At 41.1% G+C, this 288,358-nt stretch overlaps 3 protein-coding genes across 16 annotated transcripts in view; 1 reads left to right on the top strand and 2 right to left on the bottom strand.

Moving 5' to 3' along the window:
• Positions 1-33,951, top strand: part of CCDC66 (coiled-coil domain containing 66) — a 49,627-nt gene extending 15,676 nt beyond the window's left edge. For 2 of the 7 annotated variants that reach the window (XM_068982793.1, XM_068982792.1), the window contains exons 8-18: positions 20,399-20,530; positions 21,053-21,174; positions 21,478-21,562; positions 22,386-22,547; positions 23,805-23,949; positions 24,408-24,548; positions 29,891-30,384; positions 31,266-31,306; positions 31,927-32,168; positions 32,374-32,492; positions 33,750-33,951. In XM_068982793.1, coding sequence (XP_068838894.1) covers positions 20,399-20,530; positions 21,053-21,174; positions 21,478-21,562; positions 22,386-22,547; positions 23,805-23,949; positions 24,408-24,548; positions 29,891-30,384; positions 31,266-31,306; positions 31,927-32,168; positions 32,374-32,492; positions 33,750-33,836 — 1,770 coding nt within the window. In that variant the 3' untranslated portion in view covers positions 33,837-33,951. Of the gene's footprint in view, positions 1-20,398; positions 20,531-20,923; positions 21,175-21,477; positions 21,573-22,385; positions 22,548-23,804; positions 23,950-24,386; positions 24,549-29,890; positions 30,385-31,265; positions 31,307-31,926; positions 32,169-32,373; positions 32,493-33,749 lie in introns of all 7 variants that reach the window. The other 5 variants (XM_068982790.1, XM_068982788.1, XM_068982791.1 and 2 more) reach the window with 4 other exon arrangements.
• Positions 32,686-84,416, bottom strand: TASOR (transcription activation suppressor). Of its 6 annotated transcripts, none has more exons than XM_068982781.1 (24): positions 84,092-84,416; positions 75,989-76,134; positions 73,835-73,927; positions 72,976-73,048; positions 72,378-72,469; positions 71,759-71,920; positions 70,310-70,434; positions 69,021-69,052; positions 68,172-68,277; positions 67,262-67,365; positions 67,078-67,181; positions 57,250-57,322; positions 57,089-57,160; positions 54,956-55,654; positions 51,013-51,419; positions 50,435-50,576; positions 48,943-49,002; positions 42,988-43,919; positions 39,978-40,100; positions 38,805-38,964; positions 38,251-38,359; positions 36,893-37,071; positions 36,549-36,713; positions 32,686-35,749 (listed from the first exon to the last, which is right to left on the bottom strand). In XM_068982781.1, exons 1-24 carry the CDS (start codon positions 84,414-84,416, stop codon positions 35,217-35,219), a joined length of 5,016 nt encoding a protein of 1,671 aa, XP_068838882.1. In that variant the 3' UTR covers positions 32,686-35,216. The 6 variants fall into 6 exon arrangements, with proteins under 6 accessions (XP_068838882.1, XP_068838883.1, XP_068838884.1 ...); XM_068982782.1 differs by having other exon boundaries at positions 42,988-43,796; XM_068982784.1 differs by having other exon boundaries at positions 35,622-36,026.
• A 23,117-nt stretch (positions 84,417-107,533) lies between these two features.
• Positions 107,534-281,749, bottom strand: ARHGEF3 (Rho guanine nucleotide exchange factor 3). 3 transcript variants are annotated; one of them, XM_068981850.1, is made up of 11 exons: positions 281,669-281,749; positions 250,315-250,377; positions 149,477-149,584; positions 131,970-132,140; positions 128,670-128,732; positions 126,307-126,403; positions 126,070-126,146; positions 120,966-121,223; positions 115,337-115,507; positions 111,923-112,109; positions 107,534-109,706 (listed from the first exon to the last, which is right to left on the bottom strand). In XM_068981850.1, exons 1-11 carry the CDS (start codon positions 281,717-281,719, stop codon positions 109,354-109,356), a joined length of 1,599 nt encoding a protein of 532 aa, XP_068837951.1. In that variant the 5' UTR covers positions 281,720-281,749; the 3' UTR covers positions 107,534-109,353. The 3 variants fall into 3 exon arrangements, with proteins under 3 accessions (XP_068837951.1, XP_068837952.1, XP_068837953.1); XM_068981851.1 differs by lacking the exons at positions 250,315-250,377; positions 281,669-281,749 and adding an exon at positions 175,909-176,004; XM_068981852.1 differs by lacking the exons at positions 250,315-250,377; positions 281,669-281,749 and adding an exon at positions 150,454-150,576.
• Between the last annotated feature and the right edge of the window lie 6,609 nt (positions 281,750-288,358).

The raw sequence follows: 288,358 nt of genomic DNA, 5'->3' as shown, positions 1-288,358 counted from the left end.
TAGATTTCTTACAGAATACATCTGTTTAGGTTGTTTGCATGGCAGCTTTTTTCTGCTTCATGTGGGACTGACTTCCCTACATCAAATAATTTTATAGGCTACTCAAATTATTAACATGAATTACATTTTTCTGTGTTCCCCGAAGCACTTTGACTGGCTGTTAAAAGGCAATCCACTGGTCTTGCTGGCAGTAATTTCGGAAAATTCTGTAGTTTTGGATGACAATTATATGTTTTTAAACTTTAGAACTTGATGCATGCAGATACTACTAAAAACTACAAATAAATCTATTCATGAAGTTGTTGAGAATTAGTTGCAAGCTTGTTTACTTTTCAACATTAGGATCGAAAAGAACTTTAATGCTAAAAATATTAAGTACTTCTATTACTGAAATGTTGGTTGAAGTGTCAGTGTGTTGCTTATTTTGCATGGCTTTTTAGGTCATTTATTATCCAGGAGTAACCCCTACTATATTAATGCAAATAAAGAATTAACCATTTGAGGTGATTTTGCTTTTTTTTTTTTTTTTTTAATGATAACGTTTGTCTTTTCTTTTGTAATCCAGAAAACCAGTAAAGTTATTTATACTGTGGAGTCAGAAGTAGGGGTTGGGAGTGGGAGAAAGACTAGAAAGGAAAACATAAACTAAATCTAGGACTGAACAACCAAAGATTAGGGTATGATTATGTTTGTATATTTTTACTATTTAAATATAGTTTTTAATGTATTTTAGTATAAATGTGGTTAAGATAATGGAGAGGTACTAATGAGGGGACATGAACTAACTGGGTAACAAAAAAAAAATCCCCCTTTAAATACTTGAAAGATATTGGTTTCATAAATCGCAGCCATAGCCACAAGCATTTCTTTTATTTGAATGAATATTAAGTTAACATCTTCATGTAACTGAGGAGAAATTCAGTTGCAGGCAGAATCATCAAGGCCAGTTTTGTTAAAACAGGAGGTAATGCATGTAAAGTGGGTAGGACAGTGACTAAAGTAACAAGTGTTGAATGAAAGTGTGCTGTAGTTACAATTTTCAAAGCACAGGACCATTCTGAGCCCTGAGGCTGTTAGAAGTCAGTCCTCCCACCATCTTCCTTTCTCCTCCTCTTGATTCTCAAATCTTATTTCTCCTTCCCCAGTTGAGTGGTCCTGCATTCTCTTTCCTGTATTGTTCAACTTAAACATTCTTTTACGCTCTGCGACTTAAAATTTCTTATTGTTTCTAAGAAATATTTCACTTATAGCCTCAGCCTTTTTGACGGTACCTCACTTTCTGGTGACAGTACCTCACCGGAAACCTTGGCTTTCTCTAATGACTATATCCTTCCCTGGGAAGCCTGTTATTAAGAAGAGTATATTCTTTCATACTCTGTAACATGGGATAGAAAGTGTGGTTATCATTCTGCTAGCTTCCTATTGCTCCCACCAGACCGTAGTTCTGCAGTTGGACAACAAAATATTCTTCTAATTTTTACCCTTTTTTTGGTGGCAAAATATACATAACATAAAATTAATCATTTTGGGACTTCCCTAGCAGTCCAGCAGTTAATAAGACTCAGCATTTTCACTGCTGTGGGCCTTGGTTCTGTCTCTGGTTGGGGAACTAAGATCCTACAAGACATGTGATATGGCCAAAAAAATACAATATTAATCATTTTTAAGTATATACTATGCCAAAGCCTTTGACTGTGTGGATCACAATAAACTGTGGAAAATCCTGAAAGAGATGGGAATACCAGACCACCTGACCTGCCTCTTGAGAAATCTGTATGCAGGTCAGGAAGCGACAGTTAGAACTGGACATGGAACAACAGACTGGTTCCAAATAGGAAAAGGAGTATGTCAAGGCTATATATTGTCACCCTGGTTATTTAACTTATATGCAGAATACATCATGAGAAACGCTTGGGTGGAGGAAGCACAAACTGATATCAAGATTGCCGGGAGAAATATCAGTAACCTCTGATATACAGATAACACCACCCTTAAGGCAGAAAGTGAGGAAGAACTAAAGAGCCTCTTGATGAAAGTGAAAGAGGAGAGTGAAAAAGTTGGCTTAAAGCTCAACATTCAGAAAACTAAGATTATGGCATCCGGTCCCATCACTTCATGGGAAATAGATGGGGAAACAGTGGACACAGTGGCTGACTTTATTTTGGGGGGCTCCAAAATCACTGCAGATGGTGATTGCAGCCATGAAATTAAAAGACGTTTATTCCTTGGAAGGAAAGTTATGACCAACCTAGACAGCAGAGACATTCCCTTGTCAGCAGAGGGCTGTCTAGTCAAGGCTATGGTTTTTCCAGTGGTCATGTATGGATGTGAGAGTTGGACTATAAGGAAGGCTGAGTGCTGAAGAATTGATGCTTTTGAATGGTGGTGTTGGAGAAGACTCTTGAGGGTCCCTTGGACTGCAAGATCAGTCGTGGGTGTTCATTGGAAGAACTGATGTTGAAGCTGAAACTCCAACACTTTGACCACTTGATCAGAAGAGCTGACTCATTTGAAAAGACCCTGATGCTGGGAAAGATTTAGGGTAGGAGGAGAAGGGGGCGATAGAGGATGAGATGGTTGGATGGCATCACTGACTCAATGGACATGGGTTTGGGTGAATTCTGGGAGTTGGTGATGGACAGGGAGGCCTGGTGTGCTGCGTTTCATGGGGTCGCAAAGAGTTGGACACAACTGAGGGACTGAACTGAACTGAAGTATACACTCAAGTGGCATTAAGTGCATTCACGTTGTCTTGCAACCATTGCCACGATCCATCTCCAGAATGTTTTCATCATTCCAAACTGAAACAGTACCCATTAAACAGTAACTCCCCATTTCTCTCTCCCCTTAGCCCCTGGCAGCTACCATTCTACTTCCTGTTTCTATGAATTTGACTATTCTCAGTATAATTAAGTGGAGTCACATGGTATTTGTCCTTTTGTGTCTGACATATTCCACTTAATGTTTTCAGGGTTCATCCACGTTATAACGTATCAGAATTTAATTCCTTTTTTCAGGTTGAAATACCATTACATGTATAATGCTGCATTTTGTTTATCCATTTATCCAAATGTTGATGCACATTTGAATTGTTATCACCTTTTGGCTATTGGACATAATGCTGTTATGAGCCTTAATGTACAAATAATCTTTCCACATCTGTATTTTCAATTCTTTTGGATCTGTATCTGTAATTAGAGTTGCTGGATTATATGGTAATTTTGTTTTATCTTTTAAGTTTTCAAAAATTTTTTCTTTCTTTCTTTCTTTTTTTTTTTTTGCCTGCTCTCTGTCTTTGTTGCTGTGCGAGCTTTCTCTAGTTGTGGTGTGGTATGCAGGTTGCTCATTGTGGTGGCTTCTCGTTGCAGAGCATGGACTCTAGGGTGCATGTGCGGTTCAAGAGTTGCAACCTGGGGGCTCAGTAGTTGTGGTGTGTGGGCTTATTTGCTCTGCAGCATGTGGGTTTTTCCTGGATCAGGGACTGAACCCATGTGCCCTGTATTGGCAGATGAATTCTCAACCACTGCACGATCAGGAAGGTCCCTTTGTGTTATCTTTTTATGTTAAATTTTTACCAATTTTAATTTGAAACTTTTATTTTTAATTGTTACACTGTTTGCACATTGCTTCACTATTGTCCATTCCTGTCAACAGTGCACAAGGGTTCTGATTTCTCTACATCTTCACTAGCACTTGTTTTTTCTATTCTTTTCAGTAATAGCCATCCTAATGAATCTAATTGCAGTTCTGATTTACATTTCACTAATGACTGACGATGTTGAACATTTTTTCATGTGCCTGTTGGCCATATGTGTATCTTCTTTGGAGAGATGTCTATAAGTCTTTTGTCCATTTTTTAATTAGACTTTCTTTTCTGTTGTTTTGTTGTAGAACTTTACATATTCTGGCTATTAACTCCTTATCAGATACATAGTTTACAGATATTTTCTTCTATTTCACGAGTTGCCTTCTCATTTACTTCATAGTGTCCTTTGATATATAAAAGTTTTAAATTTTGATGAAGACCATTTTATCTATTTTTTTGTTCTTGCCTGAGCTATTGGTGTCATATCCAAGAAATCATTGCCAAATCTAACATTGTGGAGTTTTTTCCCTGTAAGTTTTCTTCTACAGTAGTTTTATAGTTTTAGTCTTTGATCTATTTTGAGTTAATTTTTCCATATGGTGTAAGGTAAGCATCCAGCTTCATTCTTTTGCATGTGAATATCCAGTTTTCCCAGCACCAGGTTGTTCTTTCCCCAGTGAATCATCTTGGCACCCTTGTCAAAATTCATTAAACTGTATATGAAAGGGTTTTTTTCTGGGCTCTCCATTCTATTCAACTGTTCTGTATGTCTGTCTGTATGCCACCATGTCAGTATTTTGATAACCGTATCTTTGTAGTAAATTTTAAAATCAGAATGTATTAAGTCCTCCAATTTTGTTTCTTTTTTTTTTTTCCCCAATATTGTTTTTGCCTAGTCTGGGTTCCTTTTCATATGTGTTTCAGGATGAATTTTTCCATTTCTGCAAAAAACATCAAAATTTTCATAGGGAAATTTTCTTTCATTTCAAGTTTTGATTCTTTAGCTTACTTTAGGTAATCCTGACAATATGAAGCCTTCCTATCCATGCAGGTAGAATTTCTTTCTATTTCTTTGTGTCTTTAATTTCCATCAGTAGTGTTTTGTAGTTTTCCATGTACATGTATTTGGCCTACTTATTTAAAAGTATTTTACTCTTAGTAGTTGGTGCTGTTGTACATGGAATTGTTTTCTTAATTTTGTTTTCCTGGGTTATTCATTTTTAGTGTGTAGAGATGCAACTGATATTTTCTCTTGGTTTTATATCTTGCAACTTTGCCAAATTTGTTTTAGTCTAATAGTTGTGTGTGTGTGTGTGTGTGTGTGTGTGTGTGTGTAGACTTTTGAAGGTTGTGGTTATTGTGCATCATGTGAGTTTGATTTGGATCCTTTTTGGTATTATGCTTTCTTAATGTGTATACACAAACAGTGGTCCACATTAATGCCCAGGGTATTCATATATGCATTATCGTCACTGAATCATGTATCTCTATCTGTCCCTTTTTTGACTTTTCAACTCTCTGACTTATGTTACAGAATATTTCTGACACACAAAAGGATATGTTGACCTTAAAAAACAAAAGAGCCAATTATTTTGCTAACAAGATGAGTTTATTTGGGAATAGTAGAGAATTATAATTTGGGATAAGCCAATGATGACAGACCACAGGCAAGTTTGGAGAACACAGGAGATGGACTTCTTTTATAGAGGAAAGGAGAAAATTGGGGAGGGTTGTGGTGGCTGTAGGTGATGGAAAGCTTGTTGCTGGTCAGAAGAAAATTTTGTTTGGGTCTGTAAGCTATGGTGAGTCATACATGAGTGACAGATCCCCCTTCAGAGCTTCCTGATTCCATTTTAAATGAGGTTTCCTTTATTCATTTTCACAGACACAAAGGATAATCCATAACACATCTCTATCAATGTCCTGTACCAAAAAGAAGTCATTATAGCATAGTCAGAGTTCAGGGAGAATTTCTATAGATTTACACCAGTTACAGGATGGGGCTTTTTTGAAGTTTTTATATCTTTTTATTGAAATATAGTTGCTTTACAGTGTTGTTAATTTCTGCTGTACAACAACATGAATCAGCCATGTTGTTGTTGTTCAGTCACCAAGTCATATTCGCCCTCTGCAACCCCATGAACTGCAGCATGCTAGCCTTCTTTGTCCTTCTCCCTGAGATTGCTCAAACTCATGGCCATTGAGTCAGTGATGCCTTCCAACCATCTTACCCTCTGTTGCCCTCTTTTCCTCTTGCTGTCAGTCTTTCCCAGCATCAGGGTCTTTTCTAATGAATCAGCCCTTTGTATCAGGTGGCCAGAGTATTGGAGCTTCAGTCCTTCCAATGAATATTCAGGGTTGATATACTTTAGGATTGACTGTTTTGATCTCCTTGCTGTCCAAGGGACTCTCAAGAGTCTTCTCCAGCAGTGCAGTTCTGAAGCATCAGTTTTTCGGTGTTCAGCCTTCCTTATGGTTCAACTCTCACATCCATACATGATACTGGAAAAAAAGATAGCTTTGACTAGATGGACCTTTGTTGGTAAAGTGATGTCTCTGCTTTTTAATATGCTGTCTAGGTTTGTCATAGCTTTTTTCGCAAGGAGCCAAGCATCTTTTAATTTCATGGCTGCAGTCACTGTCCACAGTGATTTTGGAGCCTGAGGAAATAAAATCTGTCACTGTTTCCATTTTTTCCACATCTAGTTGCCATGAAGTGATGGGACCAGATGCCATGATCTTCATTTTTTCAATGTTGAGTTTTAAGCCAGCTTTTTCACTCTCCTCTTTTACCTTCATCAAGAGGCTCTTTAGTTCCTCTTCACTTTCTGCCATTAGGGTGGTATCATCTGCATATCTGAGGTTATTGATATTTCTCCCGGCAATCTTGATTCCACCTTGTGATTCATACAGCCTGGCATTTCTCATCATGTACTCTGCATATAAGTTAAATAAGCAGGTGGCAGTGTACAGCCTCGATGTACTCCTTTACCAATTTTGAAGCAGTCCGTTATTCCATGTCCAGTGATAACTGTTGCTTCTTGTCCTGCATACAGGTTTCTCAGGAGGCAGGTAAGATGATCAGGTGTGCCCATCTCTTTAAGAATTTTCCACAGTTTGTTGTGATCCACACAGTCAAAGGTTTTAGCATAATCATGAAGCAGAAGTAGATTTTTTTTTTAATTCCCTTGCTTTTTCTGTGATCCAGCAGATCATTGAAATTGGCAGTTTGATCCCTGGTTCCTCTGCCTTTTCTGAATCCAGCTTGTGCATCTGGAAGTTCTCAATTCACATACTGCTAAAGCCTAGCTTGAAAGATTTTGAGCATAATCTTGCTAGCATGTGAAATGAGTGCAATTGTATGGTTATTTGAACATTCTTTGGCATTGCTTTTCTTTGGGATTGGAATGAAAACTGACCTTTTCTAGTCCTGTGGCCACTGCTGAGTTTTTCAGATTTGCTAGCATATTGAGTGCAGCATTTTCACAGCCTCATCTTTTAGGACTTGAAATAGCTCTGCTGGAATTCCATCACCTCCACTAGCTTTGTTCGTAGTGATGCTTCCTAAGGCCCACTTGACTTCACACTCCAGGACATCAGGCTCTAGTTGAGTGACCACACGATTGTGGTTATCTGGGTCACTAAGAACTTTTTTGTATAGTTCTTCTGTGTATTCTTGCCACCTCTTCTTAATCTCTTCTACTGCTTCTTGCTGTTTCTGTCCTTTATTATGCCCATCTTTGCATGAAATGTTCCCTTAGTATCTCTAATTTTCTTAAAGAGATCTCTAGTTTTTCCCATTCTATTGTTTTCCTCTCTTTCTTTGCATTGTTTATTTAGGAAGACTATCTCTCCTTGCTGTTTTCTGGAACCCTGCATTCAAATGTGTATATCTTTCCTTTTCTCCCTTGCCTTTTGCTTCTTTTCTTTTCTTAGTTATTTGTAAGGCCTCCTCAGACAACCACTTTGCCACTTGTGTTTCTTTTTCTTGGGAATGGTTTTGGTCACCACCTCTTGTACAGTGTTATGAACCTCTGTCCATATTTCTTCGGGCATTCTGTCTACCAGATCTAATCCCTTGAATCTATTTGTCACTTCTACTGTGTAATAAGGGATTTGATTTAGGACATACCTAAATGGCCTAGTGGTTTTCCCTATTTTCTTCAATTTGAGCCTGAATTTTGCAATAAGGAGCTAATGGAATGAGCCACAGTCAACTCCAGGTCTTGTTGTTGCTGACTGTATACAGCTTCTCCATCTTCAGCTGCAAAGAATATAATCAGTCTGATATTGGTATTGCCCATATGGTGATATTCATGTTAGAGTTATCTCTTGTGTTGTTGAAAGACAGTGTTTGCCATGACCAGCACGTTCTCTTTACAAAACTCTGTTAGACTTTGCTGTACTTTATTTTGTACTCCAAGGCCAACTTTGCTATTATTCCAGGTATCTCTTGACTTTATACTTTGGCATCCAGTCCCCTATGATGAAAAGAACTTTTGTTATTGTTGTTCTTCTAGAAGGCATTGTAGGTTTTCATAGAATCGTTCAGCTTCTTCAGCATTAGTGTTTGGGGCACAGACTTTGATTACTATGATGTTGAATGGTTTGCCTTGGAAACGAGCCCAGATCATTTGGTCATTTTTGAGACTGTATCCAAGTTTGCATTTCAAACTCTTGTTAACTGTGAGGGCTACTCCATTTCTTCTAAGGGATTCTTGCCCATAGTAGTAGATGTAGTGGCCATCGGAATTAAATTTGCCCATTCCTGTCCATTTAATTTCACTGATTCCTAAAATGGCCATGTTCAGTCTTGCCATGTCCTGCTTGACCACATCCAATTTACCTTGATTCACGCACCTGACATTCCAGGTTCCTATGCAGTATTGTTCTTTGCAGCATCAGACTTTACTTTCACCACCAGATATGTCCACAACTGGGCATCATTTCCACTTTGGCTCAGCCTCTTCATTCTTTCTTGAGCTGAAAGAACATAGTCTGAACATTCTTTCTTGAGCTATTTCTCTGCTCTTCCCCAATAGCATATTGGATACCTACTGACCTGGGAGGCTCATCTTTCAGTGTCATATCTTTTTTGCTTTTTCATACTGTTCATGGGATTCTCAAGGCAAGAATACTGAAGTGGTTTGCCATTCTCTTCTCCAGTGGATTATGTTTTGTCAGGCCATGACTAGCAGGGCCATGCCCTTCAGCTGTTTCACATAGCTGGAGGACATGCTCAGTGGCATGGTTGTTCCTCTGCTGGTCCTCTTGAATGTGTGAACCTTTACCTGTCACTGGATGTTGGTCAACATGTTGCCTGGGGGCCTGGGCAAAGGCCTTCCTGGAGTTGTTGGCTGGAACCAGTCAACCCTGAAATCCAAAGATGCTTGCTCCTTGAAAGAAAAGTTATGACCAACGTTAATGTAAGAAACGCCGCGGGAAGAAGGAACCACCCCTATGGACCGTTGAACAGGGCCTTTTATTGGGCGGTCGCTCTCAGGCAGAACTCCCGGGAGCGGGTAAGCAGGGGAGCGAGGGAGGTCTGCGAAGCAAAGGGAGTCTGCGGGGTAAAGGGAGTCTGTGGGGTAAAGGGAGTCTGTGGAGTCTGCGAGGTGTGAGGGGTGGGGAAGGGGTTTTATAGCCTGGGCGGGGGCTCCCATATAAGGAAGAAAACGCAGGCTCAGCGGTGATTGGTGTTCAAGGGCTCCGTGTCGGTTCCTGATTGGACAGCTAGGGCTTCGTGTCGGCTCCTGATTGGTCGGCTTGGTTGCCGGCCTGTCTCCAGGGTGTGTCTGCAGCGCCCTCTGCCGGGGCATGTCCCGACATGCCCGGGCATGCCTCAGCACGCCTGACCTTTCCCTGACCTTTCGTCCTGACCTCGTGCTGACCTTTCGTCCTGACCTCACGCTGACCTTTCATCCTGGCCTTGCCCTGACCTTTCAGTTAACAGCATATTGAAAAGCAGACATTACTTTCCTGACAAACGTCTGTCTAGTCAAAGCTATGGTTTTTCCAGTAGTCATGTATGGATGTGAGAGTTGGACCATAAAGAAAGCTGAGCGCCAAAGAATTGATGCTTTTGAACTGTGGTGTTGGAGAAGACTCATGAGAGTCCCTTGGACAGCAAGGAGATCCAACCAGTCCATCCTAAAGGAAATCAGTTCTGAATATTCATTGGAAGCACTGATGCTGAAGCTGAAGCTCCAATACTTGGACTACCTGATGTGAAGAACTGACTCATTTGAAAAAACCTTGATGCTTGCAAGATTGAAGGCAGGAGGAGAAGGGGACAACCAAGGATGAGATGGTTGGATGACATCACGGACTCAATGGACATGAGTTTGAGCAAGCTCCGGGAGTTGATGATGGACAGGGAGGCCTGGCATGCTGCAGTCCATGGGGTCGCAAAGAGTCAGACATGACTGAGTGAACTGTACTGAACCCATTTTTTGATTGGATTGTTTTTTATATTGAGCTCCATGAGCTGTTTGTATATTTTGGAGGTTGATTATTCCTTTGTATGTTTCATTTGCAAATATTTTCTCTTATTCTGAGGATTGTCTTTTCATCTTGTTCATGGTTTTCTTTTCTTTGTTTCTATTTCATTTATTTCTGCTCTGATCTTTATGATTTCTTTTCTTCTACTGACTTTGGGTTTTCCTTGTTCTTCTTTCTCTAGTTGCTTTAGGCATAAGATTAGATTATTTATTTGAGATTTTTCTTGTTTCTTGGGATGAGATTGAATTGCTATAAACTTTTCTCTTAGAACTGCTTTTGCTGGGTCCCATAGGTTTTGGGTCATCGTCAGTGTCATTTCATTGTCATTTGTTTCTGTGTATTTTTTAAATTTCCTCTTTAATTTCTGTAGTGATCACTTGGTTATTTATAGCGTCAGACTGTTTAGCCTGCATGTGTGTTACAGGTTTTGTTCCCCTGCAATTGATTTATAATCTCATAGCATTGTGGTTGGAAAAGATGCTTGATAAAATTTCAGTTTTCTTAGGTTTTCCGAGGCTTGATTTGTGACTCAAGATATAATCTATCCTGAAGAATGTTCCATGTGCTTTTGAGAAGAAGGCATATTCTTCTGCTTTCAGTTGTAATGTCCTATAAATAGCAATTAAATCTATCTGGTCTATTGTGTCACTTAAAGCTTGTGTTTCCTTGGTTTCTGCCTGAATTATGTGTCCACTGGTGTAAGTGGGGTGTTAAAATCTCCCACTCTTATTGTGTTACTGTCAGTTTTTCCTTCTAGGGTTGTTAGCATTTGCCTTATGTATTGAGGTGCTCCTATGTTAGATGCATAAATATTTATGAATATAAATTCATATATAAAAGGTATAAAAATTATATCTTCTTCTTCAATTGATTCCTTGATCATTATGTAGTATCCTTATCTCTTGTGGCAGTTTTTATTTTAGGCTATTTTGTCTGATAAGAATATTGCTGCTCCAACTTTCTTTTGCATGCAGTGTCTTTTTCCAGCCTCTTACTTTCAGTCTGTGTGTCTGAAGTGGGTCTCCTGTAGGTAGCCTACACACAGGTTTTGTTTAGTATCCATTCAGCCAGTCTGTGTCATTTGGTTGGGGCATTTGATCCATATACAGTTGAAGAAATTACTGATGTATACTTTCCCGTTGCCATTTTCTTACTTGTTTGGGGTTTGGTTTTGTGGGGTTTTTTATTCTCTTGTGTTTTCTGCCTCGAGAAGTTCTTTTAGCATTTGTTTAAAGGCAGCTTGGTAGTGTTGAATTCTGAGCGTTTGCTTGTCTGTAAGGCTTTTCATTTCTCCATTAAATTTGAATGAGATCCATGCTGGGAAGAGTAATCTTGGTTGTAGGTGTTTTCATCACTTTAAATACATCCTGCCACTCCTTTTCTGGCCTGCAGAGTTTCTGCTGAACAATTAGCTGATAGCCTTATGGGGATTCCCTTGTATGTTATTTTTTGCTTTTCCCTTGCTGCTTTTCGTGTTTTTTTTTTTTGTATTTAATTTTTGTTAGTTTGATTAATATATGTCTTGATGTGTTTCTTCTAGGATTTATCTTGTTTGGGACTCTTAAAAGCATGTCACAATGCAGTAGAATAAAAATGGGATGCATAGAACCTTTATATTCCATCTGTTGTCTGGTTACTTTAGAGTCATGGAAAGAGTGTGAATTATGAAGCCCTTTCCACAATAGAAATGGGTTTTGTCTAAGTTATGCTGCTGCTGCTGCTAAGTTGCTTCAGTTGTGTCCGACTGTGTGTGACCCCATAGATGGCAGCCCACCAGGCTCCCCCGTCCCCCGGATTCTCCAGGCAAGAACACTGGAGTGGGTTGCCATTCCCTTCTCCAATGCATTAAAGTGAAAAGTCAAAGTGAAGTCGCTCAGTCGTGTCCAACTCTTAGTGACCTCATGGACTGCAGCCTACCAGGCTCCTCTGTCCATGGGATTTTCCAGGCAAGAGTACTGGAGTGGGGTGCCATTGCCTTCTCTGAGGAGAGGTAAATATCTAAGTTATAACCTTGTCCAAATACACTGACAGCCTAATTTCAGAAGAAATAAATACCATAGCCTGACTAGAATGAACCAGTCCTAGCTAAAGCTTCCCTTTGCCTCTCTCTACAGGGCAGTCTTGGAATCAGCGGATCCCCATTTCAGTCCTCCAAAATTGAACTTTATGGAAAAAAAGTTTGAAGACTGAGTGGGGAGAATTCCCCTCATGGTCCAGTGGTTAGGACTCCTTGCTTCTTCTGCATGAGTTCAGTACCAGTCAAGGAACTAAGTTCCCACATGCTGCACAGCTGAAAAAAAAGACAACTGATTGGGTCTCTTTGCCTTATCAGAAAGATTTAATAATTAAACGAGAAAGTTGAATTGTTTGATGGCCTGTTAGGATCCAAGTGTACTACATACTTCATATGCCTGTGAGTTCCTTTTTAGAGTAAGAGGCAGAACTTGGTATTGACAACAACTAAACAGGTAGAAGAGAGCACTAGAGTCATTGTGTGTGCCAGTTACCCATAACACTAGGCCTGAGTGTTGGTGGGAGTCTAAAGTGGTATAGCGATTATGAAAAAACAGTATGGAGCTTCCTCTAAAAATTAAAAACAGACCTACCATACAGTCCAGCAGTTCTATTTCTGGGTTTTTTTTCCTCTGGAAAAATCCCACTAAATCAGAAAGATATATGCACCCCATGTTCCTTTCAGCATTGATTACTGTAGGGAAGATATAGAAGCACCCTAAGTGTCTGTCAATAGATGAATGGATAAAGATTTGGTATATGCATTCGGCCATAAAAACAAATGAAATCCTGTCTGTGAAAACATGAGTGGACCTAGAAGATAGTAATACTAAGTGAAGTCAGTCAGAGAAAGACAAATATGATTTCAATTACATGTGGAATCTAGAAAACAAATGAATCAAACATAATGAAGCAAATAGTCTCATAGATACAGAGAATAAACCAGTGGTATTGCCAGAGAGGAGGGATATAGAGGGTGGCGGGATAAGTGAAATAGGTAAGAAAAATTAAGAGATAAAAACTTACAGTTAGAAAATAATGAGTCATGGGGATAAAATATACAGCATAGGTAATATAGTCAATAATATTGTAATAACTTTGCATGGTGACAGGTGGTAACAAGACTTATTGTGATCATTTTGTAATGCATAGATATACTGAATCACTATATTGTGCACCTAGAACTAGCATAGTGTTTCACGTTGGTTTTACTTAAATTTAAAAATTAAAAAAAGGGGAAGAAAATAAGGGTACCAGTCAGTGAAACATGTAATGAGTAAAAATGGCATTGCAGGTAGAGAGAGAATCATTAGTAAATTAATAATTAGGAAAAGTTAGATGAAGTGAGTAAATGGCTGGAAAAACTGTAACTTACAGCTGACTTAAAAAGAAGTAGAAAGCTTGCATACTCCTGGTTAAAGTAATGGTAGATCTGGGTTTATTAAAAAAAAGAAAAGCAACTTACCATAAGGGAAATAAATGACTACATGGTTTTACTGACAATTTCTGTGTAACTTTAAAGAAATAAGTCCCAAATTTAATCAGATTTCTAGGCAGTATTCTGTAAGCCCAGTATAAATTTGTTGTTAAAAGCCAGAAAAATAACAAAAAAAGGAAAATTATGTTTATTTCACATGGATATACACACAGAAATCATAAAATATATTAGCAAGTAAAATTTGACAATGTATGAAAAGGTAATAAATCATGACTAAGATAGATTCATGATAGGTAGTAAAGGAGATTTTTTTAAAAATCCACAAGTAAAAAAAAAAAATCCACAAGTATAGTGTACCATTGTACATAATAAAATGAAACAGTAGGTAGATGAAAAGCATTTGATAAAACTCGAAACCAGTTCATTAAGGAAAATATTTCAGGTAGTTAGAAGAAATTTCCAATTGAGAATTTAAAAAACTATAGCAGACATCATGCTGAATGAGATATTTTAGTAGTATTCTTTTAAAATTAAAAATGAAGTAAGATGCCAGTTATCATTACTATTTGTTATTGATGGTCCTAACCAGTATAGCAAGAAAAGAAATTAAAGTCTTAAGAACCCGAAAGGAAAAAATAAAATTGTAGTAATTTGTCATTTATGTGGAAAACTCAAAGAATCTATGGGCAAAATATTTTCAAAATGTAAGAATTAATTATTTGCTTGGCCATAAAGTTTCAACAAGTTTCATAGATTCAGATTACACAGAATGTGTTTTCTGATCACATTGGAATTAAGCTAGGTATCAGTAATAAGTGATAATAAGAAAATTTCCAAATGTTTGATATTTAAGCAATATTCTTCTAAGTGAAAGAAAGAAAAACTAACAGAAAATGTTTTGAGCTAAATGATAATGAAAATGTCATTTATGAAAACATATGACCTTCCTGTACTTATAGGGAAATTTATTTATATGCTTAAATGCATTTCTTGGAAAAGACTGAAAGCAAAACATCAATGATCTAAGTATTCATTTGAAGAAGTTAGAGAAAGAATTGTAACAGTTAAACCCAAAGAAAGTAGAAGGAAGGAAGGAAACTATAGGCCTGTTTCAGAGGATTCTAAAGTAACTTTGAAGTTCAAAGTGCTCCACCCGCCCCCCGCCCCCCCAAATGATTGTATGTAGCTCTTAGTTGTGCTGCTCTTCCTCTTGGAAGATCTGGTTCTTTCTAGCTCAGTGCCCTGAAACTACCCACCATCCAGAATGCCTTTTATGCCTACTGAGGAGACAAGATGAGTAGGTGAACAGAAGTGTCTAAAGTACGAGGCTCCTGGTGTCTGGACTTAGAATCATGCACTGACAACAAACAGGACTCTTCTGGCAGAGTCACCGCTGATTATTCTTTCCCAGACGTGCTTTAAGGAGGGAATTAAATGAAACAGCACTGGGTATGTTTAGGTGACCATTTGGAAACTACTTTCAGTTCTGATATACCTGCCATTCATACAGCATTTATTATAGTAAGACTAACATTTTCTAACATAGAATGACTTGAAGGTAGCTAAAAATTTACTTTAGGAACTGTTTGTGAGGAAGTGTGTATTGAGTCGGAGAAGGCAATGGCACCCCACTCCAGTACTCTTGCCTGGAAAATCCATGGATGGAGGAGCCTGGAAGGCTGCAATCCATGGGGTCGCTGAGGGTCGGACATGACTGAGCGACTTCACTTTGACTTTTCACTTTCATGCATTGGAGAAGGGAATGGCAACCCACTCCAGTGTTCTTGCCTGGAGAATCCGGGGGACGGGGGAGCCTGGTGGGCTGCCGTCTATGGGGTTGCACAGAGTCGGACACGACTGAAGTGACTTAGCAGTAGCAGTAGTATATTGAGTACCTATGAAAATGAGTTTTCATTCAAGGCTCTCAGTTAAGAATAGGCTCAAAATAGGTGTTTTAAAAAGGAGTTTTTATGTAGGGGAAGGAAGGGAAATCTCAGGTCATTAATGTGAAGGAGAGAAATTGAAAAAGTGGATAAGCCTAGAAAGAGAAGTTTCTATCCTTATATATGTAAGAATTAACAGAAGGGAGGTGCTAGATAATCATAACACATTTGTTACACAGTGTGTCTTGTATTTTACATTTATCTGCCTTACTCAATTTCAACTAAAATGAGCTCAGTAATTGTGAGACTTGAGGACCTCCCTTGTGGTCTAGTGGTTAAGAATCTGCCTGCCAGTGCAGGAGACAGGGGTTTGATCCCTGCTCTGGGTAGATTTCACTTGCTGCATAGCAGCTAAGCCTGCAGGCCATAATTACTGAAGCCTGTGTGCCCAGAGCCCATGCTCCGCAACAAGAGAAGCCACTGCAATGAGAAGCCTGTGTACCACAATGAAGAGTAGGCCACACTTGCCATAACTAGAGAAAGCCTGCGTGCAGCAGCAAAGACTCAGTGCAGCCACAACTATATAAATAAAATTTTAAAAAAAGATTTCATTTACCTACCACCTCTCCCATTCCCTAGGTTTTTATACTTTCATTCTTCTACCTGAATGCACACTGGGGAAAAGTTGCAAACAAGAAAGTAATAGAGTTTTCTACTCAGTTGAAGAAGTGAAATGACTTAATTAGTTGGGAAGCAAGTGAATGGTAATGGCTTTGTAAGACATCCTTGAGTAAGACATCGAAGACTGAATTAGAAGAACTGATTATTAAATCTTCTACAGGCTTGTAAATACAAGACATATATATGAAACACTTAGGATTTTAAGAGTTTTCAAAGGTATTTTGACTTGTGTCTTACTTTTGAATAATTTGAGACGTCACCAAAATTTGAAACCAAATCTAGTTACATCAGACTTAAGAAACAGATTATAGGATTCTGTGATGATTCATGCCATTTGTTGTGAATTTTTTTGTTTTGTTTTTGTTTTCTTGGCCACTTTGCTCTGCTTGTGGGATCTTAGTTCCCTGACCAGGGATTGAACCTGCTCCCTTGGCAATGAAAGCATGGAGTCCTAACCACTGGATGACCCTGTGAATTTTTTAAAGAGTTCAAAGGGTCCTTCCCCCCACCCCCAGTTTGATCTCTAAAATAAATTTCTAAAAATAGAATTGTTAAATCCCTTAACCTGAAGATAAAGCTCCTTCTGAGTAGTTTTTTTTAGACTTTAATGGATAGTTTTTTTCTGTTTAAAAATGTGTGGGAGCATCTGAGATACTATAATTTTTCCTTTTTGTTTAAATATTTCCTTTGATCAAGGCGCTTGGTTGTGAACTTTGAGCTTTGCCATTATTTCTGATGAAAATATGGACAGAAAGTAATATTGTAAGGTATATCTCCATTATCTTATTCTGTCAAACTGTTTTTAAAATTATGTCCTGTAGTTATGTCATGTAACAGAATGTTTCGTTGCATAACTTGCCTTTCAAGACAGTTTGAGTAGAATATATCCTTTTCTTTTTTGTTAAAGCATAGTAAACTCTCCTAGGTTAAAACAACAATAAACTTTTATGCTGCTGTTTTTTGTTTTTGTTTTTTCATAAAATTCAGGGACTTATTCTGGACACAACGTATTTTTCTTATTGAAGTATCACAGATCTTGATAGAGCTGTCACAGCAGAAATGGGGGGAAAATATACTGAGAGACATTATGATTCAAAAGAGAAAGCAGCTGGCTCTGTTATATCCTCCTGACTATTGGTCCAAAAGTAGTGTTTTTGTATTCTGAAGCCAGGTGTAAACAGTAGTCATCTATTCAGACCATTAGTAATTTCCTTTCAAAGTAAATGAGACTATATTAGGCTAGAAATTTTAAAATCTGTAGTTGTTTTGGAGAATTTTCTATTTTCATTAGAAATTTAGAATTTTCATTAGAAAATTTCCTTTCTTTACTGTTAGTTATATCCTTCTGCTAGTATGTGTTAAAAATATCATTCTGAAATATTGACTTGTATTGCTTTTTAGTTGCTAAGTTGTGTCCAACTCAGCAACACCACAGACTGTAGCATACCAGATTCCTCTGTCCTCTACTATTTCTTCGAGTTTGCTCAAATTCATGTCCATTGAATCGGTGATAATAACTAACCATCTTAACCTCTGTTTCCCCCTTTTCCATTTGCCTTCACTCTTTCCCAGCATCAGGATCTTTTGCAGTGCATCGGCTCTTGGCATCAGGTGGCCAGATTATTGGAACTTCTGCTTTAGCAATGGTTCTCCCAGTGAATATTGATATCTTTTAAGATCAACTGGTTTGATCTCCTTGCAGACTCTCAGGGGTCTTCTTCAGCACCACAATACCATAGCATCAGTTCTCTGGCGCTCAGCCTTCTTTATGGTCCAGTTCTCACATCCGTACATGACTACTGGAAAAGCCACAGCTTTGACTATATGGACCTTTGTCAACAAAGTGATGTCTCTGTGTTAATACACTGTCTAGGTTTTGTCATAGCTTTTCTTCCAAGGAGCAAGCTTCTTTTTAATTTCATGGCTGTGGTCAATGTCTGCAGTGATTTTGGAGTCCAAGAAAATAAAATCTGCCACTGTTCCCACTTTTTCCCATTTGCCATGAAGTGATAGAACTGGCTGCCATAATGTGAGTTTTTTTGATGATGAGTTTCAAGCCAGTTTTTTCACTCACCTCTTTGACCCTCATCAAGAGGCTCTTTAGTTTCTCTTCACTTTCTGCCATTAGGAAAGTATCATCTGCATATCTAAAGTTGTTGATATTTCTCCCAGCAGTCTTTATTCCAGCTATTGATTCATCCATCCTGGCATTTTGCGTGATGTATTCTGCATAGAAGTTAAATAAGCAGGGTGACAATACAGCCTTGACATACTCCTTTTCCATGTTGAACCAGCCTGTTGTCCATGTCTGGTTCTAACTCTTGTGTCTTGACCTGCATACAGGTTTCGCAGGTAAAGTGGTCTGGTACTCCCATCTCTGAGAATTTTCCATAGTTTGCTGTGATCCACACAAAAGCTTTAGTGTAATCGATGAAGCAGAAGTAGATATTTTTCTGGAATTCTCTTGCTTTCTCCGTGATCCAACAAATGTTGGCAATTTGATCTCTGGTTCCTCTGCTCTTCAAAACCCAGCTTGTACTTCTGGAATTTCTCTAGCTTGAAAGATTTTGAGCATAACCTTGGTAGCATGTGAAATGAGCATAGTTGTACAGTAGTTTGAACATTCTTTGGCATTGCCTTTCTTTGGAATTGGAATGAAAGCTGACCTTTTCCAGCCCTTTGACCACTACTGAGTTTTCCAAATTTGCCGACATACCAAGTAGAACACTATAACAGCATCATTTTCTAGGATTTATAGTAGCTCAGCTAGAATTCCATCACTTCCCTTAGCTTTGTTCGTAGTAATGCTTCCTAAGGATCACTTGACTTTTGTTGCAGAATGTCCTGTTCTAGGTGAGTGACCATACCATCGTGGTTATCTGGGTCATTAAGACCTTTCTTGTATAGTTGCCACCTCTTCTTAATCTCTTCTTTTAGGTCCATACCGTTTTTGTCCTTTATCATGCCCATCCTTGCATGAAATGTACCCTTGATAGCGCCAACTTCCTAGAAGTTATCTCTAGTCTTTCCCATTCTATTATTTTCCTCCTTTTCTTTACATTATTCATTTTAAAAGACTATCACTCCTTCCTATTCTCTGGGACTCTGCATTCAGTTGGGTATAATTTTCTCTTTCTCCTTGGCCTTTCACTTCTCTTTTTTCCTCAGCTATTTGTAAATCCTCCTCAAACAGCCACTTTGCCTTCTTGTGTTTCTTTTCCTTTGCGATGGTTTTGATCATTTCCTTCTGTACAGTGTTATGAACCTCCATCCACAGTTCTTCAGGCATTCTGTCTAACAGATCTAATCCCTTGAATCTGTTCCTCACTTCCACTGTGTAATCATAAGGGATTTGATTTAGGTCATACCTGAATAGTATAGTGATTTTCCCTACTTTCTTCAATTTGAGCCTGAATTATGCAAAGGAGCTAATGGAATGAGCCAGTCAGCTCCAGGTCTTGTTTTTGCTGTCTATATAAAGCTTCTCTCTTCAGCTGCAAAGAACATAATCATTCTGATTTTAATGTTGACCACTTGGTGATGTCCACATGTTGAGTCGTCTCTTCTGTTGTTGAAAAAGGATGTTTGCTATGACCAGTGTGTTCCTTGACAAAACTCTATTAGCCTTTACTGTGCTCTATTTTGTATTCCAAGGCCAAACTTGCCTTTATTCCAGGTATCTCTTCCTGCTTTTGCATTCCAGTCCCCTATGATGAAAAGGACATCTGTTTTTGGTTATTTCTAGAAGATGTTAGACATCTTCATAGATTTGGTCAACTTTAGCTTCTTCAGCATCAGTGGTTGAGGCATAGACTTGGATTACTATGATGTTGAATGATTTGCCTTGGAAACGAACTGAGATTATTCTGTTGTTTTTGAGATTGCGCCCAAGTACTGTCCCCCTGGTGGCTCAGATGGTAAAGCATCTGCCTGCAATGCAGGATACCTGAGTTCAATCCCTGGATTGGGAAGATCCCCTGGAGAAGGAAACGGCAACCCACTCCAGTACTCTTGCCTGGGAAATTCCATGGATGGAGGATCCTGGTAGGCTACAGTCTGTGGGGTCACAAAGAGGTGGACACAACTGAGCAACTTCATTTCACTGCATTTCAGACTCTTGTTGACTATGAGGGCTCCTTGTATACTTGAGTTTTTTTGTTTAAAATTATTGCATCTCTTAGAAATAAATATATTATCAAATTAAATATATATAAATTCTTTGGAAAGATTTGTAAAAGATAAAGTGATTAGGAAAAGAAATGTAAACTTTTAATGGTACTGATGACTGTTGTTTAGGAAGCAGTACTGCTGGCACACCCTTTCAGTGCTGTGAAACAAGAACAGCAGAGAAAATGGATTGAAGAGTTGAACAAACAAATAGAAGATGACCGGCAAAAAAAAGCAGAGGAGAAAATTATATCCTCAATGGTAATTTATAAAGTTTCATGGGTATACAGGGAAAAAAATTAAACATCTTTAATCATAAACTTAAAAGTACCCTAAAACTTCATGACAAGACTAGAATATTTAAATTTTTCCACATTTGCTCTTGTGAACCTTTTTTGAATGAATTTAGTAAGTGCGATTTTGCATAGTTTCTTGTAACTTGTTAGACATTTCCTAATTCTTTGAGTTTTTCATATTCTCTAAGCTTAGCTATCTCAACGTATGTGGAATCAATACAGAATGCAGTTTTGTTAATTTTCATGACACTTGTTTTGCTGTGTGGTGACTTTTAGAAATTGTGTTATTTGTCATTTGGGATTTTAAATGTAAGAAGAGTTATTAAAGTTCTTAGCAGGTCTTGTTTGTCGTGATTAGGGTGAGGAACATGACAGATGGGCGATGCATTTTGATTCCTTAAAGAACTATCCTGGTTCTCAGTCTCGACTATCCTCTCAGTCAATGCAAAAACAACCAGAGTACTTCTGTGTCTCTCCGGACACTCAGGAGCTGGCTGATATCAGCAGTCTGTATACACCTACAGTTGGAAGCCAGATTGAACCTTCAGAGGAGGAACATACAGTGAAACCTTTTAGAGATACAGCTGTGGCAAACATTCAGAAAACGAAGTAAGTTCATTCTTCAGTATTTATTGATGTTTAAGAAAGTCTGTGTGCTGTTTTTTAGGGCTGTTGTCTGTTCATATCTTAACTGTCTTCAGTTCCCTATGTTTATTTATAGTAGAAATGACTTGGCAGAGCTCCTTGCCTTCCCACTTGCACCTCTTTCAGGTGTCCTGTATTAATCTCCTTCTTGCCTATCAAAAAAAAAAAAAAAAAAGTAGAAATGATGTATTTCGAACAAAAATGAGTTAGTACTTTGTTAAACTCACATTTGTGGGTTTTAAGTAGCTAATATATCTGTCTTGCCAGCTTTCTCCGTTCTATGACTGCTCTTTTGGACCCAGCTCAGATTGAGGAACGAGACAGGAGGCGACAAAAGCAGTTAGAACATCAGGTATTGCATTGTAACGTGTTGTTCTTTGCCTTAATAGTTAGTAGCCATGGCCTAGATACCTAAGTGAATGGAAATTAAAATTTTGCTGTAAATTTAGAGCACAAGCCTTGTACAATCCTGTGATTACATCTAATCCCTACCCCAACTGGCGTTACATTAGAATCATGCTCATGCTGAGAGCTAGGTTGTATCACATGGTACAGCCACCTGCCTTCCAAGAGAGAAGGTCTCTAATGTATAGGTTGTGTATCTGAAATGATACTGAATCTGTTTAAGTTAATAGTATTAAGTTGTTTTTGTGTTTTTTTTTCCCCTCCAGTTTTTCTGAATTCTGTTCAGGGTCTTTGAATTAGGTCTTTGAAGGGAAATATATATAAAGGATTGAGGTAAAATTATGATTAAGAAATCTAGCAGATAATATAAGAAAGGAAACTAAGATTAAAATTCTACCCTAATTTTAGTCTAATACTAAAGGGACTTGAATGTCTAATAATTCTTTAAAATGTCTACTGTGTGAAGAATTAGGCTTAGTTCATGCAGTTAACAGTCAATTAAGTGAACAGACATTTATAGAGCATCTGCTATTTTTACTAGGCACTATGTTAAACACTCAGAGTTCTTCTAAGAGCCCTCCTGGGATTAAAAAGAAAAGGCATGTAGAACTTGACAGGTGGGAGATGGGAAAAACCTGACATTCTAATTTAATTTGACATTCTAACTTAACTTACCCTCTGTATATTGATGAACATTTTGAAACACCAGAAAAATGCTGTGTGAATTTTTTAGATTTATGACAGTGATTTATGTTACTGTTTATGAGTAGAAAGCTATCACTGCTCAAGTAGAAGAGAAGCGCAAGAAAAAGCAGCTCGAAGAAGAGCAGAGAAAGAAGGAGGAGCAAGAGGAGGAGCGCCGCTTAGCCCGGGAACGAGAACAGATGCAGAGACAGTATGAAGAAGACACGCTTAAGCAGAAACAAAAGGAAGTAGGTTATCTGTATCCTAACTGTGACATTTTAAAGTAAAAGTGGGTTGTTTTTTTTTAAAGTGGGTTTGTTTTTAAAGGAAAAATAACCAGAATATTTGCATGTATTTTGAAATAGTGAAGCTGTATGCAGAAACATTAAAGCTTTGTGTAAAGGTTTTGTAAGTAGGAAGAAAGCTGGAGCTTTTATTTTTTCAAAAGATTTTGTCACAGATGCTATTTTTTTCTCTCTGAGGAGAGGGGAGGTCAAGATGAGTTATTACAACAAAAAACAAAAATTTTCCATATGCTTAATTTTGAAGTGTTTCCTAAGCAATGGTTATTAATAAATTTCTAGATATGTTAAGAGAAATGATTGGGCTTTCTGTCTGTATTCATTTGTGAACAGGAGCATTTACTTGCAGAATGACTGGCTGGGATCAATCATAGATTCTGTTACTATGTTAGAGGATTCCTCTGTGCTAATTAAAGATCTGTTAAAAAGAGTAGGAGAACTTCTGTAGCCAGTGGACAGACTGCATAGGTATGGTGATATCAAGTGCTGTGTTTGAGTGGACCTGACAAAGAGCAGGTTATACAGTGACGTTCGATCGCGAAAGGTTCGTAAGATTTAGAGAGTAGACAGTAGAGCACTTGCCCTGGAGCTTGGAGGTGGCATGGGGGCATGGGAGCATGCCTTTTCTTGCCAGTTCCCGCTTGCAACCTTTGCTTCAGAATTAGCTGATGAATGTACAAATGGTTTAGGTTCTGATTTGCATACATAGAATATGCTGAGCCAACTACATCTGTGAAATAACTACGTACATGAAAAAAGAATGTTATTTGCTTGAATTATAAAAAATGACCATAAATCTTGAGTATTAGTTCTTAATAATCTAGTGGGTTGGCAAAAAAAGTTTGTGATTTTTTGTAACATGAACAAACTCAAACTTTCTGGCCTCTCTAGTTTTCTTTCACCTTAATAAAATCATGGAGTTGACCACTGGCTTTAGAAGCTTTGGAAACTTTATTAGTATAATCTTGAGTGGGTGAAAGAGTTTTTGTGTTGGTGGTCTAATACAGCTGTAGAAAAAGATACTAAAACATGAGCTCCAGAAAGGAAGGAACTTTGTTCTGTTGGCTGCTCTACTCAGTTTCTTGAATAGTGCCGGCATACAGTAGGAACTTAGAAAATTATTAATTATTACTGAGAGAATAGTCATGTCTGTATATGTTTGATAATTATATTTAATAACTTTGTGCGCTTCAACATTGATAGGAAATGATGACTCTGCAGACGAATAAGCTGTTCCAGACGATGCAGAGAGCGCAGGAGCTGGCCCAGAGACTGAAACAAGAGCAGAGAATCCGAGAATTGGCTCAGAAGGGACATGACCCTTCTAGATTGATTCAAAATCTAGGCAGTAAGCACAACTAGAATTTTATTTATAATTATAGCATTTTTTTAAGATTGAGAATAATTGCCTGTTTTTAATACCTTTAAACGCTTATTAACTAAATACTTTTTAAGGAATTTCAGACTTTGAACTAATGTAATTTTATAATGCTTACTTGGCAAACTGCGTTAATAGTAGAACTAAATAATGCTGAACTTTCCAGTATCTTTTCACATATATTTTCTTAATATTTCCCTCACAATAGGTAAAATGTATACTTTTGTACCCATTTGTACAGAGTTGTCCATGAAGTAATCTCCCTAAGTTCAGTAAGGGATAAAAATGCTGATAACTTTTTATAGGAAACTTCAGGCTAACCCTTCTAAATTTTTATTGCAGTGTTTACACTACTTGATTAAACTAAAAGTCATATTTATTTATTTGCTGCTGTATCATTTTATCAGATAACTTATTTCTCTTGCCAGTTGATAGAATACAAGTGGAATATAATGCCTCTACTAACAACACTGCAAACTCAAGACATGGCTTGGATAAAGTGAGCAGTAAAATGAATACATGTATCAACTCTACAGCCTCTCCCAGGAAGGACACTGGTGTGCAGACAGGTATTGGTTGATAAATTGTGATTTGGCTTAAAGTTTACTTAAAATCACAGTTAAAATTAAATTAAAGTTTAAAATTTAAAGGAATTTAAGGTTTTCAAGTTAAGAGTTAGAAAATGAAGGTTTTATCTCTTGGTTTTTAATTTCGCTATAGCAGCTTTATTAAGATATAATTTACATAGCATTAAATTAACCCCCTTAAAGGATACAATTCAGTGTTTTTTAAAGGATACAATTCAGTTTTTATATTCAGAGTTGTACAGCCATCACCATAGTTATTTTTTAGAACATTTTTACCACTCCAAAAAGAAACTCTGTACCCATCAACAGTCATTCTCCATTTCCTTCTTCCTCTCTACTCCTGGGCAACCACCAGACTACTTTCTGTCTCTAGGTTTGTCTATTCTGGACATTCCGTATGATTGAAATCTTTTCTGTCTGGATTCTTTCAGTTAGCATGTTTTAAGGGTCATCTGTATTGTAACATATGACAGTAAGCGCTTCATTCTTTTGATCACTGAACAGTTTTCCATTTTATGCATAGACCACCATATTTTGTTTCTATTCCTCCATCAGTTGAGGACATTTACTTCCACTTTTTGGCTATTAGAAATAATGCTGCTGTGAGCATTACTGTATAAATTTTTATGTAGACATAACTTTTCAGTCTCTTGGGGGAGAAGAGTAGCATTGCAAAGTCATAGAGTAACTGTATGTTTCAAGTTTTGAAGAACTACTAAACTGTCTTCCAAAGCAGCCATACCATTTTACATTCCCACCAGTGATGTCTGAAGTTTCCAGTTTCTTTATATCCTCACTCATACTAATTCTCATGGTTATAAAGTGCTCTCTCATCATGACTGCTGACGTTAAGTATCTTTTCATGTGCTTCTTTTAAGTTTTTACATAAGTAATTAAGTAATACCCATGTTGGGTGTCATTATCATAGGCTTACTATGAATCCTTTCAGCCCTCCACCTGTATGTCCAGGAAATTTCTTTTTTAAAGTAATTAAAAAAAAATAACTTCCAGTAACTTCTTATCTTGTTTTAAAATGTAAAATTGAGATATAACTGATATAACATTAGTTTCAGGTATATACCATAATGTTTATACTGTCAGTAGCACAGATTGGGGCTCCAAACAAGTATAAAGCTCTTTCCTGGGACATAGCAGCAGGCTGAAGTGAGGCAGAGGTACCCGTGAGATGGGTCGCTGTGAGAAGTGCAGCAGGACTCTGGGTGTGTGCAGACCTGAGGCCTGCCCCTAGACCTTTTTCAGGGAAGATGAGAGTGTGAGTTTCAGTTTTGTTTGTCCAGTGCCCTGTGGTTGGTAACCTGCCAGTAATTGTCTCTTCAGTTGTTGTAGTCTTATGAGGCCTGGAACACAAGCCCCATTGGTTACAGTCCTGTGGGGCCTGCAAGCAGAAGCCCTTGGCCACTAGAACCAGGTGTTGTAGAGGTGTCCCCTGGTGGCACCTGCAGAACTTGGGACACCATACAAGCGTAGTGTATAAACTTTTCGGGAAACACTGCCTTGCTGGCGTAAGGCAGAGGAAAAATGCCAAGATTATATCTAATGACCTCCATTCTCTGAGAGCTTATCCATACACCCCTTGATGTGTGCCAAACTCAAGCCTTTCCTTCAGGCTAAACCTTTTGGAAAAGCAAGTAGGGATCTTTTTTAGAAAGACTGGTGGTTTGTTTTAGCCTGCTATTTGTTCAGTGTCCTTGGGGTTGATACTCTGTCAGGAGCTATTTCTCTGATTGTTACAGTTTCATGGGACCCTGGCCTCCAGAGCCAGTCTGTCAGGGGGCAGCCACTGGGCAGCAGCTGCAGAAACCAGGGCACCAGGTGCTCGCAGAAGTTCCCTGCCAGGAGATACTGGCTCTCTGGCCTGGGGTCAAGGGAGAGGGTGAAGATGGCGTGCACCAGCTAGAACAAGGCGGAGGGAGAGTGCGAAGATGCCTCCTGCCACTCCCCTTGAAGCTTGGGAGTGTAATAGGGCAGGGGCAGCAAGGTGGAAATAACAGGCCTGGTGGTGGTGGTGGTGTTGTTGTTTAAATAAAAGGTGATGCCCACCAGCCTCTTTCCACACCCCCACTGTGGGAGTATTCCAGCAAGCCCGTAGATGTGTTAACTTACATGCCTACCCCTTGGGCCAACGCTTCAACTAATTTTTTTTTCAACCTAATATTAAATGAGCTTCCTTCATAGCAGTGTGATTGGCTGCCTCTGCACTGGGCCTGGGAGTAGGTGACCCTTGAAGAGCTCTTTTTCCCTTCTGCTGTAGCTTTGAGTCTAGTTTTGGTTTTCATGTTAGGTGTTTTGGGGCATTATCTGTGCTGTGCAGATCTTAAAAGCGGGGATGCTCAATGGGTTCAAACCCTTCGATCCTTGGAGGAAAGCTCTTGAGTTCCCTCCCAATTGTGGGTTGTAGCACAGGGACAGGGTTCATAGCTTGATTGTGGCTCAGCCTCTCTCACCTGCTTTGATGCTGGGGCTTTCTCACTTGCCCAGTATGTAGGGGTCACCCAGCCAGTTTTTTAGGGTTTTTGTTTTAGGAGGAAATTGTTCCATATGTATATGTAGGTTCAGTGTGTCCATCGGAAGTGAGTTCAGTATCTTCATAGGTCACCACCTTGAACTAGAGCCCTTCACTTTTTAAACTAATTACCAGTAGGCCCTGCTATCAGTTATTTGTGGTCTTGGTAACTTAGACAAAAAACAATTTGGCTTGCCATTAAGTAGGGGATAATATTCCTCTGGAAATAGGAGTTGGCTGGTACTATCTTACAGAAATCCGTTCTCCACATAACACTATTTTCTGCCAGTTAATCTTAGATCTTTCTTCAGTATAACAAGATTACCCACATCCTATGACAGGAAAGTAGAAGGGAATTTGAAAAAAGAAGAGAGGATTAAAGCAACCTGCTTAGTTATCTGAAATCATTCTGCTCATGAGCCCTTGGTATTTTTTTTATTGTTAGCTCTTAGTGTGAAATCTGGTTTGGTCCCTTCTCTATGTCCAGAGTAATAACAAAGTTCTATAAATCCTACACATTAACTAAAGTCAAACTAAGTTTTTAAGACCATGAAATTATGTATATTACCACTGGGTGACTCTGAGGGAATATAATCCATCAGGGTCCTCAAATATCAGTAAAGATGACTTATTTAGAAAGGGATTATTTTCAAAGGAGTGGATGTGCAGGAACACAGCAGTGATGCTCTGACTGGTGCTGGCAGCAGCCGGAGTGCTGGTGGAAATCTAGAAGCCAAGCGTTGGTAGAGAACTTTGAGGGGAACCGTGACCTTTGGGAAAGGTAGTCAGCCTGAGGTTAGCTCATAGGGACTGAGACAGTGGAATAAATAACCTGAATTGTCTTTTCCCTTCCTGAAATCTGCTTATGAACACTCAATAAAAACAGAAGCCCAAGGATCCAGAATACCACTGATAAGGTTCTTACCAATCAGCCTGAGAGCAGGGGAGAGAATATAAATGGGTCTAAAGTGGCAAACGATATCCAGTATGAGAATGATGTGGGCTGGGCAGCCTTACTAGTAGGAATTAGTCCTGGGGCACCTCTAGCCTGGAATAACACATTTAGATTAATAAGTGGACTTTTTTTTTTTTAAATGGGCAATCCAGACCTCTTTTGCTTAGCTACTTGTGAATTTAAAATTTCAATCATATGTGGAAAAATAGCCCTTCTAAGTTTGAGGCTACCAGCTGTTGTGACAGTAGAGCATATATATATAACCATGAACATCATGTAAGTTGTAAGGAAATTTCACGTCTTTTTTTTCAATGGTGAACTTTTCTTGTTTTCAAAATGGAAAAAAGTGAAAGGTTATATGCAATTCAGGGATAGTCTGCTGGCATAGCATGATGGTACATGAAACATTAAAAAAATACATGAAATGCACTATCAGTAGCAGTCAACATTTCCCTAAAAATTATGATCTTGCATTTCTAAGTGAAAACCAGACAGTCCTGTTTAGAAGTTTGGTTTAAAAAGTGATCTCTATTATGTGATGCTAAGAATGAGTCATCTGAGATTTTGATATGTGCTACAGGTTGAATGACCCTTGAAGGCCTTATGCTGAATGAAATAAGCTGGAGTTGAGGGGAGGGGGCAGTTGTGCAGGGAGGCACATATATTGTGACTTATTTCAGTTACCATAATGTCTTCAAGGTTCATCCAAGCTGTAGCATATGTCAGAATTTCCTCCCTTTTTTAAGTGTGAGTGATACACCATTTGTGTGTCTGTAAACACATAGCCCATTACATTCCATTTTTCATTCATTCATCTGTCAGGGGACACCTGTATGTTAATAGTTTCACTGATATAAGGAATCTAGGGTTAGATGAACAAATTCACGTATGGATAGTAGAGTGAGGTTGCTGGGGTTTGGGAAGGAGGTGGAATGGGGAGTTACTGCAAAGTGGGTGCAGGGTTTCTGCGGGAGGTGTTGATTGGTTCTGGAATTGTGTGGCCTCATGGATGTGCTTGGTACCCTGAATTGTGCACTAAAAAAGGGTTTAATGAAAGATTTAGGGAAATTAGAACACTTGTGCCTTACTGGTGGGAATGTATAATGGTTCAGCTGCTATGGCAAACTGTGACACTGCCTCAGAAAAGTTAAAATACAATTAACTGGTCCAGCAGGTCCACTTATGGGTGTATACCCAAAACAGCTACAAAAAGTGAGGTCTTGAATAGCCAAACAAAGAGGCAACACAGGTGTCCCCTGACAGATGAATGAATGAAAAATGGAATGTAATGGGCTATGTGTTTACAGACACACAAATGGTGTATCACTCACACTTAAAAAAGGGAGGAAATTCTGACATATGCTACAGCTTGGATGAACCTTGAGGACATTATGGTAACTGAAATAAGTCACAAAAAGACAAATACCTTAGCTTCTACTTGTGTTTATAGTGGTCAGAATCATACAAGGTAGGATGGTGGTTGCCACCAGGTGGCAGGAAGCGGGAAGGAGTTGTTTAGTGGGTAGAGGATTTTCTTTATTGGAATATAATTGCTTTACAATGTTGCATTAGTCTCTGCTGTACAAGGTGAACGGGCCATATGTATGTAGGTATCTCCTCCCTCTTGAGCCTCCTTCCCACCTCCCCCATCCCACCCCTCTAGGTCAATACGGAACACTGAGCTGAACTCCCCACTTTACAACAACTTTAGAATTTATTTTCAGAACAAAGTTTTTGAGGGCAATTTTAATACCTTTGAAAAAACGGTTAAGATGAGTAAGTTTTGCATTATGTATATTTTACCACAATTTTAAGAAAAATTAATCACTTGAAACTTTTTTTTAGATGACTTAAGTATAGGAGTATTTCCCAATACAGAATCACGCTGTGCATCAGTATCAGAGAGGGAAATTATAAACTGTTCATCCCCTGAGATTGCTGCAGAATTTAATGAACAGTGTAACACTAAGAGTAACAATCAAGAACTAGTAAGTCCGATTAAAAGAGCCAACTTAGAGAAAGAAAACAGCTGGTATAATGACCAGTGTAATCAGACCCCAAGAACGGAGAAGCAAACAAAACATATGAAGAAATGTCCTAAAAGACCTGACTGGAACATAAATAAGCCACTCAGAAGGTATATTCCAGCGTCAGAAAAGTACCCTAAACAACTTCAAAAGCTGAGAGAAGAAAAAAAGGTAAGAAGGCAGATGGAACTGCTTCATTTGATTGAAAGAAGTAATCCTGGACAAATCTCTCAAAATAGAGGCACTTCACCAGAAGTTCTTGATTCATCTCAAGAAACTGAGCCAAGTTTCAGGCCGCAGCTAGTCAGAAAGGTAAAGCTGTTCTAAAAATTATTTCTTTAAATGCATCGAAGTTTTTAGAATGAGACTACAGTTCCTCACATGCATGTTTTGACAAGGAGAAATTTGCTTTAGTTTATTTTACACCAGGGGTCAGCAAACTATGGCCCAAGGGCAAAATACTGAATGTGCAGAAGCAGGCTGCAAATGTAGTGCTGCCGCCTGCTACTGCACATGCAGTATTTTAGGGACACATCCATGCTCATTCTTGTGTCTGTGACTAACTTCATGCTGCACGTTTTATCAGAGTAATTGCAACAGACACCACATGGCTTACAAAGCTGAGTTTACTATCTGTCCTTTACGGAGAAAATGTATACTTAAACCCTGTATAGATTAGTAGTATTCTTTATTCAAATACCCATTCAAAACTCTTGTTTATAGTCTGTACATATAGAGCTTCCCAGGTGGCTCAGTGGTAAAGAATCCACCTGCCAATGCAGGAGACCTGGGTTCAATCCCTGGGGTGGGAAGATCCCCTGGAGAAGGAAGTAGCAACCCACTCCAGTATTTTTGCCTGGGAAATCCCATGGACAGAGGAGCCTGGCAGGCTATGTCCAGGAGGTTGCAAAAGAACCGGACACAACTTAAAGACTAAAACCACCAGTGACAATGAATATTTGAACCAACACTCTTTGAGAGAGATATAATCCAAATATCCAAATAATGGGCAAGGTCAGGAATGACTGGTTTGGTTTCTCTGACTGGAGAAATACCTAGCCTGTTACCTAGGATCTGTTGCTCAAATCATTGTTTGAGAAACATTATAACAAGTAAACCACTACAATTATTTGTGGGGATATATGGAAATACTGTTATTTACTCCTTTCTACATTTGTGTATCCATCATATAGGAAGAAGAACCTCTGAGAACTAATTGTTTTAGCAAGGAAAGGTATGTTATGGTTTTCATTGCTACTTAGTGCTTTCTATGTGATATAAAGGTCAGCCTAAGCAGAAATGTGACATTTTCTATTAGCTCCAGATTTAACAGTGTTGATTTTCCAGATGTCAACAGTGGAATAGACATTCTCCTTGGATTGAGAGGAGAGGGAAATGACTGGTTAGCAATGAGAAAATAACCAATGGCAAATTTAGAATTGTTTGCTTTTGATTATGAACCATCTGGTTTAGAGTTGTCTCTGAATGTGGCTCTAACAGCAAGTTTACTTCAGGTGGCATAAGTTGTATTATGAACATTAGGCTCAAATCAGGTAGCATTGATTGATCCTCAGAAGCTAGTAAATTTTTTTCTCCCTGTTCTAGAGAGTGTCTGTATATGTATATCCTCAGCAAATAGTAATAATGCACATATTAATCGCATTTTATTGGCCTATTTTAGGAAAAATCATAAAACTCAAGCCTTTTATACATAGTGTTACCTAAGATGTTGTAAGTACTTTAGAATAAACTGAAATGTGACTGAAGAATAGAAAATGCTTAATCTAAAATAAAAGACACAATAGTTGATTGATTAATGCTTAAGTCCTTTATTGTGCTTTTGGGAAAATACAGGTCTCAGTCGCCACCAATTCCGGCAGTGAAAAGCAGAACGCAACAAACTCAGACACTAAAAAATAGTAATTATGAAAGAGAGAATCTGATCTCAGGACAGAGTCAAACAGAATTATCACCTGGGATATCTGATCCATTTCATTTTATTCCGTATGTCCGAACCAACGAGGTCTATTACCTGGATCCAGATGCACCACTGTCTAGGCCTGTAACCCAGGATCCTCACTACCAAAATGCACATGGTAGGTAAATGCATCCCCACCCCAAATTCAAAACCCAAATTAGTATTCGAGTCAACTATAAAATTTTGTACTGAATATGTATTACTTAAATTGGTGCTTTCCTAGGATATAAATTAATGAATCCCTAGAAAATTATAGCATAGGGCTATTTCATAGTATCAGAAATGTATTTGATTTTTGTCATTTACATCCTGTCTCACCTCAGACCAAGAACAAGAGCTGTTTGCCTCTGACCATCTCAGGGACCCACTTCTTAATCCTAACTTGGTGAAAAACAGGGATCAACAACAAGCAATCCTTAAGGGACTATCAGATCTGAGACAGGTACGAGCCTTTCAAAAGTGTAGGTGTGACCATATTCTGGTGGAGGACTCTGATAGAATGGCTAAGCAGTTACTTAAGCTTAACTGATGGATTACATGACTTAGGTCATCTCTCTTCTTCTATTTGATTCACATTGCCATCTCTAAGAGTATTTCTTTCCAGCATGAAATCATGAGACGTGAGTATTAAAACAATTTTATTGAATGAAAATGCATACATTTGAAATGGCAAAGCATGATCAGTAAGGCCCAAAAACCAAAGGCAGAAAATAAGTACAGTTGTGGTTTAATTCAGTAATGCAGTTCACAGTTTTTAAAAATGAATGTATTGGCTGTGTTTAGAACAGAGCATTGACATAAGACCCAAAGAGCACTATATATTCAGTGTGAAATTACATGTATTGTCTTACCAGACTTTTTCTCCCAGACCAACTGTGACTCATTACCTTTCTCAGCTAAAAAATCCAATATTTAAGTCTATATAACTTTTCTCTATCAGGTAGCCTTGAAGAAACACCTGTTGCTGTGCTTTAAAAAATGACATACAAAACTGCGTTTGCAGTTAGTTCTGATTCACAGTATACTTTCCCCAAATAAACTGTAGTTTTAGGAGTACCTTTTCCATGTCCAGTCATTTACAAATGCCTCATCTATTTTAAGTTGTTGATTCAAGTGTTTGTTAACATTTTTTTTTTCTATAAAGCTAGAAAATCACCCCCACTAATACAGGATTATCAAGAATCCTTTAGCTTTTTTTTTTACACGTTAGCATTGGTTACACCTGGATTGAGTTTTGTAACTCAAGCTCGGTAATTCACACAGAGTTTACTTACATTACCTTTTAAAATGACAAGCATACTCTAGAGGAGACAAATAGTTGTGAGTTAAGAGAAAGAATGTAATATACATACACCTTCACCTATATAGTGACCATGTCTTAGTTCAGCAGGGCCTTCTGCTAGCCACTAAGGTTAATGCAGTCAGCATACACACTGGATGTTAAGGGAGACTCAGGATCTTTTTAAGACGTTTGAGGAAAAGGTAAGGGATGGCGCCTCTTTAAGGAAGGCCATCTCTATTGGTTTTATGCTAAAAATATGAAGACAGTGTTACAAATCTATAATAGTTCTATCTATATATATAGTAAGTACAGTATCCGAGTGAGAAAGTCTGGTATAAAAATTGAAAACGTGTTTTCAAAGTAAATATAGAATAGGGTTCATTTGCACACCTTACTAACAAATCAATGTGATTTCAGGGCCTTCTCCAGAAGCAAAGGGAGTTGGAAACTAATCTCATGCCTTTAGCTGCAAATCAAGAAGAGAATTTTAGTTCTTCGTTTTAAATGTAGAAAATTAAATCCTTCATTTGTGTTCCAAATTATAAAATGTGGTTGTTGCTTAACTGTTTTTACACGTAGCCTAAATTTATTTTTTAAAGCTTATTTAAAACTTGTACATAATGTAGAAAAATGCTGTGTATGTATATTATGTATTTAAAACAATAAAACAGTTTCATAAAAGCTCAGTTAAGAAAAAGTTACCTGCTCTGTCACAATGTGGGTATTTATCTACTTACCTTAACACAGCCTGGAGTTTACAGATAATGTTCTTCCACAGTCTACATGTAGGCTTACTGATTGAAACACCACTTATCTACTATATTCTATAAAAAGAGTTTGAAGAGTAGGACCTAAAGTTCTTTTAGTGGCCAAAGGAAGGTCTGATGTCACAACATTACTAAAATAGCCCAGATTCAGCTTAGGCTTATGAGGAAGTTTTTTTAAGTCCTTTGATGACTTTTATTGTAGAAACTATAGTTTTTAAAAACATCTACAAGTTTGTATTAGTAATGAAGAAGCATTTTTTTTTTAACCAATACATGTGGATTCAAAACTCTTATCTCCACCATGTACTTTGGTACAGCACTTAAGTGCTTACTTACCACCTGAAAAATATACATACATTTTTTTCTAACAATTTAAAAACCTGTAGGAAAGTTGGTTTCAAACTGTTAATAAACTGCCTGTAATAACAGAAACCTATCTTTTGAAATATGAAACTGAATTTGTTTTAAGTCTAAGGACCACACAAGCACTGAAAAAAATAAAAGCTTGACCAAAATTTTAGTAACAGGCACAATTACATGGTTAAGTCTAAAGATAAAAAATAATGCTGCCTGGTATTAAGTCCTAAGTACACAGTTTTATAACCTAAATGAAATTGCTTTGTTCAATAAATCCTGAGGTATTGAGCCAAAATCCTGTAAATATTTATTAACATCACTGGCTTATACCTGTGTAAAAACACTATACAAAAGCTTAAATAAATACAATAGTTGATACATCATTTCAGCAAAAGTATTTGGGATAATCTGACATTAGAGGAAAAGTAAAGCCACTACTGTGCACTATCCTTTTGCAAATATCCTAGTTTTATATATAAAACAAGCTTCAATTTGAAGCCAAAGTACAGATGACATATAAAGTGTAAAACTTAGAAGTGCCAACATGAGATAATTCAAGTACAATATATGTTAAAAATATATATATTTATTTCAATTTCCAGAGGCTTCAACTGTTACAGGCCATCATGATTTAAATAAGAGGGGCAAAAAAAACCATGAGAAAGGAAACCTTTTGTTTAGAGAAAGAAATATAAATTGTTAATTCACTTTTAAGAAACAGAAAAAGTCCATAACAACCTGTTTTTAAAAATTACTATAATTATTTCTCTTTTGAAAACGGCCTGCAAGAATCACTTTTCCACCAACTTAACGGAGATGGAGCGTTCTCTCTATCCAAGCTTTGAGTATAAGCAGCTAAAAAGTCATTTTCACTTTCTTGAGTCTGACTTGATGAAAGGGCATATGGTGTGCCCAAAAATGTCTGATGAGTGAGAACATTAAAATGACTAAACTGATGGGACATATTTAATTGACTGTGATAAACCTGAAAGTTGCTATATGAATCTTGTTCAACTGAATTACTGTTCTCTCCTTCAGAGCATACTCTATCAATAGAAGCTCTCTCTGCAGAATCAATTTGATAAGTCTCATCTTCTAATAAACTTTTTTGCAAGTCAAGAGACGATTGCAACTCAATTTGAATATTCTTTTTTTGATCTGTTCCACGTGATCCTTTGGTCTCTTTCTCCAATATTTCTGAATGAAAATTGCTGCATACTTCTATTTGTGAGATTTCATCCCCTGAATCCAGAGACATATCCTCTTCATCCTTTTCATCGTTTTCTATAAGAGCTACATTTAAAAAACAAAAAGTCCTCCTCTATTGAAATACACAATTTGTTTAAGTTTTAAAATTATACACTACTCACACAATATAATGCGTCAGGGTCTGCAAGTCCACAATCCCTTAAAGCTTGGTCTTCTGCCACAAGTTCACTTAGTCACAACACTCACACTAGGTGTGAATGTCCAGATAATCCGATGCTAAAAGCTTCTGCGAAATGTGTTCACGTTTAATGTTGGGAAATCCCAACTCCCAGCTCCAAAGGGGTTAATGTCAAAACAGCATCTAAAGTTATACGGTAATTCAGTATTTGACAAGACAAATATAAAATAAAAATTCTGACATCTAGCTTCACTGGATTACTACTAAATTGGTTAGCTCTATCAAATGTTCGATCATCTCTGCTTTTCCTCGAAAACAAAACGTTCATCTTTCATTTTACATAAAACCTGGAACCAAAGCAGAGGCCATCTCACAAAAGACTAAAGCTATAGATATTTCTACTACTTTATCATTAACTGCTTTAAATCACAACAGAAGCCAGTAATACTTACATTACCTCCAAAGAAAATGCTTACTGTATATTAGTATGCAGTCTACCATTAACAGCTTACAACGGACTACAGTATAATAAATGAGATTTTGTATATTTTAAGTAAAAGAATGATAAATGCCTTGAAACACTTCCCCTGAAGCTGTTTACACCGAGGTCAGCAGTTTCAAAATAAGTTTTCATTATATGAAATCAAAGCAAAACCATTCTTTTTCTGTCTACCTTAAAGAAAATGAAAACTACTGAAAAGTTACCTGACTGGGACTCAAGATTCTCATTAGCACCAAGCAATGGAAGGTTTTCCTCTGTATTTGAGTTGTGATAGCCCACAAGGGTTTTAAAGTTTTGCATGAAGTCTTCAGCAGTTGCAACCACTATTCCATTATCAGTGTAACTGGAAATCATCTTGATACTCTTTTCTAATATGGGGGGAAAAATGTTGAATATAAAACACTTGAAAATATAAAATTATAACGCCTGCCCGCAGCCCTCAAAAACCCTTTCCTCCACGTTTTCATAAACACCCCACACAGTGCCACAAAATCCTTTCATCCACATTCCTGAATTCATAGTAGAAAACTTAGAGCATGTGCTTTACCTGTTAAAAAGATTATGTGCCGGTGCTGTATGTTCTGAGCCTGAAGTCTGATAAGGCAATCCAATTCTGGAGCATTTCGAGTTTGTGAATCACAACTGTGATATGACAAAATTTCAACCAGATGTTTCTTCTGATAGACATTCAGTAGCGTCAACAGACTTAGAGCTTTAGCATTCAATCTGTGAAATTAAGTAGTTCAGTATCTGGATCTGCATCTCTAAAATTTAGTATGGATGTTTTCACTTGAAATTGACAGCGTAATTTCTCAACAGAGGCAACTGATCACAACCACACTGCTTGGCTCACTGCCTGACGTATGGGTGCTTCTGAGTTGAGGAAGAATAGAAACTGTGCAATCCCATGGTTAAGGGCTTTCTCTGGGTCCAAAGCCTGGGGACCAGTTACTCAGTTCAGACAAAAATCTCAACTTATTAAATAAATTTCACTTCTCTTCAGCTTCACTAATTTAGAAATGCAATGAAAGGCATAAAAGGACAAAGATATAAATCTTTCCTTCAAAAAGAACATGGCTCTAAGCTATCTCTACCTCCAGACATAAGGCAACCTGTGGGAGAAATTATTGGCTGTTGTCAGGAAGATGAGGGTACTAACTTGAACAGGTTATACCTTTGGCCCTCAGTGTTGGTATCTGTTATAAAAGACTTGCCCAATGCCTACACTTCACATGATTTGACCTTTTTAAAAAATCAAATTCAATGAAAATTAATTTAAAATTATTTAGGCCTGAATTTCCCTGATTGTGTGCCATGGAATTTCAACAGGTACAAGAAGAAAAAAAGTTTTGTGGCTTACGTTTTGGAAATGCTGACAGAATGTAACATAGTATCCTTAACTACAGTTTCTCAGACCCTTAACTGTAAATAAGGACATTATATGGACTCTAGCAGTCATCTGATTACAACAGTTATTTGCAGAGCCTCTCAAGGGACTAGTTACTATTCCAAGAATCATACTTTGAGAAGTGACTTCTGGACATGTTAGACATCACTTATTTACACAAATTAGTGAACTAATCATAGAACCCCTTACATCAAAATTAATCCTTGTCTCATGTGTAGTGTTATTAGAGTAACTGGGATAGGACCTGATCTAGCATATATACAGTTCCATTAAAAAAAAAAAAAGAATGCTGACTATCTCATTTTACAATTCTAAGCCCAAATGGCAAAGGTCATATAAACTTTGGCAAACCTCTACATAAACAAGAATACCATTTTGGCTGGCAAAAGATACCTATGACAACCAAGCAGCATCTATCATCTATAAACATATAGAGAACAAAATTCTGTGAACAAAATGTTAAAATCAACAACCAATAGTTATTTTTCAAACCTTACCTGCCCAGTTCCTTTAGTTTTTTCTGAAATTTACAGTGGACTTTCCATTGCCATTTTCCTTCTGGAGTGCTAAGTTCTTCGAGGAATGTCAAAAAATTTTTAAGGTTCTCTGTTAGAGATAATGAAGTTTATTTTAAATTCAATAAATAAGTCACTCCACAACTGAATTATGGAAGACATGTTTGCTGATATTACGTAGGAACACCTACTTTCCTATGTAGTATTTTCTTTTTCCCCCCTCAAAGGGAGACAGATCTAAGCGATCTCTCTGAGATCCAGTAAAATAAAATCTACACACAAAAAACAAGTTTAACAAAAACCAAAAGTAATCTAGGTGAAGTAGGTGCAGAGAGCCCTGCTTTATGCCAGATTTAGAGAAGTTATTCATAGAGTAGAAGAATGGCAAAAAAATCTGTAGTAATAAACATTCCAAAAAATGATGGAAATTACCTGTGACTGGCAGAACGGACAATACATGAAAAAGTACAAGTGAGTCACTTATGAGAAAAACCTAGAGAAGACACAAGTTACAAGCTTAAAAGAATAAGTCTTACCAATTGTGATTACTTCTGGATTTAGAATGGATTCATCAGAAACAATAAAACCTCCAGATACAAATAATTCATTGTATGTATGATTTTTAACATCATCCAGACTATCAACACCAGCAAAACTAACACAAGGGAGCTTCTTTAACATCACCAAACAAGGTACCTATTTAAATACGAAAATAAAAATAGAAATAAGGAAAGACTAAAGTGTGAAATGTACCAGAAACATACTGTGGCTCACCTGTACTAGTTAGTGTGTTGCCTCTGAAAAGTCAAATGCAAAAATATTTACATTTTTTCCAAATATACAAACTAACATGTACTGGGCATCTATGTTGACAGAACACTCTAAGGAAGAGGCACTTACAACAGACCTGGAAATTCATCATTCAGAATAATGAATGCTAACTTCTCCTGCTCTGTGAGTACTGAGAATTCAGATGAGGGAAGAGCCTGGAACAGTCACGAAAGACTTCAGAGAGCAGTGGTGCTTGACATAGGCTCCTAAAGCTAGATGCTGCTGCTGCTGCTGCTGCTAAGTCGCTTCAGTCGTGTCTGACTCTGTGCGACCCCATAGACAGCAGCCCACCAGGCTCCCCCATCCCTGGGACTCTCCAGGCAGGAACACTGGAGTGGGTTGCCATTTCCTTCTCCAATGCATGAAAGTGAAAAGTGAAAATAAAGTCGCTCAGTCATGTCTGACCCTCAGCGACCCCATGGACTGCAGCCTTCCAGGCTCCTCCGTCCATGGGATTTTCCAGGCAAGAGTACTGGAGTGGGGTGCCATTGCCTTCTCCGAAGGCTAGATGGGGCACCCCCAAACCCAAGGGACAGGGGGACTGGTTTGGCAAAGAGGGGGTAGAAACAGGTTTTCCAAGGACATATGAATGAAGGTGGTAACAACAGTCAGCAGACCCAGTGGCATTCAAGCAGTCAATGTTCTTACTCTTGACTAAGCAATAGAGAAGATATGTGATAGGCTACAATTTAAAATTTTGCAGAGGTACAAACAGGAATCCCACAAGTCAATTCACAGAGCACAGTGCAGGTCCTAGATGTCCTAAGCTTGAAGATTTATCTCCTTTACAACTTAACAATATTTATAAAACAAACAGCTTCAGTCTCAAAGATAGTAGACATTTCTTACAAAGTAAGGAATTCAGTGTAATAGTCTACCTTGTGAATGAAACCTGCAATGTCTTCATTTTGAATAATAATCAATAGTTTATCTAATTTTGATCTTCTTTCCAAAAACTGTTCTGGGTGACACTCTGTATTGCCTAATTTGATAAGATACTCCTGTTGAAAAGAAAAAACAAACTAAATCAACATTTGAAAGTTTTCTTGCAAACATCCATTTTACACCAGAAATGCAAGATAAACTGGTTATATTTAACTACTACTGGACTATAATTAATGATAACCTTTACACGAGGGCCCTCAGAGATCAAGGCCACTCTTAGAGAAGACTCTGAAGCTCAGAGCTTTCATGGTCACAATCACAGCATTACAAATCCTATGCAGTCAAAGCCAAGTAAATGCCAGCTGGGGTAACAGAACGGAAAGAATGGATTAGCCCAGGTTTTTAACTTCATACTTTTTCTGGGCAACCACTCCCTCACTTCCATTTTTCTCTTCCTTTTAAAGCAAGCCTTTGATTATCTGCAGCAGTTACCAGTATATTCTTTCAAAGTTACAAAGCACTTTTCCAACTGCTGAAGCTCATTTAATTCACAACCACCCCAAGATCATTCATACAGAGCTTCAATATGTACAGTGGTACTTACACATTAATTAGCTCTGCCTGTCAAGTCTACACCTTCAAACAAAACAGACTCTCCCAATAATGCCTCCTGCCATGCTGGTGACACAGTGCTACCTTTCAAAGGACACAAGATAACCAGTCTTGGCAGCATTCTCTGCTTGCTGGGGGAATCCTGAACCCTGAAGCAAAAGGCAGGATTCTGAAGGTCACATTCCTCATTTCAGACGCAGGAGCAGATTCATTTTCTCATGTGTGGCAAGGCTGGTTAGATAACCATAAATGTAAACCAACCTTGCCCCCAGCAGTGTTTAAGAGCTGTCTATAAGGGTCATACCCAAAGAAGTTGTTTCTGTGTAGCCCTGAAGCATCTTCTATGTTGTTTCATTTTACTCTAGCCTCTAAAGCCTCTGGAGAGAGCCCCGAGCAGCTTACCATCAAGTTATGAAAAAGGAAATTAGCGTCTAATAGAGCTGCTTGTAATTTTTGGTCTCTTTACACTAAGAAGCTTTAGATGCAAGTTTGTTTTATATAAGAGTATAACTCATAAAGCAACAAATCATTTTGATTCCAGAAATATTCAGGAAGTTTAAAATTTTATTTATGAAGTCCTATACTCTAACATTTTGCAAAATTTCTAATGGGTATTAATTAAAAGAGTTAAAATCTGATCTAATTTCCTTTTATTTTAAAAATACACATCCTTTTTCTCCTCTACATAAATAACAGAAATATGATTTACTCTAAGCCATAATAGATTAAAACCACCATTCATAAGTAAACACATTTACTCTAAGTGTTTTACAATCTTTAAAATACACTGGGAGATGGAGTTACGCTGAGCACACTGGGAACTGTGCCCAACCCACTCTCATTGAGCTCCATGCCAATGTGCAGTGATGCCCACAGAGATGTGGAAACATGTTGCTGGGGGTGAAAAAGTGTTGAGAAGCTCAATGCTTGAACATACAGGGCAAAAACACAACCAAGAAATTCCTGAAAAATCTGGTTTCATCCTCCCAAGGAACTACATGGAATGACTAAAGGCAACATACTGAGGACTTGGCTGCCTCCACTTCCATGCTCTTCACCTTCCCCTGAGCACATCAGGTCAAGTATGCCAACATCAGAGATCCTCAAACTGACAAAGGCTCGGGGCATGTCAAAGCATGGAGTTTCTGAGGCACGCTGGGCTGTAGGTCACTTACAGTCCCTTCTCCTTCCTCTAACTAAAAAAGCAGAAGCTCATCATGGTAAGTAAATTGCATAAAAGAGCAGGCATATTTTTAAAACTAAGGCATTCCCTTACTAAGGAAAACTAGGGCTTGCTTCCCTTGTGGCTCAGCTGGTAAAGAATCTGCCTGCAATGTGGGAGACCTGAGTTTGATCCCTGGGTTGGGAAGATCCCCTGAAGAAGGGAAAGACTACCCATTCCAGTGTTCTGGCCTGGACAATTCCATGGACTATACAGTCCATGCAGTTGCAAAGAATTGGACACGACTGAGCAACTTTCACAAAAACAATGACACAAACAAGGCATTCCCTTAAGGAATTAAAGTGAAGTCACTCAGCCATGTTCAACTCTTGCAACCCCATGGACTATAGCCCACCACATGCTCCTCCGTCCGTGGGATTCTCCAGGCAAGAATACTGGAGTGGGTTGCCATTTCCTTCTCCAGGAGATCTTCCCAACCAAGGGATCGAACCCGGGTCTCCCGCCTTGCAGGCAGACACTTTACCATCTGAGCCACCAGTGAATACTAACTGGCTAACTACTATTACTAATTACTAGTTAACCACTAATATAATTGTCCCATGTGTTATGAATTGTATGTCTCTATGTGTATTTTTTTTTTTTTAAATCAACTGCCTGAAATGCTAGTCCACTCCATAGCTTGAGTACAAAAACAATTTCCTGCAATAAAGAATCTTTCATGATTGGCTAAGTTTTTCAGAAACATGTTTTTTGATCAATAAGGGCTATAGGGAACCCTGGCATGACCAGGACATCAATAAACACAAAAAGATACCAACATTAGGTCATCCCAGACGGTTCTGTTTTCTATATGACTGATAAAACCCCATGAGGTAAACAGTGACAACTTCATTTCTCTGCATCTCTCCCTCTGCTTTGTTAAAACACCCAAGAAACATTTAAAATCTTTGAATCAATAATGTAAAGGTATGACAATTGTATGCAGTTGGTCTTTAAAGTGATACTATGCAAAATAAGATTCAAAATTCTAAGATGTTTAGATCATAGGTTCTGAATTTAGTTGAACTTACTAGTCTTTCACTCCACTCTGCATTAAATTATAAAAAATAATATGGTCAGCATTTAAAAAACAAAAAATCCATTTTATAGAGGTCAGACTCAACAACACAAGTATAGATAGCATTATGATTACCTTCGCATTTAGTTACCTTTATTTCTTTACAGAGAACACTCTCTTCTTCTTCATGAATATAAAATTTCACAGTATTTTTCTGGACATCTTTCATGATTTTAACCAAACTGTTAAAAACTTCAGGTTCTAACTGGCTTATAAAATTTGAAAGAGCTGGCTGGGCAGAAATGGTTACATCATTGGGCGATTTTGCTGTTTCCTTTTCTACTGGTTCCCGGGCAATACCACCAGGTACAGTATGATCAGAAGTCACCACTGGCTCTGTGGCTTGATGTGGCTGGTTCACCGCTACTTCAGCTGAACCCAAAGCTGAGGAATGCTGCTCCTGAGAGCTGGCATCTTTCAAAGGGTCACTACCAAGGAGTTCAAGACGGTGTTTACTGCTGAAGTCGCTTGAGGAAACTGGAGTGACATGCCTTCCCAGAGGACTCAGTGCTATCTTAGGACAAGACTCATTAAGACTGACTGGTGGCAAATTCCCACTCTTGGCTGATGCTTTGATAATAATAGTATTTAGTTTCTCATGCAAGCCATCTACAAACTCCTGCACACCAGCTTTGGAAGTTTTAGAATATATGAACTCGGAAAGCCGTTTCATCTTCTCTTGCGTTGAAAATACAGGTGTGGAAATTCTACTGACATATGAAACATTCTTTTGCTTCAGAATCTCTTCTATCTTCCTAGAAAAGAGATTATACTCTCCTAGCACTGTCCTCTCTGTGGTCTCGCTCGCTGCGGGTGGCTCTGGGGCTGGCACACACTGCTCCTCCACTGTCAGCACCTGACCTGTCAACACGTCCTCCTCAGTGGTGCCCTTCAGTGTGTCTGTAAATGGAGAGGATGGAAACTGGTAATCAGAGCCTCTCTGTCTACTTATTACCCGGGGGTCATTAGGAAAGGCCTCCTGTGGTGGCAGACACACCAGCTGTTCTTCTGGTGATTTCATACCTATACAGGAAGAGTTTATTATTACAAAAGCAATCCAATATTAATGACATCTGAAAATACAAACTCATAAATAAGGGGAAGAAAAAAAGGCCAGGTCAACTATATATTTAGAACAAACTATGTACTGGAAGGTAGAGTAAAAACCTCAAATAATGGTATGACCCTATCACCTATGCGCCCTTATTTTATGGCTGCTTTTTATATTTCAGTAGCTCAAATGACAAGTCTGAATGTTACTTTCTTTGATTACTTTTGAAGTACTCAAACAAATGCCAATTTAACATCACTATACATTAAGTCACTTGCTTGCTTCTGCTTCCCTACCTTTCTGTACACCTGACTCTAACAGACATATTTTAATCAGAATAGTTAGTTGCAACAGCTTGTTCAACCCCTATAATCTTTGTGAAGTAATGCCCACTACTGTGGTAACACCTTCTTAATATGAAAACTTTTGAGTGTAAGGCAACTGAAAGAACATCAAACTGAAATGCTGTGGGAATAAGTTGCATTCAGGATCTAGGATAATTAATTTTATCTGTTTTCATATTGGAATGTGAAGTCAAGTGGGCCTTAGAAAGCATCACTACGAACAAAGCTAGTGGAGGTGATGGAATTCCAGTTGAGCTGTTTCAAATCCTGAAAGATGATGCTGTGAAAGTGCTGCACTCAATATGCCAGCAAATTTGGAAAACTCAGCAGTGGCCACAGGACTGGAAAAGGTCAGTTTTCATTCCAATTCCAAAGAAAGGCAATGCCAAAGAATGCTCAAACTACCACACAGTTGCACTCATCTCACATGCTAGTAAAGTAATGCTCAAAATTCTCCAAGCCAAGCTTCAGCAATACGTGAACCGTGAACTCCCTGATGTTCAAGCTGGTTTTAGAAAAGGCAGAGGAACCAGAGATCAAATTGCCAACATCTGCTGGATCATGGAAAAAGCAAGCGAGTTCCAGAAAAACATCTATTTCTGCTTTACTGACTATGCCAAAGCCTTAGACTGTGTGGATCACAATAAACTGTGGAAAATTCTGAAAGAGATGGGAATACCAGACCACCTGACCTGCCTCTTGAGAAATCTGTATGCAGGTCAGGAAGCAACAGTTAGAACTAGACCTGGAACAACAGACTGGTTCCAAATAGGAAAAGGAGTACGCCAAGGCTGTATATTGTCACCCTGCTTATTTAACTTATATGCAGAGTACATCATGAGAAACGTTGGACTAGAAGAAACACAAGCTGGAATCAAGACTGCCGGGAGAAATATCAATAACCTCAGATATGCAGATGACACCACCCTTATGGTAGAAAGTGAAGAGGAGCTAAAAAGCCTCTTGATGAAAGTGAAAGAGGAGAGCGAAAAAATTGGCTTAAAGCTCAACATTCAGAAAACGAAGATCATGGCATCTGGTCCCATCACTTCATGGGAAACAGATGGGGAAACAGTAGAAACAGTGTCAGACTTTATTTTTTAGCCTCCAAAATCACTGCAGATGGTGACTGCAGCCATGAAATTAAAAGACGCTTACTCCTTGGAAGAAAAGTTATGACCAACCTAGATAGTATATTCAAAAGCAAAGACACTACTTTGCCGACTAAGGCTGTCTAGTCAAGGGTATGGTTTTCCTGTGGTCATGTATGGATGTGACAGTTGGACTGTGAAGAAGGCTGAGCGCCGAAGAACGGATGCTTTTGAACTGCAGTGTTGGAGAAGACTGTTGAGAGTCCCTTGGACTGCAAGGAGATCCAACCAGTCCATTCTGAAGGAGATCAACCCTGGGATTTCTTTGCAAGGAATGATGCTAAAAAGCTGAAACTCCAGTACTTTGGCCACCTCATGCAAAGAGTTGACTCACTGGAAAAGACTCTGATGCTGGGAGGGATTGGGGGCAGGAGGAGAAGGGGACGACCCAGGATGAGATGGCTAGACAGCATCACGGACTCGATGGACGTGAGTCTGAGTGAACTCCGGGAGTTGGTGATGGACAGGGAGACCTGGCGTGCTGTGATTCATGGGGTCGCAAAGAGTCGGACACGACTGAGCGACTGAACTGAACTGAACTGATGGGGCTGTTTACCTATGGGGTTGCATAGTGGATTTGCTACAATGTTAGCAACTAATCAGGGAAAGAAAGGCTCAATAATACAGGAAGAGAACATATTTCATAGCTGCATTAACAGTAATGCTTTTTGATAGCACTTTAGTATTTTTATTTCGCTTGGAAATAATTCCAAGAGAAATCATAATAGCTATTACCCCATTTGAGATGAAGAGATCATTAAGCAAGCTAATGCTAATGGAATTATAACTTCTGATTCTTGACAAGTAGCTCAATTCATAAGAACATAAATCCTAAATTATTCTCCTCACAAATCCTAAATTCAACCACAGTATGTTTTTGAAACTGCATTGCAAAACAGGCACCCTAAATCTCTCTGTAAAAAACAAGGGGAAAATATGTTTAACAGCAATTTATAGTAATACTTTATTTCAGTAAAGACAAAGTTCTGTTATTTTTGTCTTCAAGTTCCTATAATTTTATCTTCCAAAATATTCCTAATTTTTCTTAAATCTTAGCCAACATTCCCTAACAAATTGCTACTACAGTATATAAAATGTTACCTCTAGATCAGAAAGTCCACACAGAGTTTTAGTTTTCAAAACTGTAGTACTTTTAAGATATAGTGGAATTCCTATTAAAGTTTATACCCAGGTATAGCAGTGTAACTTTTCTATATAAAACTCAGTTTTGATTTCCCCCACAGTCACACTTTTGTCAATGTTTAAACAGCTCATCAGCATTTAGTTTATGACATTTCTCTTCCAACCCCAGTGGTTACTATGAACCACTGCATCCGTTAAGTACTGCAAAGGCACCGGTCAGCAGGATATGAAGACCATTCAGGAGGTCTGTAGGTAAAAGGGAAGGAGAGTAAAACATCCAGTGTACCAGTTCAGAATTACAACTGTATGAAACTGATAAACCAGAAAAAAATTCAAGTTCCATAAACTAATTTAGGAATTCTGAACACATTTCTTAAATCTGCAGTATGGCGTTTAGTGGACATACGAATGTCAGGATGGATACATAAGAAAATGTAACGAGGAACCCCGTGATGATCCAGTGGTTAGGACTCTTAACTGACAGATCAGATCCCTCCCTAGTCAGGGAAGTCAAGATCCCACAAGCTGCGCAGTGCAGCAACCAATAAATAAGTCTGTAACTAACCCTGACTCACTGGATGAAACGATATGTGTGGCCTAGGGTTGGAAGGCATTTTTTGAAGTATTTTTGTACTTCTTTGACATGTACCATGACAAGTATCTGATTTATTGAAATAAAAAATTTTAATTGCATCCCATAAAACAGATCAGTTAGGGAGGACATTTAAAAACTCTGAAGGGAAAAAAAAAAAAAAGGGCTTCTGAATGGTTTATTATTAAAAATACTTGAAATACATTCTCCCAGAGTTTTCTGCTATAGTTAAGACCAAGAAGCTTATTCCTGAAGGGCTATGGATAAAGGAAATGTTTTTAAATTGAAATATAACTTAAATTCATTTGGGGAATTTTCCATATTAAAAAACTAAACCAAATTCCCTTTTGAAAATGCAAATGATCACCATCTATTTTGTACAGATTCCCTATTTTTATTAAGATCGAAAATTTCTTTATTTTAAAAATTCTTCATAAGTGATTTAAAAGAAATACATGTCAATATCATAACAGTATGTTTTCTACTATCACTCAAGCGTTGTGGCACTTTGGCTTTTAAGTGCAAGGAGAGTAGTGAGTTCACTAAAGGTAACATCATTTGGATTTTTATACTTTTAACAGCAAAATATGAAGATGGTATGCCAAATAAAGACTGCAGATGCGGATGGATCATTCTGAGACATAAACAAGATACCTGACTTCTCCCAATAAAAAAGAATTACTGATAGAAGCAAAACATAGATGAGTCCCAGACATAAAGTTGTGTAAAAGGGCCAATACCAAAAGAGTGTAGGTTCCATCTACCTTAAATTCAAGAGTAGGTCAAACTAATCTATGCTGAAAGAAGGAACACTGATGATTATTGTTTGGGGCAGGGAGAATAATAACTGGGAGGATGCATAAGGAAGCCTTCTGGGGCACTGAAAATGTTCTACATATTGATTTGGGAGGCGGTCACCTAAGTGTTCACATATGTAAAAATTCATCACGCTGTAAAGATATACGCATTTTCCTGTATGTCATGTATCTATTCTTCCTACTTTCTGCCCCCACACCCCCAATCGTCTTTTCCTAGGAGGAGACAAAGATCTTGAAGAAAACTATTAACTCAGTCTTTTTTCTTTTTTCACCCCCAAAGACAAGAATAACCATAAAGATCTACTAAACTTAAAGTCACTTAGCTCTTCTTCCAAATAGAAAAAACAACACAAGGTTTCTGAAAGACTAAGATAAAATGAAACAGAAACAACAAAAAATCCAGACCAGATTCCAAGCAAGAAGAGTCTGCCTGTGGCCAGCTGCCAAGATACTGAACTGAGTTCAGACAAAAGAGACTGTCTTCCAGGCACCTACTATACAACAAGCTCATCAGCAACATCTGTACATGCTTCTCTTACTATTTGTAGAAATTAGTTTACAAATAGAAGAATTCAGTCAAAGAAATATAAGACTAGGAATAATGTACCTAAAAGATACATGGCCTCACCTCCTCATATTTTTTTTAATTTAAGAGAAACTTGAAGACTGCTTCTCTAGAAGTGGATTAAGAAAAATATTCCGGTCTTTCCAAATCCTTATATCAGACAGAACCTACTGTAGGTGAAAAAAATTTAATCTGTGAATATTCAGTGACTCCCTTGAATATATTCTTATATAAATGAATGAATATTTTAAATACAATAAATAGTGTCCAAATTTTCTGTAATTAACAGACCTAAACTGATGCCCTCCTGACAGATGACCATAACTGCCGGAGCAATTCTGAAGAAGGGCACATCGAAGAAAAGCAAAGAGCGCCTTCTCACCTGCTGTTTGTTTCTCACCATGTTTTCCCAGCTGGTCTTCTGGGCTTCTGGCATTCCCTCCTGAGGGAAAGAAAGCATCCATTAGAATTGTACACTCTCTTCAGATACTGGTGACAACCTTTCAAAGCACCTTTCCAATAACCCCAAATGCTAACAAATCCAAGTATTCTTTTGTGCACCTAAAATAATCCTGAAGGGTCATTAAGAAATGGGAAGTTGCTTTCTTTTCCCTTCAGGTGATGATGGAGTATCGACACCTGATGTTGTGCCTTCAAATGACTCTGAAACCAACTATGAAGGTGTCTAAGTGATGAAAGTTAAGATAAGCACCTTGTACAGACTACTTCCTTATTCAGTTTGTCCAACCCAAACCAACTTCTCCAGCTGCTGCTCTACTATCACTTCTGGGCCTTGTGCCCTCTCTAAGAAGGAACCAAGCAGATAAAGGTGCTGAAGCCCACAGAAACTCATCAGGTTTTTAGAAATTCTTCAGAGTCCTTGGAGGTCTCAGAAGCTTTTAGGTCATAAGCCAGTCTGCTTTCAAGCAAAAATTGGTTTTTGTTTTCTTTTTAAAGGTTAAATAAAGATCAAGGAATGGAATACATGTGCCCTGGACATTATTTCCCCAAATGCTTAGCTAACAAAGATGAATAAGAACTTGGATACTAACAGTATCTGTGTGTGTGTCTATGTATTTGCTCAGAGAAGTTAGAACACTGCAAAATGATCTTTCAACATCTGTTAAACTAGTGATAAAGAACCCGCCTGCCAATGCAGGAGATGTAAGAGACCCGGGTTCAATCCCTGGGTCAGGAAGATCCCCTATAGGAGGGGGTGGCAACCTATTTCCGTATTCTTGCCTGGAGAATCTCACAGGATAGAGGACCCTGCTGGGCTACAATCCATAGGGTCTCAAAGAGTAGGACATAAACGAAGCGATTTAGCATGCTCACAAACTATTTTTGCCCCACTATAAGCTTTATAAGGTTGTATAAGCTTTCTAGGGATATTAACATTTAATCATTTCAGGCCATTCTCTACAATGACTCAATTTCTTGAAAATAACCCAATATTAAGAACTCTTTATTTCTAAAAGATGAACCTTAACATGAACATTTCTTAGATGATAGTTTTTGAAGTTTAATAATTTGCAAAGACAGTATTTAATTGGCTGCCCAAAGGATCTCACTCATCTCTGTAGCTACCTCACCTTATTAGAAACCCAATTCCTGCCAACAATTTTCATTTGCAAGTTGCATGTTCAACTCCACAGAGAAAGTATATTTTAAATCTTTCTCTTTTCAATAGGCTCTTTTGCAGATACTGACCAAGAACACAGCAAAATTCAATGATGAATATTACACTGCTCAAAATAAGACACTGAAGATATCAGAGCCAAATAAGCCCCAAGAATTTCCAAGATTAAACCCTTCAGGAAACTACTCCCTAAGTAAAACCAAGCAAACCTATGTCCCAGTGCACTTGTTCTTACCTGTAATTGGAATAAGTTTCCAATGTATTTCAGTCTCTTCAACATTATTTGACTTAGATTGTCTATGGAATCCATGTTCAATGGAAATAGTAGGACACAAACTGCAATCTTCAAAATTATTCATGCTAATTAAATTTGGATCCTAAAAATTAAGAGTACAGATTCAATACCTTTTCAACTAATTTTAAAGTCAAGAATGAACACCTTTTTTCACAGCAAATGCTCAAACCTCAATCTAAACATTACGAATGAGTAAAATCAACATGATAAAGGTATTACTCTAATCTCAAACACAAGTGAGTGACTAGCACTTTCAAGCAGCTCCTGACAAAACAGGTTGTCCTGCTGTGACTTTTTATCACAATGGTGAATCTTAGACTATATGGGCAGCAGCAAGAAAAATACTTGCATTCATCTCTTTGTAATAAGAAATAACTTACAAATACTATCCAGCACAGACACTATTATTGAAATGTGTATCATTTCTTTGTAAAAAGAAAAACAAGCACACCCACATCCTCCCTTTCACACAAATATTCACAAAAGCAAACAAAGGTAATCCAATGATAGAGGCTTACTTCTTTCAAATGGAATTTATGGTCAGTGCCTACTTCACTGGTAGAAACACCAACAGGATACTTTAAAGATGATGGATCAACGTCTAGCAACGGGCTCTGAGTATCCTTAAAACGTGCATTTTCGATTTTTGCACCAGGAGGCTGCTCATATTCTTTCTTATCCAGGGTGGAGCTCAACTCATACTCATGCTTTTGCCTCATCTCTTCATAGGCATCATCAGAGCTCAATCCTAAGGCCTTGTTGACTGTGTCTGTCAGGGATGCATCAGAATGACGTGCATTTGCTAGTGTTTCTGACAGCCAATTAAACAGCCTATGGATGTCAGCAACGCCAGAGTTAGAGGTATCCTGCTGCTGCCGTCTCAAGTCAGATTCATGCCCAAGTGAGCCAACAGGCTGTGGGGACTCTGAAGGGAAGAAGAAAGAGCCATCTCTTACAGTTTGGAAGCCAAGCATAAAATTAAATATATATATATATATATATATATACAGATACATACACCTAAAATTTAATTATAATTTGACATTTATAGGCAAGAGCTCAATCAAATCACCTGCTGTGAGTTTACAAGTATATCCACCCCTTACTTTCCAAACATGACTGATTCTACAATTTTGCACACAGGTCAAAATTCCCATTAAATGAAGTTTATCTTCATATCTTGAAAATTCTGTTAAGAAATGAGCTCAGATATCATGTTGGTAATGTGGATAATACATATAAATAACTATACTGTAGGTACCTTTTTAAATTCTACCATCAAAATCCTAAAAATCAACAAGATACTTGACAACAGAAAAATACCTATCCTTACTGTTTTGCAAAGTGTTCAAGAAGAGTATGCAGAGTACACCTAAATCTTCTAAAGAAATAACAAAAACCCATGACTTTGATCTCTCCCGCAACATTTTGTACTAACCTTTTAACCTAAACTTTATCTTAAATGACTAATTACTTAATTCATAACAAAGCTGAGGTATTAAGAGATGCAAAATCATCCCAAAGAAATCTACACCAATCTTGCAGTAAGAACAAAAAGTATTAGGAGAGAAAATATATCAGACATGGCTTCAAGCAAGTATAAATGTGGGTTATATGCACCACCAATATATTTAAAAACTTGTAGAGAGAGTAGACACTCAGAAAGTCATGTGCTTTAATATTTAAGGAGGGTAAAGGTAGGGTAGATGTTGCAATTTAGGTAGTGCATAATATACCACAGCCCCCAAATTTAGAAACAGGGTACATACTGTACCTAATTATACGAAATTACAGAGAAGGTAAAATAATCTAGAGAGACAGAAAGCAGACCAGCAATGGAGTGCAAAGAGACAAATTCAAAGAAAGACAAGGCAACGTTTGAAGGTAATGAGAATATCCTATATATTGGAATGGGAGTAACAACAGCTATAAAAAACTGATGAAAGTGTGCACTTAAAATGAGTACACTGTATGTAAATCATACTTTAAAAAGTTGTTATTAGAGGGGATAGGGGAAACAGAAGGCCTTCTCTTAATAAAGTGAGTGGGGGACTTCCCTGGTGGCACAGTGGATAAGAATCCGCCTGCCAAAGCAGCAGACACGTGCTCAATCCCTGGTCTGGGAAGATACCACACGCCATGGAGAAACTAAGCCCCTATGCCCCAACTGCAGAGCTTGCGTGCTGCAACTACTGAAGCCCATGCGCCGAGGCCTGAGCTCCACAACAAGAGAAACCACCACAATGAGAAGACCCACACTGCAACTAGAGTAGCCCCTGCTTTCCGCAACTAGAGAAAGCCTGCACACGGCAATGAAAGACCCAGCGCATCCAAAAATAAACAAAAATAAATGAATAAATAAAGTTTAAAAAACAAACAAAGCAAGCTCACCACCAAATCAAGACTAGCATACTTTAAAAGTCAGAATCCAACTTTTAAATCTTTACTTTCAGAATCAGAAATAAAGTGTGCAAATAACTATAAATGAACCGAGTGAGGAACACCTAGCCATGCCCGTTTGCCGTCACTAGTTCTGCTTTAACCATTCCGTCCGTCTCCCCAGCCCCTCTCTTCCCTGTTTCTCAGTTGGTCCACTATAACTAGCATGGCTTTCCACCATTTTAACTTTCGATAAAGCCTGATTTCTGCCCACAAGTATTTTTTCACATCTACAAATTAGCCACTTATCTGCTAAAATGGTGCCAAATTTTAACTATCTTGCCCATTATGTGTTCAGTGCTAGGAAATAGGAATGATGCCTAACAGCAGTCAAAAGTTACTTCAAACATGGATCAGTGAACTATGTAACTTTAGATAAAATTATTTAACTTCTAAGATGGTTTTCTTTACCTGTAAAATAAGGACAATAATGTCTACCAATCAAGAACTAAATGAGTCTATACACATAAAGCAGCTAGCAAACAGTAAGCACTTAACTCTCAAGACAGAAGTCAACAGTATATGATAGTATGGATCAGTAAACACCATCAGGCTCACAACAGAGCAGAAATCCAGAAGGGAAAAGAGATGAAAAGTATCAAGGACCAGAACAGCCAGAAAGCTAAGGAGGGATTGCAACTTCACAGACACAAGGCTTGAAAGAAATGAAAGATGCTTTGTGGGAAAAGAAGTACCAGGCTGACCATTATTATGTATTCTAAGAGTGCCTGTTGGGGAGAGTGGGAAACAGGGCTACTCAGGCTGGACATGGCCAGGCTATAGCAAAGCCTTGAAAGCTAAGATGGTTCGCAAATTAGTAAAACAATATTGAGAAGAACATGATACTGAAATTAGCATTAGAAGCAAGGAAGGCCATCTAGTACAGGGTCAAGGATGAAACACTGGAAAGAGAAACAGATCAAGTGAAGAAAAAACCCTGAAAGTTACTGAAAAGAACAGCACTGTCAAACAGACCTTCCTGCAGCGATGAAATGTCCCCTCCCTGTGCTGTTCAGAGCAGCAGAGTGGCTGGTGGAATGCAGCTGGTATGTAACACAGGAAATGAAGTTCTATTTCATTTTAATCAATTTAAATTTAAATCACTTAATTTTAAACTGAATAGTGCAGGAAGAGAGGAAATAAAGGAGAACAGAGGAGTGAAAAGTAACTGAGGTTACAGAGACTGATTAGAGAACAATTTAACAAGGGCACTAACCTAGTCAGCTCTGAGACATGCTGAATTAGAAAACACAGGAGTAAAGCTGCTTAGTAAGAAACAGGAGGACAGTCAGATCTACCGTAATTAACAAAAATAGCAGCAGTGCAAAATGTACTGAATGCAAAGGGACACTTTTCATGCTTATAGACGAGCAGTGTTAAAAATCTAGATGAAAAGACCCTTTAAATTACTAGCAATATTGAAACACTTAAGAGAATTTGTCTCTGTCACCTAAAAACAAGAAAAATAGAAAAAATAAAAACCCAAACAAATTACTGGACTCCTAGGGTAGGAAAAAGGGTGTGCATCTAAGAAATTTTAAAGCTCAGAAGGCTCTTTTCATTAATGAACATTCTAAAAGAACTCAATATTCAATTTTGTACTTTTCCAATTATAAAAGTAAAGAAATATTAAAGGGAAGCAGCTCCAATTAGGAAAGTGATAGCTGAACATACTTTATTTTCTTATTTTAGCATCAAGTGACACAATTCAGAAATCTGATATACAAGGACAAGAGCTGGCAAATATTTTCTGTAAAGGATCAGAGAGTAAATATTTTAGGCTTTGTGGACCATACAATCTGTCTCAATTGTGCCATTATGGTGTAAAAGCAGCTAAATACACATAAACAAAAGGTAAGGCTGTATTCCTATAAAATCTCCTTTAGGAAAACAGGGGACTGGCTGGATTGGCTCTCAAGCTATAATTTGCAAATCCTTGTTATGAGGAGAACAGACAGAACTGCTTAACTATGTTTTCGGTTGTTACTTTTACACTATATGAAAGCAATTCTGATATTTTACCTTCATACAGATGGCAATTTTCAGTTAAATTACTGGTTTTGGCAAGCTTTCTCGTATTTTCAGGTAGATCCTCAAGCTTCCTCTTCACAGTTTTGCTTCTCATATCTTCTGTGTCTGAGTCCCCACCCACGTTTTTTTTCTTACACTGAATTAAATTAATCAATTCTTTGACTCTGTCCTTATCATAATCCAAAGAGTGAGATGACTTCTGCTTTCCAGATAAAATAGTTTCACCCCTTGAGTTATTTCGTTTTCCAAATTTCATTTTTGTACCATTCATTTCTTCTTCTTGGCCTTCGTAATCTGAAAGTGGACTAAACTGTTGAAGTTTTCTATTTTCTTCAAATAGCTCTTTTAATTTATAAATAGATAACTGATACATTTCAGGTCGAAAAATATAGGTATGCAAACAATTATCAATATGGGATTTATTTTTTGGAGCTGAATATAAGAATTTTTTATCATCTAATCGTGAATCATATGGAAACATGATAAACTCTCGTTTACCTGAACCAAAACCTCTCTTAAAAAATTCACTTACATACTTCTCAACAACAGAATGAAAATTTATAGTATTTATATTTTTGAATTCCTTTCGACACTGAATCAAAGCAAATTGTAAAAATTGAGTTATTTTTAACACATCTGACATGCTCTCATGTTTCTCCTGAGGTGCTGCACTGGTTGAACCCTTTTGTGCTGTAAACAAACAAAAAAAGCAAACCATGTTAGTAATCAAGAAACTAGACAAGCACAGATCTACATATTGTCAAAGCAGTGTGACGACACCCATACATTACCAGTATGTACCCTAATGGAAAGTGAAAGTGAAAGTCATTCAGTCATGTCTGACTCTTTGCAACCTCATGGACTATACAGTCCATGGAATTCTCTAGGCCAGAATACTGGACTAGCCTTTCCCTTTTCCCTTTCTCTGGCCAGCCTTTCCCTTCTCCAGGGGAGCTCCCCAACCCAGAGAATCAAACCCAGGTCTCCCGCATTGCAGGTGGGTTCTTGAGCAGCCTAACCACAAGGGAAGCAAAGAACACTGGAGTAGGTAGCCTATCCCTTCTCCAGGGGATCTTCCTGACCCAGGAATCGAATCAGGGTCTCCTGCATGGCAGGTGGATTCTTTACCAACTGAGCTATCAGGAAGTCCATATGTATCCTAGTACATATATGTTATGTAAGAATACATAAATAGCATGCCTCTAAGCCCAGGAGCATAAAATGGGCCAATAAGAAACTAAAACATGAAAATTATGGAATATTATGTTTAAAGGGAAGAACACCGGCCCACTGAAGATCGTTGTCATGTCCTTAGGCATCAACTAGTGGCAAGTAAAATACAAGAAGAAACAGAGAAAAGGGGCAAAATCTGAGGCTCCTAGAAAGACAGTCCTGCAAATGACTATGATGTCACTCCTTCCTGTTTTAACATAACAGACTTGACTTAACTTAACTTAACTTAACTTATGAACTCTATCCCCATAAGCAGATAGGCAGGCACTAAACTGCTACAATTGAGAATCTCTCTTTTTTCATTTGCCATGCCCCAGGTCTTGAAGGATCTTGGGTCCCCTATTAGGGACTGAATCCAGGTTCTCAGGAGAGAAAGCAGAGTCCTGACAAGTGAACTGCCAGGAAATTCCCATGAATTTCACTTTTAATCTAACAGTGAGAAGTTTACCTTAATACAGCATTAAAGTTCATTCTTAGAAATGGTGACTAGAAAAATTTCTCTTAAAATAGTGTGAAGATTCTTACTAATTTTGAACGATCCAATATGTAACCTAGTGCATGATGCACTTAACGTTACTAAAATTTGAATGCAAAAATGAACTAAGCTTAAAAAAAAATCTTAAAATAGAAACCCTGAAAACCTAAGCTATATTACTGTAACAATTTCAATCAATGTTTAGTGAAAACACTGATAAAAACCAAAATAATTTTTCATAGAAACAAAAAAAAAGCCATATAATTTGTGTTTTATATGGTTAATACCTTGTAATATCTCCATTATTTCGCAAAACATGGTGTAAGAAAGTCAAAATGCTTACTGAGTTACCTGAAAATTTGCACTAAAATGCAGTTATCTATATGTAACTAGATTTAGATAGCCAATGAACTTACAAGGAACTATTCCTCTAGGTTCTTGAAATAGAAACAAAGCATGTAAAACTCGAGGCTTAGCAGTTTGATGTTCTAAAAAAAAAAAGAGAAATCCATTAGCAATATGTGTTAACTTCGAAAAAGTTAAAGGAAAACCATAAAAAATTAAAGAGACCACCTACCATATGGAGGAACCATTTGATAAGGAGAGAGAAGAAAAAGGTATCCTCGGTCTCCCAAAGGTTTAACAAGAACCTGCATTTTTAGAAGAAGAAAGAAGTTGAATCTGCTTTATTATTCACCGGAAGGCAGAAACATAGCAAGCAGTTCCTACTAATTGTAAGGAAAGCAAAAAGTTTTTATCTTTTTAAGGAAAGTACTGCTACTGAATTAGATAAAAACCCTACCAATTCTCTGCGAACTAGATTTCAACTAATTAAGAATTCCTTAAGTTTTCACAGTTTTAATGAGAAAATATTACTGAAAGAATTCTAAGTAACTGTTAAATCAACTTGCTGATTTTCCCTCGAAACTAAAAGAACCAAACAAAAACTAAAACTTCAAATATTTTCCTCAGCAACTCAGAAGCCATGTTAAAAATTGCCAAGGTGGTGTGCTACATGTTGGAGATATGAAACAAGCAGGACCAAACGCTGCCTTTCAAGAGCTCAGGCTAATTTCAAATGCAAAGTGTAGCTATAATCTATTTCTTCACGTATTTAATGAACGTCTTTCACATGTAAAGTAATCCTGCCTTACCAGAGATAACGTGAGAGACAAGCAGCACAAGATCCTTGATCAAAAGAAGTTTATAACTGGGTGGTGAAAGTAACACAGAAATATCAATAATTAGATAGACAGGAAAGGTCTCCAAAAGTTTTACAAAGCAACAGAAAGGGAAAACATATTTAGAGTGGATGGGAAGTGGAGTTCAAAGGATGGGTACATTGCCAAGGGCCTACGACTGTGGGAAAGACATTTCAATAGAGGCAACAACACGAGCAAAGGCAGAGTTACAACATGATGGACAGTTTGCAGGCATCAGAGTACTTACGACTGGCCAAGGGTGAGCAGAGACTAGAAGAAACATTAAGACAAATCTAGAAAGAAAGATCAAGGGCTAGATTGTAAGAAGACAAAAATGCCAAGTTAGCCAGAAATGCCCTGGAGAGTATACCCTTTTGAGCTGAAGTGTTTCCCTAAAAAATAAAGAAAACTTGATAGCACTGGAGGAAAGAAAACAACATAATGCGAAGAACCCAGTTCACAGACTGCTGCAATAGTTCACGGTATTTTTTGGATTAAAGAAAGGGTGTACTCAGTGAAGAACTGAGTATGGCAGCAGAACTCTAAGGGACTCTGGATTCTGGAAGAAAACTTGTGCTACGTAAATTTCCATGACACAAGCCCAGTAAATAAAGTCTGTGTAAGAACCAGTAATTTAAAGGGCTAAAGTGACTATGCTACCATTTACATTTAATAAAAGCACTGCTTGAAAACCCAAAAATACAGTGGACAACGCCTGTGCAAAATTTGTAAATCCCTATGTAACTCTTGGTTTGTCAGAACAGAAAACTGGGAGATGTGAATAACAGCTTCATGTTTTGTAGTTGCTGAGAAAAAACACAATCAGATTTATTTAACTTCTCACCCACTGCATATGCCAAGGGTTTTTGGTTTTTTTTTTAACCCCCACTGGCTTAGTAGCCTAAAGACTCTAGTTCCCTAAAGGGAGTCAATGTCCCCAGAGACCCATGAAGCACAGGGACTCTACACTCAGAAACAACTCAGGCAGACAGAAGCCCCAGCAAAAACATCTGTAGCATCAACCCAAAGAAACACTTTTCAGTCCTGCAAAAAAGGAAGCACCTGTGAATTCTGTACCGATGCCTCTATTTATTACACCTTACTGCTTCCTCCCTCAGAAAACATTATTAACCCAGTCTGTGGATTTATATTACCAGATTCTACTACTGACATTTTGGCTTTCCAAACAATGTTACAGGAATGAAAACAAAGAGTATTAAAAATATAAAGCTCAGAATCTTAAATTGTCAAGCTTCTGAAAAAATAACATACCCTAAGTGAGATTCAGCAAAGACAACAGAATCAAATACACAAGGGCTGCAGATTGGAATCATCAGATAAAATATATAAAATAACATGTATGAAATGTTTAAAGAAATACTGTAGAACTGAAACTGGCATACACATGTTCACAGCAGCAATATTCTTAATAGCTAAAGAGTGGAGACAATTGATGAATGGACAAACAGAATGTGGCATTTTCCATAGAGTGAAATAAAGGAGATGAAGTAGTGATACATACCACAATAAGGATGAGTCCTGAAAGTATTATGCTAAGTGAAAGAAGGCACTAAAGGCCACATACTACTTGATCACATTTATATAAAATGTCCACAATACAAAAAAACATAAAGACAGAAGTAGACTACTAGTTGCCAGAGACTGGTTGTGGGGGAGATGGTGGGTGAGGGAAGAATATGGAGTAAATGCTTAGTGAATAGGAAGTTTCTTTTGGGGGTTATGAAAATATTCTGGAAAAATATAGTGGCAATGGTTGCATAACACTGCAAATTCATTAAAAATCACTTAACTGTATATTTTTAAATGGCTAAAATGGTGAGTCAGTTAAGAAACATAACCAAGGGAACATCAGAATATAATCTCTACCTCCTAGACAAGCCTCTGGCACATAAATCTTTCTGAAAGAATTAACAAGAATCTGTTTAAAAAAGAAAAAATAAAAAGGTAGATCTCAAAAAGAACCTAAGATAGCTTTTAGAAATTAAAAATAAATTCTGTGAAATTAGAAACTCAATAAATTGATTAAACAGCAAGTAAGACACAGCTAAAGATAGAATTTGCAATCTAGAATATACCTATGATGAAATTACTAAAAAATGCAGTACAAATAAGGCAAAAAACACAAGACAGACTGACAGGGAGAACAGAATGATGTTTCAGAGTCCTAAGAAGTCAATCAAAAGAAATAGAAGGAGAAGTATAATCCGAGAGATAATGACTAAAACATTCTTAGTTATTAGAAATAAAGATATTAATCTATAAACATGAAAAAATATACACCAAGCTGGATAAATAAGAAATCTACACCTAGATATATTTAATGTAACTGTAAAATATCAAAGACAAAGAAAGAATTTTAAAAGCAACCAGAAAAAAACAATGACCTACAAAGAAACCATCATTAGACTACAACTAGATCTCTCAACAAAAATAGAAGCCAGAAGACACTGTAGCATATACAGTCAAAGTGGTAAGAGAAAATAGCTGTCAACCAGAATTTTGTCCCTAGGATTTAACAATTAAACAATACACATTTTTCTCAAATCCAGAGGGGGCATGTACAAAAACTGAACACAGAGTTTTATAAAGTCAAATCTCAAAAAAATTTCAAATAATTACCTATCTTGATTTCAATGCAATTCAAAGAAAAAAAATGTATTCACATACACTTGAAATTTTAAAAATATACCTCTACATCATGTGACAAACGAAGTCATAATGGAAACTTTAAAAAACACTTAGAACTGAATAACAAAAATACTACACATTAAAACATGTGGAAAGTAACTAAAAAAGTACCTGGAACTCAAAGTTCATTGATCATTTTTTCTTACGTAAGAATCAAAAATAACTAAATACCAACACCCTGCCCAAGTAGACTAAAACTAACAGTTGAAATTAATAAACCAGGAAAACAAAGGTACAATGGAGGATCAAAACCAAAATTTGGTTCTTCAGATGAATAAAGGCAACAAACCTTTGGTGAAAAGTACTAGTAAGAGACAGCATAATAAAATGCTATTTGTAAAAATGCTCACAGTAGCTATTAAAAAGACTATAAAAATAATCCTCACTCAGTACATTTTCTAAAAATAGAAATCGGACATTTCCTAAAAATAAAGAAAACCATAAATACCCAAGTTGACTCAAGAAGAAATAGAAAACCTGAATTTTCTATTAAAAAAATTGAATCACAAACCCATAAACATTTTATACACAGTTTTACAGTTAAGTGCCACCCAACATCCAAAGAACAGACTCTTCTCATTATATATACATCCATTTTTTGCAAAATGAGGAAACACTACCTACAATTCTAGGAAGCTACATAACCTTGCTACAAAAACTAAATCAGAAGAATACAAGAAAGAAAAATTGTAGGCAGATCTCACCCATCATCACAGGTACAAGACTCCTAAACAAAACATTCACACAATAAGCCAAGTATTTTTAAAGAGGAGGGGATGGTTTTCTAAACCAGAAGCACAGGAACAGTTTAACACTGAAAATAGATAAATGCATCTTATTAAGTTTAAACAATAAATACTATGTGTGACAATAAATTTTATGTGTCAACTTCACTGGGCCACAAGGTGTCCAGATATTTGGTCAATCTTCATTCTGGGTGTTTCGGAAGATGTTTTGGGATGAGTTAACTGTACAGATAGGTACACAGATAGAATAAAGCAGGCTGCCCTCTCCAGTGTGGGTGAGTCTCATCAGTTGCAGGTCTGATTAGAACAAAAATGCTTACACTTCCTGGAATAAGAGGAAATTCTTTCCTGCCTGCCTTTGAGGTGGCACACTGGTTTTTCTCCTACATTTGAAATATCAGTTCTTCCTGGCCTCAAGCTTGCCAGTCCCTAGATTGAAACTGTCAGATCTCCTGGTTCTGAAACACTTGGATTCAGACTGTAAACTATGACATCAGCTCTCCTGGGTCTCTAGCTTACCAATTACAAACCTTGAGACTTTTCAGACTCCATAACTGTGAAAGCCAATGCTTTATAATAAATCTCTATCTGTATACAGCTGACACCTGAACAATGTGGGAGTTAGGGGAACCAACCCCCACGCACTTGAAAAATATGTATATGACTTTATAGCTGGCCCTCTAAGTCCACAGTTCTGCATCTGCAGATCCAAGCAACCATGGATGATGCAGTACCGTAGGACATATTTAATGAAAAAATTTGCACACAAGTAGACTTGCATAGTTTAAACCAAAGCTGTTATAAAAGTATCAACTGTATGTCCTATCAGTTCTGTTCCTCTGGTGTAACTCTAATACACCATGTAACCATCTCAATAAATAAATACAGAAGAATTCAATAAAATTCAAAACCCACTGAAGGTTAAAAAATAAAGAAGGAAAAACATTAATAAAGGTAACTATGAAAAACCTACTGCAAAGTCCCAATCTAATGGTTAATGTTAAAAGTGTTCTTCTGAAGATCAAGAAGATAAGAATGCCTACAGTAATCACTTCTATTCAACATCATATTAGAGATCCTAGATCAGAGAGGGGGAAAAAAAATGGTGCTCCTGGAAAGTGAAACATATAGAGCAATCTCAAAGCATGAACAAAAAAAAACCAAATTATTCAAATTTCATATACTGATCTGACATAAATATTATTTTTGTACATAAATATCAATTACATTTCTAAATACACAATAAAATGTACTGGAATGGAAATGGAAAATACTGTTTACAACAGCATCAAAAAAGCAAAATGTCTGGTGATAAAAAATGAGCAAGATTTATATTCAGAAAATTATAAAATTCTGTTAAAAGATACCCTTATAAGAGAAGATTAAGACCATATTACATGGATATGGTCTTTGTTCATGGATAAGACTGTATCACAAAGATGTCAATCCTCTTGAATTTGACCTACCAATTTAATACAATTCCAATTTTTAAATTACAATGGGGATTTGTTTTTGTGGGGAGTGGTGAGGAACTAACAAGCTTATTCTAAGATTTTTTGAAAAAAGTAAAAAAACAATTCTTAAATTTTGGGAGGAAGAAAAAAAAAGCTCAATCTCAAATAGTAAAACACTCCAAAAACAATGAAAAAAGTGGGCAATTTACCCTATCTGATATCAAAACTTCTTAAGTGGAGAGAGGCTGGACTATTCAGTAAATGGTTCAGGAACAACTTGTTAGATTCATATTGGGGGAAAAAATGAGATTGGATTCCTTTTGTGTCTTGTATCACACAAAAGTTAAAAAAAAACATATACATATATTTTTTTAAAAGTTATGTATCAGATGCCTATTAGAATGATCTTGCAATTTTTTGAAAAATATAAATGCCCAGATATTGCTTTTTTTCCTCCAGATATTTTTCTAATGAGCAGTTATGTTTAAAAACACCTGGACTATATGATTATCTTTTACTTTTTACCTAGTTTCACTTTTTCTGTTTCATATTCAGTGTTCCCATTTCATTTAGTTTGTTTTCCAATTTCCTTCTTTTTTTGATGTTCTTTCTCAGGCCTTTATCTAGTAGAAAAACTTTTGTACACAAGTATATAAATAATATGTATAATATATATATATTCAACAAAATTTAAGAATTTTGCCTAACAAAAAATTTATGACATTTTGATTCCACCTGTTTGACTTAGTATGAATAGAATGCTAGATTTCTAGTAAAAAATAAACCAGATACGCAACAAGCAACAAAGGTTTAATGTATAGCATAGGGAACTATAGTCAGTATCTTATAAAAACCTATAATGGAAAATAATTTCAAAAATAATATGTGTGTATATGTATAACTGAATCACCTTGCTGTGCTCCTGGAACACTGTAAGTCAACTATACTTCAATAAAATACATATATATTAAGAAAAAAAAAGCTAAGTGCCAAAGGAAAAATCATAACACATGCAAAAAAACGTAGGATAACAGTATCTATAAGATCTAGGAGCAAGGAAAAGATTTCTTAAACAAGTCACTAAGAGTACTTAACATTTAGATAGACAAATTCAATTACATTACAGTTATAAACATCTGTTCTCCAAAAAACACTGTGAATAAAGTAGAAAGGCAAGTGTAAATTATGAAAAAAAAAAAATTACAGCACACAGCTGAGTATTAGTGCCCAAAATAAATCTGAAAACTCTTCACATTAATAACACAAGCCACTCTATATTGGAATATAATCTGCAAAAAATACTGAATCACTATCCTATGTAACTGAAACCAGCACAATACTGTAAATAACCATACTAAAAACCACAAGACACTGAAAAGGAAAAATTGGCAATGGAATATTAAAAGACATTTAAAGTCTGACTATATCAAGTAATTATGATGATATGAGTTAATGGGAACTTGTTGGTACTGAAGGTATAAACTGGTACAACCACTTAAAATAAGATGCATTATTTTGTAAAGCCATCATATGTTATGATTCAGTAATTCTACTTCTAAATAATAAATCTAATATACTAAATATATACCTGAGAGAAAATTACCCTGTACACATACACCAAGAGACTCAAAATATTCCTATCAGAGACAATATTCAAATTTAGGAACATTTCTCTCGTATTTTTTCTTATACTAAAGTCAACTTTAAGAAATATGACTTCACTGTGTTGTACACCTGAAACTAACACAACATTATAAATCAAGTATACGTCAATAACTTTTTTTAAAAGAGTTAATTTCACTGACCATCAACTGAAAGAGAGTTTAGTATTTTACTTATAAATATCCCTGTGGGAAAATACAACTTTCCTGAATTCTGTGTCCCTGCAAAAAGCCCTAGCCTTCTGACATGCAGAAATGTATATAGAGAATGTTTGTTTTCATTTCTTCCAGAAATATTACACTCTTCACAGATTTTAAGAATTACATCTATAGACAATTACCTAGTTAACTACTCTGATCCAAAATGATACATTTCTCCTATCTCCCTAGAAGTGCTAAGTGAGCACACAAAAGTTTACAATACAGATTAGGTTCCTAGGTTAAGTCCCAAGGCTCCTGGAAGACTGAAGAGCTATCTCCTTAGGTATTTAGGTCCAAGAGGGCTAACTGGCTCCAGAAGAGATTTTATTCACCAAAGGTTGGAGTTAACGTTCATTACATTTTCAAGGATATCTTTTCAGGACAGAAGGGAAATAGCTGCCTCCTTCCCTTTATGAAGGAAAAATCATCTTACCCCTTGCCTATGGAGTGTCCAACTACTTGCATAGAGTTAACTGACCAGAGTCTGGATGCATTGCCCTAAGGGTACGAAATAGAGCAAAGGAGAGCCAACACATGTATTACCTACTATGAGGTGTTCACTAAATTTCTCTGATCCAGAATATCTCCTGTATGTACTCAGGATAAAATTATTTAGAACCCAAGAGTCCCTAATGTACCTCCCATTATTACGACAACTATGAAGGATGTAGCTATAATGAGAATAATTCCCAACGGGGCTTGCAAGAAAGGGGGGAGCTATACAAAATGTCAGTTCATTAGATTCATGTGGTGTATCCTTATGGAATGCCTGTGCCTTCTAAGACAGAGGATCTTACTTTACTTCTTGATTCTGGGAAGACCCAGTCCTCCACAAACCTAACCTTATATTTGCTCAGGTGAAGAACAAAATGCTAGTATCCTTCCTATCCTGATTTTCACTATTAGGCACTAAACAGATGTTGTATTTTTGTGATAAACTCCTCACTGTCGAGATTCACAATATGTGTTCTACGAAATTCAAGAACTGAACAGATTTGGATAAGCCAATATTCCATTATATCCAAACCTACTACCTAAACTTTCACTTAATGAACTCAGGAACTGAATAGATTTTGATCATGAGGAATACTTGTATCACAGATGAGCTTGGTGTGGGGGGTGGGGGGATAAGAAACACAAAGATAAATGTAAATGGATGTCCATATATATGTAAATGTGCATATGTGTGTGTTCAAAGATGCCTAACCTACAGGTTTATAGCTGGTCTCAAAGAGTTATTGCTAATAAGAGTACAAACTCTGCCTATAAGTTCTGTATATAATTTGACCTATAAACGATGGTTTGATTAAGCAAATGTATAACCATATAATGAAATTCTATGTAGTCATCTATAAAGTTGCAAGTTCTAAAAAAAATCATTGATACAACTTTCCATTTGACTGCTGGGAAACCAAGGCTCAGAAAATGAGTAAAAAGACAACTGCTGATACTTGTGCAAAAAAACTTCTATTCCTTGCTACTAGAAATGTCCCTTAAACATTTGAACACAAGCTCACCTACCTCATGTTAACAGAAATCCTGGAATAATAACCACTCTTTTTCTGCAATCACCTCCTCTCCTTCAACTAACCTATACATAGTAGCATCACATAACCATTTTCTATTCATTTCTGAATCCATCACAGTCTGATGCCTGAACTAGTAATCCCTCCACCCAAACTCAATATACTCAATATGCACTAAATTAGATACTACCTAGTAAATACCCCTTAAATTGATTTCTTCCTTATCCTTTCTCATCACACTTACCATTACTCTAAATGGTAGTTTCCTACCTCATCTCCCCTTTCAATTCATTCTCTACAGAGAAACCTAAGTAAATTTTCAAAACACAGCTCTGATCACATTACATACATAATCAAAATCTCATCCCATTCTTTAAAATATATTTCTATAGTATCAAGTCCAAATGTACAAACATTTGAGCACAACACAGCCCCCTACACTTTTCTAGCCGTATTTTCTACCACTTTACCCTCTAATATTTTTATACTTTCAACCTCATCAAGGGCCTTGTTCTTTCTCAATCTTCAAATACAGCACAGTCTCTATTGAAACAAATAAGTAACTCCATTCACCACATAATCCAGGAAAATAGTCTGTCTCATTCTTCACCAAACTATATACCCTGCATAAAAACAGGATAATAAGTACTTGCTGAATATCACAGTCACAAAACACAATCAAGATACTTCGTGGAAAAGACTAGTCTATAGAAGATCTAGTGTCAAGGCTAAAAAAGAACAGCACCAAAGGCCACAATAAAACACTTTTTAACCAAATGGCAGCAACAGAGACTTCATGGTATTTTCAGTGGCAAAAATGAAATAAACTGAAATATTATCATAATCACTTATTAATATGCACGTTTCTAAGGGAGAAGGAGGAACATCTGAAAACCTTTAACTCACAAGTTTCTCCTTCTCTAGTTTCTGCAGCAAACTCTCCATGTTACTTCCAATCCTTGTCTTTTCTACAACTTCATAAAGGCTGCAATACATTCCATTCTTCAAAACTGACATAAGAAAAAATACACAGTTAGTATTCAAATCAAGTCTGCTTCTTATACACTGTAATAAAATTAAATTGCTCTACCTTCATTTGGACCAAAGTAAGTTTCTTTATAAAATAGTGCTGGAGGGATTTTCTGTTTCAGTTGATCCATACTCATAACTGTTTCAACATCTAACTTCTCAGGACTGAAAGAAAATTGAAAAGGCTTATTTGCCTTATCTGTATTTTTAACTCTAGTAATATTCTCTCTCAATCACTCTCTCTGTCTCTCAGACACATACATCTGGATGGAATACAGATGAGCATATTTATTAATATCATACTTGATATTTGATATGTGAAGTTCACACGTATATACAGGTAGCTAAATAGCCCAGCAATATTACCAACCTTCTTTCTTTAAGCCAGAAGCTAATACCAATTTTATCAGCCACAAGGGATAAAAATAAAAAGTTGTCATTTTATTAAAGGCAATTCAAGTATGAACAGTTAAATTGCTCTTCTACCATTTATAAGGGCCCATAACATTTACTGTGGTGTACCAAAAGATCATTTTAAATCTTTCTATTCCAACTTATGTTGCAAAGGACTGAAAACAGCCTATAAATTTTAACAAAACTCACCACATCAAGCTGTTTTCAGTCTATCGTGTTCAAATTGCTAAATAAAAAATGTATCTACTTAGGACAAAACTTTGAAAAATCACTTTTAATATTTAAATCACTAAGAAAAAGTTTTATGCCATGAATGTATATAACTATTTAGCCTATCTGCAAATCAAAACAGAAAAGCAGAGAGCTTTTTTTAACCCAAGTTTCCAGGTTATCAAATCAATCTTTTTTTAAAAAAACAAATCAGTATTTATATTTAAGTTCTTATGGATCAAAGTAAAAGTTAAATGTAAGAAAAACAAAAATAAATTTTAAATGTAAGTAAGAACTGAATAATTAGCAACTAATATTGCTATTTTCTTACAATACAACATACTTACAGCTTGACAGGCAAAAAAGCACGAGTGGCTGACCTCAGAGAAATATAACACAAAAGCTTTCCTTTATTTAAAAGCTGTCCTTTCCACAACGTGTAGTTAAATTTATCTATATAAAAAGAATAATGACACAACTCAGACTCTCGGCAGCCCAGAAACAAAGACATGTTTACTAGATATAAGGGGAAAAATAATCCAGAAACACAGTTTAAGTAGATCACCAAAAAAAAAGTCTTGACATTTCTATTTACAGAGAATTCAAACAATTGGATTTTTGTTTGGGGTATCTCTTTTCATACAAAATTATTCCAGATGAAAAAGATAACAAATTTATTTGCCTACATGTCCTCCTATCAGAATGCTTAGGAGCAGTACAGTACAAGACAATACAGTAATGCCCTCCTCTTTCCTCCTAAGGAGAGGACACTAAATCCAGTCAACTATATGAACTCCACACAATGTCATCTAGGTTCCACTTGCGTTCTTTTCATTGTGTAGAAACTTGCAGATAGAAAATGTCAATATTGCTTTTAATCTTCTCTCTTTAATTCTAAATCTCTGATGACATTAATACTTAAGTCTGAGTTGTGAAGCCTGTTTTATTTTTTTTTACCTTTATCAATCAAAGCACTACAGTTCTTTGGACTATTCACAGTACCAGCAGATTCTCAAAGGAGACCATATGTTTGGATGACCAAATGTCAATGCTATATCTTAACATGGCCTCGAGTTTTTCCATACTTTGCAGAGTCTCATTCATTATAAAAATAAACAAAGCATTTAATTCATTTTTTTACTCAACATAATTCTTCTGATTTATAAAACTAAAGGAAAGAAATACAAGAATCTTACCTGTGTTTCTATCTGCATTAAAGCTGTTAGATCTACAAATAAATTTTTAAAAAGAGAAGAGAAATATTACTGATGGCTAACAACATGAAAGTTAACATTCAGGCCTTGATAGAAATGCTTTTTAATGGCATACTGTACAAAAAAATTAAATCCTTCCCTCCAAGTATGAAGAACAAATTACTTATTATAACATTTAATAAACCCAAGTCTACATGGAAAAATCAGAATTACTTCCTTGCCTCAAAAATTTTCCCAAAAATACCCATCAGGAGAGAATCTAGTCCTTTAAAGTCTCTGTCAATTACTTGATTATGGCGACGAGATTTGAAGAAACAGCCTCAATCATATAATCATATTTAAACATGTTCATCGTTTAATAAATATTTACTGAGTGTAAGTGTTAGTCACTCAGTCGTGCCCAACTCTTTGCGACCCCATGGACTGCAGCCCACCAGGCTCCTCTGTCCATGAGATTTCCCAGGCAAGGATACTGGAGTGGGTTGCCGTTTCCTTCTCCAGGGGATCTTCCCAACTCAGGGATCAAACCCGGGTCTCCTGCACTGCAGGCAAATTCTTTACCGACTGAGCTACAAGGGAAGCCCAAAATATTTAGTAAGCTTCTGTTATTTACTAGGCTTCTATTATTTATTAGGCCCAGTTTTGGATAACAGAATTACACGGAGGAACAAAACCCTTGCCTTCACAGAGCTTACAGTCACATAAGGAAGACAGAAAACAGTCAAAAAGTAAACGTACAGTTTGCCAGAGGATGATCATTTTGCGCTCTGCCAACAAGAAAACCCACTGCAACAAGCTCATGCACCTCAGCTGCAGAGTTGCTTGTAGCAACTACCGTACAGCAACGAGACCCAGAGCAGCGACCTCCCCTCCCCCCCACCAGCCAAAATGCATTTGAGGGAATCCCTGGCAGTCCAGTGGTTAGGACTCTGAACTTTCACTGTCGAGGGCCAGGGTTTGATCCCTGCTAGGAGAACTAAGATCCCTCAGGCAGTGTGGCAGCCAAAAACAAAACAAAAAACGGCACTGACACCAACTACACAAATTTTCAATATCAGGAAAAAAAGGTTAATTGATGAGGTTTTAGTAAATTTTAGTTTTTATTTCCAGACATTTGTCTTTCTAATTTAATTCTTAAAAGTTGTCATGAACAATCCTGTATTTAATGAATTTCAATAGAAGCAAACAAAATGGAAAGTGCTCCTCCTAACTCAGCAGTGTAGGATACGTGCGACAGATTCTAAATGACATGTAAGATTCACAAGTCTTACCTTGATGAAGGTACGAACTTTTGAGTTTGAATATCGTCTTTATAAGCAAAAGACACAACTGCATATGGACACACGTGTCTTGGTCTTCGCCTTGGCTCATCAAAGATATACTCATAAAAATAATACTAAAAATAAGAAAACACAGTTACCTCTCTTAAGAAGGCAAGAATTAGAGTGGCATGTTATATTTATCTGCCTGATATCTGAGGAACACAATATAACTGAAGTACCTCTAACAGAAAGTTATCTTTAAGCACTGCCTGTCAATTTATTTAAAATAATTTATACTTTATATTAATTTCATAATATAAAAATATCATATACACACACACGCACACGTATTGTATGTATATATGTATCTCAAATGCCAGGATACTAAAAAAGTTTACTTCTGAAGAGCTGACCAGTGGGAACGTACAACAAATCTCCTCAAAAAACTGTAATAAATGGGGCATAACCTCCAAGTCAGCTCACAAAAGCCATTGATATGGAAATAAAACAGTAAAAACACAAACTCAAGCAAACCTACCACTATGCTCATTATTTCAAAGGGAAAACAGATTCTTGACTCCAGCCACAGACAAGGCAGTACAGGGAAGGTGGTAGATTACAAACACAGCTGACAGCACTGCTACTGCCCAGAAGGCAATGCAATGTGTTAGTCCAGATGATTTTGGGGAATACAATTTCTGCTAAAAGGTCTTTTACCCACAGAGATTCTTCAAAAACAAAGGAGAAAGTATAAATTTTTTAAATGTAAATAAAGTAAAACATCAAAGGAAGAGAGAAAAAAAAAGAGAACATTTCCAGGGAGGTTAGCACCACCACTTTTATACACAATTCCTTTAGATATACACATTTTTTTAAAATAAGAATAACATTTCTTTTAGTCAAACACTATATAAAACCATGAGTGATATCAAATATTATACTTTTAGGCATGTGTAGTTTACTGTAAATCAATTATATCTGAATAAAGCTAAAAAATGAACTGCTTGAATTTCAGAAAAATACTAATAAAAATAGAATCTATCAAATCAGTGACACAAAGTGGCAAGAATTAAGGTAATTCAGGGGGCGCTAACTTTCCCTTAAAGGTTGGGTAATATTTTATCAGACAGGAATTTTCAGGCCATGAGAAACCAAGGCTCTAAGATGAAATGGGATCGCTGAGGGCAGTAACCATACAAAACAACAAGCTGGAGGTCAATCTACAAGCAGGGAGAACTAGCAAGGCTAAGGAATCTGACTATCACCCTGAGGAGGACCACTGTATGTTTCCAAGCTGTCTTGGAAACACTGAACAAACAGCAGTGCGAATCACTGAACGATGGCAGTGCTAAGTCTAGACTAGAGTGGTGGCAGAGGGAACTGAAAGGGAGATATTTTAAAGTATTTAGTGACAAACTGATATGAGGTCATAACACTAAAGTGGATCCAGGCACCTACCTGAGTAAGCTCATAGGCTCTGTAAGCCAGAAGTGATGTAATTCTATTAACATTCTTCGACACATGACATTCATGCTTTGGTGTTGGGTCCGAAGCACTTTTATTTAATACAGATTCTGAACTTTTTACACCCATGGGGTCATATACGCTCTTTATTTTACCCTAAAATAGAGAACATCTTTCACGCCCATCAAAACTTTATCATTGACTGTATGACATTAATATGATAGTGTACCTCTGAATACAGATCACTTATAAGTTTTTTTCTTTAATACTTGGTAATAAAGTAATAGCCAAAACTTTTTACTAATATCAAAGCAGTAAGAAAGTTACCCTGCTCCAGAAAAAAGTTTTGAATTTGTTTAATACAAGGAAATAAAAACTTTCTTCACAACACTCTTCACTTGCTTAAGTGATATTATCAACATATTTCCCTCTTTCATTCTTTTCGTTGGAAAGGAAAGCTAACTTTAAGGTTCAGTAATTCAGATTAAAGACGGCAAACTTCTCTCAAAAGTATCTTATATACCAAACACAAGCAAGTACTGGCTTTTAATCAAACTTATACTCCAAATCAAATGTTATCTTTGATATATTGAAATATAAAAGTCATAATTACCTTCATTATTTTAAAAATAACCACATCACCCACTACCCCAGCTTCCAAAGGATTAGCTTGTAGTAAATCAGCATACCTAGAAAGATAGACACCTAGTAAAGAGACAAATGAAAGAATTATTAAGACACAAATATAAAAAGTCCAAATGCTTAACCTAAGTATTACAATTATATAATACTCTAAGAGATAAAATTATGAGATATTTTAAGATTATAATAAGAGATAAAGAGATAATTACAACAGATAAAAGGTATCACATGGTAAAAAAAAAAATGTAGTGACTGTAAAGATAGCTGATATTGAACCAAAGCAAAAATAAAACCAGAAAAAACATTAAACTAATCAGATTTCTCAGTATCACTAGGACTAGACTAAGACATTGAAAGAAAAAAAGATAACCCTGGTTCAGTTGGAAGTATGCAAAATCAGAAACAAAGGATAAAACTGGTTTTACACTGCAGAACCTGAAACTAGTCTCTCTTTCTGGGAACATGACAAAGCATACATGAATTTAACTTTTAGGACTGCAGCAAAACTAGATAATATACTTTAAAGGGCAATTTAGGAGTAGGTATATGGAAAAAGAACAAAAGATTACCCATGGAAGGATTGCCAAGAATTGTTATTTTGGACTGGCCCACCTGTAGTCCTTTTTCACATATGCTCTGAACCTAAATAAACAAAACATGTCATCATGCAGTCACATTACATTAAAAATGTGAAAAGATAGTCTATAAACTCGTTTTAAGTAAAATCCAAGCTTCTAAATTATATTTTACATTAGAGAAATTATATATGCTAGTTTACTCATAACAACTAAATATCAATGTAAAACTGGTTTACATTTCCAATGTAACCATAGTTGAAATCTATTTTTTGTTTATGCCAAGTCAGACAGATACTCAGAATTCACGACATTCCTAATATATAAACATTCCCTTTTAGGGAGAATTAGAATTGGCAAAATATTTGAGAGACAGTAACTCCATCTAAACATCAAAGGAGAAAAAATAGTTCTCAGCACATATAATCAGCAATATAGAAGATAATCTACTTTTTTTGGTCTTTATTTTTAATAAGAGGATAATTGCTTTACAATATAGTGTTAGTTTCTGCCATACATCATGATGAATAAACCACAGGTATACATATGTCCCCTCCCTTTCAAATCTCCCTCCCACCTCCCACCTGATAATCTACTTTAATAAAAGGAAAAGTATTTATTATCAAGCACATTCGGGAGGGGGGCGGAATAGCTCTGATCAAAGAAAAAAATGAACATATCTGAAAAACAAATCACAAAGCAATGAAATACTTTGCATTACTAAATCACTTTTTCCATTTATATATCAACAAATTGTTAGTTTATAAAAATCAAGTGTACTGAATAACTGTAAATTTAGTAACCTACAATGCAAACATTTTCCAATTATTTTTTATAAAATGAGTTCACTTACTTTATACCGATCAACCATCAGAAATGCATAGGATTCTGAAAGTTCTTTATCTAAACGACCATCAAACTTCAGTTCTCTTCGCTTTTCTGTAAACTAAATGAAATTAAATCTGTAACAATGCCTTAGCACATGCCTATGTTGTTCAAGTGAAGAGTTTCAGGAATTTTATTTCTCAGTAATTCCAGATCAGCACTTCCTTGGTGGTCCAGTCATTAGGACTCTGCACTTCCACTGCTGGGCACCCAATTATGATCCCTGGTCCGGGAACCAAGATCCCACAAGCTGTGACGCACAGCAAAAAAATGTCAAACCTACCAAAATGGAAATTATCTTTTCTCTCCCTGAAATTTCTGCACTTCATTTTTTCATTATAATTGGCTCTTTAGCCTTAAAATATAGTCAAATAAGCCTGTAGTGCTGAACAATTTTAACTAAAATTCTATTAAAATCTTACCACACTTTTTTTAAAAGTTGCAATGGTTCTTCAATGCTGCCACGGGCTTTTTCTCGTTGTGGCGAGCAGGGGCTACTCTCCTAGAGGAACTTCTCACTGCAGTGGCTTCTCCTGTCGCAGAGCACAGGCTCTAGGGCACTCAGGCTTCAGGAGCTGTGGCTCTCCAGCTCTAGAGCAGCTCCACAGTTGTGGCACATGGGTTTAGCTGCCTCATGGCATGTATGATCCTTCTGTACAAGGGATCGAACCTGTGTCCCTCTGCACTGGCAGGCTGATTCTTAACGACTGGACCACCAGAAGTCCCTCCCATAGATTTTTAAGTTCATATTTTGATTATCTTTGGATTTCTTGTTTTATCTGACATGGTGCATAGCATATAGTTGTTGTTTTCATTGCTGAGTGGTGTCTGATTCTTTGTGACTACATGGACTGTAGTCCGCCAGGCTTCTCTGTCCATGGAATTTCCCAGGCAAGAATACTGGAGAGGGCTGCCATTTCCTTCTCCAGGGGATCTTCTTGACCCAGGGGTCGAACAGACGTTTCCTTCATTAACATGTAGATTATTTAACACTGAGCCACCAAGGATGACCCATTGCATATAGTAGGTGGCTTAATAAATCTTTGTTTAATGACCAACTTCTAGACTATAAACTCAATTAGAACAAGCAAACATGTTTCATTTCTTTGCAACTCAGTGCCAAGTACATAAGCCATGCTCCATACCCGTAAGAGTGACTTGATCTAAGTACATCTGAACTGTAAGTCACCCTGAACTGCTAGCATTCACTGTTAGACACACATAGATATGCAGCCTGTATCTAACAGATTGACATGCAATATTCAGGCTATTATTGATCTTCAATAATATAATGAAGTTTTAGACTAAATTGTCATATAAATTAACAAATAATCCCTATCATACCATGAAACCACATCAAACTACCAAGGTTTTAATTTTCTCTGGGAGCCAGTAACATTTAGCTACTTTAGGGATCCTTTCAAAGTTAAATACTGATAGCACTGGATTAACCAATTTTAAAAGTACAAAATTAACAGCATTTCCTGTACATCAGAAAGCAGTATACACATCAAATGTTTCCAAACATGCCATTTGTATTAACTCCAAGATTATTATGGCTTTTCCTAAACCAAAACTCAAACAGTATTCTAATTTGTACATGAAACTTTAATTCACTATCTAAAAGGCTCAAATACTTCCCTTTGTTCTCACTTTCTCACTAAGAATTTCTACTAATGATATTAAATTAAATTCAATTACCTGGCAATAATTAAGGGAAAAATTAAACATATCCTAAAAATAAATGCACATTTTATTTCATTAACCTTGGAACTTAAGACACAACACACTCTTTGAGATTGCACTTAACATGTGCCTGAAAGATCAAAAAGCCTTCTGATGAATTTATAATGAAGCCATTAAACAGTAAGTTATCACTATGCTTAAGATTCATTTTTAGTAAAAGAAGTTATTTTATACAATAACACATTAATTTAACACAGAGATAAATGCAGTGCAATATCAACAGTGTTTAGGGGAAAAAACACGTCATTTAAACCTGTTTTTCCCTTTCATAATCTGGCTTTCCTAAGAACTTCAGCTTTTTTTAAAAAGGTAAAACAAATACCAGGCTATTAACTGGCTCTGAAGAATCTTACAAAAGACACAATCTAAAACATACCTCCTTTTCCAAAAGTTCGTTATGTATCAAGCAAGCACGCCTGTAGTTAAAATTTGCTACTGAAGTTGGTTCAAGGTAAGATGAGTGGAGAATATTTAAAACATCTTCAAATTCCCGAGAGCCTGGAGTTAATGGCTGAAAAAGTGCTAAAATGAAAAACAGTTTTAATTTTAAAATTCCATCTTAAAAGTAGTTTCTTATATTTTTGTGGCTTTTATTTAACTTATAAATATAGTGAAAAAAATTATCAGGGCTATCTTATTTTGTGAAGTGCAAAAGACAGTTAATTGAAGAAAAAGTCTAGCTGCCTATTACTTGGATGTTTTGTGACATGTAAAAGAAATACTGATTAATTCATTGAAGAAAAAAACTCTATAGGAATGAGCATCTGGCATCACACATGCAGAAAAGGAAGTTATAATTTGGCAAAACGTAGCAGATGCTACACTAGGCAACCTGAACTACTTAAAAGACGCCTGTTTTATATTATTCCTAAGAAGCTGTGCATAAACTCAAATTAACTCAACTCTTAGTTTATGTTACACTTAAGTAGTATGTCTAGGACCATTTATTTCAGCAAATTAAATGCTTACGCCATAAGTAAAAGCATAAAAACACTTAAGCCATTTAGGTGTCTATAGAATAAAATTATTCTATCTGGTTTTTAAAGCTAACGTTAGCATAACATGTTGCATCCATTAGCTTCTTGTATTACCAACATCAAGAGGGAGGATATTTACTATGAAAACTTGGTGAAATGGAAAGATGTGGGACTTTGGAGTCAAACCTGGACACAAATATCAGCTCTAGTATTTACTCTCACTTATTTGTGAGAGACCCCAAGCAAACCAACTTAACCAAGTAAGCTCATTACTTTCTTCAGTAAAAAGGAGAACTCGAGCTATCCTAATAACCACTACAATGCCATACACCCATATAAGACAACACTTGGAAAAGCTCTAAGCACAGCATCTGGTGCAAAGTAAGATGGTTAAGTTTTTACTCCCCACTTGGCCAACTACTACACACTCCTTTTAACTTTAAAAAATACTTAAATATTCAATCTGTTCTTTAATCAGGAGCCTAATAACCTCAAATTTCCACCTTGTGGATGAAATAATGTGACTTATAAACTTCAAACATCAAGTGTACATATATATATACATTTTCCCAAAACCCAAAATAACCACTTTCATTGTTATTCACAGATGTTATATGCTGTAACCTTAATTTCTTTCAAGACACTACTTATAAAGAATCAATAAATGTCAATCAAAATACCTTTAGGCCACTACTGGAAACAGTGTTCCACTTGTACTAAAGAGTAACTGTTTCTACTGTATTCTCTATTCACTTATTAAGCCTTAAAGGACATAATGTCAAAGGATATATCCATTCATTTACCAAACAATGTATATATTACAAAAGTTTCTGTAAAAGCAGTAGCTTTCAATGAGAGAATGTGTGCAGAACAAATGATTCCTAGTACTTCAGAATTACACACTAAAGAAGTGACGGGTGGGTATAAAATCAACATTACTTATAATAATGCAACAAAGACACCAGGAGTAAACAGTGGGGGCTGGGGGGGACAACACTCAAAAAGAACTATTACATACAAAACTGTCCTATAATCAAATTTATAGCAGATGGATATACTCAATAATCTGTTCATTGCAAGCTCCATTAGAGAAAGAACTATAACTGCCTTGTTCATTCCCTTTACTTGGGGCACTGGCCCCAAGTTGAATGAATGAGTAAGTGAGTTAAAAAAAAAAAGAAAATAAAATTTGTCAAGATTATTTCTTATACTAAATACAAATATGTTCTAAACTACCAAAATATCATTGTTGTCATTGTAAATTAGGTCTCACAAATTGAACAATTCAGTGATTTATAAAGCATAATGAAAGCTCAAAAAATGGCAAGAAATCCATCCTCTCAATTCAAATCTGTTTTACAGAATGTTGTAGAAGAAAATGTTTTATCTTTGCGTCTATCCCCAATTAAACTGGAAAAACTTGTGAGGGAAAACAGCATGTGAGTTTTTATAGGCTTTCACATCCAAAATAACCCAAGCATGATTTTTAAAGATGGATTTTATACATGATTGATTATGTTTCTAAACTAACAAGTGCCTTCAGGTATCTAAAAATGTGACAAAAAGAAGTATCAAGTGGCTTTAAATTTCTATGATATTTTACTAATCTACATAAAATTATTTTTTTAGTTAGATATTACAACACTATTTCCACCATCAATCTAACCAAAAGCGAAAGATATCAGTTAAACCATAAAAATGTATATAGAAATTAACTCTCAAATCACTCTTAAAAGTACTTAACATTTGCTTCATTCCAAAGCAATGTCCTAGAGTCACCTCAAATGTACTCAAATAGTCTGCCAATGTGAAAACACTTGTGAATTTTTTTTTTTTAAATAGAAAAAGGTGCAAGATTTCAGGTCTAACAAAAAATACTTATATCCTAAGTATTTCAAATATCTCAACTGGCTTTTGTAGTTAGGCTAGAGTTATAATTTCTAATTTTTATTCCCAATTATCACTTTCTAGGAGAATAAAATTTTTCTGTTAACTATTTTTAAAGATTTCAAGTCAATGTGCTAGTAATGGTAGTTCAGAAATATAAAATGTCCTGAAAGAACATTCCCTGGTGGTCTATTTGTCCTTAATAACCACTGAAGCATGTATATGATCAACACATCCTTGTCAATTCTTTTAAAGAAAACACAGATGTCATAGTATCATCATCTGAGGCAATAATAAATCTATGACTACCCAAATGGGAAACAGAACATTTTACATATTAATCACCCATTTCACATAAGGAAGTCAGTATCCCATATAATATTCTCCAGATTCTGACAATTTTTGAGTCTAACCATTAACGACTCATTATTCCTTTTCAAGTATGTACTAATGGCTTTATATACATTATCTCATTTAATCACCAAAACCACCCTATGAAGTTCAATATGGCTATTTCACAAATGAAACTGAGCTAACACTTAACTTGGCCCAAGGTTAATATATGAATAGGGTAGGTGGAATTCAAAATAGTCTCCCTAGCTGCAAACCTGTATCCTGAATTGTAAGTAAAAGAAAAGATGTAAATGGGTATATAAAAGGTGAAACCAATCATTCCAAGAGGTGGAAAAACAGAATTATTTCTTTATTTAGATCAAGAAATTGTATTAGCTATATGGATATTAGCTATAAGAAAAAAAGAATTTGATATCTAGCATGTTCTTTCTACCCTCTTTTGTCTACTTTAAAATCTTATTTCTTAATATTTTTCCCATTTAATGCATGTAACAGGGTCAAAAGCCATAACTAACACCCTTTTTTTGGTTTATAAAGGTTAACTAACAGCAGTCATAATTCTTGTAGACATTAAGGAATACATAATTTTGCTCATATGCAGGCTTTCCAACAAATCTGTTATCAGAAAGATAAGTTACTGAGTTGACTTCTGATATTAACAAGGTTTCTCTACTGACAAAACAGATTATGAATGTGTTTCATCATTTCTTTTCCCCTCCCTTCTGGCCACACCACATGGCATGCAGGATCTTAACTTCCCAACCAGGAATTGAACCTGTGCCCCCTGCAGTGGATGCAGTGTCTTAAGCACTGAATCACCAGGGAAGTCCCTTTTATAGATGTGTTTTTATGGGATTCAAAGCAAGAGTTAGAAAGGTACTTGGAGATATAGAAGTCAAATAAGGAAATTGATTGTACCATCAAATCAGAACTAGAATATTTTATATTACTTGCAACATACAAAACATATTAAACATACTAAGAATTCAATGTTAAATTTAACTGAACAGACATAAAATTAAGATCAAATAGCTTTGTTCCTCAGCCAAAGAAACATTTTTCCTCAACTACTTTTATTAACTTATTTAGTATCAATGCCAATCTTTGTGTTTGTATTAAGATTATGTGAATGTAAAAAAAATATATATATAGATATATACACACACCTAAGTGTAAAAACAAGCTAAACTTTTAAAATAAGATGGACCAATATTACAAAAATATACCAATGGAAAATATAAAATATTCATTTCAACTTACAGTAATTCATGGAAGAAAAGGAAATAAGAGTAGGCTGGCAATCACATTGGTCTGCAATTCTCTCTGAATCCATCTCTGATGCCTACTAATGACTAAAATACAATGAATATCCATTTGTTCCTCACAACATTTTAAAAGTCACTTTTCTCCAGTCTATTACTACAGACATAATACTGTACGAATGGATGATTCATCTCTAAATCACAATTGACACACTAAGTGTAGAATTAAGAATGAACATTCTAGAATTCCAGAGGTAAGAAACATGAAACTTGACCTTTTTGGACTGGGGAATATGTCAGAGTTTACCTCCATTACTTAGAATTTGTACGCTCCTATCAAATGTTTTATGTGGATGACTGAATTCTGCCTATACTTTACGGCTCGGATTTACTTCTACCTATGGAAACCTATGGTACTTGGAACCAAGTCATTCATATAAAACGTAAAAACATCATGCAAATTTCCTTAAGACACTTAATCCCAAAGTCTTCAAAAACATAATTCCAAATTTTGGGGGAAAAGATGGGGATTTGGGAGAAGAACTGGTCATTAATTCTCCTAAACTAGACCAGTATGGACACAAATGCATGAGATCATTTAGTTTGTGATGCACCTGCAAGAGATGCAGGCGCATGAGCGCAGCTAATCTTGTTCCCTACATAAAGCACTAACCAATAAACATTTTCCAGAAAGTCAATCATCACTACGTCACTTCCCAAGAACTTTGAACAGAAAAATTATGTCAATTACTGATTTTGAGGACTTACACTACTAGATTCTAGAGTAAAAGAAGGCAACAGTGAAACACTCACTGAGGAAATGCAATTCCACAATTTGGTAAAATGTTAACAGTGCCTCCTTACAGTGCACAGAGTAGCCTGTCCAGTAAGTAAAAAGAATTAACAAATAATCAAAGAGTAAAATTTTACTCTAGTCAACAGATCATTTATCTGTCAGTACTGATTACATGTATTAATTTTATAATGAACATAATTTGTCAATCTGAAAATTTCCCAGGATGAAGACATACTAAACATCACTGAATTTAATAGTTGTTAATTTAAAAAAAAACCCATAATTTTTCTATAATGAAAAAGAAATAAGTATTTTATGCCTAGGTTCAAACTCCAACTCCACCTTTTACTAGCTGTGTGACCTTGGGCAAGTTATTTACCTCAGTAGTTCACTTTACTCATCCGTAAAATGGGAATAGCACTTACCACATAGGATTACTTAGATTTAATTAACACATATAAACTGCTTAGAACAGCGCCTACAACTTACTAAGCACTATGAAGTGTTTGCATTATTATCACTTAATTAGAATGGCAGTATTTTGGATGTTCTCCTACTGTGATGACCGAGAAAAGGCAAGTTCTACTTACAAAAGTTTATCTTTAAGCTACCAAGAATACAAGTCCTAATCTTTTTTACTGGAAAAGCAGTCACAAGCAAAGTCCTGCCATATTAAAATACGAATGCAACAGAATCCTTGATACAGAAAAGTTCAAGAAGAGGTATACAGGGACTTCCCTGGTGGTCCAGTGGCTAAAACTACAGGCTCCCAATGCTGGGGGCCTGGGTTCGATTCCTGGTCAGGGAAATAGATCTCACATGCTGCAACTAAGAGTTCACATGCTACAACTAAGAGCTGCCACAGCCAAACAGATAAATAAATATTTTAAAAATTTTTTAAAAAAGAAGAGGTATCTCATGTTCATGATAAAAGACCCAGATGACCAGCATGAACACCTAGCCACATTCTATACATAAGTGTTACCTTTCAAGTCTTCCAAGAGGGTATTATTTGGGGATCAAGTGGGAAACTAGCAGAACCTGCTGCACTGTTTCTGATAAAGCTGTTTTTTTTAGTGAAAAGTTGAATTTTTCTATGAAATTCCATCACCAAGTATTAACTCCCTTCATGTTGGGCAGGATGAAGTCCACAATGGTAAAACTTATTTAAGTTTTAAAAGCTCTATTTAAATTGCTATTGCACTATTTGAACAGCTGCTGCTCAGTGTAAAACTATTTACGTAAGTTAAAAATTATTCATTTTCATTAAACATGAAAAAAGTTTATGTTATATTTTCCTTACCAAAACCTTCCAGAGAGGAGAAAGGTAACAGCCTCTGCCTCTAAGTGAAAATGGAAAATACCAATTTTCCCCAAGGGAGCATGAGACTCTGGGGAGAAAATGAGGTTTTATACTTCTTAATTCCTCAAGTATATCTTTTAGTGTGTTCCAATGAAATCTATTTTAGAGCAGCCTCTGGACATATTTAAAAAAAAAAACCATACACACACTAGCCAACAGTTCCTAGTGCCATCCCACATTTCAAACAGAACAGGGGTTTTAGGCCAATTTTCTGGTCCTATGAGAAGTTAAAATGAGGTACATCGTGCCTTATGTTTTGGTTAAAACTTTTTAGAAAATGGACTGCAACACTGATATCAAGCTAAAAAAAAATTTAAAAAGGAAAAAGTTCAAGCTGCTATTTCAACGTTACAATCAAGAGCCCATCTAAATCTACTCTTAACCTATTCTCTACCAATTTATAATTTAGGCTGAAATATAATTTTCCTCATATTGACTATACATCTTAACTAAATAAACCAAAAGAATTGATGGATCCTGACCCTTAAAGAATCCTCTTGAACCCTGACATCTATTACATTAACTCAAAAGATATTTCTAGAAACAGTCCTCATGCTAGCGGACTTAACTTCATCTTTCTCAGCCTGGTTTCTCACACCAAGAATTCCCTTGGCGTTCTCATCCAAACAGAAATTAACAACTTGACTTTTTCGTCCGTATCTTACTGACAAAAGGCTATCAATTTCAGTTGTGCAAATGTAGCGGTTGTGCACGTGCAGAGAGGAAGCACATGCTTCATTCAAGATTCTCTTTACCAAGACTCAAGCTACAAATAAAACACGTTTCCTACAAATAAGAAAATTCCTATTACTTTTCAAAGTAAATCTGAAAAACGGAACCACGCACTAAAACAGGAAAAAAAAAAAAACAACCCTGCTTTAAATTGACTAAATCCAGGCAGAGCACCCCAAATCACTGGATGGTCAAAAATTGTATTCTAAAAACAGAAAATGGTAATTTCCTCGATGAGAAAGGTGTCACAATATGGCATAAAATTTTAGAAACGTAATGCTGTTAATACGTTGTTAATGTAACTTCCCATTTTTGTTCCACGAACCAGACTGGATCTCTCAAAAATTTTTTTCCTTAAGTTCTCTCATTTGCAAAATCAAGTCGGTGACTCTTGGGCAAAAGATCTCTGTTTTTTTCATAGGGAAATTACTGCACCAAGAACCTACCTTCCCCATCTTTTCAGATACAACAAAAAACAAACTAAGGCTTGGATTTAAAAAGAGCCCTATCTAGCGCTTCAAAAGCAGGGCGGGGGACAAAAAAACTACATGGAAATGAAGTGTGATGGAAAAAGGCAGTGTGCATGAATCACATCTAACGGAGATTTCTAAACAAGGGAAGACGCTGACATCGATCAAATTTCAAGTAGACATAGAGCTGAAGAATTTCCACAGGGAGAAGCACTTGTGGTCCTCGCAATGCAATGGCCTTGGAGAAAGCCCCAGAATCCATGGCCAGGGGTTATTTCCACATTGAGACGTCTCAGAAGCATCTTTAGAGGAGGACACATCAGCTTCTCTGCCTTCAGGGGCTGGGAAGGAGGGGCGCCGAGCACCATCTTTCCTCTCTGGGAGCTGCAGCCTTACGGACAAGCTTCGAAACAGCTACTTCCAACTTCCACGGGGAGAGGGGGAGCAGGGAGCGTGATTCCACCGCTTTCCTCTCGCACCAAGCGCAGCAGCTGGGCGGCCGAGGCTGAGGGGAGAGGCGGCTGGCGCTGCATGCGTGTTTACGTGTCTCGGATGGGTGTGGGAAGGAGACAGAGAGGTTCTAATGAAAAGATGGAGGGGAGAGAGAAAGAGGGGTTGGGAAAGAGGGGAAGCACCACCTTTCTTTTCTCTGCTCTTCCTGGGGATCTGAAAACTCCTCCTAATGGGTCTTTCGGGCTCTTCGGGGCCTTTGGGCAGTGCAGCCGCGCCCGCCTCAGAGGAGTCCTGAGGCTGCTCGTGGCAGAGGCTCGGGGCGGCCTCGGAAGCCGCGGTCTCCTCAGGCCCGGCGCCGCCGCCGGGCTCCGCGATGCTGAGGCCGCCGCCATTTTGTGGGGAGGACTCAAGCTCCGGAAGCGTCTGCTTCATCTCGTCGTCTCCGCCGCCGCCACTTTCCCAGTTCGCGTCCGTCGGCGGAGAGACCTCCGCCTCCGCAGCAGTCGCCATCTCGCCGGCGTGAGGAGCTCCGGGAAGCTTCGGCCGACAAGGTCGACGGGGGTGGGGGGAAGGGGCGGCAGGCCGGCCTCGCCGCCAAGCTGCTCTCAGCCCACCGACCCCCTTCCCCCCGTGGCCGCGGGCCGCTATCCCCGCCCAGCAGCCTCTCGGGGGCCCTAAAGCGGGCGCCCCAACCGTGCCTCCCGGCCCCGGGAGCCGCTCCTCGCTCGGGCAGTTCTTCAGCCGGCCCCCGCCACTCAACGTGCTGGCGTCGGGGCCTGGAGGGGGCGGGGCCATCACGGAGCGCTCCGCCAATGAAGACGCGGCGCCCGCCTCCGCGGGTGCGGATAGACGGCGCCAGCGGGCGGAGTCTCGGAGCGCCGGAGCCCGCCAAAAGGGGCAACCGCAACGCCCGACGAGTACCTCGACGCCGCTCCCGGCTGCGGGTTAGGTGGGTCTCATGGCGAGCTGCGAGATCCCGGAGCGCGTTCGGCCAGTGCTGCAGGCGAGGGAGGCGTGCTGTGCCAAGTCCTGGGAACGCAGGCGTCGCCTCTTTCCGGGCAAGATTACCTCTCTTCTCCGCGCACGACTTGCATCGGCCAGAACCGAATAGAGGCAGTGGTTGTGGGATGATTCCGGCTTTGTGAAATATTTGCATGCATATATAAAGGCTTGAAGTGGTGATATGATAGTGACTGCAGCGATAAGAGCCTGAAAGCCACGGGGGCCCGCTTCAGTGACCTGTTATTCCCACTGGATCTTACATTTTTACAACAGATTACTCCCCCCCCCCGCCCCGCCCCCCCCCCATTTTTATCTATAAGGGTTAGAACCGGTGGCACGCCTCCAGCAAGCTGTAAATTCCTTGGTCCTTTGATTTGACTTCACAGCCTAATGTTAACAGGATTTGGTTCTGGGGAGCTTGAGAAGGGCTGGCGGCTTTTAGATTTTCCATTGCTGTTTCAGTTTTCCTATAGCTAGTGTATATTAAAGAAAAATATAAATATTTGCAGCTACGTTAAAAGATATACAGCAAGCGATCGTTTTACCTTAAAACAACTAGACAGTCAAGTTAGAAGACCTTTTAAATAGCTTTGGCTGGTTAGGTTGAAACTATTTGGGCCATGGTGAATACAGAAATTATTTCTTGCATTCTTTCTATATGCTAGGCACTGTACCTAGCGATTTATGTATACTATGTACATTAAATTCTCACAACAGATGTTAGGAAGATGCTATTATGCACGATTTAAAATAAGTGTTGCAGTTAGGAGTATGGGATTAATAGAAACACACTTGGCAGCTCAGAGGTTTAAAGCGTCTGCCTGTAATGTGGGAGACCTGGGTTCGATCCCTGGGTCGGGAAGATCCCCTGGAGAAGGAAATGGCAACCCACTCCAGTACTCTTGCCTGGAGAATCCCAGGGAAGGAGGAGTCTGGTAGGCTACAGTCCATGGGGTCACAAAGAGCCGGACACGACTGAGCGACTTCACTTTCACTATATATATCAAATAGATAAACAAGAAGTATTTACTGTATAGCACATGGAATTCAATATCTTGTAACCTATTATAGAGAAGAATCTGTAAATCAACTACAGTTCATTTACTACAGTTGTAAATCAACTAGATAGATAAGAGATAAAATGTTGCAAGACAACAAATTTTAATAAAGTGAGAATCTGAAGCAGGTCTATTTAAATAAAGTACTAGCCCTTGCCTGCTTTTTTTTTTAAACTTTTAACTGGAGGATAATTACTTTACAATATTCTATTGGTTTCTGCCGTACATAAAAATAAATCAGCCATAGGTATACGTATGTCCCCTCCCTCTTGAACAACCCTCCCACTTCCTGCTTAAGATCTAATATTCACAGCAGCTCTAGAGGTATCTTTATGCATTTTATATATGGAGAAATGAGGATTGACATTTTGCTCCATCTCCAAGCAGTAGGATCAGGATTGGGACCCATATCTCTATGCTCAAACTCCAGGTGTTGACTGACTAAATGTTTAATGATAATAAAACCCTGGGCCTTGCCGGTGGCTGCTACTTAAAGAGCATTCCTAAGGACAGTAGCAAAATTGGATTCCAATGTCCTGTGATAAATATATCTGTTTCACAGCTTATAAGAAAAGCTGCTCATGACTTGCCCAGCCTATTTGAATAAGCTCAGTATATCATAGGAAAGTGAGTATAATATAAAACAATTATTCCTCTTAGTAAATAGTTCATGTAAAAACATTTTAAAATACTGATAAAAATACTAGGGCCAAGCTGACACAAAAATGCTATGTTATTTTAAGTTAAAAGTTACCCTTGAAGTTGGGAAGAAAAGGTTTTACTCGATAGTAGAAGCTGCAGGAGATCAGAAACTCAGGTGTTAGGATCTCTAAAAGGTAATTTTGTTGTTGATTCATTAATGTGAAGTTGCTCAGTCGTATCTGACTCCTTGAGACCCCGTGGACTATAGCCCACCAGGCCCCTCCATCCACGGGATTTTCTAGGCAAGAGTACTGGAGTGGGGTGCCATTTCCTTCTCCAAGGGATCTTCCCAACCCAGGGATTGAACCCAGGTCTCCCACATTGCACGCAGATTCTTTACTATCTGAGCCACCAGGAAACCATATGCATATATCAATAGATACCCAGTATGTCCATGGGGCTGGGGGGTTAAGGGTAATACCAGTAATACATAAGGTTCTGAAGCAAGAGCTACCAAAGGTTAAAAGACATAAAATCTACATTGTCCCCTACCCTCAGTAACAGACAAAACACCACTGCAGAAATAAACTAGAGAATGGTCAGGTAGTATATAACTAAATATGCAGGGACCACAATTGCCATTTTACATTGAAAACAAACAAACAAAAAAAATCCAGTTCAACTCTTCATTTTAAAAATAGGAGGGACTTCCCTGGTGGTCCAGTGTCTAAGATTCCGCACTCCCAACGCAGGGGCCCTGGTTCCATCCCTGGTCAGGGAATTAGATGAATGCCATAACTAAAAGATCTCTCAGGTTACAACACAGACCCGGCCCAATGCAGCCAAATAAATCAACAGCTTTTAAAATTGCACCACTTAACTAAAAAAAATACATTTTTGAAAGAAGGGAGAGGGGGAGAAATACATTAGGACTTCGGGATTTAAATATTCACACTGTATAAAACAGATAACCAACAAGGATCAACTGTATAGCCAGGGAACTATACTCAGTATCTTATAATAATGTATCACAGAAAAGAAATCTAAAGTGTGTGTACATACATACATATATATATATACACATACACACACATATATATAGCTGAATCACTTTGCTATACACCAGAAACTAACATAACAATGCAAATCAAAAACATTTCAATATAAATTTTTAATTAAAACATTAAAAATATATATATAGAAAATCATGCTGAAGCTGTTGTTATTTCAACCAAGAGTGCAACAGCAGTATCTTAAAAATCATCCAGAAAGCCAACACAGATTCTAGAAGGATCCCTATGTTTCAGAACAGAGGAATCAGAAACTCCCTGATGCTGATCAAATCAACTAGTTTTATAGTTACAGAATTCACACATAAAAACAAAAGCATTAATAACAATACCTTTGAAGTGAACAAAGCCACTAAAAAGATTTGATTGTAATAGCAGTGTTTAACATTTGTAAACATTTTCATGGTTTTTTTCCAGGTAAAAGATGCTATCTGATGCTCACAAGTACCTGCTTCAAGCATACAGCTAGGAGACCTTTTTTTTTTTTTTTAAAGCTTCCATTGATCAGCAGCAGGGAAAGATAATAAAGGCCAGTCAACCAACAAAATTCTATAAAGCAATTATCATTCAATTAAAAAGTAAATAAAAAATTTTTTAATCCACAAGAAAAATAAGGCCATTCAACAAAACCACCACTAATCCAACTCATAGAACCTTAAGGAGATTAAATCAGTTCAATTCGTTCATTTTATGAATAAGGTCAGTGCTATAAACCTACAACTCCACTGCCTATTCAGATGCATTAAAGACATATGAAATTGCCATTCTTTCCCTTATGCTTGAGCTACAAAAATAATAATTCTTCCACGGAGTCATTTTCTTTCCCCCCAAGAACTTATATTACTCACTGAGCAAGTATTTCCTGGGAGTGTCCCAAGGAAGTACAAGACCCTGACAACAAACTGAGTTGAAGTTCATCATGGTTAATGTCTGGGAGGAAAGACATCCATGCAAAGAAGAGAAGGCACAAAAGGAATCCTCAGTTAGAAATAAGAATAAGCTTAGGGATGAGCTCGCATGTGAGTAGCCCTTCAGTTACACAGCTGACTCGTAATCACACATCTCAACTAAACCCAGGAGTCAAGAGCTGTTACTAAGGTTTGTTTTGGTTTCATTGCTAAGATTTTTTTTTTAATTGAATATACTTCAATTGACCTACAACACTATGTTAGTTCCAGGTGTACAACATAGTGATTCACTGTTTCTATACATTACAAAATGATCACCACTTTTGTCATTTGAGTCAAACCCATCTAAGATTTCTGTTACATGTAATACCATGAATGAATCTCACAGGCATGATGTTAAGTGAAAATAAGTCAGACACAAGAGTATATACTGCATGATTCCATTCGCATGAAGTACAAGGGCAAGACAAAAATAGTCCATGATAATAAAAGTCAGAACAGTGGTTCCCTTATGTGTCTGTAGCAGGGAGGTGTGTGAGGAGGTGCTGAGTCAAAGGGGATATGAAAGAATTTTTGAAACAATGAAAATAGTCTACATCTTGATTTAGGTGATAGTTACAAGGGCAGTACATAAATATATATATTTGTTGAACTCTACATTTGAAAGTTGTGTGTTTTACTGTATGATGTTGTTTTTCAGTTCAACATCGACAACCAGAAACGCTTCTGCAGGTTCTCATTACTCAAGGGACAAAGATAAGAATTCTTCCTGGGGCTTAGAGAGTCCTGCTAATCCTGACCCTTTTCTACTTTCCTCTCCACTCCTGTTCCCTAAGCTCCTGGGTGCTTCCCCCGTCTGGCCCCCTCGCTGGGCTCCCCTGGCCACGTGATCAGGCTCAGCACACACTGCTTCCCCAGTGTGGTGTGCTCTTCCTCCCTCATCCTCATGAGCTCCTCCTGAGCTTCTTTTGGCTGCAGCTTCACTTCCTTGTGTAAAATTCCTTGATCACCCTCCTCTCATTTGAGGTTGGTTCCCGCTGTGCTTTCACAGAACCTTGTTGTTTTCAGGCTGTTTACCTTTCACTTCCCTCAGTTTGTAATGACTCCCTCATTTGTGGAATTCTCTCTCTCGCCCCCCACGCCGCCCCCGCTAGAACCTATGTATAATCCGCTCCATGGGCTGAAAAGCAATGTCTGGGTTTGCTTACCATAATGAGCCTGGCGCAGTGCCTAGAACACAGTGCTTGGAACACAATAGGTGTTTATGAAATCTGTTTTGACTGCCAAGGTAAAGTGGCTATCTGATCTTTTCTTTTCTGGCAAGGATATCGTTATTTCACATAACCTGATTTGGGTTTACCACATTAAGTGTTTACTGGTATATCTTGCTTTAAGCAAACTTCATTATATGCAAATGTAGACTCCCAAAATATAAATTCGGGTGTGTCTATCAAATGCCGTTGAAATGCCTTATGTAAATTCACAATGCCTTTTACTGCATTTGAGAAGACAGATCAACATCATTTGCCAAATCCAAGATTTGTTGAAATAAAAAGGATTTAACAATTGGGAGTGATTCTCCTGTATTATCAGCTAGGTGACCAGTAGAGTTCCAGGTATAAGATCGTTTACACCACTGCTGTTTCCATCTGAAGAAAGACAAGGTTATACTAACTTCACATGGTGGCTGGTGAAGTTTTCTAAGAAGAGGATGGTGCTAAGGACATGAGTTACACAAAGCAAAAAAGAAAAAGAAAATCTCAAGAGCAAGTGGTATATTGCAAAAGTGCCAATAGTGGTGAAATGCGTGGAAAAAAATTCAACGTGTTTTTGATTTTATGCTTTTATAATAAAGGAGAGCAAAAAAACGTTGTAGGAATTCAGAAGGTTTAACACATCTCACAACTCAATTTGGAAGACTGTAAGCTTGAGGAAAAGGAATAATAATACAGATATTTTACCATTCTTTCTCTCAACAAGTATTTCTTGGGACCCTATCTGCTACCAGGCCCTAGGTTGGGCTTCTGGGGATAGAGCTGAAAATAAACAGATGCATCCCGACCCTGGGTTTATAGTCTGGTGCTTCCCAGACTATAAACTCTTTAATCTTCACAGCAGTTGCCAGAGAAACATTGCCATGTTTGGCAGAGGAAGAAATGGTGGCTTAACTGTCTTGCTCGAAGGAATAGCTCCAATAAGTGACAGAGCAGGACTCGAATTTGTCTATCTTCTGACTCCAGTCTCCGGCAAGTAAATGAAATTCTACTTGCTTGTAGGCCTCTAGGAGCTCTAGTTTGTTAATCAAGGCTCTCAACAGAAATAAAAATTACAAAGTTATACCATAATACATTCCCATCACTCCCCTATGTGTCATTTTTTATTCCTTGTTTGGTCCCTCTATTATTCTGAATGAATAGGAACATGTGTGGATGTATGTGTGTGCTCAGTTGTATCTGGATCTATGAGACCCCCATGGACTATAGTCCACCAGGCTCCTCTGTCCATGGAATTTTCCAGGCAAGAATACTGGAGTGGGCTGCCATTCCCTTCTCTAGGGGATATTCCCCACCCAGGGATCGAACCCATGTCTCCTGAGTCTCTTGCATTGGCAGGTGGATTCTTTACCACTGAGCCATTGAACCTTCCTGCCACCTCCCTTACAAACACAAGTCTTTTCATTTTTCCTTTTTCTTTTGGCACTGAACAATTTCTAGAGGATTTGTGGAGAGACAGAAGCAAATCAGTCATCAGTCATCTAGTCTCCCTGGCGGACTAACAACTGAACACAGAGCTTGCATTCCCTTTGACATGATTCAGGTTACGGCTTTATTATTTGGTGCTTCATAATCCAAGAAAGGTACTCAGACTTACTGTAATTTTGGACATTTTCTCTCCAATTTATAAAAGGCCAACAAGAAAAACAAAAATTTCCTTTAAAATACAAGAGGCTAGCAATAAAAGATATAGTTAAAATGACCTTTTGCTACTGTGATACTGTGATTTATAAGAAATATGTATGTATTTGGCATTCAGATGACCAAGATATATTTCTCAGGTATATTTGGCTTCAGTCACAGGTCCTGGTTCATAGCTCCCAAAACCCTTAGAATTTCTGGGCTGATAGAGCAATAGGAGGATCTTTTGCTATAATGTTTGTCCTTCCACAAAATGCTGCAGGCGGAATGGGTATCTTGATATTTACAACAATCTCTTTCCATCACAATTGGGTATATGTTAACAAAGGTGACTTTGGATTCCACCCCAGGGTGTGGGCTCCTTGTCAGCCCAAGTGACTGGCTGGTTTTCCTGATTTCAGTCCCACCTCTTGATTTCAGGGAGGGGAGGGGAGCTTGCGGTTGAATCATTGTCCACTGGCCAATGATTGAGTCAGTCATGGCTATGTAAAGAAGCCTCCATAAAAACCTCAAAAGATAGCTTTTTGACCCTTTGCTGGGGAGCTGCTACATGGGGGACAAAGATCTGCTTCTACATGCTAACCTGTCAAGTCCCAAATTCCAAGAGAACAGAAGTTTCTTTGTTCCAGAACTTGCCCTGTATATCTCTTCATCTGGCTGTAGATTTTAATCTTTAAATAGCCTTTCAAAATAAATTAGGGCTTCCTCAGTGAATCAGCGGTAAAGAATCTGCAGGAGACACAAGAGACTCAGGTTTGATCTCTGGCTGGGAAGATCCCCTGGAGAAGGAAATGAAAACACACTCCAGTACTCTTGCTTGGAAAATCCCGTGGACAGAGGAGCCTGGCAAGCTACACTCCATGGGGTAGCAGAAGGGTAGGACACGACTTAGTGACTAAACAACAACATAATAAATCAGTAATCTCATCAGTAAATAGATTTCCCTGAGTTCTCTGGGCTGTTCTAGCAATTACTCAAACCCAGAGAGAAACCCATGGGAACTTCTGATTTGTATTCAGTCAGAAGCACATGTAACAACCTGAGCTTGCTGCTGCCATATAATGTGGTGGGACTGTGGAAACTGATTCTATCTCTGAGTTGATAGTGTCAGAATTGAGCTGAATCACTGGACACCCAGCTGGTGTCTGAGAACTGCTGCTTGGTATGAGGAAGCCTTCTCTTGGCAAAATTCTGTTAACCTTTGCCCTGCTTCATTTTGTTCTCCAAGGCCAAACCTGCCTGTTACTCCAGATATCTCTTGACTTCCTACTTTTTATTCCAGTCCCCTATGATGAAAAGGACATCTTTTTTTGGTGGTAGTTCTAGAAGGTCTTCATAGAGTCATTTAACTTGAGCTTCTTTGACATTAGTGTTTGGGGCATAGACTTGGATTACTTTGATATTGAATGGTTTGCCTTAGAAACACACAGAGATCATTCTGTTGTTTTTGAGACTGCACCCAAGTACTGCATTTTGGGCTCTTTTGTTGACTATGAGGGCTACTCCATTTCCTCTAAGGGATTCTTGCCCACAGTAGTAAATATAATGGTCATCTGAATTAAATTTGCCCATTCCCATCCATTTTAGTTCACTGATTCCTAAAATGTCTGTGTTCACTCTTGCCAACTACTTTCAATTTACCTTGATTCATGGACCTAACATTCCAGGTTCCTATGCAACATTGTTCTTTACAGCATTGGACTTTACTTTCACAACCAGATACATCCACACCTGGATGTTGTTTCTACTTTGGCTTAGCCTCTTAATTCTTTCTGGAGCTATTTCTCCACTGATCTCCAGTAGCATATTGGCACCTACCAACCTGGGGAGTTCATCTTTCAGTGTTCTGTCTTTTTGCCTTTTCATACTGTTCATGGGGTTCTCAAGGCAAGAATACTGAAATGGTTTGCCATTCCTTTCTCCAGTGGTCCATGTTTTGTCAGAACTCTCCACCATGCCCCGTCTGTCTTGGGTGGCCTTACACAGCATGGCTCATAGTTTCATTGAGTTAGACAAGGTTGGGATCCATGTGATCAGTTTGGTTAGTTTTCTGTGGTTGTGGTTTTCATTCTATCTGCCCTCTGATGGATGAAGATAAGAGGCTTGTGGAAGCCCCCTAGTGGGAGGGACTGGCTGTGGGTAAAAGTGGGTCTTGCTCTGGTGGGCAGGGCCATGCTCAGTAAATCTTTAATCCAATTTTCTGCTGATGGGTGGGGCTGTGTTCCTCCCTGTAGTTTGGCCTGAGGCCACACTGGCATCAGGACTGGAAAAGATCAGTATTCATTCCAATCCTTAAGAAGGGCAATGCCAAACAATGTTCACACTACTGCACAACTGCACTCATTTCACATGCTAGCAAAGTAATGCTCAAAATTCTCAAAGCCAGGCTTTAACAGTACATGAATTGAGAACTTCCAGATGTTCAAGCTGGATTAGAAAAGGCAGAGGAACCAGAGATCAAGTTGCCAACTTCCTTTGGATCACAGAAAAAGCAAGAGAATTTCAGAAAAACATCTACTTCTGCTTCATTGACTACGTTAAAACCTCTGTGTGGATCAAACTGGAAAATTCTTAAAGAGATGGGAATATAAGACCACCTTACCACCTTACCTTACCTGAACTTCTCTCAAGAGAAGACTCTTGAGAGTTCCTTGGACTTCAAGGGGATCAAACCAGTCAATCCTAAAGGAAATCAATCCTGAATATTCACTAGAAGGACTATGCTGAAACTGAAGCTCCAATCCTTTGGCCACCTGATGTGAAGAGCTGACTCATTAGAAAAGACCCTGATGCTGGGAAAGATTGAAGGCAGAAGAAGGGGATGACAGAGGATGAGATGGTTGACTGACCTCTCTAATTTAATGGACATGAGTTTGAGCAAGCTCCAAGAGATGATTAAGGACAGGGAAGCCTGGTGTGCTGCAATCCATGGTGTCGCAAAGAGCTGGACACGACAGAGCGACTAACAATAGCAATGAGGAAGCCTCCCCGCGCACATGCACATGTTGGGACTGGGTGCTGGAATTCTTAGTAAGCACATAGTAAAAGCTGATTTTAAAAGAACATTAATTAGCAATGTCCACTGATGAATGGATGAATTTGGGATGATTTGGGAGAATGGCACTGAAACATGTATAATATATATGAAATGAATTGCCAGTCCAGGTTCGATGCAGGATACAGGATGCTTGGGGCTGGTGCACTGGGATGACCCAGAGGGATGGTATGGGGAGGGAGGGGGGTTCAGGATGGGGAACACGTGTATACCCGTGGCAGATTCATGTTGATGTATGGCAAAACCGATACAATATTGTAAAGTAATTAGCCTCCAATTAAAATAAATAAATTTATTTAAAAATAAATAAAAGTATTATCCATATACTGGAATATTATTCAGCCACGAAGAGAAATAAAGCACTGATATCTGCTACAACATGGATGAACCTTGAAACTATGCTAAGCGAAAGAAGCCAGTCTCAAAAGGCCACATATTATATAACTCTATTTATATGAAATGTATGGATATGGAAATCTATGGAGACAAAGTGGATTAGTGGTTGCCTAGAGCTGGAGGAATGGGTGGATTTAGAGGCGAAAGCTAGTTTTTTTTCTTTTTTTAGAGTAATGAAAATACTCTAGAATGAATTGTGGTGATGGTTGCATAACTCTGTGATAATACTAAATATCATCGATATTTAGTCAATAGTTCTATGTGAATTATATCAATAAAATTCTTTTTTAAAAAAGGAAATTGACATAGTGTTCCACTAGGAAGCACGAAGTTCTGTGCCCTATCACCAGTGCTTAAACTTGTGTAATGTTTTTTCCCTCCAAATAAAAAGGAAAAACAAAAAAAACCCCAAACACTGGAGCAGCATAATTTAAATATAACAGCTGAGCTGTATCCTTAGTCAATTAAGACAGCAGCAACTGACACCTACACCCTACTGTATGTCTATATCCGTTACTACAGAATGTCAGTGTGTAAACTGACATTGACAATTGATGAGAGCGCTTGCTCTGTCTTTTCTTGAGTTTTATGTTTTAAAGATTTCTCAAAAGTTACCTAATATTAACGTATTTCTAAAAAAGAATCTTAAATAGAAGGCCTGGTGAATTGTGACCTATCAACATAAAATATTCCAAATTCTTTAAACATTATTGGTTGAGTCTAAATACCTTATTTCAAATATTCTTTCCTGTATTTCCAAACACACTCCAAATCATGTTTTTACATTATTTTTCCACTAAAAAACAATCCCTGGTTAGAAGAGATTTGCAAAAGTAGACCTTAAAAAAAAAACAATCTAGAGATTTAGTACCCCCCGGTGGCTCTGAAAAGATAGACAATAATTCTCATAAGTTTTCCCCTAAGAACTCCTTGGGGAGCCAGCCAAGTTTAAATGGGATAATTGGTAGGTTTATGGTTGCAATTTACATAAATTATAGAAACATAACACCAGACATTTATCTAATTGAAGAAAATGTGGTGTTCAGTTACCCTTCTAGAGGAATTCTGCTTGTGGTTTGTGCCATTTGGTGATTAGCCCATTCCCTTGAGAATCTAAATGTGCTTTTCTGTGGATAAAGTACAGGAATGTTCAAAAATTTACTTTTAACTCAATCAAAAAATGAGCAGAAAATCTAAACACTCTTTTCTCCAAAGATGACACACAGATGTTCAAAAAAGCACATGAAAAGATGCTCAGCATCACTAATTATCAGAGAAATGCAAATCAAATCACAGTGAGGTATCACCTCACACGGGTCAGAATGGCCATCATCGGAAATTCTACAAACAATAAAATCCAGAGAGAATGTGGAGAAAAGAGAACCTCCTACACAACTAGGGGAGATATAAATTGGTAGACTGAGTGAGTGAGTGAGTGAAGTTGCTCAGTCGTGTCCGACTCTTTGCGACCCTATGGACTGTAGCGTAACCAGGTTCCTCCATCCATGGGATTTTCCAGGCAAGGATACTGGAGTGGGTTGCCATTTCCTTCTCCTGGAGATCTTCCCGACCCAGGGATAGAACCCAGGTCTTCTGCATTGTAGGCAGATGCTTTACCGTCTAAGCCACCAGAGAAGATCTAAATTGGTATAGCCACTATGGAAAACAGTATGGAGATTCATTTAAAAACTAAAAACAGAACTATCATATGATCCAGCAATCTCACTCCAGGGCATATATCTGGAGCAAGCTCTAATTTGAAAAGATACACGCACCCCAGTGTCCACAGCAGCACTGTTTACAACAGCCAAGACATGGAAGCAATTTAAATGTCCACCAACAAATGAATAAAGAAGATGTAGTGCGCATATATGCAACAGAATATTACTCAGCCACAAAAATAAATGAAACAATGCCATTTGCAGCAACATGGATGAACCTAGAGAGTATCATACTAAGTCAAACAGAAAGACAACCATCACATGATATCACTCACATATGGAATCTAATTTTAAGACATGATAGAAATGAACTGATTTACAAAACAGAAACACACTTATAGATACTGAAAACAAACTTGTGGTTACCAAAAGGGAAATGTGGCGCAGGGATAAATTAGGAGCTTGGAATGAACATACACACACTGCTATATATAAGACAAGGACCTATTGTATTAGCACAGGGGACTCTAATCAATATTCTGTGATAATTTATATGAGGAAATCTAAAAAAGAATGAATTTATGTGTGTGTGTATATGTGTTTGTATATATATATATATATATAATGGAATCACTTTGCTATACATCTGAAACTAACATAACAGTGTAAATAAATTATACTCCAGTAAAATTTACAAATAAAATTTAAAAAGCAAAAAAAAAAAAAACTGTTTTGCTTTGCTTTGCAAAACCTCAAAATATTTAAAAATTATACTTACAATTTTGGGCTTCTCAGGTGGCACAGTGGTAAAATCTGCTTGCCAATGCAGGAGACGCAGGAGATTGGGGCTTAATCTCTGGGTCGGAAAGATCCCCTGCAGAAGGAAATGGCAACCCATTCCAGTATTCTTGTCTGGAGAATCCCAGGGACAGAGGAGCCTGGCAGGCTACAGTCTATAGGGTTGCAAAGAGTCAGACACAACTGAGCATGTATGTGAGCACGAATCTTAGTTCCCCAACCAGAGATCGAAATAGAGCCCCCTGCATTAACCACTGGACCACCACCAGGGAAGTCCCCCATAATATTGTTTTGACTGTAAAAATAGCTTAAGTGTTATTTAGAAGTTTTTGAATCAGACACCTGTAGACTGAGACACCTGATTGAAAGTCTAGGTTTGGAGAGCAGAATCTAACACTTGTCTGGCTTCCCTGGTGGTTTGTGTGTGTGTGTTAGTCACTCAGTTGTGTCTGACTCTGTGACCCCATGGACTGTAGCCTGCCAGGCTTCTCCGTCCATGGGATTCTCTAGGCAAAAATACTGCAGTGGGTTGCCATTTCCTTCTCCGTGGTGGTTTAGCAGAAAATTTGCCTACAATGTAGGAGACGTGGGTTCAGTCTCTGGGTTGGGACAATCCCCTGGAGAAGGAAACAGCAACCCACTCCAGTATTCTTGCCTAGGAAATTCCACAGACAGAGGAGCCTGGTGGATCCAGTCCATGCGGTTGCAAGACACAAGTTAGTGACTAAACTACCACCACCAATGAAAACGAAAGTCAACTTTTCTTTTTTTGCCAAAAAGATCCTCAGGAGCATATACACAAACCTTCCAGCAGAGGGGAGCAAAAGCTCATGAAACAGGCTTCAAAACCCAGCAACTTTTCTGTATCACATTCTAAAAATATTCTTTAAAATATTCAGGATAAGAGTTATGTAAACATATGTAATTTATATGTGTATGTACTATTTTTGCCTTATAGGAATAATGGAATCGCAGCACTTACATTTAGGCAGGACAGAATTCTTCCCAAAGTTCTGACTGCTGAAGGCTCTTAAATGGAAGGAACTTAGGAAATAAATTTCCTAAGGAAATTATTTCATGAGAGGGAACAAAGGTGGGCCATAACATCTCGAAGGCTTAGTGGGGTCACCTGCTGGTAGTTACCAACTCTTTTACATAGTTTAAGGTACAATGGGATTCTTTTAAGAATATGTTCTAACTATGCACCTAGGTTTCTTCATTTGTAAAATGAGATAATAGTTACAACCTAAAACCTCAAGGGGTTGCTGCACAGATGAAATATAAAGTTAGTGCGACACTGTTTTCCTTTTTTTAAATTACAGCAGTGTATATATAATAGAAAACTTATCATCTTAACCATTTTTAAGTGTATAGCCTAGTAAAGTACATTCACATTATGTACAAACAATCCTCAGAACCCTTTCCATCTTAAAAGGCTGACACTCTATATCATTACACAGCAACTCCCCATTTCCCTCCCTCAGCCCATGGCAACTAACATTTGACTTTCTATTTCTGTGGTTTTGACTATTCTGAGTATATCATAAAGGTAGAATCATACAGTGTTTGTCTTTTTGTGATCAGCTTCTTTACTTAGCATAATTCCCTCAAGGTTCATCCACATTGCAGCATGTGACAGAATTTCCTTCCATTTTAAGCCTGAATAATATTCCATTGTACGTATAAACCAGTTTATCTATTCATCCATTGATGGACACTTGTCTTGCTGCCACATCATAGCTATTGTGAATAACTCTGCCATGAACATGGATATGCAACTATCTCTGAGATCCTGCTTTCAATTCTTTTGGATATATACCCATAACTCGGACAGTTGGATCATTGTTGTTGTTGTTCAGTTGCTGAGTCGTCTCCATGGACTACAGTCCTTCGGGCTTTCCTGTCTTTCACTATCTCCTGGAGTTTGCCCAAACTCACGTCCATTGGATCCGTGATGCCATCCAACAGTCACATCCTCTGTTGCCCCTGTCTTCTCCTGCCTTCAATCTTTCCCAGCATCAGAGCAGGATCTTTTCCAATGAAGCAGCTCTTTGCATCAGGTGGACAAAGTATTGGAGCTTAGGATCAGTCCTTTCGTATGCTGAATCAAATGATAATCCTATTTCATTCTTCTTGAGGAACCACCACACTACTTTCCACAGAAGCTTCACCATTTTCCTCTTCTACCAATCATGCACAAGGGTTTCAGTTTCTCCACATCATCACCAACATTTATTTTCTGTTTTTTTTCCCAAGAGTAGCCATCCTAATGAAGGTGAAGTGGTATCACTGCAGCTTTCATTTGCATTTCTGTAGTGGTAAATGGTTCGTAGTCCAAAGTACCATGAACCTCCATCCATATTATGCTTTCCAACTGTGGTGCTAGAGAAAACTCTTCAGAGTCCCTTGGACTGCAAGGACATCAAACCAGTCAATGCTAAAGGAAATCCACCCTGAATATTCATTGGAAGAACTGATGCTGAAGCTCCAACACGTTGGCCACCTGATTCGAAGAGCTGACTCATTGGAAAAGACCCTGACTCTGGGAAAGACTGAAGGCAGGAGCAGGGGTCAACAGAGAATGAGATGGTTGAATGGCATCACTGACTCAATGGACATGAGTTTGAGCAAGCTCCAGGAGATGGTTAAGGACAGGGAAGACTAGAGTGCTACAGTCCATGGTGTCACAAAGAGTCAGGCATGATTGAGTGACTGAACAACAAGGCAATATAGTGATTTTGAGCATTTTTTCATCTTTTCATGATTGTTGGCTATGGTTAATCTTTTAAATTTTAGACAAATAATAGGTAAATAGTGGTATCTCGCCGTGGTATTAGCTCCCATTTTACAACTAGTGATGTTTGAATATTTCTAACTTTTTGTCCATTAAAAAAAAATTAAATATCACGTACCTTGAAAGTGAAAGTGTTTGTTGCTCAGTCATGTCCACAACACTTTGCAACCCCATGGACTATAGCCCACCAGTCTTCTCTGTCCATGGAATTCTCCAGGCAAGAATATTGGAGGGGGTAGCCATTTCCTTCTCCAGGAGATCTTCTCAACCCAGGGATCAAACCTGGGTCTCCTGCATTACAGGCAGATTCTTTACCCTCTGAGCCACCAGGGAAGCCCTGTTTATCCATTTTTAAATTGGGCTGTTTGTTTTCCTATTATTGAATTTTCAGATTTTTTAATATATACTTTGACTTCTCTATCAGAGATATGATTTGCAGAAATGATTCTCCCAGTATGTGACTTTTCAGTCTTTTAATGAGCAGTTCTTCATTTTATTGAGGCCTAATTTATCCATTTTTTTCTTTTATGAATCACAATTTTAGGGTCATATCTCAGAATTATTTGTGGAATTATTTGCCTTACCCAAGGTATCAAAGTTTTCTCCTGATTTCCTCTAGTAGTCTTACAGCTTTAGGTTTTACATTTTTGTCTCCAATCAATTTGCATTTTTATAAGATGGACATAAGGGTCTTAATTTGATTTTGCTGAAAACAGATATCCATTTGTTTTAGCATATTTGTTGAAAATATTATCCTTTGCCACTAAAGTGCCTTTAGTAACTTTATTGAAAATCAACTGACCAAAAAAAAAAAAAAATCAACAGACCATGTCTTGTATTTCTGCGCGCTGTTTGGGACTGTTGACTGTCTATCATGCCAGTAATATACTGTTTTGGTTATTGCAGTCATAGTGAGTTTCAGGTAAGTATTTCAACTTTGTTCATCCTTTTCAGAGTTGTTTTGGCTATTCCAGCTGTCTCGGGGTTCCACACCAATTGTAGAACCAGCTTGTGCTCTCTGCTCAGTGGGGTCCAACTCTTTGCAACATTTTTTTTTTCTCTTTTCTTTGTAACATTTTGGCCTGCGGCCAGTCAGACTCCTCCATCCATGGGATTTCCCAGGCAAGAATACTGGAGTGGGTTGCCGTTGCCTCCTCCAGGGGATTTTCCCAAGCCACAGATTGAGTCTGCATCTCCTGTGTCTCCTGCATTGCATGCGGATTCTTTACCGCTGAGCCATCAGGGAAGCTCTTCTATAAAATAGTCTACCTAGATTGAGATTGTGTTAAATCTGTGGATTAAGTTTGGCCAAAGTGGACACCTTGATAGTCCTGAGTCTTCTAGTCTATGAACACGGTATGTTTCCCCATCTAGTTTGGTGTTAAATTTTCCAACATTTTACCATTTTCAGTGTACATGTTTTGCACTTCTTTTCTCAGATTTATCTCTAACAGCACTGTGAATTTTACCCTATTAGGTGTTGGATATTTTTTTATCCCTGTAAATATTCCTGTGCTTTGTTCTGGAATGCAGTTGAGCTACTTGAAAATAGTCTGACATCCTTTTTGGTCTTTAGGACTTGTTGCTGCTGCTAAGTCACTTCAGTCGTGTCCGACTCTGCGTGACCCCATAGACAGCAGCCCACCAGGCTCCCCCGTCCCTGGGATTCTCCAGGCAAGAACACTGGAGTGGGTTTAAGACTTGTTAGGTAGAAGCAAAGAAGTGTTCACACTAGGGCTAATTATTCTCCACAACTTTTCAGGCCCTTCTGAATACGTTATCCAACTATGATATTCTTTTGGTGTGGGGGGGGTGGTGGGGACAGGCACTAGTCCCAGCTTTGAGTGATTTCCTGCTAATCCTTTTGGATAATTCTCCCGCCCCTGGCTAGTTTCTCACACTTGTGCCCTTACAAGTGTTCAGCTGAGTACCTGGGGCAGGTGGGGTGGGGGTGAAGTGGGCGGCAGGCCCTCTTCGCAGGCCTCCAAGGTTTTCTTCCCGTGTAGTGCTCTCCTCTGTTGTCTAGACTCAAGCTGCCTCAGTCTCCCTGACCTCTCAGTCACATCTCTTCCACTCAGGGACTTCACTGGACTAGACGGGCCTCCCTCCCTGCCCTGCTTCCTGACAACCCTCTCAAGGCTGTAAGTTGGAGCAAATGCAGGGCTCACACTCATTCATTCTCTTCTCTCGGGGTCACTGTCCTTCATCGCCTGGTGCCCACTGCCTCTAAAACCAGAGTTTCACATGTCTTGTCATTTCTTTTTTGGTTGCTTTAGGTGGAGGGTAAATCTAGTCCTTGTTACTCCATCATGGGTAGAACTTGTTGACGACATTTAAATAATAAGAAAACTCCTATTTTTCTACAATGTTGCATTTTAAAGGCTCATCATTCTGTTGTGCAGACCCACACCTCCATCTGGTGCCATATTCTGTCAAAATAAACCCTTTAACAGCTTTTGCAGTATAGGCCTGCTGGTAATGAACTCTTTGAGGTTTTTTATTTTTTTAATGCCTGAAATAAGTTTATTTTGCCTTTCCTTTAAAAGATATTTTCATGTCTTTTCTCAGAAAATTAGCCATCACAACAAGAAACAGAAATATGAAATCCACCTTTGGTAACTCCAAAAGACCTCTGTATCCTTGAACCACAATGTATGAAAATAGAACACAAGTGGTGAAATGATCGCTGAGACGAAGAGGCAGAAAGCACGTGGGTATGTTATTTATCATGTCAGGTCCCAGCACCCGTCAGAGGCCCACCAAGCTCAGCAACATATTCAAATTAGGCTTATTCGAAGGTGGTGTAAAAACGGACTCTATGCAAATTGTGGGCAGGATGTAGAGACAAGTCAATATCCTGGGGCTGCTGACAGTGGAGCGGTTCTTCTTCTAGGATGGAGGGGTTACTGGGACTCAGGCAGAACTCCTTGAGAGGAGCTGTGACTTCCTATGAGAGAGGTAGCCAGCCCAAGGTGAGAAATGAGAGAATAAATACTCCAACCTCACTCACTTCCCTCTCTCTGGTATTATGCAAGCACTTCCCTTTTGGTCAAATAAAACCAGAAGCGACAAGTGAGAGTTCATTGATGAAGTACATATACACTACAGGCACATAAAATGATGGATTAGCATAGTCAGCTTGGAAACGTAAGCAAAAAAGAACAATCCCATAAGCTACTATTATCCCCACATAAATGAACAGTGTAAGAAGAAAAATACAACAAAACTATGATAGCCTGAGAGTTTAGCAAAGATAAGACCTTCACTACATAAGAACAGGGATGCTCTAAGATTAGGAACAATGATTTAAAAAAAAAAAAAACAAACTTCTCCCCAAATTAACAGAAGCATTAGAAAATAAAGGTGGAGAAATTCCCATGAGAAAGAACAAACTATTAGGAAATAAAAGTAGGAATAAAAAAGATAAGAATATATAAAAACCAGTCCAGGAGTGAAAGGACCAAATCCAGAGGTTCAGCATCTCTCTTACTGGAAAATTCCTGAAAGAGAAAACAGAAAAGTGTAGAAAGGGCTACACTGATGAAAAAAAAAATGGAAGAAAAGATTCCAGATTCTGTGGATTGAGAAGACCTCTCTACCCAACCCCCAAATATGCAGAGATGAATGAAAAAGATCCCAGCCAAGGCCACACTTTTGAGAAATTTCAAAACACCATGTGCAAAATTAAAAGTGATTATTAAATAGCAATGAGGAAAACTACTGGCTCTTACTAGTTTTCAAAATGATCTCACATACAAATATCTCACTTTTCAAATGGCCTAAGGGCTTATGGTATCTCCATTTCATTAGACATCGGCTGAACAGAATATTAAGGATGACATTTTTCAAAACGTCACAGGTGAGACAGTTCATTGACATGTAGGTGTGTTTGTGTGTGAACATGTATGGCGAAGTGGACAAGTTATCCAGAAGGCAGGTCCAGTTTTCTGAACTGGATGATCAGTTCTCAAAGATAGAGTGCCATTTCTAATTCCTCGCTAACCCTCCAGGTCAACTGATGAACTGTTGCTTCCTGTGGGCAGATCTACGTAGCTGACTGATGTGCAAACCAATCTGGAAGAAGGAAATAAGATGCAGTGAGCACTGACTACTGTTTCACAAACTTGTTTGCATCAGTACCCTCTAGGTACATTCAACACAGTTGACTTTTCTCTTTGTGTGTTCACATCGGCAAGGTTTCAAACCTTCGTGATCTTCAGATTCTTTCTGGTGAGTTGGGGCTTGAGTTATCCTCTTCCAGTTCCCAATACTGTAATTCTAGAATTCTGTCAATAAATGAGATAGCGTGAATTAAATCAGTCAACCACATCAGTGACAGGTGATAATCAATAGCTTTTCCCACAAAGCCGAGAGGATCCAGGTGAGACAACACACCCAAGTCAACCTGTGTGGTGAGCTGTTCTCTTTATTAAATCTCCAAGGGATCCTCAGGTTTCTGGAGAATTAGTTAAAGGTGGAGGTAGACAGAACGTAAATGGGAAGTTCAACAGCCTGTGCACCAACACGGTGGGCTGCAGTTTTCTGGAACCACAGAGACTCTGTTAAAACAGGATTGTAGTTAAGAAGAGTTCTGCATGCTCAGCTGCTGCAGATGGTGCTAGGAATGGAAACGAAAGGAGCTGGTGGTGGTGACCACTAACCAGAAGCTGAAACCACACTCTAATTTTGCACAAAATTGCTGGGTCTGGCTCTTCTCTTTGCTTGTGACTTTCATTTACTCTGAGACAATTATATTTAGTTGTGTGTCCAATAACATCTTGAAAACAGACTGAAGAAAACCATTTACCCTCAGTCATTTGTACTAACCCACAAAATGTCAGTACAAATATCTTCTAATAGACTAGTAGAGACATACGCTCTAGTAATAAAGTCAGTACAATCAAGGGAATCAAAAGTGGAGGGAACATCCAAAGTAGCACTGGAGAAGGACGAGGAAGATGAAAAGGAGGGAAGAGCAAGAAAAAGAGAACAAGGAGTGAGTTTTCACTTGGGAAAAAATTTGGACTTACTTTTATTTATGTGAATATTTTGAGTAATCTAGAAATTAATAGCATGTTGACAAAAATGCTGATGGCTTATTAAAAAGATAAGATTAACTACCAGCCTTAATGGGCCAATATGCTACTGAGAATTGGCTGTCCAGTACTTAAAACTGCTGAACCTTAAACTAACCATTTTAATTAAAAAAAAAAAAAAAAAGTGGACTAAAATTCCAGGAAGAATTTCAAAATGAAATTTCCCTGCTATTATTTGGCATTGAGTTCATCAACAGTAACCTATTCTAACAGTGATATTAAACACTTCTTTTCTATAACAATCATGACATCCTCTGACACCAGTACAGATTCAAGATATAGTTGTTAAAAATGAATAAATGAATAAGTGAGTAGAGCCAAAGCAGTCCTGAGAAAGACAAATGGGGCTGGATTAATCAGACTCTCTGACTTCAAGCTACGCTATTAAGCTACAGTGAACAAAACAGTTTGGTACCGGCACAAAAACAAAAATACAGATCATCAGAACAGGACAGAAAGCCCAGAAATAAACCCATGCAGTTATGGTCGATAAATCTATAATGCAGGTGGTAAGAGTATACAATAGACAGTATCTTCAATAAGCAGTGCTGGGAAAACTGGATAGCTACATGTTAAAAAATGAAATTAGAACATTCTTTAACATCATACACAAAAATAAACTCAAAATGGATTAAAGACTTAAATGTAAGACTGGACACTAAAACTCTTAAGAGGAAAACATAGGTAGAATACTGTTTGCCATAAACTGCAGCAAAACATTTTTGGATCTGCCAGAGTGATGGAAACAAAACTAAAAATAAACAAATTGAATCTAATTAAACTAAAAAGCTTTTGCAAAGTAAAGGAAACCATAAACAAAATTTAAAGACAACCTAGAGAATGGGAGAAAATATTTGCAAGCAATGTGACTGCCAAGGGATTAATTCCTAAAATTTACAAAAAGCTCATGTGGCTTTATATATATATATTTATATATATAATATATCCTCCCCCTGCCAAAATGGGCAGAGGACCTAAACTGACATTTCACCAAAGAAGACACACAGATGGCCAGGAAACACATGAAAACATGTTCAATGCCACTTATTATTAGAGAAATGCAAATCAAAACTATGAGACATCGCCTCACATCAGTCAGAAAGGCTATCATCAAAAAGTCTACAAACAATAAATGCTGGAGATGGTATGGAGAAAAGGGAACCCTCCTACACAGTTGGTGGGAATGTAAATTGGTACAGCCGTTATGAAGAATGGTATAGAGGTTTCTTAAGAAACTAAAAATAGAGCTACCATATGATCCAGCAATCCAATATATTCAGAGAAAAACATGACTGGAAAGAATACACGCATCCCTATGTTCAACTGTAGTGCTGTTTACAATAGCCAAGACATGGAGCCACCTAAATGTCCACTGACAGACGAATGGATAAAGAATAAGCGCTACATATATACAACAGAATATTAGTCATTAAAAAGAATGAAACAATGCCATTTGCAGCAACATGGATGGACCTGGAGATTATCATACTAAGTCAGTCAGACAGAGAAAGACAAATATCATGATATCACTTCTATGAAGAATCTAAAAAACAAAAGATACAAATGAAATTATTTACAAAACAGAAACAGACAGATTTAAAGGATGAATTTATGGTTACGGGGTGGGGGGAAGGATAGTGGAAGATAGATTTGGAGTTTGGGAATAACAGGTACACACTACTGTACATAAAACAGATAACCAATAAGCACTTACTGTATAGCACAGGGAACTCTGCTCAATATTCTGTAATAATCTAAATGGGAAAAAAATCTGAAAAAGAATAGATAGAGGTATATATGTATAATGGAATCACTTTGTTATACACTAGAAACTAACACAAGGTGGCTAGTCAACTATACTCCAGTGTTAAAGAGTAGAGAATCCTTGAAAAAATAGATGTTAGAAATATGAGTTCTACAAGAGCTTTAGTAGATCAAATCGAAACATTTGTTTCAACCTGCACCCTATCGTAATGTGTATTTGGGTACAAGCAGAAATTTTGGAGAATCCCAGGGACGGGGGAGCCTGGTGGGCTGCCGTCTCTGGGGTGGCACAGAGTCGGACATGACTGAAGCGACTTACTTAGCAGCAGCAGCAGCAGCAGCAATTTTGGAAAGAAGCTCCCAGGAAGACAACTGAAGTTTGGTATTTGTAGGCCAAACAGTATACACCAAGAAAATGATATTTTTAATGTAATTTATTTGAAATGCTTCCAGAAAAGTTTAAGGCCATTATACAAAAACATTCATTTCATGAAAACATTCATTGACTTTCTTCTCATAGGCCAGTCCTTGACAGATCTCTTTTCTCAACATGCTGCCCAAAGTGGCCGATGGCTCCTTCAAAGAATGATTCATTCTTTTCTTCACCATCAAACAACTATTCTTGGCTTTTCTCTGCTTCTGTCTGTAGCAGATTCAGTCAGTCAGTTGGTAAATCAATATCAACTTAAGAAACAAAGCAGTTTTAAATAAACTTGTAATAGAAAAAAAAATTCACCAAGTTTAAAATCTATAAATACAGAAATATGTTTTACAGGGTAAAATTGACGACTTCTTTTATTTTTGAAAAATAAGTACTATACCTTGTTTTTACACTGATAAATCTCGTCACACAGCTTTCTGAATGCACACGATAGATGTACATAATAAAATGACAACATAGTATTTACTGCTCTCCTTTGTGTAAACTTGAAAGACACAGATTTTAAAAAAAAAGCTTTTTGGCAATAATTTAGAATCATTACTACTAGTGCTGGTGTGGGTACAATTTTGCACCAGTCATCTTTAACATTTACACTCACGCAGAGCTTTTCGGTGTATTCAGTTAACTTTTTTCAAAGGTCTGCGGCTCACCCTACATTGTAAATCAAGGCTGGACAAAGAGGTTACTAGTTTGGCCGACGCATGCTGATTGATGACAGAGTTAATTAAGTCAGCCTCTGGAGAATGTGATTATGATTCTGATCCCAGCACAGAGCCAGTGGTGGCAAATGATGGCCCGAAAGTGAAGCAGGAAAACCCCAGGCTCTGATCTTTCCCAGAAGGACACTGGACTTTGCTTTTCTTTTTTAATGCTTCCGACACAAGGTCACGATGGAGGACTTCTTCCAAATTCTTCTCACATGTTTCTATAAACAGAGTCACTGACGCAGCCACAGCCTCTCCGTCATCTCTTCATTCATGCTCTAAAATATGAGTGGGCTGAGGCAGAGGAAACAAAGTGAAGAGGGCCTTTCTGCTATTCCTGCCAGGTTTTCCCAGGCCCGACGAGTTCTGTTCTGATGTTTTAGGCTAGAAATGCCTATCTAAGGCCAGCCAGCATCTATCGCAGAGCCCTCCTCATACAATATACACTTCAGTTCAAGATTCAGAGTTGACAGCCGCTTTTGTGCTGATCCTTTTAAGGTCAGACTTTATTTCATGTCCTAGTAAATTATTGCATCAGATTTGTACTGGATGAAATTGCAAGGTCAAGAGAGCGCTTCTTCCTTTGCGAAATTAAACCTTCAGAATCCCCAGGGATGTTTTCCTGCTTTTTGGTTGGATGATATCAGACCGATTTAACTTGAAACAATGATCTTTCCCGGTTTCCTTCAAACACCATAACGATTACACAGGTAACTTCCTCATGCCCTGTTTGCAAGGCCCTTGAAAATTCATGCCTTTAGCTATTCTGTCAAAGAGCTAGAAAAGTACTAGAGAAATGAGGAAGGATCCTTTAAAAGTAATCTATATGAAACAGCAGATTAGAGGCTGTTTTCTATTTTTTAAAATCCAGCAGGACCAGTGAAAATATTGATAACTTGTTCAAGTACATATCCACCCATCCAGACACTTGGGAAAAACAATACAGGGTAACAGTTGCCACAGATTCCAGCTGACACAAATTGGCAGTTACAGTACTAGAGACAAAAAAGTACAGACAGAAGAGACTGGGTCAACACAGTCACAAAAGTGTGAAAAAGTGCTTCTCCAAACCGTTCCACATGTGGAATGCAAATACTGTACAGGTAAGACACAGGGCAGCTTCCAGGAAGCACACGCTTCTGTCAGACGTTGCTTTCAACATGCCTGCTGTTCCCACAGGAAGAGTCTGTCTGTTCCATGCGCTCACAGTCGAGGCTGACCTCACTCGTGTCCATGCTACAATCCGATTCACTGTCTGATTGGTCCATCTGCTCAAGTTTTGTTTCTCCCTGTGGCTCCCTGCTCCCGGTGGCGGGATCTAGGAATGGTCCCTCAGAATCAAGGACCGTAGCCTGCCCCGTGGCACACAGAACTGTTTCTTTGGCTTGGCGAATACAGTTGAGCCACTGCTGTTTGTTGAATGTGTCATTGGCTTGTAATGAGTGGGTCTGACTTTGGGATCCATTTTTGAAACTCACTCTGAAGAAGTTTTTAACTAGAAAAAAGAACACACAAAAAAGGTCAGTGGACAGATATTTCCGCAGGTCAAAGATAACCTATGCGGTGACACTAACCCTGGTATTCAGGGCGAGATCACTCAGTGATTACTAAATGTCCTACTATTTCAGGACATGGCTCGGCTCCACCCTGCAGCCTCCATCAACCAACAGGTGTTGACACAGGTCTGGCACTCATTGGCCTTCCAAAGCTATCAAATCAGTACAGAACAACTCTGTCTGGGACCCTGAAGTACCGGGTACCAAACCTGGCCAAATATCAAAATCTCCAAACAACATGGTAAAAATACAGATCCCAGGGTCCTCCCCTTAGGGATTTGGATTCAACAGATCTGGAGTCGGGGAGGGAGGGGGAGCTGATAATCTGTCATTTTAACAACTGCCCCAAGCTAAAGCTTTTTCAAGTTCAAGATGCTCTTTGTAACATCAAACAAGTCCAAGATCCTCCACATGATAGTACCTGTGTATTTAGTATCCGATGACTGAGAAGACATGTAAAGATAGAATTCTTTTGTTTTTTTTGCTGCACTGGGTCTTCACTGTAGTACACAGGCCTCTCTAGTTGTTACATGTGGGCTCTAGGGTGCATGGGCTCAGTAGCTGAAGCACGCGTGGGCTTAGCTGCAATATGTGGGATCTCAGTTCCCGGACCAGGGATCGAATCCGCGCCCCCTGCACTGGGAACTCGGAACCTTACCCACCGGACCATCAGGGAAGTCCCAAGATACAGACAGAACTCTTAAAAGTTTGGATTCATTTTAAAATGAAATGACATTCTAATAACTGCCAACAGGAGCTATATGCATTTGTTTCTCTAAAATTTTTATTTATTTATATATATTTTTGTCCATGCCATGCCATGTGGCTTGTGGGATCTTAGTTCTCCAAACAGGGGTTGAACCCAGGCCCTCGGAAGTGAAAGCATGTAGTCCTAACCATTGGACTGCCAGGGAAATCCTGGAGCTATGTGCATTTAAAAAATGATAGTGCACAATATGGAAGATATTTGATTTAATTTAATAACAACATTAACTGGCATTTCATGGGCCCCATGAGTCACATGCATGTGGTTCATGGACGTGTCTGAGCTCAGTCAGTCCAGTCCCCCTGCAAGGTCCTTGAGGTCAACACACTGGCTTCAGATAAATTCAAGCTCCACTCTTTTCTGTGAGGCAAATGCCTTGACTCCTCTACATTTCAGTTTATTTGTAAAATGGGGAAAACAAAGAGATTCAACCTTAGATGGTTATTATGAGGGATAAACATAATAACATATGTAAATGCTCCTACATTGCTATTGGAGAAATGTAAGTACTACTACTGCTACCAGTACTACCACTAGGGCAGAGGGGCTGGTGTGGAGGTAAGAGGCAGCGTATATTAACTACTTGGACAATATGACACCAATATTAACCCAACAGGCTCAAATGTTACTTGCTCAAAGACGACTTCCCTGATCATTTCATCTTAAACAGATCTCCTATTGCTATTCTCTGTCTCCTTAATGGGTTTTGGTTGTTTTTTTTTTTAAAAAAAAAAACACACCCAGAATATTTAGTTATTTCTCATCTATTTTCTCCATCACAAGGTAAATTCCACAGGGCTCCCCAAAAATTGACCTTTGTGGTAGACCAGTGTATACCAGTGCCTGGCAGTGTTTGACACATAGAAGACCCTAGATAGACACTGCTATCTAAGGTTCTCTTGGTTAATTCCTTTGTTTACTAAATCTCAAGTCAGAGAAGCCCATTCAAGTAATTACAGATAAACCCTCGGCCCAGTTGACCATAGTTGTGCCTCTTTAGACACAAGTCAGCTATGTGAACTCCCACTGTTAAGCGGCTGCAGTCACATAGAGACAGTCTGGTCTTAAGTAGGCTTTTATCCAGTGGAAGCAGTCAGAGAAAGGGAGCATAGGGGGCACCAGTCATGCTGGACAGAGGTCAACTCAGAGTGTCTCACTTAATCCTTAGAACAATCCTATGAAGCAGGTATGCATGCATCCCCACTTTGCAGATGGGAAACTAAGGCTCCTAGAGGTTGAGTAAGGTTCCACAACCTCTAAGTGATGAAACACAACTGAGATGCAATTTGACTCCAAGGCCATGGCTTGTCTCTTTCACCAGCCGGCCATTCCCTGCAAACCACCACTACCAAAGACATTCCACAGGTCAAGAGGGACAGCCATCCGTACTTCTCTCATTGTTGCTGAATGCCCCGCGTAGGGAGCCGCCCAGCCTCACTTCCCCATCCTGTAAGTCTTCCAGCAGGAGGTTCTTCATGGGGATAGGCTGCCGGTACAGCTGGTAGCAGAGCTGCTCATTGTGGGTAACGGCGCGGGTGATAACAAGCACTTCTTGGAAGAGGAAGACATGTAGTTTCTGGAAGAAAAGAATACACAGGATTCCTTTAAGCAATAATCTAAGGAGTTGATAAGTAGACCTCTGGGGATAACAGGTCCCTGGGTACCAGTTTCAAACTGACCTATGAACTTCTCAGCTCAAATCTACCTCCAGGAGAACACCAGTTGGGGGTTGGAGGCATTTCCAGATGCATCCATTGCCTGTCCTGTAAGAGCACCTCCCAAGGGCCCCAGTGAAGAAGGCCTTTCTGCCTACAGACACCTGCATTCAGGTCTGCCAGCTACAGGGGTGTTCACAATTCACAACACATGCAGGCATACATGGTTTCTAGTACTTTTATTACAGGAATATTAAAAAAGAAATAGAAACCCCATAGAACAAAGGGTGTAATGGAGGAAAAAAAAAAGTCAGTCCTTTCCTGGCTTTAGTTTATTATATCCAGTACAATTCTAAGAGATCAAAATGAGCAACAGTCCATAAAGGATGAGACTGGTATATCTGAGCCTAATATTAATCTTTGCTTCTCAAACCCGTAAAACACTCATTCATTCCACCACAGAGCTGATTATCAGCTTCACCCAGGCACCCTGGCTCGGAACACTGCCCATTCCCGAGGAAACCAGAGTATGCAGCTGTAGCCATGAAGAGAGACAATCAAAGCAGTTGTCCTTCTTGGTAAAGTTCATAAGAACCTCAGTTCTCCGAAGAGGTTGTGCTTAAAGGACTGATGACTGATGTGTGTGTTGTGGGCAAAAAAAGAATCTCGAAAATAAAGGCTTGTCTCAAAACCACATTACAAAAGCAATTTTTCTGAGTGGAGCTGGGGTAAATTGGCTCCATTCAACTCCAAGTGCCAGACTCTTCCCACAGCTTGGAAATGCTTAGGAGTTGAAGTGAGATGATCCATGATTCTGCAGCTAGGTTCTGGTTTTCCAGCAGTAATATTTGGGAATGTCAGCCTAGGAGTTTCAAGGAGGAGACCAGAAGAATAGGGCTGAAAATTCACATTAGAATCCTGACTTGGGGTCAGGGAAGCACTTTCAGTGTTATCAGATAATTTTACATTTGGAAGAAAAGATACTTGTGGGCCATCTACCCCAACCCTGCCACAGACTGACGGATGGACAGACACACACACACATACATCAAAAACTGCAGAAACGGAAGCTCAACTAAATGTTGGCTTGTGGAAACAAAGGATGGTGGTTCTGTATTGGTGTGTATTTGGGGTAGGAGGAGGTCTGAAGACCGCAAAACAAAGAAAAGCACAAAATAACCAAGTAAGGGCTTTTTTCTCTGGTGGTGGAGGGGAATGGTGAAGGGAATGATAACGGGGATTGGTGAGGGGAGGTGTGAGTCACTGTTTCATATACTAAAAATAATCAGAGATTGTTACACTGCTTCTACTTCAAATCTCTCTTCTAGCCAAGGCAGGAGGTTTGAACACTGATTATCTGGGCAACTTTAAAAAAATATTCCTTGTTTATGAATGTTCACTGAGAGTTCCTCTTCCTAGTTGCAGCTCCTTCCTGCCCTCAAACTACTGAGACTTTTTCCCCCTGACTCCTGACTTTATCCATGACTTTTACACCTCCATGGGGAAAAAGCAAAGAAGCAAACAAAAAAACAAAAACAAGTGCCCCCCTTCAATTAAAATCTTTGTTTTCAAAAATCAATCTGCCTGAAACATGAACTAGGTAGGGGTCATCTTTAATGACCCAGGCACAGCCGACCAGAGTCTCAGCCCTTGATTGATGGACAGAAGGAAGACAGGCCCCCGTTCCATACAGTGATGCTCCTTTCTATTCGTCACAGGGCTTCTGAGGAACAATGTTCAAGGAGTTGGAGTATCAGCCATTAGAAGTCTACCAGTGCTTTCCAAAAATCAGCGCAAAGCAGAACGCAGTTGCCTGGTAATCAGTTACTCCCAGTCAAACAGAAACATCTCTTCAAGCAGTGGCCTGTGACAGGTCTCACAACCTTTGTTGCAACATCAGCTGGTTAGATCTACAGCAGCACTGATAATGGACGCTCTGACAAGTCCTCAGTGATTTCAAATACCATTTCCAAGCCTGCTCATAAATGTCACTTTATAGCCCAGGTCAAAAAGGCAGCCTCTGAATCATCAAAGCTTTATTAGGAGCTTTTCCATCAAGTTTTGGCTTTCATTCTAAGGGTTGGCTAGATACTAAAGATGAAACAAAAGAGAAGTGGAGACTGTCTCAATGGCCTTCTCAATGCTAAAATATGAACATACGTTATATATAGTACAATTGATATATAAAATATGTTATATATAAATGGATAAAAATCATGGAAATACTGCATATTCGCATTATTTTCTATTGTTACATATTTTAAAAAAGCCTGGTGAGTTGACTCAATTTTGATCTCTCTATAATTCACATCCATTTTTCCTTCATGTAAACATTTATTCATTCATTCACTCACATATCCACCTAAGACTACTCACTGCCTTAGTATATGTCAGGTCCCCATGAAAGGGATTGACAAGGCACAGTCTCCACCCTAAAAGAGCATGATAAAGTGGGAAATGCTAACAGATAAATGGAGAATCCCAAACTACCGTAGCAAGCCCTCCAGGGGAGATTTGTGCAAGTTGCTATGACAGGAGAGGAGGAACAATTTCAATATGTACAGAAGAATAAAAGCCAGGAAATGGAGTGTTTACAAGTCAGAGCTAGGTGCAGAGCTGATGGTGGGTAGGTTGCTATTTTAAACAAAACACAAAAATAAAAAACTGGTCTCAAAATGTCAGTTTGTGGATAGGCACCAACTCGTAAGAAGAATTTCTCATAAAGCTAAATGAATTCAATTAAAGAACTATCTATTTTTCTGAGATCATATACTTTTAACATCCTATTACAATCATTTATTACTTGCTGATAGCAAAGTGGGAGGAGATAGTAATTGTTTTGTGTTTGTTTTTGAGGGTCAACAACAACAACATGACCAAACAACATAAAAAGCTGGCAACTCTATGATGGTTTCCAAAATTTTTCTGAATATGTACTGGTGATGACATTTAAAATATATGTATAAATAATATATAAAATAAATTTAATAATATATGATCCTGTGATATAAAAGACACTTGAGAAAGTTTTTGTCTAAAGAACATGATTCTGCTTACGGAAGGCATTGTAATAGGAGGCTCAATATCACATGGATGAAGGGGTCAGGGAGGCTCAGGATGAAATCACTGAAGGAGAGCAACTACTCACCACGCCCCGGTTGTTCTTCAGTTCACCATGACAACACAGCACCTTTGAGTTGTCAATTAGAGAGTCTTTCTGGCCTTCCTCCAAGTAAAGAAGTCGCTCTTTATAATAGCGGCATTCAGATTCTCCAGTCTTGATATTGATTTCTGCCACAATTCCCTGAATGATGTTTATCTGTAAAAACAAAAAGGAAGTATGGGGAAAGTAATCAAACCATTCACATCAACAAGGCCCAGGGACTTAACCTTAGAAAGTCGCTAAGATACACTTGGATCTAATTCTGAGATCGCATTATCTAAGCTGCTGCTTTGGGAAAAGGGGGAAAAATGCTTTTAACATACTGTATCTATCTATCCATATACCATCTATATACATGTACACATATAAATACGTATATATATATTTGTATTAAATATAAAATCAATGTTGATGTGGAATTTTGTCTGAGAGAAAGAAATGTGAAGTACTGCTTTCAATGTGCAGGACTTATAGCCACTAGGCTCTGTATCATGCATTTCTTAACATATGCTCAACACGGTAGAACAAAAAATATAGCCAAGGAGAGAAAACAAAGCAGAATATAACAGTTCAGAAAAGAGATGGTCCTTGTGGATTTGAAACCCAGTTGCAAGGTCTCTCTACATGTATTTAACCTACAAACAACACATTCAAATTGGGTGTGAATAAATAGTTTGGGTATCATTTAGTGAAAAACATAACTCATTTATGAAGAGCAGAGAACTAGGAATGGAAAGAAAGGACACTAGGAGTAAGAATGGAGATGATTTGTCTATATACACTCATGCCCATTCCTACAGCACACTCAAACAAGACAGGGGCAGCGTGATTTCAAAGCAATGGTGGATGCATTACGGTTAAATACAAAATGAAGCAAAACAAAACAAGTGAACAACACTGAGACATGTTCAGTGGGCATTTATCCCAATGTGGTGGTGTTTTAGCACATGAATGATAAATCTAAAAATTAGAAAATTCTAGAAAAAAGGAGCAATAAATTAGTTGAGAAAAAAACTCAAAGACACCAATCCAAGGCAAAGGAATGACTTTCTCAGCAGAGACTTCTGTCCCTTAGTAGTGAAAAGACCAACAGTCCCATCTTTCTTGCGGTGGGTTTAATGGAAAACAACAGATGAGAAATGTGAGTAAGGCCTCTTCTTGGTTGCATTGATTTAATGGAAAAACAGACCAGTCTTTGAAAAGCAAGGTTTCAAAAGAGGCCTTTACTCAGCTAAAAGCTACCAGACTTTGTTCAAGTGGCAGTGAATTCTAAGATTGTTAAGTAATTATTTTTCACGTGCCTCGTGACCAAAGAAACTGGATTAAAAACTTCTACACAATTATAGCTTTGGCACTTCCATGCAGTTCAACAGAAGATCTAGCTTTGAGCTGATGTCTGGTGACTGCATCCTAAGGACACAGGTATAATCTACACGCTTTAGCTACTAACAGTTTCAAAGATCATTTATTTACTCTTTTCTGTTTTCCAAATCTGAGTGTAGTACTACTTGATAATTAAAAAAATAAAACACATTATTTTTAAAAGTATAGGTTCTTTACTTCATATAAAGAATTTTTTTGGTCTTTGATGTCAACCTAATGTTAAGTACAAGTGCTGTGAAATTAATCTGAGTTTCAGTAACACAAAACAAGTAATAAATGGTACACTTTGGTACCCTAACTTTCTCCTTGTTTCTCTCCTCCTTGGTTTTCAAAGATGACTGGTTATTTGTTGCTTTCAAAAACAAACAAAACAGAAATTTCACAAAATATACTGAAACTATGAGTCATCTTGCAAATTAATTCAATTAATGTTTGTTGAGCATCTGTTCAGTGTCTGACTAGGTGGTGGCATTCAAGGAAACGAGACAGGGTCCCTGCCCTCAAGAAGCTTAAAATTCATGGGCAGTATCTGAACAATTGTTCTGTGTCTACCTTATTTTTCTATTTTATTACATTTTTAATGTGAATTGAAACTCATACTTTTTCCTTTTTTTTTTTTTAAGCCTGAGCATTAAGTGCTGTGGCTCATCTTATCAGACATTACTAGGTGTACCTGGGCAGCTGGAATTAATCAGTATTTGAGTCAATTTTCTGAATTTCCTGCAAGAATCCAGGAAACCAGAAGAGGATGTATGATAGGCATAAAGCGACGTTCATTTCCTAATTTAACTCAGGAACTGAACAGCTGGCATATCACATGAAGATTAATAAACTCAAAAGCCACAGTGCTTCCTTAGGCAGCTATGACTACTCTCAAATGCTGCTTCTTTCTTTGGTGTTTGAAAAAAACACAAAGAGAGACAAAAGAATGGAAACATTTGGTGTTATTCCATATTCTGTATCTGTATTTATTGTAGTGACTCTGGGCCTGCTTTCATTTATTGAAAATACTGCTTTTGTACTTATATTCAGTTGTATACATAACTAATATACCTGCATGCCATGTCTAATCTCTCTGTACTAGTTCTCAAGAGGAAGTTATTTTGCAGAATTGCACCAAGGAATAAAGTTACACATAGGATATTGCCAATAACGAACAATCATGGTAGTTGCGCATTTAAATTTATCGTTGCATTTATTTGGGTTCAAGCTGAAGGGCAGGGGCTAGTAAAGCGACATGATGAGAGATATCCGTAACAGAATAAGGATTAAACCCCCACATGCTGGAATCGTCATGCTCAAAGTAGACTCTGAAAGCCCTGTCTGTCTGGCCCCTTGTGAGGTAATATCATCTACTCGTTGGCTCCTGACATGGACCAAGAATAGCAGGTTTCACTGTAGTTGCATCAAAAAAAAAAAAAAAAAAAAAAGAGGACTGTTCTTTCCATTGATTCCAGTGTTGTTGTTGTTTTTTTTTTTTTTTAGGGAATTGGAGCAGTGGCAGGCAGAGGGAAGAGACGGTTTACAGGATAATTTTCTACAGAAACAATCCTTAGAATACAAAACAGTAAACAACCAGATCTGGAATATACAAGTATCCAAAGTCCTATTTTAAGATGTTCTCTTTAGGGGGAAATTTCTATCAACCTTTCAAAGCACTATTAAGCAATTCTAATACAGATGTGGTAGTTTACACACTATATTAAAAAGGAAGATCTTTCCTTAGATCCAATCATAAGACTGAATGCTTGGTGTAGAAGAAATTTATTTAGAGTTCCCTGATTTTTTCTTCTCAGAGGAGGAAAATTTATTCAGGGGACATATTAGTTAAGCTACAATGGTAGTGTGGATTTTATGGTTATCAAACATTCATGATGCATTCAAGAGTACAGGGCTAAACATTTCTGTTCATCCAGGATAATGCCACAAGGATTTTGTAAAGAAGAGGAAAAAAAATTGCTGTGCCTATACAGTGTAAATGGATATTTAGAAGACTTGCTTTGCAGACATTTTCAAATGCAGGTATACCATGCTTCACACCTAAATCTGCATGAAGAACTTGGCAAATTTGCCTGAAGAATTTTATGCACTAAGGAAACTGGTGTATTGCAAACAATCATATTCTTATCTATCTGTTTTTAAATTCAAACTTTAGCTTACTTTTTTTTTTCCTTCTTGTTTTTAAACAAAGCATTATTCTTTCGTGCTGCCTTTTAAAAAGAAGAAATCTTTACTGGAAAACCTAGAGTAGGCTTGCGTTCTTCACAAAAGTAATTATTTAGACTAGTTCGAGTTCCCTGTTGTTCTCATTCCTACAGACCACACACTTGCTGGGATGAGATATGGAGAGGAGGCCACAGTATTGCTCTTTTGAGTAATAAAAACAGACATGAAGTGAGCTGGGCCTCATCTCGGGCCTGCATTCCCTGTTGTGCTGGACTGGGAGCCTGGTCTGTATGCTGGGCCTGCCAGACACCTCACACACCTTGTGAATCAGGAGAGTCTTTCCTATTCTTCTCTGTCCCTACACGGACAACTGGCCCAGCTCTGGATTGGTGAGGCCTTCCACAAAGCCTGGTAGCTAGACAGATTTCTGTAGTTCCAGAAACAAGAGGGGCTTAAAAAAGTAGCCCGTCTTTCAGCTCTGTGGCAGAGGAGCACAAAGAAGTGGAGAAGTCATAAGAGTGGCAGTTTACACTGACAAGGTTTGGATATCGACTCCATTACCTGTTGGCCCAGACTTGGGCGAATTATTTAATGCCCCCATGCCTTATCTGGTAAAGGAGAACAGCCCTAACATGAACAGCTTTCTCATAGGTTAGTGTGAGGGTTAAATGAGATACATAACCCATTAGATGATCACATAAACATGATTTACTAGGTATTCAATACATGTCAGCAGGTGTTATTGTTGTTGCTGTTACTATTTACTACTGTTGTTGTTACTAATTACTATTGAGTTGGCCAAAACGTTCATTTGGGTTTTTGCCATACCATCGTACAGAAAACTCTTTGGCCACCCGATGTTATTAAGCCCCTCTCTGGGAAGAGATGGGCAGTTTGCTCCACCGACTCAAGGCTTTTGATTGATTTTCCAATCACCTCTGTTTATCAGCTTGTTACTGTCCCAGATCCAGTCAGGGAATGAACTATTAGAACTGGTCTCTGCATCCTCACTGCTAACTCCCTGAGCAGGTTTCCAAGACTACGCATCTGGACCACTGCAACATCCTTCCAACTTGATTCCCTGTCCCTAGTCTCTGCTGTCCCCTGTGCTACAGACGCAATGTTACATGTCCAAGATCACACAGCTTGTCAGTGACAGCGCTGGAATTAGAACCTGAATCTAAGCTACTTAAGAAACAAAAGCACAAGAAAGGAAAAGGGTCTCAAATTGATATTTACAACTGCATACCCAATGTGAACCACCACCCTCAGTCCCTTCTCTTGCTGTTTTCTGACTATTATCAACCCCAGACAAACTGGTCAATGGCACTCGCTGGCATGACGTACCCTAGCATTTCTTTACACCTTTGCCCTGGCTGTTTGCTCCTCTGGCCTGTCATCTCCTCTACCCTGTCCTGCAGAGCACTGCAACCAGAACTGAGCTCTCTGAGCAGAACGTCACAGTTCACCACATCCCATGATATGGATCTGATTTTTCCTGGTCTTAAATTGCTGCTAGGGAAGAATCCATATTTCCCAAACCATCCAGCCCCATACCCAATACAGTCACTGATGAGTAGATTTGACTAGGCTCTATGCATTAATCTGGGGCCAAGGACAGCTGGGTTTCAAATGGGTGCTGATTTCACAAATGGACTTCGGTAAAAGGCAAAAGGCAACTTCCATTTGCTAACTAAACAAAGCTATTCAATTTAAAATCTCTACAGAGATCTTACCCTAATAATCAGGAATTGCAACAGACAGATTATAGAGTCACCTATTCAGAATCAAGAAACTTTAGAATCAAAGGGACTTTAGAATGCATTTCATGTAAATACTGCATTTCACAGATTAGGAATAACAGTGATTGACAAAATCAAAACATGGTCGAGTCATGTTGGAAACCAAGATATGTGTATGCTTTAGTCCCTAATAAACCACCACCCTCAGTCCAGCCCTGAATCCAAGATTCCTGTGTCCTAGTACCCAGGGACCCTTCATTCACACATTTACCCAATCTTACAACCACTGGGGAAAGACCAAGGGGAGAAAGAAAGAAACTCACAGCTTCTTCCAGGTGCTGCTGATCTGGATTATCATTTGGTGTGTGTCTCAAGATTTCTCGAAGAAGCAGAGGGTATTTCACCAGACGGCTTCGTGGAATATCCAGGAAATTCCAGAGATCTAGTTTTCGGCTAAAGGGGGATTCTAAACATCGCTGCAGGAAATCTTGGACTCGGTGATCTTGTTTTTTGTGGTCCAGCAGAGCTTTGGCAGCTACTTGATTGCTGCAGTAGCTGTCGTAGGAGCTGAGACAAGGCAGCTAAGAAAGGAACATGAAAGGAGGGGTGCAGCATTAAAATAAGTATGCTCTGAAGCTACACGCTGACATCACTCACTGGGACTCAACAAAGCCTAACTGCTCTCCAGGCCTGCCCAACATCTCTCTGTTTGCAAGGCTGGAGGAGACACACATGGAATCTTCAAAATGGCAGGCAATAGACAGACAGCTCTTTAGGCTCCGGCTTGCTTGCACAGTTATTTTCTTAGCGGCATGTTTACTTTCTTGGTTATTAAGACCTCAATAATTTGTTTGCATTTCTGTCAATCTAAGCTAGACGCAAAAGAACTGGAATTACTGTATATGTGCACAATTCAGAATTTTCCTAAATGAGGATTACTGCATATGCATACAGAATTGTCTTAAACTTTCAAAAGTATCTGGTGAGAGGAAAGAATATTTTTTAATAAGGGTTCTTTTAAAATTATTAATAAGAAACTAATCTAGAAGAGTTGATGGCACAAAAAGAAAGGAGTCAGACCCCACAGCCCAGACTTTTGCATGGCCCAGAGCAAGCACCTCTACCTACATTAGTTTTAAAGTACCTGATTTCAAGGTAGACCAATTATAAAGAAATCCAAGAAGTTAAAAGTATAATTAGTAAAAAATTAGATACAGAAAGCATTTACAAACGTCTTTAAAAGTAGTTCTGACAGGCCAGAATATACCTTATGGTTAATATCACAATTCCATGCAAAGATTATTGTTGTTGTTGTTTAGGCACTAAATCTTGGCTGATTCTTTTGCGATCCCGTGGACTGTAGTCTGTCAGGCTCCCCTGTCCACGGGATGTTTCAGGCAAGAATACTGGAGGGCCAACATTGCCATTTGCTTCTCCAGGGCTCTCCACCCCTCCCCTGACCTGGGGATTGAACCTGCATCACCTGAACTGGCAGATAGGTGTTTTACCACTGAGCCACCAGGGAAGCCCTCTGCAAAGAATAAACTTTAAGACGCTGGAACACTTTTGAGTCCATCATCTTCCTTCCAGCCAAATACTAATTTCCCTGACATATCCCATTAGTCACAAGGTGCAAACACAAGGTCAAAGACTCAGTGAAAGGGCTGCTCATTTCCCCTTTCCACTCCTCCCTATGATGGCACCCTCATGTACAAGCTGTCAGCTTCCAGAAGGTCATCAGAGGCAATAAAATGCAGCCAATGGTCCTGCAGTGTTTGCTTCCCTCCCTGGACTAGGAAGTCACATCCACCACAACGCCTGTTCTGTAGAAGGATTCAGTGTGAGATGGTGGCGAGAGGGTCTTTCATTTTTGCATCCTCAGTGCTGTGCACTAGGCCCACTATACAGCAGACAAAGTTTGTATTTTGAAAGAACTAATAAATGAATGTTTAATGGATTACTGGATTAGATAACATTTGATGGTTTATGAACTCAGCTTAAAAATAAGCTGCAGCAGCATTTGAAAAACGGGTCAAAGTTTAACTGTCCTGCTGCTTCTTTTACACCTTTTATTGAAATTATTTTCTCAGTGACTGACATCAGACAAGATACCATGGAAGTCAAGTTTAAAAAGTTCACTGTCGAGTTTAACATTTCTTGGAAACGTCTACCTTCCTTACATGTAATGGAAACAGAAAAACCTCTCTATTTAAAAGGGCTGCAGAAATTCTTTTCTCTATGCTGTGTTTGAAAGTAATAATAATTGGGACTTTTACACACACAGACACACCCTACATGTGGCACTGTGGCTTGTAATTCAGATCTTCAGAGTTAATTCGAAAGAGACTCAGGCCCTCTTAATTTCATTTCCATTTCCTTGCCTTTTAAAAAGACTTGGAAATGGCCAATGTTTTCATTATGGAGAAACAAATCAGTAGTAACCATCAGATGTAATCCAGCTAAGCACCCCGACCACGCTATCGCTTGCTGTCCAATGGGCCGTTACTCTCTCTGACCATGCCGCCCTGCTGCCATGGCAACCAAATCTGGCTCTGATCCTGTGTTCACACCTGACAGGGTCCTCATTTCCTGAGCATAACCTGAAAACCTATCTGGTACAGCTCACTGGCTAGAAAAAGCCACAAGTGATCTATAACCAGATAGGGAATGAAGAATACACATATCTTGGTTTCCAAATGCAGTGCAATAACTCTAGAACAGGGAGAACCACATTCAAAGCCTAACTCAGTTACTAGCCAAGGGACCCTTCAGAAGCCTTTCTTCACCTACAAAATGCACATACTAATATCCTCTTTTAGTGAGATGTTGAGATACAGCAGATAAAAAGTATTAACAGGAGGTTGGTTCCCAGTTGAGAACTGGTAGCTACTAGCTGTTATTATTTATTATGGTTTAGAGAAGCCAAACTACTTGCTTAGCTGGAGGCAAAACCAGTCTGAAGTGTGTTTGTCCTTCCCACAACCCCTGAGAGTTCTGAAGTACTCCCCATCTTTTAGACTATCAAGAATTTATAAGGAAATGCTTTCTCTTTTTTCTTTTTCAAAAGAAATTCTTTCTACCTTCCTAACATTATGAAAAGTGATAGAACAAAGGTTTTTTTTTTTTTGCTTCCGTGTACCCTGACTCTCTCTTTGGAATGAAAATTTAATTAGAACCCAAATTAACATGAGAACTTGCTGCTCAGTAGCACTGATAAATTATTTTATTACTAAAAAAATGTTAGCATGAACATGTAATTTGGGAAGCTGTTTCTTTATGAGAAAGGGAGGTTTATGAGAACAGGCCAGCCCATGGTTACTGATCTCCAGTAAAGAAGGTGGTTCCCTGAAAAAAACCCACCACTCTCTTTAAGGTCTTTAAAGTAAAAGCAATTGATTCATTCTAAGGTCAAAAGGACTGGTCAGGGCAATCCCACTTGTGCAGCTTACTTGTTTAAAAGAGCTTTTTTGCCCACTTTTTTCCTTTGGGGGGAAATAAATCAATTTTTCATGGGTGGAATGGGCTTTGACTTTTCTCATTCAAAGTCTACTAAGATGTTTATTTTGTTCTGTTAAAAAGACCAGAACTCAAACAGATGCACCCCTTGGTTTACAATGCCCACTCGCACGGACACATCTGCAGTGAAGAGAGGCAAAACATTTAACAGCTCATCAGGCCTGATAAATAAGGACCATTTCCCACGAGATCTGGTAACAATGGGCCAGTTGTGTGATTTTAGGCTGCTCTTCAAGCTGCAAGTTCCCATTTGATGTCTAAGTGTCCAGACAGCAATGGACTGGCATGGTCAAACATCTTTGGTGTAAGTACAGAAAAGGACTACAAAACCTACCCTCAAATCAAACCAATTTCCTAACAAAAGTGCGTTTGTTTCAGAAAAAGAAAAGTAGCAGACTGCGTTCATTTTTGCTTCTCGCATGAACAGACAATTTGTATATGATGTCTAAGGAAACCTTATAGTTGTACACTGCCGTCTCATCAAAAACAGGAGTCATCGTGCCTTTCTGAACTTGTTCCTTCTCCCACCAAAGCAGTCCACAGACTGAAGAAGTTTAAGAAGCAGTAGGGCACACTCTCTCATCTCATTACACCTCCTCTGTCTCCAGCTGGCTGACTCTTTTTAGAGAAATTTTTTTGTGGGCTAACGAAGTTAAGACATCTACCAGGGCTCATAATAAAATGAAAGTTGAAAAAAAAAAAGATGAATGATCTCTCTTGAAATATTAAGGCACATTTTCTAAATTATTCATCTTAGAACATTACTTGACTTTCATATACCCTTGGGATATTTCAGCCTCAGTGCTAAAACTGACTCCTGGACTAAAGCTAAGTCATGAAACCGTCCAAGTTTCTTGATCAAGGCAATAATGGAGAAGCATTAAGGTAAGAAAAGCTTACTTGGTGGAAGATTTAGGAGGGTTAATATACAAATAAAATGTAACCTGATAAACACAACTCACATGGTAATAGGATTTATAATCTTCACACACTCTCCAAATAGTGGAATGACTCTAGCACTGCTACTGTGGCACTTCCTGCCTATTCTGGAACACTGTGTGGATCAGAGGGACCTCATACTGCCTGGAAGAAGTCTTCAAAGTAATCTGCTTTCATTATCTGCTTCATGACAAATGAAAAATACCTGGGGCAGGGGTGGAACACTCAAGGACCTACAGAGGGAAATAGAAATGCATAATAGGGAGCAGCGGGGCCTGTGGCAAAACCAAAAGTGCACACCTTGTCTAAAATAAACTACAACTGAACCACCACTGTAAGCACTTAGTAAAACACTAACTCAGCCCCAGAACCAACCATAATCTAAAGTCACAACTGATTTCCTCAATTATGAAAGGGTATGGGTTATGTTGGGGTACACATCAACATAATACCCAGCTCTCGTAAGAAGTTACTTAAGATCAGATATATGCTAAACATTAACAGTATTTAGTTATTACCTTGTCTATGAAATGACATTTGACAATAAGGAAAAAAAATTTTTTTTTTGGTAGCACAAATAAAGCTTTTTTAGTGATGCACAGGAAGCTGTCGTTAAATATTCACTAGGATGAAAGAGGTAATAGCTATATTTGTAATTGGAGTGATATGAATATTAATTAGTTTTACTTAATTTGATGTGAAACTAGTAACAATTTCATGTGTGCCTTTACCTCTTTCATTGCACAAAGGCCATGTTATCTTTAAATGCAATTCATTTATAATAAGAAAAACACTGTTTCTATGCTCTGAGGTGATAAAGGCTAATAAATATAAATTAAACTAGAAACTTGCCATTTTAATTTTTCTGATGTGAAACCAAAAGTTTGCCTATACAAAAAAGACCAGCTAAAATGAAACTCCATTGACATTACTGAAAATCATCTTCAGTCAAAGCCAGAGAACTTTTCTTACCCAGCCCACGAGGATGGGACCGACGTGCTCAGTCGAGCCATCGGGCTTGCGGACATCTCGAAGCTGACTAAGGAGGTCTGGTGAGAAACAAACAGAGTCCTTATTTTGTTAGGCACTCAAAATATGAACAGGGCTAGGAAAGTCTGGGTTACTCACGTTATTACATAACCATGACTTGTTATAAGACAACTCAGTTAATGCTACAAGTCACGACTCATCCTGGGAACAAAATTATACCTTCATGGAGAGGAATCAGGGAGTCCAGTGTTCCAAAAATTTGATTCAACTCCTGTTCTGTCATTATGGAGAGTTTCAGCATAGGGTCGTGATAGGCCTGCACAAGAAGGGCAAGAGATGGAAGCACGCATTTACAATCAGTAAAAGCAAGCTGTTAATGTAAATGGCTTCTGAGAGGCCCTATGCAGTAACAGAGTATATGGCTTTCCCCAGTGACTTCTCCCATAATGCTGCACAAACAGCAGATGGGTGTGGTTGGAGCAGATGAGAATCTGGTATTGCCTTCAGCCTTTGCAGTTGTTGATAAACTAAAGCTGATTTTTTTCAAGCTTTTTTTTTTTTTTCTTTCCATAGTATATCTTACATCTCAGAAAGGGCAGGAATTCTAAATATAGAGCAGATTTGATTTATATAATGTTTTAAAAATTAACCTTATTGAAGGTCCAGCAGCTTGAAAAATTCCTACTGTGTACAAAATTAGTTACCACTAGGTTATTTTTCAGTCAGTCCATATTTAAACTGTGAAGTGGGAAAAAGGTGCTTGGCATCCTTTACTATGAAATTGAAGCAGAGAGGGCAAAATCTCTGCCAATCTTATCATCTCTTATTAATGGTAAGTAAACCACAGTTCAGTTCAGTTGTTCAGTTGTGTCCGATTTTTTGCAACCCCATGGACTACAGCATGCCAGGCTTCCCTGTCCATCACCAACTCCCGGAGCCTGCTCAAACTCATGTCCATCAAGTCGCTGATGCCATCCGACCATCTCGTCCTCTGTTGTCCCCCTCTCCTCCTGCCTTCATTCTTTCCCAGCATCAGGGTCTTTTCCAGTGAATTGGTTCTTCACATCAGGTGGCCAGGGTTTTGGAGTTTCAGCTTCAGCATCAGTCCTTCCAGTGAATATTCAGGACTGATTTCCTTTAGGATTGACTGGGTTGATCATGAATAATACATGCGTACACAATTATACCCAAGGCACTGGAAAGACAGACTGCACAGTCCCTGCCTTCAAGGAGTTTTATAAAGCTCACTGGGAAGATTAAAAAAAAAAAGGTGTGGAAAAATTAATATTAAAAAAAAGTTTAAGATTAAAAATAGGAGAGATGTCACATGGCAGCAAAAATTCACCAGATGATAACTGCTCTAGTAGATCAGAGAATTAGAGGTGGATTGGCTACTGGACATTTTAAAGATGAGGTGCTTGGCACAGAGAAGGAGGTAGTAAATACTGTGGAATGAACTGGTATTTGAGTTTGCTTCTGGAGGACAGGTAGACTTGGATGGTTGAAATAAAAGGGAGGGGTTTGCAGGAGGCAGGGCCAGCAAAGCAAAGGATACAAGTGAAAAAGGTAAGGAGGTTGATCTTGGGGGAGGAAGGAGGAGCTGGACTTATGACCAGCAAGAGGTCTCCTAGAGTTAAATGCTTTCTCTGTCCTCCCCATCTTCTTCACCTTCAGCCCTGCCCAAAACTCAATTTTTGTTGGCTGTATCCAACAAAAGCTCGGATGGCCATCTCTCAGGAATGCTACAGACGGGACTTGATATTAGCATAAAGTTAGGTTTCCAGGTCGGGAAGATCCCCTGCAGAAGCAAATGGCACCCACATGAGTATTCCTGCCTGGAGAATTCCATGGACACAGGAGCCTGGCGGGCTACATACAGCCCATGGGGTCACACAGAATGGGACATGAATGAGCAACTGAGCGCATTCACACACACAAGGACACTTAGAAGGAGGGAAGCATCTTTCCAACCCTGTAATTTCTTGAGAAAGCTGTGAGTGTCACAGGAAGAAGTCTGGATTTTAGGCTCCACAGGGGACAATGGAAAGGTTTTTGAGGCAGGATGGCTGTCAAGATTATACAGCCTACAAGGCATGAATTTCCTCTCCCTTCCCACACACAAAGTGATTACAGACAATTTTCCATATGAAAGACCCTAACTTACAAGACAGTATTCAACTGCCTTCATGAACGCCTTTATCCACTTAGGGGACTCAAACGACCATTCCAATTTCAGATGTCTGCACATTCTCTCCCGGGGCTGAGGGCGTCCTGCCTGTGAGACTTCTAGGACAATGAAATACATGTGAAGCCAGGCCTCATGAACACTTTCTGATTAAAATGAGGTATTCTTTGACGTGTGTTAGAGACATCCACAGGTGTCAGCCCTAAAGGTGTCAGGTCTCGAGTCTTCTTGCTTTGAGCCGTTTTCCCTACTGCTTGGTCTGTAGGTGCTTCTCAATTTTTTATGACCTGTCTTAGTCTTAAAAAGAGTGATCATAAAGTACAGTCTTAGAACTGTGAAATAACTCAGAGGAAAATAAGCAGGAGGTGACTCAAAGGACCACTGGATTTGAATGTACCTTTTTGGCCAATTTCAAGTCCTCTATTAAATCTTCTTCTCCTTGAGAAAGCTCGAAGATCGCCTGCAAGGAAAGGTAACACACATTTACTAAACTTTCATTTATGAGACCAAATTCAAATGATGCCGGTGCCAGTGCTCAAAGCCTCAAATCTACTTATTTCTTCAGGATTTTTACAGGATTCTTAAAACATTAAATTAACCCAAAGCAATTGTATCTAGTGACTAAAACCTACAAAGAAACAATTATGCAAAACTTCTGTGTAATGTGCTTATCTGTTTGTGGGAAAAAGAGTTTCCATATATGCTTCCCATTCAACAAGTCATCTTTCACTTACAGAATTTTGATGCAGCTGAACAAGACAAAATTATTTTAGGTGAAATAATTAGAATTTGAGCCATGGTTGGGAGTCTGTGTCTTGGTTGTGAATGGCAATCGTAATAAATGATACAGGGTCTGTTCTCAGTGATGGAGATGGAATTATTATTAACTGGGCCATCACAATTTGTCTTCCTTCTATTCAACAGAAGGTGAATCTCAACAGAGAGCGTTATTCCTATCAGCCACTTGTGTTATGGCTGCATTGTAGGAAGAATCCAATATTTTATCACTCTAAATGTCTGGTGAAGTTAATTCATTCTAAATGACTTCTCACCTTCACCCTGTACAATAAATAAAAGCACAGGAGCTGGCTGTGTGAAAGTGAACCATCTCTAATTTGGCTCTATTAAGCCATCTTAATCTAAGAGCTATGATGCACAGAACAGTCTTTCACTTTCACCTAAGAGTCTAAACTGTTGGCAAACTTAATGTTATTAAAGGACTGCATGTTTGCGGTGATGGTTCAGGGGCTACGGCATGTGTTTTGAATTAGAGGGAAGAAGGCAGCAGGCGTGGAGAGCACCTGCACCCCTGGGCCTGGTGAACAGTGGGGTGATAAACGTGCTCCCTGGCCACAGGTGGAGGCTGGTCGCTGTGCTGGAGGCCAGTGCACGGTGACCCCTCTCAAGGTCCAGTAAAGTTTCCACGTCATGACCTCCTGGTACTCTATATTTTGTTTAACCTTTTATTTTGAAATAATTATAGACTCACATGAGGAGTTACAAAAATAATACAGAGAGGATCTGTATAGCCATGACTCAGCCTCCTGCATTGGTGGCACCTTATATAACTATAGAGCATTATCAAGTCTAGGACGTGGGTAGGCACAATACAATTAACTATTACTTGGACCCTGGGAGCTTCCCAGGTGGCTCAGTGGTATAGAAACTGGCTGCCAAAGCGGGAGACTCAGGTTTGATCCCTGGGTTGGGAAGATCCCCTGGAGGAGGAAACTGGACCTTCCTCAGATTTCCTTGTATGTCTGTTTCACCAGAGCTCAGTGTGGTCCCCAGGAGAGGAGGGCCACAGAAGCTGTAGTGGGGTACATGGTGGGCAGGCATCCGTGTGGGTGGAAAGCATGAAGACCATGGGCTTTGGAGTAGGACAGACTTGGGTTTAAATCCCACCTCTGCAACTTTCTAGGTGGGTAACCCTGTACCTTAATAATCTCCTCATCTGCAGAACCAATCCTCCCATCTTTCCTTCCTACTATCAGAAAGTCCAGGTTATACATGCACACTATTCACACTTGGGGAAAGACAGAAAAATATAAAGAGTTTGTAAAATTTAAATCATCCACAATATCATCTTGTTAACCACTGTTAAAAATTTTGCCACTGTTAATATTTCTGCAAATGATATTATTAGTGTACATATTATGTTTAAATTACCTATTCATTTTTAAAAATAGATAATACATTGACATGGTTCAAAATTCATAGCATAGGAATGGCCACATGGTGAAAACTTCCCTCTCGCCTCCTTCTCGCCATCTAGTTATCCCATCAGGAGTCAACAATGTTACCAGCTCCTTATACATCTTTTCAGAATTATTTTATGCATCTGTAAGCAAATACAGGGCTTCCCTGATGGCTCAGTTGGTAAAGAATCCGCCTGCAATGCAGGAGACCATGGTTTGACTTGGGTTGGGAAGATCCACTGGAGAAAGGATAGGCTACCCACTCCAGTATTCTTGGGCTTCCCTTGTGGCTCAGCTGGTAAAGAACCCGCCTGCAATGCAGGAGACCTGGGTTTGATCCTGGGTTGGAAAGATCCTCTGGAGAAGGAAAAGGCTACCCACTCCAGCATTCTGGCCTTGAAAATTCCATGGACTGTATAGTCCATGGGATTGCAGAGAGTCGGATATGACTGAGCACCTTTCACTTTCATGCAGATACACACACATACACACACACTCATTTTTCGTTCTTCTACATAAATGGTGCCATACTATAACACCCTACTTTGTGTCTTGTTTTATCCACTTAGCCAACACTTGTTTCTATAGTTACAAAAGGTATGGGCATTCATTATGGAACCAGGCCTTTCTGGTACTGTTTTAAATGTTTCTGTGATGAATAATCTTACACGTACTTTGTTTCATCTACGTACAAGTATGCCTGGCAGATAAAGTCCTAGAAAAGAACTGCTGAGTCAAAAACCTAGACAGTTCTCAAATACTCCTTCCGCCAATGTCAGGTTTTCTACTGGAAAAGATATTCCAAGGATTTCTCTAGATGATATACCTCTGAAGTGTTTAGCACAGCTTGGCACATGACAAGTTCCCTATAAAGTAATATTATCATAGCCATCTAGAGCTACAGATGCAGAAAATTTATAGGGAATGAAATTAACTGCATTCCATACTAAAGTCTTCCATAAAACTGGATCAAAGTTTCAGAAACTGAATATTTAAAAATATTCCAGAAGGTGCTATTAAGATATAATTAATGTGATTATTTCTGGGAACGCTAGGATCCTAAGCAGATACTTTCTGATTCATCTTCTTTATAAAATCAGACTTTCCAATCACTTTCTTTTTTTTCTCCTAATATTTACTTATTTATTTGACTGCTCTCAGTCTTAGTTGCAGCATGTGGGATCTTTAGTTGTGGCATGTGGGATCTAGTTCTCTGACCAGGGATGGAACCTGGGCCCCCTGCACTAGGAGCACCAAGTCTTAGCCACTGGACAACCAGGGAAGTCCCCACATCAGTTCTTTTTTTAAAGTCAGGGCCATACCAAACCGGCTGGATACTGGCTTCTCGGTCCCTTACAAGGTCCGACATCCCCATTCGCCCTCCTTCTAACGATGCGGTGAAGAACTCACTTGGAGACAGGGGCATAGATGCGGCCTGGCTCTCACCCATAGTGCACCTTGTTCCAAACACACCCCCAACTCCAGGCGCCCCAGCCTACCTCCTGCCGTTTGATTTCCTTGGACGTGAGCATCTGATTGACGCACACATCGAAGGTCTCACTCCACAGCTTGCTGTCTCTCCGCTTTGTGCTCGAGGGGGCAGCATTCCTGGACCAGGGTCGGGGGCCCAGGAGGTCGGGACGGCTCTCACTGCGGAAGCTGATGGACCGCTGAACAATGAGAAAAACAAACCGTCACAGGCACAGCAGCAGGACTGCGTGGATCATTTGAGTGGCTTCCTGTCACTGACAGAACATAAATCAGACATGTGCAAGGAGGAGAGGAAAATGCCACGAGGCCCGCGGGAAGTAAGGCATTGTCTCTCGCCTACGTGCTAAGGAAAATTGGGCAAGGGGCCGCTTTCAGAGACGTGCTGGGAGTATCCGTTCTGTGAGACTGGGCTAACCCTGTGTACCATAGCATAAGAGCACTTCAGGTCAAATGCGTGCGCACAGGCAGCTCTCAGTCAAGGGATGGGCTCTGCTTTCTTCAGTGGACACCTCCGCTCTCGAGAAGAACAAAGGTTAACAGAAGTGAATGTTCTCCAAAAAACAAACCAACCCAACATCTGGCTAGTAGGCCTACTCTCCTTCTGGGAACACAGCCCACTCTCCTTGGGTAACCCCTCTCACTTCATTTGGGCAGACTCCCCTAGACCTGACCAATCAGAGTACCCCACCACCCTGGTTCAGAGAGGGGACCTAATTCCCTGGAATTTGCTATGTGCTCCATGGGAGAAAGAACAGACGACCGTTCCTTCAGGACTATAAGCTTAAAAGATAACATTAGCAGCAGTTTCTTGCAGCAACTCAATCTGGTCACACAGAAGATTGTGTATGCTACAGGAGAGCATAAAGGGACACACAGAACAAAAGAAGGAGAGAGTTCACAGTGGGGAGGAAGGGAACAGCAAGCTCTACCAAGCCCCTGGATCTCAGTGTGATTGAAGCCAGGAATAGTCATGCAAAGACTAAGGGGCTGATACACTCCCCTTTCGGTTTACATTCACTTCAGCTGTGGTTCTGTCAGTTACCATCCTGGCAGCAAAGGACACCAGTCTCGCCTTATTTTTCTTATTTTCCAAAGAGGTTCTAGTGGACTTTGGGGTGGTCTAATCATCCAAAGTCTTCCCGGGTGGCTGAGACATGCCAGCACAGTGCTTTCTCTTGACAAATGCAAATGATCAAGAAGAAAGCTGAGTGCATCATCTTCAGCCTTCATCCTAGAAGATTTCAACACACTTATTGGAAATGTTGCCAAAGCAACGAGGTGTTGCTGTGCTCAAAAGTCACATTCTTATTTAGCAAGAGTTCCCTGCCATGGCTGTGGCCACATGTCTATGGCCTTCAATGTGAAGTTCCAACTCCTTAGTTGGGCAAGTCCTCTTGTAATCTGCCCACAGTCTGTACATCTAGGGTCACCTCCTGGCACTCAGCCATGAGCCCCCTGTTCTCCAGCTCTACGCGATCATCTGCCGGATATGCCCTAAATGAATGCTTTCCCACTAGCTGTGCTTCCTTCAAGCAGTCTTCTTTTTCCGGAATGCTTTTCTCTCCTTGCCTTGCTGGTGAACTCCTAACTGTCCTTGGGATAGGTATAATGCAAACACCTCCTCTAGGGAGCCTGTACCAATGTTCTCCCATCCTTCCCCAGAACCATTTGGACCTATCTCTGATAGAGTGATGATCACACTTCATGATACTTATGGTTATCTGCTCTGAACTAGAAACTTCTGAGGGTAGGAACTGATTTTGCATGTGAAATATGAGTCATCATCACTGAGACCTTCTAAGGTAGCTTTCAAATATTTTGAGATTCAACAATAAAATTTAAGAAAGTATATTTTAAAAGAACTATCCATAACATTGCTGAGTACATTAGAATTCGTTGGCTTCTCAGGTGGCACTATGGTAGAGAATCTGCCTGTCAATGCAGGAGACACAGGAGAAGACTTGGGTATGATCCCTAGGTTGGGAAGATCCTCTGGGCCTGGCAACCCGCTCCAGAAATCTTGCCTGGAGAATCCCCATGGACAGAGGAGCCTGGCGGGCTACAGTCCTTGGGGTCACAAAGAGCCTGCACACATATACGCATATCTGCTTGATAGAATGTTATCTAGCTATTAAGACAATTCTGAGATAGTTCTGTGGCTTTTTTTTTTTTGAGATAGTTTTAACAGCTAAAAATTCCTTCTTTGTAAATCAAAATAAAAACAATTCAAATCTGTACATGAACACTTTATGAAAAAGTGCACATGAGCGAAGATACAGAAGAAACGCCACAAAATTCTATTGTTTTCGTCTGATTACATTATGGGTATTTTTTACCTAGTTCACAATTTTTCATCAATCAAGAATAATGAGTAAATATGAAAAATTTAAAAAGAGACTGCCAAGGGGCTTCAGAGTACGACCACAACTTCCTGGAAGCAGGAAGCTTCAAACAGCAACACTGCTCTGCAGGCTGGCACAGGTGTCTGTGAGCTTCTGGGCTCAGGGATGAGCTCACGATCACCGGACCAGCCCAGGGCTGGCCAAGAAAGCACTTGCTCCAAATACAGTTCACTAACAGTACCTCGAAAATCCTTGGGATCTCTTGAAAACAGGCCCTTATAATAAACAGTGACCAGACTAATGCTCACAGATCCCTCCAGCACTAAAAATCAATTAGCTACAGGCACGGAAAGGTCAAAACAAGCAAAGTGAGTCATCAAGAGACTCTCTCATCTCAGTTTGCAGTTCTGATGCCAGCTGGGGTGGGAACTGAAGAGCAGGAAGGGAGGAAAACACGAAAAGGAAGATTCAAAATGAAAGACGTTTTCCACTTTCACTTGAAAACATCAACCGCCTTCTTTGTTACGGTTTCAGTCCCTGACCAACTTCAAATTTCCCCTCTCCACCACCAGGTTGAAAGTATTGTATGCTAACTTTGAATTTTCATATAAAAGTACATAAAATTAAGTACAAATCCCCTCATTTTTCTAAGTCCACTTTCTAGAAGTAACTGCTGTAGGTTTGAGATCTTTCTGAACCTTTTCTATGCATTTGCTACCATTCACAGAAAACACATCTTCTCTTTTTACTCAACAACATGTCTCTCCATGTTATAAGACTCATTCTTAAAAAAATAAGAATTTATGGAGGTACAATGCACATCATATGAAACTACACAGTGAACAATTCAGTGGACTTTAGTACATTCACAGTGCATGCAACCACCACCTCTAGTTTGAAAACATTTTCATCACCCTGAAGTCACCCAATCTTTTTTTTAAAAACTGAGGTACAGTTGGTTTACAATATTGTATTAGCTTCAGGTATACAACATAGTAATTCAAAATGTTATAGATCAGACTTCATTTATAGTTATTATAAAATATTGGCTATATTCCCTGTGCTGTACAATATATCCCTGTAGCTTATTTATTTTATATAGTTTGTACCTCTTAAGTCACCCATTCTTTGTAATGGCTACAGTGTTAGTGTCCCATAATCTGGATGAACCACATGGATTTAATCAACCTACAACTGATGGACATTAAAATCGTTTCCAGTGTCTGGCTATTATAAAAATTGACTCAGTGAACATCCTTTAGGTATTTGTGCTGGTATTTCTGTAAGGCAGATTCCTTAAATAGAATTCCTTGGTCTGAGAAGTAGCTACTTCTTAATGTTTGATATGTACTGCCAAACTGACCTTCAGATAGTCTGTTCAACTTGATACTCCCCAGAAGGGCATATGATAGTTCCTTTCCTACACACTCATCAGCATGATATTATTATCGATCTGACAGGGAAAAAATACATCTTAATTTCAGTTTCATGTTCTGAACATAGGATTGGACATATTTTTATGTTTTTATTGAAAAATTTCCCAGAGTTGGAGATTTTCTACTGTTGCAGTTTGGGGGAAAAAAACAGACAAGAGAGCTATACTAGGTGAGTCCTATCTCTAAGAATTCCTGGCGTTGTGTTTCCTTCGTGCCCGCCTGCTAAAGGGGAAGGGGCAGGGATGAAGTTCACCACAGAGATCACACAAAACTGAAAGTGAAATTCGCTCAGTTGTGTCCGACTCTTTGCGACCCCATGGACTATACAGTCCATGGAATTCTCCAGGCCAGAATACTGGAGCAGGTAACATTTCCCTTCTCCAGGGGATCTTCCCGACCCAGGGATAGAACCGAGGTCTCCTGCATTGCAGGCGGATTCTTTACCAGCTGAGCCACGAGGGAAGCCCAAGAATACTGGAGTGGGTAGCCTATGCCTTCTCCAGGGGATCTTCCTGACCCAGGAATCGAACTGGGGTCTCCTGCATTGCAGGTGGATTCTTTACTAACTGAGCTATCAGGGAAGCCCATAGATCACAGAGGGACCATTATATACCTGCCCCTGCTTAGCACTTCTCATAGGTTCTCTCCAATCCTCACAAGCACCCTGCAAGGTGGGAGTTTATTCCCATTTTACTTATGAGTAAACTGAGGCTCAGGAAGGCTAAGGTATCTGTTCAGGATACAATACTAGGTCTGCGTGAGTCCAAAACCTGAGCTCTTTCCACTATAGGGGTTGTGCCTGCTGTTTGGGCATCCCAGGTGGTGCTAGTGGTAAAGAAACTGCCTGCCAATGCAGGAGACATAAGGGACTTGAGTTCCATCCCTGAGTCGGGAAGATCCCCTGGAGGAGGAAATGGCAACCCATTCCAGTATTCCTACTTGGAGACTCCCATGGACAGAGGAGCCTGCTAGGCTACTATTCATAGTGCTGCAGAGTTGGACATGACTGAAGTGGCTTACTCTGCATGCACCTGCTGTTTACAGGCAAATCATGCATCATGAGGAGGTTTTGGTGAGATGGGAACCAGTCTTCTCAGAGTTCAAGTTAAGAAGAAGGCATGCATTTGCTCAGTTTTAGGAATAATGACTGGCTCTTTGATTAAGCAAAATTCTGATTTACACCTTTAATTCAGTTCAGTTGTGCCTGACTCTTTGCAACCCCGTGGACTGCAGCATGCCAGGCTTCCCTGTCCATCACCAACTCCCAGAGCTTGCTCAAACTCATGTCCATCAAGTCAGTGATGCCATCCAACCATATCATCCTCTGTCATCCCCTGTTCCATCCCCTTGTTCCGCCTTCAATCTTCCCCAGTATTAGGATTTTTTCCAGCGAGTAAGTTCTTTGCATCAGGTGGCCACAGTGTTGGAGCTTCAGCTTCAGCATCAGGCCTTACAATGAATATTCAGGACTGATTTCCTTTAGGGTTGACTGGTTTGATCTCCTTGCTGTCCAAGGGGTTCTCAAGAGTCTTCTCCAACACAATTCAAAAGCATCAATTCTTTGGTGCTCAGCTTTCTTTATGGTCCAACTCTCATATCCATACATGACTACTGGAAAAACCGTAGCCTTGACTAGATGGACCTTTGTTGGCAAAGTAATGTCTCTGCTTTTTAATATGCTGTCTAGTTTGGTCATAGCTTTTCTTACAAGGAGCAAGCGTCCTTTAATTTCACGGCTGCAGTCACCATCTGCAGTGATTTTGGAGCCCCCAAAATTAAGTGTCTCACTGTTTCCATTGTTTCCCCATCTATTTGCCATGAAGTGATAGGACCAGATGACATGATCTTTGTTTTTGAATGTTGACGTTTAAGCCAACTTTTTCACTCTCCTCTTTCACTTTCATCAAGAGGCTCTTCAGTTCCTCTTCACTTTCTGCCATAAGGGTGGTTCATCTGCATATATATGAGGTTATTGATATTTCTCCCGGTCATTTCAATTCCAGTTTGTGCTTCATCCAGTCTGGCATTTCACATGATGTACTCTGCAAATTTAACCAAACAGGGTGACAATATACAGCCTTGATGTACTCCTTCCCCAATTCCATGGTTCCATGTCCAGTTCTAACTGTTGCTTCTTGACCTGCACAGAGATTTCTCATCAGGCAGGTGAAGTGGTCTGGTATCTTTTTAAGAATTTTCCACAGTTTGTTGTGATCCACACAGTCAAAGGCTTTGGCACAGTCAATAAAGTAGAAGTCGATGTTTCTCTGGAACTCTCTTGCTTTTTTGATGATCCAACAGATGTTGCCAATTTGATCTATGGTTATTCTGTCCTTTCTAAATCCAGCTTGAACATCTGGAAGTTCTCGGTCCACATATTGTTGAAGCCTCGATTGGAGAATTTTGAGTGCTACTTAGCCAGTGTGTGAGATGAGCGCAATTGTGCACTAATTTAATTAGGATGGACGAAAACAAACATTTTGTCTTTTTTAAAACTCGACTTCGAAGGGGGAAGGATGCTGAAAGGAAGAATCCGAAAGAAATAAAGAATGCCAGACAGGTGTGCGGTCAGCGGCTGACTGGCCCTGGAGGCAACTCACAGCCAACTAGCCCCAAGCCATGCTCATGGGTGGGGCTGACCACACCCTCACCAGTCAGTAGCACAGCTCAGCACAATTAGATGAAAGGACTGGAGCTAGGGGAGAACAAGGTGACTGCTGTTGGGAGGAAAAACCCAAAGAGGAGGCTGCCTTGGGACAGGAGAACAGCCGCATGCCTTCTAGTGCCCCATCACCGGCCACACCCCTGCTCTGGCTCTTGGGTCACCATGCGCTCTGGGATATCACTTACTAGTTCGATTCTGACATGTCTGTTTCCTCCCAGGAGAAGGTAAGCTCCTTGAAGGCCAAGGATCTCCATCTGTTCTATTCACCGATGGAGTCATCTGCGCTGGCACATGGTGGTCCTCAACAAATTTGCTTAATGAGGGAATGCCATTGCTTGCCTGTGAGGGGGGCTTTAATCTCCTTCTCTGTCCAAAAGGTGAGGATTCCTACCCATGTTTATAGATGAGGGAACTTGAGGCTCAGAGAGGGTGATGCTTTGCTGAAGGTCATGTAGCTGATGAATGGTGCTCCAGAATTTAAACCAGGTCAACAGTGAATTCAGGATGACAACCCACATCTGGTCTGTTTGAGTCCAGCTCCCCCAACACGTTACAATTTTTAACCAATATCCTACCCTGCTTCCTCTAGGGTAAGATTTAAGCATCATGGGATGTGTGCGCCCAAACAGATGAGGGTCAGGCTACTTCTCGGCCTGCGGCAGAGACTCCCCACCTTGCCACCACTAACGTCTTGGGCCAGAACAGCGTTTGTTGTGAGGGGCTGTCCTAGGTAGCACAGGATGTTTAATATGATCCTCGCCTCTAACCACTAGATGCCAGGAGTACAGGGTGAGCAGGAGAGGCTCACTTCAAAGTAAGGGACTCAGCCCTGGGAGGGACTGGATACAAAACAGAAACATGCACAGCGATACCCCTCGTTGTGGGGAATCTGGGCATGGAATAAAAAATGTTCCAGAACAAACAAGAGTTTCCATGAGGGAAACTGGCCCAGCAAATCTGTCAAAAACCCAAAGCTCATAACTACTGGCAGCTACAATAACAATGGCCATAGCAGGCGCAGATACTGCAGATTGAGGAAATGGGTGCTCACGTTTATGCCTGGGCTGGGTATATGGAAAAGATGCTGGAGGTGGGGAAAAAGCCTTTACACGTGTCAGAGGAAATGTAGACCCGGCATGATAGGCACGATGGAACAGATTTGCTCCCTGTTCAGTGGGGCACTCCCTTGTCCTTTTCCCAAAACAGAAGGTCTCTATGGCCAAAGATAACGCACTCCAATAAAGAGTTCGAGCCAGGGACATCCTCTGCACTGACCATTGCTATTTTGCAGCAGACGACTTACAGTTAAATGGATTGGAGGTCAGGGTGGGACTGTAAGAGGAACGCATGTGTCTGTGCTGCTACTACAATGGATTAAACCAGAAAGTACAGTGGTGGTGGGGGGAATGGGGAAAGGTTCTCAGTGTCCTGGAGGAGACTCTTTCACAAAATTTGATTAGAGTAATTAATTTAAATTGAGAAATAACATTTATCAGCTATGAAGCCTCTATCACATTTGCCTCAGATTCTAATCCTGACAGGATTTCCCTGGTGGCTCAGACGGTAAAGCATCTGCTTACAATGCGGGAGACCTGGGTTTGATCCCTGGGTCAGGAAGATCTCCTGGAGAAGGAAATGGCAACCCACTCTAGTACTCTAGGCTAGAAAATCTCATGGATGGAGGAGCCTGGTAGGCTACAGTCCATGGGGTTGCAAAGAGTCAGATACAACTGAGCAACTTCACATACATCACATACTAATCCTGACAGAGGCATTGGACAGGTTCTCATGTTTTGCCCCGTTTTGATAGATAAAAAATCCAACTACCAGAGGATTAAGTGACTGGCATAGGTACATGCTGGAAGGGAACTGAGTCTAGCCTTTCAACTACGAAACTCCAAAACATGGGTTAAGAACACAGGCTGTGGAGTAAAACAGACCTGGTGTGAAGCCACTTCAGTGGCTGAGGGACCTTGGAAATCTCTTTGGATTTCAGTTTCTTTACCTGTAAATTGTTTTAGTCACTCAGTTGTGTCTGACTCTTTTGCAACACCACGAACTGTAGCCTGCCAGACTCCTCTGTCCATGGGATTTCCTAGGCAAGAATACTGGAGTGGGTTGCCATTTCCTTCTCCAGGGGATCCTCCTGACCCAGGGATCGAACCACATCTCCTGCATTGGAGGCAGATTATCTGTAGAAGGGAAGGGACATAGTAATAAATGCCTCACAAAGTAGTAGTGAGGATTTGATAAGATAAAGCATATCAAGGGTTTGGCCAAGTGCCTGGTAGGTGATCATAGGAAAAGGGTATGACCTATCACTGTTATTACACCACTGACTGCTCTGCTGCCATTAGTACTTGTTTATATGACTTCATTTATCAGCAAATAGCAGACACTTGTCTAAACTACTTGGACTAAATACCTCTACATGGGACCTCCACTAAGGTAACTTTTAGGAGGAGAAAACACTATAAAAGCAAAAGATGTGGAAAGAGCCTAAAATACCTGACCATCGGGATTAGTTCAATAAATTACAGTGTGATCACCCAATGGAATATTGCACGGTTGTTAAAAGCATTCTTCTGTGCTCATTTTGGCAGCTCATTTACTAAGGGCAGAGCCACGCAAAGAAGGGCCTGAACAAGGATGACATGCAAATCTGTAAAGCATTCTTCCTGAGAGAATACGGTTTTATTTTCTTTGTATCTATGAGATGATGAATGTTAACTTGTTGTGGTAATCATTTCACAATACATACAAATCAAATTATGCTGTATACTTTAAACTTACACAGTACAGCCGTATGTCAAGTTATATGCTAATAAAACTTGGAAAAAACATTCTTTTTTTAGAAATGCTTAATGAAAATAGGAAAGTCTCACAAGTAGAGTTAAGGAAGAGAAGAAAGACCCCTATTTAAATTACAAATGATAACAGGGGTTACCCCTGAATGGTGGGACTATGGGTGATTTTTATTTTATTTATTTGTTTTTATTTTTGGCTGTGGTGGGTCTGCTGCTTGGGCTTTTCTCTAGTTGTGGCAAGTGGGTGCTCCTCTCTAGTCGCTATGTGAGGGCATCTCATGGTGGCTTCTCTTGCTGTGGCACATGGGCTCTAGGGCTCAGTAGTTGTGGCTCCCAGGCTTAGTTGCTCTGAGGCGTATGGGATCCTTCCAGATCAGGGACTGAACCCGTGTCTCCTGCATTGGCAGGAGGATTTTTTTTTTTTTTTTTTTAACCACTGAGCCACCAGGGAAGCCCTGACTATGGAGGATTTTTATTTTCATTTTCACATGTCTCTACGTTTATTTCTGGAGAAGGCAATGGCACCCCACTCCAGTACTCTCTCCTGGAAAATCCCATGGACGGAGGAGCCTGGTGGGCTGCAGTCCATGGGGTCGCCAAGAGTCAGACATGACTGAGCCACTTCACTTTCACTTTTCACTCTCATGCACTGGAGAAGGAAATGGGAACCCACTCCAGTGTTCTTGCCAGGAGAATCCCAGGGACGGGGGAGTCTCGTGGGCTGCCATCTATGGGGTCGCACAGAGTCGGACACGACTGAAGCGACTTAGCAGCAGCAGCTACGTTTATTTTCCAGATTTTCCATAATAAAGAGATAGTAATGAAGGGAAAACACAATCAGCAGAGAAATGTGCAAGACCATGAACACTGAGTCAGAAGTAGTGCTATCAACAAAATCACAGTATGGTATCCAGTTCAGATTAATGCACATTAAAAACATGGTAAACGGCACTAGACCAATTCACAATCGATAAATGTCAAACCTGCAAGATCTAGTATGAGGACAAACCTTTTTTCAGTTGGGAGACATTCTGAGTAGATGTGAATGACAGCTGAAGAAAATATTTGTTTCAGGTGTGGAGAAAATATCGTACACTTTGCTTAGTGCCAGCCAGGAATTAGGAAGTCTTCCAGAGCCTTGGGCAAGCAGCCTGAACATCTTCATTGGCCACCATAAAAAAATGGCTTCTGCACAATAACGGTAATGGTAAAATATTCCACAGGCTGAAATGGAATGACGACTCTCACTGCCACATAAGCAAACAAAGCATAAGGACCAGCAGTGAGGTAGGATGCTCTAGACTGAAAATCTGGCTACTACTTTTAGATCCTGGCAAGCTGCAGGTGCTATTAGGACCAAACTGACTTTATAAAGGCCTACCACAGCAGAGGCATTGCCAAACCTTACAGAATCCAGCTCTAGCGTGACTGGCTGAATGACCTTGGGCACATTCAGGTTTTTTCCCTATAAAGTCCTGATGAAACCTACCCTGCAGAGTTGAGAATGAGGCCATGAATGTGAAGGACCTTGCACAGAACTTGGCTGATTGTAAACACTGAACTAATGAAAGATGTTAGGATGAAATTTAAAACGACAAGCTTTAAATTACAGTAGTCAACTGTTACAATAGTCAAACTATTATTCCAGGAACAGCAGAAACTCAGGAGTTCCTTTTAACACGGAATACAAGTTAGTCCTCAGCTACATTCTTACTTTCCAGATAGGCGGTTTGGTTTCTGGTTTTCTTCCCATACTTCTTCCTCAAACCTCAAATGTCCTTTCCCCCCTTTACCCTCATCATCTCTGAGCCATTTCAGACCCAACACGAGCCCCTGCACCCTTGCTCAAAGACAGAGAGAAATATGACTATGAGTTTAGAATTAGTATGTGAGAACATGGAGAAGCAATTCTGCCCAAGACAGATATACATCAAAAGTAGAGGCTTGATGCTCAGCGTCACTAATTATCAGAGAAATGCAAATCACCGCTCACTAGTCAGAATGGCCATCATCAAATTGTCTGCAAACAATAAATGCTGGAGAGAGTGTGGAGAAAAGGGAACCCATTTATACCGCTGCTGCTGCTGCTGCTAAGTCACTTCAGTCGTGTCCAACTCTGTGCAACCCCATAGACGGCAGCCCACCAGGCTCCCCCGTCCCTGGGATTCTCCAGGCAAGAATACTGGAGTGGGTTGCCATTTCCTTCTCCAATGCATGAAAGTGAAAAGTGAAAGTGAAGTCGCTCAGTCATGTCTGACTCTTAGCGACCGCATGGACCACGGCCTACCAGGCTCCTCCATCCATGGGATTTTCCAGGAGAGAGTACTGGAGTGGGGTGCCATCACCTTCTCCGGTGGGAACTAAAAAGGGAGCTACTGTATGATCCAGCAATCCCACTCCTGGGCAAACTCTCAGAGAAAACAAGAATTAGAAAAGATTCATTCACCCCAATGTTCACTGCAGCACTATTAACGATAGCCAAAACATGGAAGCAACCTAAACGTCCATCGACAAAGGAATGAATAAAGAAGATGTGGTGCATATATACAATGGGATATTACTCAACCATAATAAAATAATGCCATTTGCAACAACGTGGATGCATTTAAGTCAGAGAGAAAAAGACAAATATCATATGATATCACTTATATGTGGAATCTTAAAAAAAATGATACAAATGAACTTATTTACAAAACAGAAACAGACTTGTAGAATTCAAAAACAAACTTATGGTTACAAAGGGGAAATGTGGGGGTAGGGGGCAGGGATAAATTAGGAGTTAGGGATTAACATATACACACTACTACATATGAAATAATCAACAAGGATCTACCACATAGCACAGGAGACTCTATGCAACATTCTGTGATAACCTACGTGGGAAAAGAATCTGAAAAAGAATGCATATATGTGAATGACTGAATCACTTAGCTGAACACCGGAAACTAACATGGAACTGTAAATCAACTACACGCCTATATAAAATTAAAAAAAAAAAAACTGAGGTCTAACAGTGATATTAGATGGCTTAGATTTGTGATTATCTATAATGGCAGAAAAATGCAAACTACTGAAATGTTCAACAATAGAAGGGTGATTGAATAAACATACATCCTTTTGACAAAACACTATATGAACCCATATCTCTTAAAACTAGAGATAATGAAAAATGTTTAACGACAAGAAAAAAGGTCCTTATACCATGAGTCATTTTATATGGTTAAGACAAAAGCAAGTTAAAAATAGTATGATTATAATTGTGTTTTTAAAAAGTATAAACGCAGTATATATTAACAGTAAAAGAAAAGATTGCACAAGTATATACCAAAGTATTAATAAAAGTTTTTCGGTAATGGGAAGATGGGGTTACAAGAACTTTTATTCCCTTTTCTGACTATGATGTTATATAATCAGAAAAGAAAGCAAAATAGAAGGCACTTTAAAAAAATAGGAGAAATGTCATTAAAAAATTCAACATAAGTACTTAATGATGTAAAATATTTACAGTGTAAATATCCATTAATAGGAGACTGGTTATATAAAATAAATCACATCATGTTGGAATAATATAGACTTAGTCAATTAAGATCATATTTTCTAACTGTGATATAACATTTCCCTTAAGCCACAATAAAACTTTCATCTAGCGAAATGACAAAGGGAGGAGGAAAAGAAGAGATGAACAAGAAACAGCAGGTAAAATGCATGAAAAGACAAAAACAGAAAATCCAATAAAAAAGCATTGAGAGAAAGAAATATTTAACTTTAGTAAAAGGTACAAAACCTTCAGGAGATGAAGAGGAACCTTTATACACCTAACGGTGCAGCTTGGAAATATGTGAAGCAAAGATCAACAGAGATGCAAGAGAAACTGGTCATCCACAGTCCCTGGGGGTGGCAAGGGGGAGGAATAAATCCAAAGGTAAACAGATAACACAAAGATAAGGCTGGCAGACTGTGAGTAACCCCAGATTAGGCTCAGAGTGTTAAAGCTTCATAGACAGACCTAGAATAACACTGAAAGGAAGTTATAAAATATTAACAGGGCTTGTTTGGGAGTGGAATCTTTCTCTTTCCTCTTTTCTGTATTTTTCCATAATGAACACACACTTTTATAAGGGAAAAGAAATACAGTTCAAAGAGAACAGAGGGCTCAGTTGCCGTGTAGGGAACACAGCATCCCATAGCATGCCCTGGACCCGGCCCAAATGAGTCCACCAGCCGCGCAGCTGTGACGGGGGAGGCGGCCTCGGCGAGCGACTGACCGGCCAAGGCAGCTCGCCTCCAAGGCATCTCGCCTTCTGCCTTCCTCACTCCACATGAGTGAGAGCACACAAGCCCCTTCCAGAGCTGGGCAGCCCAGGGAGGGGATTTATAGGCACAGAGGGATCTGGATATCTGCTCCAGTCGAGCAGCAGCGCTAACCTCCCCGGTCAGAAGCAGACGGAGCGCCATGCAGTCGGCGCTCCCTCTCTGACCTCCACAAATGCCGCCTTTGTGCCGGGGCCCAAGACCCGGGTCCACAGGGGCATGGGGTGGGGGTAGGGAGGAGACCACAGAGAACAAGTCCTGCAGTGTCCTCCTGAACTGTGGCTCCAAGGACCACTTACATTTGCGACACGGCCCTTAACCTTTTTGGAAGAAGCTGCCAGCCCCAAGCTCTCCTGACACCCTCCTGGGAAGCCAGAGGAAGGCCTGCTCAGAGTTCTGTTCTTGTTCAGTCACTCAGTCATGTCTGACTCTTTTTGACCCCATGGACTGCAGCACACCAGGCTTCCCTGTCTATCACCACCTCCCGGAGTTTGTTCAAACTCCTGTCCATTGAGTTGGTGATGCCATCCAACCATCTCATCCTCTGCTGCCCTCTTCTCCTTCTGCCCCCAATCCCTCCAAGCATCAGGGTCTAAGTGTTCTACTATCAATTAAAGTACTGGGTTTGGGCCTAAGTCATCTCTCCTCCTACGATAAAAGGTATGTACCCTGAGAGGCCGAATGGGTATCTCTAAAGGCCAGGAGCCAGGGGCAAGGATACTGCCACAGAGAAGCAAGCTGCTCCATTCCAGCACTGTGCTATTTCGGGAAGTTAGAGAAAAAGAACACACACATATGGGTAAGGAATGAATGACTGCCGAGAGGTTTGGAGCCGCCCTGTGGCTTCTCTTTCTGTTTCTCCCATTTTAAAGGGGCATAAGGACCACCAGAGGCAAAATGAGGAAGGCAGTGAACTTGGCACATGGAGTACTCCCTTTAGGGCCCCCTCCCCCACCCTCCCTGCTCCTCAGGCTACATTAACACCTATCCCGCTCTAGCTGTGGGGAAGGAAGCAATAAAGCCAGGAGGCAATTATTGGGATGCTAGGACTGGAAGTAATTCTGCAGAATCTGCACTGCATGTGCCAAGGTGACTTACAGGGAGATAGGTGGGGGCAAGATGGCATACTCCAAGCTTTGCAGATCATCCTGCAAACGAGGCTGTCTAACTCTGCATACAACCTCAGGGGCATATTTCCATTTATTGACCCCCACCAAAGACATACTCACAGCATAAAGACATTGTTCAAGTTCTCTCTGTGTTTGTGGACATAACCATTATGAATAATCATTCTGTTTCTGTCTGATTGTTTCTGCCCAATAAACAGAACCTGGGATTAGCTCTTTATCCTGGTATTTTAAACAAGTTAAAAATTATTTTGCCAAAATAATTCTTTGAGGTTTTAGAAACCAATATCCACATGTCAGATCCAGCCCCTCAAGTCTGGCCTCAGTCTGTTGGACTTCAGACATGGCTCGATTTCTCTTTGCCCCAGTTCTCTAGGTCAGGGCAAATTTGCAAGGTGATTAAATATTTCCTGCAGTGTTCCCTGTGTGGGATCTGTGTAGAGTAGAAACAAGAGAAAAAAATTAAAGGTTTCCTGGGGAGCTGACGGAAAGACAATGGAAGATGCACTTTATGCCGGGGCTGGGCTGCGGTGAGGAGGCAGGGACAGCGCTCTCCCTAGAATCGCGAGCACAAATGTGGAGCCTGCAGGCCAGGCAAGCTGATGACACTGAGTGAAGAGGCCAGGTGTTGGGAGGATAGCTGGGAGAAGTGGGGACATCTGTAGGTGAATGCTGACTGGCTACTTAGGTACGGCTCATAACTGCCATGTGAGAACACAGGCCCAGCATGCTAGGTGGTCCAATTCCTCAAAAGAAGCCAGAAGTCCAGATTGTTACAAGGACTCTTTTGATTTCTAAATGTGAGCTCACAACAACGTGCAGCCAAACAAAACACAACTGAGGGCCAGATGTGACTAGAAGGCAACCCTATCTAGGATGTAAGTGACATGAGGGCAGGGAGTAGAGCCCGCCTAAATGCTTGTGGAGTGAGCAAAGGCCTTCCTGGGGCACAGGGTGGACTGTCTTCGGAGAGACCAGGGGAAGAGATGGCGGGCAACATGGAGACTGTAATCAAGGGAGGAAGTAACTACGGTGACCTCGAGCCACCACCACTGAGATGGAAAGGAAAGGGTGAAATGGCAATCGACAGGCTGAAGAATTTTTGAAAAGCAGAACTCAGCAAAAGACCAGATGTGCGGGGCTAGGGCGGTGATGAATCTTCCAGGGGAAGCCTGTGATGAACTTGGCCAGAGGGCTGAGAGACTGGTCACCAGGGAGAGAAGGTAAACACATTTTTCTTCATGAGCTTCAAAGCCCTTCATCTGGCTCCCCAGGATGACCTTATTGTGTTTTTTTTTTCCTCCTCTGTTCTCCCACAAAGGGGATCAGGGGATAGCCAGGGGCCCAGAGGTTCCAGCACAGAGCCAAGCCTATTGGTAATGAGACGAGGATTCATTCAGAGGAAGTATTAGCAGAGCTAACAGAGGGATGCGCAGGGCAGGGGATGAGCACTGAGGGGTGGACAGGAAAAAGGGGGGAAGAGCTTGGGCTGCTGGGTGTGACAGCAAGGACAGGAGCGGGTGAGGGAGACTTCAAACAGCTCTCAAATCATTGGTCTCCATAGCTTGGGACATGCCTTGGGTGCTGGCCCACAACTCTCTTAATAACTCAGAAAGTCAAGATAAAAAATATTGCTAAGCAAAAGTATTCAGGACATGTAAGGAACTGGCAGACTCAAGTCTACTCAGCTGAAGAAGGTGAGCCTTTTCATGATAGGAAAAGGATTTTTACCATACTGGGTGCCCAGGGCCTTTGGGGAAAGGGAAAAAAAAAACACTCAATGTTCACTTTAAAAGATAAACTTTATCAGGAGGTTATGAATAAGAACTACAACCACCTGAATTAACCAAAGAATTTTTACAGTAGTTAACATTTACACCTTAACTAGTTAGGAAGTCAGTGATTACGAACCATGGGCCAAGGAACCGTGCTAGGTCCTTTAAATGTACTACTTTGTAAGTCTTCACAGCGGTTCTCTAGAGGAGCTGGCAGCACCATGCCCAGTGTACCCACATGGAATAATGGCAAGACCTAGAGAGGTGTGGAGTTACCTGCCCAAGGGGACAAACTCTTTGAGGGACAGAGCCAATCCCAGAAGTGAGATACTTTACTCCCAGGCCCTTATCCTCAGTCAGGGAGCAACAAACATTTTCTGTAATGGGTCCAATTGTAAATATTTTTGGTGTTGTGGGCAATATGGTCAGGGTGACAGCTACTTGACTCTGCCTTTGTAGGGCCACGGCAGCTGCAGACAACACACGGACATTTAGGCACACCTGTGTGCCTGCACAACTGCAGCTACAGACACCGCAATTTCAAATCATCTTCATGGATTATGAAATACTACTCTTTGGATTGCTTTTCTGCAGCCAATTTAAAAAGCAAAAATCATTCTCAGCTCTAGGGCCCTAAGAAATGAGTGGGCGGGCTGAGTTTCTTCTCACATGCTGCGAGGCTCTAAGCCACTCGTCGAAGCCACTAGGCTCTCTTGCCCTCCATCTGAGGTCAGGCGCTGGTTTTCTTGGGAGGCCCATAGATATTTTAGGATCAAATGGATACCTATGAAAGTACATCTGGATGGGGTCTCTGAAACACAACTGTGAGGAAAGACCCAACAGAGATGATGCCTCCAGTTACACCTTGAAGGACTGTCTGACACCAACTTTAAAACATCTTTCTCTTCCAGTCTGCTCACTTGCTCTCTTCTACTCAAATAATAAGCATTGATTCAGGTCAGACTGAAACCAAGGGAGGTTCTGGCTAGGACAGAGGTGTCTCCTCCCACACAACAGGGTTTTCTGCAAACATGAGCCCACCGTGTCCTTACCTGCAGGGTTTGGCTAAAGCGCTTTAACGGCGTGGCCTTCACAGGTGGGATGAGGTTGGCGAGGGATGTGACTCTGGAAAGAGGTTTGACTCGTTTATTACTAGGCTCCTAGGGTTAAAAAAGAAAAAGGAAACTGTCAAGGTCAATTCCAAAGAGAATGTAACTCCACCACACAGTCATGTCTCACTCCACGAGGGGCTGGCTGCACAGCACTCTGGAGAATGAAAATGGTACTCATCTCACTCCTGCTGTGTGAAGGTGACTGGTGAGCCAGGAAAGGGTAAATAGTCGGGGTGGGGGTGGGTTGGGGTCAACAGAGGCAGTCTCTGAGCAGACAGCAAATAGGCAAATTCCTTCACCCCAACAGTGTCTGATGGCTTTTAAATCAGAGGCTCCCACTTAGGAGAATCACTCTCTCCAACCCCTCTTGCAGACAAAAGCTGCCTCCAATTTCCCATCCAATGACCTTGTTGGGCGGTTGTCTTTTGATGCTTCTGGTTTCATCTTTTTAAAAAAACCTTTTCTCCACCTTGCCTGAAGCCACTGTCCAAATTTCTAATATGCAATGGCTTTTCTAAAGCACAAAGACTCTTTCTTTCTTTTAGTACACCAAATTAAAAAAATATTTTAAAGAAGTTATTCTATTACTAGGCTGTTAAGAAAGCCTCTTGTACCTACCATATATTTGAAATGCACATATTAATACTTATAAATAACAACTAGACAGCAAAAAGAAAATATACAGAGAGAAAACCCTACCACGAGCACTAGTTTTTATACTATACCTAGCCACAAGTTATGAAAATTATCACCACATAAAACATGTGCAAATCTGCAAGTTACCCCAAAGCAAGCTGATGGGTGGGGGAGCCTACCTAAACCAATGACTCTGCAGATTAGAGTTACATAAATAAAAACAAGAGGCTGTGGAAAAGCGAGGGATGACAGACAAAACACTTGACAAAGAGAACAGTTACCCTTGTCTTCCTAAGCTCCATCTGACCTGCGGGAGATGCTGGACAGCACATGAAGACACCAGATTTTGATGGAAAAAGCCACACTTGCCAGTGGTTGTGGCAAAACTCAACCATTTCCAGAGGGAGCCTCCAGGTGTTCATCTTTCTTTTTCAGCCATTGCCTTCAAAGTTTTGAGAGTTAAGATTCTCTAGAATATCCCTGCAAGGTGTTTTGAACATAGTAGGTGCTTGGGAAAATCTTGCCTGAATCTGGAGTTCTGCCAAGACACTCTCATGTCATTTTATGCCCTTGCCAGCCTTAGAAAACAGAAGATTCCTCTGAAACAGACCCAACCTTTCAGGCAAATAGAAGAAATCTAAAGGCTGTTTAAAAGGCACAAAACAATTCCACGATGTGGCCAGGAGTGACTTCATGGTTTCTTGAAGCAAATACTTTCCCAAAACAGAGAATGCATCCGGGCTGCTGGGGACCTCTCCAGCCTCTTGGCATGCTGAGCTGAACAGACAGAAGGCAATTCTCCGAACACCAGGAAGGCTTAGTTCCAAAATGCAAAGGATGAATCTCTCAACACGAGCAATATCACATTATAATTACGTAAATGCTGAAGACAAAGATCCGATTGCCCCTCTGTTTTCAGGTGACAGTGCCCTTCAAGGATGCTCCCTGTCCAGTGCCTGGCTCCTGAGTATCTGTGCCCAGAGGAGGATTTTAAAAATATTTTTTACGTCAGAGCTGCACCACAGGCAGGCTTACTGAATAGACACACACACACACACACACACACACACACACACACACACACACACACACGCATGCTTGCACGCACGCTCACACAGCCTCTTGAGCATCCCCTGAATTTTTCTAAATGGCTCCTGCTTTGGCTGAAAATGCCAGAGTTTTGATATAACACCTTTGGCGGCACAAACTGCATTGCAGCAAGTGAGAAGAAGAGGGCTTTCCTAGGGAAGCAGGATTCGGTCTCATATACTCCGGCCACACACCTCAGAGCCCCTTGACTCCCAGGTCTCTTATTAATGGCTAAAGCTCCTAGGACACAGGTTCCATATCAAATCGGGGAGTTTGAAGGGCAAATGCCAACTGGGTTATCTTGCTTTAAAAAGGGAGCAGGGAGCCTTGCATGCTTCGTGGGATGAGGGAAGATCGGCTTTGTTTCACTTGCTGTGTCACTTTTCTAAGGCTCTGCTGACTCTGCTGCCCGTTTTACATGAGCCAGTCAGCTGTGTGTTTTCTGCACTGCTGTAAGAAGCATGCACAGTGCAAACGTCAGCCCCTCTGCAGGTTGTGCCCAGTGTCGCTACATGAGATTGTAATTAAAACTCCCTTCCTAAGGCTTCACCCATTTGGAAGTAAACTCTGGGCTGCTCTCTGGCAATGTGACATTCCCAAGTAACGAACAATCGAAACAGAAACCACTGCTGCACGATGTACTTGATCCAGCAAAGTGGGCAGGTGCAATTTCAAACCAGAACATTTACAGGTTATTAGATCTATGGAGAGGGCTTTATGCCTGACCCACATGAGTGAAGTATGAATTATGGTGTTCTCCTTGAGGGCTTCAGTGAGAATAGGAGATTAAAAACATTCTTGGCCTAATTTGATTTTTCTTTTCCATTTACTCCGTATGTCTCCAGCTACATTTTACTGCTGTCTAAAAAGAGCCCTCAGGGAAAATGTTTCCAGATTCCAGTTAAATAGCTGTACTGAGAACCAGCAAATACAATTCCAGGGATGCTTTTCGGCTTTATAGAGAGATGACAGAACACAACCTTCAGAAGCTCCCTAATCCAAAAACTCAGCTGCCAAACCAAGCTGGGCAAGGTCACTGCTAAACCCACTTTCAAGTGCAGACTATACCCTCACCCTGCAGTTTTAAGACAGAACAGGAGGGCATCTCATTAAAGAGGTTAAAAAAAAAAAAAAAGGCAAAAAAGAAAAATGCAGTGTGGGCAGTATTTCTTGAATAACAGTCTTGTTGCATGTTTTCCATATCTCACAGCTTTTTAATTTTTTTCTTATCTTATTGCACTGGCTAGGACTATCTGTATGTTGTTGGTTACAAGCTGGGAGACTGAGTACCATAGTCTAATTCCTAATTATAAAGTAATTATTATGAAGGTTTCACATTAAGTATTATATTTGCTAAGTGTATGGAAGAGATACCCTTTATCAAGTAAGGCAGTTCCTTTCCATGCTAAGTTAGCTGTGAATTTTTATCATGAATGAGTACTGACTTTTATCAAATATTTTCTCTTTATCTTTCTAGGGGACAAGGAAGCGGGAAAAAAGAAGGAAAAGGTGGGAAGAAAGGAAGGAGAGGATGAAGAAAGACATACAGGTCATATTTTTACATAAAGGAATTGATTCAGCAATTTTAAAAGTCTCTTGTGCTTGAATTACAAACAAAAGCGAATAAAGCACTGCATGTAATTTTATTTTTAATGTGAGGTTTCATTAAATATATTTTTAATAATCCTTCCCTAGGGGATACAGTTTTTGTCCTTCCCTCATTTTTCCCTCTAAGAGATAAAAACCAAAGCACAACATATGCAATGTAAGAAAATGCCTATCATATCAATATAATTTGGGACTATTTTTATTTCTCAAAAAAAGAAGGCTCCATTCTAACAGACACAGCATACGGGAAACCACTCATTCTCCCTACACCTCATTTTTGCAGCCAGAGTAGGGTTGGAGAACAGTGGAAGTGTCTTCCACATCACCTCTGTAGCTTCCCTGACACTCTGGTTTTACTGAGCCATAAACATGGCCCAGGAGGGCCCAAATATGCAGCCTTTAATGGAGAACTGACCACTCTACTGCAGGGCAACACTGCTCTTGGATGCTCTACCTCTGGCCAGGAGCTAGGGAGAGGTGAGCAACGACTGTGCTAGCAGGTGCTTCTGTCCGTGAGTTGATGGAGTGATTTTTTTTTTTTTTTAATGTCCTTCAAATGTTTAGAAACACCACGAATCCTTTCTGGGGCTCCATCTGTGAGACAGGAGATGTGCTGGGAATTGCACACCCAGGCGTCATGTGTCACCCACCCCGAACCCTCTAGGAGGCTTTCATCATCCTCATGTTTTAAACAGGAAGTTTTGATCCATGAGTGATGGAGAAGCTCTAGCAGTACTAACTAAGAATAATGAGTGCATAGTCACTGCAGAGACTCTTCTCTATGCTTTACACATAATTAGTAATTTATGTCTCCTAAATCTCTGCAAAAATGAAAGTCATTCAGTTATATCTGACTCTTTGAGACCCTATGGACTGTCCATGGAACTCTCCAAGCCAGAATACTAGAGTGGGTAGCCTTTCCTTTCTCCAGGGAATCTGCCCAACCCAGGGATTGAACCCAGGTCTCTTGTATGGCAGGCGGATTCTTTAACAGCTGAGTCACAACGGAAGCCCAAGAATACTGGAGTGGGTAGCCGATCCCTTCTTCAGGGGATCTTCCTGATCCAGGAATCGAACCGGGGTCTCCTGCATTGCAGGTGGATTCTCTACCAACTGAGCTATCAGGGAAGCCCAACATCTCTGCAAGGTAGCACGACTGTGCTCATCATTTTAAAGACAGGGAAAGCTAAAAAAAGATGGCTAGGATTTAAATGTAGGCAGGCTGTCTCCAGAGCCCATGCCCTACTTTAGGGTTTGGTGATATTTTTCAGTGAGGGGACAGATGGCTAAATGTTTTAGACTTTGAGGGCTGTCTAGCCTCTGTCACAACTATTCATCTCTACCATCAGCCATAAACAGTATGTAAATAAGTGAATGTGGCTGTGTTCCATTAAGCTTTCATTTAGAGACACTAAAATTCAAATTTCATATAATTTTCATATGTCCCAAAGTATTATTCTTCTACTTTTTTCAACCATTAAAAAATACAGAAACTGTTCTTAAGGGCCTGAGGCCCCCTAGTCTCCTTCTGTTCATTAGAAAAAGGAACAGGAGTTTTGTTGGAGATTCTCCAATTTTCAATCAACTATTTTGCTCAGTAGAGGACACTACAGAAGATTCTAGAAATTTTTTTAGATTTTAATTGGAAGCTAATTACTTTACAATATTGTGGTGTTTTTTGCCATACATTGACATGAATCAGCCATGGGTGGACATGTGTTTCCCATCCTGACCCTCCCTCCTACCTCCCTTCCCATCCCATCCCTCAGGGTCATCTCAGTGCACCAGCCCTGAGCGCCCGAAGTCATGCATCGAACCTGGACTGGTGATCTGTTTTACATATGATAATATACATGTTTCAATGCTATTCTCTCAGATCATCCCACCCTCGCCTTCTCCCACAGAGTCCAACAGACTGTTCTTTACATCTGTGTCTCTTTTGCTGTCTCGCATATAGGGTCATTGTTACCATCTTTTTAAATTCCATATATATGCGTTAATATACTGTATTGGTGTTTTTCTTTCTGACTTACTTTGCTCTGTATAATAGGCTCCAGTTTCATCCACCTCATTAGAACTGATTCAATGCATTCTTTTTAATAGCTGAGTAAAGACTCTTGAGAGTCCCTTGGACTGCAAGGAGATCCAACCAGTCCATTCTAAAGGAGATCTGTCCTGGGTGTTCTTTGGAAGGAATGATGCTAAAGCTGAAACTCCAGTACTTTGGCCACCTCATGTGAAGAGTTGACTCATTGGAAAAGACTCTGATGCTGGGAGGAATTGTGGGCAGGAGGAAAAGGGGACGACAGAGGATGAGATGGCTGGATGGCATCACCGACTCAATGGATGTGAGTTTGAGTGAACTCCGGGAGTTGGTGATGGACAGGGAGGCCTGGCGTGCTGCAATTCATGGGGTCGCAAAGAGTCAGACACGACTGAGCAACTGAACTGAACTGAATATTCCATTGTGTATATGCACCACAACTTTCTTTTCCATTCATCTGCCGATGGACATCTAGGTTGCTTCCATGTCCTGGCTATTATAAACAGTGCTGCGATGAACATTGGGGTACACGTGTCTCTTTCAATTCTGGTTTCCTTGGTGTGTATGCCCAGCACTGGGATGGCTGGGTCATATGGCAGTTCTATTTCCAGTTTTTTAAGGAATCTCCACACTGTTCTCCATAGTGGCTGTATTAGTTTGCATTCCCACCAACAGCGTAAGAGGGTTCCTTTTTCTCCACACCCTCTCCAGCATTTACTGTTTATAGACTTTTGGATAGCAGCCATTCTGACCAGCGTGAGATGGTACCTCGTTGTGGTTTTGATTTGCATTTCTCTGATAATGAGTGATGTTGAGCATCTTTTCATGTGTTTGTTAGCCATTTGTATGTAGAAGATTCTAGAAAATTAATTTCCAAAATACTGTTTTCTAATAGTATCTTTAGTACACCAGGCAACATTTATAATGTTTTGATCCTGAGCTCTACTTCCAAGTACTACTGAGTTAAAAATAAAGGTTAGAAATCTGATTCTTTAAAAAAAAAAAAATCTGATTTTTTTAAGATGAGGGGGGGCAATACTATGTCCTGCCACTGAAACAAATAGCTTTAGGGCCATTGGAAGTGGACTATATTTGGTGCAGGGGCCATAGCTGGCTGACCACTGCCCTGTACCACTGCTGGCTTCATATGGGTCATGTCCTGGGCCAGTGGCCTTCAGCCTCAGCTTCCTGCTGAGACATACCCAGAGACGACACTCCCAAGCAAGGCGTCTCTCACAGGCACACTCAGATAGTCTTCAGGCTCTGCCAGACAGCAAAGGCTTGATTTGTACCCCTTCCTTGCAGCTGGGGACGCAAGGTCCTCTCCTCGTAAGCAGAGGGTATCTCTGACTTGCCTTTTATGTGAGTGAATGATATCCTACTACATTTTATTATTAGCTTTCCAAACAAATTATCCTGAACATAACACAAACTTTCCTGGACCATTAATACCATGAATAAGAGACATAAAATGTTACAATGCTTGGGATCTGCTTCAAAGCGATATGGGGCCAGGGAAAGGGTCTGTGTGGGAAATGGCATGGATTCCAGGTTTTGTTGTAGAGTTCAGTCACTCAGTTGTGTCTGACTGTTTGTGTGGCAACTGGCAAATCTAGGGGCCAACCCTACATTGGCGAAGGACGTAGTATGCACAGTCCTGCCTATGGTGCCTGGTCAAAATGCCCCATAATACAAAGATTTACTTCAATGGACAGAAAACAGTTTTGCAGATGTACCAGTGAATGCTGACCTGGCACATACAGGTGCCATCTGAGATTTTTACTTTACTTGTTAGTGAGGGTCTGTCTAGTGACAAAGGCTACCCAGCAGGCAGACACCGTCTAGAATCGGACAAAGGATACCGAGGAGGCAGACACCATCTAGAATTGGACCTAAGTAGAAGAAACCTGGTAAAATGGAAAAAAAAAATCCCACTACTGAATTTAAATCATTCTCAACTGCTATAGGCCAGAATAGAGCCAGATCCAGGAGGCTGGGAAACTGAGAATAGAGAGAGATACCTTGAAACATTTAAACTTAAAGGTAGGACACCCCTGGAGAGGCACCAACATGGCTGTCAAGATTCCATGAAGTCTGCTTGATTACTGCTGCTGCTGCCACTAAGTCGCTTCAGTCATGTCCGACTCTGTGCAACCCCATAGACGGCAGCCCGCCAGGCTCCCCCATCCCTGGGATTCTCCAGGCAAGAATACTGGAGTGCGTTGCCATTTCCTTCTCCAATGCATGAAAGTGAAAAGTGAAAGTGAAGTCGCTCAGTCGTGTCCGACTCTTAGCGACCCCATGGACTGCAGCCCACTAGGCTCCTCCATCCATGGGATTCTCCAGGCAAGAGTACCGACTGGGCTACTATTTGCTCTCATTAAGAAACCTGCCAACTTGCATGAAACAGGGCACTCAAAGCTGGTGTACTGGGACAACCCAGAGGGATGCGATGGGGAGGGAAGTGGGGGGGGGGTTCAGGATGGGGGACACATGTACACCCATGGCTGGCTCATGTCAATGTATGGCAAAAACCACCACAATAGTGTAAAGTAATTAGCCTCCAATTAAAATAAACAAATTGATTAAAAAAAGAAAAAAAAGGAAAGAAAAGAAACCCATCAACTGGCTCCTGATCACTCAGCTCCACAATATAAAACAATCTGGTAGAGTTCAACTCTGATTTGTCTTAGAAATATACAGAGAAAACAGGGGTCATTCAAGATCAGGCTGCCCATCAGAAGAGACCTCTGTTCCACTGTATTGGTTTTAATTTGTGAAGGTGCTTTCCTTTCCCTACAACTGCCTCCTGAATCCACTCTTTTCTTTCATACAATAGCCCAGTCTTCCACTAAGCAGGCTGAGGGCTCCCGTCCTTGCTGATCATCAGTTCCGCTCTTTATAGTTGTCTTGACTTTACCACCCCTTTCCTTGTGGTTTACATTGTTTTACAGTTAATACCCAAGATTCTCACCCTTCAAAACTTCTAGGTCACCACAAATATTCTTCTGTTCTCACTTCTTATGACACCTCCCGTTGCCAAAGCCATCCCACCCTTTCATTTTATTTTGTCATCAAATCACCATAGGAAGAGCCAAGGAAGAATTATCCTGCAGGAGTCACAGGGAGCATGGCCCTACCAACACTGTGATTTTTGACTTCTAGTCTGCAGGACTGTAAGAAATAAATCTCTGTTGTTCTAAGCCTGCCTGCTTGTGATACTCTGTTACAGCAGCCATGCGAAAGGTATTTGCTGGAAAATTTCCTCCATAGTAAAGTTACTATTATTCCCTTTGTAATTATTACACAGACATGGAAGAGATACTTTGGGACTATGTGCATTCTTTGAAACTCAGTTCTGTGAGTGTTTACCCAGCATATGCAAAGTGGCTTCACTCAAGCGTACAGGTGTCACCCTTGGGGGAATGTCTCCTGGCTAAAAGGGAAAACCAGAAGGTTAATCCAGGCAGAGCACCTGAGAGAGTTAGCCTCGGGGGAGTGGGCAAGGAGTGGGGCAGGCAACATGGCCAGCAGGCAGGGCACAGTGGACCACAGGGGTGTGCAGGACACAGAGGCGCCAGTGAGAAGGCCTTCACAGAGCTGTCTGAGCGAGAGGAGCGGGGCTGTAGGAATGAGACAGGGAGCATCTTCGGAGCCTGCAACGGACTTCATCTTCTTTTTTTCCAAAAGAGAAAAAGGCAGTGATGAAATAATGGTTTCTAACTCCAAAATTTCCATTAAAAATTTTTGTTGCTGTTGTTATGTTTTCTTTTCCCTGGCATGGAGCTAACTGACCTGGTATCATTTGTTACCAGAAGTTAAAAGGCAAATAATGAGGGCCAAATTCCAACGGAAACCTGGCTTCATTGATTAGGCCAAAGGCATTTCAGAATTATTGGTTGCTAACCCTCAAGGTGAACAAAAGGTCTTCAGACATGGAACTGTAATTTTCCCCTAGAGATGCTTATCGGTGATCTCAACGGATGGACCACAGGCTTTGTGGATGCTGACAAACCACCAGGAACAGCTCTAGGAAGAACTCCTGACACCCTCCTTCGGGCCAATTGCAAAGGTGGAGGCCACACCCTTTTGCTTATCTTCTCCAGGTGCAGGCCTAGTTGCCTCACACTGTGCACGAATGGAGATTCCATTTCCCTTTTGATGAAACAGTCCAACTCTCTCTGCATCAGATGCTACAAGGAAAACACCCTAATTTCCTTCTTTCACAGAAAAAAAAATGTGGTTCCTTTTTCTTTTTTTGGTTACTAGGGACTAGGCCTGGATAAATGAAATCCACAGGACACTCTCAGTTAGCTTAGTCTTAACGGCCAAGTTGTAGACAGGGAGTTGCTGCATTGAGGATCTGCTAATTTCTCCTGTCTTCCCTCATGGAAATGCTAAAAGAGCACATGAGGGAGACATCAGAAGATGGTCTGGGCAAATTCACAAACTGAACCATTGACTCTCAGGGCTGTAAAACTGAACACATTAAGGATGGGGAGATGGTCCTTACTCCCTGTATGTCAAGTCAGTCAACACCTTGACTTCTGCTTGAGCCAGCCAGCACCTACAGCCTCTGGCCAATGTCAGCCTGTGAGGTGGTTGCTTTTAGGGGAACCATACATAAGGCCGAAGCCCGAGAGGGGGACGCTGGACTGAACTCTCAGACACTGCTGGCATGAGCCTCTGAAAGTACACTCAGTTCCAGCCCCAAACAAAGCTCCCATCAAATGCAAGTAAAAAATGAGAAGAGAAAGAAGTCACGGTTTATGACAGTTTATGTGGTCGTCTTGGCTTCATTTCCTCCAGGCTTCCCCTGCTTCCTTCAAGTTCAAAACACACGCTGCAAAAACACTATCACTCTGGAATGTTCATATAAACTTAATGGCAGAATGAAAGAAAGGAGAGTGTGCGGCAAGTTAGATGGATTTCATCCAGAGTACCCTGCAGGAGCAATTAATTTTACTGCAGACTCTGAGAGGGTTAATGTTCCTGGCACATCACTTCGCTTCTGAGAGAAGACCTCAAGCAAGTTATTATCTGTATCCCTCCTATTATCGTTGAATGTTTGCCCCCACACTGGAAAAGAAGCCTGTTCTTCTCTGCAATGGGGCTATTAATTTTTTTCTAAATGATGCTCTATGGGATAAAGAAAACAAAACCAAAACAACATCTTGGAAAATAATTTAGTAAAATACGGGACTCTCCAAGAGCTGAGCCGGGCAGCAGCCTAGGTTACGAACAAAGTTTCTTAGCAGTGCCAGTAAAATAAAACAGAACCACTGTTTCAGACACCCTATTTTTGGCTAAGGTTTCACTCCTCAATTACTTTCAAAGTTATTCGTTTCAGTCAACATTATAAGGGTAAGTCAACATTTGTCCTGGCAGCAAGCCCAATTTTGTTATTTTATTAGTCTGCTACTAGTTAAATTGGCCCATGATTAAACACATCTAATAAATAGCCCCAGAAGATTGGAGTTTAGCAGAAAACCACATTCAAGTTCTCTTACACAGGATGTTACTAGTATTTAACCTTGGGCAGAAGGAGACACGCACACCTTCACCTCGACAGGTTCCTTTAAGCGAACGCCAGCCCACTGCCCGAAACTCACTTTGGTCAGGCCCAGACATGGCACTGCAGACCTTCAGAGAAAGAGGAAGCTAAATATTTAGCTCTCTCTGCAGTCCCTGGCTCAACATACGCCTTCTGATCATCAAGCAGAGCCCTGACTCTGTCAAGGAGAAAGGGTCAGATGTTTAGAGCTGAAGCACTTTATGAGTCTGACCTGGAACAGTGTGAGAGCTGCCGGCAGACTTGAGCCTCTGTGGCCCTTACAGGGAAGCAAACCTTAGGCACAGATGTTTTCTCTTGATTGGTGTCAGGTTATGTCTTTTTGCCAAGCAGGCCACAGAAGAAATGTGCCCACAGGTCTGGAAAATGGGGTCAGAGCCTCACATTACTGGTAGATGCCAACAAGTCACCCGGAGGTGACATGGTGACCTAATTACAGCCACAGGCCTGGAGGAAGGGCTCTGTGGTTCTGGGGTTTCAGTCAGTTGTTTCCTACTGACTTCTTGGAAGCCATGGGGTGGGATATAAATTCTGTATTTGTTTATTTCTGTAAAAGGGATTCCCTGGCTTCCCTTTGGGCTGGGTTGAAGGTGTAGGGGGAGAAGAATGTACCGGGATGACAACTCTGCTTCAGGGTTTGGAAACTGGTGTGTACAGACCTCAAGGGCACTTTAAGGACACTGGCTGAGGCTTCCTCTGTGTTTAAGAATGAGCAGAAAGCCTCTGCTGCAAGTGACAAAGTTCTTATCTCTCTGGCACCCTAAACGATTCTTTGCAAAGGTTCTAAGCATAACATATGAACCGACCTATCTGGCCAGAGGACAATGTCCTGTGAATGCCATACCTTCTGACTTCAGGTCAACAATGTAACTTCCACAGGCTTGGTCTCATGCCCTGTGAAGTGGGGGTGGCTCTCCTACCGACCCACAGGGTTGCGCTTTCATTCATTCTCTGTAGCACTGGACTCTTCCCTGCCCAGGGACAGAGCTGTCACTCCAGGTCACTGCCACAGTTTCACCAATGACATGCCCTGCTCTCTGAGGACTTGGGCTGCTACAAGACCATATTTTGATTCCACATCCTTGCCTTCCCTTTCCTCCGGCAGTTTCATCATCTGCTTAGTCAAGCCCTGACTGGACACAGCAAAACTGGGAGTGGTTTGGCAAGATCCAAGGCTACATCCAAGTAGAAAAAAAATCAGCCATGAAATCCCAAGATAAGAACCTGAGGGGCTGAAGGGCACCCAAGTAGGGTGGGTGGTCAAGTCTACAAGGAACTCCTCCCAGCCTACCCTTCCCCAGCCCACACTGCTGAACTGTGGGCTAGAAGAGCTGGCTTCCAATCTTGCCTGATCCCAGCACTATCTGGAATGAGGCAATGATAGGAATTCCGGGTGTTCAAGCCATGTCGGAGGTACAAGGTAGAACTCCCAAAAACAACATGCTTCTTTTGGCTTCCAGAAAGCACCAGGCACAGATCCACTGACCTGTTCTCTCTCTCTCTCTCTCATCCTCCTGTCATCCCTTGAATCTCAGCATTATCTTAGCTTCCCAGAAGAGGAAAAAGAAGCACAGGGATGGAAAAGGATGCACAGTTCGCAATCTCAGTGTCCCAAAGGAAGCACAGCATGTTCCAGGCGAATGTGAGATGAGCAAACACGTCACAGGCAAGCAACGCTGACAGCCGGGTCTGCCATCTGACTGAAGACGAGGCTGGTGAGGGCTCCTATATTCAGCTACTAGGTGAAACCTAAAAGGAACATCCAACCAAGGGCCCTGGGTCTGCAGCAAAAGAATGTGGACCCCCTCCTCTCGCTGCCTGGTCGGTTTCTGTTCTGGATGCGAACAGCGATTTGGAGCAGTTTGCAAGCCTTGCAGAGGTGTGACTTCCAGAGAGACACATAAAATGCAGTTACTGAGCTCCCTGGTAACCCTACGCTGTCCCTCTGAGCACAATTTATCCCGTCAAACCGTTTGGTCCGTGTGCATCCTCCGCGGCACATGCCTCCACTTGGAACTGGGGAACACTGCACTTGGGTGTTACAGAACAGCCTGCTTTCAACTGGGAACAGGATACACTGAAATCTGATCCTTCAAAGTGGAGAAAGCTACCAGCCACACAGCCACCGGGGAGTGACTGAATTAGGAAAAAAGTTTTTTTTCTTAAAATTGAAAACTTTCCTGCTTTGGCTTTCAGCTGACATCTTACCACCCACCAAGCAATGGTTTATAGGAAAATAAGGTACAGGAAACTGTCAGGTAGGTAATCTATAACGGAGTCGTATGGCCTCGCCACTGCTCCCACACTCCCCAAGTGCAGACGAATACCTTCACAATGTTATTCCTTGGGAGGTGTGTGTGTGTGTGTGTTGGTGCACATATGCAGAACACAAGACTGAATTTTGAGAGTTTTCCTTCTGTAGCACGTTTTTAACGACAGGAATTAAATCATGCCCACTAACAATGTATTTTTCCAAAGCCTCATAACAAACCCTGGCTCGCACTGCTGTACACTTGCAACCTTGGAACACAGTGATTATGTGTTATTTCTAACTCTCAGCAATTAATATGCAACCAGATGTATCATTATCTACAGTCTATCAAAATTCAGAAGACTGTGCATTTGAAACAGGCTGCATCACACTGACAAAGCAGGCAAAAACATACAAGCCCCAGCCCTGTACCCCAGTCACACATGGTTCATTTCAATTACAAAGACACATGAGGGCAAATGAATAAAAAAGGGCAGCTGACTTAAAAGAAGTAAATACAAACCTGTGATTGGGTTGTTTAGTTTTGCCACTGGAGATTCAGTGGTAAGGGGTGCCAGTAAAAGTTTCCAGGAAAGACAAGGGCAGTTTTGTGGTAAAAGAAAAATGTTCTTTATTCCTGAAGTCAAATGCTCCTGTGGCAGAAAGGGGCAAAGTTCCCATGAGCTTGCCAGCACTGGCCAGCTCTAGAGGGAAGGCCTCCTCCGGGAGACTGGTGAGGGTCTAAGCTGACAGATTCTCCTCAATCCCCAAGCACCCTCAGGGATGAGGGGAAGGCCCATTCACCAGAAGGTGCTCCCTCCTTCTGCCCCATCACTTAGAGGTCAGGCTCTGGACCACTCCTGAATTTACAAAGCAGGTCTGTGCAGAGGGGTGGCAAGGGGCTGTCCCAGCCCAGCAAAGCCTCTAGAATTGCAGCTACGTAAACCACATGCTACCAGGACCCTGAGCGACCTACTGAGTTAGTTCAGTCACTCTGTGAGCTTCCAGCAATTTTCTAGAAACAGGGAAATAGGTCGTTCCACCCCGACCCAGATGTACTTCTCTTCTGATTTTGTCAAGAGGAGAAGGAGAGGAAGAGGGTGGGAGGATTGCAAAATGGGTAAAGGGGGTCAGCTCTATGGTGATGGATGAAGATGAAACTTTTGTTGGCGACTATGCAGAAGTCAAAGAGTGTACACAGAAGTCAAAATATAATGTTGCACACATGAAACTTAGATAATCTTGTAAACCAACATAACCTCAATTTAAAAACAGAAAGATACCTCAGGATTAAAATAATAAAGACAACAATAGAAATTTAAAAAAAAAGAAAAAGAAGAGAAGGAAGCCCTATGCAGCCAACGGGAGGCCCTGGATGGGGAGGAGGAGGTACCAAGATCCACGGGGTCTCTTGCTGCCCGGAGCCGGCACATGCAGTCTCTCATCTATTCCACACAGCAATCCCATCGCTCCATTTTATAGAAGAGGAAGCAGGTGTTCAGAGAAGTGAGGTGACTTGCCCCAAGTCATACCCAGTAGTTATTGGCAGAGCTGAAATTCAAGTTCAGCTCTTGACTTGAAAGCTTTCCCAGACAGGATATGCAAATTCCTCTTACAATAACAACTACATTAATAGTAATAAGTGGCTTCCCAGGTGGCTCAGCGGTAAGCCTGGCAATGGAGGAGACATGGGTTTGATCTCTGGGTCGAGAAGATTCTCCTGGAGAAAGAAATGGCAACCCACTCCAGTATTCTTGCCTGGGAAATTCCATGGATAGAGGAGCCTGGTGGGCTACTGTTCACAGGGGCCCAAATAGTTGGACACAACTGAGCACCCTGCCACAGTAATGATACTGACAGGTGATTTTGAGCCAGGCTTTGTCAAAGTATGTTCCATGCATGATTTCCTTGACTTCACTTACGTTAGTACTACTAATACAACCCATTTTACAAACCAGGCAATTGAAGCTCAGAGGGGTTAAAAACTCTGCCTGAGGTCACAGAGCTGGTAATGAGTGACAGAGCCAGGACTGAGCCCAAGGCTGCGACTCTCTGCAAGGCTTGATTCTAAATCACAGCACTGCTGTTTCCTAAGCCAAGGATCAGGAGCCCTGAAGAAATCAAAGACTGTAGAGGCAGAAGGGACTAAGGGAAAGGGTGAAAAAGTAGGAACGTTGGTTCGACATCCAAGTCCTGAAATTCAGGAATCAGCACGCCTTTTGTGTGCTCCCCCCACATCTTAAGAGTGCCTGGCCAGGCACACGGGTGCCAAGCTGGTGTTCAGGGCAGGCCAGGGGACTGGTGGGTAACATTCAGCACCAGGGGGCTCATCGGATGACCCCTCCCAGCGCTGCCTCCCCTCCCCATTTGCCAAACTCCCCACCGAGGCTGCCACATTTCCAACCAGTGTTCCACTGATTGACAACCACTGCCAGTACTTTAGGGTTGTGAATGACCTCATCAAACTCAAGGGAAAATTCCTTGAGGGTCAAAGCATGCCCTTCTTTTCTTTAAACTCAGAAAGAAGAAAAAAAGAAAAACCTAGCTAGAGTCTGGTCTCAACAAACATTTACTGACAATCAAACAGCACTGGGAGTCATTTTTAGTTGTCCAACTCTTTGCCAACTTCTAACAAACAACCTGTTTATAATTAAAGTGTGCTGTTAATGAATACGACATGAAAAACTCCCAAAGCAACCTAATCCTCCTCACCTTCCCTGGGTCTCCGTCTGTGGTCCAAACATGGGTGAGGTTCCCAGATGAAACATGTCAGGTGGGGGCTGGCCTTTAGGGCAACGACACACTCCTCATCTCCCATGAGCAGGGTCCCTCTCTACCCAGAGCTCATACCACACCCTCTGTGGGACAGTTGTTATTGGAAACACTAGAAAACCACACTAAATTTTTTCATCCTACCTGGCAGGGATAAATGTGAAACTTACCAGTGTGCTTGGAACATCTTATTTTTTCAAAAATAACGCCCAGTGCCAACTTGGATCCATGGGAAACTGGGTGGATGTTTCTTAAAAGGAAGAAGTGACCTCCCAGCACATCACTTGATAGGGATGTTCATCCACAGCTCCTGCTCAACGTATGGATGGGGAAAATAGATGCTGTTGTGGCTAATGGTCTGTGCAGCACTTGCTCTGTGGACGCCCCCAGCATGCCTCATTTCATCTTTACAACTCCCTTGGAAGTTCTCATTTTACAGACGAGGAAACTGAGGCTTGGAGGATGAGTCATTGGTGCAGGGTCTCTTGCTCTAAGTGGCCAAGTTTGGGATTCAAGTGCAGCTCAGTCTGACCTTCAAATCCAACTTTCTAACCATGACACCCGATGGCTGCCCCAAATTAGAATGTGATCTTGCTCCATCCCTTCCCTCAGGGTGAAGGGGAAAAGGAAGAAGAAAGGATGATTTTGGTTGGAACTCTGGAACCTTTACTTGAAGTTTTGAAAAGGAAAAAAAAAGGTTTTTGTTCTTAGAATAGAAATCCAATTTTATTTTTTTTAATTGGCTAGCAACTAGTTCATAATAATTTTCTATGTCACATTCTAAGCCAGCTTTGATCTATTTAAAAATCTTAATACCTGAAATCCGGGTTCTATGCTTAAAGCCCAAGTTTCTAGTCTGTAAGTCACTGTACCCAAACTTGGAAATTTTTGTGGCAGAGTGCTAGTCCTAGAAAGGTCTCAGAACTCGACAATGCACTGTTTCCACCCCCTTGGTTTCATCACGGCAATCTTTTTGCTCTATGTGCACGTCCCCTGAGCTATTACATAATGTTTCCTTACTCACTTTTTTCTTTTATTTAAGTAGATGTATTGTAAAAATCAACTCTATCGTTGTCTTAAACAGAAAATCACTATCAGCTGCCATAAATAGGAACTAGTTTTTTCAAAAATGAACCCCCACTGTTAAATTTCTGTTACAGCCGCTTGCCTGCCTGAGGCCCGTGCTTTGTTAAAAAGGGAAATTAGCAAGTGCCAGAGAGGCATTAAAGACACTGGCTCCAAAGGAACCTTTCTCTTCCACATAATGAGAAAGATCAGAAGGGAACTGGAAAGGGAAAGTGATTCAAAGCTGTTTTGTATCTTGTCTCCGGGTCACCTAGTCCTATATCGTTTGAGCTACCACAAATGTTATGAAACCCATCTTCTGGGAAATAATGGTCTAACCCTGTCTACTCATTCAGCAACAAAGATGCTGAGGTTCCAGGAAGTTGAGCCTGCTAACACCCTGTTCCCAGCTGGTAGTGAAACTCTTCTAAGAACCAGCTTAGAAATAGTTGCTGCTAAAGAAATTCAGGGGAGCACTTAAGAGTCCTACAAATCAAAGGTTTCTTGATATTGAGCCAGAACAGTGCTCACTCTTCTAAACTGTTACAGCCTGGGCACAAAACATTTGGAGACTGACAAGAGAAAATCAGGGATCTTTTCTGATGCTGTCTCCTTCAAAGCTCTCTGAAAAGGCTCCATCAAACAGCTGAGGCGGAAGGCTAGGACTCTTCACTGTGCATCTGTGCTTGACACGTCATGTACCGTCAATTTTTTCGCCTTCAGTCTATTTCCTTCTTCACCGTGGTTTCTCCACAGTGGTCTTCTGCAAGACCACACCCAGAAGCACCAAGCTGTCACCTACCAGCAAGGAGGATGGCTGCCGAGGTGTGAGAAAATGAACCAAGGCAGCCAAAACCTAACAGGATACAGATGGGTCACTCCCACCCCACCTCTGTGAAGTCAAAAATAAGAACACTCGTCTTCACCAGTGACCTTTAATTATCGTCCCTCTGTTTGCCGGGGGTCGTTCTTGACAAGCTTACGTCACTGGGGGATTATGAAACGTTAGCACTGCAGTGTAACATAACATGCTTGAGGAGGGAGCTTGCACCGGCCTTGTGTCAGGGCCAGGAAGCACAGACGGAAGCTTTATCACTCAGTCCCTTTGGCCATCCTGTCCAACTCCATCTCCCTCTGCCCACTGGCCTGTTTCCTTGTCCCCTCTGCAGCTTCTTCCTCTAGTAAGACTCCAAAGTTTCAAATCTGACAATGTATGGCAACTGGTAAACATTTAACTTTCTTTTTTTTTTTCAAGGTCCTGACATAGGCTCTCGGTTTTATCTAATTCAATCAGGTTGCCAGGTCTAGTGGTATCTATGGAAACAGTACCCTTGGGGGAATACTCTATTTGTTATTACCATTTAATTATCACTTCTGATGCAAATTACATCTGCAGAGCTCAGAAAGACATCATTTGAAGGGATGTCATCTACATGCAGAGAAGTTTGTGTCTCTTCTTTGTGGGCTTCCTGTTTATTCTAACAGGGGTCTCACATTGCCTTCCCAGGTAGCTAAGACGGTAAAGAATCTGCCTGCAATGCAGGAGACCTAGGTTTGATCCCTGGGTTGGGAAGATCCCCTGGAGAAGAGAATGGCTACCCATTCCAGTCTTTTGTCTGGAGAATCCCCATGGACAGAGGAGCCTGGTGGGCTATAGTCCATGGGGTCGCAAAGAGTCAGGCATGACTGAGTGACTAAGCACAAGGCCTTGCCCTTGGACCTGTAGGAGTTCGGGCCAAGGGAAGGGCCCACAAGTCCACCAGCCCCCAGCTGAGGCATGCAGTGTTCAGGTTAAGTTTAATGTGGTTCACTTTGAACACGCCTGAAACAGTGCTGCTTACAACCAACCTCACTCAGGAACAAGACTGGCTTAAGCCAACATTCTGGTGTGCCAAGAGGTTAAGGCTAGTCAAGGAGGGACCAGCATTTTAGCCTTGCCTTCTGATCCCTCTGAATCTCTGTTTCCAAGACAGGCCGTGCCTTGTGCAGGTGCCTAAGCTGGTGCAGGATTCAAAGGAGAGAGCACACATGAAAACAATAGACTGCTATCAGAACAGTCGGCAGCACTGCTAGAGTGATCACAATGGGACGGGAAGGGGGATGCTCCGATTGAAAGGTCCCTTCCCCCACTTCCCTACACATGTGCATACATATATAGTTACATTGGTTCCATCATCTATATAATTCTGCTCAACTTTCCACCTCTTCATTTCTCTCAGGAACACTAGGGTATTTCTGTTTGCTAGTGTGGAATGGCTCAAATGATGTCACTGATCCCTGGCCCAGAGGCCATGGCACATGGAGCCATCTCCTTCTCAAAGGTCAGAGAGGTTGCTGGCTCTTCTGGCTGTTATAAGTAAGCAGGAAAGGATGCTTGCCTGGAACCAGATGATCAGACTTAAAGCTTTCAGCTCTGCCAGTCCTGGCTGTGTGATCCTGGGGAAATCATTGAATCTCTCTGACTCATGGTATATTCTTATCTTTAAAATGAGGGTTATTATACTCAGGTGAGGCAAAGAATATAAAAGTATTTTGAAACCTACAGAATGTATAAACATAAAACATGAGCATTATTGCATATAACGTCATTTGAACAACTCTGGACACATAGCTTTATTCCCACAAGAGTTAGAATGCTGGGTGCAAAGATGAGAACCATTTTTGTCTTTTAATATGCACAGAAGTCTCCTTACTGCACACAGAAGTATTTTATTTCTCTGCAGCATCCCCAGCTTTGGGTTTTATCATGTCTTTAAAGTACTTGTGACATCAATTAGGTATGAAATAGCATCTTAAAATTATTTGCCTTTTCATTTCTATAATTTCTATTGGAGTGAACTTTTAAAATAATGTTACTTTTGTAATGTGAACTGCCTGTTATTATCTTCTTGCCCAATTGTCAATGGATATCTTGGAGTCTTCTTTTATATCTCCATGAATTATGCAGATGACAAAGATTAATCTTTTGTCTGTCATCTCTATTTCAAAAGTCTTTTTCAATGTTATCAGTCTACTCCCCTTGTCTAAAAAGTGCACTAAATATAAAAACAATCTTGTTTGTTGATATAACATCATACAGTGTCTTTAGGCTGGTCGATACTCAAGAAGTCACTGAGGATGTCCAATGGAAACAAGCAAGGAAGAGAGTTTGGACGTTATGTCCCATTTGGAAAAGTTAGAGGAACCAGGATGTCTAGTCAGGAGAAGACAGGAATCTGGGGGAGGAGTGTGGTGTGGGTGCATGTGTGTGCGAGTGTGAGCACACATTTGTGGAATAGGAGTAGACAGTAGGGAGAGAGAAAATACTGACATAGATAAAGTGTCATTGTATAATATTCAGCTTGAGAAAGGAATGTTACAATTAAGAAAAGATGTTCTCATGATCCACAATGAACAAAGATGCAATGTATAGGCTTGGAAGGTTCCTGGAAGTGTTTGAACTGAGACTGAAAGGTTCCCAGCAGTGGAAGAGAACTGGGCTCCATGTTCTCAATAGGCCTTTCCCAAACACTCAGGTTCTCTAATTCAGTGACCCCGGGTCATTTCCTAGAGGCTGGCTTTGTTTATTTGTTTCATAAATCCCCGGAAAAAAGCCTGTTTTGCTACTCTTTTCCTCCTCATCTTAGGAGCCAGAAAAAGAAAATTTTAAAATGTGAACTTACCGTTAAGGTTTCTGGTTTAGCTCCCATTAATTGAGTTGACTAAGAATCAGCTGCCTTCTTGCAAAAGGACACAATGACCCAAACACAGAAGGACCAGGCACAAGTGTTTCTAGACTTTAAAAGATCCATTCTTTTTCTAGCCAAAGGTTTGGAGGCCTTTCTTGACTAATAGCCTCTTCTTAGCTAATAACCAATGTCAACTCATAAAAAATTGAAGGCATTAGAAACCACTGGCCTTTACTCCTAACAGTCCATGAGCCAACACAACAATGATAAATGGCCGTGCAATCACAGCAATTTCCTCATTTTGTGTGAGCCGTGTACCCATTACCGGAGCTGACAAATTATGGAAGGCAACTGTGTGCACACACCACAAACGAAGGAGCCCTTCCAAACACACACACATCATTAGTAACAATTACATGTACATAGGACTTTGTAAAATTCGCCTGTGATCAGTAACTTATTTTCATTTGGTTGTTATGAAAATAGTGGCACTGGTCCAGGATTTTACAAGCAATCACAAAGTATCTTAAGAAAATGACACAATTTGCAAATATCCAGATGGTGGTCAGAAGCTTCCAAGTTACTAGTTTATGTGGAAGGCTGGTGGTTAACGCAGATAAGCAAAATGACTAATTGCAGAACTAACAGTGTCACCTCCACAGTGCTGAGCATGCGGAATTCTGCCAAAGACTAGCTCCTTGGTCTTGAGAAACACAAAACGGAAGTTACCAGAGCCCTCCCAAGTGAAGGTTTGTAAAACTCACTCCTATGGGTCATGGCCACTCTATGAAGTGGCTTCCAGGCACACTCACTAATGGTGGGGTCTCCCTTCCAGGCACTCAGAGAAAAAATGGGCCTTTGGCCATGAGGCAATTTGCTCTGGCAGGCATGCTCACCCTTCATGTGTTATGTGGTGAGGAGACTGGCGATTTAGTCATTTAGAGGCAACATGATGTGGTTGGGAAAGTACAGACTTTGGGGTCAGACTGGGGTATGAATACTGGCTCCTCCATCTACCGGCTCAGCCATCCTGGAAGGGCCACTACCCAGCTCTGAGTCTCAGTTTCTTCTTAAAAAAAAAAGGGGGGGGGGCAGTTACAACAACCTCATTGGATCATTGTAAGGATGCTTAGAGGACTTACAGTCAGACCCCTGTTGCACGGATGTGCATAAAACAGCATTTGGGGAATAAGGATGGTGATCATGTTTCTTAAAATTGTTTTAGGAAATTTTCTGTGATGCAGAGGTCTTGATGATGCTGCTGTTTATGGAGCACTTCCCATGTGCTTAGCACTGTACATGAATCATCTCATTATGGTAGCACCATCATCATACCTGTTTTACAGCTGTGGGAACTAGGGCTGAGAAAAGCACAGGAGACTGTCCAAGGCCACATCACTAGCAGGTGGTGGAGATGGCACTGGGACCTGGACAGTCTTATTCCAGAGTTGATGCCCTGAACAGCCTCAAATGTACATATCAGCATATTTTTTCTCTAATAAACCTACTCCTAGTTCACAGGCATCTTGGAAGACCAGGACCCCCAAGAGAACCACGGCCGATGACTATACTCAGCTCCTGCCAGCAAGTCAGAGACCTTCACTGTCCATGAGGCTCCCATCCAGAACCATCTGAGGTCGCACGATGCATGGAGTCTAATTAATCACCTGACGAAATCAAGATTCAACTGCAATAAACTCCTTGGAGCTATTTCCATGTAGTTGGCTGTATAAATGGTCAGCTCAACACTGTATGATACAAATTCCGAGAAATGTATAAATCACTAGAATTCAGCTCACCTCCTTAGCGCTCCAGCTGGCATGTAAGGAACACAGTTCCAGATGCATATATTTCAAATACATTTGTGGACTGACTGGGGGCATAAATTATGGTGGGGCACAGAGTTTACCTTGCCCTTTAAAACAGAAACTTTAAAGGTACCTCCTCAGTTAATAAAGCGCTCAAGATTATGTACCCAGAAGAATGTGTTTTAAAGCACTTTACATGGCTTTTGTTTTGCATCCCCCCTTTTTCTTCCCAGAGGTAAACATCCTTAGATGCCACAGGATACACTGGTATTAAAACCTAGACTGAATCCATCAGGAAACCTGGCACTGGGTCTTGGCCTAACTGCTGGTTTGTGGATTTCTGCAAGTCACTTCCCCTCAGTGTCTTTATGCATAAAGTGAGCAGAGCAATACTTGCTTTATGTTACTCTTACAACATGGTTGGGTTCTCAAACAAGACATTAAATGTGGTACTTAGAATAGAATTCCATCATTTCTAGGTCATTCCAAGGTTCCACATAAAGTTACTGGCTGAGTCAAAGTTGGAACAAAGCGACAAGTCAGGGACATATACGAGAGAGACAAAAGCAATGACTATAAACATCAGTAACTAAATATGGCCTAAACTAGATCGACATCTGAGACAGTGAACCTTAAAACCAAAAGTAAGCTGTTCACCATATTGTCAGATATATTCTTAGAAAGAAAATAACAGAATCACCACTTTATATTTTCATTAAATGGACTCCCAAACACCTAAAACCTTCTCACCAGGCTCCAGCTTCCTTTGCCATCATATACATGCATTTGAGCCTTCTTTCTTGAAAAGCAAACCTCCCCATGGGAAAACAGTGACTTCTGACTTGGGATCAGTGTAATTCATTAGGACTAACAACTTTTCTTTGAGTGACTTAATCAGGTATTCAGAGCACTTAATAATACCTAGAAAAATCAGATCCTCCTGGCATGAGAAGTAAGTACCCATTAAATATATATATATATATATATATATATATATAAAGATCAATGGAACAAAGTTGCATTGATGAGTCAGAAGAAATAAGCTTAATGATGCTCATGTGATACTGTTTCTCCGTCAAAGTCTAGTGCTACTGGACTAAGATGAACTAAGCTCCTTAGATTTCATGGTTAATGATTAGAGCTGGAAGGATCAAGTTGGTTGTCATATTAAAATTAAACATCTGCAACCAAACTCATATACCGGTGTCATAAGAAATACTAGATTAAGGAGCCACATTTTATTAATAGCATAATCCATGTAGAATAATTTTAATATTTAAAATAGATAATTTAAAGAAGATAAATATTTAAACTATATCATTTTTCTCTATCACTGGAAACGATCATTGAAATTAAAAATGTACAAAGCATTTAATCCCGAGTAGAAATTTTGTTATGATGTGTTTTCAAGAAAATGTCTGTTTTTTTTACTCATGGTATCGAATGCACATTAGTGACACCCGCCCCTTCCCCATGAGCCTTGCCCAGCACACTTGCTGCAAGAATAGGAACAAATGCTAGAAGGCACTTGCCCGTGCATCACTGTGTGCCCACTGACTTCCTCACAGCAAATTCTGAAGGAATAGTCATTATGTGCTAAAGGGCACAGGTGCTTTGCTTCAGCTACCCCTGAAGGTTAAAAAGGACTTTGGATTGGCCAATCCTTTTCAGCATAACCACCTTCTTTCTACAAAGAAAATGATCCTGAAAAACTACCTGTATTGGAACCAATAGTCCACACCCAGCTTATAAACAAGGATATAATCATGTTTTTCAAAAGGCCAACTAGCATATGCTGTTTTTTAAACACAAATGCTGACGACACCTGCTGGTAGCAAATATATTTTAATTAACTGCCTAGGGAGAAGTGAGGCTTGCAAAGGAGGGCTGTCTTCTGAGCTGATATTGAAACAGAAAACAAGCCCCTACATCACTTAGGTTTCTTTTTCTAACTCTGCCTATTGCCATTACCAGGAAGCGAAATGCCAGATTAATGAAGCTAGGGGATGTACTGGATTTGCCTCCTTGGAGTATACAGTATATGAGATACTTCTACTCTGATTTAACCAATAGGGGGAAAATCCTAAATAGTGATACCTGAAAAATATTACCAACTATTTAAAAAACTGTTCCTCTCCCACCCTTATTCCTATACCAGAACATCCCCATAAAAGGAAATTAAGTCACATTTCACAAACTGGATCCAGCTACCATGAAAAAAAATTAGTATTTGACTTCTGGTGATACATTTCTCATATCACATTTGTGAGATACAGATATATTTATATATTTAATAAATAAGAAAAGAATAAGAAAAAATGAAGAATATGGGTTTTATGCCTACACCTTTAGTCAAACTGCACAAAAATATAGGACTAAGTGATAGCAGGAAGGGACCAGAGTCTAGAGCTATCCTCATTATTCTTTTCTTTGACTCAATTCGATTTACTAATTAAACTTGGTTATGCTTTGCTTCCTTCCAAAAGGAATTTGAGTGAACATTAGGTTCACTGTTCCTACATTCATTAAATTGTGAAGTTCCCACTGAAAAGATCATATATCTATTCTAAGTCTGCACAACCTGAATTCTGTGCAGTTGCTGTCCTGTCAAAACTTCAGTAAGAGCCCAAACACCACTAAGACCATCACACTTCCACAGCTGCTGGGAACAAAAGCCCTTTGTGAAAATACACAAGTGAACTGAGGTGTGGGACAGGGGTAAGAAGTTAGTCTCTACTCAACTTATAGAAAGCTGATTACAACCTGAAACTGTTTATAGAGTTGTGTCAGTGTGGAGCAGCTCTTGTTAGAGGCAATGAATCTTTGATACTGTTCTCCCAAATATACATAATTCGGTGAACCAACTGCACACAGCTAAGCAAACCCAAGGGTGGCAGGTGGGTGGACCTGCCAAAAGCACTGAGACAAGGCCGGAAGCACCCCTTCCCCCAGACTTTCCCCCTCATGGTGGGGGCAGAGTGGAGATCTCCCAGAAACACATCAGCGGAAATGATGATCTGGGTCCTGTGGATCCCACTACAGCTTAGTCACAGCAAAAGTGCAGTCTAATGAAAGCAACTGTATTCCCCAAGACCCTTAAAGAAAGATACTTTCTCTTCCACCTGAATCCAACCTTTAAGGCCAGTGAGCTCTTTGCCAGAGATAAAACACACAGGAGGAAAAGGCAGACTAAACACCAGCCAGGAGGACTCCCTCACCTAACCCTTCCAGTACAGAAGAGTTACCAGAAGGAAAAATGCTTCCAGTCTTCCAAGACAGCTTCCCACTGCCCCAGGGAATTTAATTCATTTTCAGACGCCACATGCGACACACTCATTTAGCTCCCAGACCCCCAAATGAATGACTCCCACTGGCCACAGGGACAAGCAGAGGTGCCGTGTCCTGTCTTTGCTGCCAAACAGCTGCAAGTCCAAGCCTGACAGGTGAGAGGTCCCAAAGGGTCCTCAAGAATGTTCCCCTGCCCTCCCCCAAACCTCCTGCAAGAGGAAACCTGTGCTTTTAAAGGGTAGCTCTTCCCTGACGACCAAGCCCATTGATGCAGTATGAGAAAGTCCCTCTGTGGAGAGGATCCACAGTCTGTGAGCTCTGCAGGATGCAAGAGAGAGGTAGGGGCAAAGAGATGGGGACAGAGGAGGTGGCGCTCTTTCGATCCATAGAGAGGGGTTGGAAGGGTGGCAATGAGATAAAGACAAGTTAGAGATGAAGACGGAGACAGAGTGTATGAGAGATGGAGAGAGAGAGAAAGAGGAACACACAGAGTGAGAGATGGGAAACAGTGACACAGAGAGGGAGTGGAAAGAGTAAGAGATGCCCAGAGAGGTCCAGGTGGAGGCCCTACCTCGGCGTCCTTGGCTGGACTGCTGGCCGGGGGTACCTCCAGGCTACAGTTCGCTCTCTTGACCGTGAGGTAGAAGGGGTAATCCTTGGCTACCATGGCGGCTGCCGGGCCTGCCCGTTGGGATGTCACTGCTGATCCGATAAGACCACAAAACTCCCAGGCGAAAGGGGGTCCCAGCTCCACGGTGCCGGTGCCGGCGGCGGTGGCGGCGGCGGCAGCGGCGGCAGCGGCGGCGGCGGCAGCTACACAGAGACTGACAGCCGGCTTCTTTAGCCTAGCTCCTACAGACTCGGCGCACAGGCTAGAAGGGGCGGAGCCTAGACAAAGCCCGCCCATCTTGGGCGGGGAGTGGGCGGGGCCTCTCCAGGGCCCGCCCCGACCCCTACACGTCCTGCGAGCGCTCAGGTGCCGCCCGGCGGAAGCCCTCTCCCGAGCAGCGAGGGTATCCGGCCGCTGGACCCTTCCTCCCGCAGGACCCGGAGTCGGGGCCGCGCAGCCTAAGTGTCAGGTCCGCTCGGGCTCCCTGGCCCTCGTTGGGTGGAAGAGGCAGCGGACAGAATGGAGGCTGGGGCGAAGCCGGGAGGAGGTAAGCGGCCTTGGGGGAAAGTAAGCTCTTTAAAAGCCCATATTAAGAAGAAGCGGTATTCTGCCTCGCCTTACTCATAGCCAGTCTCTCCATATACATATATATGGAGTATATATATATGTCATTGGAGTGTAATCTACAAAGAGTAAAATGCTCCCATTTTACTGTACCGTTAATTGAGTCTTAATAAATGTAAACACTAGAATAACCACCTCCATAATCAGGACACAAAACCTTTCCACCACTTCCAGAAAGTATCCTAGAGCCCTGTCCTCTGCACCCACTTTTAAGTATGAAGAGGCTGGTAAGAGGCTGCCTGCCACTCACAAGAGGAATCTGACGGGGTGTGTCCAGGCAAAGCTGTCCAGTGATGAGCTGACACTACTGGAGTGGGTTGCCATTTCCTTCTCCATGGGATCTTCCTGGCCTAGGGATCAAACCACCATCTCCTGCACCGCAGACAGATTCTTTACCACTGAGTCACCAGGGAAGCAACATCCACCATTAGGGAGTGCTTAAATAAACTCTTATCACTATGGAACACCACTCAGTTGCAGTCATTTTGAAGATGGGCCTGTGGGTGCAGCATGGAAAGATCTCCAAGGTATCAGGTTCAGTTAAAAAAACTATTGCAGAGTAAGCAGTATAATACCATTTGTGTTAAAAAAAAATCTGCAAATGAATACCATATATTTTCTATAGAGAAATGTAAATACCATTGAAAACCATTTGGAAGGAACCACAGCAAATTTTTGGTGGCCCAGATGGTAAAGAATCTGCCTGCAATGCGGGAGACCGGGGTTCAATCCCTGGCTTGGGAAGATCCCCTGGAGGAGGGCATGGCAATCCACTCCAGTATTCTTGCCTGGAGAATCCCCATGGACAGAGGTGCTTGGTGGGTTACAGTCCTTGGAGTCACAAAGAAGTTGTACACGATTGAACGACTAAGCACAGCACAGTAAATTTTTATGGGGCTGAAAGGAGGCAGCCAGTTTCAGGGGAATTAAAGGTAGTGTACAAAGGAGAACTTCACATTTATAGCTAATATGTTCTTAAAAATTTTACATGAATTGTTACTTGGTAAATTAGAAATTAATTTTTCAAATATTAAAATGATCACTATCTGAGAAGTTATTTTGTAGACTGCACTGTTGAGTGTTCTTCCCCTCCTATCAAAGTCATGGTCACAGCAGGTGGGGGTCTATTCTTCTGACTTCTTAGGTGTGCAGGAGGTGGTGGGAAGGGAAATATCCAGTCCCTGCTTAAGTGTTCTCTGCGCCAGGTGAGCCCAAAATCCAGCAATTCCCACTTTCCAGGCAGGAAACCTCATGGTATACAGCCCTTTCATCCCAGGTACCAAGCCCACATGCTGGCACTAAATGTGCCTGCTTTCCTGCCCAGCCAGTGTGGACAAACTGCCTTCAGAAGCAAAGAGAATCTGGCCCAGTTCTGCCAGTCTCGCTCTTGCCAGCCATGTAGAGGAAGCTGTTGAGCGAGTGGGGTTCAGCTGACATTGAAGAGAGCACCTGACTTTTCTTCCTCCTCGAATATACACCCTAAAGCAGTAGGAAGGAAGTGGCTGCAAACGAGGTTTGGAATAGGAAAGAGTACCTCAGGACTACTGATCTTTCTCCTACCTGTATTCTCGAACACAGCTTTGTCCTTTTAGCCTGAACAGTGCTGATGGAGAGCTTCATAGATGCTCACTGCAAGTCCGGTCAAGTTTGAGGTGGGGAGTGAGGGGCAACCCTGTATCCAAGGGCAACCAACCAAAGCAGCCCCTGATTAATCCTGCCACCAAGAGTCTCACACAGGGCTCCTCCGGCTGCCAAGGATTTGAGCTGAAGCTTGCTCCTCATTCCCTTTCCCTCCCTGATCCTCTGGCCCCTGCAGGCCCACCGCCTCAACTAGGCAGGTGGCTCTGGCCAGTAAATTGTCCCTTCATGGATGGGCTTTGAACCCTGGTGGAGCTGGCTTGGCATTGACTTCCAATTGGGAGTGTACAGCCAGCACTTAGTGAAGAAGAGAGTGACTCTGGTAAATTATGCCAGGCCTGGGGCTGGGCTACTCAGTGCGGGATTCTCAGGACCAAGGAGGAAGTCTGCGTAATGTAAATCTGCATGTGCGTGCTAAAGTTGCTTCACTTGTTTCCAACTCTTCGCAACCCTGTGGACTGTATAGCCTGCCAGGCTCTTCTGTCCATGGGATTTCTGAGGCAAGAATACTGGAGTGGGTTGCCATGCCCTCCTCCAGGGGATCTTCCCAAACCAGGGATCGAACCTATGTCTCTTATGTCTCCAGCATTGGCAGGCAAGTTCTTTACCACTAGTGCCGCCCGGGAAGCACAGTGTAGTAATAAATCAACCCTAAGAAAGAGAGGGGACTTTAACCTCAACTACAAGTGTCATAGAGCAAAGAATAATAAAAATGGTTGATGAAAAGGCTGCCATATCCACTTGTTCTTAAAACTTTTTTTGCCCCTCTTCAAAGAATGGAACCATAAAAAGCAATCAATATACATGGTACAATATATGAGCAGAAAACTTATGTTTTTCCCATTGTCTATGCTAGGCAGAGGTAAAGAAAGAGGAAAAGAGACAGAGAGATTGCTAATGGCCAGTAACAATTTAAATAAGTGTGAAAGGGAAAAATGGGTATCTGGATTTCCTTTGGGTGGTCTGATGCTTCCAAGCCTCTCACAGCTTGAGTGTCTCACCACCATAAATAAGATTTTGATGGTTAAAGACATATATTTTTGGTATAATGAGGCCTATAAACTGAAACCAGCAATTTTGGGTATATGCAAGTCAGGGATGTGGTCCCTGAGACACTCAGAGGCTTTTCAAGGGTATTGTTGAGTCCACACAATTTCCACTTTCAGAACCTCCCTCGTGTGTGTGCATGACACACTGCTCCAACATCAGCAGATGTGGCGTCTGGGCAATCTGCCTAGTATTCCAACCGGAAGTGTCTATGGTCGAAGCCTTGGTCAGAAAGTAGGCTGCTCTAAAGGAGGGTTCCCAAGCACACCCCCGAAGCTGGTGTCACAGTGGAGAGAAGTCAGTCCAACTCTGCAGTGCTGCCCAGCTGAGCGGCCCCAGAAGCCCAGCATTCCCCATTCTGCCTGTGTGTGTGTTTATGGGCTTAAGAACAACACTGCCTGAACAGTCAGCTTCACTCAAAGCAACGGCACAAAGTGCCTTTCAGAACTCGCCTTCGGCACAACCCGTTATAATCCTGTAAAATGCTTCACAGCCAGGCAGTGTTCCTTGCTAGCCAGAAGCCTGGAGACTGGAATAAAGAAGTCTGTTCTGCATTTCCAGGAACGGTGCCAAGAGCAGAGCCTGTATTCTCGCCTGGGCTGAGCAGGGCACGTTTGTGCTGCTGATGGAGTGGTGGGCTTCTACCCACAAGCCCGGCACTGGTTGTTAGCTCCTTTTAGATGAGCAGACAGCCAGGCATGACTGGGAGGCCATCAATCAGCTCCCCAAATCCCACTGCCAAGACTGTGAGTGGAACAGGCCCAGCATGAGGCTAAAACTTCACAAGTTAAAATGGTTGTGACAGTCTTCTCAGCCAATGGGACAACATTATATTGTCGTTGTCCTGACAGCATTATACTTATAATATGTTCCACCCATTCCTGAATCTCTATGGCAGAAAGGTGAGTAATACACACCTGCTCAAGAAATATAGCTGAGTTTGAAACACGGCCTTTCACCTGTAACCTCTGCTGTGAGGTGTGCGTTTGTAGAAGGAGAGTAGCAGATGTCCCAAAGCCTCGCCTTCAGACACAATGCACCTCTGTCTGCTTCCTTGGCATCTGGAGCCATCTCGTCTACCTGTGCTAATCTGACACAGTCGTGTATGTACATGTTGGACACACGTGTGTACCCACCCCCTGGCTCCCCTTCTGTTTGGGGGACATTCCCAGCTAATGACCAAGTTCCTTCTCCTCTCAGTAACTTCAGTCTCGATGGGAGAGGGTAGTTAAAAGCCTGAAGAAGTTCTTATAGTGAATTCTGAGAGATCAGAAGTGTGCTTTACTGCCAGACAGGTAAAAATGGCACAAATCAAGTACTGATAATATCTAAAATCATCTAAAACCTCTCCCTTTGCCGGGGGATATGTCCACTGGCTCCAGGCTAGATTTATGAATGTACATACCTGGATATTCTAAAGCTGGAAGACTTCATTCTTGCCTTCTCTCATAGATCTTATTTTCTAAAACAAGTCTGAAAAACTGGTTAAGTGACAGCATCTCCTTATCCCAGTAATGAGCTTATCTTGTGACTTGTTAGCTATAATCTAAAAACAACCAAGATTTTATGTTTAAAAACAAAGAATACTATGTGTCATGCTCTGATATAACACAGACAGGTACCATCATTATAGCAGTGACTCCCACAGGGGTACGATTTTCTTCCCTGGGTGACATTTGGCAATGTCTAGATGTTTTAGACAGTCACTGGGGGAAGGAGCTAGTGTCATTTAATGGGTAGAGGACCAGGATGCTGGTAAACATCCTATAATGCACAGGACACCCCACCTCCACCCCCCAACCCCCAAAAACCAAAAAAATAACAGGTTCAAAATGCTTATAATGTCACAGTTGACAGACCCTACATTAAAGAGTAGAGCTGAAACATGGCATCAGAGCCAGGATAACCTGTTGGTTTTGACCTCAAGGATATTTTCGCTTTAGACCGTGATCATTGGTTGATGTCAAATGTCAGTTTAGGCACAGTGGAGCTGCAAACAAAAGGCTTGCGTGCCAAGAAGCCTTAGAATATTGGCATGTCTAGACTCTTTCCTTCATGCCCATACCTGACCCTTAATAGAATAACAGACTTCATAAAGCATGAAAGGAGAAAAGGATAAAGAAGAACATGAGTAAGGGGGTAAAGGAAGAGAAAATTATCTTAACCTGTTTAAGATATGAAAATGTACTTGAAAATACCGGTGAAAATGAACAGACAATTTAAGAAGAACTTGGAAAGGGGCAAGAAATGTTTCTAGCTTGTTTTTCCTAGGACAAACTTTCAGTTCAGTTCAGTTGCTCAGTTGTGTCCAACTCTTTGTGACCACATGGAATGCAGCACGCCAGGCCTCCCTGTCCATCACCAACTCCTGGACTTTACGCAATCTCATGTCCATTGAGTTGGTGATGCCATCCAACCACCTCACCCTCTGTCATCCCCTTCTCCTCCCGCCTTCAATCTTTCCCAGCATCAGGGTCTTTTCCAATGAGTCAGCTCTTCACATCAGGCAGCCAAAGTATTGGAGTCTCAGCTTCAACATCACTCCTTCCAATGAACACCCAGGACTGATCTCCTTTAGGATGGACTGGTTGGATCTCCTTGTAGTCCAAGGGACTCTCAAGAGTCTTCTCCAACACCACAGTTCAAAAGCATCAATTCTTCAGGGCTCAGCTTTCTTTATAGTCAAACTTTATAGGACAAACTTTACCAGCATATTTAATTATTTTAGGTGGCAGAGATGCAAATGTGGTGATAAAAACCCCAAAGGGTATGGCTTACTGTGTTTGTGATACATAGCACAGACTGTGCAGTCAGAGACCTGTCCTCACTCAAGGTTTTGCAATAAGAATGCTAATTTTTCAATCTGAGCTGATTACTATCAGCAGACTTGCTTTGCTTATAGAATTTAAGCCAATTGTTAGAATACCTTTTGTACACTGAACTTTATGGATAGCCTGCATTTAGTTGAAACTATTTCATATTTTTGACCAAAAATTTAATAAACTTTAAAAATTCCAAAACTACTTATTCTCTTTAGACTACAGCAATGTATGTATTAGTAGGTTTTTTTTTTTTTTTTTAATACTAACCACTGCACGGAGAAACTGGAATCTAAAATGTATCAATTCTAGCTTTGGATAGTGGAAATGTTTTATTTTCCATTAAGTACAAACTCAGCATCTAAGTACTATATTTCATCAAACCTAAGATGCCAAAGACTGAAATATGTTCTATTATCTTATGTACAGCTAAGAAAGAAAATAAAAGTTGCCAATTCCATTATAACACACAATGGGAGGTGGGAGGGAGATTCAAGATGGAGGGGACATATGTACTCCTATCTTTAATTCATGTTGATGTATGACAGAAATCAAACCAATACTGTAATCAATTAAAAATAAATACTTTTTAAAAAGAAAAAAAATTATAACACATGATCAATTATAAGATACATCCCAATTCCAGAGAAGTTAAAAATGTGGGGAAAGTGTGGGTAACAATGAAATATAGCACTATTCATATCTTCTGGCCAGGATTTGAAAACCTACACATTTATAGAAATGTGAATTGTGGGGATTTAGGGACAATAATTCCAGAGACCACGTGCAGTGAAATCAACTGAGAAACTTACCAAATCCAGATTCCTGGGCCCCACTTTGGATTAACTGAACTGGACTCTTTAGCAGTGGACTCGAGAAATTTGAATTTTTGATAAACTCTCTTCAAGACAGTGTGAGTTAGAATTATCAGGAGACCACAGATTCTTGGTGCTCAGGGGCAACGAGCCCACTGGCTGTAGTATCGCAATCCAGAACAGGCACAGAGAGCACTGCTTATTTGCTCAGGCTGTGCTGAGGAACAAGACACACTGCACAGCCCACTGAAAACATATGGGTGCATCAGGGACACAGCAAGAAATATGCAACTCCACACTCCCAGTAAACTACCAACTAAGCCACCCACCAGGAGATGGGTTCTGGCTCTTGGGACTTTGATTTACAGTCTCCTATCCAAAAGTTCCAGCTAAAACCACGCTTATCTCTTCATAGCCAAGGGGCATGACTGCATTTACATTTTAAAAAAATTAGCAGCAGCAGTACAGAACAGGAGGAGGGCGGTTGGCTTGAGATATTTACTTTAAAGAGCCCCTGGGGTTTATGGTGGGGGTGGCGAGGGGACAGTGGTGTGAGGAGAAGACCTTAATTACAGAACGAGTTTAACCAGCACAGACAGACTCTGGGACTCCTAGCAAGCCTGGTTCTCACTCATCTGGTGGGAGCGGAAGTCAGCTGCTGTGTGGTAGAAAGCAGCTCATTAGCTGAAAGTGTTCCTCCTGCTGTGGGCATCCCATAACAGGGGGATTCGAGGGTGTCGGTTAAGTGAGTTGAGGTACAGGAGCTTCTGAATTTTTCCATCTTACATCCAAAACCAAGCTCAGAAAACACAGGCCCCACATGCCTGCAATTCGGACGGAACCCAAAGCCTGTGCAACAGAAGGCTGGAGAAAAGCACCAGCTTCTAGCTCACCAACTTTTATCAGTGCATGATCACTTAGTTCTTTGGCAGGATAAGAACCACCAACCAGATAGCTTCCTGGCTAATTCCTCTCCTCCAAGACAGTCCTCAATCCCCCAGCAAGGGGGGGCTCTACTTTGTACCCCTATAGTGCTGAGTGAAAGTGAAAGTGTTAGTCACTCAGTTGTGTCCGACTCTTTGGGAGCCCATGGACTGCAGTCCACCAGGCTCCTCTGTCTATGGAAGTCTCCAGGCACAAGAATACTGGAGTGGATTGCCATTCCCTTCTCCCGGGGATCTTTCTGACCCAGGGATCAAACCTGGGTTCCCTGCACTGCAGGCATGGGCCCCCAGGGAAGCCCACTGCATGGATTGCCTCTCCCTAATACTCATCCTGCTCATAATGACTGACTCAGCATGTCTCTACCTACAAAGGCACAGGGACCATAACTCTCTCAATCACCGCAACGGCTCTAGCTCCTTCTATCATTCTGGCTGGCGCATGGTAGAAGGATCCATCTTTGTTGAAATAAAAATTAAATTGAAATTAAATTAAATGGAAAAATTAAGTAGAACATGTTGTAAAGAAGGTAAATTCAGAGACTTTGTGCAAATGAGGAAAGCTGTCTAAAGTTTCTGAGATGGGGGACTTTTCCCAGGTGTCCCAGCGGTTAGGACATCACTTTCCACTATAGCGGGTATGGGTTTGAGTGGCCAAAAACCCAAAACATACAATAGAAGCAATATTGTTACAAAGTCAATGAAGACTTTTAAAATGGTCTACATTAAAAAAAAAAAAAAAAAAACCAACTTAAAAAGTTTCTAAGATAAGACCAAGAAATCACATGCAGAATACCACTATGGGCTGTTAAAAGAAATTTTGAAAGGAGACGAGTCCCTTAATAAGCTTCTTGAAGAGTCCCAAACTCACTGAAACTACTTGTAGAGATGGCACTTGCAGTGTAAGGCTACAGGAGCCCTGTTGGATATTACTGTGAGCTTTTGGTTCCCTCCAGCTTTTTACAGACACTCAGCAATTTACACTAATTTCTGAACAAGGTAGACTTGCCAGGGAGAAACTCTGGTGGCAAAGAGATGTCGAATAGTTTGTTTTCAGAGATTCCTAGTGACAACCCCATCTTCCTTTTTCCTTCCCTCCAGTGGCTCTTTCTTCCCTTTCCTGTTCTAAGTGTCTGATTCCAGGTTAAACTCTCTCTATATTTCTTTTTTCTTTTCAATTTGCCATGCTCATACCTAGTACTATTAATACAGAGACTTTGTTCTCTTGAGGTGGGGGGGGCCTGGGAGGCTGACTTTCAGTGGGAAGGGGAGATTTTGCTGGTTGTTTCTGCAGGATCAAACGTGGTTCTGGGCTAATGTTGCTAGGCAGATGTGAAATTATGAACTTGAAAACGTTTTGTCCGAGGGAGCCAATCAGAGAGGAAGGCAAGTTCTCTGCCGGCTGCTCTGCCGACTGCTCGAGTGTGCCCTCCCTGCCTGGGCCTCCTCACCTGGAGTCTATGACAAGAGGTGCTTTTTTTTTTTTTTTTTTTTTGACAAGAGGCGCTTTGAGAGCTCACTCTGGCTTAGACACAGGGTGCGCTGAACAAAACTCATCTGTCTGGGTGTGGGAGGAAGGTAAGAGAGAATTAAAATGGTAAAGCCAACATCACGTGGCTTCCTCCTTGAACTATAATAACCCAGTGCTGCCTGCAGGCTCAGAAAAGCCATATGCAATGGGTAGGTACAAGGATTGCTCTGGTGCCAGGAAAATGCAGTAAGACATAACTTTTTATAAGGTAAGCAATGAATAAACACCCTGCAGGAACAAAACAGCCTTTAACATCTCTGAAATTGGCAGCCAGATAGATAGATGCCTGAAACCTTGGTTCAGTATATCCACAATGCACAACAGATAAGACCACCTTCAACATTAAGTCATCTTCCAGAGGAAACAACAGCTGGGGAGGCCGAGTTTTTATGATTCTCAGCCTCTCAGGGCAGGAGGGGAATTCGACAATTCAGTCAGTATTTTCTTTGCCACAGCAAGTCCCATTTTAATACCTGTTAGAGATTTCCCACATGTTGGGCAATTTTTCTAGAATGTCTTCAGAAGGAAAACATTCTACAGTCTGCCTTGCTTTCTGAAAGAGCTGTCTTTCTCCCTGGGCTGGGGGTGATTTTTTTTTTTTTGGTCTCATGGTATTATCAAGAAGATCTGAAACCACCACGCTTCATCTGGATTCTGCTGTTGTTATAAAAAGGCAGTTTGGGGTTACACTTCACCCTCAAAAATGTTAAGGGAAGTGCCTGTCACCAACAGTCAAAAATAAAAACGAAAATGATGCTGCCAGAGCTCAAAAACCAAAGGGGTCAGCATTTTGCTTCAGTTTCCTGTTCATAAAACTTTATAAAAACAACCCACCCATTAAAGAAAAAAAGCCCACAACAATAGCTCATTATTCTTTTCCTAAACGCTTGCCTCATGCCACTCTGAAATTAGGTGCCATCACGTTTCCTGAGTTATGGGCTCCAAACACCACATCCCTTTCCTCCCTTCCGTGCCCCCACCCCACCTGGCATCATTCCTGAATTTAGACACTTCTCCACTTTACGAGCTCAGCAGAGGCCAGTGTTGCCCCTCCTACCTGTCCAGAGGAGGCCAGGCATCTGCTCCAGCTGGAAGCAGGAATAACACAGGCTTCCTTCCCTCAAATTAATTTTCATTTCCTAAATAAGCTTTTAATATGGAAAGTGCAAAATTTCAAAGTGAAGGAAAAAAATTCCTACAGACTGCTCCAGTAAACTGATAATTATAAATGCACTGCCTCCTGACATTAATTTTTGAAGAATAAGGTATTTCCCTTCCACCCTCCTTCTCTAATAACAGTAAAACGTTATGGAATATGTAACACCCCATCCTTCAGTACCTGTGAGAACACAGGGGAATACAAGGTCTAGAATAAGAAGCCTGAATGCAAACACCAAGGTTTTCACTTGCTGACTATATGACTTTGGACTTTATTTAACCATGCCACATCTCAGCTTGGACCATAAAGAAGGCTGAGTGCTGAAAAACTGATACTTTTGAACTGTGGTGTTGGAGAAGACTCTTGAGAGTCCCCTGGACTGCAAGAAGATCAAACTAGTCCATCCTAAAGGAAATCAATCTTGAATATCCATTGGAGGAACTGATCCTGAGGTGGAAGCTGCAATACTTTGGCCACCTGATGCGAAGAACGGACTCATTGGAAAAGACCCTGATGCTGGGAAAGATTGAAGGCGGGAAGAGAAGGGGATGACAGAGGGCTTGGTAGTTGGATGGAATCACTGACTCAATGGACATGAGTTTGAGCAAACTCTGGGAGATGGTGAAGGACAAGGAACCCGGGCATGCTGCAGTCCATGGGGTCGCAAAGACTTGGACACAACTGAGCAACTGAACAACAACAATAACTTCAGCTTAATCAACTGGAAAATGGGGATATGAGAGTTTAAAGGCTTTAATAAGACAAAATATATGCATGGGTGCTCAGTTGAGTCCTACTCTTTGCGAGCTTAGGAAGATCCCCCAGAGAAGGAAATGGCAAGCTATTCACTGTTCTTGCCTGGAAAATTCCATGGATGGAGGAGCCTGCTAAGTTACCATCCACGGGATTGAAAAGAGTCACACACAACTGAGCAGCTTCACTTCACTTTGCGACCTCTTGGACTGCAGCCCATCAGACTCTGTCAGTGGAACTCCTTACGCAAGAATACTGCAGTGGGCTGCCATTTCCTTCTCCTGGGGATTTTCCCAACCTAGGGATCAAACCCACGTCTCCAGTATCTCCTGCACTGGCAGGTGAATTATCAGTGCCACTACCTGGGAAGCCATAGTTTAATGAGTTCCTCTATATGTCAGCATTTAAGGCACAAGGTAAGCACATAGTCTATACTGTTATTAACCTTTCTGGTATACAAATCATCTACCCTCTCCTTTCTCAAAGAATCAGAGAGGAAAAGGTGGAATTTGGGGATCTTTTCCACTCACCTTGCCTTAAAGGGGTTAATTCTTTAAAGCAGGATTTCAAATATTGATTCAACTATCGGACATGTATAAAAGAAGACGCACAGTGAAGAGTGAACTGACCTAAATGTGAACACATGGGATCCAACACCGGTTCTACCACTAAATTTGCCATGTGACCTTGAGCAAGTCAATTAAACTCTCCGAGGTGCAGTTTCTTAAACTGTAAAATATGGCAATTTATAATTCCCTGATAGCTCAGTTGGTAAAGAATCCATCTGCAATGCAGGAGACCCCAGTTCGATTCCTGTGTTGGAAAGACCCCCTGGAGAAGGGAAAGGCTACCCACTCCAGTATTCTGGCCTGGAGAATTCCATGGACTATATAGTCCATGGGGTGGCAAAGAGTTGGATACAACTGAGCAACTTTCACTTTCAAACATAAGTGCTCATCTTCTGTGATCCTATAAAACAGGAAAGACTAAGCTGTATATAAAGTATTGCCTCAAATTTATGCTATTTTATTTCAAGGAAGAATCTAAAAGTGATAATATATCTTGCCAACGAAAGTATCCTTGTCTAAAATTAGCACACTGGGTACAGGCAGCCCACATTTTGGATTACTTTAGCATGATAAGATGGATTTAGAAAAGGCAGAGGAACCAGAGATCAAACTGCCAACATCCATTGGATCATAGAAAAAGCAAGAGAATTCTAGAAAAACATCTACTTCTGCTTTATTGACTATGCTAAATCCTTTGACTGTGTGGGTCACAACAAACCTTGGAAAATTGTTCAAGAGATGGAAATACCAGACCACCTTACCCACCTCATGAGAAATCTGTATGCAGGTCAAGAAGCAACAGTTAGAACCAAACATGGAACTACGAACTGGTTCCAAATTGGGAAAGGAGTACATCAAGGCTGTATCTTGTCACCCTGTTTGGTTAACTTCTTTGCAGAGTACATCATGCAAAATGCTGGACTTGATGAAGCACAAGCTGGAATCAAGATTGCCAGGAGAGATATCAATAACCTCAGATATGAAAATGACACTACCCTTAAGGCAGAAAGCAAAGAGGAACTGAAGAGCCTCTTGATGAAAGTGAAAGATGAGAGTGAAATAGCTGACTTCAAAAAATGAAGATCATGGCATCCGGTCCCATCACTTCGTCACAAATAGATGGAGAAACAGTGAGAGATTTTATTTTGGGGGGCTCCAGAATCACTGCAGATGCTGACTGCAGCCATGAAATTAAAAGACGCTTGCTCCTTGGAAGAAAAATTATGACCAAACTGTACAGCATATTAAAAAGCAGAGACATCTGCTTGGACTTTTCCAACAAAGGTCCATCTACTCAAAGCTGTGGTTTTTCCAGTAGTCATGTATGAATGTGAGAGGTGGACTATAAAGAAAACTAAGCACCAAAGAATTGATGCTCTTGAACTGCAGTTAGAGAAGACTCTTGAGAGTCCTTTGGACAGCAAGGAGATCAAACCAGTCAATCCTAAAGGAAATCAGTCCTGAATATTCATTGGAAGCACGAATGCTGAAGCCGAAACTCCAATACTTTGGCCACGTGATGCGAAGAACTGACTCACTGGAAAAGACCCTGATGCTGGGAAAGATTGAAGGCACGAGGAAAAGGGGACGACAGAGGATGAAATGGTCGGATGACATCACTGACTCGATAGACATGAGTTTGAGCAAGCTCTGGGAGTTGGTGATGGACAGGGAAGCCTGGTGTGTTGCAGTCCATGGGTCGCAAAAAGTCAGACATGACTGAGCGACTGAACTGATAGTATGAAAGTTCATCAGAAAGTTCAGCTCAATGTTCTCATTTGTCAGGAATGCAATGGGGAATATAGATTCTTAAAAATATCAAATGGCCAAGAAAACAAGCTTGAAACAGAGGTTAGATTAACCATGAAGAGAGAAACTGAAAGGAAGATGGAGTTCATCTATGCATGGGATGGAACTGTCCTAAAATACACCACTGTCACTCAAAAATAGGTACTTGGTTTGCATGGTGCCTGTGTTACCTGTATGACAACACTTGGTTCCTACTGTGTCTACACAGGTCTGCCTACAGGCCTGTTATGACTATGAGAGCTGTCTGTTCCTCAAAGAGCAAGTTCTGCTGCCTCATGGATTTTCCCCAGCCATAACTTCCTTTTTGCCCTTCAGGTAGGTTGCCTAAGGAGCAGGACCTCGGCCAGTTCTGTTCTGGAGGTGACACGCAGATGGCTGCTGGCAGGAAGCTGAGGACCAACACTCCTCAAGGCTGAGGGCTCTGTGCACCCCTGACCAAACTTCTGATGCAAAATATTTACACTAATGTCACACATTTATAAAAAAACAATTGCAACTAAAGATATCTTGCAGCAACTTTTAAACAGTGCTCTACAAATAACAAATGGAACTAGAATAATTCACCAGATCATACACTTTATTATCTTTGAACAACCGTGCCTCCCACTTGACAGTAAGCTCCATGTAGGCAAGAAACATGACTCTCTTGTTCAGTGCTGTAGCTCCAGCACCAAAAGGTGCTTAGCGAGTGACAGGGGCTTGGCAAATGATGACCACAGCTGACACAGACAAGTGGGCAGCTCTTCCAGGCACCGTGCCTTCACTCTCCATGCTGTCTCTCAGGTAATCCTTAAAACAGTCCAGTCCAACTGAAGCACAGGGAGTTCAACTCATTTCCCTGAAGCCACAGAGCTAGGAAGGGGCAGAGCTGGGTTCAAATGCTAGTACTTTGCTTCTGGAACCTGACATTCCACAAGTGAAGTGGAACATTAATTATCTGTAGACCATTTGCAACTTAGCTGGTGTCTTGATACCAACACCGATGGTGCTGAGGGTCAAGGATGTGAGCCTAATATGATACAATTAAAGAAAAAACACTTCAGCAAGAGTCAGGAGATCTGGGTTCAGATCTTAGCCCTGGACTCCTGACCTGAGTCTGATCAAGTCTGGTGACCTCCTTGCTTACCGGTTTCCCCTGCTGGTCAATAAGGGGTTAGATGGTCATTCAGGCCCCTGACACTTAATACTCCTAAGTACTAGAGTCATCCTAGATGTAATCTTCTTATCCATCCAGACAACTGCAGGTCACACAAGTGTGCTCCTGCCTCTTTCAACAAGGCAGAACCACCAAAATATCTAAGATAATCAAGCACGTTAATCTCTCAGAGCCTCAGTGCCCTGATCTGCAATTAGAACATAATGGCACCCACTTCAAAGGGTGGAGGTGAAGATTAGAGAGAAGCCAGGTAAGGGGCTGACATACAGTAGTAATTTCATAAACAGTAGCCTGGTTTATGATGGTTCTGAAGAAAGCTGGGAGGTAAGTCCGGAGAAAGAAAGAATCTCCTCAAAGCCCAGGAACCAACCAACCAATCGACAAGACCACACTGAAACAAAGATGGTTTAAGTCATTTCTAAAAGTGGAATACACATATTTGCCACATTCCCAGAGCAGAGTTCTGTATGGAATTCTCTTTTCACAAGTGAGTGATGTGGACAGGTTTGAATTAACTTTGGATAGAACAAAAAGGATCTGCTGGGATGAGGGCACTGATATGTGAACGCTGTAAAGCTAGAAAATACTGTGAGGCTGCCATTAGCTCCATCGCCAGGGCTGTGACAAGCACATGATGCGTATCACCTGCTGAATCCTCATAACCTGCTGAGGAGGGTGCTCTCCCTGTTTTATAGATGAGGGCACAGAGGCTTGACTTGCTCAACGTCACACAGCTACTAAAGAGCCACATCCTCATTTAGTCTGCCCAGAACACCGATGGTCTTGCCTAACAGCTGCAACCCCTTCTGAACATGCTCAGATTCACAGGGCAGCGGTCTTTGTCCATGGGGTAGCTTTACAAGTAGGACATGTGTGGGCTCAAGCGGCACTGGGTTTCAATCCCTGTTTACCCTCCAACTCCCGGCAGCTATGGACAAATCATTCAACTTTCCTGGATCCTGTTTTGATCAAACAGAATATACTGCATCCAAGTTTTTCAACGCAAATTGTGTGGAACATTAACCACTTACATTTTATACCTAGGTGGTGAGGGATAAAAGAGCTAAAACATGAGGTAACCCCCTCTGTGGTATCCTGGTTGGGGGAAGGAGCGGGATGTGTTTGTTAGCAAACACAGAACTGGGTGAGTCCTTATTTCCCTTTCATCTTGAAAATTCAGAAATTCTACAGAATGTTACGTGATAGGGAAAGAGAAAGGGGAAGAGAGGGACTTAACGGGAATCACGGGGGAGGTAGCAGGGTTGGGGGCGGTGTTCATCTTGAGGCTGTGTTTGCATAGCAACAAATGTACATACCTAGCTCATAAGCTTATCTGGGGTGCTTTGGGCTGAGGGCAGCTGGTGGATATGATGGGGCTGGAAGCTAAGTCTCTCTTAAATGACCACTATTGCATATAGCAAGCTCTTCTCAGATGCTGGTAGATTTGAGTTTAAAGGAAAACAGACCTAGATCAAATTGATAGAAGTTGAGCTGCTGCAGAAGATGTATGACTATGTGAAAAATGCTAACAATGTCTTTCTTTTGTTCTCAGCCACCCACTCCCCATAAGCCATTTTCAGTCTCAAGATCAATGCTTTTTCATGCGACTGAGCCCATGTCTTCCAGCGGGATAAACCACAGGTAAACCTTCCCCGGCCTGCATCCCACGCGATTGGAATCTGAACAAAGGTGAGCTGAGCTGTCTGGGAGCTAAAGAATTCTTTTTGTTTTCATTTGTATCCTTGCCCAGGGTAGTGACAAATATTGCTTCATGAGTTTCCAGCTTAGCTTTAGAGCTCAAAGGATAAAGTGCTTCCACAAGAAAGGAGAAGAAAGAAGGTAAGAGAATAATTTTTAAAAAAATTAATATATATTGTTGTTGTTCAGTCACTAAGTCCTCTCTGACTCTTTGTGACCCCATATACTGCAGCATGCCAGACTTCCCTGTCTCCTTCACTATTTCCCCCCTACCCGTCATTCAAATAGTGGAGGCTTTTCTTCTGAGGAAAGATGACAGCGTGCCACAACCTCGGTCAGACCTGCCACAGTCTCCCTCTGGTGATACGAGGGTTAACAATAACCTCAAGGAATTCTTTCAATATTTTTATTTTAAAAACAGAGTAATTTGGGTCTTCTGACACCTAGCCCATGTTTCTTTCATGAAATCAGACTGCCTGATGAGTCATGTTCCCAGGCCACAAGAAAGACTGGCACTTAATTAATGCTCCAAAAATATTTGTTGAATTAATTAAAGAACAAAAGAAAGAAAACAGTTCAGAAGATAGATACCAAAGGCCATCAACAGGAGAGGATCAACTGGCTAACAGTGAAAGTCTTCTGTATCTTTGAACTCTTACCCACAACAGCCCGTTCCTCCGCCTTCTCAGCCTTTTCAAATATCGCCTATTATACAGTTCCTCAATCAAGATTTTCTTTTGAGAAATCTTCCCAGACCAACCCAACCCATAGGAGATGGTTTCTTGAGATCTAACCATTCTTATTATCTGCCACTCATCAACCATGTTCTGCCAGGTGACAACTTTTGAAAGTAACATTCTAGAGCCACGTAACTTTTCTGATTATCTTCCCACCTAGAACTCCTGGAGGGCAGGGCTAGTCCACACCTACCTCTGGAACTACTCTTAGGGCACTGAAACAAAGAAAGGGTGACTCCCAGAGCAACAGCTAACTACGCTGGAGTATTTTTTAAGCTAATATAATCACTTATTTTTATATTCAATTTCTTCCAACTAGTTTACTAGAATCTCAGTGCTGCTTGTCCTCCTACTGCCAGGAGAAACCAATAGCCATTGGCATCTGGTCAACTGCACAAGATTCTACACAGGGAAGGACTGTAACAATGTGCTCTCCCTTCAAAACACCCCATTAATGACCTCCCTGGCAACCTCGTGGTTAAGACTTTGCCTTCCAATGCAGGGAGTGTGGGTTCGATCCCAGGTCAGGGAGTTAAGATCCTACATGACCTAGACAAAAAACTAAAACAGACAACAGAAACAAAATTGTAACAAAGTCAACAAAAACTTTAAAAATGATCCACATAAAAAATAAATCTTAAAAAAATAAAAACCTAATGTCCCCATTATAGTTAAGTGAGCTAATTATTAAACCTCCAGATCTACACATCAGCTTACAGAAAGCAGGAGGAGAAAGGGGAAAGTTAAGCCACACCCAGACTCCAGGATAGCAGACAGTCCACAAGAGAAATGTCCTAGATTTTTCAATAAATCAGTAGCATGGGGGGAAGGAGAAATGGGGGAGTTTTACAGAATGTCAGCCACGAGAAATGGGTAGAACATGTTGAGATCCTGATTCAAACAGATCAATTGAACAAAGGCCTTCTGGACACAAGAAAAATTCCTTAGGATCACCCTAAGATGAGGCCCCAGAGACAAATGTGAATTTGGAGACATTTGACTTTGGACTTCATATTTGATATTAAGGAATTCTTGTTAGTCTTGTCAAGTGAGATACAGTGTGATGGTTATGGAAAAAATAAATAAATAAATAAAATGTCCTCACCAGGGAGCACTGTGTCCTGGATTCCCGATGCGTGAAAAGATGAAATGACTTGAGGTGTTCTAAAAACACAGGGAAGAGGTTAACCATTGTGGATGCTGGATGCTGGGTGAGTGGAGGTACTAATTACACTATTTGCTCCACTTTTTCAATGTGGGCAGATCACAAGGTATCGTGTTTAACATACTAAGTTGCCCAACTTAGGAAATTATAGTTTCCAATGCTGGTAAGGGTAGAGTGAAAATGACACCCTTAGAACTTTTCTTTTTGCTGGACAGTGTGACATGTGGGATCTTAGCTAGTTCCCCAATGTGGATCTTAGTTCCCCACCAGGGTTCAAACCTGTGCCCCCTGCATGGAGTCTTAACCACTGGACCACCAAAGAAGCCCTAAGATCTTTTTTTGTTTTGTTTTTTTTTTCTGGCTGAGCTGCACAGCAAAGAATTGTTCATAAGAGTAAAAAATAAAACCTGGGATATCAAGAAATGTCAATCTATATAAGAAGAACAGTATAAATATGTAATTATCTTGGTCTAATAGTCCTACGTGTGTGAATTTACCAAAAGAAAACCCTGTTAGCGCACTGTTGCTTAATAGTGATGAGCTGGAAATAATACCAGACTAGCTACTAAATATGGAGAAGACTTAATCTGCCAGGAGCTATGTTTAAGTGCTTCAAATACATTATTTTCCTTCAAACAATCCTCTAAGAAAAGTATCATCATTGCTCCCAGCAAGATGGTACAGCTGAGAATTGGCAGAGCAAGAAATCCAGGTCAGGCTGGCTCCAGGGCCCACGTTTTTACAACTCTGCACTAAGTTACCCTGGAATCCAAGGGTCAGACAACAGGAGATGTTTACTTAAATTACAGAACATCCACTGATGACATTGTGTAAACATTAACAAGTTTACCTGTGAAGTCAAGCAACATGAAAAATGCTTAATTAAAAAGCAACATGAGGAATTCCCTGACAGTCCAGCCATGTAGGACTCTGTGCTCTGGGCCTGGGTTTGATCCCTGGTCAGGAAACTAAAATTCCACAACCCACATGGCACAGCCTCTGCATGCCTCCAACCGAAAAAAAAGAAAACACCACAGGATGAAAACCATTTATTAGGGTAGCTATGCAGTATGTATAAATGTGGGAAAGGCTGGCAGAGAAAATACATAAAATGAAATTGGCTGCATCAGAAGGGAGGTTTCCTAATTATGGGTCATGAGGATATGTTATTTTTATAATGAAAAAAAATGAAAAGGGAGGCCATTGAATTGAGGTGTCTAACACTGCAGAGGGAACCAAGGCATCTGGGTAATGGTGTTTCCATAAACATTGTAAACCATCAGTTTCTTGATGTACATTTTTTTTTCCCCTTCCTCTTTGGATGTCTTCCAAAACTAAAAGAAGAAATATTCCTCTTCTCCTCCCCCAAATATTTTTCCAATGACCTCTACTAGGAATTCATCTAGTTTGATCAGAGAGCAAGAACTATTCCATAGTTTCCTTTTGCACTAGATGCCAAGTAAAATGTTATACTATAAGATGGATGTCTAAACATACCACAAGAGGAAAAATGACAACAGCTTAAACCAATCTACAAAGGATTGTTTCGTAATGGAAGTGCCCTCTGAGTCTTGTGAAATTCTCTCACAGGTCACTTGTTATTAGCAAGACTCAGAAAAGCACCAGAAAGCAGGAGATCCCGTTCTCCATCTTACTACCGTCCGGCCCAGGCAGATCCTCAAAATCCCAACCTGCATCTCAGCATCCTGGATCTACCCTCTTCATCCTCTCCCTCCCCTTCCTTGGAACAGACACATTTGCTGGGTTCCCAGAGACAAGTGCACTGAGAGATTATGAACATCCAAGTGTTTTGGAATCTATAAAATGCTCTACAGGTGGGACGTTATCCTGATTAAAAATCTGATGGGTGTTCTTGTGTGTTTCAGTGAGTCTCAGAGATGTTCCTTGGGGAGGGGAAAAAAACTACTAGCTAGATTCTGCATTCTTTTAACTGCCAGAACCAGCGTTGCCATTAATGTCCAACTTTTTCTGACAAAGCTTCTGCAACAGCCATGGGGATGATCATCCCCTGAGAAAGGTGCTAATCTGTAAGCCTGGCCATGTGATTGTCCGTGCGCCTACGCGGTATTCGTCAGTACCTGTCACCAAGATAACAGCTTCATCTTGAACGGAGGAGGCAAGAATAATTCACAGAACGCCCTGCAACAGATTCCCCACAAAAGAGCTAAACAGAGAGAAAAGATCTTGGGGAAAAGAATGAAAACAAAACGAGTCAGACAGCCAGCTGGAAGAGACTGTGCAAAAGGCAGCGACCCTTTAGGGAGTTAGTGCAACTTTTGGTGAAGATTATGGAAAAGCTACTGTTTCAAAGCCTTTGGACATCAGAGGAAAACACACAATAGAGAGTTTGCCGAACAGAGAGCTTTAAACAATTCAAGTTCAAACAAACAAAATTCCAGGAATTAGGAGAGGAAATTGCAAGGTGCTTTGCAAACCGTTGTAGTAAAGAAAAGCATGTTTAACTATTAAATGTCAGTGATAAAGATGGAGATGTGGTGCAGCGCATCAGTACAGTGGAGTTTACTTTGGAGGGGGAAGGGGTGAGGACAAGAAATAATAATAGCAAGTCACTGGAATAATAAATGACAGTAAAACTGGCAGTTGGCCTGCTTTGATCACTTACTCGGGGCAGCACTATGCTAAGCATTTTGTAAGCATCTTCTTTTATCCCCGTAACATCCTCTATTAGCTCAGATCAGCTAGTGACCTCCTTTATAGATGGGGAACCTGAGGCTCAGACAGGCTCCACAACTTCTTCGAGGTCACAATGGCAAGACTGTGATTCAAACTCAGATTTGCTTAAAAGCCCAGCGTTTGAACTATACACACACAGGTATATAATTACCAGATCTCAAAGACCATCAGTGTCATTTCTGAAGATTACTGGTAATTATAAAATTCAGAGCTGATGGTCAATACCATCAGTACCGTGGCTCCTTGCTTTCCTTCCCAGAGATAAAAATGAAAAGAATGAAATGCTATCCAGTCCATGTTAGCAATTGTGGATGTTTTCTGAGAAAGGTAGGAGGAAACTGGTTTGAAAAATCTAGGGGATTTTTCTTTCTTTGTGGTCTGTCATTATTACAAGCTAATTGTACACCAGGATTCTCAGAGTAAAACACTTTAGTGGCATCACTGCCTAAAGAATCTTCTAACAATCCAAGTATTCACCTGTAAAAAGGAATGAGGAAACCCTGTTACGTAACAAGGTCGGGGTCATATGGCCAGTTGATAACTGAGCACTGTGAGGCTCACTTCTGACTCTACTACTCCTTTGCTCTGGCACCCTGGGTGACTGACTCTTTCTGAGCCTCAGTTTTCTCACCTGTAAAATGGGGATAAGAACAGTACATAAGGCTATGATAAGAACTGAACATAGACAAGTATGATCCACCGTGCCAGACGCAACGTTAGGTAGTGTTTCAGTGCAACTAACCAAGTAGCCAGGCCTTTTCATTTACAAAGACTCCTGTGTTTCCTGCTATATTCCTCACAAGTTATGGACTGCTCAGGTGTGGAATGAGTAAATGACATCTGCCAAAGCGCCCAGTTGAGAACCTCACCCTATTTGAGACCTTGTTCTTTTCCCAAACTGTAGTCCATGGTTGCGAGAAGGGAACACTTATCTATGCATGTTCTTTTCTGCTGGGTTTTGGGATTTGACAAACACTGATGACAGGGTGGTAGCTTTTTCAACAAATTCCATTAGAATCTCAGAAACCCATCCTCAGTAACAGTGACCCCATCTGTTTTTTATTTTGCAATGTCAGTGAGAATGGGTAAAAGCTATTGCTCTTATCACAAAACAGCAACTCAGGGAGCCTTCATTTTTATAGGCTTAACCAAGTCTAACTGCTCCATTCAAGACTCTCTTTGCTTGTGTTGCTCCTTTAAGAGCTTTGAGAACAAGAAGTTCAGGCTCCAGGGCACTCTGGGGTTTTGACTCATTCAGCATCAGTTCATCCCTCTTCTTATAACAGTCCTTTTGGGAAACTGCTCCTCTCTCAGTGCTCATGGTTTCAGTGGTACTGAGCCCACCATCGGTCCCCTTGGGAGTATGTGTAACTCAGGACTGGCCGAGCAGCAACTGACCCCTCCTTCTGGCCATAGTGATTGATTCAGAAAGGGGAAATAAGAACCAGGCTTGGGATTTCTGCAGGAAGAACTAGGTAAGAGAGGACCTCTAAGTTACAAGTGGGGTAAGCTTGGAGCTGCTGGTGGCTCTCTTTCCACCAGGAGGGAAGACCATATCCAAGAATGAAGGCAACAGAGAGAAATAAAAGCTGGGAGGTAAAGAGAGGCAAATTCCTGGGGAAAAATAAGCACCTGGATCCAGTCACTCCTGAGACCAATAAGCCATGGACTTTTCCTTTATGTAAGCAGAAATCTACTTTTTGCTTAAAGGAATTTGAGTTTGTTTCTGTCTCTTGGAGCTGGAAGAGTTTTGACTCAAAGACATACAGAAGGGCCTCTACCAAATAAATGAGTGCTTGTCCTCTTACTCCCTCGCATTATTCAGGATTTGTATTATATATCTAAGTCTTGCTTCCCTCCATGAGACTGTAAATTTCTTGACACTAGGAGACAAGTATGGTAACCTACTGATAAAGTGACACTTTTTGTCAAAACTAAACTTAGGTTGGCCAAACAATCACCCTTTAATAATGCCAAAGAAAGTAGAAAAAGGTTAAAGTTGTTCCATAGGTGAGCTTTGGAAATTGATGGCATGAGGAGGTAGGGGTCTCATGAGTATCCAAAGCTACTGACACCTCCAATGCCTTCATTTGTCTGAGTCTCCTATCACCTTGTACTTGAACCATCTTAGCAGATGGGAAAACCCCAACCAAAGCTGCAGGCTTGTCAGAGGTCTAACTGAACCACGGACAACTTCCCACACTGATCACCTAAGACACTAATAAGCCTGCTTTATTTTGAAGGAGGATTCACCACCCCAAGTACTCTTCATACACAAACTCTGACTACATTTGGACAGGGAAATTAGTTTTAAAGTGTTTCTTAAAGTTTTTTTTTTTTTCCTTAACCCGTATTTCACATTGTGTACCTGAATACAGATCAAAGATTTAAGCATAAATATGCAAAGCATAAAAGTACTAGAAGAAGATGGGCAAATTTCCTGGTGTAAAGATTTTTTACTTTATGACTCAAAGTTCAGAAGAAAATATTTGGAGATCTTTTTATCATAAAATGGGCTTCCCCGGGGGACTCAGCTGGTAAAGAATCCGCCTGCAATATGGGAGACCAGGGTTTGATCCCTGGGTTGGGAAGAGCCGCTGGAGAAGAAAAAGGCTACCCACTCCAGTATTCTGGCCTGGAGAATTCCATGGTCAGTCCATGGGGTCACAGAGCGACTTTCACTTATAAAATATAAAAGGTAAAATTTAAAGCTTAAATTAAAAAAAAAAACATCCTTCTACATGGCAAATAAAAGAACAGAAACATCATAAACAAAGTCACAAAACATAGGACAAAGTGGGAAAATATATCCATAACTTATATCAGAAAACTCTAATCTGCATAATATGTGAAGACCTCCTAGAAAATAGAAAGCAAGAGGCTCAGGACCAACAACCATCTCTGTATGTTTGGCATGACAACATTTACAAGGAGCAAAGCTGCTTATGATGCACGAGTGTTTTAAGAGCTAGTGGGGTGAGTTAGGGCTTGGACTTGGTGCTCCAGGTTCAAATTCCAGCTCTGCCACTTTCTCGTCTGTGACTTGGGCAAGCTGTTCCAACTGTGGATTCAGGGATTAAACTCATGTAAATACGCTCAGTGACTACCTGTCACATAGTAAGTGCTCAATAAATGTGAGGTGTTAATATCCAAGTAGAGATTTTAAAATTGAGAACATAATTTAACCTCAAGATCTTGCAGATATTCAGAATGTAAGGTCCATGTGATGCACAGCTAACAAAACAAACATCAACATCATTATTCACGTAATAAGAGCCTACTCTTTTCTATCTTACAAACATGGCTGCACTTACAGCAATCTGCCTAACTTAAAAGCTAAGAAACAAGCTGTCCAACTAAGCAGGTGAAGAAAAAGATATTCCGAGCCCCCAAAGTTCTAAAAATTAAAGCCCTCAGTGATAAGAACAGACTCTGGTCCAGGAGTAGAAGCTTCTACTTCTGGAAGCTTGTTTCTGAGCAGGAGGGAGAAGGCCCATACTGGGTTTTTAGCACACCTTTCCCATGTATTGCTGCTTATTGCTCAGAAGACAGAAAGTTTAAAGAGGCCCTTTCGTGGTTGTGGTGAAAGGATGCACACACCGCTGTTTCTCTGGGGCAGACTTCTGCATGGGTGCAGGTACCATCTGCCTGGGCCCAGGAAGGACACATCTGCAGCAAGCAGGAAATGTGAGCTCTTGGGCAATCTTTGTGAGGTCTGGGTAAGTATACACCTTGGGGTCCTTCCCACCTCCCAGAGACTGGTCCCCTGGTTCCAGCAGCCTGACCAAGGCATGACGGGAACAACAATGCCCCTGCCTTTGGCTCAGGTTGTTCAAAGACCATAGCTGCCTACTCAGGGAGCCCTAGTTACCCCTGAGGCCCCACAGCTGAAATAGGGTCTGCCTAATATGGAGAAATGAAAGCCTTCCTCTACGAGGAGATGTCTCTCAGATGACAGCCAACCCCCACACAGACACAGCTTTTCAACACAAGCACAGAGCCCCACACCTTTTTCTATGGAAATCCCAGTGCATACTTTTTTTTGCCTTTACATCTTTGGAATGCTGATTTAAACACTGGCAGCTGAAACAGTCTAACAAACAGTGGGGCTGTCTTGTCTCCCTGGAAGTGCTGATTTTTGGAGGTCAAGAAGAGAGCCCACCCACCACCCCTTGATGGATTACATAAAGAGGGACTTGTTTCTGACCTCTAATGAGGATTTCCACAGAATGTTTGGATTTTAGCAATAGTCACCAAACTTCTATCAAGTATAGGCCCATCTACCAGTTTTCAAATAACAGCAATGGTGTTTATGGTTTACTCTCTGGCAGGAATATTATAGTATTTTACAATGTCTGTAAGGAAGGTACATTACAGATCCCCCCTGCATTTTACAGAGAGGGTAACTGAAATACAGAGAGGATGTGTAATTTACTCAAGGTCACAACGTTTACAAATGGCAGGAAAAGTAAAAGTGAAAATGTTGGTTGCTCAGTCATGTCTGACTCCTCGCAACCCCACAGACTGTAGCCCATCAGGCTCCTCTATCCATGGAATTCTCCAGGCAAGAGAGAGAATTCTCCTCTATCCATGCAATTCACTGCATGAATGCTGCAGTGGGTTGCCATTTCCTTCTCCATGGGATCTAGCCAACCCAGGGATTTAACCCTGGATTCAATCCTGGGCTCCTGCATTGCAGGCGGATTCTTTACCGCCTGAGCTACCAGCTAGAGTTTAACCCACGTAGTGTGGTTTTAGTCTATACTCTGAACCATAATGCTACACTGTCTCTCAGGATGGTCATGGTGGTGGTGGAGGGACGGTAACAGTAACGATGAGGATCCTATGTCCCTGGCCCCATGCCGAGCACTTCCCATACATCAGCCCAGTAACTCCCATCTTCCAGCAAGTCCCGTCAGTTTCACCACATCTGTCAACTTCTCCTCATCTCCCACCACTGTCCCAGCCATCATCTCTCACTTGGACTAGTGCAGAAGTCCACTCAATGTTCTCCCAGTTGCAAATCTTGTCTCTTTCACTGTACCATGAAAGAGAGAAATGGACCACAAAGGCTCAGCACCATGCTTTCGATGTGTGGTGCTGGAGAAGACTCCTGAAAATTCCATGAACAGCAAGGAGATCAAACCTGTCAACCCTAGAGGAAATCAACACTGAATACTCAATGGAAGGGAAGTTGTTGAAACTGAAGCTCCAATACTTCAGCCACCTGATGTGAAGAGCCGAGTCACTGAAAAAGACCTGATACTGGGAACGATTGAAAGCAAAAGGAGAAGGGGGCAGCAGAGGATGAGAGGGTTAGATAGCATCATTGACTCAATGGATATGAGTTTGAGCAAACTCCGGGAGACAGTGAAGGACAGGGAAGCCTGGCACGCTGCAGTCCATGGGTCACAGAGAGTTGGAAACGACTTAGCAACTGACCAACAACAGAGAGCAGAAGGATTGTTTAAATAGTCCCCTCAAATCACAGCACTTACTGCATGCCTAAATCCTCCAGTGGTTTTACCACTGCTGCTGCTAAGTCGCTTCGGTCGTGTCCGACTCTGTGCGACCCCATAGATGGCAGCCCACCAGGCTCCCCCATCCCTGGGATTCTCCAGGCAAGAACACTGGAGTGGGTACCACACTTAGACTTAAATCCCAATTCCTTGCCACAAATGATGAGCCCCTGAGGGATCTGACCTGTGTCCACCTGTCAGACTTCATCTTCCTGCATCTCTCCTCCTCATCCATGGGGCTCCAGTACGGCCTCCTTTCTGCCCTGCTGCCATGCCAGGACATTTTTACTGGCTATGTCCTCTGCTGCCAAATCTCTGCAGGACTGGCTTCTTTTTGTCGCTGAGGCATCAGCTCACAAGGCTGGTCCTTAGAGGGGCCTTTCCTGATCTCCCACCTATAGGAGATCCCCAACCTCCATCTCTCTCCCTCTCCGCCTGACCTGGCATCTCAGAACCAACTGTACCTCTGCTGATTTACTGTTATTTACCATCTCCCATCTAAGCTACAACTCTGTGAAGGCAGAGATCCTTCTCCCTCATGTTTGCCGTTTTCTCACCAGCACGTCAAACACTGCCCAGCACTGAATGGAGCCCAGTAAAAGTTTATTCATGAAATAACTGAGTCGTCTCATTTACTCCTCTCAAGAATGCTGCTTTAGAGGTGAAGCACAGCTTTGTAACCTTTAATGACGTACCTCAGGCTGTAAGTCTAGAAGCGGTACTTAACTCCAGAGTCCACACTCATCACCTCCATGAGTAAATGGCTCTGTGACCCTGACTTTCCACACCATTTCTCTGCATTTCAGTGGCATTCTCTTTTTAAAATAAGATCAGAATATCTCCCATGTCTCTTACCTGCCTTCCAAACATATCTGGGCTCAAGAGCCCGTGATCCTAACCACTATACCAGAGCCTGGCAAACTTGCCTGTTAAGGGCAGATAGTTATTTAGGCTTTGTGGGCCATGTAGCCTCTGTTGCAGCTACTCAATTATGCTTTTGCAGTATAGAACAGACACAGCCGATGAGAATGTGGTTGTGTTCCAGCAAAAAAGACAGGCAGCAGGCCAGCAGAGTTGGCCCTAGCTTCAAGATACCTGCACTAAACCATCAGGGAAGAAGCCTGCAGTCTTCGTCTATCATTCAGTGACTCAATGGACATGAATCTGAGCAAACTCCAGGAGTTAGTGGAGGACAGAGGAGCCTAGCAGACTGTAGTCCATGAGGTTCCAGAGAGTCAGACATGACTTAGCGACTGAACAATACCACCGATCAGATAAGAAGATCTTATCTCCAGAACACTGGTCTATATATTCAGAAGACATATCAGTGTTTTAAGAAAGGTTCGGGTCTATCCATGCAACTGCATTAACCAGTTATTATATTCATAGAAGCAGAAATGGAACCCCTTCTGCTTTTTCTGGACCTAACCTGAGCAATCTTTAGGTAAGCCTGGTCATAGGGGGCTCTCCAACAAGAGGAAAGATTTGTGTCTAGGCTCAGGGAGGAGTCAGGAGGACAGACGTCTGCTGATGAGTCACTGGGGAATCAAGAAACTTGCTTTTCTTACTAAATTAGGGGTGCACTGATACCTTTGGTTAAGAGGGGCCAGTGGAGACTGTGTGGAAAGAGTGTACAAACTAGAGGCCCAGGGTCCAAGGGGGTCTTAGGAGGCAGGCGGAGGTCTGAGTTAGACAAGAAGGCGACTCTTCTTGTGTTACGCCCACTCCACTGGGCCTTTAGAATGGGGTTTCATTCTTTTTTTAAAGCAGTTTAAAATAATCAAAGCAAATGCTATGGGTAATATATAATGAATGTTGATATCCCCACCATCCAAAACTATGAACTCAATTTTTTGTTAAATGTGCTTCCAGTACTTTTTTTAATAAAAGAAACAAAACATTACTACAATACCTAACATTTCATTTCCCCACAACCACAGTCCCATATACTAACTCAACCCACCCCGACAAGTGGCAACTGTTGTCATGGATTGGGTATATATCCTACCAGTCCACTTATCATTATAAAAAATGTTTTTACTGAATTAAAATTCACCATTTTACCCATTTTAAAATATGTGATTCCGCTGTGATCGGTATATTTACAATGCCATGCAACCACCACTACTGTCTAATTCCAGAACATGTCTATCACCCAGAGGAAATCCTGTACCTCCCAAATCTGTACCACTTTATAGACAGACTTTTTGCCAATGCTGGACATTTCATATACAATGGAAACATACTATATGCGATCTTTTGTAGCGAGCTTCTTTCACTTAATGTTTCTAAGTTTCATCCATGTTGTAGCATGTATCAATATTCATGCCTTGTTCTGGCTGAATAATATGCAATTGTTTGAATATACCATGTTTTGATTATTCATACCTCTGCTGATGGAGATTTGAGTTGTTACTCTTTGGCTACTGTGAACAGTGCTGCTAAAAAAATTCATAGGAAAGTCTTTGAGTACCTGTTTTCAATTCTTTTGGGTAAAAAGAATTCTACTTAAAGGAGTAGAATTGCTGCACAAATTGGTAAGTCTATACCTTCTGAGGAACTGTCAACTCTTTTCCACAGTGGTGTACCATTTTACACTCCCACCAGCAGAGTATGAGGGTTTCAATTTCTCCACATCTTCACCGATGTTTGTTATTTTCAAATCTTTTTTTTTAATGCATGGATGTGAAATAGTATATTATTGTGATTTTTATTTGCATCTCCCTAATAACTAATATTGAGCATCTTTTTACGTTCTTATTGGCTATTTGGAGACCTTGACCACTTTTTTTTAAATTCCAGGCACCCACAAATAATGTATATTATTGTTTTCTGAGTGTAAATCTAAATGTTTCCCCACTTAGCGTTGTTTTTGAGCTCCCTCCATGTTATTTTGTGTAGATCTAGATCAAAGCTTAATTGAATTTGGCCTTCCCTACACCACATTTTACTTGTTCTCTTATTTATGGAGAGTTAGACTTTTCTTTCTTTTCTTTCCTTTTCTTACTGTTATGTTACAAAAAGCATTGCCTTTCACTTCCCTGTACATGCCTCCTTTTGCACTTCTGGGACTGGTTTTCTAAAGGTTCAAATGTAGATTGTAGGATATGCACATTTACAATCTTACTGGAGGCTTAGTTTCTTTTTAAACATGCATTTGGAAAACCAATGCAACTTTGGATCACATTTCAGGAGGCTCCTCAGCCTCCAGTGTACATCATACTTGCATGTTCCTCAAGTGGGATGAATGCACATTTTTCTGAAATTTTCCATATTCTTAAGTGCATTGCAAGCATTCTGACCAGAGGGTAGTATAGTGAAACAATTCTTCTGCATCATAACTGTCAGAGTAGTGGCTTCCAAAGTGTGTTTCCTGTAGCATCGGTCTCACCCAGGAACTTGTTAGGAAACCAAATTCTTGAGACTCATCCCAGACCTGAGTTAGAAACCCTGCAAGTCTTCCAGGTGATGCTGACTGCAGTTAAAATGTATCAGTACTTTCCTGTTGTGCACGTTTGAAGCAAAGGAAAAGGACCAGTCACCTAATCATGATGCTAAAGTAAACAGGCTAACCAAGGAGTGAGCATTTTTGTATAATGGAGTCTAGAAGATCATGAGAGACAGCACAGAACACAGGGACAGACTGTGACTCTAAGACAGAGAGATGAGCATTCAGGTTCTGATCCTACACGGCGGAAGTCCCTGGAAAAACCCTCAACCTCCCTGGGTCTTCCCATATAGGATGTGTGAGGGTTACCAGAAGTGTTACATGAAAGGTCACATGTTTTGTGATTCCATTTATAGGAAATATCCAGGAAAAGTAGACCCACAGGGACAGAAAATAGATTAGTGGTTGGGTTGTTGGGGGCTGGGAAGGGGGAGATGGGGGCAGATGGAGTAATTGCTTAATGGGCTTGGGGTTTCTCTTTAGGCTGATGGAAATATTTTGAACACTAGATAGAGGCAGTGGTTTCATAATATCGTGACTGTATTTAATGCCACAGAACTGTACGCTTTAGTTAATTGTATGTTATGTGATTTTTACCAGAATTGAATAGAAAAAGAGATGTTCTATAGGGAATGCTTCACACAGCACTGGGTGTGAAGTGGAAAGTAGTTATCATTATTGAAAAACTTGAAGTTTCCAATAAAAACTGGAAGCAGACTATACGTTCAATAGTGGATCAATTCAGGATTAGTAGTGGATTAATTCAGTAAAGCTACGTCCCAATTAAACAATTCCATTGGAGAAGGAAATGGCAACCCACTCCAGTATTCTTTCCTGGAGAATCCCATGGACGGAGGAGCCTGGAGGGCTACAGTCCACGGGCCTGCAGAGAGTCGGACACAACTGAGCGACTTCACTTTCATACTACATTGATATTAAGAATGATAAGGTCCAGATGTATGTAAGAACAAGCACAATGGTCTTGTGTACCAGACAGGAAGACAAGCCACAAACAGTATCTGTGTATCATGTTGCTCTATTTGCAAATATACATAATTATACATTTAGAAAAGCTTTCTGTCAACATATGAAGAGTAGCTCTTTCCCAGTAGTAAAATTATGATATAATAATCTTTTTTATGTTTACCTTTATCTTATAATTTTCTACAACATCCTTGTAATGCCAGTACAATAAAGATATTTGTTTGGAAGATGTGAAAAATAGACATGTTGAGATACTTTTCATTTAAAGGCTGACTGTAAAGACTTCTTACCTAAGAGTATTATGACTATTAATTCACTAAATTATTGGGTTTTGTGTTCACAATTTTAACATTAGGTTTCTTAAAGCAGATGTTCACCCATACTTCGTGCATTAAAATGAAATAAAAGACATGGAAATGTTACATAAAAGCATTAGTTCAGAGTCAGATTTAATTAATTGCTACTTGTCCTTCCAAGGGTCTCAGCCACATGGAAGGACCATATTGTTCCCTTGAAAGAACTATTAAGCTGTAGCTGAAAGGCTTAAATGCACAAACCCTCTCCCTTCTTTTCTTACACAAAGAAAATGACTTGCAAAGTTCAGCACCTCCCAGGCCAGATGACTAAAATGGGGCCTCATAAAGTGCCCTGTGGCTGAGTCACCCACAGTTCCCTCCTGACCTCTGGGAAAGAGAGGACAGAGGAACTGAACCACACACCTCCATGAGGACTTCTGTGCAAAGATTTCCAAGGGTCAAGAAATGACTGAAGTCCGTGTTTCCCCAGCTTCCCCAAAGGAAAGAACATCACATCTCTTAGAAAAACTGCTGGTATTAAGCAGCAGTGTTTCTGCAGCAGAAATCAGCTTTGTGACAGCTTAGCAAGCAAAGCTATGTATTTACACCTGATTGTGCAAGCTGATGTATCACTTTTCCTTGTCCTCTCCCTGCATCTTCTGTGCTTAAGAGTCAACACCTGATAACTGCACAAGGCCAACTTAGCAATTTTAGGAAGAAATAGGTTAAAAAACAGATGTTTGATTTTGGTCAGTAGTTGATGAAAAATTTCTAAAGGGAAAAAGGGGAAAGAAGCATTCCTCAGAATGCTTTATTATTTTTTTTTAAGTATTCTTTCATATTTTGTGCACAGAAATGTTACACAAACTTCTATCTCCCACTGTTTTTTGTGGGGGGTGGAAATTGGAACAGTTGGCATTTTAAATTAAAAGTTGAGAAGCATTCTAAATCCCATTATAAGATTATTCTAATTAGTTGTGCTACACATTCATTTATTGATTCAATTAATTCAGGGATTTATTTATTTGCTAATTCCTTCACTTAAGTGAAGTCACTCAGTTTTGTCCAACCCTTCATGACCCCATAGACTGCAGCCTACCAGGCTCCTCCATCCATGGGATTCTCCAGGCAAGAGTACTCGGGTGGGGTGCCATTGCCTTCTCCACAAGAGTCCCTGCATGGACTCAACACAAGAGGCAGGGAAACAAAGGTGATTTCAGCCCATTGTTGTTTTGACCTATTCTGAATGATCCAAACCAGTCCTGAAGACACTTAAAATACAAACAGAGAAGATATAAATAGACAATTGTGTAAGGACCAACAATGATGTGAAAGAATCAGTCTCCAGGATATGATTTTTACTTCACTCACTCCCAGAAGGCCCATCCTCTAAATATTCAACATGTATTCAGGCTTTCAGAGCCTGCAGAAAGTACACTTTATTTTTAATAAATAGTTTCCTAAAGAAAGTGAAGAGTCACCATCAGAATTAGAAGGTTCAGAAAGTTTATTTTTACCTTTTGAAAAGACTAGTCCTAAGTGGTTGATTAAAAAGAATGGAGGGGCCTATAACCCAGAAAAGAGTCTAACTAAAAGAGATCTCCTTTAAAAGGAAGGAGAGGGGCAAGCAAAGAATCCAGATGTTTTCCTACTTTGCTACCACACTCTGAACAGAGCACTGCCAGTTGAGTTCATGGGGAAATTACACGCTTTCCTCCTTGGTCCAGCATTAATGCCAAAGTCCCACCAGCCGAGCTAATTTGAATTGACTGCTCAATGGAACAAGTCTTCCATTTTTAACTGGCTAGAAAACTTGCTAAAAAGTTTTGCCTGACAGTCCACCAGGCAGAAAACATAAGGAAAAAGATGGTCCAATGATTACCAATGGGAATCAAAGAGGAAGACTATTCATTAAAGAGGCTATTTTGTGAAGCTACCTGAAGTTGCAGGGCAAGGAAGTGCTGTGGGGGGCAGAGCCTGTGGCAGCCTGTCCCTCATAAAACCCCAGACTCCAAAGCCATCACCTCCAGTGGATGAGCAAACTGCAACACGTCTTGACAAACACTTTCCTTCCAGGAGTTAAGTCACTTGAAAAGGCTTGCTTATAAGTACTGACCGTCTGAATTCACCCCAGCATGAATACTCGACCTGTGATTATGGTCAAAGCAGAGTTGATTCCTCTGCTATTGTGCACGCACAGCCTGGCAAACAACCTCACTCTAGAACTTTAGGATTATAAGCTCCCTTCAGCAGCCAGAAAACCATGTATTTTTCTAACTGCAGATAACTCTGCTATCTGCAAGTACAGTCATCAAAAGCCAAGTTTTTTAATTTTTTAAAAAATTTTAAATTTGGGGGTAATAGCTTTACAATGTTTTGTTGGTTTCTGCTGACCAACAATGCAAGTTGTCATAACTATATATATGTGTGTATATATATCCCTTCCCCCTTGAACCTCCCTCCTACTCAACTCCATCCCTCCAGCTTTTCACACTACCATGTGTAAGATAGATAGCTAATGGGAAGCTGCTATATAACAGAGAGCCCAGTCTGGTGCCATGTATTATGTTTTGACTCAATAGTTTCACTCCTGGGAAGATAGTCTCTTGGACGTGTGCCAAAGTGTAGCTAAGACTGTTCTTCATAGAACTATTTATAAGAATATATATATATATATATATATATAAACACCCTAAGCAACATTTTGTATGTGATAAGTATAGCTACATACGGAACATTATGCTGCCTTTCAAAATAATGATTTAGAAAAAATATGTATTAATTTTAAAGCAGACCAGTAGACTGAACTTTTTGATAAAAATCTCTACATAAGACAAGTTGTTGTTTGGTTACTATGTTTGACTCTTTGCGACCCCATGGAGTGTAGCTCACCAGGCTTCTCTGTTCATGGGATTTCTAAGACAAGAACACTGGAGTGGGTTGCCATTTCCTTCTCCAGAGGATCTTTCCAATCCAGGAATCGAACCTGTGTCTCCTACATTGGCAGGTGGATTCTTTACCACTGAGCCACCAGGGACCTAACACAAGTAGTCTTGTCTTAGGATTTTAGCTATTAAAATCTAGATTCTATTTCTTATGTTATCACTGAATTTTTACACTGTTACTTACCAAAATCTGGTGAATAATAGGGAAATAATAAAAAGGCTTCTGGAAAAATATCATAAAATCCATACAGTAATACAGCCCATGTATTTTCTTTAAAGGTATTTTTGCCTTCCATAATTCTAAGAAGCCCTATTTCATGATAATAAAACCTTAACAGGTTAGCAGTTCAAGTGTAGATGTGATGTGAGGTGAAGGTCTGCCACAAACAAAAATGCTGATGGTAGAGAAAAGTAACAGCTGGCAGCTTGGTAATGTAAGGGGAACTAGCAAAAAGTGTGATGATCTGAACTGAGGACTCAGAAAGCACAAATTCCTGAGGCCAAACAGCCCTAAACATCAATGCAATATAGCAAAGCATAATGGTTAATGACCATCTGAGAATGGCACATGATAATGTGTATAACCTGTTACAAGGCAGGAGAACATAATCTCTGCTTACATGACTAGATATATTTGTGTATTTGCACATATACATTTTAAAAGTGGGAGGTTTTACATATATTTATTTTTGGTGTATGTGTGTGTATGAGTTAATGTTGTTGTTGTTTTAACTTTGGTTTTTAAAGAGGCCTGTGTAGTGAAATCCAAAAACAGTGTAGTTTTGTTAGTAGTACTACAACAGTGTTACTTTCCCAATTTTGACCAACTTGCCATAGTGATTGGGAGATATTATTAAGGGAAGCTGAGAGTGAGACATAAAGGAACCCTCTGCAATATAATATTTCTGTAAATCTAAAACCAATTCAAAATGGAAGTTTATGAAACATATGAAAGCAAACCAAGGAGAATGAGGGCTTGGTTACTTAAACATACTTTCCACACCATGTACCCCCACCTCACATCTCAAGGAGTCCGATAGCTGAGCTTTTACTGATTGGGTTTGCCAAGCATCAACAGTGACCTTAGAAGGCTACCTTCCTCTAGAATCTGACAGCTCTCTACCCTCCTGAGAAACAGTAGTGTGGCCTGGTCCCTAGGTCTGTAAACTCTGGCACAACCCCGCAGGATGCGAAGCTCTGAGGACCGGAAGTGTTTCATCTGACAGGAAGCCCCTTGGGGATGACTTAACCAGCAGATCCCAGGCATTATCTCATCTTGGCAGTGTGTCATCTTCTGCATTTTCCCTCAAGCTACTAAGAGGAAATGGGGGCTAAGACAGCTCTAGCAGCCCACCTCATTTTGAAGCAGATATTTTTAGCACTTTGAGGCAAAGAGGTTACTTTTAAAGACTATCCCAGACATTCTATAAAGGTGAGGTGGAGACAGCCTGCTACACTCTAATGAGAAGCCTATGCTGTGCTCAGTAGAGCCAGCCAGTAATGTCACAAACAGGAAAAAAACACTCTGTTTCAGGGGGCTGTAAATATTTACTGCGTCTGATGGTGTATTTACTATTCAATGAATCAAGCAAAACAAATGTTCTAGGACAAGACACAGTCTGTGTTTCTATAGGTTCACAGCATTTCAAAGCTGGAAAGGAACAGAGATGCTGCCACTTCCCACGTTCTACAGACACGAAGGTTGAGGCTCCAAGTATACTCCCATCAAACGTCTCCTTTTCAAAGTATCACTAACACCACACACATTCCGAGAGGCACAGTTCATTGTTACACATTTGTCTCTCACATATGATTAGAAGTGTCTATTTCCTGAGGGACTTGGCCCAGGGAGCATTGTAAGTGTTCAGTAAAAAGTTTGAGACATCAGAATGGAAGGCCAGCTCTGCCCTGACTCATGTTCCCTGGTACTCCTTCCCTGCTCCTGATTTTAAAACCGAGAAGACAAATCCCACTTCTGAAAGGCTGACAGATACGCCAGAAGCACACTGGAAATTCACTTCCTGGCATCTTACAGAAGTAATACTATGTATTCAAACTGCTTAAAAATTATTTTTTCACTTATTTCATCAAATATTAACATGTTTTCCCTTTTTTTAAAGGTAAGAACTTCCAGGGTGCTGCTGTATTAAGTTTCATGGGTAGCAAGATTTACTGAGATAGAAAAGGTTTTCAAAAATGGTAAGATGGAAGGAAATTGAAAGGTTCCATTTATTAGCCTACACACAGTTAAGCCAAAGAAAGCCTTTGGTCTCAGAATACACCTACCTGATCTAAAGAATGTTTACATTAGCATGAAATAAAAATGAAATGAAGTTGCTCAGTCGTGTCCGACTCTTTGCGACCCCATAGACTGGGGCCTATCAGGCTCCTCTGTCCATGGGATTTTCTAGGCAATAGTACTGGAGTGGATTGCCATTTCCTTCTCCAGGGATTTTCCCAACCCAGGGCTCGAACCTGGGTCTCCCCGCACTGTAGACAGACGCTTTACCATCTGAGCCACCAGGGAAGTCCAATACCAGGATATAAAACTGCTTCTCTTCTCTTCATCTCCAAAACATGAGTACCTCAGCTCCTTACCTGTACTAATCACATTCAGAGTAAAACAGAATGGCAAATTAAGACCACTGGATATGCTCACTTGGCATCTCAAGGTAAGAGTGAGAAGGTTCAACCTTGGCTTCAGTCTTTGCCTGCAGTAGCAGAGGCAACAGCTGAAAAAGCTCATTTGACCCCTCCAGGTAAATCCAGCAGAAACTCTAAACAAGTGACAAGGAGAATGCGGCTGCTTCCTAATAGGTAGGCTTCCCGAACTGGATCACCTTCTCAGCTATGGCACACTTCTGTTGTGTGACATGAGATCTTTAAAAGGCCTCCACTTAGGCAGAACTTACCCAGTTCGTTGCCATCAATTCTGCACAATTCATACTGTCTCACTTGCTCCATCAAGGCCACTGTTTAAATGCCAAGTAGCTGAGTTCACATTTCTAACTACCAAGTTAACTAGCAAGCACTACAGCCAGAAGTATTTGATACAACATTTAAACATAAACACCCACAATCTGAGACTTCACCCCTACAAAGACTGTTTAATATTGGGTCTGATTTCTATGCATTTTAGAGTAGCTATGTAATCACTGTGTTTTGCCTTTTTTGGCCATCAGATTGATTTGAAATAGGTAATTTTATGAATTATAGCCAAATGACCAAAATAAAAAGAGGACCCAATAGCTTAGGGGGGAACTCCTCCCACACATACACACACAAATTTCTAAAACAAGAAGTTGAACACTGAACCATCACCCAAGGATGACAGCATCTCTTACAGATGTTACATTCAATCAAGATGTGACCACTTGTCCTAAAAGACCTTTTTCTTTCACTAACAATTTAATACACATCATGCTTTAGAGACATTAGCTCAGATAATCCTAACAACTGCCCCATGAGGTAGGAACTACTAGTAAGCCCACTTCAAGGTGAGGAAATTGATGCTAAGAATGTTACTTAGCAACCCCCAGGTTACTTAGTTGTGGAGACAATATTTTAACCCAGTTTCTCCCCAAAGCCCAAGCTCATCACACCTCCAGCAGTGTTTCCCCAAGCATGGCCCATGTACCACGAGTAGAGATTTTAAGATGAACGTGGATAAACAAGTTTTTATTTCACTAGTTATTTTTAATAGTTTATTTATTTTAATGTGGATGAAGAAAAAAAAATCACTCAACTACCTGATCTAATTTGAGTCTTATTGCTGAGGACTTGGCTAATTCAGCAAAAACTAGAAAAATACTCAAGAATTGTCATGCCATTTGTCCTAGGAGTTAGATGATCTGGCACACCAAGGGATGAAGTCTATACCGGTCTCATTAGACCCAACAGAGTTAAACAGCCTAGACATTAAAGATTCCCAGTAGATGCCTAGACTCCAATGCTTTGACCTTCGAAGAGGTGTTCTTTTTATCTTACCCCTTTCTTCTCCATCAGCTAACTCCCTTGCCTCTCTCCTGCTCTCCCTTTGCCCCTCCGACACTCTTCTGGCCCTGGAAGATTACCCGACATGAGGTGAAGTGATGAAGAACAGAGACGTCTGGAAGGAAACAGACCTGCTCACTCATCTCTCTGTCCCTCCAACATGGCTTATCACAGAACTCTCCCTAGGGTGGCCACAGCTGACTCCTGAGCAAGTACCTTATTCAGACAAAGGCCAGACATCAAAGTCCTAGCTGATTTAGAAATCTCTGGGGGGAAAAGTTTTCTTGGTGGCATGGTATTTTTAGTTCATCCTTTTTCTTTATTGTTGAAATGACTTATAAATAACTGCAAGTTTTGGCTGTGGCTATTCAGGAGGTGGGCTGACTTTGTGTTACATATTTCACTTTTCTAAAAAAGTAACTTCTAATTACACAAGTAACACACGAATATGTTATCTTTGTAAAAACTTAACATTTTAAATATTTAAGTTCCTTCAGACTGCCACATAGCCAGTACCACACCCCATCTCAGAGGGAATCATCTTAGTAAATTTAGGGTGTTATTGTTTCAGACTGTTTCCAATGCAGTTGTGTATCTTTGAAAAACAAATAATTCCTTTTTATGTAATTTAGTATAGCACACCAAATTTCTGTAACTTGCTTTTTAAAATCTAACACTATATCTTCACCATCTTTTCATCTTAGGCCTATCTCACTTTTTCCTCTTTCTTCTCTCTCTCTTTTTTTTAAATCACGGTATTGTATTCCATACTGTGGATATATATTTTGTATTTTAGACAGTGAAAATCAATCTTTGGTTTTCTATAACACTTTTTCTTTGTGAGAGATGACACACAAGTTGAAACACCCCTTTAGGTTTTGTTCTTTCTGGGCTTCTGGAAGGCTGCCCCTGATTTCAGTAAAAATACAATGCTTCAGTGGCAATCTGAGTGAGGGATCAACCACAGTTCCATAATTCCTGGTGCAATGACTCCAGGCAGAATCCCAGCTCATAGATGTGTGGCCTTGGACTTAGTAAGCAACATCTCTGAATCTCAGGCTCATCAAGACAATATTTCCCTTTCAAGGTCACTGTCAAGACTGTGAAAGAAAAGGAAATGAAGACAACAAGCAGAGTACCTGACACGTGGTAGGCATTTAGTGCATGACAGTTATTTAAAGCTCATGGTGCAGTTATGCTCAATGGTGCAAGATGCAAATCAATTTCTACTGTGTAAGATTTCCAATTTATATTAAAAAAAACATTATTGGTTCCTCTTGGAATATCTTGTTAGTATGGATGTGGCCTCTTGTAGATTTATAGGTAGGGAAATTGAGAGAGAGAGATGTTCAAGGTAGATCCATTATGGTATCAGGATTAGCCTTTCTAAGAGCCATTAAGCTCCATATCTATGATTTATCATTAAATTAATAAGAAAAATGCTTGAAGTTGCTACTAAAACCTTCTCTAAGTATGCTGTGAGACATCATGCCTGCCTCAAATGACTCTTATTCAAATCAACTGAGCTGAACAAGTTAAATTAAAATCAACCTGAAGGAAGAAAATCTTTCAGGCAAAGAATATTTAATGAAACAAAACAAAGCGAAATAGGAATTGGAAAATAAAACCAGTACAAACTGCTGCTGCCACCAGGATTCCAGCACACAAAAAAATGGATCAGATTTTTGCTTTAACCTTGTAGAGGGGCTAAAATAATCAGCCTGAAGGATTCAGTGGGGACAGTGGATCAATTTCCCACGGTTACATGGAATAAGAGGAAAACAGGGTAGTTTTGTGGTGGCAACAATTTTTCTGGGAGCCCTACAGACTATGGTCTTCTTCATCCTCATATTTATTCCATCACCTCTACCAAGTCACTGAACATCATGGCAGATAGCTAGTTAGGGTGGCACCCATGACCCCTGCCTCCTTGTGTTCATGCCCTTTAGAGACCTCCTGCCCTCGAGTATATGCTGGCCTAGTAATTTGCTTCTAGCCTTATATAATGTGGCGAAGTGACAGGATATGCATGATTACATATGTGTACTTGATTACATAAGATTGTAACATCCATATTTTAAGGAGGTTCTCTCCTTTGCATTGAAGAAAGAAGAGGTCATGTTGGGAGACCCATGTGGCAAGGAGTTAAGGGCAGCTTCTAGGAGTTGAGGGCAGCCTCCGCTGATCACCAGCAAGGAGCCTTCAGTCCTACAACCACAAGGAACTGAATGTTACCAACACAGTATGAGTTTGGAAGCAGATTCTTGCCCCAATCACACCGCAGATGAGACCACAGCCCTGGCTAACACCTTGATTAAAGCCTTGTGAGACACACAGTAGAGGACCAGCTTAGGCAAGTTGGACTACTGACCCATAAAAACTGTAAAATAATAAACCTGTGTTGTTTGAAGCTATTGAATTTGTAATAACGTTATTATGGTGGTTAGTAGCTAAGTCATGTCCGACTCTTGCAACCCCATGGACTATAGCCTGCCAGGCTCCTCTGTCTATGCGATTTCCCAAACAAGAATACTGGAGTGGGTTGCCATTTCCTTTTCAACCCAGGGATCAAACCCAGGTCTCCTGCATCATAGGCAGATATTCCTGCATTGCAGGAGGATTCTTTACTGACTGAACTACAAGGGAAGCCAACATTGTTATAGATAACTAACATATCACGTTTGCTTCCATTTTTCCATCTGAACCAAGGAAAGAAATCATATATATCCCAGTCTGACCAGTAATGAGAGAGCAAAAATCTACAGCAGCATTGGGTTACCAGGTCTATTTGATGATGCCTGAACTAAAATGGGCCTTATTCCCAAAACTGGTGCTATAGTTTGTGTTTCTTTGTTCACTGACTTTTTCTTTTCTGTTTGCAGTGAAAGAGAACAACATCCACTTAACATATAATAGAACTCCACAAGCAGATGATCTTCCTGGGAAATTTCCCTGACTTCTTAATTGATTTACCAGGTGCCAGGCCCTGACTTCACTAACCCACTCTCTCAGTTCTTGACCTTCTGAAAAGACCATTCCAATCAGGTCACATCCCTTTTCCAAAACCTCCACTTCCTGGAAAATTACAGCCAAAATCTTTAGCAAGGCCAGGTTTGTTGAGTGAATAAAGAAATGAATAAAGGCATGTGGTAGAACACTTACCACACTGCCCTGAAGTTGTGATTGGTCAGCGTCAAAAACTGTGTCTCATTTATCTTCATCTCCCCAGTTCCCAGCACAGTGCTTGCCATGTAGCATCTGCCCCTAAACTTCTACTGTGATGCTGAAACAAAACCGAAGCATCACTCTCCACTGCTCTTAGGATCTCTGTGTAACCTCAGTGGCCTTTGTTCTGGTAACTTGTGAAAACGAACAAAGGCTACTCAAGGTCAAACGATCTGTCTTTTATACAGTAATGTCTAATGATCAACTCCAATACTTTCCCTCCAATACTTTGGCCACCTGATGTGAAGAACGGACTCATTGGAAAAGACCCTGATGCTGGGAAAGACTGAAGGCAGGAGGAGAAGGGGACGACAAAGGATGAGATGGTTGGATGGCATCACCAACTCGATGGGCATGGGTTTGTGTAAGCTTTGGGAGTTGGTGACGGACAGGGAAGCCTGGCGTGCTGCAGTCCATGGAGTCACAAAGGGTTGGACAGGACTGAGTGACTGAACTGAACTGAATGGTCAGCAGTACAGATATGATGCATCATCTGTTTAAGGTTCTAAAGTTCCCGCTTGGGTTCATAACAATTCCTTCCTCACTCCAATCCAAGGGACTTTTGTTTATGTCTTTCATCGATATAATTCACTCTACTTCATCCTTGAAGGAGCACAAAAACACAGACACAGCTGTACAGAAATGCAGACACTAGAAACTGAGGGTAGGGGAAACAGGGGTTGAATCAAAAGATAGGTAATAGTCTTACAGCTTACGGAGATGTGTCAGTACTGCAAGGGGACTACTGGCTCAGCAATAATCAGCAAGTGTTTAGTGTTAGAGAGGGTAAAAATAACTAAAGAACTTCCAGGCCCAAATGTTGCTTGTTCCAAAGGGACACATTGGTAGAGACTGCTGTGAAAGGGCTCTAAGTATGTGTAAGCTGCTTGAATTGCTGTTTTTGTTGCTCTGAATGCTCGTCTGTACACCCGAAATTACATAGTGCCTTTTGAAAACAGGGCTTGCTCATGGACTGCCTTCACAACTTTCCCTCCATACAACTGCCCCTTCTGAGATCCATTCTTTGACGAAATGTATCTTTAGTGAACCCATGGCCTTAAATCCTGGCTCCTTCCCGTCAAAGCTTTAAAAAGCTAAGTGTTATTCATAAGGACAGATTCCTACTCAAAGTGGACTCTTCCAAAGGAACTTGCATTTTTACCAAGGAAAACATCAATAATTATTACAGGATTCATTTACAAATACTTTTCACATACACCAGGTTTTCTGATGCCCAGTGCCCAGCACATAGTAGGGGCTCAGCTGTATTTACTACAGGCATGGACGAAGAAACAGAGGGTCAGAGAGGCTAAGTTACCTGCCTAAAGTCACACATGAAGTCGAGGCAGAACAGGGGAAGAGAACACCGGCTGATTCCACATCTCAAGCTTCCTCTAGCCCCACACGTCATAAACTACAGACAGAAAGATTCACAAGAATAACCTTAATTTGTGGGAAGGTGCTCTTCCCAACTTCCCAGAATTTATTTCATGAATGCAATTTCTTCTGCTCTAGAGCCAATTCAGCCCTACCTAAAATGAGACATAAGTCTAAGAATCAAACTCATAAACCTGTACCAGAACTCAGCCTCATTTTACACCTCCAATCCAGTTCCCCACGCAGTTACTGGTCAACTGAGATGTGCTCGTTAGATGCCTTCAAGGTGGAAGTAGTGAGTATGGGGTTCTGAAGGAGCATTTTCTCACCTCTTCTTTCAAAGACTCTCTTGCCTTCCTAGGACTGCTTGAAAATAGTGAAGCTTTAATTTTTAAAAAGTGTGAAGTCTCTACGAGCATTTACCCTTAATTTTATAAGCAGTAGCTTGGTCCCATGGATTCAGTGCAGAATGTGGAGGTGAGTGAGGCGGGGAGGGATGGCACAGCTGCTGCCCCTTTGGAGTTTATGAGGCCCAGGAAATGTCTGCACAGAGACCATGATATTGCAATGGTTGCAAGTACCACGAGCTAGAGAAAAGTTCATGGTGGAGCAAAGCAAGCCTTGAGCTGAGTGGAAAGTTGCTTTAAAGCAAGAAATGCTAATGTGACATTCTAAACTACCTTTTAAAAAATTATAGACTGAATGATACTATACCTGGCATTTTCTTAAAGACACAAATAATGATAAAGAGTGTGTGGATGGGGGAATACGTAAGAGAAAAATGGTAAATGATGGAGAACTGTTAGAGCTGGGCACACTGGTATGTGCATGCTTCATTATACTGATCTCTTGAATTGCTTGATCATTTCTACAATCAACAGAAATAAAATATTGGGGGCATCAATAATTCTAAGCTGTGCCACTTGCTAGCTCTGTGGCTTTGGGAAATCTAATTACGTCTTCAGAGACTCAATTTCCCCAAGTGTACAATGGCTATGAGATCCTTTTCCTTAGAGGGCTTTTTTGAGACTTAAATGATGATAAAATGTATGTAAAAGGCTTGGTACTGTTTCTGAGAAAATGTAGGTGTTCAACAAAAGGTAGCTTATTGTTATCATGATAAGTTATTGGGGGCAGAGTATGGAAAAGAACACCCTCCCACATATACATACAGTCTCCATTCACCTGTCCCTCTAAAACATCTAATACACTTGATATGCTGGTAGCTTTTTTTTTTTTAAGGCTGAACTGAACACTAATTATGATCAGCAGGTATCTAGTTCTTTATTTAGTAAAACCACTAAAAGAGCTTTATTTTTATCTTAATTGTAGTGAATCAAGTCTCATTCACCTCCTGCCAATGTGAGTGCCAGCCTTTTGTGAAAGCCTCTTAATTCTGTATTTCTGGAGATTACAAAATCGAACCCAGGTGTTCTACTCTACAGAATCAGACAGCCTTTCACCAGGAACTTACATAACTTTTCATTCCAAGTTGGCATGAGAGGTTCATACTCTGGGTTATTTTAAAATAAAAATAAAACAGGCTGAGGAGGTTTCTCCATATGTATATACAATATAGTTCAGTGACAATCCCTGGATTCATTCTAGCAATACAGAGTGATAGCCTTGGTCAGGTTTCTTCACTGCTTTCAGCCTTGTTTTTTTCCATCTGTAAAATGGGGATGCTGATATTATAAAATTAACTTCCCAGGGTTGTGGAAAAATTAAAGTGAGAAAACCCCACAGTTAAGTCACATGGTAAAAGATCAATAAATGGTATTAGATGCCTTTCTTATTTGAGTGCCATGACCTCATCCAGAAAGCTCTCACACCGAAATCACACTGCCCACCCACGAATCCTGTGGCCCATGACCATAAAGATGACGTTTTAATGTTTTATCAACTCTAATAGCCCAAAATAGATGGTCCCCCACACCCCCATCTCTGGGCAAAATAGCAAGAAATTTAATTACCAAAGAAAACATACTCTGTTTTCTATTTTTCTAGATACCAACCTTGACGTAGCACAAAGAATGGAAGAGCGTGTCTGAAAACACATTTTTTCTTGGTTGGCTGTTTGAGAGCTCAGAGAACAATGAAGTCTAAAAATACTGTGCCTATGTCTTCCCTGGTCTCCCCCCCATGCCAGGACATGACAGCTGAAAGGGCCTTTTGGAAAATATACCTCACAAAATGTAGTCCCTGTGCCTTAGATCTTATCAATTTTGGCTCAAGATACAAAACTAAGTTGCTTTATGCATTTTCTAAATTTTAAGCAGTACTTCTTAAACCCAGTCGCCCTCCCCTTCATAGTAACACCTAATGTTTTTAAGCCCTATTTCTTTAATTGATGCTTTCCAACATCATCCATCCTATGTAGGTACAAGGCACTGCAGTTCCTGGAATTTCTGTAAATGCAAGCAGTCCCCATCTGATGAAATGTACCGAAACTTCTTTGTAAATGTGGTTATTTGGAACTTGAAATGAGTTTCTTCTTCTATGCATTAAAAAACAAAGCCATCTGAGATCTACTTAACTCACGACATAGCCAAAATAATTATTTAAAAGCTTAATTGCCATGTGTATTCATTTGAGAAGTATATATATAGTTCTTATAATATAGCTGCCTAGCACTATACTGCTAGGTACTTTCAATATAGTATATACCATACGGTATAAAATAGACTACACTGTGAGGTACTTGCATAGAGACCAGGTAAACACACAGTCCAGGTGCTCAAAGGACTCAAACTCTGGTGTCTGTCTTTATCCATCAGTCATTACATAGACATTGCAAATGTCAGGCACTGTGCTAACCACTTCACTCACAGTAACTCATCTAATCCATATAACAGTCTTATGAGGTAGATAGTATTATTATACTACCTGTATGCCCACATACAGATGGGACATCTGAGGCACAAAAGAGGTCAAGTAACTTGTATAAGGTCATGCAGTTAGTAAACGACAGAGCAGAGACCAAAAACCAGGCAGTCTGGCTCCCAGGATCGCCTATTTGCTTGTTCACCATGTTGCCTTTTGAAGGGAAAATGCCTTCAGAGTCTACACGAGGGCCCCAACTGTGTGCTTGAGGGTGCCTGTGTCCCCCAGGCCTCCACGTTCTCTGTGTCCAAGGGCAGTCTGTCTCCACTTTCTTCCTCCCTTTACCTCCGCTCTACTTATTGAAACTAGGCGATCGAGTTCCCATATCCCCTCCCTCCCCTGCCTGGCTTCTAGCACCACAGGTTTCACTTCATCAGTTACTTCTCTTCTGCTCTTTGTCTGTGCCCTAGTCTCCCCCGCTGCGTCTAGCGTGCATGCTCAGTCGTGTCCTATTCTTTGTGACCCCATGGACCGTAGCCCACTAGGCTCCTCTGTCCATGGGATTCTCCAGGAAAGAACACTGCAGTGGGTTGCCATTTCCTCCTCCAGGAGATCTTCCTGACTCAGGAATCAAACCCTCATCTCTTGTGTTTCCTGCACTGGCAGGTGGGTTCTTCATCAACTAGGCCACCAGGGAAACCTGTCTCCTCCCATGGACTATTCAATAACTTCCTAATGGGTTTTTTTTTTCCCCCTCAGTTTTCCCTCCAATACTCTCTTTCCTTAAAGAATAAACAAAAACAAAATAAAACAGAAACTTGTTATTTTGTGTTTTTTAGTGTATAAGCTACATACGATCTTTGCAGAAAAAGTAGAAGACAAGCAAAAACAACAAAATTGTGATTTCCCAAAGCCTGTCCCCAGAGATAAGCTTTTCAGCAAGTCATTTCTTTGTTTTAGTTAATTAATTTATTTTAATTATAATTACTTTACAATATTGTAGTGGTTTTTCCCATACACTGACATGAATCAGCCATGGGTATACAGTGTCCCCCATCCCGAACCTCCCTCCTACCTTCCTCCCCATCTCATCCTTCAGGGTCATCGCAGTGCACCAGCCCTGAGTGCCCTGTCTCATATATCAAACATGGACTGGCGATCTATTTCACATATGGTAATATACATGTTTCAGTGCTATTCTCTCAAATCATCCCACCCTCGACTTCTCCCACAGAGTCCTAAAGTCTGTTCTTTACATCTGTGTCTCTTTTGTTGTCTCTCATATAGGGTCTTCATTACCATCTTTTTAAATTCCATATATATGTGTTAATATACTGTATTGGTGTTTTTCTTTCTGACTTACTTCACTCTGCATAATAGGCCCCAGTTTCATCCACCTCATTAGAACTGATTCAAATGCATTCTAAAAATAATTAAATGCATTAAATTTAATTTTTAATGCATTAAAAAATAGCTGAGTAATATTCCATTGTGTATATGTACCACAGCTTTCTTATCCATTCATCTGCCGATGGACATCTAGGTGCTTCCTTGTCCCTGATATTGTTAACAATGCTGCGATGAACACTGGGGTACATATGTCTCTTTCAATTCTGGTTTCCTGCATGTGTATCCCCAGCAGTGGGATTACTGGGTCATATGGCAGTTCTATTTCCAGTTTTTTAAGGAATCTCCACGCTGTTCTCCATAGTGGCTATACTAGTTTGCATTCCCACCAACAGTGTAAGAGGATTCCCTTTTCTCCGGACCCTCTCCAGCATTTATTGTTTGTAGATTTTTGGATAGCAGCCATCCTGACTGGCATGAGATAGTACCTCAGTGTGGTTTTGATTTGCATTTCTCTGATAATGAGTGATGTTGAGCATCTTTTCATGTGTTTGTTAGCCATCTGTATGTCTTCTTTGGAGGAATGTCTGTTTAGTTCTTTGGTCCATTTTTTGATTGGGTCATTTATTTTTCTGGTACTGACCTGCAGGAGCTGCTTGTATATTTTTGAGATTAATTCTTTGTCAGTTGCTTCATTTGCTATTATTTTCTCCCATTCTGAAGGCTGTTTTTTCACCTTGCTTATAGTTTCTTTCATTGTCTAAAAGCTTTTAAGTTTAATTAGGTCCCATTTGTTTATTTTTGCTTTTATTTCCATTACTCTGGGAGGTGGGTCATAGAGGATCTTGCTGTGATTTATGCCAGAGAGTGTTTTGCCTATGTTTTCCTCTAGGAGTTTTATAGTTTCTGGTCTTACATTTAGATCTTTAATCCATTTTGAATTCATTTTTGTGTATGATATTAGAAAGTGTTCTAGTTTCATTCTTTTACAAGTGGTTGACCAGTTTTCCCAGCACCACTTGTCTTTTCTCCATTGTATATTCTTGCCTCCTTTGTCAAAGATAAGGTGTCCATAGGTGTGTGGATTTATCTCTGGGCTTTCTATTTTGTTCCATTGATCTATATTTCTGTCTTTGTGCCAGTACCATACTGTCTTGATGACTGTAGCTTTGTAGTATAGTCTGAAGTCAGGCAGGTTGATTCCTCCAGGTCCTTTCTTCTTTCTCAAGATTGCTTTGGTTATTCGAGGTTTTTTGTATTTCCATACAAATTGTGAAATTATTTGTTCTAGTTCTCTGAAAAATACTGTTGGTAGCTTGATAGGGATTGCATTGAATCTATAGATTACTTTGGGTAGTATACTCATTTTCACTATATTGATTCTTCCGATCCATGAACATGGTATATTTCTCCATCTGTTTGTGTCATCTTTGATTTCTTTAGTCAGTGTTTTATAGTTTTCTATTTATTTCTGATCTTGTCTATCTCTATATATACTAACATCAGTCTGTCCATCATGTATCTATAAAATCTATTTTTTAACAATGGTTCAATAGTATTAGGCTGAGTCATATGACACACAGGACAGAAAACTCCAGGACTCCTGGGTAGAGTCCAGCCTTGTCAGTCTGGCCCATGGCCTTCTGTCACTGGACCCTCACCCCTGGAGTTGTCCGTGGACACCTGTGAGTCTCCTCTACCATCTGACTCATTCTGTTCCTACCCCAGTGCGTCCCAACTCCGGGCCTTCCTTAGGGCTCCTCCTTGTGCAGGAAAAGTCCACTGTAAGAGAGATGTGTGTGTCACTCCATCAAAAATGCCCCAGTGTGGAAACAAGAACTTCCTCTTGAATATACTCCAGGATGAGGTCTTGGGGGCCCCATGGCTCTTTGCAGGCCCTAATCTTATTTCATTATTCATTGATTTTTTTTTTTCTCAAGTAAAAGGCTTTTATCTCAGAGGAGGAAGAATCTAAGTATCCTTCTGGTTATTCCCCTTGTAGCTTCTTCAGGTTGAATCAGAGCCCAGAGATATCAGAGGTCTGAAAAAAAAAAAAAAGGACCTTTGGACCTACCACACTGACCATCAGTGACCTGACCCTGGGAGGCACAGCCTGGCAAGTCACCTGAGCCCAAACATGGTGCTTTCCCCTTTGGAGGTCCTACATTCATACTCATGCATACACCACAACACAAATTGCTGTGTGACATGCATTTTCTCAAATGCATCAGCAGAAAGGAATAGGCCTCGTCCCCTTTCTTACTTCTGCAGATCAAAATCATGACTAGTTCTCTTTTATTTCATGAGATTAAAGGTAAAAACCCTACAGAATTGTCACAAGCTGATTCACATGCTGCAGAAAAACTCATTTGTACAATATGCCATTCTTAATGGTCAACTTGGAGAAGAAAATGTGAAGTATGCAGCGAGTAATCTTTCCAGCTTCAGGCTCAGCTGCCTGATTCATCAAACCCTGATCTGAAATGTCCACTTTATCCTACCAACTATACCCTTGACTCACCAGAATTATTACTTCCCAAAGAGGAAGCCAGACTGCTCAATGGATGTATAGATCATGCAGAGCCTTGAAAAAACAGTAAGAGCAACAGCTTAGAATAGCCAAAGACAGCTTCAGCTGAGAGTCTTTATCTGAAGTTTAAGGGATTTTGTGTTTAAGAAAATAAGACCTCTCTGAAACAGTACAGATTTTTAATACTGAATTTGATCCAAAGATGGAAATCTGTACATATTATGAACCTTGCTTATTTCTTTCAATGCAGCACTTTTCTCTTAGCACCTGAGCAAGGGGTGCAGATAGAAAAGAATGGATGACAGAATATCATCAGAGGAAATTCCAGGGAATACGAGAATCAGAAATCTACCAACAAAATGGTCTGGTGATTGTGTAGAAGAAAGCTCACATCTTCCATCCTCAAAAATATAACTGAGTTACCTCATTATACAAGGTTTCCTTGCCAAATTTTTATTATAGTTCTGTTATGAACTGAAATTAATGTTTTAGAATTTTCAGAGCCTCTTTCACATGCTATGAATCCTCATTTTTGCTTTTCTTTGTTGAGTATCTGTGAAGCACATCCTGTGCACCAAGAGTTCTGCTGGGCACTGCAGGGACTTACATAGCAAATGAAAGCACAGACTCCTATGGAAGCCTCCAGAAGGGGCACATCACACTCCTTGAGGGTCAGGGAGGACTTCTGAGTGGAAGTTACAGCGAAAGCTGAGACCTGAATGACAATCAGGCAAAGATAGGATGAAGGAAAGAAGAGTACAGGCAGAAGGACCAGCAAGTGGACAGGACTATGATTAAAGAGGTTCAGAGGAAGAAGGGAACTGGGGAAAGATGAAGAGGCAGGCAGGGGCTGGGTCTTGAAAGCCGCATTAAGAAGCAGGCTTTATCATCCAGCTTTCTCTAGAGGGAACAGGAAGTGGCAGCAAAATGTGTGGAGTAGCAGAGTGGCAACCCAACTTGTGTTTCAGAAAGATCCTTCTGGCTTCATGTGGGGAATGGATGTGATGGGGAGAAAGGAGGCAGCTTGATCCAGCTGGCAGCAGGCATGCAGGTCAAGGATTGAGTGGCCTCAGCCAAGGAAGAGGTACTGGGTCAAACAGGTTGAAACTTGGCTACAGATTCGTGTGGGGAAACTAGGGGAAGGAGTGGAAGGCTCTGCTACCACCCAGGTTCCTGGCTGTGGAACTTAAAGGTACCACCAGACAGGGACAGAAATACCTTGAGGGGCTGTGGATCTGGTGGAGTGGGGCAGGGGCGGGTGGAGGAGTTGTGTCTTAGACACAGTAAGTGTGAAGTCTGGGGAGACATTCAAATGCAGCTGTTCAGGAAGCCTTGCTCAGAGCCCAGGAGGATGACACCCTCCCCCCGCCACTTCTAAGGGATGGCTGCAGGAATAGGAACCTGTGAAGGAATCCAAGCACAGTGGCCAGAAAGGTGAGGGTGAAATAGGAGAATGTGAGGTCACGGAGGCCACGCAGAAGGGGAGCTGAATCAGGAACAGTCAGCAGAGGTCAAGATGGGAAAAGAGCCGTTGAATGTGGCCATGACGAAACCTGGTGGCCAAGGCAGTCGGGTCGTTTATTTGACAGCAACGTATGACATATGGCTACAAGGTCAGAGGAGGGCTAAGGGAGGAATCCAGACTGGAGTGGATCCAGAAGTAAATGGGGCTGACCAGAGTGAGGAGGAGAGAGACCCAGGTGAGGGGCAGGAGTGAGGGCTGCCGGCACTCACTGAAGGGTTTTCACTGCAATGAGAAAGACTTAAGGCTGTCGAGATAGATTACGGTCCCCATTTTTATTCAGGGGATAAAATGACTTTCCCACAAAACTGGAGGAATATGAATCCAGACATGTATTCTGTCTCTTTACAAATATCTCATCTTGGTAGCAATAAACGGACCTTTACTGATACAAAAACAAGTGCACTCAGCTGCCTGTCCCTTAAATGACTGCAGCATAAACCACAGACAATGAAGGGGGGGTCAAAGCTGTAATTAATGCTGAATCACATCTTTTATTTGTGATATACGTGGTACAGATGATGGATGAAAGCTGCTATCGGTAAAGGCATTCTGAATAATTTACCCCTAACCCTAAAATAAAAGGACATTTAACTTCTAAAGCTTATACCCCAAGAGACAAGTGTCATTTTTCAGTTTCACTATTTGGCTTTTCAAAGGCTCTTTCCTGGTCCCAAGTGTGTCATTTCACTAAGTTTTAATCCCAGAGACCATCACCGAGGGGCTTGGAGCTGAGGCAGGATATATAGGGGTGGCGGCCTGATCCAGTGTAGACTGGGGAGGTCTACTGGGGGGCCGGACCTCTGAATCTGTAACCAGCCATTCCTTGGAGGTGGCACCACTGAAGAGCACCAAGTTGCATGAAACACATGTTACTCAGGAAGATAAAGGAAGCTCAGGGAAAATGAGGGGAGGAGGAAAAGGAAGAAAATAACCTAGGTCCAGAAGACTAGGGCTTCCCTTGTGGCTCAGCTGGTAAAGAATCCACCTGCAATGTGGGAGACCTGGGTTCAATCCCTGGGTTGGGAAGATCCCCTGGAGAAGGGAAAGGCTACCCACTCCAGTATTCTGGTCTGAAGAATTCCATCAACTGCACAGTCCACGGGATCATAAAGAGTCAGACACAACTGAGAGACTTTCACTTTCACTTTCTTGCAGAAGAGCAATAACTCACCATTTTTAGAAATCTCAACTTCTTTCTCTAGTCTTTACCCCAGAGCCTTCAAATACCACCATGGGGCTGAAGGATTCTTAAGCCATCAGATCTAATACTGCAATTTCACTTGTCTAGCTACTGCTAATAAACTGACTCAGTTTTTTATTAATGCTTTATCACACTAGTAATTCAAGAATACATAGCCTCCTTACAAATATGACTTGAGTCCCCTCAGACTGCCTCCTCTACACTATGTCCCAGTACCCATTATTCCCCTTCACCCTTGGGGCATTCCATCTCTGCTGCACACTGGCTCACTTTCCAGACCTTCTCTGCACATCTGCACATTTATATAATATATAAACATATCCCCTCATTTACTTGCATCTTTGTCTTATAATTTTCCTAAAGTGAACCAAATTCTATTCCACCTTGAGATTTCTTTCTTTTTTTTTTTTAACTTTCTTAGGATCCATCACAAGGGCAGCTGACACTTCTGCTGTAATAAAAATAGAATTAAAAAAAAAAAAAAAAAAAAAACAGAGGCTTTCCAGAGCTCGGTTAGAGGCTTTGCTCTGCCTCTCAAGATCAACTGACTTGCTTCTTCATAATCTAAGTAAGGTCTAAGCAATGTTATTTCTTTGAAAATTTATATTAGAGCTTTCCCAAATCCCTGGGGCACACGCTCCCTTTAAAACCGTGGAGACCAAAGCCTCTTACATAAGCATCCAAGTCTGCAGTTGCCAGGACACATGACTGATAAACAAGGCCAAGATAAAGGCAATAATTAAAAAAAAATTTTTTTTTCCTCAAAGGAAAAAGGCCCATGCATTTGAAAAAAAATAGAAAGATTAGAATTGTCTCTATCAGAACCCATTCTAAGTGGCTATTCCTCAACACTGAAACAACAATGAAATTTGATTTTTAAAAGAGCTATACTGTAGTGGACACTACGGGATCCACAATAGGAAGGATACTGCCTTCCCAACATCTGTCCTCTCTTTCTCGCTCCCTTTGAAAACCCTGTTTAACACAAATATTCACCTCACACCTACTGCATAATCTGAGTCAGTCTGCATGGTATCTCTCTGGGGGTTGTTAGTAGCACAGGGATAAGCGTGTGACTTAATGAGCCCAATCATACTAAAGGGAAAAAAATGTAAGCACACTGCCTCAGTGGCAACTGGCAACCACTTTGCAACCATGAGGGGCATCAACCTAAAGAGTGTGGATTCTGGGTTTTGGGTAAGAGTTGAATAGCTGAGTGAATCAATCAGGAACCATCCTGTACTTATCCTTCTTAGTCTGGGAGACCACTGTCTAAGGTACTTTGAGTCAAGATTTCTGCTTTCTCCAAACCAACGCAACACCAAAAGGAGGTGGGAGAGAAAATCTGGTACTATTTTCTCACCTATAAACTACATTTGAAAAGTTTCTTCTTTCCTTCCCTGTTTGTTACATAACACATTCACTGTATCCACATACACTTTTATAATTGAATACATGTTCCTAGGTTTTGAAGGAACTATTTTAGTCATTAAGTCTAGTGATTAAACTTATACACAAAAGGGAATTCCCTCGTGGTCTAGTGGTTAGGATTCAGTGCTTTCACTGCTGTGGACCCTGGTTAGATTCTTGATCAGGGAAGTAAGATCCGCAAGCTGCATGGCATGGACATGGCCAAACAACAACAAAAGATACATGATCAGCTGGCTGCTACCGTGGGAAGCTCAAGAGACGCAAACTCAGCCCAGAGGACACTGAGCCCCTGTCAGCACCTGTCAAGGTGCCAAGGGCTGGGGCTACAGCAGAGGTTAGGACCGTGGGAGTTCGGTTCTGTGCTTAGGGATTTAGCTTTCAGGATGACAGTAAATAAGAACAATGGACGCTTCCATAGTGATACCTACAAGAAGAAACACTGCAGGAGGGCTGGCCTACCTTAGCCAGGGATATGAGGGGTGGCCCCTAGGGGAAGGTGGCATTGAAAACTGAGATCAGGAAAAGGTGGGAGCCAAGTCTGGGGAAAGAGGAACGACAAGAATGACCCTGGCTTGCTTGAGGAGCATCAGAAAGTTCTGATTTGCTAGAAAGTCTCAAGAGAGAAACACAGTTGGCAGGCAGGCAGGTATACAGGGCCCTGTGGGCCAAGGAAAATGGATCTGTATTTTTTTCCAAGTCTTAATTGTTTTTGCACCATGGATCTCTTGATCAGCCTCCTGAAGTCCGTAGACATTTTTTTTTTTTACAAAATATTTTTAAATGCTGCAAAAACCCCCCCAACAAATTAGAAATATGAAAGGGCACAGGTGTGGGTGTGGAGGCAGGGGGACAATGGGAGTGGTTTATCCTGGCAGCAAGGAGGACAGTGTCACTGACGTTGCTTCGAGTTGCCAGCATACAGTGACAAGAAAGAGGAGACCAACTTGGGGACTTCCCTGGTGGTCCATGGGTTAAGAGTAATCTGCCTGCCAGTGCAGGGGACATGAGATTGATCCCTGGTCCAGGAAGATCCCACGTGCCCAGGCACAACTAAGCCCACGCTCTGCAACAAGAGAAGCCATCGCAATGAAAAGCCTGTGCACCGCAAGTAGAGAGCAGCCCCCACTTTCCACAACTGGAGAAAGTCATGTGTAGCAACAGAGACCCAGAGCAACCGAAAATACATTAAAAATCCTTTAAGGCAGATAGACTTGAAACTGGCTTTTCGTTGCTTTTAAATTCTTCAGCCAATGCATCACCTGAAATTGGATGACTTCCCATTACTCCCCACAACTCTACCTTGGTACACTTCTGATTAAGGCATCCCATTATATAAAAATACGTGTGTGTCAGTCACTCAGCCATGTCCGACTCTTTGTGATTCCACAGATTGTATCCCACCAGGCTCCTCTGTCCATGGAATTCTCCAGGAAAGAATACCATATACAAATACAGTTATCAACATATTAGAAAACTAATGTAACTCTGGTAACATGGTTTCTTTGTTCATGCTTTAAATAACAAGATCAGGTGTTGAGTCTAATAACTACTGTCATCTAGAATAATCATGGGCATATATGATATCTAGGGATGTATGGAACCAGTGTGATGTGAAAAGAAGATATTAGGGTTTCTTTAGGTGACAACGTCACAGGTACCTCTGGGGTTTGCTGCCCTCATTTGTAACAAAAGGAAATGTAAATTTCAGTTGGAGGTTAGTAAAAATGAGGGTGTAATTCTTTTTCAGTTCAAATTTATAGACCTCATGGAAGTCACTGCAGGGTTTGACTAAGTAATATGATCTGATTTATGTTCTTGTAAAGATAAGCCTAATGGAAGGTGAGGGATGTAGCGGGGAAAAAAAAGCACCAAGGCAATTTCCTGTTTGGAAGCTGGCACTGGCCAGCTGTGGGGAAGTGCCACACCATGGCTTCTCTTGCCAGGAGGATGCCAACGAATAGAAAATCTGTCTTCAAGAGCACTCCTTGGGCTCAAAAAGGGAAACAAAAAACTAATACTGCAAAAATAAAGTGCCTCTGGTCCTGTGCCACCAGGAAAAGACAGGAGGTTCTTGGCCAGGAAAGACCCCTGTGACAGTCAGTGAGGCTCAGGGAAAAGATACCACATCCGCCCGGGTTTCCTATAAGACGGGACTGATGATGATGACCTCACAGGCTGGCTCTGCAGATGAGAGGAGCTGCCGACCGCAGTGCCTGGCACCCACGGGTCCTCAGTAAATGGTGGAGCCTTCCCCTCTGGTGACTTCAGTCTAGGACCTTGGTCACCGTCTTCAGAGGGAGGGTGGACCAGAGAGCAGTCTCAGAGGCCATCTCACCTTGCACAAGTAAGGGATGGCCACAGATGATTTAGAAAGCTGTGGAGTCCAATTCCATTATCTAGGCTTGGAACAGAACCAACTCGAGCTCCTCAAATACTATGAAATAAAAACACCTAGATTATCCAGGTGAAAACATAGCAAAGGAAACCATCTTCCTAACAGGGAAAGCGAAGAATGCTGAGACCAGAAGAAGGCAGTGGCAGAATCAGGGGCTTCACATAGTATTCCTCTCTTGAGGGATTTGCACAAGGGGGCCATGGAGCACCCCCCACTTTGTAAAGGGCGCCGGTGTTTGTAGCGCAGTGAGGCCGGGGGCGGTGTGGACAGGCCTAGACCTGCTGGGCCCTCAGAGAGGGGCTGCTAGAGCCTTGCAGGAAGCAAGGTGTGGAGACCACCGCTGCCCGGCCCTGTGCTCAGCCCAGAAGCTTCTGCCAGACAGCTCTCTCTCTCTCCCCTCAAAGCCAGAGAATGTGCCTCACTCAGACACTTCCTCCTCTCTCTTTTCTAAGGGTCACTGGAACCTCCTAACCTGGCTTTTGGGGGTTTTGTCTGTTTATGTTTTTGCTCTTTCTCATCCAAATGCCTCCAGTATAAGCAGCAGCAGCTTTACTTCCACTGGTCTATATCTATAATATTTCTCAAGTGGCCCCTGAAACCCACACACGGCATCAGGTGTGCTGAAAAGGCAGCTTCCTCTAGCCATGCTGATGCAAATGAAGAAACACAGATGCTCATTCATAGCTTGAAATGGGGGAGTACAAGTCCCTGACCTTCCCACCCATCCACCGTTCGGGGATTTATAAGGGTTAGCACAGGGATGAAGAGGTGGGGGAGGGGACTGGGAGCCAGAAAGAGCTCTCCTTTAAGTGTGAGAGATGCAACAAGAACTCCGAAAATAACTAAGAACCACCGAGAACCTCTATATGCCACAAATCCCGCCCCGTTCTCTTGTGCTCACTTTGAACTTATGTCTGCCAAACAGCCACTGCTGGGCCAACTTCAAAACACTTTTACAGAGGTTGGGGAAAAACTCCTTCCCCAAATCCCTGCTCTTGTTCCAGGGGCTGAACAAAAAAGCTTTTCTTAGGATTATTTTGCTGGGCGACAGGGCACAAAGAAAGCAGTCCGCCACTTGCAGTCTGAAGGTCCACAGTGCTGCTCTTGTTTGAATGTGTGGCTCCTCTGTGAGCCCAAGGCTGGGCTGTCCCCGCTCTACAGCCTCCAGGGATCTCCGCGGCAATGTGCATCATTCATTTAAAGACTCGTGCAGGACAAGGCTGCTGTGGGCAGCTGACCAAGGCTGACCAGCAAATTACATCTCCTGCCTTTCCTTTGGCCCTGCCATTAGTATTATTATTATTTTAGGTCAGTGAAAATGTTATCACCACTCCTCCATTGGAAAATGTTTGTGGTTGTAGTTAAGGACCTGTTACAACTGCTGACAAAGGATTCAAAAATCCTAGGCACAGGAGAAAAAAACGAACCCCCTTAGCAAAATCTCCTCTAGCTTTTTCCACTTCATTTAGGCTGTGTACACTGGGCTGCTTCATTAGAACCTCTACTTTCACTCCTACTCACATGAAGGTTTTTGTTTGGTTTTTCTGGGAATCACAGCTGGTGTGCTTTAAAAAGCCATCTGCTGTGGACTGAATGTGTGTGTCCCCTCAAACTCATATTTTGAAGTCCTAAATCCCAACATGATGATGTCTGGGGGTGAGGCTATGGGAAGTTATAGGTTTAGATGAGGTCCTGGGGGTGGGAGGTCCCACAAGGAGATTAGTGTCCTCATAAGAAAAGGAAGGGAGATCAGAGCTCTCTCTTTGCACCCTGGGATGACACAGGAGAGAAAGCAGTCCTCTGCAAGCCAGGAAGAGGACCCTCACTAAGTAACAGATCTGCTGGAAACCTGATCTTGGATTTCTCAGCTTCCCGAACTATAAGAAATAAATATCTGACCCAGAACCACCTTGGGGAGTGGTGTGAGAAAGAAAGGAATGTTTTTGTTTAAGCTACTACAGTATTTTGTTATAATAGCCTCAGTTAAGATTAATTAAAGAGCCGTCCTCATTAAAGAAGAGTCTAGTGTTTGCCAAGGTAAGAAATGGGAAAACATGCGTTAGTGCCCCTAACTGCTTATGTATTCGTCCATCATACAAGGAGTTGGAGAGAAGGACTTGAAGCCACATGATTGTATGAGCGAACTTAGATATCAGTCTCCCATTATTAACTGATATCTAATGTGTTTACTTTCTACTCAACTACCTGAAAAAGCCATGGTACTCAAAACATCATGGACCCCGAGCATTCTGGCACTGAAAATTATGTACTATTACCTCTTACTATTTTATCGATGAGGAAACCGAGGACCAGAGAGGTGAAGCAACAAGTACAAGGTCTGATAACTACACAATGACAGAAGTCGAAATAAAACCTAAGTCCCCTAATCCACGCTGGGAAGTGCCCATTCAAGACAAGGTAGTAAAGATGCAAAGCTCTCCACATGACCCTCAAACCTATCTGTTCCACAACCAGCCAAGTCGTGGACGACATCATCACCATCATCATCAGGAAAGTGACACAGCCTCCTACTGGGCGTCTGCATCTAACCTTGGCCTCCTCTGAGCCATTCTCCACTCAGCGGCCTGAGGAGTCTTCTCAAAATGCAACTCGTGCCCTTGCTTACCCTCTCCCCTACCCATTAGTGACTCTCTACAGTTCTTAGGGCAACAGCCTCATTCGTGAGCAAGTTCTCCGAGATTCTACATGGTCTGGCTCCATACCACCCGCTAGCCACACATGCCTTAAAGCAGCATGCCCCCCACTGCCACGGGACCTCTGCTAGCCACACATGCCTTAAAGCAGCATGCCCCACACTGCCACAGGACCTCTGCTAGCCACACATGCCTTAAAGCAGCATGCCCCCCACTGCCACGGGACCTCTGCTAGCCACACATGCCTTAAAGCAGCATGCCCCCCACTGCCACGGGACCTCTGCTAGCCACACATGCCTTAAAGCAGCATGCCCCCCACTGCCACGGGACCTCTGCGCGTGCTATTACAATGCTGCAACTCTTCTACTCTCCCCATGAACCTGGTCAACACCCCCCTTCTTTCCAGTCTCACTTCCCCAAAGAAGCTTTTCTTGACCTTTCATGACTAGGTCAAGGTCCTTGGTTAAATGCTCTCATAGCTACATGTTTCCTGTGCTTTCATTTCCACTTGTTATTATGTTCTTATTACTGTGATTTTTAATTAATATCTACCTCATCACTGGGGTGTAAGTCACCTTGCCCAGCTTGTTCCCCATTTTATCCTCTCATCGCCCCCACAGTGTGAGTGTCAGAGATGCCCGATCAACGTGACTACGAATAAAAGAATAAATGAGGAAAAGATTTTTTAAAATATGTGTAAGGCCCTCAAGAACTTAAGAGTCTAGAAATGACTTCTAAGTCACCTGTACATCAGGAAGCTAGTCAATGATCAATGCCACTTATGGCAGATCTTTCTAGGAGACAGGGAAGTGATTCAGTAGCCTTTTCTCAGAAGCCTGCTTGCGTCTGTAGGACCACATCACATAAAATATAATAACATTTCAAAATCTGCTCAGTAAAATGTCCCTCTTCTGCCAGCAACCTAAGACCTTCAGTCAAACATAAACTCCCAAACTAAACAAAACCTCTGGGGTCCCAAAGGCAATTTTGCCCCTTACTGTGGTTTCCCGAGACCCCATAAATCAAGCCTTTCATTATATACCACATAGAGATAACCCTCCCTTCATGCCATCCCTGTTTTCAGACACATTCTTCATGCCTGTCGCCAACAGCCGGCTCATTTCTCATTTCAGACACTCCTCCACCTCCCTGCGGGGACAGCGAGCACATGACGGGCCTATTTCTGCAATCAGACAACAATGTAAATTAAACTTCAGCCTCAGCTGCTGGTTGTTTTCCAGAGAGGGACCATCATGAGGGACGGAGCAAAACTTAAAGCAGCAGCAAGGCAGAGAATGCGATGTGGCAAAGCCTGGGCTGGACATAAAGAAGAGTTCTGCTACAGAAAAGAGAGCAGGGCAAACATGGCGAGGTGTCAACAGTGATGAAGAAAAGGCACTTCAGAAACATAATTATGAGCGAACCCTGTTCTCCTGTGAAGGCAAAACAACATGAAATAACTGCAGTAAAGGAAGATAACGTACAATATTTAAAAGCCCAGGATTTTCCAGCTAGCCATAATATTCAAATGTGTGAAAAACCAAACCATGGTAAAGAGGGTGTTTTCTCTGTCTCCTCTATGAAATTTAGCCAGTTCCCATGGCTGATGAGGTACCACTGCACTTGGACATCTTGCTCAAAGTGAAGTCACCTCTGTTAGCCACAGATAAATCATCGGCCTTTTGGGTTATTTGCAAATTTTTTTTTAAAAAGCCACCTTTCAGGTTATTAGCATGAATGAGCTGAACAGATCATCAGGTTCATTTCTGGGTCCATTCAGCACCTCTTATTTAGTTTTCCACTGTCTTTGAAGTTTATAGTCAATAAAAGGCACTTTAAACCACAACCGTATTTACCTTTTCCAAGTAAGATAAGCTAAACACACAAAGCTAGAGGGGGGTAGGTCAGTACAGCAGGTGGTCTGCATCACTTTGCCAGGTGAGGCTCCTCCACTAACCCTGGAGGGAGAGTAGGACAGAATTCCACCCAAGTCCAGTTGGGTTAACCTGGCATATTCCCAGGTCCAACAAAGCCGGGTCTCTCCAAAGTGGCTCCCTTATTTTCTTCACAGTATTGAGAATGCTCAGTGGTAAAAAGATCTGCCTGCCAATGCACGAGACAAAAGAGATGGTGGGTTCGATCCCTGGGGTCAGGAAGATCCCCTGGAGGAGGAAATGGCAACCCACTCCAGCATTCTTACCTCGGAAATCCCACAGAGAGAGGAGCCCTGCAGGCTGCAGACCGACAAAGAGTCGGACACAATGGAGCAACTGAGCAGGAGAACACTGAGAACGCTCAAGAAGGCAAGATAAGCGCACATTTCAATGTCATCGCCGAACACAGTCCAGGCTGAGCTGCAGTTAATGTCCAGTAGCCCACTGTTTTAACTGGCCCAGAATACACTCCTTTTCATTAACTGGGATCATCCAGAGATGAGTGCACCTGACAAACTCCTCGCATGTATCTCTCCTCCTCTCCCCACGTGGTGGGCACCAGGAACAGGGCCTTGCACTCAACGAATACCAGTTAGATGGAAAGGAGCTGAGACTTCGAAAGGGAATGCTTTTCATTGTAACAGAAAATTTCCGTTCCTACCATTATCCTGAGAGAATCCTGCAGCACAGAGTGAGTGAAGTATGAAAGCGTTGGCATCAATGATTCCACATCTGTAGAAATCACATGTACATTCCACACTTATATCCTCTTATCTCCAGGCTGACTTATATCGTTAGCTCATGAAAGCCTGGCATTATGTTCACTTAGCTCGCTTTGTACACCACACAGTCTCTTCAGGTAGGCCTTGGTTTTGCCTCTTGTTTTATGGATTTTCTTCCAAAAGGAGGGAATGCAAATATGTTTGTAGAGGAAGACAGATATTCTTACAATGTCACCAAGATAAATCCAGCTCATGTTTACAGTAACCTTGCAAAGACAGCACAAAACATGAACACTGAAGCGGCCACTCATTCATTTATCCAACAAGTATCAGGTAGATGTGCTCTGTGCCAGATATCACCCCCTATGTTGAAAATATGGCAGAAAACAAAACGAAAGCTGTATTGTAGTATGGACTGCTGCTGCTGCTGCTGCTAAGTCACTTCAGTTGTGTCCGACTCTGTGCGACCCCAAAGACGGCAGCCCACCAGGCTCCCCCATTCCTGGGATTCTCTAGGCAAGAACACTGGAGTGGGTTGCCATTTCCTTCTCCAATGCATGAAAGTGAAAAGTGAAAGTGAAGTCACTCAGTCGTGTCTGACTCTTTGCGACCCCATGGACTGCAGCCCACCAGGCTCCTCTGTCCATGGGATTTTCCAGGCAAGAGTACTGGAGTGGGGTGCCATTGCCTTCTCCGGTAGTGTGGACAGATACTAATAAATAAAAAAAAAACATGTGGCAGGTGATGATAAATACCATATAGGAAAAAATACAAAGTCAGGTAGGAAGAGCAGGGAATGCTAGGGTGGGGTGGGGGTGGGGAATGAAATGCTGCTCTACAGGGGTAGGGTGGGGGTCCCAAAAGCCAGTCTAAGAACATTTGAGCAGATACCTGAAGGAAAATGGGAAGTAAGCCACAGGGGTGCCTGAAAGAGCTTTCCAAATGGAGAGAGACTGCAGTTGCCGAGGCCCGCCAGAGTGGTGGGAGCACAGGGAAAAGAGTGTGTGGAGGTGACGAGGTCCAGGAGCAGCAACACGACCTCGCTGGGCAGGACCTCGGGACGTGGCAATGACGCTGAGCGAGGAGGGGGACGTGAGAGAAACAGCACGTGATTTAGCCTTAAGACAACCCCTCCAGCTGCTGTGCCGAGAGTCAACAACAGAGGGTCACGGGTAGAAGCAGGGAAGCCCCTGGAATCATGCAGACTTCGTGGAGATAATGGGAGCCGGATGAAGGTGGACCAGCTGGAGAAGGTGACAATGGTGTGGCTGTGGCTCTGTTGAGAGGCAGAGCTGACAGAGGTGTTACCACCAGTCACCTGCTGATCACAACAGCTGGGCTCGGAACAAAGCTTTGCAGAATGAAATCAACAGTTGAGGCATTCAGTTAAATATTCCTATTGATTATTATGATTTACTCATTTAAATACATATTATAACATCTTAAAAATACATTAAAAATATAAATACATTTAGAAACAAACTTGTTTCCCCTAAAAAGGAATAGAATTTCCCAGCCGTCTTGTTTTAAGCAACCCATAAGAATCTTTATTTTCCCCTTCCCGGGGTCATTTATTCTCTATGAGAATTACGAAGTTTCCACTGGGAAAAAATCCATTCAACAAAATCTTGATAGAGAGCTGGGTACATACCAGCACTCTTTGCAGCAATGCCAGAAACAGACAGTATCTCTGCCTGTGTCTTGTCCCATGGCTCCTGGGTATTCTGCATTATCAACAGCAGTTGAGTGCTTGCTTGTGCCAGGCACTGTGCCCCAGCCCTAGGTGCACTATCTTACTGAATTCTTACAGAAACCTTACTGTCACCTGCATTTTCCAGCCAAGGAAACCATAACACAGAGAAGCTGAATACACTGTGCAAAGCCACACAGCTAGGAAGTGGCAAACCAGAAATGTTAGTTTCTACCTCCTCCTGAGTTTAAGGTACAATCCGGAACACAAATCCTCCAAATTATACTCTTGTTCTTCCTTGATCACTTTGGGCTGACATGCAATGTGTCTCAGCTTCAACTGCCACATCTACAAAATGAAATATATTCAACTAGATAATCTCTAAGGTTCCTTCCGGGGCTCTTGCTTTGAAACTCAATGCTGGCTCACTCTATGGAGAGCACAGATGCAAAGCTCACCTGCAAGACTATAACTTCTCAGGGTCAGGTTTTGCCTAAAATAAAGTAAAGTACATCCACAGTTGAACCTCTGGGCTGATCAGCAAAAAATAAGTCGACTTCAGGGCTACTCTCTAGGAGAAAAAGGTTAGCAAGCAGAGTACATAGCAAAATTTCTTTCTCTCGAAACAAATCCTGATAATAGGATTTATTTCCTTATAGAAAGGAGAAAACCAGTCCTGGGTAAAAAGCTAAAAAACATGCTTTCTCTGTGTTTGGTTACTTGTAACAAAATGGTATGCAATTCCCACTTGTCTGCAGATGAATGACTCTTTAAGTTTCTCTTCCTTCAGTGTCCTTGTGCCGACATACAGTACAGTCCAATAAATACCAGTCAATTCAATTAGTGCACGAATCACTTCCATGAATGCACTAAACAATACGCAAGTGAACTCATTAGTTCTATAGAAATAAATATCTCCTTGGATAGAATTCATACAGACCTGGCTAGCAAAAGCATCACTTTGGCAAATAAAGGTGAAGAAGATACTTTAGATTTATTGACTTTTGTGTTCAGTAGAAGATTTCAATTTTAGAGGCTGATGTTTTGAGTTGTGTGGGAGTAAAAGAAATCTCATTTATGTAACTAAGAGGAAAAAAAAAAAAAAGTCAGTCTGCTAAAAAAAGAAGCAAAATAAACACTTTCAATTCCCTGCAGGATTTCTAAGGAGTTAACCCAAAACTTTGCATTTGGACCACTGAAGTTAATAAACCTATGATTCAAACACTTCACCTTCAATACCAGCTATGAATGTAGCTCACAGAGAAACCACTTGCTCATATTGATTGATTCTCTCCACAAAATGAGCAGGCATAGCTGTGTTAAGTTAGAGAGCTGGGTGGAGGAAGACATGCAAATCCTGAGTATTCTCATGGATCCTTCATTCTTTTTTACATTTTTCTAAAGTTCCTCCAAAATACAAGTAATAATCCAATAATGTAAGAGTTTGCACACAATAAATGTTAAGGGAACAAAGTCAACCCACCACCTTTTCTTCACAGAGAAGGGGCAGCAGACACAAGTAAGAAGAAAAAGGAGAAAGAAAACAGCTTCTGTTACTGAAACTAGGACTATATAACCAGATCAAAGATGAGGCTTGATGAAATTACATAAGTCATTTAGAGGAAAAACTCAATTACCTGGGATTAGAAGCCCGGATGGTACTTTCTAACCAAGATCATTTATGTAATTTTCAGGTGGACAGACCCAGGCTATGTTTCAGAAAAAAAATAAACTATAAGAAAAGTATTTGTAAACAATCATTTTCTAGTGACTTTTTACTGCAAATAATCTCAGTCAAAATAGAATTAATGATAAACTACAAAAATTTAAAAGCAGTTGAGATGTAATCTTGGTCAATATAACAAGACTTTTCCTTTGAAGTTACAACTGTAGTTTTGTATTTTTAACTATGGATGACAGAAAAGGAATACACTTCTGGAGATACACAAGTTTAATAGCTGCACAGCCTTTATTTAAATGAAGCATTCATGATGGAGACAAAAGAACCTTTCCTCTCTATTAATTCTCATGGCCGGTTCAGTTCTGCATTTGGAAACAGTTTGGTTTTTAACTGTGTGCACAAAAATTTGAATTATAAAAATGGCAACTTATATTATTCATATTAACTTTAAAATAACCAGTGTACACAGGTACCTTTTTGCATCTGCCTCACTACTTGCTCTGGAATATGAGGATGGTCATTGTAACTGGGAAATACTGGAAACAACAAAAATGCCCCTCAGTGGAGAATGCTGTTAAAATAAACTATGACCCATTTGTCTCGTGCAAAAATAAGCAGCAGTTAAAACAATGAGACATATCCTTCACTAAGCGAATGGATAAATAAACTAGGGTACATCCATACAACAGAATATTATTTCCGTGATTAAAGGGAAAAAAAAAACAAAAGAGCTTTCAAGCCATGAAAAGACTTGGAGGACCCTTAATGGCTATTACTGAGTTAAAGAAGCCAGTCTGAAAAGAACTGTATGACATTCTGGAAAAGGTAAAACTATGGAGACAGTAAAAGATGGGTGGTCGCCAGGGGCTGAGATGAGAGAGAGACGAACAGGCAGAGCCCAGAGCCTCTTCAGGGCTATGCTGAAGATACCATAATGGTGGATACGTCATTACAAGTGTGTCAAAACCCAGAGAAAGTATACCGAGTGAACCCTAACGTAAGCTATGGACCGTGCATAATAACGATGTGTCAAGGTAGGGTCATCCGTTGCCACATTGTACCGCTCCAGTGGGGGATGTTGACACTGGGGGGACACTGTCCATGTGTAGGGCCAGTGGACATATGGGAATTATCTGTTCTTTCTGCTTAATTTTGCTGTGAGCCTGAAACTGCTCTAAAAAATAGGCAATTTAAAAGAAAAAAAGCAAATTGCAAAGTAACACAAAAAAATGACAACATATCTTTACAAAGCCACCGCAGACTCACTTTTATAGCTATATCTATCTATGCATCTAAGTATCTGGGAGGAAACTAAATTAATAACCAGATTATATCTAAGAAGGTAAGTGGGACCATGGATGGTTAATGGGTTGTTAGTTCCACCTCTCTTTTTTTTTTAAATTGTGGCAATATATAAGCAGTGTTACATGTGTAATTAAAAATAAAATTTTTTTCTTTAAAAATATTTAATTTACAACTTACAAATAAAATATTCAAAAATAAACTGCAGATATAATGACATTTTAAATACTTCAGTATTCATCTTTTAAAAACAACGACATTTTTCTACCCTAAAATTGTTTCTCAATAGCAGAAAAAGCATAAAAGATCTTATACTAAACTACTGGGGTGAGGTAAGTCATTTATTTAAAAAAGCTAAGCTGGTCTCAAAGAAAAATATAAACAAACACCAAGAGTTGAGAACTGAACTGATTTAATGCTTATAGCAAAGTCATTCTAAAAACAACATTATCATCATTATCCCCATCCTTTAATTTTATGTAATGTTTTATTTTCCCTCCTTTAAAACACTAACAACCTCATATACCAGCAGGTCAAAATCAATTATATTTATTATATTAAAAAAATTTTAGTCATTTGAAGTACTAAAGTAACAGCACAAAGCTTATCATAACAGACTGAGTGTCTTAAACAGGGATTCTTAATCTAAAATCCTCAGAAGCCCAAGGATTGCATGGATTCAATTCAGGGCATCTGTGAGCTTGGATGGAAAAAAGAAACCCACTGAAGATCAATTTTACTAACAAGTGAAATTTAGCACTTCCTTTATGAATGGAGACCACAAATCACAGAAGCATTAGCACACCCATGACTTTGTCACCATAAAAATCACTGTATTTTCAAATCACAGTGTGGCTGGTAAGGGTATTTCAAAATATCATTTACTCTCATCATTTCATGGAAGGTGTATGAGACGTTGGATTTGTTGCCAGATCTTGTTACTTCATGCATCAATTAAGAAGCACATGTGTAACTCTTACCACAATTTTGTTTTTAAATATTTTGATAACTCTATTTCAGTAAAAGTGGGTTTTGTCCTAATCATATATTGTATTTTAAGCACATCTAAACAGCCTTGGGGGTGGGGGGAGGTTCATAGGTTTCATAAGATGCAAAAGGTTAAGAACCCCTGGAACTCAACCACCCCTTCCCGTAAACCCCATTCTCCCAATGTAACCACTATCCACAATGTAGTGTATGTTCTTCCGTGCATATTTCTTTAAGTGGACACATACATACATAACCATCTAGAGGCATAACTGACACAGGTATGTGCTCTGTAATCACGCTTTACAGTTCTATTTTGCAATACATTTACATTTACAAGTCTCTATATAATTTAGTCACTCATGCTGTTTCCAGCTTATGGCTATTATCTTAAAATGCTGTAATAAAACTCCTTGTATACATCTCTTTATATTCTTTTTTTTTTTAATTTCATAATCAGTTCTATGTATGGAACATTTGTGACAATGACATCCTCAAATTGAACCACAGAATCAATATTGTATTATGAAATCAACAGCAACAATAGCTAGTGTATTTTGTGCTGACCAAGGGCCAGGTAGTATATGCTCTATGTGAATTAACTTATTTTAATCCTTGTAACTCTAAGGCAAGACACTGCTATGATTTCAGGTTACAGGTGGAGAAACTGAAGGTGATTAATCTCTAAACTTCCAAAGTCTGTAATTCTGATGACAAATTCAAACAACTAGGTATACTCAGAATACAGGATTCCTCAATAATCCTGGGCTCCATGGGGGTCACTGAAGGGGGACAAAAGATGATGACTGACACTTTGTCCCATGATCAGCTTCTGAGAGCATGTCCTGAAGCTCCCAGGAATTCCTTTGTCACTGTGCTTTTGAAGAGGTGGATCAAATAGAAAAGACCATAGTGAATACACTGTGAAATGACAACCATTGATTAGGCCAAAGGCAAGATAAAGAAGGTAAATACGCCTGCCAATGCAGGAGACACAGGTTCAACCCCTGGGTGGGGAAGATCCCCTGGAGGAGGAGATGCCTAGGAATTCCCATGTATCCCAGAATTCTTGCCTGGGAAATCCTATGGACAGAGGAGCCTGGCGGGCTATAGTCCATGGAGTCACGAAAAGAGTTGGACACGTCTTAGCAGCTGAACAACAGTAACAGCAGCAAGATTAAATGTGCCCATGTCAACAACAAGCAGATCTGCCATCAGAGATTTGGGCTGAGACTCAACACAGGATCTCCACTACTGTAGGCCCAGATCATTTCACAGGCAGCAAGATCAGGTCATAATTCCAAAACAGAAGAAAAAAAAAAAAATTCCATCAGGTTAAATATAAATATGTGCTATTGACAACCCAGTCTCAGGGGCAGGCCTGGTCTCCTCGGTGATAAGAGCATTATTAAAACCTCCCACGTAATTCATCAAGGCCTCATGCTGGTCAGGGCAAGGCTAATCTCCCCAGTTAGCAAGTTCCAGAACAGACCAAGAGAAACAAAACCACAGAAATGGTATCTTTTGTAATTATCTGGACTCTGCTGAGCAGGGATAAAATAATCCTGCTGCTGTTTCGTGTCTGGTTTAACATGTCCTAGCAAAGAAACGTCATTTAGCTTCACTGAGATAGGAAAGCTTATCCCCCTTCTCATGTGTCAACTCTTGTGGTCTGAACATCCATGCAACAGGGTAAGTAACTGGAAAGCACAGGTTATAGTACTCTGAACGTGCATGGTCATAAACCTCAAAGTGGGGTTGCCAGAAAGACCAGCTCAACGTCCTGTCCATCATCCATCACCAGAAGCCCTGGAGCCAAATGCTTTCTCCTTCCTGTGCTAGAGGCAGCATGGAGAAGCTGTGGGGGCCAGCTCTCCTGGCCTTGAATCTACAAGAACGTGGGGTTTTGAGCAAATTTCTTATTTCTCTGAGCCTCAGTTTTCTCATCTACAAAAAGGGTATGATAACATCCATGGTCAGAGGACTGCTGTGAGGGTTAAATGGGTCTCATCCCAACCCCAATTATAGTTTAGCCACCTGCTCCTGTGGGGATGCCCCACCACCAACTCCATCACTACCAGTCCCTCCCTGCCAGGTAAGAGAGAGCCTGGGCTCTGAAAGGGCAACAGGAGGGGCTCCTCCCAAAGAGGGGGTGTTAGCAAATGTCCCACATAAAACCACACTTAGCAAGGGACCAGCGATATAGCTGAAGGAGGATGTGGCAAAGAAAAATGAGAACAATCTCCCATTCTGAGTTTCCACACAAGACGCTCAAATGCTCTGAACTGAATTTCTACCTCTCACTGCCAGAAGGAGTATAAACCTGTGAACAGGTTTAAAACATATTCATTCCCTTTCAGCCAGGAAATTCATATTTTATCCTACTGATATAAGAATCATACAAAGATATTCTTGGATGCCCATCAGTGGTATTTGTAATAGTAAAAAACTGCAACTAACCTAAATATCCAAGGAAGGACTGGCTAAATAAACCTGGTGCATCCATTTGACAAAGTATGGTTATTTAAAATAATGTTACTGCTGAAGAATGTTTCAGGTTGTGGTGACATGATTTCAATATAGTAAATGGAAAATACAGGAATAAATTAATATGTGTTATGATCGCTATTAAAACTGTGTGCTTACATAAACTTTTAAAAGTCGGTTGATAACATATGTGCTATTTAGGGCTACATGTACATAGCAAGTTTATAGACAGGGAAGGCAACAATAAATATTAAACACAGCAGAGCAAGGAATTTTTTTAAGGGCCTGTGGCATCATTAATGGCACATGTCTTTAGTTGCATTGGTAGCTACCTGGAATTTTACATTATCCTTTATACCACTTTGTATGTCTGAAATACTTCATAATTTAAAAGTTTTCAGTGAGTGTGTATATAACCCTAGAAAGTTAATACATCAAAATGTAGCCACTACTTTGAGGTAAGAGTATAGTGAATTCTAGTGTTCACATTTTCCAAATCTGCAACAAAGAACATATACTCCTTTTTATCTTTTACACTGTTTCTTCATTGGAAACTGTTCTTATGCCTATCCCAACATTGGTATATTTTTTGATAAAGGATGTTTGATGCTAAGCAGTGCCCTGCATCAGGGTCACACCTGGCTCTTCTGCCAAGGGCCTTGCTTGAGGGACCATGAAACCCAGCTCTTCACTCGGGAGTCTCTCGCCCACTACAATTCAAACGAGAAAAGTGCTGTGGGGGAAGCGATGTCCCTGAAACCATCCCACTCAGATCCTCTGACGTGAGACAAGATTTGTAGGCGGCTTCTGGGAGCATTCTCCACTTTGCAAATTGTTCTCAAAAGTGTTAAAAAATATACTCTGCTTTTGTCCCCCCCTCTGGAATAGTTTGTGTTCTATCCTGCCAGGAAGCCGGGGGCTCAGCCAGTGGACTGAAGTGGTAAAGCGTTGGTGAAAAATTAGAGACCAATTATTTTGTCAACTCGTGTAGACTCTCCAGTCACAATTCATTTTTCACCAAGTGCTGGAGGTGGAAGGTGGGAGAGTAATTCTGTGGAGATATGTCGCCATGCCTTAAGACCCTTCCAGTTTCCTTTTTAAGAGGAATTCCTCACTTGGGGTCTTGGCTGGGCTCTGTGAGGCCCACAAAATCATATGTCAATCTTGTAAAATTGTCTGGAGCCCAGTGCTATCATCAGATTCTCAAAAGAGTCCATGACACACCCCGCCCCCAAACAACTGAGGATCCCTGTTCTCTAAGGATACTCTCTTTTCTTAGCTTCCCCACTCCTGTTTGATCGATCTCTAAGTTCAAGTTCAATAGGAGATTGCAGAAGAGTTCAGAAGGAAAACCCCCTAGCAGGCACCTACCAGAACTGTCATCTGAGGCTTTAAAATAAAGCAAGATATCAATGAGAATGTTTGGTGTTATCCACACTCAGACACCAATATATGCTTTTAATCAAAGGGGGAAAGTTTTTGTGTTAACACTTCCCAACTTTACATCACAGATATATTTCGAGAAAGGGGGTACGTGTGTTGAATTCCACATACACATTGGGAAGATCCACTCTTTCCGTTGTTGTTAAAATTCACTAACCAGTAAGTATCTATGAAGAGCTCATTGTATAGCATTGGGCTAGGACTCAATGGAAACTTGACCACGATCCCCCAAAGATCCCTGTCCCCCATTCAGCAACTTCACATTCAAGCATACATCTGGTGAACGTCTTTCCACTTATGAAGTGGAATCAAAATTGAGAGTTACTAATATTACTTTCCCAAGCCCTCGCATCTTCCGGTATGAGTCATCCACTGGAACCCACCTTTTTTTTCAGATACTTTCCACTACACATAGAAACAGGCGCAAAACAACTCTTCATTAATGCTGCTGTGACTCTGCTGGACATCACCATTTAAAAGGCACCTTTGGGGAGACTACAAAGCCATTTATCTATTAATTTACGGGACTCAGATATTTACTCAGACATTGCAGCCTTTATGGCTACAATCTTCTCATGAGTGGCTCTATCCCCTAGTTCATTCAACTCGTCTCTACCAAATACCTGTTAGGTGCAAGGCACTGAAAATCAGTAGTACCCCCTCTATGGCCACATGTGTGTCTGTCACACACCCCATCATCTCTGTACAGCTTGGACTGTCAGTAAACTTGCAAAACACCAGTTTTCATGTCCTCCAACAGCTTCTAAGATTCTTTTAAGTATTATAATGATTATAATATTACATGATAATATTTGGAGGAAACTGCCCAGGTTCTGGAATCTGTTTGCCAAGAAACGGGAAAAAATAACAGAGAAATCAGAAAGGAGTTTGGCCACAGGTGAATCCCTAAGCATAAAGGTAGACTCTTCCATGAAAGTCTCTTTACTGTGACAAAACATGATATGATATGGTTAAGAGATACAGCAAGGGAGGGAGATGTATCTTTTGTGGCGGCATAAGGAGCTGCTGCTGCTGCTAAATCACTTCAGTCGTGTCCAACTCTGTGAGACCCCATAGACGGCAGCCCACCAGGCTCCCCTGTCCCTGAGATTCTCCAGGCAAGCACTGGAGTGGGTTGCCATTCCTTCTCCAATGCATGAAAGTGAAAGTGAAGTCGCTCAGTCGTGTCTGACTCATAGCGACCCCATGGACTGCAGCCCACCAGGCTCCTCCATCCATGGGATTTTCCAGGCAAGAGTACTGGAGTGGGATGCCATTGCCTTCTCTGTGCATAAGGAGAAAAGACATCAAATAATTCATTATATGAGCTTAGATGACTCTGATCAGAAGGTAAGGTCATGGATGCCGATCAACATGAAAACCAAATCAGAACTCATGATTGCAAATAATCCTTTCATATAAAAGAGTTTAGTAGTTCTTTGAATAAAGCTTCTAGAGACGTGTTTTTCTGAAAAATAAACATAGTTCAGGAAAAACATAGGATGAGGCATGATCTTAGAAATGATCTAGGTTAAAGTCTTATTAAATCACTACACTTCCCTGGGCTTCTATTTCTTCATTTTCAAAGTGAGGGGACTGGACTATATGACAGCTAAGAGTGCTATATATTCTGAACATCAATAATTCTAATAATTGCCACAAAATTAAAAACATTTGCAAACACCAAAAAACTTGTTGTCAATAAAGAAAGTTTCAAAGACTTCACTTGTCAACAATGAAAGATTCAATGAGTAAAGTAAAAGCAAGAACATCGTCTTTTTTGTCCTATTCCCATAGCAACAGAATAAACTGGTCCAACCCACCAATCTGATGGTCTAAAGCCTGGAACAAACACCATGTGGCAAATAAAGATGTTCGAATACATTAACGCTAGCTAGCGCAGGCTCCCTCCGTCACAGCTATCTGCATCATAGAAAAGTCTGCCACAATTAAAAATAACTAAGACAGCACCGCTTATATGGGCAAACAAATGCTATCAGGTGAGAACCCAATAATCTGTGTTCAACGGAGCTTCAAATTTCTACAATGGTTTAAAGACTGTATCTCAAAATTGTTTTTTAACAGATGAAGCCCATAGAGAGGAAATGACTTGCCCAAGATTACATTGTTAGTTACAGACAGAGCCAGCACCATATCCCAGTTCTTAATTCTTAGCATAGAAGCTTCATCTCACAACAGTGGCTTTTCCAGTGTCTGTGGAGGAGGAGGACCAGGCCCTAATGTTAGATTGATCTACCATGCATGTATGAAGATTAAAGTTCCAGGGAGTGTGAATGATGAACAGACATGGGGAGCACAGCGGAGGCCAGAATCCTGCCCCCCAGTCCCTAGACAGTGACAGCACCAGCTGCCCAGGGAGCCTTCCCCACTGTGTCACTGGGGAGATAAGGAGGCCACACAAACGACTGAAATTCCACATCCAGAGCATAAGAGGCCCAGGGAGCCTTCCCAACTGTGTCACTGGGAAGACAAGGAGGCCACACAAAGAAAACTACTGAAACTCAGCACCCAAAGATGTGGGCCTGAAAAAATCCAAGAAAGCTTTTGACCTCTGTCCTCACTAGCACAGTTACCAGGTCACTCAAACATCTTTTGCAAACTTCCGCTTTTAAAGGAAAATACAGTGAGGTCAGCATTTGGTGAGGGTCCACTATGTACCAGGCTATGCGGGTGGTACTCTAACTTTTGTTGTTTTGTGTGAGCCTCACAACAATTCTGTTAGGTTAAGTCTCTTCCTCATGAGAAAACAGAGAAGATAGGTGTCATACAAATCTAAGTATGGAATCTTCATTCAAACTAAGCTGTTGAAACCAAAGCCACTCCCTCAGCCATGCTGCCAGACACTTCTGGTCTTTGAGCCATGCAGCTGCTTGAGTTGGGCCAATCTGCCAACTTCCTCCACAGGGGGACAAACATCTGGTCCGCCTTCAGTAGTCAGCCTCTAACACTGCACAGCAGGCTTTATCTAGATTCTATCCAGATGCACTGATTTCATCGTTCATTTTATGAGGGAAAAGACACGAGCAATAAACAAGTGGCTTGGAAGTTTAAGCTGGCCACATAGTTTCTTCCAGTAAAATGAAAAAAAAAATTTTTTTAACATTTCCCCCCAGATCCCAACCTCTGTAATTGAATCCTGGAAGCTCACCTAAAGCCCACAGCATGTTAACAAACACATTCAGAGATGAGAGGTGTTCCCATGGCAGGGGACGTAGGAAGGACTGTACTTACACTTATATCAAGACTACAAAGGCTAACCGCATCTTCATCCTGGGTGCTCTGCTTCCGTTTCCGCTGTGAAACAAACAATAAAACAAAGTTCAAATGTAAACAAGGATTATTACTTCGATTAAGGAAAGAAAAAAATGCAATCAAATAGCACATGTAATCCTTTTCATTTCTACCATGTTATGCAAAACCTTAGACCAAGTTCTAAGAAAGCCTAAGAAATTACAGGAAATGATTAAGCTCTGGGATAACTGGTTTGCATTATTGTTCTTATTCTAGCTGCTACAGTTTGTTTCTCTTGATAGTTTCTTTTTTTCTAAATGTCTCTGTATAGCAAGACTTAGAAATTTAGACACAGAGTTGAGATTTTTCTTAACATGGAAGAAGACATTAGACTGGAAATAGTCTAATTCACTTAAAGATATTCCATTTTTAGCCCTGCTTTGTATTGGTGTAAGTTAAATTTGTTCTCAACTTCATCCAGGGTGCTGATGTCACCACAGAACCAAAACGTTGGAAAGAACCTTAGACATCTTCTCCAACGTTCCCATTTTAGAGCCATAAACACCAAGACTCAGAAGAGTCACTATTGGAACTAAAGAAAGCTATATTTGAAATGCACTTACGACCATGGAAGTCTATGGGACTGGAAAAAATGTATTATCCGCTGTATAAAAAGAAAAGAAACTCCATTCGCAAATGCAATCAAGCTCTTCAGAGACACATTTACTTCTCTTCTGCATCTCTAGCTTAACCAATCAGGTAAGTATTTCTTGAGTCTCTAATTTGTGACTTGCTAAGTCCCCTACTTGGCAGAAAGCTGCCAGCAGACCGGAATCCCAAGTATGAGGTTACAGCCGAGTGGTATGAGAGACAGTTGGAGTCTTCAGCCCTCAAAGAAGTCCATCACCTCCTGCCCTTTCTCCTCTATTAGATGATGAGTGTGAACACAGGCAGATCTTGGAAAGCACCCAGTCCTTATCTGTCCTTGACTGTCTCACTATAACTCTTCTATTATTTCTTCAGCTCAACAAAGATTTGTGGACCTATTATGCACGAGGTCCTGTGTTTGCTCCCAGGAATGCCGAGAATGGCAACTTCCCTAGTTAAGGAACACACATTAACTCACGTAATTGTCATATTCCTGTAAGAGACATAGACTCTGGTGTGATTATAATGCAGTAAGATCCAATTATCCTAGGGAAAGTCACTTCACTTGCCTGAGTCACCCTTTCTCAGCTCTAAGGTGGAGCTGGTAACATAAGCTTTTACTCTCCGAGAGGGAGAAGTGAATACAGTGATATGTGTTAGCACGCAGCAGAGTGCCTGGTGCACAGTAAGTGCTCAGCCTGTGGGCTGGAGGGCTCTGGAGCACAGTGAGGGAGTAATTAGCTTGGCCTTGGTGGGGGCTGGGGGTGTTTTCTCAGAGGAGGCGGCATTTGAACAGGTCTGATGGATGAATTAAGAGTTTGCCAGACACAGATGGGGAGGAGAGTGGGGCCTCTTTTCCGTCACCAGCTACCTAGATGTTTCAAATCCTAAAGGTTAACATGGTTCCATACAGAGTATGGAGTCCTAGATCCATAAATCATTCCACTTGAGCAGTGAGATCCAATGCTAGGAGCCAGGATCCTCAATCAGCCATAATGAGATAATATCCAAGAATCTTCACTAACAAGTTCACCGTGTGATTGGTGATTGTCAGGGAGCCAAATACTCCACTCATGGGCTTTGGGGGAGTCCCAAGAGGACGCAGAGAGCTGCTTGTCATTTTGGCAGGGGCTGCTTCATGTTCGTGTAGGGACATGACCCATACTGATTCATCATTCAGTTACAATTAAAAGCAGCACTGTGGTGCCATTGAAGCCAATTCATTGGCCTGTATTTATATGGTGACTGTGGAGGTGAGTATGGCAAGGCATAGTTTCCATTCGACAGGTAAATAAATTGAAGTTAGGAGAGATAAACAAATGGCTCCCAAGTTACACGGCTACGGTATAACACCCTGAATCCAAAATTTGAATTCCTAGGGCAAAATCCTTCACACACACACACATGCACGCACACACACGCACACACACAACACCCCATTTAAAGCACACTTGGCAAACAGGTTATGACTCATTTGCCATTTGGAATGCCTGGCAGTGTCTGCCTTGAGTGCTGTATTGAGAAGGGTTTCACAGCACAGCAAGTGAGGGAAGGCTGCAATCAATCAGTAACGTGTGCTGGGGTAAAAGAGTAGGGATCTCTGCACTGGTGCCCTGCCACCCAGGACAACCTAGGCCAGCCATTTCCTGAGCCTGGCTTCTCTTGCCTTGGGAGGCTACAGAATTAGACTTGCGATCTTGGGAAATCCCACGAGAGGGCAGAGGTGCTGGGGTGTTATCTGTAAAGTGACCACTAACCACGAGGTCAGGCTGTCCTGAGGATTATAGGAGCTATGTATATAGCACCTGGAACGACGGCTGGCACATGGTAACGGCACAATAAATGGTGGCTCCCAGTACTCCCCAAACTGAAAGCCACAGAGATGTACGCCACTATCTGGTGGTGTTAGATTATGGAATTCCATGAGGCTGCAGTTCCATTGTGAGGGCTCAATGATTTTGTCAATATGACACATTTACAGTGGCCTGTTACCCCCCAAGTGATGGGACCAGATGCCATGATCTTCGTTTTCTGAATGTAGAGATTTAAGCCATCTTTTTTGCTCTCCTCTTTCACTTTCATCAAGAGCAAAAAAGTTGGCTTAAAGCTCAACATTCAGAAAACGAAGATCATGGCATCTGGTTCCATCACTTCATGGGAAATAGATGGGGAAACAGTGGAAACAGTGTCAGACTATTTTTTTGGGCTCCAAAATCACTGCAGATGGTGACTGCAGCCATGAAATTAAAAGATGCTTACTCCTTGGAAGAAAAGTTATGACCAACCTAGATATTATATTCAAAAGCAGAGACATTACTTTGCCGACTAAGGTCCGTCTAGTCAAGGCTATGGTTTTTCCTGTGGTCATGTATGGATGTGAGAGTTGGACTGTGAAGAAGGCTGAGTGCCGAAGAATTGATGCTTTTGAACTGTGGTGTTCGAGAAGACTCTTGAGAGTCCCTTGGACTGCAAGGAGATCCAACCAGTCCATTCTGAAGGAGATCGGCCCTGGGATTTCTTTGGGAGGAATGATGCTAAAGTTGAAACGCCAGTACTTTGGCCACCTCACGCGAAGAGTTGACTCATTGGAAAAGACTCTGATGCTGGGAGGGATTGGGGGCAGGAGGAGAAGGGGACGACCGAGGATGAGATGGCTGGTTGGCATCACGGACTCAATGGACGTGAGTCTGAGTGAACTCCGTGAGATGGTGATGGACAGGGAGGCCTGGCGTGCTGCGATTCATGGGATTGCAAAGAGTCGGACACGACTGAGCGACTAAACTGAACTGTTACCCCCCAAATTCCACCCTAGTGAAGGAGAGAGGACATTAACAGAGGCTCTTTCTCTCATGGGCATGCAGCCCTCTCCAGACCAACTCAGTTTACCATCCAGGGTTGGAACACAGCCTCCTAAGCATCACTAACCCCAGATGCTTCTATGCATACCAAGAGCCAAATGCAGAAGACAAAAGTCCTCTGCTAAGTCACTTCAGTCGTGTCCGACTCAGTGCGACCCCATAGACGGCAGCCCACCAGGCTCCCCCGTCCCTGGGATTCTCCAGGCAAGAACACTGGAGTGGGTTGCCATTTCCTTCTCCAATGCGTGAAAAGTGAAAGTGAAGTCACTCAGTCGTGCCCAACTCTTCGCGACCTCATGGACTGCAGCCTACCAGGCTCCTCCGTCCATGGGATTTTCCAGGCAAGAGTACTGGAGTGGGGTGCCATCGCCTTTTCTGCAAAAGTCCTCTAGTGGCCTTTAAAGTAAGCCACAGCCGGTTAACCTGGGATAGAAAGATCTCCTTAAGAAACCCACCCATTTTACAATGTAAACTGCATGGATTATCAAAGTGGGTGTTCTTTTCAATTTCCATTGCATAGGGTGTTAACTGACCGTGGTCAGCAACACAGAAGGAGTCTCCAATTTTAACTTCGGGCCCAATGCAAACACTTCACAGGGTCACTAGGTCGTGTGCTCATTCGCTGTTCACTGAGCACTTTCGATGTGCGAGGCCCTGCTCTGGGTGCTCGGATCCAGCAGTGAACGAGCCAGGCATGCTCCCTTCCCACTAACTGGGAATAAAAAGAAAACAAAAAATATTTTAGACTGTGATCTCTGCTGTGAATGATTCAGACAAGCTGTAGAGACAGAGACCAGCAGGAGAGACTCACTTCAGAGAGATACTTTAATTTTCAGTTTTCGGGTTGACTTTCTCATGAGATGCAAGCACACAGAGGCAGGATTTAGTCTGTCATGATCACAGTCTTAGAACAGGCTACAGTACCCGGTACCTAGCCAAGTCCCCCAGAAGAGTATTTCTTCATTTGTTCATACTTCTGACCCTGCTCCCTTTGAGAAGCTTGTCTTCTTCACTATTATCCAACTTTGGGGAAGGAGGGCACGGTGGAGGGGAACAAACGGGTACCCATCCCACCAGCCCAGCACCACCTTTCCATGCGCATCAGAAGTCATGGAGACATGACCTGGGGCAGCTCCAAGGGAGGAAGAACTCTGTGTGTCAAACACCTGCATTTACATACTTGGTCTCATGGGTTCTCAGCCTATTTGAAGAGCCAGAGACCCACCCTGTTACTCTTGTCACAGTCAGTGAGGAGAATGCACAGTCCATTTCCCTTTCAACTATGAAAAACAGTGCGCCGTGGGTGAGCCCAGGGACTGTGCTGTAGTCTGGGCTCTCTGATTTGAGTGCATAACTTAAAACCCCAGCGTCCTGTGCTGAGCAGCAGGTCAATGAATAATCTCTTAATGAGTGACTAAAAAAAGAATAAATAAAGGAGGCCCGTGTTCTTGGGGCGACACCCTTCCCTTCCGCTAACCACCTGGCTGCCAAAATTAAATCAAAACCTCAAAAGCAAAGATCACTGAAGGCTAAAATTCTTCAACCTCAAATTTCCTTGGGGACTCAAAACATGCAAGTTCAAGCTACGATTTTTGCTTTTCAAATAAGAGACTCTTTTTCTTAACCAGCAGGGGCATTTATTTTCCTTAAATTATACAGATAAGTTAAAAAAAATTACAACTGTTCAGACATTGATCCAAGTGGAACACTGGTGATTTTCACTCCTCATGTGAGAAGAAGTGTCAGTTCTGTTCAAGGGTGAGGCACACCCATGACTAGGCAGCAAGCATGCACTTCCCCGAGCAACACCATGAGTGCTCAGCCTCTGTGCTTCAGGAGCAACGAATCTAGGATTGATAACAGCAAGACTGAAATGAAACAGCTGGCTGAATCCAACCATAAGCGACCTGATTTGGCATCTGAACGCTTTTTCTGAACACCTACCTGAGTCAGGGAGGAAAAGCAGTTACAGAAGGGAATGTACGGGAACAAAGGGCTAGAGTATACCGTCTGATTCCTTAACCCTGCGGGCTACATATTTCATGGAGATGCTTTCTAGAGGTGCTCGGGTGCTGGAAAAACCTCATGCTTCTTGGCTCAAAAACCGACCAGGAGGCTCTCTCTGTTAATCTGCAACAGGGCAACGTCTTCTGTACATGTGGATCTGAGTTCTGATGGAGACACAGGTCTCTCTGGACAGATGGGGCGGACTCTGAGACTCATTCCTGGTGACACCATCCACTTTCACAGCACATCACTGTTTTCCAGGCCTCTCTGTGACCACCTCCTCTTAGGCTTGGCTACCTTCTGACAGCACAAGGCAGACACATAAATCTCATCAGTAAATGGTCTGGGAACAAGTGTTTTTCTGTGGTTCCGGGTAAGGCTTTCTGCCAAGAGCACTGACCCTACCTGTCCTCAGCTGATGGATTTGCAGAAGAGCTGGTCCCAGGTCTATGCCTGTCTGATTCTTATTAGGCTCAGCTTACAGTCTCTCTAGACCCAAATCTTGGGATCCTTTGAGGCTTTGAGTCTTGGAAGCAGAGGAGAATCACCATCAGATATACAGTGGGGGTGGAGAGAAGTGGGTGCGGGAACTGGGTGTCTGCTATGAGCCACGCGCTGTGCTCATCATTTAAAGAACTGTTCCTTTCCAGCTTCTCCTCAGCCCGGCCTCAGTGAGCATGGTGGTGCTCATTTTCCAGAGAACACTGAAGCGTGGGAAGGCTTCAGGGATTTGTTCAAGGTCACAAAACTAGCAAATGCTGGAGAGGGCAGTTTTCTCTATACCAGCTGCTGTTGCTGCTAAGTCGCTTCAGTCGTGTCTGAGTCTGTGCAACCCCATAGACGGCAGCCCACCAGCCTCCCCCATCCCTGGGATTCTCCAGGCAAGAACACTGGAGTGGGTTGCCATTTCCTTCTTCAATGCTTGAAAGTGAAAAGTGAAAGTGAAGTTGCTCAGTCATGTCTGACCCTCAGCGACCTCATGGACTGCAGCCTACGAGGCTCCTCCGTCCATGGGATTTTCCAGGCAAGAGCACTGGAGTGGGGTGCCATTGCTGGTTCCCAAACCACTGATCCTTTCACCATCCAGTGCTACTTCTCTTTTTATATCGTTTAAAAACAAAGTGTGATTTATTTAAATTAACATAAAAAATGTGAACGTCTTAGTCGGTCAGTCATGTCCAACTCTGCGACCCCAGGAGCCTGGCAGGCTCCTCTGTCCATGGGATTTCCCAGGCAAGAATACTGGAGTGGGTTGCCAATCCCTTCTCCACGGGATCTTTCCAATCCAGGGATTGAATCCGGGTCTCCTGCATTGCAGGCAGATTCTTTACCATCTGAGCCATCAGAGAAGCACATAAAGTAAATTTACATTTAAAACAATATGTGCCTTAGAACAATATAAAAAGGCTCTTAAGACATTTACCTACATACCTCAAGGAAACAAAGAGAATAAATGAGACCGATTGAGTTCAGGATCCATCACTTCTCCTTGCTGTGGTCTTATCACAGCAACTGATGTGTATCACAGATACTGATGTTCTCTATCATTTCAGGCACACAACAAATATTTATAGAAGATGAACTATGGGCCAGGCAGGTTCCCGGTGTGTGAGATATGAAAGTGTCTATGATATATTTCCATAAACTTTGATTTCTTCATCATAGGCTTATTTGAAGGATTAAAGCAGATAAAATATTTACAACAGGGCCAGGCATATGGCAAGAGATTAAAAAATGATAATTATTATTGCTTCTGTGGTTACTATAATAATCACTATTACTAGTATTATCAGTGCTGCTTTGTTGTTACTGGATGTGGAGAGGCAGGCAAAGAAGATGTTGGTATTAGAGACGGTGGAGGAGGCAATCCTGCAGGATGATAAATAAGAGACCTGGGATGCAGCCTGACCCTCCTCTATGTACCCACATCACATAGGGCTGTAAATGGATGCTCTCTGGATACCTTCAGTCACGTTTGCAGTGTGTGGTTCCCACTTCTGTCACAGAGGCAGGGCAAGTGCAAGGCCTGACTTAATTTCAAACGACCGAGATTGAATTGATTAGTGTTGGAACAGCCCTGTGATTTAATCACAGGGCTTTTCTATTTAATAACCAAGTGACCAGAGTAGCAGAAATGCACTGGTGGAGAGAGTACAGCTCCTGACTTGACAGCGAATGGCCCCTGATTAGTCATTTGTAATTATTAAATTCAAACCAGATCTCAAACCTTCCTGATTTATCTCTTTGCTCTCAAACAGCTTTGGTGGTTTCAGAGGCTTTGATGAGGCCTTTCATCTGTGCCTTCTTTAGGGAGAGATTAGAAAAGGATTTTATGTTCTTGTACTTGTCCTTAGCTGGAACTTGACTCACTAAACTCACATTTGAGCAGGAGAGGATCCACATCTCATTTCTCCTGTCTCAGCTCCAGGGCTGAGCAAAAAAACTGAGAGGGAACCCCTGCTCCATTTTTAATACCTTATTTTATAAAACATCCTCCCTTCTCCAGCATCCAGGAACCATGATCTTTTTTTTTCCTAGGCTTTTTAATGTGCTCACAGGGTAGAAAACCTGGAAATCATGGTGCTCCCTGAGCCGCTGGTAAATAAATCTTAACTAACTGGTGGCTCAGTGGTAAAGAATCTACCTGCAATGCAGGAGCTGGAGGAGATGTGGGTTCAATCCCTGGGTCAGGAAGATCCCCTAGAGAAAGAAATGGCAACCCACTCCAGTTTTCTTTCCCAGAGAATCCCATGGACAGAGGAGCCTGGCAGGGTGCAGTCCATAGCATAGCAAAGAGTCGGATACAACTGAGCACAACATAATATATAGTTTTGTGCTCAGATGCCATTAACTGTCAGAGAAGGCAATGGCACCCCACTCCAGCACTCTTGCCTGGAAAATCCCATGGACGGAGGAGCCTGGTAGGCTGCAGTCCATGGGGTCACAAAGAGTCGGACACGACTGAGCGACTTCACTTTCATACACTGGAGAAGGAAATGGCAACCCACTCCAGTGTTCTTACCTGGAGAATCCCAGGGACGGGGGAGCCTGGTGGGCTGCCATCTATGGGGTCGCACAGAGTCGGACACGACTGAAGCGACTTAACAGCAGCAGCAGCAGTCATTAACTGTGGGCTCTAAAGTTAGACTTGGTAGGTTTATGTCCTCGTCATGCCGCGTGGTATAGAACCTTAAGCACATAATTTCTTCTCTCTGAACCTCAGTTTCCTTGTCTATAAAATAACTAAGGATATCATGAGAGTCAAATAGATCAGTGTGAGTAAAGGGCTCACCACGATGCCTGTCACACAGCAACTTCTCCGCATTGGTTATCACTCGTAGCAGCAGCAGTAATGGCAGGGATGGCACCGGGGTGGGGGTGGGGAAGTGGGAAGCATGGATAAAATTCCACTCATGTACAAGAGTGTACCCACTGACTTTATTTTGGGAAATCAAGAAAAGCTGCAATTTTGATTTTGGCCCCAGAACACATGGCCTTCAGCTTGCTGGGAAGCAGAGATAAGGTCACATTAGCCAAGGAAAGGTCCTCCTCTCCCATGGGAAGGAAAAGATGTTCACCCAGGCAGATGAGAGGTCAGGGGTCACCACCAGGTGTCACAACCGGCCAGGGTCACCACCAGCCCATCCCGTGACTATTTACAGACCACTTTTTTCTCCAAACATTCAAGGCCAAAGGAGCAGGAGAGAAGACAGAAACCTGTCTGTCCAGGGCAGAGCACTGGCGAGCGTATTTTCCAGACGGACTGCTCCAGACAAACTCCATATGCGCACCCATCCGAGGTGGGAAAGGAGGCTCATATTCATAAAGGTTGCCAAAGATGGAGTTTGACAAGAAGCACAGAACCTCATTAAACAGGGCACTTTCCCCCTAAGCCTTCTAACGATCACTGTAATTGTTTTCTATTGTTTCCTTCTGCTCTCAGGGCACTGAAGTGGCTTAGTCACAATCTGTGGTTCATTATACACTGTTATCACTGGTGCCTCCCGGTGCCTCCATTATTTGCTAATTCACTTATTTTTACCAGCATAAAGAACTCTTATGTATTAAAATTATTCCCACACAGAACTGTCTGAAGCCCTTATGCACAAAAGTAGAAACCCATATAGCTTAGGGAATGTCCCAATAATTGCTTAATTTCTAGAGAATTACTCCACATAACCAAGGAACTCAGATGGTCCAAGTGCACGGTTCAGACTCAAATGTGCTTATTGTCCATGATAATATTGGGAATCTGATTTTACAAGGAGAGTTCTCACTTCTTCACTTGGGACTCCTGCCTTTTCCTATCAGGACAGACCTCAGTACTGGTAATGCCTTTGCAGCCACAGCACCCCATGCATTCCTGAGTAGTGCCCCCAAATACTAGCAGCCAGGCGTTTATCTATAGGAAGAGCAATTTCCCTTCAACTACCAGTTTCTGCATCCACTAGTTCTGGGGACAACTTGGCACACATAGCAGAGATGGAACATGCTAGAGAAATGGGTTGCACCTGCTTAGCCACTGTGTATATCCTGACAACTCATCATAGCATTCCTTTAAATAAAGAAAAATTTCCCGAGTAGAACTATTTGGTGTTATCTAACCAGATTAGAACTCACAATATGCATTGCTTTATGGCTTGTTCTGGATGCTTCAAGTAGCCCCTTCCTCCCCTCCCTCTTTCCACTTGCTAGGTTTAAAACAAAGATCTGTTAAGAATTCATTGCATGCTGGGTGCTTTCCATATATTATATCTGATCCTCACAGCTTGGACAAAGAAGTTATTATACACAAGGAAAAGTGTTCAGTCACTCAGTCATGTCTGACTCTGCAACCCCATGGACTGTAGCCTGCCAGGCCCCTTTGTCCATGGAATTCTCCAGGCAAGAATACTCGAGTGGGTAGCCATTCCCTTCTCTAGGGGATCTTTCTGACTCAGGGGTCGAACCTGGGTCTCCTGCACTACAGGCAGATTTTTCACCGTCTGAGCCACCAGGAAAAGGAAACTGAGGCTTAAAGAGTTTAAATGACATGATTAAAACTGCTCTAAGAGTGCTTGGGCAAAGCCAGGATTTGATATCATATCCAGCTAGTAGCTGATACTGTTGGCCCATGCTCCCTGGCAATCACCATTCCCTGGCATGCCTCAGCTTTTTACAGGCCAGAAATGCTTGGCTGTTAATGTCACCAGGAGCAGCCCTCAACCTGTGATGAACTGCAGTTGGCAGGTAAACACTCCAGCTTCCTAAAGCTTGAGGGGACAACTCTGAAATACAGTCTTCTCAGTTTTGACCATACACTGGAAACACTAGAAGAGTTTAAAAAGCTCCCAGGGGCTGGCTCTTGCCATCTGCAGATTCTGAACATCAGGAGTTTGCAGAAGCTCCCCAGATTGAGTCGATCGTGCAGCAAAGTTTCATGCAGTCTCCCAGAAGTCCGCAGCAGGTTTGAGCCCCAGGTATTCTCAGAGCTAACCTGTTCATGATCACACCCTGTACCCAGTTTCTCTTCCTCAGTCCCTCACCAGTGTTTCTGGTGACCAAATAAACTACTCGCACTTGTATCCAGGTCTGCTTCTAGGGTACTGAAGCTAAGACAAGCTGAACACAACTCTGTGCTTCTAAAACTGAGCAGTGGAATAGGAGGCGGGTTAAAGCCACAGAATAAAAACGGTCCATCAACCTGACTTTGTGGGAAGCCAGGTTAGCCTTTTTTATATACTTTAACAAGAATGGAATGTCATTTTACATGAGTTTTTAAAGATAAAGCTGGGAAGAAATTTAAAGGTGAATGACCTTTGCAATGGCTGTCCCCTGGCAAGACACAGAAAGGACTGAGTGGACCTCCTATTTAATAGCCAGAGCCTCAGTCCAGAGGCTTCGTTAAGACTAACTGTGGAGGTGAAGGCTCAGACCTCCCTGATACTGTCTGATGAGGACCCTCATTTGCGCCTGATCCTCTCCTGTTACGGACTGACTGTTTGAGTCTCCCAAATTCCCTTGTTGAAGCCTTAACTCCCAATGTGATGGTATTTGGAGGTGGGACCTTTGAGAGGTGATTAGGTGGTGAGGATAGAACCCTCATGAATGGGATTAGTGCTTTCATAAGAAGAGACATGAAAGAGAAGATTGTTTTCTTTGTCATTTATGGACACAGAAAGAAGGTGGTTGTCTGCAAATCAGGAAGAAGCTCCTTGCCAGACACCATATAGATCAGCACCTTGATCTTGGTCCTCCAAGCCTCTTGAACTGTGAAAAATAAACGCACAGCCTAAAAAAGGCATTCTTCCATCACTTTAGATATTTTTAAAGTGCAAATTCTGAATCTAGTCATGAAAAACACATCTAATAGGCCCACAGAGAAGGAAAGTGTACAACCTAAGTGGCTTCTATTCTTCAAAAGAGTCAAAATCAAGAAACACCAAACAGGCCTGGGGAACTGTTCCAGATTAAAGGAGACCAAAGAACAAGTGGCAATAAGTGCAATGCATGATCCTGAACTGGACTCTAGACCAGGAAAAAAAAAAAAAAACAGCTATAAAATACATTATTGTAACAGTTGGCAAACTTTAAAAATGAATGGTGGAGGAGTTAATATGCTTTGCCAATGTTAAACTTTCTTCTTCTGACAATTATACTTGTGTGAAAGTAACTGTAATTACTCTCATAGTTAAGTATTTAGTATATACATATATATGTATATATAAATGTATAAAATAAATTTCAATATATATGTAATATGTAAATTTATTTAAATATATAATTATATAATATTTATTTAAATATATAATATATACATTTATGTAATACATATGTATACACACACACGCACACATTTATATAAAGAAGGCTGAGCACCAAAGAACTGATGATTTCAAATTGTGCTGTTGGAGAAGACTCTTGAGAATTCCTTCTATTCCTGCAAGGAGATCAAATCAGTCAATCCTAAAGGAAATCAACACTGAATACTCATTGGAAGAACTGATGCTGAAGCTCCAATACTTTGGCCATGTGACACAACAGCCAACTTATTGGAAAAGACCCTGATGCCGGGAAAGATTGAAAGGAAAAGAAGGGGGCAGCAGGGGATAAGGTTGTTAGATTGCATCACTGACTCAATGGACATGAATCTGAGCAAACTGCAAGAGATAGTGAAGGACAGAGGAGCCTGGCATATTGCAGTCAGTATGGGGTCACAACAAATCGGACATGACTTAGCGACTGAACAACTTATGGAGGGGGCTTCCCAGGTGGTGCTAGTGGTAAAGAACCTGCCTGCCAGCACAGGAGACCCAACAGACTTGGGTCCAATCCCTGGGTCGGGAAGATCCCCTGGAGGAGGGTATGGCAACCACTCCAGTATTCTTGCCTGGAGAATCCCATGGACAGAGGAGACTGGTGGGCTACAGTTCATAGCCCTCAGAGTTGGACACGACTGAATCCGCTTAGCATGCAAGCATGTATCTATGGAGAAAGACTGATAGAGAGACAAAGAGATACAGAGAGAGCAAACTTAAGCAATCATTGAAGTGTGTAAAAGGTATTGAGGAGTATCTTTTTCTAGACTTGCAACTTTTCTATAAGTTTTAAATCTTAAGTTGCCAAAAGTAAAATAAAAGAAGTTCACAAATAACCTGCACACTTTCCCCTGTCCTCAAAAACAAAAACAAGCCCATAAACATTCATTCCTTTTGCAGGCATCTGATATTCACCCAGGGCCCAGCTCCAAGAGCCCTCAGGCCCTCAGGGCTCAGCTCTGCAGTATCTGCTAACTTTTGGTGCCTGCAAGCCCCTGAGCATCTAAAAGGGAGTGAGTCTGCCTAGGTACTTCAGCAGACTTTGGTTTGGCCATTAGCTGGAACACAATCCCTTAGGCTTGAGAAGAACATAATTTAAGGATTATTTGGTCAAAATATTTAGCTCTCTTCCAAACGAAACTTGAAATTCTCACAAGAAGCTGCCTATTCTTTAAGATGTTTCTCAGTAGGAAAGAAACAGCTAAAAGGAAAATAACTGTGTAACAGATATTTCCCCTCCTCTCAAAATGATGTACTTGAATATGCCAACAACGTTTCTCAATGGAGCTCTGCAGATGTGGCCTCTGGAAGGACTGGACCCTTCTCCTGGTCTGACTAGAGTCATTAGCACAAAGCAGACCACCAGTTTTCAGACTAGTCTTGACCAACCTGAGAAAACACTCCTGGCAATAGTCTGCAGAGAACCTGTCAGAACAGTAATGTGAAAGCCAGTTACCATTTCTGATGCGGTGTCTGGAAAGATGTCAACTGTGATTAACAGGGACATTTTCCTTCTGCAGCTGTGTCTGAAAGGGGAGGAGGGCCTCACCACAAGACCAAATTATAGGCAAGAGGTAAAGGGCCCCAAACACCAAGGACAGGCAGGTATTCAGGGTAGCCCTCCTTCAGCAGCACTATCATGTCCTGTCAAGTTTTGAGTAAAAAGCAGGAGCAGCGCTAAGCCACAGAGGGGGCTGCAGGGAGGGGGAAGGACTTTGTGCTAAATTTTCTAATCCTGATTTTTTGCTTCAAAGCCCATCCCAATCATTTTTATCCTGAAGTCTGAAACAGAGGTCTGGATTTTGCAGAATCAAAGCACATTTATCCAACATTTAATCCATTTCCCAGGAAATCCATGTTTTACTAAGAGTAGAATTCTTTCATGTCTAGAACTTTGCTGGACATTACTAAGGCCTAGTCCAACACACAGAAAGCTCAATAAATGTGTGTTGATTGACTTACATGAACAAATAAACCCACTAGCTCCCAAACAGTGCACGTAAAGCTGTAGAATTTCTTTTCATGAAGACTAAAACACCAAGATGTGTTATCCATAGAGTTCCATTTTTGATTCTGTGACCCACAATATTCCTCTTTTTATTTTTTGGCAATGGAAATCCAGGAATGAGACTCAGATGAATGACCTTCACTCCAAAGTTTCATTCATTCAATAACGATTTTATGGAGTGCCTATTAGATGCACTGTGCAAGCTGCTGGAGATAAATTGGTTAACAAAATAGACAGAGCCCCTGCCCTCGGAGGGAATAGATATTATAAAATAATAAGCAAATAAACAAGCTAGTTTTAAGGTGTACTAAGAGTAATAATCGGTCAATTCTAAAGGAAATCAACCCTGAATATTCACTGGAAGGACTGAAGGTGAAGCTCCAATACTTTGGCCCCATGATGCTTAGAGCTAACTCACTGGAAAAGACCCTGATGTTGGGAAAGATTGAAGGCAAAAGGAGAAGGGAGTGGCAGAGGATGAGATGGTTGGCTGGCATCATTAACTCAATGGACATGAGTCTGACCAAACTCTGGGAGATAGTGAAGCCTGGCATGCTGCAGTTCATGGGTTGGATATGACTTAGCAACTGAACAACAGCAAGAATTATAAAGAAAGTAAACCAGGGTAATAGGAAAACCTATCAAAGAGGGTGAAGGATGAAGCTATTGGAGAGAGAGGTCAGGGAGGTTTCTCAGAGCAGGAACAGCTGAGATGACATTTCAGTGATGGGATGAAGCCAACCAAGCACAGATGGGGATAGATGAGGAGTGAGAGCTCCTAAAGGGCCCTCATCATTAAACGTTCAAGTTCTCCCTTCCCACAAGTCTCCCACACAGTACCTGATGACTGTTCTGATGGGCCAGTGTCCATGAACATGACTGTTGACATCATTTCCCATTTATAAGGATGAGAACTGTACTGGAGTAATTTTCTTTCTCAGTTTATTTGAAGAGAAAGTGAAAGTGAAGCTGCTCAGTCATGTCCAACTCTGCAACCCCAGGACTGTAGCCTGCCAGGCTCCTCCAACCATGGGATTTTCCAGGCAAGGATACTAGAGTGGGGTGCCATTTCCTTCTCCAGGGGCTCTTCTCAACCCAGGGATTGAACCCTGGTCTTTCGCACTGTAGACAGACCCTACTGTCTGAGCCAGCAGGGAAGCCCTGGAAGCCAGGAAGGGAAACTAAGGGTGGATAATTTTACTCATCTTTCTGTTATTGTTAGTCATGAAAACAGCCCTGAGTTTCTCAAGACTTGTTAGTGTCTTCTCAATCCCTGGGTTGAGAAGAGCCCCTGGAGAAGGAAATGGCAACCCACTCCAGTATCCCTGCCTGGAAAATCCCATGGTTGGAGGAGTCTGTGACTGTACAGAAGCTCTACACAGTCAACAAAAACAAGACCAGGAGCTGACTGTGGCTCAGATCATGAACTCCTTATTACCAAATTCAGACTCAAATTGAAGAAAGTAGGGAAAACCACTAGACCATTCAGGTATGACGTAAATCAAATCCCTTATGATTATACAGTGGAAGTGAGAAATAGATTTAAGGGCCTAGATCTGATAGATAGAGTGCCTGATGAACTATGGAATGAGGTTTGTGACATTGTACAGGAGACAGGGATCAAGACCATCCCCATGGAAAAGAAATGCAAAAAAGCAAAATGGCTGTCTAGGGAGGCCTTACAAATAGCTGTGAAAAGAAGAGAGGCAAAAAGCAAAGGAGAAAAGGAAAGATAAAAGCATCTGAATGCAGAGTTCCAAAGAATAGCAAGAAGAGATAAGAAAGCCTTCTTCAGCGATCAATGCAAAGCAATAGTGGAAAACAACAGAATGGGAAAGACTAGAGATCTCTTCAAGAAAATTAAAGATACCAAGGGAACATTTCATGCAAAGATGGGCTCGATAAAGGACAGAAATGGTATGGACCTAACAGAAGCAGAAGATATTAAGAAGAGGTGGCAAGAATACACAGAAGAACTGTACAGAAAAGATCTTTACAACCCGGATAGTCACGATGGTGTGGTCACTCATCTAGAGCCAGACATCTTGGAATGTGAAGTCAAGTGGGCCTTAGAAAGCATCACTACGAACACAGCTAGTGGAGGTGATGGCATTCCAGTTGAGCTGTTTCAAATCCTGAAAGATGATGCTGTGAAAGTGCTGCACTCAATATGCCAGCAAATTTGGAAAACTCAGCAGTGGCCACAGGACTGAAAAAGGTCAGTTTTTGTTCCAATCCCAAAGAAAGGCAATGCCAAAGAATGCTCAAATTACCGCACAATTGCACTCATCTCACATGCTAGTAAAGTAATGCTCAAAATTCTCCAAGCCAAGCTTCAGCAATACGTGAACCGTGAACTCCCTGATGTTCAAGCTGGTTTTAGAAAAGGCAGAGGAACCAGAGATCAAATTGCCAACATCCAGTGGATCATGGAAAAAGCAAGAGAGTTCCAGAAAAACATCTGTTTCTGCTTTATTGACTATGCCAAAGCCTTTGACTGTGTGGATCACAATAAACTGTGGAAAATTCTGAGAGAGATAGGAATACCAGACCACCTGACCTGCCTCTAGAGAAATCTGTATGCAGGTCAGGAAGCAACAGTTAGAACTGGACATGGAACAACAGACTGGTTCCAAATAGGAAAAGGAGTACGTCCAGGCTGTATATTGTCACCCTGCTTATTTAACTTATATGCAGAGTACATCATGAGAAACACTGGACTAGAAGAAACACAAGCTGGAATCAAGACTGCCGAGAGAAATATCAATAACCTCAGATATGCAGATGATACCACCCTTATGGCAGAAAGTGAAGAGGAACTCAAAAGCCTCTTGATGAAAGTGAAAGAGGAGAGCGAAAAAGTTGGCTTAAAGTTCAACATTCAGAAAAAGAAGATCATGGCATCTGGTCCCATCACTTCATGGGAAATAGATGGGGAAACAGTGGAAACAGTGTCAGACTTTATTTTTTTGGGCTCCAAAATCACTGCAGATGGTGACTGCAGCCATGAAATTAAAAGACGCTTACTCCTTGGAAGAAAAGTTATGACCAACCTAGATAGCATATTCAAAAGCAGAGACATTACTTTGTGGACTAAGGTCCATCTAGTCAAGGCTATGGTTTCTTCTGTGGTCATGTATGGATGTGAGAGTTGGACTGTGAAGAAAGCTGAGCGCCAAAGAATTGATGCTTTTGAACTGTGGTGTTGGAGAAGACTCTTGAGAGTCCCTTGGACTGCAAGGAGATCCAACCAGTCCATTCTAAAGGAGATCAGCCCTGGGATTTCTTTGGAAGGAATGATGCTAAAGTTGAAACTCCAGTACTTTGGCCACCTCATGCGAAGAGTTGACTCATTGGAAAAGACCCTGATGCTGGGAGGGATTGGGGGCAGGAGGAGAAAGGGACGACCGAGGATGAGATGGCTGGATGGCATCACTGACTCAATGGACGTGAGTCTGAGTGAACTCCGAGAGTTGGTGATGGACAGGGAGGCCTGGCGTGCTGCGATTCATGGAGTCGCAAAGAGTCGGACACGACTGAGAGACTGAACTGAACTGAAGTTTGTTAGCAAGCTGTAATAGTATACTCAAAGAGGAACAGCAAAAATGGAAAATGATGTTACTCATCAGAACAGAGTATCACTAAAATGTTAGGGAAAAGAGTTGAACACCAAGAATTTCAATACATTTTTGAACTTTAAAGAAAAAAAAAAACGCAATACATTTCTTTACACCATTTGGACATGTATGCTGGGCTACTGTTTCCCAGAGGATGGGTCTGGTGTCATGGTGGTTTGTAAGATTATTTTAGGCGGTATGCTTACCAGCTGTTGTGGTTTGGGCTCCCTGCACAGCAGATCCTGGGTGACGATTTAGGTATAAGCTGTTTACACGCAGGGGTGGTAAACCCCACGAAGAACTGGTGAGGAGTGAGACAGAGAGGTGGTGAAAGGAGGGAGGCCCCCAAAAGAGGTAAAGCCACCAGGTTTCAGCTGTGGGCAGCTGGAGCTGGAGAACAACCCACTGGGCCCCCTCCCACCCCCGTGAGGGACTGTATAAGACACAGCTCATAATTTTCCACTAACAGATCGGGAGGTCAAAGCATTCAATCCACCCCCTCACTGATGGGGAGGGGCCCCTTGGGATGTCAACCCTTGGCTGGAAACCCCTACAAGCTGAAGGACACAGGAAGTCACACATGGGTCCCGGGGACTCTGGAGGTGACACCTGCAGCTTAGGCGGTGCGAGTGGAACACTGGGACAGTGCTCTGACAGGCTTTCCCCGGCAGATCACCCTAGAGGAGAGGTACCATTTTCTTTCTTTCTTTTTTTTTTTTTGAGAGGTACCATTTTCAAGTCACGGTCCATTCTTGGTCTATCAGATTGCTGTGGTGGTAGTTTAGTTGCTGAGTTGTGTCTAACTCTTACTAACCCCATGGACTCTAGCCTGTCAGGCTCCTCAGTCCATGGGATTCTCCAAGCAAAAATATCAGAGTGGGTTGCCATCTCCTTCTCTAGGGGATCTTCCCGACCCAGGGATGAAGCCTGGGTCTCCTGCTTGGCAGGTGGACTCTTTACTGCTGAGCCTCCAGGGGACCATCTGCCTGGGGCTACCTCACCTTTACCACATACTCAATGCTTACCAACCTCAACCTTTACTCTCCCTCCAGGAGAGAGACTCAGGCAACAGCAGCTAGCCAGAATTTAGTTACATTGTTTTGTGGGTATCTAGTATTCAAAGTTGGGCCAGCATACTGGTTTTCTGTTTATTGTAATATAAACTTTCCATTAAAGATAACTCTAAGGGGAAAACTGTTGTTTTACAGAAAGCTATTAAGTATTTTAAAATGTTAAAGGCTATGGCAGAAGATGATTCATAGTTGAGGGAGGTTTAGGAAACACTTTCTTTGTGGAAACTCCCTCTCCTAATGGTCACACAAAGTAACTGGCGCATGACCCTGCTGCTCCTGACAAGCACAGAAAAAGTGACACTCTGTTGCCCTCTTCCCCAGAATGAATGAGAAGCGACTTCTACACCATCCATCCTCTCAACACCCGCCCATCCCTTCTGGAGAAGATCTGTCTGCCCTCTGTCTGCCCAGTCATGGATTAAAAATGAAATTCATATCTAACAGGTCTAACTTTAGCCACAGGAAACGGGAGCACGTGGAAGACCCAAAGGGTGAGCCAAGCTTTGTTGAAGGACGGGCACATTATCTTTTCTGAACCTTCTTCCTGCCCCTTTTTGGGAGGGGAGGGGTGGAGGCTCAGCTTTGGGGAGTGGGAGGGAAGTGAGGCCTGTTGAATCTGTTTCCTGGTTGGCTTTGTGGGCAGTGTCTCCCGTCTCTGTTGTCAGAGTGCTGGCTCTCAAATCTGTGCTGTGTATCATTGGGACCAAGCGATGCCCACTTTAGGATATACTATAAAAAATATTTTGGTGATGAAAATAACCCAAATGAGGAATTTAAAAACCTTGGCCACAGATATAAAATGGTTCTATGAAGGAAAAAAAATAAAGAAAGTTTAAGCCTAAATAGTTCTAAAACTTACATCTGTGTATATCCTCTAGCTTTATTACAATGTGAACAATTTACAGAAGTCTGTTCTATGAAAGGTTATGAGAAGTTGCCAGATCACAAGTGTTTTTGTGTGTGTTTATTAGTCACTCAGTCGTGTCCGACTCTTTGTGACCCCATGGACGGTAGCTGGCTAGGCTCCTCTGTCCATGGAATTGTCCAGGCTAGAATACTGGAGCGGGTTGCCATTTTCTTCTCCAGGGGATCTTCCTGACCCAGGGACTGAACCTGGGTCTCTTGCATTGCAGGTTTCCCCACTGCAGCAGACTCCTGACTGACTGAGCCACTGGGAAAAACTTTACAAGAGTTATTAGCTTTCTCTTATCTGATGTGTAAGTAGTAAGATGGAGCAACTAGAAAACAATTACCTATTTACCTAGTTATTATCCACTTTTTAACGTCATCAAACTAGCTATATGACCTTAGGCATCTCGCTCTGGATCTCAGGTTTATTATCTATAAGGCAAGAGCACTGGTCCAGGTGTCTCCAAAGTCTCCTCCTAACACCGTGTGTGTGGATGACAACACGTAGCCAAGGAGACTGCTGGGTGAAGGTGGGAAGATGGGCAACGAGAACAGCAGAGACTGGGGAACACTTTCTAGAAACAAATATGATATTCTACATTTGCCTCAAAATCACAGATGACAATGATTCTAGCTGTATCGTCCTTGAAACACAATGTCTGTGTCCAGATTCCAGCATAACCCAGTGCACTACACAAAGAAGGTGATCCACCAATGTGTGTTAAATTAGTTGACAAAGGCACCTTCCCTGGATATCTTTTAAAGATTCAAGGCTAATGCTCGATTTTTCACAACAGCCAAGATATGGAAATGACGTTCAGTTCAGTCGCTCAGATGTGTCCGACTCTTTGCGACCCCATGAATCGCAGCACGCCAAGCCTCCCTGTCTATTACCAACTCCCAGAGTTCACTCAGACTCACATCCAACAGGTCAGTGATGCCATCCAGCCATCTTATCCTCTGTCATCCCTTTCTCCTCCTGCCCCCAATCCCTCCCAGCATCAGGGTCTTTTCCAATGAGTCAACTCTTTGCATGAAGTGGCCAAAGTACTGGCGTTTCAACTTTAGCATCATTCCTTCCAAAGAAATCCCAGGGCTGATCTCCTTCAGAATGGACTGGCTGGATCTCCTTGCAGTCCAAGGAACTCTCAAGAGTCTTCTCCAACACCACAGTTCAAAAGCATCAATTCTTCGGCGCTCAGCTTTCTCCACAGTCCAACTCTCACATCCATACATGACCACAGGAAAAACCATAGCCTTGACTAGACGGACCTTAGTCGGCAAAGTAACATCTCTGCTTTTGAATATGCTCTCTAGGTTGGTCATAACTTTTCTTCCAAGGAGTAAGCGTCTTTTAATTTCATGGCTGCAGTCACCATCTGCAGTGATTTTGGAGCCCCCCAAAAATAAAGTCTGACACTGTTTCCACTGTTTCCCCATCTATTTCCCATGAAGTGATGGGACTGGATGCCATGATGTTCGTTTTCTGAATGTTGAGCTTTAAGCCAACGTTTTCACTCTCCTCTTTCACTTTCATCAAGAGCTGTTTAGTTCCTCTTCACTTTCTGCCATAAGGGTGGTGTCATCTGCATATCTGAGGTTATTGATATTTCCCCCAGCAATCTTGATTCCACCTTGTGTTTCTCCCAGTCCAGCAAGTACCAATCAATGGATGAGTGGATCAAGAAGATGTGTGTGTGTGTGTGTACACATATATACATACATATATATGGGACACATATATAACATATATCCACACACTCAGCCATGAAAAGATGAAATCCTGCCATGTGTGACAATATAGATGGATCTTGAGGGTATTAGGCTGGTGAAATTAAGTCAGACACACAAAAACAAATACCATGTGACTTCACTCATATGAAGAATACAAGAAAAACAAAATAAATTACCCAACCAACCAAAATGACGCATATAGATACAGAAAACACAGTCGTGGTTACTAGAGAAGGGGCAGGGAAAGGAGAAACGGATCAAAGGGGTCAACTATATGGTGATGGATGAAAATTAAATTTTTGGTGGTGAGCGTATAGAAGTAGAAATACAATGTTATGCACATGAAACATACAGTGCTGTAAACCAGTCTTTAACCTCAACTTTTTAAAAAAGGCTAATGACAGAAGGACTAATGATCAATGAAAAAGAGTGGAAAATCAAGCGGTTAGGAGAAGAAAGAAAGAGAGGGCAAAAAGGAGAGTGAGCAAGGGAGAAAGGAAGGGAAAAGAACTGACAGACATACAAACAGTCAATTCTTGTTATTCGAGTTCGTCAAGATCCCGTACATCTCCATGAACAAGGCATTAGTGAACAGCCTAACGTTTAAGGACGTAGTCTAGCGTAATTCTTGCAGGTGGTGGGAACTTAGAGACCTATATAGGGAGGGCTTCCCGGGTGGCGCCAGTAGTCAAGAATCTGCCTGCCGATGTGGGAGACTCAAGAGACGTGCGTTTGATCCCTGAGTTGGGGAGATCTCCTGGAGGAGGAAACAGCAACGCGTTCCAGTATTCTTGCCTGGGAAATCCCAAGGACAGAGGAGTCTGGCGGGCTATAGTCCATGGGGTTGCAAAGAGTCAGACACGACTGAGTACGCGCACACACACAGGGAGGATCAGGATGTTTATAACAGCAAAGGACTGGACACAACAGAAATACCTTTTAGTGCATAAATGGAGTATACAACATGCACCAGCATTTCCATCAGTCAAAACCCATCTATCAATTGGACTATTTCTTTCACACATCCCTGCCCAGACCACTGCATCGTGCTCGCATATGCAAAACACATCAACTCCAGCACTGTTAGATCCTGCCTCCTACCGGACTCTGCATTTGTTTCCCGAAAATTTATTTTGATCCAACCAGAATCATAAGCACACAGGACCTCCTTGTTTCTAGACTAGTGGTTCTCAAAATTTTTGGTCTCAGGACCCTTTTATATATTTTTTTAAAAAGTATCAAGGGCCCCAAAGAGTATTTTCTTTTGTTGGTTTTATTAATATTTGCAGTATTAGAAAATAAAATTGAGAATTAAAATTTTTCTTATTTTAAAAATGAGTGTATTATTACTTCTTAATCTAATTATCACATTTGACAATTAACTATTTGTTTAAAAAAATAGCAAGAAGAGCAAGACTGTTTCATACTCTTATAATTCTTTTTAATGTCTGGCTGCAGAGGAGACAGCTGGATTCATATATCTGCTTCTGTAATCAGTCTGCTGTGGTGTGCTATTTTTGTTGACACATACGAACGAAATCTGTTCTGAAGTTATGTAGTTAGTACTTTCTAGGCCTCGGGAGCTCTGTGGATCACACTTTAGAACCACTGTTTTAAATCACCCTCCATTCTGCCAAAAGTTGTCTTTCACACAAACATAGTCATGTCATTTCCCACTTTCCTCAAATCGTGAATGGCTGCCTATGGCTCACAGGGTTGAGTCCACACCGCACAAAACCCCTTCCCATTCGGACAGACTGTTGTCTGTCCAAACTCCATTAATGCTCTGTCTTATATACCAGTACCCTGGCCACCTCGAGGTTTACATACATGCCTGACCTGTTCTTCTTGTTGATGTCTCTGAGTCTCAACTTTCCTCTTGCTAAGACTCCTATGAATCTTTTGCAACCCCATCCAAAGGTCACCTCCTCTCAGAAGCCTTCTCTGATTCACCCTTCCTTTGGAGTTTACTTTTTTGTGTTTTAAATACTTATTGTTTGAATAAGTAACTGAAATACTTTGCATTAAATTCCAAAAGGGTATACCATACAATGATAAGTAGACTTCTTTCCCACATCTATCCCTTCCTCTCCTAGGAGGAAACCATTGTGACTGGTTCCTTCTACATTCCAGAGTTGCTCTAGATATAAATAAGCATATCATTTCTTTTACCCAAATGGCATTGTACTATATGCACTCAGGTCAGTTCAGTCACTTAGTCATGTCCAACCCTTTGCGACCCCATGAACTGCAGCACGCCAGGCTTCCCTGTCTATCACCAACTCCCAGAGTTCACCCAAACCCATGTCCATTGAGTCGGTGATGCCCTCCAACCATCTCATCCTCTGTCGCCCCCTTCTTCTGCTCTCAATCGTTCCCAGCATCAGGGTCTTTTCAAATGAGTCAGCTCTTGGCATCAGGTGGCCAAAGTATTGGAGTTTCAGCTTTAGCATCAGTCCTTCCAATGGAATATTCAGGACTGATTTCCTATATGCACTGCTCTATACTTAACATTACAGCTTAGACAGCCTTCCACACTATCAAATAAAAATCGGCCCCATTTTCTTAATAGTTGCAAATTATATTTTAAAAACAAAGCTTGTTTGTCCAGCCACCCCCCATTAACTGGATATGTGGTTTCCAATCTTTTGCTGCAGCAAATATCCTTCTACATAGATCAGTTTACACATGTGAGAGACTCTGCAGCACTAATATCCAGGAATGAAACTGCTGGGTCCAAGGGAATGTATATTTGTAAGTTTGATAAACACTGTCAAATTGTCCTCTGTAAAGGCTGTTCTAATTTATACTCCCACTACCATGCATGAGAGGTTCGATTATCTTTGCCAAGCAATGTTATCAAACTTTTTAATCTGTCAATATGGTAGATGAAAAATGATACCTTGGTTAAGTTTAAATGGATATTTCTATAAGATCAAATCTCTAGAGTTACACTATCCAAAATGATAGCCACTTGATACATGTAGCTATTTAAGTTTTAATTTTAATTAAGGAAAATTAATGGCTCAGATGGTAAAGAAGCTGTCTGCATTGCAGGAGACCCAGGGTTGATCCCTGGGTTAGGAAGATCCCATGGAGAAAGGAATGGCTACCTACTCCAGTATTCTTGCCTGAATTCCATGGACAAAGAAGCCTGGCAGGTTATACAGTCCATGGGTTGCAAAGAGGCAGACTTGACTGAGTGACTAACACACACACCCAAATAACACTTAAAACTCAGCTCCTTAGCTGCGCCAGCCACATGTCACGTGCTCAATAGCCATCCGTGGCTGTTGGTTTCTGTGTGAGACAGAGCAGACACAGAACACCAGCATCATGATGTAAAGTTCTATTGGACAGTGCTGCTCTCGACCTGCTCTGTCCGATGGCCACCAGGAACCCACACGTGGGTTCTGAGCACTCAACATGTGGCTCGTGTGAAGTGAGATGTGCTCTGAGTGGATAATACATGCTGGAATTCCAAGACTCAGAACTGTAAAAGCAGAATGTAAAACGTCTCCTTAATAATTTGTATGTGGATTGCGTGTTGAAATGCTAATATTTGGATATACTGGGTTAAACAAATCATTAAAATTAATTTCATCTGTTTCTTTTTATTTCTGTCACATGGCTAACTAGGAAATTTAAATGTACATGTGTCTCACACTCTATTTCTAGTGAACAATGCTGCTCCAATGGGCACAGTGCTTTCTTAAGGTGTGGGTTTTAGCATTTTTGCTTTTACACAGAAATAAGTGCAGTTACTATTGCTTATAAAGAAAAAGAGACTCACTGGAATCTCTTTTCTCCTCCTTACCCTTCCTTGCTTCATGCAATAGGGTGGGCAGCAAATTGAGAAAGGGCAGCAATGATCTTGATGACAAACAAACTGAAACAAGTCAGTAGACGTCCCACCTGGGTGGCTGCAGGCAGGAACCAGAGGCATCTCTGACCCCGAGCAGAGCCTGATTTCCTGGTGCCTGTTAAAACAATGCACCAGAGAACAAAGTGCCTTCGAAACTAAGAATAGAAGAGTGGCTCCAAATAAGATTTCCAGGACTGCAGGAACAAATTCCTCCCCTGCACCGCCCTAACCCACCTTCCACCCTTGGCTTGACAAACGGCCTGTCCCAGCCCCGCCCTCCCTGCATTCTCAAGTCTGTACACACAGATGGGGGACGGAGTAGAAAGAGGAAACCTAGAGAAAGAGGTGGATGACAAGGGCTGCCCTAAAGGGCTGACGCCACAATGATTCTACGGTTGAGACATGGCGTGTATGTTTCTGCCACCTGTGTCTTTAGCTAGGAAGGCGAAGAAAACTCAATTTTGCAACATAAACCGTAAACTTGATAGATCAGAACATTTTCTAACCATGTACTGAGGGAATAAGACCTAATTATATCTGAATGTAAGTCATCTGCTTTCTATGTGAACATAGGTCATCTGCTTAGGGGAAAACATTAATTTATTATTATCATCATCATCATTATTAGCTTCTGTGCCTTTAAGCAAACAAAATAACCTCTCTGGGTCTCGGTTTTATTATCTATAAAATATATGAACTTTCCTATCTCATCCAATCAGAAAGTTTTGCGACTCTATGCATATACAAAAGAACTATCACCCACACCTTCAGTCTCGTTTTCTTGCAGCTTTAAAAGATACTTACTGGGCAACTAACATGATTTAGACCCTGAGCCTGACACTGGCATACAAATATGGAAAAACGCTTCTTCCGCTGGATGTTCTTAATAGGTGCAAGGAAAGAGAAGAGGACAGAAGTGAAATGAAACATTAGACCAGAGTTCTTCACCTGGGCCAGTGGTCTGCACAGATATTTTCACAACTATGTGCGGTTTTCTAAAGGGAACACTTCAAGATGCATGTGACTTCAGGAAGGCAGGGGGTTAGGAACTATGAGAGGCCAAGTACCATGCTAAATTCTTAGTCCATGGTGGGTGCCTGAAGAGTTAGCACCCAAGACAGTGCACAGGTGGCCATGGGGATAAACACACAAGCAGTTTGGATCAGAGCTCCTTTGCAAAGTCCACCTCTTTGCCCTCATGTCAGGGATAATCTCTCTGCACACGGCTTCTCTCCACTGCTGTGCCTTCACTAACCCTCTCCCTCCTCACGTCAGACTACAAGCATTCAACAGGCCAAGACAGTATCTCATCTGTTTGACCTGGGATGACTGCTGCTGCCCAAAGAGGGGGGACTTATGGTGGGTTAGTTGGGAGAGAATGAAATAACCCATGTGAAACATCATAACTGGTCAGCATCCCTAAAGTACTAGCAGATATTGATTCATCATATATGTATTTAGGACCTAATACAAGCCAGGCCTTAGGCTGGTGGTTCTCATCATCTTCATCACTTATTGGTACCATATTTATCTCCCCAACACAGCACAGTACTCCACATACGTGAAAAGTGTTAGGTGTTCAGTCGTGTCTGATTCTTTGCGACCCCATGGACTGTAGCCTACCAGGCTCCTCTGTCCATGGGATTCTCTAGGCAAGAATACTGGAATGGGTTGCCATTTCCTTCTCCCACAGTAGGCCCCCAGTAACTGCTATTTGAGTGAGTAAATAGAGATGGTCTCTGTGGTATACCAATTTATTCTTCAGCAAACTTCTATCCCCTCTCCTGACCTCCATGGCTTGGTTCTGTCACTTGCTCTGGCCAATGGAACAGGGTAGACAGGACAATGTAGTGTAGACCTTAAGAAACATTGTGTATTTCTGCTTGCTCCTCTGGGATCTTCTGGTCTACACAGGAGAATATACATGTGGGTTAGCTCACAGACCTGCTTGAGACAGATCCACAGAAAACCTGCACCCTTGTGAGCATGAGAATAAATTCTTGATATTGCTTGCCCCTGAGATTGGGGTAGTTGTTACTCAGCAAAAGCTGACTGAGACATACTCCTATACCCATAACCAGAAATTTCAAGCAGAGAGTGGCTGGCCCTGGTTTCTCTTACAGTGGGATTTCAGCAACTAGGTCATTTTGTGGCTCTCTCTAGCACACTTTCTCTAAGCTGTTAATGTCGCATTTGGAGAAGATGGCAGGGGACACAGAGACCCATATTTTGGCCATCTTGGCACCTGGCACAGAGTCAAGCACAAAGCTTGTTCTTAGGCAGCGTCTGATGTATGAAAGGATGGGCTGGCTGTTAGCTCTGGTGGGAAGGAGCACTGTCAAAAATCACAGCAGGCAACAACTTGGGCCCAGACGCTCAAAGCCACTGGCTCTGCAGTCCCCAGTGTGGGAAGTGGAGCTGGTGGTGACACAGAATCATTTCAGACCATGTGCAGCAGACCAAGGGGTAGTTATTGTAACGCGTTTTAGGAAACACATCATGGTATTTAGTGACTTTAGCATTCCTACTGCTCAGGATGAACCCAAGTTCAAAACCAAACCAAAGAACAACTAGATAATTTAAAGAAAAACAGTAAGTGAAAAATAACAGTGAAAGTGGTATGGGGATATAGGACACATAACTACAGTTTAGGAAAACACTGGTCCTACTCAAGTCTCATTTTCCTACAAATCACAATCATAGCTAGCATTTTTGAGCACCTATATGATGCCCCGTTTCAGGAGTTTCACAGATACTATTTTATAAACTTTTCGTAGCATCAGAAGCAGACACTATCATCTCCATTTCACAGGTGCAGTAACTAAAGCCAGGAGAGATAAAGAACTTGCCCGAGGTTAAGTGGCAGTGAGGGTGTGAACTCAGAGTGCTACCTTCCAGGGTCCAATTATGTCCCTGGAGAACCTGGCAGCCAGGGACCTGCAGCGGTGGCCAAGCTTACCTGCAAAGCCTCGAACTTGACCCCCAAACTCCTGACTCCCAGACCAGTGCTCCCATGCCAGCTCCATGAGAACTGGCAGGTAGTGAGAACACTGGGGGTTTATGGCAGGGGTGGGTGGGGTCTGTGAGAAACAAGGGAGAGAGGTATAGTAAATGCTACAAGGAAGACTTGGGAGGGAAGAGATAGGGACATAAATAAGGCTGACAAACAGAAGCAGGCACTCAAGGGATGCGGAACACTTAGAATATGGACAAAATTATTCAGAAAGAGAGGGCTGGCACACACAGGCTGCTTTCTGAGCTCCCCCCAAGAGACCCACCCACCATGGCTTCCCCAGGTGACATCCACGTGGTCTATATTTAGGCACTAAAGTCACCCATTGTTTCTCTCCTACCACCCTGACCTTGCCCTCTCCGAGTCATACTGCTGAGTGTTCCATCAAGACAGGCCTTTTTTAGGATCTGGCTTGAGTCAATTTCCCCTTCCATGGCACCCACTCGGTGTTCTGGGAAAGGTGTAAAAGCATGGCTGGAACTGGGGCTCTAAAATGAAGTACTGACTTCTCTGCATAACACGCTGCTTCCTTCCCGCCACAAGATCCAATCAGGACCATGTTTCACTTGAGATATGAGATGTTTTTCAGCCCTATGGTTGCTGAGCTCTTAGACACTATGGATTCATTTCCCTGGGAGCCACTAACATCTATGGTCAGCAAGACCTGGGACATGGGTCATGTTTGCTGAGTGGGGGCTCTGTTCTCAGCACTGTCATAAGTCACTTCACTTACTCCTCAAGACAACCCTATAAGGTGGGCACTATTGATTACCCCCACTTTACAAGGAGAAAACACATTGATAGGTTTGGTAACGTGCTTGGGATTACACAGCTAGCAAGAGGCAAATCTGGGACTGAAACCTACAACTACGTGGTTCTAAAACGCTGCTCTTAACTGTTACACTCCGCCATTCCTGCACAGACCTCAGAAGATGGACTTATGAGACCTTTCAAGGGTTTCTCCCTTCTCTTTCCCTCTACTCACATCCAGCTCCCAACTGCCTCTCCCAAACCCAGACTCAACTCTTCCAGATCCCTGCTCTAGAGACTCTCAGAGCCAAGAAATACAAATTCATTCAATACTATTTTCAAGAGCGGAATTAAGGTCAATAGCCAGGCAGCCAGGTACATTTTGAGTTCCAGTACATATACCTGGGAAAACGTGCAAGTAAAAGCATTTATTAAATCACTTGACTTTGAAACAGGAAAGACAAGAGAACTATTTTTTACTTTTTGTTTAAAAGTCATACCTTAGATTCATATCAGAGTTGAAATGAGTTTAGAGACATCTCTGTTTGACAGGTGTGAAACTGAGTCCAGAGAAGGCAGTGACTTATCGCAGATGCCTCTTATGTAGGTGCCAATTGGACCAAGGCAAACATCTGCCAAAATGAGCTTATTTGCAAACGTTTTAGAGAGCAAAGTGTTATAGAAGATGCCACACTTGATACGACATATATGAAGGGCCTTGTCATTAAAATCATCAAGTGCACCCATGGCCAAGAATGTCATTTCTGGATCCATTCTGCCTGAGCCTGAAGCCTGACCCACTGCTAACCATCAAGGAGATCAGAAGCAGCGTATCTATCCTTGCCACATCCAAGTTTTACCATCATCCCTGCAAAGCGGGGATGATGATAACAGCCAACCCCTACAGTGATGTAAGAATTTTATGAGCTGATGCAAGTAATGTGAACACTGTCTAATACACATTAGCTATTACTGTAATATTTTAATATTATATTAACTATCCCTGAAGTATAGTAAACCATACAAAATAATTTCCATATCTAATAACTGCTATCCATATCTGTATTACTAATTTCCGTATCTCAAAGGCTTAAAATTTACTCTTTATCAGGGTGAGTGAATAGCGAGGTGAGTGACATGGGAAAGGAAAAACATAGCAAAATCACACATATCACATGAAAAGAGTAAAAATGTATGTCTCTAATGGCCATGTACAAGACTTGGAATTAGTATTACAAATATTAGAAACACAATTCTGGTGAAAGAAACAGAAAAAGCAATGAGGATTTTCTTGGACACATCGTTTTGGCTTATCCAAAGCTTTAACACTTACCCACAAACAAAAGGAGTAGAGAGAGTAAAGCTTCAGGGCTCCTAATCACTCTTCTGCCCATGGAAACATAACATTTCCAGCCACTTCTTCTGAAATTACTCAAACAGGCACCAATACTACTGATGAGAATACCAGTGAGTCTGAGTCTCCCCTGGTATTATCTGGCCTCGTCTTCCCAACGATGAACACATTCAAAACACCAGATTTTAAGGAAACTTATGAAAAAAATTGCTCCACGCAGAATGAACTTCCAAAACTGAGTTTAGGCATCTTTCAATCCAAAGAAGAAAAGGTCATGAAAATCCACTTTGCTATTTTAACACACACACTCATACACTCACTTACTTTTTCCTTCCCATTTAATGAAAACCCGTGTCTTGTAAAAATTAAAATACTGGCATGATGGAGCAAAGAACGAAAGCCCCCCTCCCCTTGCTCTCTTCCAATCACAGATGCTAAAGGAAGCGCTGACAGTGAGGCACTCCACATAAGTCACCGTCCCCACCAAGCACAAACATCTGTGGTCTTAAGCACAACCGCACAGCTCTTTTCTGATTCATGTACTTCAGCAAGGCAGAAGTGTGCCTCCATCGTCCCAGGTGCTCTGAGCGGCTCCTTGATCAGTTTCTTGGGAGATACAGACAGCTGCCCCCTCCCACACCTCAGCTCCTGGAATGGTCCAGCCAGGCTTGGGTGGGAACTGAGAGCCGGTCTACCCCTGGTCCTGCTGCAGGGAGCTTACCTGAGTGCGAACAAAGAAGCAGCACCACACCGTGGGGCGCTCCGACCTCATCCACACAGAGTCCCCCGCCCCTAACTGCGGCGGCGCCCTTCGGACGGGGTTCTCCGAGCAGAGCAAAGCATGCTTTCCCTCAAGGAACTCCTCCCCACTACTTGGGCTGTACGACAGGAAGTGACAGGGGGCCATCAGTTACATTGTCAGACGCTGAGAACCACACCAGCCCAGAGCTCCCCACCTCCAGCGGTTTCCTTGCCGGCTGCTGCTTTTTCAGAGCACCCTGCCTCCTGGCATTCAAAGGCACACCAGAAACTCAGTTTCTGGCTGGCAACTCCCAGCCTGTAAGGAACAACAATGCTTAAGCAGGCCCCCACCTAAAGCCATGCTGGGCATTCCGGCAGCTCTAAAGGGCTCACTGCCAGGATACCATGCTTTGTAGACCCAAACGTTGGGGTGAAATGGATAGAGAAGGGACACTGGGAGGAGAACTGTGTGTGTGCTCAAAGAGGAATCAACAGTCCACTTGAACTTCACCCAGGAGTCAGGGCCCTGCCTGGCATGCAAAGTCTACGCTGAATCCTAATTTCATAGCAACTCAACAAATGAGAGTGATGGTAAACACTCCACCCATCCGTTCCTTTCTTTTTTTCCTAGACAAATTTTCTCTTCAGAGACCCTTCAAAAGAGTTGCTTCTAGAAACCTCTCTTTCAGCTTTTAACAGGACTAACAAAAGGCCTTACTGCTCGCCTCTGAGTCCTGACGGAAACAACTCGTGGCTGACACTTCTCATTTTATGAACTGGGGATCTCACCAATGAACACCGTGCCCTAGTCCCTTGCCTTTGACAAGACCCAGACTTATTGGGTGAGACAGTCATGTGAACTACAAGGTTTCAGATGGAAACTGTGCCTATTCAACCCTTCACCACAAACAAATCAACACCCTTACCCTCCTAGCACAGTGGCAGAGGGACTTGGACCCAAGGAGACATAACTCCAGGGTAGCTTTCAATTCTTAATTTTTATTTTTTAGTTCTGTAACAGGGTGGGTATTCGATTTGCAACCATCTTTCTAACTGTAACTTTCAGCAGAAAGATTTAGCCCAGGACTCCTCAAGACATTCTTATAAATGCACAGATTTTTAAGAGCCTTTGCCTGTCTCAGCCCTGAGTACAATGGGGGGGACTCATCAAAGACAGAGGGTTCATTTGATAAGCTTCAATCCAAGACTCAATCTCAGAGCTTAACAGAAATGCTCTACCCGCCCATTCTTGGGCCAGCAGCCGGGTGCTAACATTTGGTCTCCGAAGAGTGAGTTACATAAGCATGCTATGGAAGGATGCGCCAGGCTGTGGCAGTGCAAAGATGAACCAAAGATGACCAGAAACGAAACAAATGCTGCCAGGAATTTGCAAAAAGTTTTGAGGGAGCCAAGAAATTACTGAACCTGGCAAATGCATTTTTCATAGGGACAAATTCTGGGAAGGCCTCTTAGAGCCAGAAACACATGGGCAGGATTCTGAGGGGTGTTCAAGGGCAAGGGCAGTGGGGTGCAGATCCATATGAGTGCTTAGGAAGAAAGGCAAATACTTTGAAAGTACTGCTATGACAGGCCTGCATCCTGCTTCAGAGAGCGTGACGGGGGTCCCACCTGTCTGGGGAAAGAGGGAAGTGAAATCGCTGTGAAAAGGCTCAAGCCCTTCAGGCAAGCATGTGGGTCACCTCAAGGCCTATATGTGGTACCTCCTTGGCCAGGCACCCAGGAAACACTTGGTAAAGTGTGAAAATCAAACAGCGGTGTCCAAAAAAGATGGGCTTCAGCTTGTCCTCAGGATCCTCTATTTTCCAAAGCCAGACCACCCACAAAGCAAACCTGGGGTAAGCAGTGCTATGGGGGAGAGGGGAAGTGTTCCTAAAAAGGCTTCCTGCTCTGGCCTCATGCATAGAAAAGGTCCTGATTTGTATAGGCCTGTAAATAAGCTAAGCTTAACCAGCCCTGGCAGTAGCTCAACTAATGAAAAATGCCAATTCTCTGAGGACCAAGGACCAAGGGTTCTTCCCCATAAGTGCAGGCACTGGAATCCTGGAGGAATTTCCCTCTGCAGGGGCCTCAGCCACCAAGACTAGGGTCCACCCCAGGCAGGAGCCAAAGGCAATGTGAGGTGATCACGGGGCACTGGAGTTTCTCTCTTTCCTGGGGAGGAAGGGTACATTCACATGAACTAATCCTAGAATGATTAAGCCTAACTTCCGGGCTGCTGACTGTGAATGAGAAAGAAGAATCGAAACCTGTGGGCTGCAGTACTTTGTGGAAGAGGTGAAACTTGAGTGGGCTCTGGGGCAGGTAGCCACAGCAGAGGGAGGGAGGGCGGGAGGACCAGCAGAGCCCCTGGCAGGAGAAAAAGGGCACAGCCTGCAAAAGGGAAGGGAAGAGCCGGGCACGGCCCTTCCATCTGATGCCCCCGCTTTGGCAGGAAGAACAACTCCCGTAATGAGAGCGCCTAGGCAGAAGGCACCTCGGAGGCGTAAGTTCACTTTGAGCATTATAATGAGAGCTTATAAAGGTATGGGATGTGGGTTTTCTCCACATGGCATCTAAGATACCATGGACTATTCAAACACGTTTTTCTACTGATATTTACATTTTAAAAGTACCCTAGTGTCATTATAATACATTCGAACCACACAGAAGTATGTAGTGTAACAAGTGAATCTTCCCAAAGGCCTTGATTTTTGCCTCACCACAATCCCACTTGCCAGAGGCACTGTGTCAAAACCAGAGGCAGGTAAGTGAAAATTGCTCAGTCATGTCCGACTCTTTGTGACCCCATGGACTACAGTGTGCCAGGCTCCTCTGTCCATGGGATTCTCCAGGCAAGAATACTGCAGTGGGTTGCCATTTGGGGGTGAACAAACCTAAACGCCTTTAGGACCAGGGGGGTAAGGGATGGGAAAGAAGTGGCTTGGCAGGCACTGGACACCACTGACAGCACTTGCCTTAGGAAAGTTCCAGCTTACTGGGGTCCCAAGGGACTAATGGCGCAAGTGAACAGACATTCCAATTTTTCAAGAGAAGCTGGGAATTCAGGATTTTACATGAAATTTCCCAATTTTTAATTGCTGGCAACTAATTCATCTTTTTTAAAAATTCTATGCAAGCCACACAAAGCACAGTTGCTGGTGGATTTGACCCAAGGGCCACCAGTTTGCTACCATTGCTGGTGATCCTTTAGACATTTCCTTCCATGTAAACACACGTAAACTTGTGTTTTATCACTTTTTAAATACATTTGTCCAAAGTGCAAAGCTTTAAACATTACTTTAGCACTTGCTTTCTTCACTTAATATCATCCTTCCACCTTGTTCACATCTTGGACTGCTCTGCAAAGCACTCCATGGTACGGGAGCACCTTTGTTCATCAGCTTCTGCCCTGTGGACAGTCAGCAAGCATTAAGAGACACACATGAAATGTCACCTCTCAGTTGCTCATTCCTGACAATGTAACTCATGATAAAAGTGCACCTGTGCACAGATATTAAAAAGTCCTAAAGCCATAATTACTGAAACCATTAATGATGACTGCAGATTTTCGATGTTTTAATATGAGGATTTTTAAATTTGATCCTCGCAACTATCTCCAGGTGGGCCTTACTATTATCTCTACCATACAGATTTTTTAAAAACTTGAGACTCAAGCCGGTGGTGTAAACCTGCCCCAGAGGGCCTAGAGGTGGCAGGGTTGGGTGGGGAGCCGGGTGGGCTGACCTCAGAGCACCTGCTATCTGCATATAGCCCTAGGACAAATTGCCCAACACTTGCCCTGGGATAGCCAGAATCTGACATACAGCTAATGTTGACTGTAAACCACTGGAGGAAAGAAGGACCACTAACAAACAGGACAATTCAGTTCTTATAAAGAAAAGCCCCATTTTAAAGTTCTACTTCATACTCAGTCAAAGTATATTCTACATAAATTAGAGTGAGATGTTAAAAAGGAAAAAAAAAAAACAAAAACAAAAAACTATGAAATTCTGGGGGTGGGAGTTCTCAGGGTATGATACTTTTCTTTAAATATGTGAAACCTGAATCATTAGATATTGTCAATGGGAAACTACCTAGAAGGCACCTATAGGTTTGCAAAAAAGATCCCTGTTCTTCCACACCTGGTGAATAACTGCAGTGGTAGCTACTTCTTATTGAACTCCAAAGAGACTAGCACCAAAATAGGGGCCTCATTAAGATCGCACCCCTCCCCCACTTCCTTGTGTCACTAGAGCTCAAAGTGATGTGTTTCTTATGCTGTTAGCCTATTAACTTATAGCAAGAGCTGTTGCGAGGTTTCAAGCCACTTTCTCACCAAAAATATTATTTTAAAAAATTCACTAGGGCTGTCATAAGTTCATTTACGTAAAACCAGATGGTGAGATTTCAGCAGAATTATTTCTTCATTAAAAGCTGGTGACTAATGGTGGTTGTTTCCATTCAAATTTTTATCCTGATTTCTTTTATTCAACCTCTTTCCTATTTGCACCCAAGAAGCCATAGATTTCCCAAAAGATCAGAAGTTGTCTGGGAATTTCAGGGCTTATGACCATATCCCAGCTGATGCCTTACATTTTAAAATAATTCCACAAATTGAACTGAAAAATAGGTAGTAAAACGTGTTACATCACAGATCTTAGTTTCTGAGGCTGTTGTCAAATTCAAATTAAGACTAGGAAGAAACAAAATTTATGCTGTGGTGGAGAGGGGAGGTACAGTAATACTCTTTGGTATTACTAGGTTAGCAGGAAGGCATAATGCATGGCAAGCCAGTAGGAAATAAAGAGAACTTCAAGGTAATTTGGAGCCTGGGAGTATACTTGTGGTCACACATTTTTATTGCATAATTTCATATCTACTCCTTGGTGCTGGAAGTGTGGTTAAATTAAGCAAAACTTGAACAAGTTGGGGCATCCTGGGGGAGCAGGTCCAGACTCCACACCAGGCCAGTGTTGGTTGGAAGCAAGATGGTTTGACTTAAGAGACTGTCACCATTTGAAAATGCTAATGTTCTTCTAAAGCCCTCCTTAGTACCTCAGCTCAACAAGATAACAGCATGCCGAGAAGAATGTGGGAGCAGACCTGGCTGCCCAGGGTCAAGAATGAATAAATAGAAAAGTCTTCATCTATTGCTGCAACACAAGAACTAAAAATAAATGAGGCTTGAACACGGAGGTCTCAACAGATTGCTAATCCTCAGGGCTTGTCTTGCTTGTTTTGTTATGAGCAATAGCTTGAATCAGCTTTTTTCTCTAAACAAATCTGAATTTTTATTTATCACATTTCTCACATGATTTTGGCAACCAATACATAGACAGCTATTTTAAAAAGCAAATGAAAAATAAGGAGAGCCATCTTCTGATGTGCGCTGTGAAACAGCCACTAACCTAGGCTGGTCCTTGGGGTTCTACCTCCTTTAAGAACATGAGCAGGGAAGCCTGAAGAATTTCTGCATGGAGCAGACTGGGGCGTTTCCAAGAAGCTCACTCAATTTCTTAGAAACGTGAATACCCTGAATAGAGTTTTTCCAAAGGACTGTCAAGTCCTCTTTGTTAAACTATCAGTTAAAAGTGAAACTCCAGCAGGTTGCTGACCTCTAACCAGTTCTTAAGAAAAAAAAAAAAAAAAGTTTAAAAACTGATTAGATGATATCGGTCAGCCAAAGAGCTTCCTTCCTTGGAAATGAGACTTACTCTTTGGCGTTAAACTGTCAAAACTGGTTAGAAGTAGAAAATCTAAATATGAGGAGGGTGGTACTCCTACCACTTGAATACTCAGGGGGCATTTGGAAAGTAATTTGCTTATATCAAAAAACACATCACGACAAACTGAATGTCTGAGTTAAAAATACATAACCAAAGCAGAAATCATTCTTTTAAAAAAGTGTCTCGCTAGTGTTTTGACTCCAGATATCTCCTTAGGGATAATTTCTGGGAACACCTGGCTGGCTGGAATGATGGACAGTAAATGAATAGGGGAGCTCTGTGATATTTGGCTCTGCCGTTTACTAGTTGAATGATCTGGTAAGTCACTTCCTAACTTCCTTGACTCTTAGTTTTCTCATCTGTAAAACAGGAATAATGATTTTTCAAGCAGAAAAGGAAGGGTTTGGGCGTCATTATAGATACTGTTTCAGGTCTTCCTCTGAGCACACTGAAAAGTTGCTACCAAATCTAAGATAGCTTCATTTTCATCTTGATTTGAAAGAGAGTAAGAAAAAGGCAAAGGAAATTGGCAATTTCTCATTTTTTCCCTCTTCCTTCCAATAGGCGGGAAAATGGAAAGGCGGTTAAAACTCAAGCCCCATTTATTTTTTAGATGTTATAATGCTAACTTCTTTGAAATCCTTGTGTCCATCAAAAAAATTTAAAGCTTCAATGAAAACACTTCCAACAAAATACCAAGAGATTGAAAAGCATGTATACACACATGACTCAGAGCGTCATTCTGCCTACACAACAGTGAAAGTGGTTTTTTTTGTTTTTTGTTTGGTATATATCTGTATTCTAGAAGGATAAATATTGCCACTTTTCCCCTTAAGTCCAAATCAGAAAGGAATCACCCAAACACTGGAAACTGGCAAACCAAGTGGGAGGTAGTCAGAAAAGCCTTCCTTCCTCCCAGCTCCCACCCGAGGGAAGCTGATTCT

The sequence above is a fragment of the Capricornis sumatraensis genome, chromosome 10 (assembly GCF_032405125.1).
Source record: "Capricornis sumatraensis isolate serow.1 chromosome 10, serow.2, whole genome shotgun sequence".
NCBI lineage: Eukaryota > Metazoa > Chordata > Mammalia > Artiodactyla > Bovidae > Capricornis > Capricornis sumatraensis.
This window is presented reverse-complemented; position numbering and strand designations above follow the sequence as displayed.

Coding starts and splice junctions, on each gene's coding strand:
- TASOR (XM_068982781.1), bottom strand. CDS start 84,416: ATGGCGACTGCTGCGGAGGCGGAGGTCTCTCCGCCGACGGACGCGAAC. Junction 57,161..57,249: donor TCAAATGGTTCCTCCATATG/GTAGGTGGTCTC, acceptor TTTTTTTTTTAG/AACATCAAACTGCTAAGCCT. Junction 43,920..48,942: donor TGGTGAGAAACAAACAGCAG/GTGAGAAGGCGC, acceptor CTTCCTGTATAG/GTATGAAATCACCAGAAGAA.
- ARHGEF3 (XM_068981850.1), bottom strand. CDS start 281,719: ATGAGGTCGGAGCGCCCCACGGTGTGGTGCTGCTTCTTTGTTCGCACT. Junction 115,508..120,965: donor AGCAGCACCTGGAAGAAGCT/GTGAGTTTCTTT, acceptor TTGTTTTTACAG/ATAAACATCATTCAGGGAAT. Junction 112,110..115,336: donor TGAAGAACAACCGGGGCGTG/GTGAGTAGTTGC, acceptor CTTTTCTTCCAG/AAACTACATGTCTTCCTCTT.